Genomic DNA, 288,358 nt, shown 5'->3' with positions numbered 1-288,358 from the left:
ACAGACTGAAAGTGAGGGGATGGAAAAAGATATTCCATACAAATGGAAATCAAAAGAAAGCTGGAGTAGCTATACTCATATCAGATAAAATAGACTTTAAAATAAAGAATATTACAAGAGACAAGGAAGGACACTACCTAATGATCAAGGGATCAATTCAAGAAGAAGATATAACAATTATAAATATATATGCACCCAACATAGGAGCACCTCAATACATAAGGCAACAGCTAACAGCTATAAAAGAGGAAATGGACAGTAACACAATAATAGTGGGGGACTTGAACACCTCACTTACACCAATGGACAGAGCATCCAAAATGAAAATAAATAAGGAAACAGAAGCTTTAAATGAAACAATAGACCAGATAGATTTAACTGATATTTATAGGACATTCCATCCAAAAAAAGCAGATTACACTTTCTTCTCAAGTGTGCATGGAACGTTCTCCAGGATAGATCGCATCTTGGGTCACAAATCAAGCCTCGGTGAATTTAAGAAAATTGAAATCATATCAAGCATCTTTTCTGACCACAACGCTATGAGATTAGAAATCAATTACAGGGAAAAAAATGAAAAAAAACACAAACACATGGAGGCTAAACAATACGTTACTAAATAACCAGGAGATCACTGAAGAAATCAAAGAGGAAATCAAGAAATACCTAGAGACAAATGACAATGAAAACACAATGATCCAAAGTCTATGGGTTGCAACAAAAGCAGTTCTAAGGGGGAAGATTATAGCTATACAAGCCTACCTCAAGAAAGAAAAAAAATCTCAAGTAAACAATCTAACCTTACACCTAAAGGAACTAGAGAAAGAAGAACAAACAAAACCCAAAGTTAGCAGTAGGAAAGAAATCATAAAGATCAGAGCAGAAATAAATGAAATAGAAACAAAGAAAACAATAGAAAAGATCAATAAAACTAAAAGCTGGTTCTTTGAGAAGATAAACAAAATTGATAAACCATTAGCCAGACTCATCAAGAAAAAGAGGGAGAGGACTCATATCAATAAAATTAGAAACGAAAAAGGAGAAGTTACAACAGACACCACAGAAATACAAAGCATTCTAAGAGACTACTACAAGCAACTCTATGCCAATAAAATGGACAACCTGGAAGAAATGGACAAATTCTTAGAAAGGTATAAACTTCCAAGACTGAACCAGGAAGAAACAGAAAACATGAACAGACCAATCGCAAGTAATGAAACTGAAACTGTGTTAAAAAATCTCCCAACAAACAAAAGTCCAGGACCAGATGGCTTCACAGGTGAATTGTATCAAACATTTAGAGAAGAGCTAACACCCATCCCTCTCAAACTCTTCCAAAAAATTGCAGAGGAAGGAACACTCCCAAACTCATTCTATGAGGCCACCATCACCCTGATACCAAAGCCAGACAAAGATACTACAAAAAATGAAAATTACAAACCAATATCACTGATGAATATAGATGTAAAAATCCTCAACAAAATACTAGCAAACAGAATCCAACAACTCATTAAAAGGATCATATACCACGATCAAGTGGGATTTATCCCAGGGATGCAAGGATTCTTCAATATATGCAAATCAATCAATGTGATACAACATATTAACAAATTGAAGAATAAAAACCATATGATCATCTCAATAGATGCAGAAGGGCTTCCCTGGTGGCGCAGTGGTTGAGAGTCCACCTGCCGATGCAGGGGACGCGGGTTCGTGTCCCGGTCCGGGAGGATCCCACATGCCGCGGAGCGGCTGGGCCCGTGGGCCATGGCCACTGGGCCTGCGCATCCGGAGGCTGTGCTCCGCAACGGGAGAGGCCACAACAGTGAGAGGCCCGCGAACCTCAAAAAAAAAAAAAAAATAGATGCAGAAAAAGCTTTTGACAAAATCAACACCCATTTATGATAAAAACTCTCCAGAAAGCGGGCATAGAGGGAACCTACCTCAACATAATAAAGGCCATATACGACAAACCCACAGCAAACATCATTCTCAAAGGTGAAAAACTGAAAGCATTTTCTCTAAGATCAGGAATGAGACAAGGATGATCACTCTCATCACTATTATTCAACATAGTTTTGGAAGTCCTAGCCACAGCAATGAGAGAAGAAAAAGAAATAAAAGGAATACAATTTGGAAAAGAAGAAGTAAAACTGTCACTGTTTGCAGATAACATGATACTATATACAGAGAATCCTAAAAATGCCACCAGAAAACTACTAGAGCTAATCAATGAATTTGGTAAAGTAGCAGGATACAAAATTAATGCACAGAAATCTCTTGCATTCCTATACACTAATGATGAAAAATCTGAAAGAGAAATTAAGGAAACACTCCCATTTACCACTGCAACAAAAAGAATAAAATACCTAGGAATAAACCTACCTAAGGAGACAAAAGACCTGTATGCAGAAAACTATAAGACACTGATGAAAGAAATTAAAGATGATACCAACAGATGGGAAGATATACCACGTTCTTAGATTGGAAGAATCAATACTGTGGAAATGACTATACTACCCAATTCAATCTACAGATTCAATGCAATCCCTATCAACCTACCAATGGCATTTTTTATGGAACTAGAACAAATCATATTAAAATTTGTATGGAGACACAAAAGACCCCGAATAGCCAAAGCAGTCTTGAGGGAAAAAAACAGAGCAGGAGGAATCAGACTCCTTGACTTCAGACTATATTACAAAGCTACAGTAATCAAGACAATATTGTACTGGCACAAACACAGAAACATAGATCAATGGAACAAGATAGAAAGCCCAGAGATAAACCCACGCACCTATGGTCAACTAATCTACGACAAAGGAGGCAAGGATATACAATGGAGAAAAGACAGTCTCTTCAATAAGTGGTGCTGGGAAAACTGGAAAGCTACATGTAAAAGCATGAAATTAGAACACTCCCTAACACCAAACATAGAAATAAACTCAAAATGGGTTCGAGATCTAAATGTAAGACCAGACGCTATAAAACTCTTAGAGGAAAACATAGGAAGAACACTCTTTAAAATAAATCACAGCAAGATCCTTATGACCCACCTCCTAGAGAAATGGAAATAAAAACAAAAATAAACAAATGGGACCTAGTGAAACTTAAAAGCTTTTGCACAGCAAAGGAAACCATAAACAAGACAAAAAGACAACCCTCAGAATGGGAGAAAATATTTGCAAATGAATCAACGGACAAAGGATTAATCTCCCAAATATATAAACAGCTCATGAAGCTCAATATTAAAGAAACAAACAACCTAATCCAAAAATGGACAGAAGACCTAAATAGACATTTCTCCAAAGAAGACATACAGATGGCCAAGAAGCACATGAATAGCAGCTCAACATCACTAATTATTAGAGAAATGCAAATCAGAACTACAGTGAGGTATCATCCCACACCGGTTAGAATGGGCATCATCAGAAAATCTACAAACAACAAATGCTGGAGACGGTGCACTGAAAAGGGAACCCTCCTGCACTGTTGGTGGGAATGTAAATTGATACAGCCACTATGGAGAACACTATGGAGGTTCCTTTAAAAAACTACAGATAGAATTACCATATGATCCAGCAATCCCACTACTGGGCATATACCCAGAGAAAACCATAATTCAAAAAGACACATGCACCCCAGTGTTCACTGCACCACTATTTACAATAGCCAGGTCATGGAAGCAACCTAAATGCCCATCGACAGATGAATGAATAAAGAAGTTGTGGTATATATATACAATGGAATATTACTCAGCCATAAAAAGGAACGAAATTGAGTCATTTCTTGAGACATGGATGGATCCAGAGACTGTCATACAGAGCGAAGTAAGTCAGAAGGAGAAAAACAAATATCGTATATTAACGCATGTATGTGGAACCTAGAAAAATGGTACAGATGAACCGATTTGCAGGGCAGATGTTGAGACACAGATGTAGAGGACAAACGTATGGACACCAAGGGGGGAAAACTGCAGTGGGGTGGGGATGCTGGTGTGCTGAATTGGGCGATTGGGATTGACATGTATACACTGATGTGTATAAAATTAATGACTAATAAGAGCCTGCCATATAAAACAAAACAAAACAAAAAAAACCAACTAATACTAAAGTTTCTTTGGGTTATTTGTTGGAAATATGTTAATATAAATGTTTCAGACATTACATGAAATTTCTAAAAATCTTATGTCCGAGTATAATGTTGTAAGTCATAATTATAGTTACTACTTTAAAATGCATATCTCAGAAATAACTAAATTTCCTTGTCAATTGCATTATTATGAACTTTCATCAAATCTTTAACCAGGGTCATTTTTAAGTCTTTTATCATTTACAGACAGTTCTGGGTGTACTCTGATACTTTTGCAAATATGTTCCTATAGAAGGGTTTCATCCTCAATTCACGGAAAAGACTCTGACAAGTACAAGTTTCTGGTTATGACTATACTGCTGAACTGAATGAATAAGCATTTTCAGAACTCTAACGGAAAACTGATGAATTCATAAAAGTGCTACCAAAAGATCAAGATGAAAAAAAATTAATTACATGAGACTGAGTGAACTGATGAGGATGATTATAATTTTTGTGACTTTCTGTTTCAGTAAAAAAAAAAATCCCACAAGAACTAAGAGGCAAAAAATATACCAATCAATTTTCACTGCAAAGTAAAGGAGCTGTTTCAGTGGAGGATTACTGGGCTGAATGTCAATATTATGACATAGTATGAGTGTGTTTCGTGTTTGGTAATTGCAATCATTGTTGGTTTTGTTGTGGTCATCCATTTACAATGCTTGGTGTCAGTTTAGTTATCTCTTGTACAAATAAAATACAGGTGTGTGTGAAAAAAAAAGAAAATGTGATTGACATTAAACTTATAGGCTTTAATTTGGGTTTTTCAGGATTATTTATTGGGTGTTAGAATTTTGATTTCAAGATGAAATAATTGAGGGATGCACATTTTGTACCTGTGATTTTAAACTGATAACTAAGATAAGCTGTTTGTATACAGTATTTAGTTAAATATTTGATACTTTAATACTCTAGAAATTTAGACTTCTTACGTTTATAAGCAGTGGTTAAAGAAGTGGTTAAGAAGTTGTTGCTTATTAGATTTGTAAATCTTTCTTGTTAAGTGTTTGAAATGCTTGAGGGATTTCGATGTGTTAAAATTTGTAATTGTAATTTAAAATGTCTAAGGAAATTGAATTAATCAGGTTTATAAATGGTGCCAAATGTATAGGGGAAATTAATCTGTGAAACTCACAAGTCAACTGAGCATTGATCAAAGAACAAGGAAAAACTGCATGTTTTTTAACAAAAATATTAGATTTATATGTGCATTTATTAAATAGAATTTCTCTTTGAAGGTTTAAGAGCTAATTTAAATTGTAATTTTAATAAATTGAATGCAAATTAAAAAACAACCAAAACAAATCGAAAACAATTAAGAAAATGGTAATAGGAAAATACATATCGATAATTACCTTAAATGTAAATGGATTAAATGCTCCAGCCAAAAGACACAGACTGGCTGAATGGATACAAAAACAAGACCCATATATATGCTGTCTACAAGAGACCCACTTCAGATCTAGGGACACATACAGACTGAAAGTGAGGGGATGGAAAAAGGTATTCCATGCAAATGGAAATCAAAAGAAAGCTGGAGTAGCAATTCACATATCAGACAAAATAGACTATAAAATAAAGACTATTACAAGAGACAAAGAAGGAACTACATAATGATCAAGGGATCAATCCAAGAAGAAGATATAACAATTGTAAATATATATGCACCCAACCTAGAAGCACCTCAATACATAAGGCAAATGCTAACAACCATAAAAGGGGAAATCAACAGTAACACAACAAAGGGACTTTAGCACCCCACTTTAACCAATGGACAGATCATCCAAAATGAAAATAAATAAGGAAACACAAGCTTTAGATGACACATTAAACAAGATGGACTTCACTGATATTTATAGGACATTCCATCCAAAAAAACCAGAATACACTTTCTTCTCAAGTGTTCATGGAATATTCTCCAGGATAGACCATATCCTGGGTCACAAATCAAGCCTTGGTAAATTTAAGAAAACTGAAATTGTATCAAGTATCTTTTCTGACCACACACTATGAGACTAGATATCAATTAGAGGAAAGAGAGCTGTGAAAAACCAAACACATGGAAGCTAAACAATGCACTACTAAATAACCAAGAGATCACTGAAGAAATCAGAAAATACCTAGAAACAAGTGACAATGAAAACACGATAACCCAAAACCTATGGGATGCAGCAAAAGCAGTTCTAAGAGGGAAGTTTATAGCAATACAACCCTACTTCAAGAAATAAGAAAAATCTCAAATAAACAACCTAACCTTACACCTAAAGCAATTAGAGGAAAAGAAGAAAAAAAACCCCCAAAGTTAGCAGAAGGGAAGAAATCATAAAGATCAGATCAGAAATAAATGAAAAAGAAATGAAGGAAACAATAGCAAAGATCAGTAAAACTAAAAGCTGGTTCTCTGAGAAGATAAACAAAATTGATAAACCATTAGCCAGACTCATCAAGAAAAAAAGGGAGACGACTCAAATCAACAGAATTAGAAATGAAAAAGAAGTAACAACTGACAGTGCAGAAATACAAAGGATCATGAGAGATTACTACAAGCAACTATATGCAAATAAAATGGACAGTCTGGAAGAAATGGACAAATTCTTAGAAAAGCACAACCTTCTGAGACTGAACCAGAAATATATATATATATATATATATATATATATATATATATTTTTTTTTTTTTTTGCTGTACATGGGCCTCTCACTGTTGTGGTCTCTCCCGTTGTGGAGCACAGGCTCCCGATGTGCAGGCTCAGCAGCCATGGCTCATGGGCCCAGCCGCTCAGCGGCATGTGGGATCTTCCCGGACTGGGGCATGAACCCGTGTCCCCTGCATTGGCAGGCAGACTCTCAACCACTGCACCACCAGGGAAGCCCAGGAAGAAATATAAAATATGAACAGACCAATCACAAGTAATGAAACTGAAACTTTGATTAAAAATCTTCCAACAAACAAAAGCCCAGGACCAGATGGCTTCACAGGTGAATTCTATCAAACATTTAGAGAAGAGCTAACACCCATCCCTCTCAAACTCTTCCAAAATATAGCAGAGGGAGGAACACTCCCAAACTCATTCTACGAGGCCACCATCACCCTGATACCAAAACCAGACAAAGATGTCACAAAGAGAGAAAACTACAGGCCAATATCACTGATGAACATAGAGGCAAAGCTCCTCAACAAAATACTAGCAAACAGAATCCAATAGTACATTAAAAGAATCATACACAATGATCAAGTGGGGTTTATCCCAAGAATGCAAGGATTCGTCAATATATGCAAATCAATCAATGTAATACACCATCTTAACAAATTGAAGGATAAAAACCATATGATCATCTTAATAGATGCAGAAAAAGCTTTCAACAAAATTCAACACCGATTTATGATAAAAACTCTCCAGAAAGTAGGCATAGAGGGAACCTACCTCAACATAATAAAGGCCATATATGACAAACCCACAGCCAACACCATTCTCAATGGTGAAAAACTGAAACCATTTCCTCTAAGATCAGGAACAAGACAAAGCTGCCCACTCTCACCACTGTTATTCAACATAGTTTTGTAAGTCCTAGCCACGACAATCACAGAAGAAAAAGAAATAAAAGGAATACAAATTGGAAAAGAAATAAAACTGCCACTGTTTGCAGATGACATGACACTATGATACTAGTTACTAGTTACTATGATACTATGATACTAGATGACATGATACTATGCATAGGAGATCCTAAAGATGTGGGAAACCAATCTGATACTTATTTTTCTGAAACCAATCTGATACCTGTTTTCTATCATAGCTGGAACTGGAAGCTGTATCCATTAAGTTTTTGCTCTGCTGTAGGACCCTAGGAATCTAAGTCCCTAGGGGAGGAAGGGCTAGGAGGACAAGAGGAGGAAGAAGCCTCTAATGTTTAGGCTCCAAAATTCCCATACGTTGTTCCCATAAGAGCAACAATCAGGGGGTCTCTTTTTCGTGGCGCCTTGGTGGCAGTCGGCCGCTTCAGAATGAAGCTGAACATCTCTTTCCTGGCCACTGGCTGCCAGAAACTCATTGAAGTGGAAGATGAACGAAAACTTCGTACCTTTTATGAGAAGCGTATGGCCACAGAAGTTGCTGCTGATGTTCTGGGTGAAGAACGGAAGGGTTATGTGGTCCGAATCCGTGGTGGGAATGACAAACAGGGTTTTCCCATGAAGCAGGGTGTCCTGACCCATGGCCAAGTCCGCCTGCTACTGAGTAAGGGGCATTCCTGTTACAGACCAAGGAGGACTGGAGAAAGAAAGCACAAATCTGTATGGTGTTGCATTGTGGATGCCAATCTGAGCATTCTCAATTTGGTCACTGTAAAAAAAGGGGAGAAAGATATTCCTGGACTTACTGATACTACTGTGCCTCGTCACCGGGGGCCCAAAAAAGCTAGCAGAATCCACAAACTTTTCAATCTCTCTAAAGAAAATGATGTCCACCAGTGTGTTTTGAGAAAGCCCCTAAACAAAGAAGGTAAGAAACCTAGGACCAAAGCACCCGAGATTCAGCATCTTGTTACTCCACGTGTTCTGCAACACAAACTTTGGCATATTGCTTTGAAGAAACAGTGTACTAAGAAAAATAAGGAAGAGGCTTCAGAATATGCTAACCTTTTGGCCAAGAGAATGAAGAAGGCCAAATAGAAAGGCCAGGAACAGAATGCCAAGAGACAGAGGCTGTCCTCTCTGAGAGCTTCTCCTTCTGAGTCCAGTCAAAAATGAGATATTCTAAGAGTAACAAATAAGATCAGACATCACACATACACACACAAAAAGAGCAACAATCAGGTTCTAGAAAAAGTTCCAATTTGCATGTGAATACCATTTTAGCATAAAAAGTCAAGAAAATATTATCTATTTCAAATGGGAGGATGGTTTGTTGATGGATAATATGAAGGAGGTAGAGAGCACCTTAAGCTTACTTTGACACATGACTATTAAACACCTGTTTTTCAACAGTATTGTAGGCTGGAAGTTGAAGTGAAATTTCAATTGATTAAAGAAAATGAAGCAATGGGGTCTTTCTTGGCCATAGAGTTTGGGGAGTATGTTTCAAAGTTTCTAAAGAAACTCTCATAAAGATAAATAGTCAAGTGAGTTTCTTTGCTGTGGCAATTCCCCCTCATGAGATATTTACTTCTAATCATTAGAAAATTAAAGAAAATGGAGGTAGAGAAAAGCTAACACCTATCCTTCTCAAACCTATCCTTCTCAAAAAAAAGAAGTAAAGCTGTCACTGTTAGCAGATGACATGATACTATATATAGAGAATCCTAAAGATGCTACCAGAAAACTACTAGAGCTAATCAATGAATTTGGTAAAGTTGCAGGACACAAAATTAATGCACAGAAATCTCAGGCATTCATATACATTAATGATGAAAAATCTAAAAGTGAAATCAAGAAAACACTCCCATTTACCACTGCAACAAAAAGAATAAAATATCTAGGATTAAACCTACCTAAGGAGACAAAAGAACTGCATACAGAAAATTATAAGACACTGATGAAAGAAATTAAAGATGATACAAATAGATGGAGAGATATACCATGTTCTTGGATTGGAAGAATCAACATTGTGAAAATGACTCTACTACCCAAAGAAATCTACATATTCAATGCAATCCCTATCAAACTACCAATGGCATTTTTCACAGAACTAGAACAAAAAATTTCACAATTTGTATGGAAACAAAAATGACCCCAAAGAGTCAAATCAATCTTGAGAAAAAAAAACGGAGCTGGAGGACTCAGGCTCCCTGACTTCAGACTATACTACAAAGCTACAGTAATCAAGACAGTATGGTACCGGCACAAAGAAAGAAATATAGATCAATGGAACAGGACAGAAAGCCCAGAGATAAACCCACACACATATCGTCACCTTATCTTTGATAAAGGAGGCAGGAATGTACAGTGGAGAAAGGACAGCCTCTTCAATAAGTGGTGCTGGGAAAACTGGACAAGTACATGTAAAAGTATGAGATTAGAACATTCCCTAACACCATACACAAAAATAAGCTCAAAATGGATTAAAGACCTAAATATAAGGCCAGAAACTATCAAACTCTTAGAGGAAAACATAGGCAGAACACTCTATGACATAAATCACAGCAAGATCCTTTTTGAACCACCTCTTAGAGAAATGGAAATAAAAACAAAAATAAACAAATGGGACCTAATGAAACTTAAAAGCTTTTGCACAGCAAAGGAAACCATAAACAAAACCAAAAGACAACCCTCAGAATGGGAGAAAATATTTGCAAATGAAGCAACTGACAAAGGATTCATCTCCAAAATTTACAAGCAGCTCATGCAGCTCAATAACAAAGAAACAAACAACCCAATCCAAAAATGGGCAGAAGACCTAAATAGACATTTCTCCAGAGAAGATATACAGACTGCCAACAAACACATGAAAGAATGCTCAACATCATTAATCATTAGAGAAATGCAAATCAAAACTACAATATCATCTCACACCAGTCAGAATGGCCATCATCAAAAAATCTACAAACAATAAATGCTGGAGAGGGTGTGGAGAAAAGGGAACACTCTTGAACTGCTGGTGGGAATGTGAATTGGTACAGCCATTATAGAGAACAGTATGGAGGTTCCTTAAAAAACTACAAATAGAACTACCATATGACCCAGCAATCCCACCACTGGGCATATACCCTGAGAAAATCATAATTCAAAAAGAGTCATGTACCAAAATGTTCATCACAGCTCTATTTACAATAGCCAGGAGATGGAAGCAACCTAAGTGTCCATCATCAGATGAATGGATAAAGAAGATGGGGCACATATATACAATGGAATATTACTCAGCCATAAAATGAAACTAAATTGAGTTATTTGTAGTGAGGTGGATGGACCTAGAGTCTGTCATACAGAGTGAAGTAAGTCAGAAAGAGAAAGACAAATACTGTATGCTAACACATATATATGGAATCTAAGAAAAAGAAAATGTCATGAAGAACCTAGGGGTAAGATGGGAATAAAGACACAGGCCTACTAGAGGATGGACTTGAGGATATGGGGAGGGGGAAGGGTAAGCTGTGACAAAATGAGAGAGTGGCATGGACATATATACACTACCAAATGTAAAATAGATAGCTAGTGGGAAGCAGCCGCATAGCACAGAGAGATCAGCTCAGTGCTTTGTGACCACCTAGAGAGGTGGGATAGGGAGGGTGGGAGGGAGATGCAAGAGGGAGGAGATATGGGGATATATGTATATGTATAGCTGATTCACTTTGTTATACAGCAGAAACTAACACACCATTGTAAAACAGTTATACTCCAATAAAGATGTAAAAAAAAAAAAAGCAGTGGAAAGCAAAGGTTAAAGTAAAAGAAAGAGATCTAACATGTAGTCAGAAAAAAAAAAGAAAGAAAATTAAAGGAAATAATTGAAGTATAGAAACCTAACCAAGCACTCCTGCAAACTCTGATAATCATACTAACAATAATTAGAAGAGGGGTCCTTTTCGCAATTTAAAACTGTGAACCATAAATACTGAAGGAATTTCGTTTTCTTTAGTGCACTTAGAGTAATGAAGAAGATAAAAGTGAGAAACATTTCCCCATAAGATTCATATTTATCCATCTGCAACAATTATCTTACTGATAATTACAACAAAATATACTGTAAAGTATTAGCTAAGCATACTCTTTATAATTCATAAAAGAGAATTAAAATTTTCACCTTTAAAGGAGAAAAAAAGTCTGTTTGAAGGCATTCACTCCTGATCATAAATTGTTGAGCTTTTTGAGAACTAAGAAACGCACTCTGGCTCATTTCAGCAGTAAAAAGATTTTATTTTAAAAAGAATTAAACACTAAAGGAGGCCCACAGATGGATTGCAGCCAGGAAAGATGTCTCCACCTGTACTGCAGAGCTGCTCCAATGAAGTCATCAGGGGTCCCCCCAGCTGGAGCTCCCTTCACAGCCAAGCACTGGACATTACTTCCAGACCCTCTGAGACTGCAGCTTCAACAAACTGATGTCTCTGTCTTCATCCTTGCCAGATGGATTCTGTGCAGAGCTTACCTCTAACCATCACCAGATTCCAAACAAATTCAGAACAGATACGCCTGAATTTGGTGGACCTAGATTCCATGGTTGCATTCTTACTACATAGGATGGTGGGAAAGTAAGTTTCTGGTTTCTACATTAGAAAGAACTGCATTCATAAAATGGAATATCACCCCAAACACAAGGACAAATATCAACCCTAGCTGCTAAGCATAAGCCAATGAATAAAAGAATGGATAAGTATCTTCTTCTAGGAGTTTTACGGTTTCAGGTCTTATATTTAAGCCTTTAAGCCATTTTTAGTTTATTTTTGTATATGGTGTGAGAAAGTAGTCCAGTTTGATTCTTTCACATGTAGCTGTCAAGTTCTCCCAACACCATTTATTGAAGAGCCTGTCTTTTCCGCCATTGTATATTCTTGCCTCCTGTGTCATAGATTAATTGACCATATAAGTTTCTGCACAGCGAAGGAAACTATCAACAAAACGAAAAGACAGTCTACTGAATGGAAGAAGATATCTGCAAACGATATCTCTCATAAGGGGATAGCTTCCAAAATGTACAAAGAACTCGTACAACCCAACAACATCAAAAAAACAACCCAATTGAAAAATTGGCAGAGGACCTGAATAGACATGTTCCAAAGAAGACATATAGATGGCCAACAGATGCACGAAAAGACGCTCAACATCACTAATCATGAAGCATTTGCAAATCAAAACCACAATGAGATGCCACCTCACACCTGTCAGAATGGCCATCATCAAAAAGGCAACAAGTAGTCAGTGTTGGCGAGGACGTGGAGAAAAGGGAAGCCCCGTGCACTGTTGGGGGGATTGTAAATTGGTGCAGCCACTGTGGAAAACAGTATGGAGAGCCCTCAAAAAATTAAAGATAGAACTACCATATGATCCAGCAATTTCACCTCTGGGTATTTACCTGAGGAAAACAAAAACACTTACTCAAAAAGATATATGCACCCCAATGTTCATTACAGCCTTATTTACAATAGCCAAGATATGGAAACCACCTAAGTGTTCATCTATAGAAAAATGGATAAAGAAGATATGGTACAACCAATGGAATATTACTCAGCCATAAAAATAATGAAACCTTGCCATTTGCAACAATATGGATGGATATAGAGGGTATTATGCTAAGTCAGAGGTCCCCAAGCCCCGGGCCGCGGACCGGTAGCGGTCTGCTGCCCCCCATCACTCCCCATCGCTTGCATCACCACCTGAACCATCGCTTGCATTACTGCCTGAAGCATCCCCCCCACCCCACCCCACCTCCATCTGTGGAAAAACTGTCTTCCACGAAACTGGTCTCTGGTGCCAAAAAGGCCGCAAACACTGTGCTAAGTGAAATAAGTCAGACAGAGAAAGACAAATATTGCATAATCTCACTTACGTGTGGAATCTAAGAAACAAAACAAACACACAAACCAAAATGAAAACAGACTTACAGATACAAAGAACAAATGGGTTGCCATAAAGGAGCGGGGTAGCAGATGGATGAAACAGGTGAAGGGGATTAAGAGGTACAACTCTCCAGTTACATCATAAATAAGTCATGGGGATGTAATATACAGCATAAGGAATGTGGTCAATAATATTGTAATAACTTTGTATGGTGACAGATGGTTACTAGACTTATTGTGGTGATTTCATAATGCATGCAAATATCAAGTCATTACGTAGTACACCCGACACTAACATAATATTGTACATCAACTATACTTCAATTAAAAAAGAATGTATAAATGAATAAGGGAAGCAAGGAGGTACATTGTAAGTTATTTAGATCAATTCCCCGATTTTACAAATTTGCAGAAATAAAGGCACATAGACTGGAAGTGACTTACCCCAAAATCTACTCCTTCTTACTCTAGGCAAGGCCCTTTTCAACTCACAGAGATGACAAACTCCTTGGGCACCCCTTTCTTCCACTTCCACCAAAGACACATTTAATCAACTATAATATTCATTCTTGTTGAACCCAGATTTGGCCTCACAATCTTTCTCAACACAGCCCACTGGGCAGCCGCAACCACAATTGGCACAAGAAATGAGAACTATTTGCCGTGCCTGTACTGCATCAGGCTGACATTTACTCAGCAAATTCTTAAATGAATTAATGAACAGAACAAGGTCTAGTATAATTAATGCCTTGGAGTCCACAAAAGATCTTTTAGGTTGTTAGATGATCTCTTTGAGAATTAATGTTTATTATGCCCAGTTGTCTCTATTTTGGTTCCTGGCACCAATTCACAATTTGTTTACAACAGTTAATAAACACCAGGCTTCAACTTGTTGTCTTGCCAACAATAGCACCAATCTCCCCGTTCATTCAGATGAAGATTTTTCTCTTTTTGCTATTGTCAAGTGTCAAAGTGGGTGGGATTATGGCTTGGGAGGTGTGTCTTGTCTGGCACGGGAGGCAATCTCTGCAAAGATGCAGCTGGGCTCCAGTTATTTCCCTTTGGAAGTGGGATGATGGCAAACCATCTCCCTAGCTGCTGTCACTACTGAAATCCAGTATGTTTCACTACACCGTGTTAATGTGTATCTAATCCAAAGATGAAATGAGGCTGGTTTTCTGTGTAGATAATTCAGTGAGTATAACGAAATTTGTGTAAAGTGGTCCCAGGTTTTGTTTTGTTTTTTTAAGTTAAACTTTAGGATACAAATGGCAGAAACTTCAACCCAAACTGGCTTAGGAAAATATAAGGAACTTTATTGTCTCATTGACAAAAACACTGAGGAGTGGATTTAGTTCCAGGGCCACAAACAAGGTCACCTCTGGACTTTACCATCTTTGGTGTTGGGCCTTGTTTTCAGGTTTCACTAAATAGCTACTGGAAGCTCCAAATTCATACACTCCCAGGCTCAAATCCAGTGGAACAGACAGCACTGCTTGGTAGCTTCTCCACAAATATTGTTATTCCCTCCAGTGGGGACAACTTGGTTTATGAGACCATTTCAGAACCAATTACTATGGCTTGGGTGATTCAGTGTGCTTATTGGCCTAGATCACGTTTCAACCTGGATTTGAGGTTGGAACCAACACTGTTACACCTGGAAACAGTGAATGTGCTCAACAAGGGCATATTCAGACACCGCCCAGCAGGGAAGAGATTACACACTTGAAGGGAGAATTGAAGAAAGTTTAATGAAGGGACCCACACATGAGGTGCGGGCAGTGGTATGGAAACCAACAAGGGATGGAGAAGCTCTCAGGGCTGGGAATAGTGGGAAACCAGTACCACTTTTAGGGCTGAAGGGCAAGGAGAAGAGCCGATACTGCACCTGGGTGAGAGGTGCAGCCATAGGTATGAACTACCAGTCAGAGCTGTGGCCACAGGAAGAGGAACACAGCCATTGCGAAAGCACAGTCCAGAAGACAGGAAGTAGAGAGACTAAATTCCTCCACCTCTCTCCGCTCCCAACTTCTGATCTCTTGCCAGTGCCTCCCATTGGCCAAATCTAATCAGAAGCCAGAGGGCAAGAAGTCTGGGTGACAGAGTCTGCAGAAGTCAGCCTCTTGGGATAGAGAGCACGTGGAAAGGGCTATAGATTAGATCTGGAGAGGCATTGGAGAATAACCAGCACACTGTTCCTCTAAACTAGGGGTTAGCAAACTATAACCCATGGGCCAAATCTGGCCCACCACCTGTTTCTATAAATAAAGTTTTACTGGAATACTTTCAACAGGCAAACATTTGTTTACTTATTGTCTATGGCTGCCTTTGTGCCATAGCAGCAGAGTTGACCAGCTGGCCGTTCACAGAATAAATTCACTGACCCCTGGCCTAGGCCAACACATCCACTGTTTCTGACACTTGTAAGATACTCAAACAAGTTTTTTTAAATTAAAAATAAATGAATGACTGAAAGCACTAGTGACAGCCATAATATGAGTGACCCTGACCTTCAACCCCATAAGACAATTGAGACTACAAGCCCCCCAAGCCACTTCCCCTCATTCCAGAATTCCCTGTGTGGCTTACTGCCTTCCCCTGTGGCTACTGCTATACTCCAACTGCCCCTGCACCTCTTGATCTCTGCTGTTACCTTATCCCCACAGTTCAAATGATCTGGTCATTTTCCTTTGCTGCTGTATCACTGTTAGCCCTGCCAAAACCCTGGAATTTAGAAGAGGGTGTGCTCCTAAGATATTATCATGCTTTCTAGACTTCCAAATGGGAGCCTACTCTTTCCATTTTTATATCCCTTCTTTAGGGTAACTTGGGACAAGAAGCTCAGAGGCTAAGGGCTCATTGCACAGCCCCATCAGTATCATATTCAAAAACTCTCTTCCCTGAGCCATCAACCAGGGCACCAGTGCCGATGAAGGCACTTGGATTCTTTCCTCTCCCAGGAGGAGTTCCTCACTAACCCAGGGCACTACTCACTCTGTTTTTGTTAATGAGTATTAATCTTAGCATTGCAGCTCCCCATTCCCACTCATTCATTCATTCATTTATCATTCAACAGGAGGTCTCCCAGAAGCCCACTAACCGTTATAACTTTAATATACACCTAACAGTCATCTTTACTACCCCATAGTTTTTGAGATGGGCTGCAGCTTAGCTCCTACTTTGCGACCTGACTGTGACCCTTGCCCTACATTTTGTTTAAAGTTGTATAAAAACAGCCAGTCTACATGAGCAATGACAGCAAAGACTGAACATCTATGGGCAACATGGCACCATGACCAATCAATTGAAGCCCAAATTAATCCAACACACTTAATGCTGTTGTGTTAGTCAGGGCTCTCCAGAGAAATGGAACCAATGGGAGATACATATCCCATATATCCTATAGTCAACTCCTTGTACTAAATGTCATGACACGTAATGTATACAAACGTAAAGAAATATATGTCTATGTATATACATATATAAAATATCATATGATTAATACATATGTCACAAGTATATATGATATTTTATAAGGAACTGGCTGAGAAGGAGGCCGAGAAGTACCACCGCAGGCTGGAGAACTGGGGACGCTGGTGGTGCAGGTGGAATGCTGAGAGCTGGTGAGCCAGGAGCGCTGAGGGCAGAAGATCCACGTCCTGCTCAGAAGTCAGGCAGAGGGAGGCAATCCTCCCTTCCTCCATCTTTTGTTCTATTCAGGCCCTCAATGGATTGCCTAATGCGCACACACTGGGGACAGCAATCCACTTTATTCATTCCACTGGTTCAAATGCTAATCTCTTCTGGAAACACCCTCACAGTCACACCCTGAAATAACCTTTAACCAGATGCCTGGGTACCCCTCGATTCATCAAATGGACACGTAAAATGCACTATCACAGATGTGCATAGTCATCCTTACTGTGCTATATGGCAACCGGGCAGGGATGGTACATAAATGCTGTAATTGCTAGTTTTTACCCAACCCTAACAGGGATTAGCAGGAGAGAGGAAAAGGGAAACTAGAAGCAGCTAAAAAAATGCTCTGAGTTGTCTTCAGGGACTCTTGATGCTATTTACAGATGGGAGGCAGGTGAGGGTGCCTGGAGAGATAAGAACAGAATAAGATGGGAAAGAAGACAGGTATAAGAGAGGCAGGGGGAGCTGGGAGCTGGGGTTCCGCATCACCAATGTTGTCCACATTGCCTCTGGCCTAGGGCTGGGGAACGAACTCTCCAGAACTGGAGGGGTAGATATGGGACAGTGAAAGGAAGGGGCAAGGCTCCCCTGAAGGGATTTCTTAGGAGGCAGGCAGCCGACTGACACTGCACTGGAGGCAGCTTTGGCAAAACATGTGCCTGAGCACAGTTTAGTAATAAGTCTCCTGCTACTGCCTAACAGTCTCTCAAAATCTTGGGAATTGGAGCTCAGTACCTAGTCATCAGCAGAAGCCCCTGCTCGCTGATTTTATCCAAATGAAGAGCCCTATTTCAATTCCCCAACTGAAATCGATCAAACTTGTGGCTGGATAATGAAAAGAGAAAGCAGCCTGGCCCTTCCACCAGCTGAGGGCAGGAGGAGATGTCTGTGACCCTGCAAAGAGGCCTCATCCAACCACACAGGCACCCCCATCTCAGACTTCCAGCTCCAGAACTTTCTGAAGCTCAGCAAAGAGGGGAAACTCATTGAGACAGTCTGTAAAGCAGCCCCACTAGGATCCAGGTCTTCTCTTTGTTAACAAGTGAGGAAACGCAAACATAGGAAAATGTGCTTTTGTGGTTTCCACAAGGTCCTACAGTGCCTTTGGCCAGAACTGTAACCCAGCTGCCTGACTCCTACCTCTAATGCTCTAGAAAGACTGATAAATAGGCCAATTTGGACAATGATGCAGGCACAAGCATCTCATTGCAAATCCAACAACAAAATGAGAAATTCTCATGGTACCCGGAGGAAAGATGACAGAACACGTGGTAAACTAGTGGCCACACCCAGCTATGCATGTATTTTGTTTGGTCTGCTCAGCATTTAAAAAAACTAACTTAGTTGCCAACATTTTAAAATTGAGGTGTTTAAAATAAATTTTCAGTTTCTGACATCCCTGGGAAGATACGGCAACATCTGGCCCTCTTCCTTCTAGGGCAGTATTTCCTTGGAGAGGAATAGTTGCTACCTCTCTCTGTCTCCCTGCCACAGGGCTCACCACCCCTCATTGCGTCGTGTCTCCAGGTGGAAGTGTGCACTGCCCGCGCGGTCTTGGCGAGGCCTGCTTTGCTCATTTACATCACCTGCCTGACCCGCCAGCTTTTTGCTTGTTACCTCTGACTAGGGAAAACCACAATATCCTTCCGCAAATGATTTAAAGGCTGGGAGAGGAAGAGGCTGGCTCAGCACTGCAGAGAAAGAGCTAGCACCAATGGGGAGGGGAGGGAGGAGGAGGGGGAGGGGAGGGAGGAGGAGGGGGAGGGGAGGGAGGGGGAGGGGGAGGGGAGGGAGGGGGAGGGGGAGGGGAGGGAGGGGGAGGGGAGGGGAGGGAGGAGAAGGGGAGGGGAGGGAGGGAAGGGGAGGGAGGAGGAGGGGAGGGGAGGGAGGAGGAGGGGAGGGGAGGGGGAAGGGAATATGGACTTTAGTTCAATGCAGAATGAATTTTAGACGTTTGACTTCTCAGCCCTCAAACTGTCAAAGTGTTTGGACACAGATGCCTGTCTATCAGGGAAAATGAAGAAAGGATTCCTCCATTGCCTTGGGAACTGGACTTGAAGCCCTTTAAGGAATTCTCAATGCTCAGATTTAAAACCACTTTTTAATTGGATAACAGAGTCACATCATTTTTAAAGTGTTAAAAGGTATGCAATGGAAAGTCAGTCTCCTTCCACTTCTGTCTCTCAGGCCTCAGCTCCCCTCCAGGAAGCAACCATTGTGCCTTTTATGTGTCCTTCCAGAGATGACCCATGCCTACACACACTATATATTTTTCCTTACGTAAGTGATAATTCACTATAAAAAAGAGAGAAAGCAGCCTTGCACATGGACTCTCGGATTTACCAATACACACACAATTTTGCCAATCCTCTCCCAGGAATCTTCAAACACACGAATCCAACCAAGTTAGTCTCCTGCCTAACATCCTCCAGTGGTTCCCATGGTTCCTGGAACACAGGACAAACTCTAAGCTGGCTGATGAGTTAGCCTCTGTGATCTGTCTGCTACTTCCCCCTCACGGTCCCTTCCTGGCAATGTCATCTGACATGCTTTGTTCCACCCAGACCAAACTCCTCATGCTCACTTCCTGCTGGGAACCTCATCTCCTTTCCCTGTTACGTGCTGTTCCACTGCCCATCCCTCACTTATTCACGTCTCCTGGCCCCCAGGTGTTTGTTCATGGAGGTCTTCTTGGCTGCCCAGACCAGGTTAAGTGTCCCTCCTCCTGTCCCCGACTCCGTGTCTGTGTCCCTGGTTGTAACACTCCCGACAGTTTAAGGAAATCGTTTACACAATTGCCCGTCTTCCCAGCCGGGCTACATGAGGGCCATTTTCACTTACCAATGTACCCCCAGCACCTGGCACACATCTAGCACAGAGGAGACACTAAAATATCATCATTGAACCAATGCATAAGGCTCACTAGAGAGGGAAAGAAAGCTCACAGCCTTTGCTACACCCCACACCATTTCTTGGCACAAATGTGAGTTGGTGGCTGGGTAACTTGTTTTCCCAGAAGAAAGCATTTTTATGACAAAAACCTGATTCCAAATGTCCACTTTCTGTTATTTAAAGATAAGTCACACCCTATGAGATGTGAAATAAGGATTTTCTTTGATCTAGCTCCTGCTTAGCTCTGAAAAGCTTTGGTCCTCACCGTTCTGACAAACGAAACGCAATCTGTATTAAGCAGCCACTAAACTGATCATAATTTTCTGTGCCCAGAACCATAAACCAACCAGCCAATGTCTGGAAAGGGCATTTGAAGAAATGAAAAATAATTTATAGGAATACAATGGAACACACAACTCGGTACCCCCAAAACAATCATATTTAAGAACTTAAAAACAAGACGACAGGCCCCAAATGGAATCGCTTATGCTAAGTCCCCCGTCACCAAACTGAGACTTAATTCAGTTTCAGTTCTCCCAGAAATGGAACCTTAAAGCAGTCAGTCAGGAACCACCTGATCAGCACTAGTGGGGCTGTCTGCCTGACAGGCCCCTGCCATCCCCTGAAGGAAAGTAACTGCATTAACCCACCGCTTCTTGGCCTAGTTTACTTTCCTCGTTCCTGCTCCCTTCTGCCTGTAAGTCTTTCATTTTCAACAGCTCCCTGGAGCTCCTTTCTGTCTTCTAGACTAGATGCTGCCCAATTCAAACTGACTTTTGCTCAAATAAACTCTTATAATGTTTTCTATGCCTCAGTTTATCTTTTAACAGTTCTGTTAGTAACAGTAAGAAGCGGGGACCGAAGGAGACCCCCGACGGCCCCAGGAGCAACGAGCAACCAGACACGGTACCTGCTGAGCCCTGAGCTCGCCGCCTCTCCCGCCTCAGGAGGTGCTGGGTCCGTCCCTCGCGGAGCCTCGGCAGCTTCTGCCTGAGGAGCTTTCAGGCTTTGAGCATTTCTTTTCCAGACTCCGGTAGGAAATGGCCAGAGCTGGAGTGGGTCCGACTGAAAAACCGGATTGGGTTCAGAGTGGGACCGGTTCTGACTCAGCTGGATTGGCCCCTTCACGTGAGGCGTCAGGTGAATACAATTTTGTTTTAAGGCTGAAGGAGCAGGTTAACCTTACCCAGGAAAATCTTTAATTACAGTGGCCACAGCTGAGAACTTTTGACCCGGATAAGCCTATCCATTCACGAGGCACCTTAGAGAAAAAGGTCTCAGCCAGGCATTCACCGTAAAGGATAGAGGGAAAATTATTTTTCCTTCTCTATAGTTTCTAGTGACCAGGATGAGACCCTCTGGGACACCCCACACACCTGTGTTCCCAGGATCCCATCTGCTGGATTGGATGCTGCCTGATGTTTGCTCAAACACTGCTCAAATTTTAAAACTCTTAAAATTTCTAATATGCCTCAGTTTATCTTTTAACAGAACCTAAAAATAATTGCCCCCTGTTACCAAAAACTTTTAATGCCACCTTCTAAATATATATATATATATATAACTGTTAGAAACAGAGAGAAACTGAGATTCTATGTCTGGCTACTCACGTTCTGTGTGATTCCTTCCGCTCTGCTAATGCTTCTCAAACTCTGCAAGCTCCTTAGGCCACTCTGGGCCCTCTGAGCTCACTTTCTCACCCATGAGGATTTCTTTCTTCATCTGGTCTGGACTCAGTGCCTTAATTAAGCACTCCACCTCAACTAGTTCTTTTCTCAAAATGTTACTTTTTTTGTTTTAATTCATGGAAATATAGGACTTCATAGCTCTCATGGCCCTCAGAGCAGTCTCCACATTTAGCCTAAGTCCGATCAATGTGGAAAACCAGTTTGGGTTACATCTGAGTCCTTAAGTCACTTTAGTTCTGGCGTCGGATGGAACGTTGAGATATGCGGATCACGTGACTTGGAACAAACAGGCTTTGAGAGGCACGGGTGCGACGTCAAGCCCGGGCTAATGAAAAGTCACGGAGCTTCCAGAACACGTGAGAGCTCTGACTCTGCGTCCATAAGAGAAGCAGGTCAGGGCAGTAAACAGTTCAAAGACCCAAAAAATCATAAAGTGGTGAAGTACAGCTGAAGACTGAACCATAACTGTGGGTGATTTTATAGTCACTGGGAGACACTGCTGTATTGGAGTCTGAAGTGTATTTGGTGATTGCCAACGTTTTTAGTGTTGTTTTGAGTCTTTTAAAGTTTTTAATATTGCTACTCCATAGTCTGCTATTTGAAAGTAGGCTACAAACACAAAAAGAATGAGAATCACCGGCTTAGAAAGAGTATCAAACCCCCAGTCCCTTATTTAAGGCTAAGGAACAAAAGTCTTAAGAGGAGAAGGGATCTGAGGTGGAGCAACACAGCTGGATGAGGGTGCACATAGCCAGGACGAGACTCCAGGCCTCAGGACACCCAGTCAAGTGATTTTCCTACTACATCTTACTTCCTCTCTGAGTCTATAAACCCAGGTCATCGGCATTAAAAATGAGTAGCAAAGAACAACTGGCAAAAGCCAGGGACTTAATCACATCCCTCCCTGCACTGAAGACATGTCTCTACTTGGCTTTTAAACTGCCTGGGGCACTGCTGACCTTCTCCTTCAAGAGCACTCAATTCACAAAGATGGAACCCATCTAAATATTTGCATTGAGAGTTGGACATTTTGTTCAGATAAGCGTGATTCCATTCGGCTTGTCCTTGTTTTGTAACTTCATGAGACCCTTACACAATGCATGACGTGTCTTCATTAACAAGAGTGGAGACGAGTAGGATATGTGGGACATCTGGAGTTGATGGGACAGGGGTGGAGGACTGAAGACACGTGCCTGGCTGCAGCCCAGCCCCTGAGAGGAATGGCAGGAAGCACATTTTACGGTTACCCATCTTGACCTCAGGTGTGCGTTCTGCAGGAGTTGGTGTATAAGGGGATCCAATTCATCAGATGGAATGAGGCAGTGGGAATCCAGGCGATGGGAGGGATTAAAAGCAGGTAGGAATTCATGGTGTGATAACTTTATTCACAGCAAATCCCCAGCCCATGGTTGAGGAAGGAGAGCAGCCCCCAGCCCCTGGGTGGGGTGGGGGGGGCCTTGGGACTATGTGGGCAGGAGTCAGGTGCTCACCTAAGCAGTCTGGGGTTTTAAAGGGGATCCAGTTCCAGCAAGATTGTTGGGAGGTGAGATGAAGAAGCAGGATAAGGCCAATGAGGAGTGGCGAGCGGGCCACTCAGGGGGCACACAGGTCACCAAAGATGCAGTGGAGATCATGATGGGATGAAGATGTCTCTTTTACAGAATACTCGGTTAAAAACTTTTTGTTTTTGAAAGTTTAATAATTTGTGCTTAGAGACAAGAAACAACCCACAAATGTCTCCAAGTGTCCAAAGCATAAAATGTTTTACCAAAATTCCCCAGTCAAGACGTCACATGCCAAGTCTCTGGGCACCCCTCCAGTCTCAGGTCTTGTAAATGTTCTCCCTGGTGCCCCACCCCCTCAGTTGGCCGCAGCAAACAGTTTGCAGACCCTGTTGCTTGTTGCCCTCCAGCCTCCCTGAAATGCCCTTCCCTTCCTCTCCTCCGATGGTTTAATGGACCATCTTGTTAATCTTTCCACTCCCCACCTGGAGAGCTGATCCCTCCCACTTTTATCCCACTACTCGATATTCCAATTCATGTGTTTATGACTAGGGTTCATATTTGCCATTACACACCAGGTTGGCTGTACCAGTTGTAAAACTATTCAGTTACTTCTGAACAACTTGATAAAAAAGCTTCTATCCCAAGACCCCCAATGCCCCCTCCCCCCTGCTCCCACTCAGCCTGGCCCCTCCTCTTGCACTTTCCAGACCACCCCAGGACGTGGGGAGATTGGTGCCAGGTGCAGCAGGACCCTCCCCAGCTCCCTGGCCAAGACCTTCTCTTGCTCTCACCTAGTCCTGAGAATTCCCAAGTGGGAGTCAGCACCCAGGTTCAAGTCTCATCTCTGGATTGTGAATCCCTTAGCTCCTCTGAGACTTCTCTCATCTGTAAGATGGAGATGGAAGCCCACCCTCCAGGGCTCCCAGTAAGACTGCCGGGTCTATGGGCATATATGTTCAGATTTCAATAGCCAGGTTGTGGTAGCTTTGAATCGGACACAAAGTTGAGTAAGGACACTAAGAAAACTCCGGATAAAGGAAGCCAGGCCCGGCCGGCACCGACCCCAGCCACTTAGGCTGACAGACACTGCTGCTGTCTGCCACTGCCAGCCCTGTCCTACCCAGCAGCCAAGCGCGGGACTGAAGGCGGGGCCTCGCCTCCCAAAGCCAGTGCGGTGGCCTAATTGGCGCCAGGCTTCTTATCTGACTTTAGTTGTGTAAACTCTCAGGGCATATGAGAAAGCACGGCTTTCACCGCCTTTGTTTTTGTCCAGAAAGCTCTTGAATGGGCGGGTGAGTTCGAAGGCTGCAGTCTTCTGAGAATCGGAGTTTCTTGGAAGTTTTTAAGAGCCCAGGCACTATTCCCTGGAAAATGTGAGGTTCCTGGGGTTTATTAGAAGCTTAAACTTTTGGTCAAAGTTAAACATCTAGAAAAATGTTCCTGGGAAGTGTCGTCAACACCTTCTTAATTGGCTGCCTTGGCACTGTCTCAAGGCTGTGGTTTCTACTTCAGATACTGGAACGGGACCAAGCCCTGCTCGGGGTCCCCTTCTGGGATGGAAGATAAGTAAGAACCTCCAGCCTGCGTTTCCGAGTCAGGGAAATAAAAGGAGCCTGGCTGCGGGAGTTGCATGAATCATATTTACATTAGTGTTAGAAAGTGCATTTCTCTCCAGGAGATTATATCCCTCCAAGGGCTTGCCCTCCTCCCCTCGCCTCCCCTCCTACCTCCATCCCCACAGTGAGGGTGAGAGGCGAGAAAAGAAAACTTGGGACATCCCTGGTGGCGCAGTGGTTAAGAGTCCACCTGCCAATGCAGGGGACATGGGTTCGATCCCTGGTCCGGGAAGATCCCACATGCCGTGAAGCAACCAAGCCTGTGCACCACAACTACTGAGCCCGCATGCCACGACTACTGAAGCGCACATGCCTAGAGCCCGTGCTCCGTAACGAGAAGCCCCCGCAGTGAGAAGCCCGCGCACTGCAACGAGGAGTGGCCTCCGCTCGCCGCAACTAGAGAAAGCCCGTGAAGGCCCAATGCAGCCGAAAAAAAAAAAAGAAAACTTGATTCTTCTTGGATGGATACCTTAGTTCTGGGCTCCAAGGGGCAAGGACTAGGACCCAGGAAGCCCCCTGTGTGTTTGCATCCAGATGGGCAAGAGCATGGACCACAGGACCTGGGTAGAAAGAACAGCCAAGGGGACGGCCCCCCATGCCTCCTCTTAGAAAGCTGTCCTCCAGGTTGCCACCTCCCAGCCTGCTAGGAGGAATTGGGACCCCTAGGGTCCTATAAGCACAGTGGTGTGACCCCGCTGTAAAACCGTATCTGGCATTCCTTCCACCTTCCTAATAGTTCATCTCATGGCCCTTCTACCCTTCAAAGGAGGCTGTTTGGAGTTTTTGCCTGAGTGATGGGAACTGAACAGCAGAAGAGAGAAAATGGGACCCTCTCCTGACTTTTTCTTTTGAAAGCTGTGCCCTTAAGAGGAACAACAATGACAACAAAAATTCGGAGGATGAATAATAGATTTGGAAGGTCCCTTGAGGAAGAGGAAAGCTTCTTCTGAATTCTCTTCAGATGCTGGGTGGAGGGGGTCAACTAAGGAGGAAAATCATGACTCCACAGGCACTTGTAGACCTGGGAAAGGGGAGCCTGCATTTTCATCCCAGGCACAGCCTGGGCAGGCGGTAAAGAGCAAGAAGAAATGGCCCAGAGATGTGTGTGTGCAGGAAGGGCTTTAGGTAACCAGGGAGCATGTCCTGGGCCCTGGTGAACTGACCTCTGTGTCTGAGAGTGATATGCAGTCAATTGGGCCCCTCAGACAAGCTCACTGAGTTTGTTGCAGCTGGGCATGACCCAAGAGGGGCACAAACATAGCTAAAAGGATGGGGTTCTGGAGGATTAGCAATTAGAACAAGAAAGGGCTCAGCAGCACACTGTATGGACTGGTGACTGAGCACTGAAGCAGGTGAGGAGACTTTGACCCGAGATTACATTTCCATCCCTGCTCCCCCAAGAAAACACAAGCTTATGACATAAATTAAGTTACCTGAGTGAGTTGATTGATATTCTTATATCCTATTACGAGTAGAATTCCACTCTTGGAAAAAAATTAATAATACTTGGGTCCACTGAAAAAACACTGAAAAGATATACATCCAACGTTCACTGTGGTTGCCTCTGGCAGTGGAATTACTAGAGCTCTCCTCTCTCTAATCTCTCTATTCTTTCCTTCCTTCCTTCCTCCCTTCCTCCCTCCCTCCCTTCTTTGCTTTCTTCTCTTTCTTTCTTTCTATGTATCTTCTTTTGTAATTTTTCACAATGAACTATTTTCTAACTTTCTCCAATAAACTTGTTAAGAAAAAGCAACACAATAGAATAAGAAAAATGAAAAATAATCAGCATTCAGGCTTTATTCCGTTTCAATCCAAGGATGAAGGAGTTTCTGTTGACATGTGTTTGATTTTCCTGTTAGACCCGGGACAAGCCAAGGATCTCCTGTGTGCTCTGGACTATCCTTCACCCTTCCTCTTCTTCCACACATATCTGGGATCTGGGCTTTCTAGAAAACCTCCAAGAATATTCTTTGCATAGGACCTGCTGTTTTTATCTGCTAAACTGGCTCTTGTCCTTCACGGTTTGGGAGTTTGCAGCTCAAAGTACATTTAAGGCACTTCCCTCCTTCATCCAAGCAGGATGCTGGCCCTCTCACTTGCCTATACTTGGGAGGCTAAAACAACTTATACATTTGTATCTGAGGGCAAAATCTAAATAATATCAAGGGCATTTATCAAGAGGAGGGGATTGTGCTAAATTCCCATCTCCCTGTAACGTAGAGCAATGGCTAAATTAGTCATGTTCAGTTTCAGCTGGAAACAGTTTGATATGAACATCTGATAAGGAATTTGATTAACCATCATGTGAACTATCTACCTTGTATGTTTCTAATCATGGTCTGGAATCCCCATGGTACCCAGCAGGCCTCTGGAAACAGCCTGGCCCCTGTATCACTCTGTGAGAACCCAGAAAATGAAAATTCACTTAAATCTTGGTCTACAGCTCAGCAAGTAAATTTATTGCCAAAAAAAAAAAATCATATTCATTCTGGTTTCAAAGTTCTAGGCTGAAAGGATTTTGCACATTTCACACCATTAGTTACTACCTACCTCAGCCCCTACATATGGAATAATGAGGAAAAGGCTCAGGGTGAGTCTTGATGGCTTTCAACATCTAGAGGTTGCTAGACGGAGATTTTTAATAACTTCCTGATAATGTGATAAGTCAAAGACTTGACTCCTTTCCCCTACCTTCCCCCAGACATCCATGTCCTATCACTTCTACCTCCTACACGTTTCTTGAATGAAAACAACTCTCCTCCATCTTCATAGTCACTTCCCCAGGTCAGACAGAGACACTGCCATCTTAGCTTCCCACCTGGTCTTCAGCAGGTGCCCACCTACTAAAATACAGGTGTGATTCTGCCCTGGTCCCTTCCGAAGTTCTGCAGTAGATCCCCATTGCTCCTAAATCTCCCGTTGCTCTTAGGGTAAACTTGCAACTCTTTCTCATGGCTTTCAAGGCTTTTCCTTAGAGATTACAAACCAGAAGCCTGTGGAATGATAGGTTTTGCTTGGCTCACACAGTGCTTTTCTAAATTTCAAGTAGAGCCAATGTTTATAATTTTGAAAACTTTGTGTACAAATCCAAACGTATGGCTTCTCTTGAAAAATCAGGGTATCTGGTAACTCTGGGCACAGGTTCCCACATGGAAAGGGCCTCCTACATGGATGGGGGCTTTGTGTTCCAGTTCTCCCAGTCTGCGCCACGCCTGCTATATACCCTTCCTCTGGTTCACGGAGGCTACCTGTCTGATGATGCCGACAGGTGGGCTCCACATTACAGGGCCCTGATGGCGCTCCTGTTCCCTCTCTCACTGCTCTCCCCTGACACATGCCTGGGGGGAGAATCTGGGGAGCTAACTTCTCTCAGTCTCCCTCTCCCCATCCCACCCCCTCATATGCACAGTCTGGGCTCTCTCTCACCTTGCTGCTCTGTGGAGGGAACCCACATTTGGGAATGTTTGATTCCAACTCATTCTTTGGGTCTCAGTTTAAATGTTCTCTTTCTTAGGATTGTCTGCCCCGACCTCCCCTACCCAGGCCCCATCCCCAAGTCATGTTTTAATTGTCCCTCCTTAAAATCCCCTATGGTGTAAGAACTAAATTTGACACTCAATATTACATGCTGCCTTGATGTCTGGTGAAATCAGGGGGGCCTCAAACGGCATAATGGCAAGTTCCCCTCCCCGCTCTACTCCCATGGATAATTCCCCTAGTCAAACAGCCCTCCTTATCAAACCCCCCAGGTGCAGTTCCCACTAATCCCTGAGCAGTGGGTTTCAGTTTCCTGGCAGCTCACAGAACTCGTCAAACAAGCCAATCACATCCTCTTGCAGGAACCAGGGGCCTCCTCACCCTCTTGATACTACAAGCCTACCTCTCACAGCCCCTGATGGTTCACTCGGTTCCTGAGTGCCATCCTTGTGTGACCTTGTATGGCGTGTGGTTTCCCCTGCCCCCCACCAGGCTATGAGGATATGTGATTGATAAACTGCTATCAGTCTCAGCTGTCCAGGGCTGAGTGTTGCATATTCAGCCATCCCCATAACCCTAGGCCAGGAATCCCTCTTTCAGCAATAGGGTGAATAGGAGGTGACTAAAACAGCCCACACGTACCATAACTGCTTGCTTACTCGCCTCCTCCCCCACTAGATCACTGACTCCATGAGGGCAGGGGCTAGGAAGACAGGGATGGGTATACTGTTTGCCTCCAAATCCTCAGTACCTAGCACAGAGCCTGTCACATCACAGGTGTTCAATAAACTCTGGTTGGCCATCTTAGCAGGGTGGTAAGTATCTTATCAGTGGAAGTATTCAGCCAGAGCAGAGGAAATAAGCACCTTTCAGACATTGTAGAGGTTTCTCCCGGGTGATGCTTACTGCGCATTTCAGTTCTTAAGAGTCTGTGATTCCAATAGTTTGTTACTTTGTTTCTTCATCGAGTTATGGCAGTCCCTATCTTGCTGAATAGGACAAGGTAGACAACCAGTTATCTTTTACCGTGAAGCAAGCTCTCAATTTTCAAGATGCCGTCGCTAATGTTAAATAGGCTTTGTTTTCAAGAACTAGGGCCCCAGTTCAATGAGCAGGACATGGCAATGCAACATATGAAGAGGCTGCACAATTGAGCCCATTTGTTCTAAAGAGCTCTATCACAGCCCCTGGTGTTTACTGGGAAAAAAAACCCCTACCATCTGCAGATGGTTTAGCAACAAATGTATACCATTTCCATGTGTTAGTAATGCAGTTCTAGAAATGAATCTAATCAGAGTGCTGTTTTAGCAGGGAGGATGTTCTCACTTAAATCCAAAAAACCATTTCCATCATTTACAGATTTTTTTTTTTAATTTCCAGATTTTTAAGAATCAAAATCCAGCTGTCTTTCTGCAATATGCCATTTAAACATCTTGGAAATAAACCTACATGTTAAAATAGTAGCAACACTCACGGGTTATCATTGAACATTATAAAATATCACCCTGTAACCTGACGGTACCTTAGAGAGGATATACTTACAATTTAAATTTCAAGAATGTGTCACTGCCTTTTCTTTCATTTATTGAGTTAAAATCCAAACTATTTTAGAACCATAAATTTTGTAATTTATGCAGAATTTATGCCCATAAAGACCTTTCAGTGCTTCATTTTAAGCTATGCCTACACATGAAACTAGTCTGACTAAGGTCAATTCTTATTTGATCAAACCTTTGGCTTAAGTAAATCTTAATTTTGTTCAAACTCTATTTCAGGGGTGAGGAAGGATGTCCAATAGAGATAAATTATCAGAAGAAAAACACCAGCTCTCCACAGGAGACAACAGAGGTGAGTGGATCAGAGCTCAGGCCTTAGATTTCACTGCCCTGGGTCCTAATCTTGGCCCTGCCGCTTATTAACTGACTCAGTTTAAACTTAACCACCCCCAACCTCATCATCTTAAAACGGCAACAGTGAGAATACTTCTGCCATGGTGATGTTGTGAGGATTAAAGGTGAAAATGAATACAAATGCTTATCACAGCTATTGGCACTCAAAAAGCATTCTATAAATGTTAACTATTATTGTTTGGTAAACTGGCTTCACAAAATGTCCTAGCAATGAAATCTTTGAAAATTTGATTCTGCAACTAACTATTGGAATCTGGAATTTGCCTCGTGGATTGCCAATGCCATTGGATCCCCACCAGTTCTCATGATTTAATTAATGAACATATAACTGCCAATTTCCAGAAGGGAGAAAGCCAAAGAAAAGTAGGGATGGTATTATAGACAATAACTCATTGTGAATCAGGAAGGGACATAATCTTTCTAGTCATTAATGAATTAGAAACCCAGCCAAGGGACTTGCCTGGTGGTGCAGTGGTTAAGAATCCGCCTGCCAATGCAGGTGATACAGGTTTGATCCCTGGTCTGGGAAGATCCCACATGCCGCAGAGTAACTAAGCCCGTGCGCCACAACTACTGAGCCTGCGCTCTAGAGCCCCATGAGCCACAACTACTGAGGCTGCATGCTGCAACTACTGAAGCCCGCACGCCTAGAGCCCATGCTCCACAGCAAGAGAAGCCACCACAATGAGAAGCCTGCGCACCACAACGAAGAGTAGCCCCTGCTCGCCGCAACTAGAGAAAGCCCGCGCGCAGCAACGAAGACCCAACGCGGCCAGAAATAATAATAAAAAAAACAAAACCCAGCCAAGGCATGAAGCCAAGGTATGAAAGGAGATCATCAGCACACAGAGGTGGCTGACTGCAAATTTCCTTGGATCGGTGCTTTGTGACCGCCTGGAGGGGTGGGATAGGGAGGGTGGGAGGGAGGGAGATGCAAGAGGGAGGGGATATGGGAACATATGTATATATATAACTGATTCATTTTGTTGTAAAGCAGAAACTAACACACCATTGTAAAGCAATTAAACTCCAATAAAGATGTTAAAAAATTTAAAAAAATTTCCTTGGATCTAGGAGCATTAGCCCCAGTCATCACGTGTTGTCCCTTGGGGCTTGTCATGCCATCACTGGTCTTGGCCATCTGGAGTCCAAGAAACAAAGCCAAGAGACTGAAATGAGAGTGGGCATCTAGAGTTTTCATAGTGAAAACATTCTAGTTTTCACTATGAAACCTGACTTGGAAAAGTGGGCCTTGGCACTGGCATGCTTTTATCCCTCTCTTCAATGCCTGTCTTCTTCCTCTAGCCCTGATTTTCTGCAGCACCAACACACAACACTTAAGACATTGATTAAGGAAGACAGACAAGACCATCCTTCTTCAGAAAAGGACAATCACCCAGATAAAACCAAATATGCCCAGTATTCTGACAATTATCTCACCACTACTTATAGGAATGCAGGTAAGAAAGTATATTCTTCTTTACCTCCCAAGATGCAAGTACTTAATGGGAACAGGGACACACAATTCCTTTATTGTGACCGCCGTATCTAAATTTTTTCAAGGTAACATAATCTACACGCACAATTTGGAAATATGTAAACATCCCGTAGGCAGGAATCATGGTTATCTTACTCACTGCTGTATGCAAAGAAACTAGCACAGTATCTAGAACAAAGTATGTATTCATGAATATTAAATAAACAATGAATGAATGTATATGAGCTCACTCACTTTTGGGCTTCTATCTGAAATCTCTTTCTACCATGGCCCATTCAGCTAACTTCTACTCACCCTAATAGTCTCTGCTCAGTTGCCATTCATTCTAAGAAATCATTTCTTTCATTTCAGGAAGGAGAAGACCTCTTTGCCTCTGTTACCATACAATCTAGAGCATGTCTCCATGTAAAGTTTTCTATATGCAAACAACAAAACCCATTCTGGGGAGTTCAAGCAGAAAGTGACTTGTTAAAGGATATTGGGTGGCTCCCAGAATTTGGGGGAGGGATGGAGAACCAGGTGTGAATGCTACCTACCTAAACATAACAGCCAGGAAAGAGCCCGACCACGCCAGCTGCTTGAGAGAAACACGGCAACAGCTGCTGCTTAGCACTGATCAGCCAGTGTAGACCTGAGGATGTAAGCATGGCTACTACCGCCTCAGAATAACTAGACACCTCTACCACTTTCCTCATCAGAAGATCCCATCACCCGTGCACTGCTGCAATCTCACGTTGATCACTTCCACCTCCGCTTGTACTAGCACATCCAATTAGAAGAATGTAGACTACGTACCTGACATCTAGCCACAAGGGGTTCTGGGAAACGTACGTTTTAGTTGTCCAGACTCTGTAGCAGAGGAAGGTGAACTAGAAGGTATGTTGAGTGAGTCATCCAACTCTACATGTGCTACGCTCCATGACACCACTGTCTCCTTCGCTTGGTATGAATTCCCTAAAATCTGAGAGAAAAAAATCAGCACCATGGAGGATCAATGCAGAAAATCCAACATGTGACCAATAGGAGTTCCAGAGAGAGAACAGAGAAATAGGAGAGAAAGAAATAATACAAATTAATTTCCCAAGATGGAGGACAAGAGTTTCTATACTGAAAGGTAAGAATTTAAAAAGACCCTTCCTAGATACATCTCTGTGAAATTTCAGAACACCAAAAATAAAGACCCTAAAAGCTTCAGAGAGAGAAAAGGGTCATCTACAAAGGAAAAAGAAAGAAACCGATGGGCATAGCAGCACTGGGTGCTGAAAGAAAATGGAACAATATCTTTAAAACTGAAGAAAAATGGTCTTTGACTTGAGTTCTATCCCAGATAAAATGTCATTAAATAATGATGGCAGGATATCTTTACATATGCAGGGCTCAGAAAGTTTACCTCCGATCCATTCTGCAGTTGAGAGTTACTTGAGAAGATGTGCTCCAGTCAAACGAGGAAGTAAATCAAGAAAGAGGAAGTTGGGCTTCCCTGGTAGCGCAGTGGTTGAGAGTCCGCCTGCTGATGAAGGGGACACGGGTTCGTGCCCCGGTCCGGGAAGATCCCACATGCCGCGGAGCGGCTGGGCCCGTGAGCCATGGCTGCTGAGCCTGCGCGTCCAGAGCCTGTGCTCCGCAATGGGAGAGGACACAACAGTGAGAGGCCCACGTACCGCCAAAAAAAAAAAAGAAGAAACAGTAAGTCATAAGATCCAGGGGATGGTGTGCCCGATTTAAAGGAGAACCAAAGGGGAGGAAAACAACAGCTAATTATCAGTCCCAGAAGACCATCAGGCTACATTAGAGGAGGTAGGTAAATGGAGAGTTCCAGGAGGAAGGCTCCGGGGAGAAAAGAACCTCCATAAACTACACAGTATGCTGGCGACATTTTAGGAGCATAAGCAGATAATAAAGGCAGAGAATACAAAAATTAAGGCAATTAGAAATTCCAGGAAAAATTAAAAACTGTAAGAAGATAAATGTAATCATAGCACACTACTCTGCTCTCCAGAAAGATAATACTGTAAAGACTCTAATGATTTCTAATTTTTAAAATCAGCAAGACAAAGCACACACAGAAAAGACTAGGAGTATTATGAATCTTGTTAGTGTAAAACTACAAATTCAAATGAGAGATGTAAGAAGGAAAGAGAGAGGTGAAAGGAAGGAAGGGGTGACTATGTAATATAGGATGCCTTACAAATCAAGGAGTATAGTATCCAGCATCCTTAACCCCCTCTGCTAGTACTAGCACCTCAATTTCCCCTTGGGTCATTTCTCCTCCACAACATACAGGCTCAGTGAGACTGTTCATCCACATGACCTACACTCTCTAGCCAGTGGGTGAGTGTGTGGCCCAATGTAAGCCAATCAGACTTTCTCTTCCTGGTAAATTAAGAATCCCCACTGATTCACATAGGGGAGTACCCTAAAGACAGTGCATTAATCCCTGCTCCTTTTGGATTCCCAGAACAATTCTTATTCCTTGCTTTTCTAAAGCCTGACTCTTTAGCAAGAGCTGGTTTCAACTGATAAGATGTAATAAGATAAATAGACATTTAATTACAGTGTTTTAAATTTCAAAACCTGGGAACTGAAAATAGTGACGTAAGTATGTGAAGGGTGAGGGATTAGAGGAGGGATTAAGTAAGCAAAACTCTCATATCTTAACAGGAAGTCAGTGTAAAAAGTGTAAAGCTGGTACATCATGAAAGGGCAGTACTATAGCAAATTATTTATCAATGTGGAGGCAACCATCAGAAAATTTAAAACTTTGAAATTTAGAAAGAGAAATGGTTTCTGGGAAAAAAAGGGACCAGGCTAGGGAGAAGTAGAAAAGGAGACTATTTCTTTTTGTCATAAACTCATCTTAACTTCTTAGTTTTTTCCCGGTGTGTATTTATTAATTTTTTTTTTTTTTTTTTTTTTTTTGCGGTACGCGGGCCTCTCACTGTTGTGGCCTCTGCCGTTGCAGAGCACAGGCTCCGGACGTGCAGGCTCAGCAGCCATGGCTCACGGGCCCAGCTGCTCTGCGGCATGTGGGATCTTCCCAGACCGGGGCACGAACCCGTGTCCCCTGCATCGGCAGGCGGACTCTCAACCACTGCGCCAGGGAAGCCCCTGTATTTATTAATTGATAAAATTTTTAATGTTAAAGAGGTGGGAAAAATAAAGATTTTTGGCCTGTCTATAATGGAGATGGCTCAGAATTTCAAATCCATCTTAAATAGACAGAAATAAGCTCTGGAAGCTGTTCTGGAAACTGGCACATTACCTTAACATCCCTGTCTCAGACTCCAAGGGAGGAAGCAAGACTCCCTCCATTGGTGGATCGCCCCGGACTCCTGGACTAGGCAGAGGCCACTGCCTCCTCTGAATGCCCTCACAGGGACCCCACCTGTGGATCACCTCGAGCATGTCTTTGCACTTTCTTACCATGCCCTTGCCAAGTTCAGAGAAGTTGGCACAGGATTCAGATGCTTTGGCTTGTTCTCTGCCCACCTCCTTACCCAACCTTCACCCTACCTTCCTAGAAAATCAGAATCAGTCTTATCTCTACTCTCAAGGGATAAAGAAAACATCTCCATATCTTTAAGACCATGAGATTTGTTTTGAATGTGAATCAATTTTTACTGTTCTGATAAGACAAGGATAGACCTTGATACTGAAGGTATGGAGACAGCACTTCTTCTGGGCTGAATTAGAGGAAATCAGAAGCTTCAAGGTATGTTTGTCTTTCTCTACCAAGTAAACTCTGAAGGTGACTGAAGCCTCAACAATGACCCAAGTCATAATAGGAGGCAAAAGGTGGCTACATGCGTCTTTTCCCCACCTTCACATTCCTGTACTCTTGGGCAAGAGTAACCAGCTCCTTTTTCCACATTCCTCTGCCGTGCTCAGTCCTAGTTCTGAAAGATGGTGGGTGTTCAGAGGAGAGGAATGAAGGAGTCTGAGGCTGGAAGATGTGAGGGAAGAAATGAGATCAGTTAGAACTTTTCAGGCTGCAGACATACTGGAGTCAGGTAAAGAATTACTGACATTTTAAAGGCAAGCTGCCCAGCACCTTCAACGTGTCACTGAGTCACATCTGGGAATTCCCAGAGGTGTCTCATATGTGCTCAGGACAGTCCCCTCATCCTCTATTCTGGTTCTCCTGTTAAGATGTTTACTTCTTGGCTCAATTAGCAATTATAAAATGGAAGTGATAATTCTGGCCCGTAAGAAAAATGCATGCAATCACTTAGCAAGTCAGAGGGAATATGCTCTGTAAAACCAAGGTACGGTCCTTTTCACAGTGTAGTACCTTGGACAGTATTAGGAAGTACTGACATCAACAAATGGACTTATAAAATTTATCCAGCATATCATTTGGGCATATCATGGTGAGATTCTAATCCCAACCTTATGGATCAATATTGGTCCACTGGCACAACTATATGTGCCAATAGCACTATTTTAATAAATTACAAAGAACTATTATAGCAAATTTAAACTCAATTGAAATCTCAAATGATTACCACTCAAATTCTAGCTCCATTTTTTAGCATCTGTGTGACCCTACAGGGAAGAATCTAGATTTTGTAGGGCCTGAAGCATATACAAGCTGGGGAGCATTTAAGAAAAAGAATATGAAATGCATAGATTCAAAATCAGTACAGAGGGACTTCACTGGTGGCACAGTGGTTAAGAATCCACCTGCCAATGCAGGGGACACGGGTTTGAGCCCTGGTCTGGGAAGATCCCACATGCCCCAAAGCAACTAAGCTCGTGTGCCACAAGTACTGAGCCTGTGTGCCACAACTACTGAAGCCTGCGTGCCTAGAGCCCGAGCTCCGCAACGAGAAGCCACCGCAATGAGAAGCCCGTGCACCGCAATGAAGAGTAGCCCTCGCTCTCCGCAACTAGAGAAAGCCAGTGCACAGCAACAAAGACCCCATGCAGCCAAAAATAAAATAAATAAATAAATAAAAATCAATACAGAGACTTGGAAGAGGCTTGTATAAGTGAGAGGACTGAACTTAAACTTTATTAGCTTCATTAGAGACCTGCCACTAGGTACCTGGGAAAGTTACATGACTGTTCTGAACGATAGTATACTTACCTATAAAATTAGGATAATAATCATTACTCTGTGGAATTAAGGAATATATATATATATATATATATAGATGATACATATATGATCTATCTATATATATAATTTTTGAGTTCCAGATGCTCTCAACACAAGATTTTATATATATATATGTAACTTGTTATGAATATTCAAATGTAGAGTCCATATAATCTAATGATTAGGTTAAATTTTTTTCTTTTCATGATTTCTGATTAATTGTGGTTTTATATGGATAGATCCCAATGGACACAGAGACTAGACGCTCAACAGCCAGTAACATAAACTCTCAGAATTGACAACAAAGCATTGAAATGGAGCAGCAGTTGTCAGACGGGATCTTGGCAAAGACAAGGAAAGCAATTTGAGGGACGGAGGTTAAGTAGGGTGACATGTTGCAGATTTGAATGTTGAGACCACTCCACTACCACATCATCCTCTCAAAAAGGGTCTTAACCAACACAGCCTCGCTTGAGCCTCATAGCCCCTGTGAGGCAAAGGTGATGCTCATCCTTCAGAGGGTCTTCTTAGCCAGCTCATTCCACAGCCCACTTTACATGTGGCAGAGAATCGAGCCTAACACCTTCATCATCATTTACTGACTGTCTCTCAAATGTCAGATTATAGTGCTAAGTGCTTCACACGTGCTTTAATCTTCCAAGTGCCATTATTTCTATTTGACACTGAACCATTGGAGCTGAAGTTCAATATCTTTCCAAACGTTTGCAACTAGTAAGTGTCTAGGCACCAACGATTTTTCTAACTATGTTAACAGATTTGGAGTCCATTTGGGACCCACAAAAGTTCTGGAACCAGCAGAAATTACTTGAGCCCTGGCCTGCACCTAAAACTGAATCCTTATCCTCTATAAGGGAGTATAATCTCCTCAGGAATTGACATGGATAACATCACTAAGACCACAGGTAGATTAGATCATTTCTGGGGCTGTTTCTTATTTGTCCTGTATTGCTAATGTCTAGTACAGTTGCTTGCAAAGTAAATGTTGTGAGATGAGGGAGCAAAACGAATACTTTGGTCATGCGACACATGAGGGGCAGGGCCAGGAAACCCAGATCTTCTGACTCTTGGCTGTCGACGCTACTACTGTTGACACTACTGCTCCTTCTCTATGTCACTTTGGCTGCTGTAACAAAAAGACCCCAAATACAATGGTTTAAACACATAGAGGATTATATTCTTCTTATGTAAAAGTCCGTGTAGTCAATTCAAGAGAAGAAGATGCAAAGGAAAGCAAATCCCTTTCCTGTAAACACCTAACCAGGAAGCTTCAGATATCACTTCCAGGCACATTCTACTAGCCAAACAGTCATATGGCCTCATCCAGCCACAAGGAGTGCTGGGAAATGTAGTCTTTACACCCATCTAAAATTTCTATTAGCAATAAGACAGGACAATGGTAGTCCTGGCCATGGAGAGGCAAGTCACTGTGTACAGTGGGAAAAGGACTAAACTCAGAGATGGGTATAGAGGGGTTTTTCTCACCTGCAAAATAGAATAAAAATCATAACTACCTTGACTCAGTTTTTTCAACTCTAAACAATAACAACAATGGTAATTAGCATTTACTGAGCATGCCCCATGCTCTAGGGGCTATACCATATACTTTACACATACGATTTAATTCAATTTTCCCAACAACCCTCTAAGGCTGGCATTATTATTGTCCCTTTCATTTTAGAGATTAGGAAACCAAGCCTCAGAGGAGTTAAGTAGCTTGCCCCGTGTTCACAGTGAACGTGTGAGTCACAAAACCAGACCTGGGCTTGCTGACTCCAAAGCCCAAGCACGGCCCCTTGGCTACACCTTAAGTGGAGATCATCGCAGTATCAGCATTGCAGGGCTGTTGGGAGCATGAAAGGGGATGTGACGGATGGAGCGCACAGTAGGCCTTCTTTACCTTCCTCAAGGAAGGCAGTGTGTCTTGCTGGGGCTTTAGGCTCCCTTGTCTGAGTTGAGTAAAGAACCTGGCTCCAGAATGGGGACTGTCCAGAAACAGTTCACAGTCGCTGGGACAGGCTGGAGCCGAGAGGAGGAGGAATCAGGTTTGAGAGAGAAGAGGAAAAAAGCAATAAACTAAAAATCACAGCTCTGCAGGCAATGGAATCTATTACTCAGAGATTAAAATGTCACAAGGAGTACACGTCAGCTCCAGACTTCGGAAAATGTTTTTTTCCATCATAATTACTGCTCACCACTAACACAGAAGACTATTTCCTTTCCTAGGGAGAAGCTTGCCCCACTTGGTGTCTTTCTAGCGTCTGCAGACCTCAAAAGTTGCTTCTTACCTTTGTTCAGAGTATTAACAATGGCCAACACCAGTAAGCACTTACCACGTACTAGCTACTTAGAGCTTATTAATCCTCCAATAACCCTGTGAGATGGACACTATTCATTTCATCCTGTCTTACAGATGAAGAAACTGAGGCACAAAGATATTAGGTAACATGCCCAACCGCACACAGCTGGTGATGAGAGAATCAGGTTTCGAACCCAGCTCATCCGTTCAGGAGTGTGATCTCAATCACTCCTCGAAATTTCCCTCTCACAGCCCAATTCTGTTCATGGGAAAGTGGGAAGCAATACAAGTCCTCCCAGAAAGAACCTGGCAAGTCTTCCGTTTTTTTCTTCCACATTGAAGTACAATGTGAACCAAAAATCTGAGGCATGGAGGGAGTCCACGTCTAATGTCAAATCCAACTTCAGCTGGGGTTAGTAAACTACATTAAGATTCATACCCAGTGGGATCTTACTAGCTAACCTTTAAAAATGATTTTGTAGAAGAATATTATTAAGTAGGTGAGATCATAAACAGCATGTATAGTGTAATTTCCATTAAAAAAATAAGTTTCTAAACACACACACACATAACTGGAAACTCACACATCAAATCATCATGAGTCCTACCTGAATAGCAAGATTATAGACAGATTCGTTCATCTGATGGCTCTCCTTCCCCCCGTTTCCATCCAGATCCCTGTATTTTTAAATATTTTTAAAAATCAAGTTTACTAGCCTTTATGTGACTGATTTATTTATTTTTTTACTAGAAGAAATACCTTAAAGCTGATTTTAGCCTACCTGTGTCAGTGAATCTTTTAAAAAAGGTTTCCTTTTTAGGTTGGGAAAAAAGGGAAAATTTAAAATAAAAATTCAGTATCAGAGCATTCATTTCTCAGATTTCTAAACAACAAATTAACACCTTATCGTTTATTCTGTGAAGTCATATTTTTATTCATTTAAAGGAAGACAAAAGTTGAAGAGGACAAGGAAGTATAACAAGAAAACTATGAGAAAGGAAAGGATGACCAAGAGACATCAAATATGGAAGGCATGCTGTCACCGGCCAGCATTCAAGAGCCTCCCAAATCTTGCCGGCATCTCCACTCACCAGGAAAACTCACAAAGGTGACTCAAGTTCAGGAACCATCACAGGCTGGTACCTGAAATCACCTGGAAAAACGCTGAGCATGGCTACCTCCTAAACAAACAAGGTACTGCTTCTTTCTCTTCTATTTTTTTGAACCAAAATTACACTAATAGAAAACTTGGAGGACAGCACGAAGAATTATTTTTTTTCTAAGCCATTTGGTAGTTAAGTTGCCTAACTGATGGCCCATCACTCCTGAATACTTCCATGTGCAATCGCAACAATCAAGGACACCATCCTGTATAACCACAGTCCAAGCTTCAAAATCAGGAAATGCACACCGATACACCACCATGGTCTAGTCCTCAGACCTCATCTGAGTTCTGCCAATTGTCCCGATCACGTCCTTTACAGCAAAACGACTCAGTCCAGAACCGAGCGACAGTCGTTGTCTGTCTCTTTTCAGACTATTCCTTTAGTCTGGAATAGTTTCTAAGTCTTGTCTTTTGCAACCCGACACTTTTGAAGATTTCAAGGCCAGTTATGTTGTAGAATGTCCCTCAGTTTGGGTTTGTCTCTGTGCTGTGACTTTGTTAAATTAACATTTGTTAGGTTGGAGCACAGGGTGCTGGATGGAGAGATGCGGTTCAACAACAGATCATAGGAGAAATTGACGCAGAGAGACTTACGACTCGCAGGTCCCGGAGGAAGGACATGGCACCCCTTCAGGGGCCACCTGGGGAGGTGGAGGTAGAGTGCAGACAGAGGCAGCACCTGGGCAAGTGCCTTTCTTAGGGTCCAAGCGTGGAGTGCCTGGGGGTTCCCTGGGCAGGGCCACATGGGTCAGTTCAAACCAAAAGAGCAGGCAGACACTGAGGGCCTAAGCCCTCAGGTTGTAGGTCTGGCAGGGAACCCAGAGAAAGGGTCAGCGAATCTGAGGTGGCCGTGAGGAGAGCCTGATCGGATTTTTGTTGCTGTGGAAGAATTAGCAAAGCGCTCTGACCACCACTGAGGACGTTTTCTTTCTGTGTGTGATAAACAGCAGGGCCAGGAGATGTGGGGAAACAGGAGGAGGTAAAAGGCATTAAAAGAAAAAAAATCACAGGGAATTTAGCCTCACATTTGGAAATCATGTTCTCCTCCATCGTCGTAATTGAAAAGGCAGGGATCACATGCACACGTTATGGATCCAGTGCTCAGAGGCAGGTGAGGCCAGGATAGTTTTCGTCTGGATCTGCAGGCCAGTGTTCCGACAGAGCAGCAGAGGCCAACAGGCCTTCCTCATCCCGTCCCCAGTGCCACCTCTCCTCTCCCCACTCCCTCCTTCTCCTCAACCTTCCTTTTCTCATCCTTCCAAAAGCAGTTAGCCAAGATTTCAGTGAGACCGAACTTCATGAAGAATGGGAGCCCCCCCAAGTTTTTGTTTTTAATTTTTATTGCGTAAAATATACATGTCATGAAATGGACCATTTTAATCATTTTTAAGTGTACAGTTTAGTGGCATTAAGTACACTGACACTGTTGTGGAACAATCACCACCATCCATCTACAGAACGTTTTTCATCTTGCAAAACTGAGACTCTGTCCCCATTAAACAATAACTCCCCATTCTTCTCTCCCCCAGACCGTGGCCACCATTTTATTTTCTGTTTCTGTGAGTTTAGTTACTCTAGGTACCTTATCTGAGTGGAATCATACAGTAGGTGTCCTTTTGTCACTGGTTTATTCCAGTTAGCATAATGTCTTCAAGGTTCATCTGTGCTGCAGACTATGTCAGAATATCCTTTTTAAAGGATGAATATTCCATAAGATTTTAAAAGTTATGTAACTACAGTAGTCTGCTAGGGCTGCAAAATATAGCAGGCTGGGTGGCTTAGACAATGGATAATAATTTTCTCACAGTTCTGGAGGCTGGAAGTCCAGCACTAAGGTGTCGGCAGGTTTGGTTTCCTCTGAGGCCTCTCTCCTTGCTGGCAGGTGGCTGCCTTCTTGCTGTGTCCTCACATGGCCTTTCCTCTGTGTGCTTGCATCCCTGGTATTCAAATTTCCCCTTCTTATAAGGACACCAGTCAGACTGGATTAGGGCCCATCCCAATAGCCTCATTTTAACTTAATCACCTCTCTAAAGGCCCTATCTCCAAATACAGTCACATTCTGAGGAACTGGGGGTTAGGGCTTCAACATATGAATTTGAGGGGGAAACACTTCAGCCCATAACAGTAACCTTCCTGAGAAACGAATTCCTCAACTGTATGAAAATCACAGTGGCCACCCCATAGGTTGCTGGTTCAGAAGATGCCCATGAAGAGCTTGGCACGGCACTGGAGCATGGCCACCCTTCTACGAGATCAGCTAGCATCACTGTTTCGTTTTCCCAAATCCTAGTACGTGTCTTTCCAGCATATGTTGAGTGCACAGTTAACAACGTGTGTTACTTCTTTCATCTTGGATTGGGTGGGGTCTTGGACAGCAAGAGGAAGGAGACCCAAGAATACATCATTGCAGGACAGGGAAAAGATGGGGAGGCTAGCAGACTTCAACTGCTAAGTTCTCCTGTCCCAGCCAACCTGAAATTTTACAGCTGCCTTATTTATTTTTCTTTTTTGCGGTACGCGGGCCTCTCACTGTTGTGGCCTCTCCCGTTGCGGAGCATGGGCTCTGGACGCACAGGCTCAGCAGCCATGGCTCACGGGCCCAGCCGCTCTGCGGCATGTGGGATCTTCCCGGACTGGGGCACGAACCCACGTCCCCTGCATCGGCAGGCGGACTCTCAACCACTGCACCACCAGGGAAGCCCCTGCCTTATTTTAATGATGGGTGAGCATAACGGTTATAACTGACTGTGTGCCAGGCACTGAACTAGGCACTCTATAGAAGCTGTCTCATTTAATCCTCAAGTTGGTACTATTACTATCCCAGTGCTCAGATGAGAAAGCCGAGGCCCAGAGAGTTTATGTAACTTGCCATGTCATAGAGAGGCCAAGTGCTGGAGTCAGCATTCAGACCCAGAAGTTCTGCATGGTGAGCCCAAGGGGGTCCAGTGACCATTACATAAAAATTAAATACGAATATGAATAAAATGATAAAAGTACTTATACAATAATGGGGTATGGTTAGAGGATAGGATATGGCTATTTTCCGTCATTTAAAATTTTCCGCTTCTTCAATAGTGTCTGTGGAATTCATTATTTTTAATTTAAATTATTCTAACACAAGACTTTGCATGCTGGGGCACTTCTCTTTGAAGGATTAAAAAAAAAAGTGCATATACCATCTATCAGGTATTGCTGCCTAAAGAATTGGCCTGTTTGTCCTCACCTGGGATTTTAAGAGCAAGCATCCACCTGCCCCCTTACAGCCCCATCTGTCTCCATCAATAATAGATTTTCAAAAGACTGCTTTTTAAATTTTTTTCTTCTCTTTCTTTTTTTCCTTCCTCTCTTTGTTTTTAAAGAAATACATATGTGTGAGTTCATATCAACTTATCCTTGGAATATGTGTGTTGCAAGCTCTGGGCCCCTCAAGTTTCAATGTGATGGATGTCTTGGATTTGAAGAGTTCTGGGAAGAATCACAGAGGGTTGGGTTGTTTTGTTTGTTTTCCTAAACAGTAGACTATTTTATTCTCAAAGCAGTAAGAAAACCCTAACCTCACCACACCCACCCTTCCAAGCCAATTTCTAGGTTGTTCCTCTAAGAAATGCATGAAGTCCCACGTATTCCCTGGTGGTTCAGTGGTTAAGACTCCATGCTTTCACTGCTGAGGGTGCGGATTCGATTCCTGGTCAGGGAACTAAGGTCCCACATGCCATGCGGCATGGCCAAAAAAAAAAAAAAAAAAAAAAAATTGGTGAAGTCCCTATAAACGACAGTAAGAAAATCCCTTCCTCTGCAAATTGTCTAACTTTCTGGATTCCATTGGAAGAACCATCTTTTTAATTTCTGACTTCTTTGCCCTGAACCTTGGACAGATTTTGATCTTGTATGATTGAATTTGCATGGGATATATAACATTAGAGGTAATTAAGTCTCCTCAGTGCTCTCTCAACATGACCCAATCTTACTTTCAGCTCCATGGAGATCTCAATGACATCTCCAGCTCACTCACCATGTATACACCATAAAACCTACTGGTTTCACAGCTAGTTACACAGCTCCTGAGAGGGTGGACTTTGACACACCTTGTCAGGTGACTGCTATGCTGGCCACAGCTGCCACTCCAAACCAAAGACGTCCAATATGGGCCAGACCTAAGGAAACTGTGAGGTGATCTGAGCTGAGAATGCATCCTAGTTGGGAAGCCCCACACTAAATGGTAAATATGCAGTCTGATCATCTTGAATGCTGGACGCAAAGAATATAACCACAGCACAAAGGCAGGAAGAGGAAATCTAGAGACAGAACCAGAAGCAGAGAGAGTCCTGAGCAGGGAAGACTCAGTAAGCAAAGAACAATGGTTTCTCCTCTTAAGAGAAGACTATAGTAACTGGAATTGCTGTGGTCTCCCGCATAGTTTTCCAGCTGTCCATTAGGTCTGAGCATGTAGCTGCTGAGATGGTTTTCTCTGCTAACTCACTGCACACGTGTATTTCTATCAAAATCTCCCATCTCTTGTGGTATTCTTAAGTGTACCATTTTTTTGTTTTGGGGTTTTTGTTTTTTGGTAATTGGAAAAAGCCCAACAACACCTTATCTAAAAATGAATTCATAATCCTCTCTCCCAAACCTACTCTTTCTTATTCATTGCCTATGTCTACTTTTGGTATCACTATCCCAGTTTTTCGATTTCTCCCAATACCTTACCAGTCTGTCAATCCATTTGCCAGGTCCTCTCAACTCTATCTCCACAATACAGCTCCAAGATAGCAGGGTTGGGTAAATATTCCTCTCACATAGCACCACCCCCCAACCCTTCACTCTTGGCAGACATCACTTATTGATCACTGCACTCTTTCCACTTACCTAAGCAAGGCTAAAAGCCATAATAGACCTACTCCTTGAATGTTTATTTTATATATAAGGTATCATGCTAAGCATTTTGCATGCCTTATCTTATTTCTCATAGAAACCCTGTGAAAATACTCTATTGGTTTTTTCATTGTATAGGTGAGAAAACTGAGGCTCAGAGAGTGAGGAGAAATACCCTGGTTCCTCCCCCTTCCTCCAGTCGTCTGGTCTTTCTCTGTGGCCACCCACCGAAGAGACTCAGCTGGAATCAGTTGGCAGGGGAGCCAGGGAAATAAAGTTTGCAGGAGTTAGCTCCTTGTGGTGCAGAGCAAAGCAGAAAAAGAACAGGGATTGGATCTGAGACCAAAAGAATGCCTGGTGAGAAGCTTCTTCTGATTTCACAGTCAAAAGGAACGTGTCCGGACTCTGAAAGATGATAGCACTTGATCCAGAAATTTCCTTCTGCACTGAACACTATTTATCATAGTTGCTTGTGTATATATTATTTGCAAGTCTTTTCTCCTTTGGTCGATAGCCTGTAAAATTCTCTTGGGTAAGATACAAGTGCAAATTATTATCACTCCTGTCGTAACGCTTAGCCCCACGCCTTGCTCAATAAATATTATTTAATGAGGAATGATGGATTTTCAATGCCTGTGCTTCTTTAGACTAAGGAGTATAGCAACATGTCAGGAGGGTATGCCAACTACAAGACAAACACCTTACATTTCCCTGGAGAGTCAATTTCACAGTGTGGTAAGTAACTTTAGACACAATTTTTATACGAAAACAAAAAATGAAATCAAACAAAATGTACATGGCTTTCTTTAAGATAAATTACTTCAAAAAATACTAGGCTCTCTATGTATTCATTTTTTAATTCTTTTGTTTTTCAGCAAGTATTGACTGAGCATTTTCTATATGCCTGGCACTGTTCTAGACAGACCTGATTCCTGCCTTCAGGGATCTTACAGTCTAGTGCAGAATTCTATAAAGAACCGACAGCAAATGTTTTAAGCTTCCTGGGCCAAACATTCCTTGTTGCATTACTCAACTCTTCCTTGTAATATGAAAGCAGCCACAGACAACACCGAAATAAATGAGTTTTTATGTTCCAATAAAACTTCATTACAAAAACAAGCAGCAGGCAGGATTCAGCCAATGGGTCATAGTTTGCTGATCCTGTCTAGCAGGGAAAACAGACATTAAATAATTTAGGATGACACACTGTTAGAGAATAATATAAGATGCTCTATGGGCAAAACTAGGGTAAGACACTTAGCCCAGGAGCAGGACCAACTTTGTGGGTGTGCAAGCAGGGCCACTCAGAAGGGACAGCGTGCTTGGTTTAATGCTCTGTTGTCAGAGTCTTGAAATTCTTAATTATGTTATATTTGAACTTGTGAAGTCAGAAAGGACAATGGAGCACGTGTGTGAGCAGAGCTGCTGTGCCAGGCATTAGTGCACACACGTGGGGGCTGGAGCACACAGGCATGGCAGCGGGCAGCACCAAGCACCCGGCCTGGCCTTCTGGTGAGCATGTGCACACCTGGGGCTGTCCAGAGCCCCTTGGAGCAACGAGGGCAGCCCTGCCTGGGACCTGGACCCAGATTGGTTGATGGCGGCAGCAGCAATAGCAGATGCAGTGGTGGTGGCAGCAGTGGCAGCCGTGGGAGAGTGGAGTGGTTCCAGGGGCAGTGCTGGGACACATGGTGGGAGATTGGCTAACCCGTTTCTCCCCAGAGCCTGTCCCTGTGGCATCTGCACAAATATTAACTCTCTAATATGAGCACCAGGACACTCAGGCACTCAGGTGGTAAAGCTTGTCAGTAAATTATTACAAATTAAGGGTGTACACATTGACATTGCAATAAAGCATGTCAGGGCCTTATTAAAATTCTTCAAAGAATTTAGAATTTCTGGTTTTGAAAACTGTTACAGCATTGCAAACCAAACATACATGGGCTCAGAAATAGAAATTAAATGTAAAGATTGTTCCATTCAATAGAATAGAACACTGCCTTCACACAAAGTTTCAGATAAACAATTAACAAGGAAGACAATATGTAAATGAATTTTCTTATATTTGAAGATACAGTGATAGAATGCATATCAGGCATTTTGAATTATATAAAAATCATGAAGCCACTTTGGTTTCTTATAGATTTTCACAAGTTGCAGGAACTGTCAGAAAATACTAACTAACATTAAATTTGTGTATAAAAATCATATAATTAACTGATTAGGTAATACAAATGCTATATGTAAATAGCACTAATTTAATTATTTATAAATAATATAAATTTGCATATTAAATTCAGAATTACATGAAACTGATTTGTATAAAGAGTTAACTCTGTAGAAAATAGTTCCACGGGAATCATCACCTCTAGATGTACTGAAACTTATATTTCAAAATAATTTACCAAATGTGTATCCCAATGTTGTCATAGCCTATAAAACTCTCTTATCTGCTCTGGTAACAATTGCATTAGTAGATTTTAATTGTCAAAATGAAAGTTATCAAAAAATATTTGTAATTTTACATTTGCCAACAGCAAATGACGTTGCTTTCAATTATATAAATTGAAAATTAAGTTATTAAAAGTACACATTTTTATGACCTAATGAATGAATATGTAGGAAAGCAAACCAGAAGAATCTCGGTATCATATTAATCAGTATTATTCATTGTACTATATAAAATTATGACATCAAAAGTATGTTTTACCATTAAAAAACCATTTGTGGGCTTCCCTGGTGGCACAGTGGTTGACAGTCTCCCTGCTAATGCAGGGGACACGGGTTCGAGCCCTGGTCTGGGAAGATCCCACATGCCGTGGAGCAACTAGGCCCGTGAGCCATGGCCGCTGAGCCTGCGCGTCTGGAGCCTGTGCTCCGCAACAGGAGAGGCCACGATAGTGAGAGGCCACGATAGTGAGAGGCCCGCGCACTGCTATGAAGAGTGGCCCCCGCTCGCCACAACTAGAGAAAGCCCTCGCACAGAAACGAAGAACCAACACAGCAAAAATAAATTAAAAAATTAATTAATAAACTCCTACCCCCAACATCTAAAAAAAAAAAAAATTTGTATTGTTACTCATGTATCACTACATTTATCTCATTTTATAAATAAAATTATTATAAATAATATAATATTTTAAAAGGAAAAGCTTTATATTTTACCTGTAACTGAACCTTTTTTCCCTGCTTTTCGAACAAGAGGTCTGTATTTTCATGTTGCCTTGGACCTCACAAATCACGCAGTTGGTGCTGTCCAGGAATCCAGGCAAGCTTTCCTGAGGAAATAAGTAGAAAAGCCCAAAAGAGAGAGCTTGTCACACTAGGGCTGTGCTTCTCAAAGGGTGGTCCCTGTACCAGCAGCAGAATGGCAGATTCTCAGGCCCCACTATGGAAAATCTGATTTTACACTCCCCCCAGGTGGTCCTGATGCCCCTCAAGTCTGAGAGGCACTGCTACAGGGGGACTGAGAGAAGAACAGTGGGTGTGTTGGGAGGTGGGGGAGGAGCCAGGACCAGGTTCTTAGGACAAGGAGGAGGAAATGGAGGTTTTTAAGCAGGAGTAAAAGCACAAGGTCCTCAAGGGTCAGTACATCCCACCCCCATCCCCTTCCTGATCTCGTCTTCTACGGCTCTCCGTCTGTCTCAGCCACACGGCTGTCCTCTGACACATCAGGCAGTCCCCTGCCTCAGGGCCTTTGCGCCAGTTACTTCCTCTTCTTAGAATGCTTTCACCCCAGAGCCCTCTTGCATTCTTTGGATGTCTGCTCAAATGTTACCTTCTCAGGAAGGCCTTCCCTAGCCCCCCTATTTAAAATCATCCCCTCAATGCACACATACACACACTCACATCTTGATCCCCTCTTCCGTGTTTTATCTTTCTCCCTTGCACATACCAACACCTAATATATTATACCACTTTCTTATTTTTTGGGTTAAGTGTCTATCCTCTCCCATTCCCCACTGGAATGCTAGTTCTACAAAAGTAGTGGCTTTATTCTGTTTCATTTACTGATATATTCCTGGGGGCCTAAAAATACTGGTAGAGAGGGAACACTCAATAAATATTTATTGAATGAACAAATGAAGAGGTTTCAATTCAAGTAAATACATGACTGTAATTAATAAGAAAGGGGTTCTCACAACCTGGTTAATAAAGTTGCTAGCAGTTGTTCTTAACTTGAGACTATGAGCTGGGTTTATTCATGGAGGTAGAGACCACCACAGCTCTGGGAAGGGAAAATCCATGTGCTCCCCTCCCCTCCTCGCTTGCAGGGGTTGAGGCCACGTTACTATCCTGCACAAAGGACTGTGAGTAGAAGAGGCACGACCAGACCATGGATGTTAATGGGAGTCTCTCCTCCACTTCTTCCGTCTCATATGGCTGTGACCTTGCATGTCTGTGTGGAGCCACAAGGTCAACGCAGAGAGGAAAGTTCCTTAGGCTTTCTGTGAGGGAGAAATAAACCTTTGTTGTGATAACAGCATTGAGGTTTCAGGGTTTATTTGTTACTGCACTGTAGCCTAGCCTAGCCTGACGACTACAGTCATTATCAACAAGCAGAGATAGAGAGCAAATTCAGAAAAGTTGAATCTTCTGAGCAATTCTACTATGAAGGATATGTATTTGGTAGCTTTAAGGAAGATCTTGGACCTTGTCCACAGGTGTAAGTATACAAAAATGCCACCTGACAACGTCCCAGTTCTAAAAGGCAGAAACTATGAAATGAACACATAAAAGTGTACAGAGGCAGAATCTAGAAGTATGGACTATGGATCAACCTGTCTGGGTTTGAATCTCAGCTGTCCCACTTACTGACCTTGACCAAGCTAATTAGCCCTCTGGGCCTCAGTTTCCTCACGTGTAAAGAAGGATAATAATATTAACTACTTCGAGAATTGTTAGAGGATTGGATGAAGTAAGGGAAGTAAAGTACTGGGTTCTCAGTGCTTGACACAAACTCATTAAATTTTCACAGCAACTCCATGGGCTAGATACCATTTTTACCCCCGTTTTATAGATGACGAAGCAGTTGCACAGAGACATTAAATAACTTAGCCAAGGTCATGCAGCTAGTAAGTAATGGAGCTGGGATTTGACCTCTGCAGTCTGACGGGAGGGACAGGGATGAATCCTGAGCTGGGAGTTAGGTGGACTGGAGGCAAATCTCAGCCCGAACACTCACTAATCAGTTGACTTTGAAACAGCAACTTAACTTTTTGCGGTCGTGATTTCTCTACCTCTTAAATTAGGGAAATAGTAATATGAAAAGTAATAGTATCCCTACAACATCAGGCAGTTGTTGAAGGCCAGCTGGGACAGTGTTTATAAAGCACCTCCCACATGCCTGGCCCAGAGGAGATGCTTGCCGAGTGTCAGCTACTGTTGTAATGACAACATCCCGTGTGGCCACAGTCTGAGCAGCTGTCTGGAATAGAGTCACAATACGGTGGGCCACTGGTCAGTCTCTTCTGCTCCTCACTGGAGTTTATGGGGAGACCTATTCCCTTGCTGTGGTATCACACATCTAATAGCGCAGCCCAGGTAACCGAGGGCAGCCCCATTTCCATTCCCCAGGATACATGTGGGATGGGGGGGCTCCAAAGCAGGGTCCCCTCCATCCCACCACCACCACCATGACAGCTTTTCCCTATGAGGCATGCCTCTCTCATCCCCCAGAAGCCTATTAAGGCTTCTCTCTTTGGGTCAGGCCAACCTGGCCTCCTATCTGCAGGTCAGAGAACAAGGGGATTAACAGCGCAGGAAATCTCTGCTGTCTGCATGCACGCCCTGCTCATCGCCACTTTCACCCCGAGGCAAAAGAAGCTACTGATTTTCCGAATCATCGTCAACAACAAAAAAGTTCCATAGAATCATGACAACCAGCTCCGTTGTATTGTTCAGATGCCAATTCTTTGAAAATCCACAATCCTCTGATGACAGCAATGTGGGTGCGGGTGAGTAGGGTGAGTGGATGGGGGAACAGGTCTTAGGGTTGGATATAGTCTTAGGTTTGGTTTCAACCTGCCTCCAGGGTAATATTGGCCTAGATGCTGCCATCATAGCTTGAGGACTCATTACTCCCTAGTGGTCACTGTGGGTTTTACCAGATAGAACAAAGAGCAGCAAAAGATACAGGAACAGTGTTTAGCTAAGGAAACGGCATTTCCCAGGGAAACAGCATCCTGTGAACTGTCTCAGCATTTTAGGTCTTTCTGAGATGTTCCTGTTTTCATCCTTCCTCAGTACTTCCTGTTTCTCTTTCACTTAGTTTCTTTCTCCTTCACTATGCCTATCTCCCTTTCTTCTTGATCTTTCTCTCCCCTTCCTTGCTGCCCTCCTCCTTCCCTGCTTTCCTCCTCTAACAGCTATGATCCTTCATATGTGTTGAATCTGTATTGCTGTTCCCTGTTATTAACAACTAGGACAATTTATCCCCCCAAATAGAAGTGACCAGATTTAACAAATAAAAACACAGCACCCAGGTAAATTGGACTTGTAGATAAACTTATACCAAAAAGATTATTTGTTGTTTTTCTGAACTTTAAATTTACTTGGGCATCTGATAGTGTATTTGGCAGCCCTACCACCAACTAATTGTAGGTCAGTGTGGGTCTCGAATAATGTTTGTCCTGTGAATCAGTGGCTTTTAGAAATGAAATAGATGTCCCATACTTGCTCTGTGGTAAACTTCATAACGCTATTATTATTTTTAAAAGGTGAGGAACCAATATTCCCTGAACCCTCCACATAGCGGTTTTTGATTTCTTGCTTTTTTATAATGCCTACATCTTTAAGGAGTTTTCTTTGAAGGCAGCTGGCCTTCTTAGGGCATCCCCAAGCCTGGCAACCCCTGGGCAACCCCCCCAGAGGCTGGAGAAGGCCATAGCTCAGAGAGCAAAGAGTTCCAAGTGGTCAAATTTCAACAGGAATGTCAGGCCTCTGTGAGGGGGAAGGTTACTTCTGCAGGGGGTGAGGGGAAGGGCGGCTTATAAGATTTTTCTCTCGTTATCACATCTTTGCCTCTTATTTGCTGTATCCCCACAGTCACAGTGTGCGTGGGGTTGGTGGGGTGGAGTGGGGAATACTCGCCCTTTCTTATGTTCCTTTGGCGCTATTTGAGAGTGAAGCTTACAACAGAAGGAGTGATGGCCAAGGCTCCCCAGATGACACTGAGGTCAATCACTGCTGACAGTTAATACCTAGTTAATACCTGGCCTCCAAGCCGGATAGCCTTCCAGTCCGCTGGTGGCTGAACAAACACAGCAGGCATTTAAAGGTCACGGGGTTGCATGAGGTCAGCAGGGCCCGACCTTCTGAAAGGTGTGGTCATCTCCCCTCCACGCCGAGAACGTTTTTAAACGACTCCAGAAGCTACAGCTCCTCTTCCCCAAGGCACTGCCAGGGCCTGCAGCCAGGCCCTGCCGTTTCTGAGTGGCGTGGTCCAGGCCGGGCTTTCTGCTCTCCCTGCTGGAGGCCCGCCATCCTTATTGAGTGTATTTCCAAGAAAGCAGTTGACAGGCTTGGCAGTGCTATTCCTGGAAATGTTCAATAGGCCATCTTCTGGCAGGGGCCGCTGCTGACGGATGGGTCGGAAGGGGAGACCACGTGCTCAGCGCCATCTCCACCCTGGCCTATTCCCAGGTGCCTCCGAGCAACAGCCGTCCCCAAATACCACGGGCTGTCAGCTGTGGGGGGCGCTGCGGGCCTCTGCGGGACTCACTTCCTCCCTGGCAGGGCAGCTGCCAGCGAGCTTGCTGCTAAATGAAGACAGGCGTCCTGTGACTATAAATTATAACACACAGAAGCTCCAGCTGATGCACTGCCTGTCCCGCAGGAAACTCCACAGGGGACACTTGCCCGCTGCCAAAGGGCATTCTAGACAGTGGCTTCAGCTCTTGTGGCAGCCTCGGGAGAGAGGCCAAGCCTGTCGCTGGGCAGAGGAGCCCTGGCAACTCCCAGAGGTTGGAACTTCGTCTGATGTGGGGCGCAGTCCCGACCTTGGCTTTTCTGCCTCTACACTATTAACCTTTAGGGCCAGATACTTCTTTGTGGGAGTAGTCTGTGCACCGTCGGATGTATAGCAGCATCCTTGGCTTCCGCCTACTGGATGCCAGTAGCACCTGTACCTGTGCCCTCCTCTGCCAGTTGTGTCAACCAAAAATACCTCCAGACATTTCCAAATGTCCCCTGAGAGGTAAAGTTGCCGTTGGTTGAGATCCACTGGTATACAGGAAAGGAGAAGCGGGCCTTTTCAGGGTGATGCCAGAAAGAGACAGACAGAATCGCAGAATTTGGTCTCCATTTGAGCTGTGTGATGCCAGGCAAGTCAGAGAAACCTTGGGTCTCAGTTTTCTTCTCTCTAAAATGGAAAGAAACAGAAGGGCAAACCAAGGGAATGGGGAGATCAGTTGAGATAATGCATGGTAGGCACTTTGATAGGTATTAAAGCACCACAGAGAACATCATAGTAGTAGATTACCTGATGCTTGAATCCTTCCCTACCTCAAAGGGTCTGGCTCCCTTTGAAAGGAAAAAACAGCTGAACATTTATAAAATTCCCAAGACTTTTAAAAAAGAAACAAATACTTTAGAAAGCTTTTCTCTTTATTATTATTTTTTCTTCTGAATTCAAACAAGGTTAAGTATGCTATGACTGCCTGAGGTTAATGAACATGATTTTTTCTTATCTTCCTTGAAAGAGGTTTTGTATCTTTTCTTTTTTTTTACCAACACCCTAGAAATTGCACCCCTCCAGTGAAAGAACAGAAAGTAAGAATGGGAGGGTCCTTCTATTTTCTTCATAAAATTAGTACCTTTTTCTTTATAATTTATAACAAAACCAATAAATGAAACCCCACAGCCCTACAGAAAGACACTGTTGCTTTAAATGAGCTTTGCTGTTATATAATTCTCTGGCTGACTTCACCCAGCCAGCTTTCAAGGAACTGTAAAGAAATCTTTAAACACTAATATTTCTCTTATTCACACTGGCAGGAAAACACAAAGGAAATGGACAACCTGAACTACGTCAATGGTAAAAAGTGAAGAGCCAAGTCCTTGACAACTGGGCTACGTATGCCACCCCCGCTCCCCTGCACCGGCCCTAGTCTTGGGGTCCTTGTCAAGCTCCAGGCAGCCATGGCCCTTCCTTTGTGGCTGTTGTCCATTGGAAGATCCAAGGCCACATGTGCTTTGGGAAACAAGATACTGTAATTAATCAAAGAAAACAAAAACAGCTTCTTTTCCATAATGGGCCCATCGAAGGGCTTTTCTAGGAAAACTCCGATCAAGCTGCTCCTTCTATTTCCCTAAAGGCTAACAGCCAAGGGACAGGGCTGGAGGGGTGTGTGAGGAGGTATCCATGGAAGTTTATTCCCAAATAGTCCCTTCCCAGAAAAAGACTTCATTGTGCTAACTCAAACCGCTGAGCATCAGCTAACAGCAGGGGCCCCGTGGAAGAAATCAAGTCTCCTCTTTCTGAGGCATCACTGATCCTGCACCGACCCAAGAACTCACCTTCTTCTACAGAATTATTCTGATCAGACAGGATTCCCAGAGGGGACCTGGGAAGTGAGACTCTGAACCAAACTAATGAGGAAGTGTCAGAAAAGGCAGCCAAGCAGCACTGTTGTAAAACCGACTCTTACCACATGCTTACCTTGTTAGAAGTAAACACAGTGTAATTCTGGCACAGTGGTTCCCCCTTACCTGGGAGGGATACATTTCAAGACCCCCCAGGGGATGCCTGAAACCTCGCATAATACTATATTTATATACTATAGATAATATGCTTTTTCCTACACGTAAATAGCTGTAAGAAAGTTTTGTTTTTAAATTAGGCACAGGAAGAGAATACCCCAATTGCCAGCATCACTACCCTTGTGCTTTGGGGCCATTATTAAGTAAAAGTAAAGTTACTTGAACACAAGCACTGTGATACTATGACAATTGATCTGATAACCAAGACACTAAGTGACTAACAGGTGGGATGCGCTGGACAAAGGGATGATTCTCGTCCCAGGCAGGATGGAGCTGGAAGATGCGAGATTTCACCACGTGACTCAAAATGGCACGCAATTTAAAGCTTATGAGTTGTTTATTTCTGGGATTTTGCATTTAACATGTTCAGACTGAGGTTGTCTGTGGGTAACTGAAACCATGAAAAGCAAAAGCATGGATAAGGGAGGGGTTACTGTGCTAGGTAAAGACAGGTAGGGTTGGGACTAGGGTGAGGAGGGTGAGGCATCACCTCTGGTGCAAAATTTAAAGATACCAAATAAACCCAGCCATCAAATAAATAATATAAATAACATTGTAATGCAATATCAAAAAATCAAAATTAATGTCAAAAATTCATGATGAACAAAATATCAAAATTTAAAGACAGGATCTGGTTTCACAAGTATTGTGTGTTCCCGGTGACCAGCTGGACTCATAGGTCTCGGTGAAGCAGGGTAACCAAAGGAGCCAGGATTCAGAGTCAGAGACAGAAGATCAACCTATGGCTATGTGGCTTTCAGCATATTCCCAGCCTCTCTGAGTTCTGGTTCTCATTTGTAGAGTGGGCTTAATATTGGCCTCACCTGCCTCACAGGGGTTGTTAGGACCAAATGAGGTCTTGTTCACGAGAGCATTTGATAAACTGTTTATCTTTGAAAAGATAAACAAAGTAACCTAAGGCATCCTTGAAATGGATAACAGAAAGTATAATAATAATACTGGTAATTGTAGTAGAAAGTGATATGGGACATACTTGGGGAGGGAAGGAGAGAAAAGGCAGGAGAGAAGAAAAGGGTGGAGGGGTAGGGTAGGCTGTGTGCTGGGAAGTGGGAGGAGCCCTGATTCCAGATTCTGACCTGAATTCAAGTCTCTGCTCAGCTATTTACAATTTGCAGAACTTCGGCCCATTTTCCAGCCTCTCTGAGCCTCAGTTTTCTCATTCTTAAAATGGGGACAATAATGGATTGACCATGTGAAATAATGTGTGCACAGCACCCAGTATGGTCTGGTACAAACTAGGTGTTAACCCCTTTCACCACACACACACACACACACACACACACACACACACACACACACACACACACACACACACACACCCCTCCCTGCGTGATTACACCCACACCCCAGACTTCTCCCGTGAAGAGTAAAGAAAGGGTAAGAAGGAGAGAAACAGGAGAGAGGAAGGAAGAATATAAGCCAAGATTGGAGGAGGTAAGAGAATAGAATAGAGAGGGGGCAAAGAGAGAGGAAAGGAAGGAGGAAGGAAAGGAAGAGAAGAAAGTGGGCACACTCAGTAGATACAGATGGTTTTACTACTTTTTCCCTTTAACCTTCCTACTAGCTTTATAAGTGATTGATCAGTAGATTGCTTGCTGTCCTAAGCTGAGAGCTCTCACAGGCAAGTCAGTTCAAGTTTCCTAGGAAACACCCATGGAAAGAATCAAGCTCAACAACATATTTAAGATTTACCTGTGATGACACACATACCTCTGATTCTTTTGTTTTACCTGTAGGATAGTTTAGAACATACCTCCGTTTACATATCCATTCTCTCAAGGGTAGACATTTAAGTTGTTTAAGGGTGCTTCGATTGTAACAGTAATACTTCATTTCTTAAGTTGGGTGGAAGGTATGGAGAAGTTCAGTATACTAGTTTCTTGTTTTCTATGTCTGAAACAGTTGAGCTCATCTAGAACTCCTACTGATTTGGTCAAACTTCCAGGCTTTGCTCTTCAGTTCAAGACAGGTGGGATTTCTGGGGGTGGATGAAGCACATCCACATGAAGGGTCTGTGTAGAGCGGGCACACTGCCGGAGTCTGCCCAGCAGCCACACTGCCACACAGGGGGACCATGCGCCTAGTGGCTCTGCCTGTCCAGGGGAGTGAAGGTCAAGCCACACTGACTGAGATGCAGCTAGAAGGCCTGCAGCTTCCCAGACAGACACCGCTACCTGAGATCTTGCCCTGCCTGGAAGCCCAAGGCCAGGCCCCACAGGCAGTTCCAGACCCAGTGCTGGGATTCTGTGGAAGCCTTGGATGAGAGATGCTGAAGGGAAAACAGTTTTCTCCACTAACATCTGAGCTCCTCTGAATCAAATCTCTGTACCTTTCATAATGGAACAAAGGGGGAAAATGTTTGTAAGCGTGGGGGGCTGACAGTCACAGTTGATCCCCTACAAGTCAGTCTGTGCCTTTCCTTCCTAAGGAACTGGAGACATAAGAAGTGCCAGGAATCCAAAAGAATAAATCTTCTGGAAACTGTTCCTGTTTGCCTTTGGAATGTTTTGATCCTTCAGTAGATTTGTTTCTTAGAGACTGTTTGCTTTGGCTACAATCAAAATTGGTCTGCATTCCCCAGCATCCACCTGCTCTGTGGGGTGATTGTCTTCCCTCAAGCAGCTATGAGGGCTGAGTACCTGCCTCCAACAGACAGCCTGTTACACGGACAATCCACTAAATCATGACTTGGGGCTGGGATCTAGGGCAGGGACTAGGGTGAGAAAGTGAGGTGTTCACCTTGGACACAAAGGTTAAGGGGACATCCAAAAACTCAGAAATTGAGATAAGTAATATTTTAATGAAACACTTTAAAAAATCAAAATTAATGCAAAATAATCCATGATGAACAAAATATCAATATTTCAAATAAAGATGGGGTCTATACAGAATTAAAGGAGCAATAAAAAGTTTTACAGACAAGCAAAAGCTAAAAGAGTTCACCACCACTAAACCAGCCTTATGAGAAATGTTAAATGGAGTTCACTAAGCAGAAAAGAAAAGGCCACAATCGTCTTAGAAATAAGACAATTATGAAAGGAAATATCTCACTGGTAAAAGCAAACAATAGAAAAGGTAGTAGATCAATCACTTATAAAGCTAGTAGGAAGGTTAAAGGAAAAAATGTAGTAAAATCATCTATATCTACAATAAGTGAAGAAAGACACAAAATTAAAACATGTAAAATGTCAAAAAAATAAAATGTGGTGGGGGGTTAAAAGTTAAAATTATATGGCTGTTATAATGTGTACAAGCTTAAGAGATTGTCAACTTAAAAAATATATATATATACACACATACACACACACACACACACACCCCTACCTCTTAGTAACCACAAACCAAAAACCTATAATAGATACACAAAAAGTAAAGAGAAAGGAGTCAAAACATAACACTAAAGACAGTCATCAAACCACAAAGGAAGAGAGCAAGAGAAGAAAGAAACAAAGAAGAACTAAAAAAGCAATCAGAAAACAAAATGGCAATAAGTATCAACCTATCAATAATTACTTTAAATATAAATGGACTAAATGCTCCAATTAAAAGACACAGAGTAGCTGAATGGTTTAAAAAAAAAAACCCAAGATCCATATATATGCTGCTTACAAGAGACTCACTTCAGATCTAAAGACATACACAGGGTGAGGGAATAGAAAAATACATTCCACGAAAATGGAAATGAAAAGAAAGCCGGGGTAACAATACTTACATCAGATAAAACAGATTTTTAAACAAAGACTCTAAAAAGAGACAAAGAAGGGCACTACATAATGATAAAGGGATCAATCCAACAGGAAGATATAACACTTATAAATATATATGCACCCAACATAAGAACACCTAAATACATAAAGCAAATATTAAAAAGGGAGAAATTAATAGTAACACAATTATAGTAGGGGACTTTAACACTCCACTTACATCAATGGACAGGTCATCCAGACAAGGAAACATTGGCCTTAAATGACATGTTAGATCAGATGGACTTAATATATATATGGAACATTCCATCCAAAAGCAGCAGAATACACATTCTTATCAAGTGCACATGGAACACTCTCAAGGATAGGTCACATGCTAGGCCACAAAACAAGGCTCCATAAATTTAAGAAGGCTGAAATCATATCATCTTTTCTGACCACAATGGTATGAGACTAGAAATTAACTACCAGATAAAAACTGGAAAAAACATAAACACATGGAGTCTAAACTATACTAAAAAACCAATGGCTCACTGAAGAACTCAGAGGAAATAAAAAAATACCTTGAGACAATGAAAATGGAAACTCATTGTAAAATCTATGGGACGCAGCAAAAACAGTTATAAGAGAGAAGTTTATATTGATACAGGCCTACCTCAGGAAACAAACAAACAAAAAATCTCAAATAAACAACCTAACCTTACATCTAAAGGAACTAGAAAAAGAAAAAAAAAAAACTAAGTTAGGTGAAGGAAAGAAATAATAAAGATGAGAGCAGAAAAAAATGAAATAGAGACTAAAAAAATAATTAAAAAATATCACTGAAACTAACAGGTGGTTCTTTGAAAAGATAAACAAAATTGATAAACCTCAGCCAGACTTATCAAAAGAGAGAGAGAGAGAGAGAGAGAGAGAGAGAGAGAGAGAGAGAGCCCAATCAATAAAATCAGAATGAGAAAGAAGTTACAACAGATATCACAGAAATACAGAGGATCATAAGAAATTACTATGAACAATTATATGCCAACAAATTGGACAATCAAGAAGAAATGCATAAATTCCTAGAAGCATACAATTCTCCAAGACTGAATCAGAAAGAAATAAAACAGCTGACCAGACCAATTACCAGTAATGAAATCTAACTAGTAATAAAGAAAAACACCCAACAAAAGTCCAGCATGAGATGGCTTCACAAGCAAATTCTACCAAACATTTAAAGATTAGTTAATACCTATCCTTCTCAAACTATTCCAAAAAATTGAAGAGGAAGGAATGCTTCCAAACTTATTCTGCAAGGCCAGCACCACCCTGAATCCAAAACCAGACTAAGACACCACAAAAAAAGAGAAAATTACAGGCCAATATCACTGATGAATATGAAGGCAAAAATTCTCAACAGAATATTAGCAAACAGAATTCCTTTAAAAGGATCATACCACATGATCAAGTGGGATTTATCCCAGGGATGCAAGGATGGCTCAATGTCTGCAAATCAATTAATATGATATATCACATTAACAAAATGAAAGATAAAAGTCATATGATCAATCTGAAAATGAAATCAAGAAAACACTCCCATTTACCATTGCAACAAAAAGAATAAAATATCTAGGAATAAACCTACCTAAGGAGACAAAAGATCTGTATGCAGAAAATTATAAGACACTGATGAAAGAAATTAAAGATGATACAAATAGATGGAGAGATATACCATGTTCTTGGATTGGAAGAATCAACATTGTGAAAATGACTCTACTACCGAAAGCAATCTATAGATTCAATGCAATCCCTATCAAACTACCACTGGCATTTTTCACAGAACTAGAACAAAAAATTTTGCAATTTGTATGGAAACACAAAAGACCCCGAATAGCCAAAGCAATCTTGAGAACGAAAGAAGGAACTGGAGGAATCAGGCTCCCAGACTTCAGACTATACTACAAAGCTACAGTTATCAAGACGGTATGGTACTGGCACAAAAACAGAAAGATAGATCAATGGAACAGGATAGAAAGCCCAGAGATAAACCCACGCACATATGGTCACCTTATCTTTGACAAAGGAGGCAGAAATGTACAGTGGAGAAAGGACAGCCTATTCAATAAGTGGTGCTGGGAAAACTGGACAGCTACATGTAAAAGTATGAAATTAGATCACTCCCTAACACCGTACACAAAAATAAGCTCAAAATGGATTAAAGACCTAAATGTAAGGCCAGAAACTATCAAACTCTTAGAGGAAAACATAGGCAGAACACTCTATGACATAAATCACAGCAAGGTCCTTTTTGACCCACCTCCTAGAGAAATGGAAATAAAAAGAAGAGTAAACAAATGGGACCTAATGAAACTTAAAAGCTTTTGCGCAGCAAAGGAAACCATAAAGAAGACCAAAAGACAACCCTCAGAATGGGAGAAAATATTTGCAAATGAAGCAACTGACAAAGGATTGATCTCCAAAATTTATAAGCAGCTCATGCAGCTTAATAACAAAAAAACAAACAACCCAATCCAAAAATGGGCAGAAGACCTAAATAGACATTTCTCCAAAGAAGATATACAGAGTGCCAACAAACACATGAAAGAATGCTCAACATCACTAATCATGAGAGAAATGCAAATCAAAACTACAATGAGATATCATCTCACACCAGTCAGAATGGCCATCATCAAAAAATCTAGAAACAATAAATGCTGGAGAGGGTGTGGAGAAAAGGGAACCCTCTTACACTGTTGGTGGGAATGTAAATTGATACAGCCACTGTGGAGAACAGTATGGAGGTTCCTTAAAAAGCTACAAATAGAACTACCATATGACCCAGCAATCCCACTACTGGGCATATACCCTGAGAAAACCATAATTCAAAAAGAGTCATGTACCAAAATGTTCATTGCAGCTCTATTTACAATAGCCCAGAGATGGAAACAACCTAAGTGTCCATCATCAGATGAATGGATAAAGAAGATGTGGCACATATATACAATGGAATATTACTCAGCCATAAAAAGAGACGAAATTGAGCTATTTGTAATGAGGTGGATAGACCTAGAGTCTGTCATACAGAGTGAAGTAAGTCAGAAAGAGAGAGACAAATACCGTATGCTAACACATATATATGGAATTAAAAAAAAAATGTCATGAAAAACCTAGGGGTGAAACAGGAATAAAGACACAGACTTACTAGAGAATGGACTTGAGGCTATGGGGAGGGGGAAGGGTAAACGGTGACAAAGCGATAAAGAGGCATGGACATATATACACTACCAAACGTAAGGTAGATAGCTAGTGGGAAGCAGCCGCATAGCACAGGGAGATCAGCTCGGTGCTTTGTGACCGCCTGGAGGGGTGGGATAGGGAGGGTGGGAGGGAGGGAGATGCAAGCGGGAAGAGATATGGGAATATATGTATATATATAACTGATTCATTTTGTTGTGAAGCTGAAACTAACATACCATTGTAAAGCAATTATACTCCAATAAAGATGTTAAAAAAAAAAAAAAGTCATATGATCACCTCAATAGATGCAGAAAAAGCTTTTTGACAAACACTCTTCACAAAATGTATATAGAGGGAACATACCTTAACAGAATAAAGACCATATATGACAAATCCATGGCCAACATCATACTCAGTGGTGAAAAACTGAAAGCATTTCCTCTAAGGTCAGGAACAAGATAAAGATGCCAACTCTCACCACTTTTATTCAAACTAGTATCAGAAGTTCAAGCCACCAAAATCAGAGAAAAAAAAATAAAAGGCATCTAAGTTAAGTAAAACTGTCACTGTTTGCAGATGACATGATACTTTATTGAGAAAACTAAAGACTCCATCAAAAAACTATTAGAACTAATAAGTGAATTTAGTAAAGTTGCAGGATACAAAATTAATATACAGAAATCTGTTGCATTTCTATACATTAATAATGAACTATCAGAAAGAGAAATTAAGAAAACAATCTGATTTACAGTGCGTCAAAAAGAATAAGATACGTAGGAGGAAGTCTAACTAAGGAGGTGAAAGCCTGTACTCTGAAAAGTATAAGACATTGATGAAAGAAACTGAAGATGACACAGACAAATGGAAAGATACCTTGCTCACGGATTGGAAGAATTAATATTGCATACCACCCAAGGCAATCTACAGATTTAATGCAATCCCTATCAAACTACCAATGGCATTTTTCACAGAACTAAAACTAATAATCCTAAAATTTGTATGGAATCACTAAAGACCGTGAATAGCCAAAGCAATCTTGAGAAAGAAGAACAAAGCTGGAGGTTATACGCTCATGATTTCAAACTATACTTCAAGGCTACAGTAATCAAAACAGTATGGTACTGGCACCAAAAGGACACATATATCAGTGAAACAGAATTGACATTCCAGAGATAAACCAATGCTAATATGGTCAATTAATATGTGACAAAGGAGGCAAAAAAATGTTGAAGACAGCCTCTTCAATACATGATGCTGGAAAAACTAGACAGCTACATGCAAAGGAATAAAACTGGACCACTTTCTCACACCATGTAAGAAAATAAACTCAAAATGGATTAAAGACTAAAGATATTATGTCCTTGTGCACACTGCTGTGTTTAAAATAGATAACCAACAAGGACCTACTGTATAGCACTGGGAAAAAAAAAAGAGTATAGCTCTATGCTAAGTAGTATGGATGTATAAAAAAGAAGAATAAAATACTATCCCTGGTCTCAAAAAATAAAAAATAAAATAAAGATATTATATCTTCCTACTTAATAGAAGTTTCCACTAAAAATAAAATTTTAAATGCAATATTTTAAAAAAATCAAAATTGATGCAAAAAAATACATGATAAACAAAATATCAATATTTCAAATAAAGAGGGGTCCATGCAAAAGCTCCTGAGTTGAATGCAACTGGGAAGTGCGAGGATCAGCCTTTCCTTTGTGAATCCTGGTATCACCATGGCAGGTCAGGAAAGAAAATGTTCCCTCATCCCAGAAACATGAATCTATCCCACAGCAGGATGGCAGGGTCCAACCTGTACCGACTAAAGCAAGCCACAACCCCACCCCATGGACCCAGGCACAGCTTCAGGCCTCTTCCTCCCTCCAAGCCGCTCAGCCTCCCGCCCCTTCCCCTCCAGGACAATTCAGCCTCTGCCATACATGGATCTATATACATGTTTAATATGGTACATACCATGTATAATCATGCATAAACTATTTACTCCAGAGGTCTTCAGTGGACTGCTGGAGGTCATCTTATTTAGCTCAGTTTTGTTGTTGTTGTTGTTTTTTTTTCAATTAATTACTTAAAAATTGGGACAGCCTCACCAAAATGTCCAAATTTCTAGCCTATCTTTAAAAAGCCAAATTTCGGGCTTCCCTTGTGGTGCAGTGGTTAAGAATCCTCCTGCCAATGCAGGGGACACGGGTTCAAGTCCTGGTCCGGGAAGATTCCACAGGCCACGGAGCAACTAAGCCCGTGTACCACAACTACTGAAGCCCAAGCACCTAGATCCTGTGCTCCACAACAAGAGAAGCCACCACAATGAGAAGCCCATGCGCCGCAACTAGAGAAAGCCCGCTTACAGCAGTGAAGACCCAACACAGACAAAAATAAATAAATAATAAATTTTTTTAAAAAAGCCAAATTTCCAGCTTGAAAAATCTGTAAAAATCCAAATGTTTGGCAACTGATAACAATAACAATAATAATAATTTCCATTATTGAGAATATATTAAATGCTGAGCTCAGTGCTCAGTACTTTAGATATTTTTTCTCTTTTAACTGTCACAGCAATTCTGTACTTACCACACGCATTTGACAGATAATGAACCTGAGGCTCAGAACTCTTAAATAACTTGTCCCAAATCATACACCTAATAAGCAGCCCGACCAGATTCAAACCAGGGGAGTTTGACTCTAAAGCTCGATCTCTCATTCTTCTGTATCTTCCACCATCCTGGGGGCATGGACTAAACTACCGTTTTTCAAGTGTTCCAAGAAGCCTAAAAGGCCCTGTGTGAGTATTAAGGGGGTGGGATGCCCCCACCCCCACCAGGAGGCTGGCTCAGGTCCCAGGGCTCCCGCTTTTATCGGAACAGTTCCTTTTTTTTTTTTTTAAAAACCATTTGATATATTGGAGTCCAGTTCAAGAATTCTTTGAGGAAAGAGAATTCCGCTGCTCAGAAACAAAACCAAAACAAAGCCGCAAACCCAAATTGTCTTTTTATCTCTTCTCCACATACTATGATTTCCTGGATCATCAGGAAAACGTCCTCCTTCTCCCATTCCCAACCTACCAGATCTCTCTCCGCCTTATCGCATCACTCTGGTTCTGCCTTTGGGCATTTGGGTGCTCGTTGGGCCACTTCTTACAAATGGTGAATGGCCAAGTATCCAGCGACTTAGGAGCCATGGAGCCATGGACCTTCCTCACAGACCTGCTGTGGGCAGACAGGGGCAGTCTAAAACTGTGCTGAGGTCAACACAGGGTGGACAAGGGTGATGGGGTGAGGGCAGCAGAAGCTATAATCCACTGAGCCTGGTAGAGAGGCTGTCCCCTTGCTTCTCTTAGGTCTTTTATGGGTCATCATGAATTTCAGTCCTGTCATGGCTGTCTGCGAATTGAGGGTATTCTTTTTTTTTTTTTTTTGCGGCATGCGGGCCTCTCATTGTTGTGGCCTCTCCCGTTGCGGAGCACAGGCTCAGAGGCCATGGCTCAAGGGCCCAGCCGCTCCGCGGCATGTGGGATCTTCCCAGACTGGGGCACGAAGCCGTGTCCCCTGCATCGGCAGGCGGACTCTCAACCACTGCGCCACCAGGGAAGCCCGAGGGTATTCTTTATGCAGTGTCAGGACGGGTGGCTTCAACGACTATACAGGGTAGTGAAAAGAGCCCTGACAGAACCAGAGCTGAGCTCTCTCAGTGTGTGGCGCTTTATGACCTTGGACATATATAAAATGGGCATTGTTTCTCTCTGTATACTTCACCCAACAGTCCTAGGAACACACGGCGACTACTTTCAAAAGCATAAAGTGACATAAGAATGGATATTGTGTTTTAATTACATGTACATGGTCTGATCAAGAAAATCAAGAAAAAGTGGGAGCTTCCAGATCCTCTTTGAAGACAGGATGCTGGAGCTAGCCTTGCCAATGTGATTTCAGCCTTGGATTCAAGGGCCATCCACTTACCAATGACTTCCAAATCCAAAACTCATTCAGATTTCTGTCCTGAGATTCCAACACATGGTTCCTACTCTGTATTGAATAGCTCCACTTGGATGTCCTGCACACTCCCCCAGCAATTTCCAAAATGGAACTCACCCACACCTCTCTGAAACCTGCTCCTTCAGCAGTGTTCTAGTTCAGGAGCTGGCAATCCCATTCATACCTCCCGGAAACCTGGGAGCCATCCTTGACTGCTTCCCTGTTTCATTTCTCATGTTTAATCAGTGTCAAGTTTCTGTGGATTCAGTTCACTCCTCAAGAAGCTCTTGGATCTCTCCAGTCTCTCCGCCTCCAATGGTGTGACGTGGACTAGACCATGCCCATCTCTGGCCTGGATGACTACAATTATCACCTATTGGTTAGCCTGCTTCTGGTCTTGTCCCCCATCCTGAGTCTCATGCCCCAAATCACCATTTAGGTCTTTCTGAAACACACACATACAGATCTTTCTAGAACACAAGCATGATGTTAGCCTCATGCTTAAATCCCTTTGATGGTTTGCAGTTTTTCTCAGGAAAATCCTAACTCTTTAACCTGCATGGCAAGGTTAGCCCCCTGCCCATCTCTCCAGCCATCTCTACCCTCAATACTCCAGCCAAACTGCATTTCTTTCAGTTCCCCAAACACATTCTATTTTCTCACTTCTACCCCTTTGCACATGTTCCTCCATCTGCTGAGGATATATACCCCCTGTGATGGTTAATTTTATGTGCCAGCTTAACTGGGCTAAGGAGTAAGTGGTAAAACATTATTTCTGGCTGTGTCTGTGACAGCGTTTCTGGAAGAGATTATCATTTGACTCAGTAGACTGAGTAAAGATCTCCCTCACCAATGCAGGTGGGTACCTTCCAATCGGCTGAAGGTCTGAATAGAAGAAAAAGATAGAGGAAGCGTGAATTTGCTGTCTGCTTGAGCAGGGACATCTATCTTCAGACTGGGACTTCCACCACTGGCTCCCCTGGGTCTCAGGCTTTTGGACTCAGACTGAAGTACACCACTGGCTTTCCTGGTTCTCCACCTTGCAGAGCACAGATTGTGGGACTTCTAGGCCTCCATAACTGTGTTAGCCAATTCCTATAATAACTCCCCTCTTATATACATCTCTGTATACCTCCTGTGGGTTCTCCTTCTCAGGAGAACCCTGACTAATCCACTCCCATCAACTCCTACTCATCCTTGGGGTCTCAGCTTCGATGGCATTTTTTCTAGGAAGCTTTCAATGACCTTCTAAGACTGAGGTAGCTCCCCTTCTGTTGCATTTCCACAAGCACCCTGTCCTACCTTCATTGAGCTCTTACCATAATGCACAGGTTATAATTCCTTGTTGACTTAACTGCTTTCCCCATCAGGCTAAAAACTCCATGAAAGCATATATTCTGTTTTCATTTGTATCCTCTGTACCTAGGTCATAGCCAGGCACCTAGGATGTGCTCAGTAAGTTTTATTTTTCTGACCAGAGTGATCAGACTACCAAATGTATGAGTTGCCTTGTAGCAGAAATATTAAGAATCACTAGCGAGAAAGCGTATGCTTGTTAAGGACAACATTTCAGTCAGATGTGCAAGTCAGACTGTGCTCTAACAACACCAAGGACTGACCATTAACACCTTGGCAATTTGATAACTTCTGTTTCCTAGAAGTCCACGTGTTTTGGGGTTTGTTTATAGAAGTTGTGAAACAAAGTCTCTTTCTATGTATTTGAGAACTTTCTGAGTTTCACTTAATTTCTTCTTGCCAGACTGACACACCTTTAAATCCTTGTTTGAGGCCCTCTGTGTTTTGTTGTGACCTTCTGTAGCCTCCACTCATCAGTGACCCTGGTTTTCAAATCTCCTCCTGATGGCAGTGTCTGAAAAACAGCTGTTATTAAAAGTGTATCCATGTCTGGTGTCCAGAGGTAGGAGAAGCGTGGGGTTTCTATTTTCCATGTTTAATCTACATTTTAACCTCTCTTTCTCCAAAGTTTCCAAACTATGGGCAACTGGTTAAACTATTTTAATTATTGTATCTCCCCACACAGTTTCTCTCATTTTCAAACACAGGTAAATGATTCAGAATGCATCAGACTCTCCCTGGTGTCTGCGCTACAGAAAGTGCAAAGACCCGGATTCAAGACTTAACTCTACCATTTACAAGCTTGGGACCTTGGACCAACTACCTAACCTCTCTGAACTTCATCTTTCTCCTCTGCAAAGCAAGAACGACACCAACCTCACACCTCACTCTCTGCCTTGGGTGTGGGAGGCACTGCATAAATGTTGATGCCCTTCCCAAACAGTTCTGCTATTAATTATACCCATGATCATACAATGGTCTCTGTGGAATCTCCACAGATTGAAATGATTTTCTGGGATAATAAATCTCCACTGTTAGTAGGAGCAGTTGCCATCCAGTCTCAATGTCCATACTCACTAAAGCAGCTAAACTTTTAAGACTTTTAAGACTCCCATTAAATGATAGGGTTGTTTGCTTTCTTCCCTGCAAAGCAGTACTCACACTCTCTGCTCATTCTCGTGGCCTTGGGGAGGGGGAAAACCATCCCACATGAGGGATGACCTCATCTGGACGCTGGGTCCAGAATTGAGTCACTGACCTCTGTGGACGCTGGGCCCAGAATTCAGCTGGACCACCATCAGGGGAAATAAAATCAGACAAAGAGGAAGGGGTGCAATGTGCAAAAGTTGAGAGTCAAAAAATTCTAGAGGAAGCAAAATATAAGAAGCTGGGGGCGTGGCCATCTTAGCTTGGCAGTTGGAAACTGCATAGATTTAGATTTCCCGAAAGTGATTCTTTACCTTTGCCCAGTACCTGGAGTCTACAGAGATTTTTCACAGCTAGTATCTCCTTTCATCCTTACAACTATCCTGAGAGGTTGGCAAATATTTTTATACCAATGTTTTAGAAGAAGAAACTGAGGAGAGTGTGCCCAGATCACACAAGTTTACACAAGATGGAGCTGGGACTTAACCTGGGGCTTCTAAGACCAGTGCTCTTTCTACCACATTCTCCTGCCTCTCATGCAGTTGGGAAAGAGGAAGATTCCAACAAATGTCAGGGGGAGCATATATTCAGGAACCCCATCACAGTGCCACAGAGGGAAAACACGAGACTGGGGTATAAAAGACCTGGCCTCCATTCCCAACCATTAACTCTTGAGATGTCAGTCTCCTTACCTCTGCAAAGAATAGGCAGCAATAAATGATTCAGAGTTCCCTCTTGTGTTTCTATTTCTTGAATGTGTGTCTTCAGTTATTTTAATGTATAACCTAGAAGAAACGCCAAAAAAAATTCTTGGAGTACATCACAAGTTCAGCAGCAACGATGGTACCTTTGACCTGATGTGACCACTATGGCTGAATTTAAAAGTTGAGATTTTCATTCATGGTTTCTTAGAATTAGGCCTCACTAAACTTCAATTAACCTTTCCACATCTCAGCTTTCTCATATGAAAAACAGGGATGACAATACCTTCAGTACAGACAAAAGGAATTTTCTGCTCCTTCCTCCCTGCCATCTTGCTTTTTCCTAGCCTCCCTGCCACCAACCCAAGGGAAAAGGAGTTGCTAATCTGACTGGTCAGTGTCTGGGACCAGAAATAGAACCTTGTACAGTCAGCCCTCTGTACCCATGGGTTCCATGTCTGCAGATTCAACCAACTGTGGACCAAAAATATTTGGAGATAAATTTTATAAAGTTGCAAAAAGCAAAACTTGACTTTGCCACTCGCCAGCAATTATTTACACAGCATTTACATTGTATTTGGTATTATAAGTAGAGATGATTTAAAGTATATAGGAGGTTATACGCAAACACACACCATTTTACATAAGGGACCGGAGCATCCATGCATTTTGGTATCTGCAGAGTCCTGGAACCAATCCCTTGTGGATACAAAGGGACAACTGTAATTGGGGGCAGGGTTGCCACCCCTAGGAGTGGTTCTCTTTCTTTTCTGTTATATACAGTTGGGTGGGCAATAGGACTCAGCCTTCTCTCTGACTCTCCACCTCCTCTATGTAAGTGCCTAAGAAGGTAAGTTATTAGTCACCTTATTTTCTCTGTCATTTTGTCATCTTTCCTCCATGCATCCTTCTAGAGGGTACTAAGATCCCAAGATTTAGATTCAGGAAGAAGTAAGAGGTTCTCTTTAGACCTCAAGGCCTAAGGCATGTGCTTTTATTCACTTTTAATCAAAACCTTAATGGGGATTACTGGATGGTGGCTCAGTTAATAAAAAGCAGTACTGTCTTCTTTGACTCTTTCTAGGAACTGAGGTAGCTAGTCTCCCAGACAGTCCCCCGTGAGCCCCCAAATTCCTGGTGTTCATACCCTTTTGCAGTCCCCTCCCACACTGTACAGGGTTGATGGGTGTGACCAAGAGAATAAGGCATGAGTGATGGTATGTAACTTCTGAACTAGTTGTAAGAGACTCTGTGGCTTCTGTCTTGGTCTCTTGGATCCTTTACTTCGGGGAAAGCCAGCTGCCATGTTTTGAGAAGTCCTGTGGAGAGACCTCTGTGATTCCTTCTAGAGCAAACCCATACTCTTCTCTTTCTGCCCCACCCCCACCCCGCCCCTGCACTGCCCCTGCACTGCCCCAGTGCCCAGCAGCACTCATTATACTTCATCATCCTGATATGAGGCCTTGTCTGACTTCCCCTTGCTCCACGAGGCCAGGAACGGACTATTTCTTACTAGTCTTTGAATCCTCAGTGCCTAGTGCAGTGCCTGGCACAGAGCAGTCTCTCAATAAATGCTTGTTGAATAAACAAATGGAAGGAAATTTAGTTTTATATTGATAATCATACCTCATAGGTAACTAATTTTTTTCCTTTTGTTCAAGTATCAATTTTTAACAGCTTTATTAGAGACAGAATTGATACACAAAGAACTGCATATATTTAATGTGTACACTTTGATAAGTTTGGACATATGCACACACCCGTGATACCTTCATGACAATCAAGGTAACAGACACTTCCAGCACAACACCTCCCAAGGTTTCCTTGTGTCCCTTTGGGGCTTTTGTTGTTGTTTTTGCTTGTTTGTTTTTTCTAGGTAAGAACACTTAACACAAGAGCTACCCATCTAAGTGTGCACTTAACAAATTTTGAAGTGCACGATAGAGTCTTGCTAAGTATATGCACTAGGTTGTGTAACAGATCTCTAGAATGCATTCATCTAGCATAACTGAAACGTTATACCCAGTGAACAACATCTTCCCGTATCCCCCTCCTCCCAGCCTCTGACACCACTATTGTATTCTCTGTTTCTCTAAGTTTGACTTTAGATTCCTTATGTAAGTGGAATAATTCAGCATTTGTCCTTCTGTGGCTGGCTTATCTCAGTGTAATGTCTTCAAGGTACATCCATATTGTTGCAAATGGCAGAACTTCCTTCTTCATTAAGGCTAAATAATGTTCACATTTTAAATGTCAAAAGTATAAGGTTTGAAATTTTTCTTTCAGTAGAAGCCAAATATAGAAATCTATACTAGATTTCATAGACATTTAAGATCACTGAATAAGTCTGTGTGTAGAAATAAGGGACAAGTCTAAAGAAATCTCTGGAACTTAAGTAGGGGTTTCTATTTTGTCTCCAAATTCACCCTCATAATTTTAGTTCTAGTGTGTACCATAGGGTGAATCCCTTCTTCATAATTGGAGAACTTTATTTTTTCCGTTCTGTGTCCATATGCCTACTTAAATTATACCCAGGGTTTATCAAATTATACTCAAGCTGAATATTTTGGCCCCAAAGATGTATTAATTCTAAGTCTCTTACTGTTGCCACTTTGGGGGTAACTGTTTTTACTCAATTTTACAGTCCCCTGGGATTGGTGGATATTAATTCCAAAGACTGAGAGGACCTCTATGAAGCAAAAAAATGGAGGGCAAACCACGAAGGCCAGGCTGACATTTTCTTTGTCCCCTAAATTTGCATTCTCAGAATTGAGCCAAAGGCCCCATGAAATTTGTTCCCATCTTTCTGTACCTGCCTCTCCTTCCCTCAAAAGCAGTCTTCAGAAGTTGATCAGTTGATTTATATGTAGGTACTGAAAGGTTCAAAAACTCAGAAAGAGGCCAAATTTATTTTAAAGATGATTAAGAAGAAAAATGAAGAGTTACCAGAAGGAAGAAGTATAACTAGACATTATACTCATGCTATATCTACCTCTCTATACAAATTTAGGTATGGGTGTGTGTGTGTGTGTGTGTGTGTGTGTGTGTGTGTGTGTGTGTGTGTGTGTGTGTGTATACAAAAACAAAGCAGTCAAACTTCTGTACACAAACTTAAGTGACTGTGTGTGTGTACATACATACATATATGTGTATATATACACATAGGTATATACATATATACAAATACTATACACGCATATATTATTAAATCACCCACTTCTTTGGTATAGGGTACAGAGTTCTCATATTACTCTGGGATAATCTCCCAAGGAGCCATTTTATCTGAACACACAGTTCTATTTATCCAGTTTCTGATGATTAGTCTCAGGGGCAACTTTATGCAATACATACTAGCTATGACACAAGGCTTCTCTACTTAAATCAAATGTCCAAACTGAGATCCAGTAAGACAAACAGTAACTTCTCTTCTGCACGTGCCAGTGTCTGGGTATGTGGGATGGAATAAGACGCTGGTAGTGAGGAAGCCAAATCTTTTGAAAATCTTCATCCCCTCCCTTTTCCTAGATGATTCTGGGATTTAGATGTGCAACAAACAAAAAGAAGAGGGACATTTTCTTGGAAGCTACAAAAGACCAATTTACTTTTTTTTTTTGAGCGCTGCAAAACACACATAAAATAGGACATGTCTCTAAGAAGCTCTGACATATCTATCAGCCATGATCTCCTTTGTGTTAAAAGAAACCAGCCACAGAAATATTGTTGCTGCCAAAAAAGCATTGTCTGCATCCCCTTTCACTTCCTCCCTGCAAGGATGCTTCATCAAATCATCACCAGAAGACAAAATCTGTTGCTTTGGGGCAGACAGTCAACGGAGGTTTGGTTGACTTTGTCACCTTGATGTGGTCACAGAGGTATTAGAGGTTGACCATGCAGCTGTTGGTTAAAAATGATAATCATCTGAAGAAAAGTACACATATACTGTCTCTACTTTCTTGGAACTGGGAGTTGGCTTCCTTGGACCATCTCCCCCTCCTTCCAGCTTCAAAAAAAGGAATTGCTAAATATTCAATTTGGTGTTTGCCTAAGGGTAGCTAAACAAGTCTCCTAGTGAGGTGTTTGTCTTTATTTCTGAGAAGGCAGCCTATCACTCAGTTTGATTCTAACAAAAATAAATCTCCCAAAACCAGTAGGGGAAAGGGGACTTATCAACAAAGGTCAACTAGAATAAATATCATCTCTAGTTGAAAATAAGGTTTTCTGTCAAAGCTACAGGAGCAATTGAAAGGCATAAAGAGATTTTTGGGTTCCAAAGAAGACCCGAAGACTCCAGCTGTCTGGTTGGTCTCCAAACATCAGGGAGTAAAGCAATATTTGAATAGTGTCAGCAAAAGTTTCTTCTTCAGAAGTGTTCCTTGGGTGGTGATGGGGTGTGTGTGTCAGGAATATATGGTGGACCATGAGGGGGTCAAATATCCTGTTCTTATGCTCCCGAATTGGCACTTTCTCAATCATATTCTTAAACTCACAGTTGTTAAGATGATCATGAAGAACGTTAGAAGAAGCAGAATCGGAAAGCAAAACAGGGAGCTGCATAGCCTCATCCTAGGCTTGTTCCCTAACATTAGAATTGGTCTAGAATTCTGTAATTTTTCCCCCTGATCTCCAAAGAGACACCAGTTCCACAGCCAGAGCCAGTGTAAGAAAAAGTGTATTCAAAGCCTTCCTTCGGGGTGTGGCAACTACCTATTTTGCTCCTGGGTCAGAGAGTACATCTGAACTCCAACTGCCATCCCTCTTCTACTTGAAGAAAAAAAAAAAGCTGGTTAGTTCAAGATCATGGACTGAGCCAAGATGGCTACTTCTCCTTCCTCCCAAACACTAGGAAAACGAGATACATAACATAAGACAAAGTCTTAGTCCTAGGTAAGACTGAGTCCTAGAAAATGCCAGTTGAATAGAAACTAAAGAAGTTCTGAGTAGTAGCAGACTGGCAGAAATACCAGAGATGAGAAACACAGCGGAAGGAGGGGGCTGCTGGATGAATAATTCTCTAGCCTGTAAACTTCATCAGAGCAAGTCATCATTTGTCTTATTCATTATCGTATCCTCTCTTCCTTGTATAGCTCCTGGCACAAAGTGGATGTTCAATAGTGACTATTAAATATGAATACACTGGTTTTCCTAAGAGAAAAACAAACTCAGGGTCAGCAGGAGAGAAGTGTATTATGGGATATCGACCGAGGAGTTGAAGCACTGCCAGGCCACTGTCCCCCAAGTTGCACACTGAGGAGCTAGTTATGGTGTTTACCCTCAGGCTCTTAGTAAAGAACCAGCCATGGGGGCCTCCTAGAATATGGATGGGGCCAGACAGAACAGTAGGGCATGGCCCAGGCATTACTGAATTGTTATGTAAGGAAAGGCAACTTGGAACAGGTGTGAAATCCTCTGAGGTGCTCCAAGGGGGAACTTTCCCTACTTGCTTATTTGAGGAATGCCTCCACCCTGCTGGCCCATCGCCCTGCCCATAAACCTTGGGGCACAACACATCTGTCAGTCAGTCATCACATTCCAGGGGCATGCCTGGTAAGGGGTCTTGGAAGAGGACCGTAACAATTGCTCAGGAAATGATATAGCTACAAATACTGATAAATGTACATATGAAAATGAACAACCCACAGGGGCAGACAAGATGGTGGAGTAGAAGGATGTGACCTCACCTCTTCTTATTGAAACACCAAAATCACAACTAACTGAACAACCATCAACAAAAAGATGCTGGAATCTACCACAAAGATACCCTACATCCAAAGACAAAGAAGAAGTTACGGCAAGACAATAGGAGGGGCGCAATAGTGATAAAATCAAATACCACGCGCGCTGGGTGGGCGACCCACAAACTGGAAAATAATTATACCACAGAAGTTCTCCCACAGAAGTGAAAGTCTGAGCCCTGCATCAGGCTCTCCAGCCTGGGGGTCTGGCAATGGGAGGAGAAGCCCCCAGAGAATCTGAAAATGAGCAATCCAGAACCATCAGACCTCTGAACCAAACTCAAAGACTAAAAGCTGAACCAGTGAAGAACCTGTTGCAACAAAAATATAATTGAGGTTTTCTTCCTCTCCTGATAGCAGGGAAAATAAAGGGAATAGTCAACAGGCTAGAGAAGAAACATACACTGGCCTGAAAGAGTTAATTAATCTTAGATGTATTTTAACTGTTACTAATCTGTAGTGTCTGTAATTAGATTTGTCCTTCACAAAGTTAACCTGTCACCCCCCCTAACTTGATGTAAATTACGTTCTGCACCTATTACCCCCTAATTCTGTGTAATTTACATCCTGCACCTGGTATTTACTCTCCCTACACTTTCTTGTAGCAAATCACCCCTTGTAGCTGTTTGCATTTCAGAAAGAAGGTCATAGGCCGATAACCCACAGACAAAAGGACTCAATTATGGGGCTGCCAGGCCCAGTTACCAGGCTGCCTGACGCCAGCAGTGACTTTTAAAATACTGCAAGAAGAAGAAAGCAAGACCTTCCCCACTTTGATCCTTATCACTTACCCTGGACTGCAAGTTCCCCCTATAAGATCCCTGTCATTCCTCAGGAGACAGAGGCACAGTTCTTGAGGCGCTAGCCTGCTGTGTCTTCCCTTTGCCTGGCAGAGGAATAAAAAAGCCTGTCTATTTCTTTTCCTCCAGATCTCTGTGTCCCTATTTCTATGCAGCATTGGTGAACAGGGAGCCAAGGTTTTTGGCAACAAACTGACATCTGAGGAATGAGCAAATGTAAGAAGCCTTGAAAATATTTTATTTAGTACCTGAGATACAATGGATAGCACATCCATTAAACAAGAGTCAGCTGCCATAGAAAAAGCAGCAATCAGAGAAAAAGAAAGACAACTTAAAAGTTAAAAATAATGATGAACAAATTCTAAAACTCAGTGTTGGAGGTGAATTACAGAATAGATACAACTGAAAAGAGAAGCAGTGATTTGCAAGACCAAATCAAAGTATTTTTCCCTAAACATATAGCAAAAAAATCAAAGAAAAAAATTTTGAGAGAAAAGAAATATGGAAGATTCAGATGGAAAAATACCTGTTTAGTAGGAATTCTAGGACGTAATGGGGGAAGTGAGACCTGGCCCTCCCCACCATGACTCCCTGGAATAGAGCTCCTGTGACTTACTGTTTTGCTGAGAAGAGGGTCTGGGGAGTCCTGCCTCAACAACTCCCTATTTGTTATTTCTGATGAACAATCTTCAGTCATTCTATCTTTATTCTTATGTATATGTTGTGTCTTTTATTTGGCTGTTTTTGAGATATTTTTCTTTATCCTTTCTTTTCAGCCATTTAACACAATGATGTGCCTTGATATGAATTTCTTTTACGTATTTTCCTCCGGGGTTTACTGGGTTTCTTAGACTTATGGACTGATATTATTAAGCAAATTTGGAAAACTTCAGCCAAAAGTTCCTTAAATACTTTTTGCCCCATTAGTTCTCTCCTCTCCTTCTGAATAACACGTATGTTAGATTGCTTATTTTCCAATAGTTAAGTGAGGCTCTGTTCATTTCTTTTCAAGTTTTTTTTTTTTCTCTTTTCAATTTGGTGATATTTGTTGACTTTTCTTCAGGTTCCCTGATCTTTCCTTCTGCCATCTCCAAACTGATGTTAATCACACCCAATGTTTTTTCAGGTATTCTATTCTTTGAGATATTGTATTTTTCAGTTCTGCGATTTCCATATATTTCTTTTTGTTTTTCAGCATTTTCATAACTTTCCCCAAATCCCCATGTCTTCACATATTATATCCACTTTTGTATAAATTATTTAACATATTTATAATAGTAATTTTAAAGTCTTTTTTTTTTTTTTTGCGGTACACGGGCCTCTCACTGTTGTGGCCTCTCCCGTTGCGGAGCACAGGCTCCCGACGCGCAGGCTCAGGGGCCATGGCTCACGGGCCCAGCCGCTCCGCGGCATGTGGGATCTTCCCGGACTGGGGCACGAACCCGTGTCCCCTGCATCGGCAGGCGGACTCTCAACCACTGTGCCACCAGGGAAGCCCTGAAGTCTTTACATGCTAATTTCAACGTCTGCTTTGTCCGTGGGTCTCCTTTGATTTGGTTTTTGTTTTTTGGTGTCTTTATTATGGGTCACATTTTTCTGCTTCTTTGTGTGTCTCTGGTAATTGTTACTGTACACTGGACACTGTAAATGACATACTGCGGACAATCTAAATTCTGTTATCTTCCTCTGATGAGTACAGAAGGCAGCTAAATTGCTTGTGGATAACATTACTCTTCTGCAGGCTTGTTTATCCATTTGTTAGGCTAGTTATATTTTAATTTTATTCTTAGTCTTAGGCTCATAGTCCTTAGCTCACAGTCCTGAGATATGGTCCTTATATCTAAGGCATGATGCTTCCAGCATATCACAGAAATGCAAGACATATTTACCAAGCCCCTCTAATTTGGTAGATTTTAACTTCAAACTCTGTCTCCCCAGTACCAGGCAACTGCTGAAGTCTCTGCTCAGTTCTTTCAGCCATCCAGCTGTTGTTTTCTGCTCTGCTCCTTGGAGACTTGCCCTGTGCCTTTGCAGTTGAAGAGTCAGCCAAGCTTTTGAGAAGGTTTTGTACATAGATCTGAGGGCTCCTCCCAACCATCACTCCTACCCTTCTGGGATTTCCCTGCTCCCTTCAACTTCCAGTTGCTCTGGCAGCCTTGTAGTCTGGCCTCTAACTATTTAGTCCAATAAGTCTGTGCTCTGCAGACTAGTGAATGTCTGCAGGGGAAAAGCCAGTTAACTGTGAGTTACCTCTCCTCCTGTTTGTGCCTGATTTTGGTCCTTCTCTAGTGCCTTGAAGTAGATATATAAGCAGAGTTTATAATTATCAGTAGGATGTTTAGTCTGATACAAACTACTTGCCATTACTTGAAGCTGGAAGGCTTTATATATTTTTAAACATAAATAAGGTCACGTTACATATTTTATTTTATAACATTTAAAAAATTGAACAGCATATTTTAGATATTGTTCTGTGTCAGTATATATTAATTGACCTGATTTCCTTTGACATATGGGTTCTCCAGGTATTCGACGATAAGGCTGTATAACAGAGATAAACTGTTAAATGGAGTTGTGGGTTACGAATTAGACCTCTTTCAATGTTCATTGAAATATACTAAATTACCTTCTTTTGAATGCAGCACCTTATGAAGACTAGTTATATCTGGGTATGCAGCATCATGAATTTAAACAATCTTCTATTAATGTTTTTTTGGTTGTTTCAATTTTTCTTATTACAGGCAATGATATAATGAACGTCCATCCTTGTATGTTGATTTTTCTATAGAATCACTATCCTAGGGATGGAATCACTGAGTAACAGTAAATCCACATTTTAAATTTTAATATAGTCAATATAATTACCAAGTACTCTCCATAAAGGCTATACAAATATATACACTCCAAGAGTATATGAGAATGCCTACTTCTTCATAACTTTAACAACACTGGATAGTATTCTTTTAAATCTTTCCCATACACAGAAACCACCCTAATGGCATTTCATAAGAGGGGGATTGTCCAGCCCTCTTTTGCTGTCCTCAGTCTTGATTCTGAGCTATTGTCCCTTTCAAGTTTCCAACACTGTGTCTCTGCCTTGCCCTTTGAACTAGACCATTGATGTCTGTCTCTGGGCTCCCCATCAAAAACCATTTGGATCCTACTTCCAGTCATGCTTCCTGACTTTACTGGTAAAACATAATCTCCAGCTCAACCTGGCCCAGGGCTTTATTCTTTAGTGTTGCTCCACCATGAGTATTCAGTTTACCTCATTCCCTTCACATCCCCTCACTTATCTTCACAATTTACCTCACTCCCTCAATCTAAAATAGACATTTTTGTCTTTGTGAATTAAGGTCAGTGCAATCTCAACAACATATGTGCAATAATTGGTTCAAAAGTACTGTCTCAGTAAGAAATGCTCTAAAATGTCTCCAAAATTATTGCTGTAGCTTCCTTACCTTCCTTCCTTTTAAAAAGTAACCACTAAGAGAGCAAGTAACATCTTGGAACATTTTCTCAGTAAAATATATGTGAAGGAAGAGTATAAAGCACTTTAAATATAAGAAACCAAACATACATATTTTCCTGTACTTTCTCTGGATCCCCACTAACTGACATGAAGGGATTTTTTTTGCAAAGACATAAATCTAAGAGAGAAAAGAGAACTGGAGACAAAATGATAGCCACAAAATGTTGCAAATGAGAAAACAGAAGAAGGAAAGACAAGTGATCTAGCAGACCCAAGAAAGCTATGTCTTAAGTGAGCAAGCTAAGTCACAGCCCATTTTCCAATACATATAGAACCCCAAAGGCTCAGGAGTTAGAAGCATCAGGCGTTTATGATTCAGGGAAAAAGGCAAGGACAGAAGTCTAAGGGGCAGCTAGACCTCCCTCCCAAATCCTCTTTCTTACTTTGTGCAACCAGGTGACAAATTCTTCTACCTCAGCAGAAAATGGGGATTCTGGACAAAGTAAAAACAGAAGGTCTCTGAGAGGAGGACACATGGTATAGCTGAGGGCAGTAACCATTTTGAAAGCAGAAGGATTAAATACTAAATATTGAAACCCTCCCCCTAAAGCTCCTGGCCCTCTTCCATAACATGGTTTTCAGAATACAATGCAGGATTATTAGAAGATTCTTCTCAAGAGGAAAGACAGTAGAAGCAAGAAAAGCTACAATCCTGCAGCTTGTGGAATGAAAACCACATGCACAGAAAGACAGACAAAATGAAAAGGCAGAGGACTATGTACCAGATGAAGGAACAAGATAAAATCCCAGAAAAACAACTAAATGAAGTGGAGATAGGCAACATTCCAGAAAAAGAATTCAGAATAATGATAGTGAAGATGATCCAGGACCTCGGAAAAAGAATGGAGGGAAAGATCAAGAAGATGCAAGAAATGTTTAACAAAGACCTAGAAGAATTAAAGAACAAACAAACATAGATGAACAATACAATAACTGAAATGAAAACTACACTAGAAGGAATCAATAGCAGAATAACTGAGGCAGAAGAACGGATAAGTGACCTGGAAGACAGAATGGTGGAATTCCCTGCTGCAGAACAGACTAAAGAAAAAAGAATGAAAAGAAATGAAGACAGCCTAAGAGACCTCTGGGACAACATTAAACGCAACAACATTCACATTATAGGGGTCACAGAAGGAGAAGCGAGGGAGAAAGGATCTGAGAAAATATTGGAAGAGATTATAGTCGAAAACTTCCCTAACATAAGAAAGGAAACAGCCGCCCAAGTCTAGGAAGCTCAGAGAGTCCCATACAGGATAAAACCAAGAAGAAACATGTTGAGACACACAGTAATCAAACTGATAAAAACTAAAGACAAAGACAAATTATTAAAAACAACAAGGTAAAAATGACAAATAACATACAAGGGAACTCCCATAGGGTTAACAGCTAATTTCTCAGCAGAAACTCTACAAGCCAGAAAGAAGTGGCATGATATATTTAAAGTGATGAAAGGGAAGAACCTACAACCAAGATTACTCTACCCAGCAAGGATCTCATTCAGATTTGATGGAGAAATCAAAAGCTTTACAGACAAGCAAAAGCTAAAAGAATTCAGCACCACCAAACCAGCTCTACAACAAATGCTAAAGGAACTTCTTTAAGTGGGAAACGCAAGAGAAGAAAATGACCTACAAAAACAAACCTAAAACAATTAACAAAATGGTCATAGGAACATACATATCAATAATTACCTTAAATGTGAATGGATTAAATAGTCCAACCAAAAGACACGGGCTTGCAAAATGGATACAAAAACAAGACCCATATATATGCTGTCTACAAGAGACCCACTTCAGATCTAGGGACACATACAGACTGAAAGTGAGGGGATGGAAGAAGATATTCCATGCAAATGGAAATCAAAAGAAACCTGGAGTAGCAATACTCATATCAGATAAAATACACTTTAAAATAAAGAACGTTACAAGAGACAAGGAAGGACACTACATAATGATCAAGGGATCAATCCAAGAAGAAGATATAACAATTGTAAATATATATGCACACAACATAGGAGGACCTCAATACATAAGGCAACTGCTAACAACTATAAAAGAGGAAATGGACAGTAACACAATAATAGTGAGGGACTTTAACACCTCACTTACACCAATGGACAGATCATTGAGACAGAAAATTAATAAGGAAACACAAGCTTTAAATGATACAACAGACCAGATAGATTTAACTGATATTTATAGGACATTCCATACACTTTATTCCCAAGTGCACATGGAACATTCTCCAGGATAGATCACATCTTGGGTCACAAATCAAGCCTCGGTGAATTTAAGAAAATTGAAATCATATCAAGCATCTTTTCCAACCACAACACTATGAGATTAGAAATCAATTACAGGGAAAAAAACGTAAAAAACACAAACACATGGAGGATAAACAATACATTACTAAATAACCAAGAGATTACTGAAGAAATCAAAGAGGAAATCAAACAATACCTAGAGACAAATGACAATGAAAACAAGATGATCCAAAACCAATGGGATGCAGCAAAAGCAGTTCTAAGAGGGAAGATTATACCAATACAATCCTACCTCAAGAACAAGAAAAACCTCAAATAAACAATCTAACTTTACACCTAAAGGAACTAGAGGAGGAAGAACAAACAAAACCCAAAGTTAGTAGAAGGAAAGAAATCATAAAGATCAGAACAGAAATAAATGAAATAGAAACAAAGAAAACAGTAGCAAAGACCAATAAAACTGAAAGCTGGTTCTTTGAGAAGATAAACAAAACTGATAAACATTTAGCCAGACTCATCAAGAAAAAGAGGGAGAGGACTCAAATCAATAAAATTAGAAATGAAAAAGGAGAAGTTACAACAGACACCACAGAAATACACCATAAGAGACTACTACAGGCAAATCCATGCCAATAAAATGGACAACCTGGAAGAAATGGACAAATTCTTAGAAAGGTATAACCTTCCAAGACTGAACCAGGAAGAAATAGAAAATATGAAAAGACTTATCACAAGTAATGAAATTGAAACTGTGAGAAAAATCTTTCAACAAACAAAAGTCCAGGACCAGATGGCTTCACAGGTGAATCCTACCAAACATTTAGAGAAGACCTAACACCGATCTTTCTCAAACTCTTCCAAAAAATTGTAGAGGAAGGAACACTCCCAAACTCGTTCTATGAGGCCACCATCACCCTGATACAAGAACCAGACAAAGATACTACAAAAAAAAAAACTATAGAACAATATCACTGATGAATATAGATGCAAAAATACTCAACAAAATACTAGCAAACAGAATCCAACAGCACATTAAAAGGATCATACAAGTGGGATTTATCCCAGGGATGCAAGGATTCTTCAATATATGCAAATCAATCAATGTGATACACCATATTAACAAACTGAAGAATAAAAACCATAAGATCAACTCAATAGATGCAGAAAAAGCTTTCAACAAAATTCAACACTCATTTATGATAAAAACTCTCTAGGAAGTGGGTATAGAGGGAACCTACCTCAACATAATAAAGGCCATATACTACAAACCAACAACAAACATCATTCTCAATGGTGAAAAACTGAAAGCATTTCCTCTAAGATCAGGAACAAGACAAGGATGTCCACTGTCAGCACTATTATTCAACATAGTTTTGGAAGTCCTAGCCACGGCAATCAGAGAAGAAAAAGAAATAAAAGGAATACAAATTGGAAAAAAAAGGTAAAACTGTCACTGTTTGCAGATGACATGATACCATACATAGGAAATCCTAAAGATGCCAACAGAAAACTACTAGAGTTAATCAATGAATTTGGTAAAGTTGCAGGATACAAAATTAATGCACAGAAATCTCTTACATTCCTATACACTAACAATGAAAGATCAGAAAGAGAAATTAAGGAAACACTCCCATTCACCATTGCAACAAAAAGAATAAAATACCAAGGAATAAATCTACCTAAGGAGGTAAAAGACCTGTACTCAGAAAACTATAAGACACTGATGAAAGAAATCAAAGATGACACAAACAGATGGAGAGATATACCATGTTCTTGGATTGGAAGAATCAATATTGTGAAAATGACTATACTACCCAAAGCAATCTACAGATTCAATGCAATCCCTATCAAATTACCAATGGCATTTTTTACAGAACTAGAACAAAAAGTCTTAAAATTTGTATGGAGACACAAAAGACCCTGAATAGTCAAAGCAATCTTGAGGGAAAAAAACAGAGCTGGAGGAATCAGGCTCCCTGACTTCAGACTATACTACAAAGTTACAGTGATCAAGACAATATGGTACTGGCACAAAAACAGAAATACAGATCAATGGAACAGGATAGAAAGCCCAAAGATAAACCCACACACCAATGGTCAACTAATCTATGACAAAGGAGGCAAGTATATACAATGGAGAAAAGACAGTCTCTACAATAAGTGATGCTCGGAAAACTGGACAGCTACATGTAAAAGAATGAAATTAGAACACTCCCTAACACCATACACAAAAATAAACTCAAAATGGATTAAAGACCTAAATGTGAGACCAGACACTATAAAACTCTTAGAGGAAAACATAGGAAGAACACTCTTTGACATAAACTACAGCAAGATCTTTTTTGATCCACCTCCTAGAGAAATGCAAATAAAAACAAAAATAAACAAATGGGACCTAATGACACTTTAAAGCTTTTGCACAGCAAAGGAAACTATAAACAAGACAAAAAGACAACCCTCAGAATGGGAGAAACTATTTGCAAATGAAGCAACGGACAAATGATTAATCTCCAAAATATATAAACAGCTCATGCAGCTCAATATTAAAAAAACAAACAACCCAACAAAAACTGGGTAGAAGACCTAAATAGACATTTCTCCAAAGACATACAGATGGCCAAGAGGCACATGAAAAGCTGCTCAACATCACTAATTATTAGAGAAATGTAAATCAAAACTACCATGAGGTATCACCTCACACCGGTTAGAATGGGCATCATCAGAAAATCTACAAACAACAAATGCTGGAGAGGGTGTGGAGAAAAGGGAACCCTCTTGCACTGTTGGTGGGAATGTAAATCGATACAGCCATTATGGAGGACAGTATGCAGGTTCCTTCAAAAAGTAAAAATAGAATTACCATATGACCCAGCTATCCCACTACTGGGCATATACCCAGAGAAAACCATAATTCAAAAAGACACATGCACCCCAGTGTTTACTGCAGCACTATTTAGAATAGGCAGGTCATGGAAGTAACCTAAATGCCCATCGACAGATGAATGGATAAAGAAGATGTGGTATATATATATAACGGAATATTACTTAGCCATAAAAAGGAACGAAATTGGGTCATTTGTAGAGACGTGGATGGACCTAGAGTCTGTTATACAGAGTGAAGTAAGTCAGAAAGAGAAAAACAAATATCGTATGCTAACACATATATGTGGAATATAGAAAAGTGGTACAGAACCGGTTTGCAAGGCAGAAATAGAGACACAGATGTAGAGAACAAATGTATGGACACCAAGAGGGGAAAGCAGGGGGTGGTGGTGGGATGAATTGGGAGATTGGGATTGACATATGTACACTAATATGTATAAAATAGTTAAGTAAGAAGAACCTGCTGTATAAAAAATAAAATAAAATTCAAATTGAAAATACAAAAACAAAGAAGATTCTTCACTGAAAAGCATCTTACAAGCCGAAAGAAAAGACCTAAAGATACTGACATTTGGGTTATCAATTAAACTCCCCAGCCTCATCACCCTGCTTGTGACCTGGTGGTCTTCAAGCCCCACCCACAATAGAGAGCTAGTATTAAGCTTTTTAGTGCCCCAACTTAAAATAAAAATGACAGCCAAGGATCACCAGACATTAAGAAAGACTCAAACATAACAGAGATTACAAATGTAGAGATTAAAGTAATTTGAAGGTAAAAGAAGGTGAAAACTGTCAGAGAGCTAAGGGAATATTTGCAAACATGAAGCAAAAGGATGCTATTTTAAAGGGAGTATCCATAAAACAAAAACATCTTAGAAATGAAAAAATATGGCATAAATTTAAAAATCCAATAAAAAGGTTGGATGAAAAATTTGATAAAATTTCCAAAAAACAACAAAATGACAGAAAATAGGAGAGAAAAGTTAATATTTAAGGAGGAAGCCAGAAAGTCTGATATCTAAACACAATATAGTCTTAGAAAGAGGGAAAAAAAGAAAATGGAAGAAATGAAATCACGAAAGGAAGATGAGATGACTCCATAGTGACTCTACAGTGAGAAGGCAGTAGATGATGCCTAAGCCTGGAAAACAATCATTGGCTCAAATGTTTTCTGAATTAGTTAACAAATGGAACAACACTCCTAAACTAAGTCCTGTAGGCAAATGAAGTCATATTATATGACACCTCCTCTGAAATACTGTGGTCCTGGGATGCAGGGCTCAGGACAGTATATGCTGCCCAGCTAGGGTGAAGGGCCAGGGCACAAGAAATGGCACCTCAATGCCAGTGCCACAGAATCGGGACATTGAACTTATGGTAATGCTTCCAGGTTACAAGCCGTCGTGCAGCATGCCGACCTTCCTCTCCCCATTTCCACAGCCATCGACTAGCATTCGTAGAAGAGATCATTATTGATAGCCTTCACCCTGTCATCTTTGGCTGTAGTTCACAGAACCAAGGGGCTTTATGAGAGGTGCCATCTTGGAGAGAAGGACCCAAAGGCCCAATAAATAGTGCAACTGAGTCACCCTAATGGAAGGTTAACAAAATGAAGGAAAGCCAGGACCAGGCCTCAAGCACTGAGGGAGAGAGTGGGGAACCAGATTGTCCTCACAGGAACATTTGAGGCTTCCCTTCAGTATGACCCCATAGCTCGCTGATCTCTTCCTTCTTATCACTTGTCACAGCTTGTAACTTTTCAAGCTGATTGTAAGGTCCATGAGGATAGTATCTATGCTTGTTTTGTTTTGATGTCACTCATCTGCACTCAGCACTAGGAGGTGCTACCAAAAAATTGTTAAATGAGTGAACGAAAGATCCAGGTAAGAGCAGAAAAGTTGGAGCTGGCAAGTGAGATACAGAGCCCAGAGAAATTTCCTGAACTGAAAAGAAGAGGAAACCATGCTGACTTGATACAGGACACCAACAGCCTGGACAGGAGAGGGAAGAGGTTCTCACAGGTGCCAACTGTGTCTGGAGATTCCAGCAGTTAGACACATACGCATGGGTTTGTGCCTGAAACAGTCACTGTGAATCCTGAATACTGGCCCCATTCCTGCCAAGGCCAGCCCTGCCCTACAAGGGCGGCCACCATGGTTGGAGACCTGTTTAGTTCCTAGACATGGGGCTGGAAAGGGAACGCCTCAGGTTTTTACATGGAAGCCCAAACTTCAGGTTGACATCATCTTTGCTGGAATTAATAAACTCAGATGATAGGTCATGTCCCAATCGTGTGGATGATTTGACAAGATGAGCTGTTTGGTAGGCAGGACACAGTCACAGTCATCTGCAAAAGGCAGGAGGATTACTCCTCAGAGGGTAGAGTAGGCTAATGACGTTTCACTTTGAAAATAGGCTTGGAGTCCGTGGGGACAGAAGGAAGGCTTTGGGGTAGAGATAGAGAGCAATGAGGATTTTGAGTGACGTCAAGAAGGAGCTCAGATTTCATCTGGCTAAAAAGAGCCAGAATCCTCCCCAGAACACTCAGATACTAAGACAACTTCTTAGTACTGCCCCATAATTGTGGGAGAAAAAAATTTCAACTGTTCATCTAAAATCGTTTTGCTAGGGATGGGATGTGGGATCTCCCTGCTCCGAGAAAGGGAACAGGCCTCTTCTCTCTGAGAATCTGGCTTTTCCTACACTTTCTCATGCAAAAGACCTATCAGGAGAAGGTCATGAATAGAGCACTTTTCCTTCAGCCAATGAGACAAACACCCTATTCAAAAGCTCTTGCCGTGCCCTGCCCACACACTGTCTCAGCCAGGATTATTTTGGCTTTTGACGAAATCCCACGGGGTAATAAGAGCAACCTCAACTCTGCTGTGCTATTTCACATGACTCCATGGCTGGCAGCAGGCGGGAGCTATTAAAGATCATCTATTTTATGAACATCACCCACTTGCTGTCTGCAATAATGAGGGGAGAGAGCTACCGACACCAAAAACCCAGCAGGTGGGCTGGAAACATTTCAGTATGAGGCTGACAGCCATGCTGGGGTCCTTGGCAGTACCTGGACTATATACTGGGGTTATAAAACCACTCACATGGGCCTGAGTTCAAATTTTGACACTGCTATGTATGACCTTGGCTGGGTTAGTTAACCTCCTTGAGCATCAGTTTTCTGACTTGTAAAATGAGGGAAATAAGGCTAAAATCCCGACTCCTAAGGTTGTCAGAGGACGGAATGACACAGTGCACTTGAAATCACCTTCCCTGAGCCTGGCTCCTAATAGATGCTCCACCAGCGCTGCCTTGCCTCCTTTGTCCTCCCTCCCCCACCTCTATGCTCACTGTCTGTGAATGCAGTGTTCCTGCACAATGAGTCAGCTGAGGCGACCAGGAATTGAGTTAATTGGACACGTTCTAGCGTTGCCTCAAACAAACACCAGGACGAATCTCTGTGCGGCCTGTGACTGAGGAGGGGGTGGGGCTTATCGCCCTAGGTTACCTGTTCTGGAAGAGCTCTTCCTGTGCTGAGAACTGTAGCCGGACCCCCTGGCTAGGGCTTGGGAAGTTCTGTTTCAGCATCTGCTGCTGCCCCTGGGAACAGCTGAGGATCTGGACCTGGAGTGTAGGAACACTGTGGCCCAGTATCTGTTGATTCACTCTTTCAACAAATATTGAAAACCTGAATATAAGACAGACACCATCCATTCGTCATCAAATATTTCTATAACATTTATTCTATGCCTGACACTGATTGAAGCACTTTGCAAACATTATCTCATTGATTCCTCATAACAGTGCTGTAAGGTTGGTATTATTACAACCTGATTTCAGAGGTAATGAAACTGAAGCACAGAGAATTTACAGAACTTGCCCAAGAAACTTATACGCAAGACTTTTTGGACTCAGTGACAGTAGCATTTACAGTCCTCCATCGTACGTCTGGAGGAGGGATAAGCATACACTCATCTGTTCATGATCTGATTCATTTACTGAGAATTGCATTAATCACAAAGAGTGTGTCAGACTCTGCTTTAGGAAAGGTGGGGACACAAGACCCAGGTCTGTCTTCACGGAGCCTACAGTCCAAGGAGGTGAATGCCAAGCGAGCCTCATTTTTATCCTTTGACTTTGCAACCAGCAAAGAGACAGCTGACTTGGGTCAAGGATGCCAGTGGAATAGACATCTTTGTATAAATGACCTTTATGGGACATTAAACACGTGGCCTTTGCCCTCATAAGGCCCGGGCTAAGGAGTCCATCAAACACTTGCTTAGACCTTCATAGTTCAGAAGAGAAATGTGTGTAAGGCTAATGCCCTCACCAAAACCCCAGAAAGGTATGCAGCCATAAGCACTGCCTGGTGTTCCCAAACTTCATATGTGTATCACTAATGAAGAATATTTTGTATGAGGGGTTAGGTATTTATTTTTACGTGTACTTTAAATTGCATTTTAAAAATAGCACTGACCTATTACTTCAAACACACTATTGCTTAAAGAAAAAAAAGTTTTGAGTTAACTAAAAAAAATATTGGCACAGGTGGTGCATTACAAATGAAAAATTGTCAAAGTGGTACTCAGATGACTGGAGTCTGGGAAGCACACAGTGATTCTCACTGGGGTCATTAAGGGCATTTGGGGTGAGGCAGCTCTTCACTGTGTAGGGCTAGTGCCCACACTGCCAGCTGATGCCTAATATCTTTGGCCACTGCCCTCTCCATGGTAATAGCACCCCCCTCCAATAATGCATGGTGGGTGATAACTCCCCACGAAGAATGCCTCCAAACATTTCCAAATGCCACATGGTAGAAGGCTGGGGGGATGTGGTAACACTCCTGGTTGGGAACTATTGCTAAACTAAAGTTAAGGTCTTGCCGGAGGCCTTACTGGGAAAACAAGCTATTTTCAGATTTTTTAAAATAGAATGAAAGTCAAGTTCAATTACCAAGTGGCTTAGTGGTGGGGGGTGGGGACCAGAGTAAGCAAATGAGAACCCAAATGAGAAGACGGCAAAGACATAAAAAGTCGTGGCAAGAGTGGGGACAGACAGAAAAGGCCTGGCGCTGCAGACAGAGCCTCCCTGGTTTGGGGCTGCCGTTAGGAGCAAGACCAGTTTCTTCCTGCTTGTCTGACAGGTGCCACCTGGCACCTGACAATGACCAGAGAGAGTGCCCGCTACCTGCTGACGAACAGGCAGTGCAACCTATTGCTTGAACTAAATGCAGTGTGACACCAAGCCAGAAAGGTATTCTGCAAGGATACAAGAATCATATGATGAAAAATGCAACAGATTTATCAATCACTAAAGAGGGAAAGAAGGTCCCAGAAAGCCACGAGTCTCTTTCCAAGTGACCCATACGTGCTGCTAACGGTGAGGATGAATGGTGAGGATGGGAATAAATTGATGCTATTTGTACACCACCCCAGATACCGTTCGTGCCCTTTAAAAATCTTGGTTATTGGGGCTTCCCTGGTGGCGCAGTGGTTGAGAGTCCACCTGCCGATGCAGGGGACACGGGTTCGTGCCCCGGTCCGGGAAGATCCCACATGCCGCGGAGCGGCTGGGCCCGTGGGCCATGGCCGCTGAGCCTGTGCTCCGCAACGACAGTGAGAGGCCCGCGTACCGCAAAAAAAAAAAAAAAAAAAAAAAAAATCTTGGTTATTTGTGGTACCTTTGAGCCCTACTTTCCCCAGCACACTCCAAGGTTTTGTGTCCTCTGCCTCAGTATGTCTGTAGAACACATCTTTCCAAAGTTGTTAACAGGTGGTCACAGAGAAAAAGCTTCCAGTGTTAAGTTTGGAAAATACTGCACATTTCCATTTTGGAGATTCACAATGCACACTGGCACCTTAAAGCTTTTGAGAAGATTTCTCCTGTTCCCTTGGTAATTTAAAATGCAAAATCCAAACTCCTTGCCTGGTTTTAGAAGTCAGCTGACTTGCCCCACTTTTCCCAATCGATGTAATTTTGTCGGGAGGCATACTCATCGCTACTGTTCCTAGTATCCGTCTTACCCATCCTCACTTCTCGCACATTCCTTCCTCCTCTAGAAACCCCATTCCCAGCCTCTCCACTGACTTTACACTTCTGTCAAGCCTCAGCTCAAGATTCATGTCCTAACTACTGCTCCCCACAGTGAATTTTCTCTCTACTGTGACTTTTCTCAGAACTGTATCTATAAAAGGGGGTGGTGTCATGTCATGGTGATCCCTTCTAGGTTGCCTTGGGATCACTGTCTGGTCGTGTGATATATGCAGTCTGTAAGCAGCTTTGCTTCTTTTCAGCTTCTCATGGGAGCCTGTTACTATACTGTGGATACTACGGGTCTCGCAGAGAAAACACTTCTTGATATATACCCCGGTGGACGTGCCAATGGCTGGCTTTGTTCCCTTGTAAAACCAACTAGCGCTATTTGTGTCTCTATGAATTAGCAACCCCCGGGTAATGACTGAACATATGTGTTCACACTGTCTATGTTTAATTACTCTGACGTTCCTCCAGTGAAATGAAATGTTGGCTACAACAGATTATATCTAAAACTGAATAACATTGGGAGTATTCAAAGTTAAGAGTCTGCTCCTGGAAATGGAAGTTGACTTTTTACCTGTATGAATATTAAGAATTTATTTTTATTTCTAATATATTTCCTAACTTCCACCACCCCCCTCAAAAAAATCCCTGCCTTTCTCATGGCCTTTCTCATATCAGTTCATAACGATTCCATCTTTCCATCTGCTAAAAATACAATCTTGATGTTTCACCACCAGTTTTTGCCATTTTAACACCCTATCCAACCCATCAACAAATCCATTTGGTTCTACCTTCACAATGTAATCAGAACCTGACCACTGCTCACCACCTCCACGTCACAGGATGCGTGTGCCTGGAAGCTGATTCTGAGATGGAGCTGGGTGGGCAGGAAGATGATTAGAGAGTGCTCCTGGGATCAACACCTGTTAAAGGGAAGGAAACAGGCTTAGAAAGAGGGGGAAGTGGGGCTGAGATACTGTCACAAAGAAGGCCTGAGCTGACTCCACAAGGAGCCCTGAGCTGGGATGGCCCTTGGGAGCTGCTCTGAACTGAGGTGGGCAGCCAGGCCTTTATACCTCTTCACCTATAGTCACTGAATGCAGGCTGCCAGGAAGGGGCAAGGCCATTGTGCAAGATGGCTCTCCTCAGAGGGGGCAATTCTTAAAGAGGGCTGACAGCCAAAGGCTATCAGCTGGAGACCTCCCTGCTGCAGGAGGAATAAATCTTTCATTTCTGAAGGGGACCTGAGCAGGGTACCACGCATCCACTGCACTTCACATGTCCATCTTGACCCAAGTCTCCATCTTCTCATCAGGATTAGTGCAACAGCCTCTTCACTATTTCCCTGCTTCAGCTCTCTAAAAATGTCAGCTCGAGTGATCCTTTGGGACTGTAAGTTAGATGATGTCATTGCCTCTGCTGAAAACCATGCAGTAGCTTCCCATCTCACCCTGAGCAAAAGCCAGTAGCCTGTCAGACGCTCCCCCTCTGATCCTCCCAGCTCTCCGACCTCAGGCCCTACTACCTGCCTGCTTGCCCACCACACTTTAGCCACCCTGACCTCCTTGCTATTCTTTGAAAATGTTTGGAAAGCTCTTATCTCAAGCCTTCACATTTCATTCTTCCCGTCACTCAGAATGTTCTCTCGGGCCTCAGCATGGCTCTCTCCCTCACCTCCAGGTTTTTACTCATGTCACCTTCTACTCCATCCCCCTGGCTCTCCCTGTCCCTTTGTTGCATCCTTTTTCTCCATAGCAGGGAGCTCTACAAGTGGAGAAATTCTGGACTGTTGCATTGACTGCTGTACCCCTAGTATCTATAGCCATGCCTAGCACATAACATGTGCTCAGAAAAACAGATGTTGAATGAACTTCCGTAAGTTACAGAAAGAGTTTCCATGATTGGCCCAAGTTGAAAATCATTCCATGGGTTCTCTAGGTCCCTAAGAAAACCATAACAGCTTTGATTCCCCTCCTTTTGTTAAGCTTTAGTCATGCAGGTTTTCGGTTTTCTTTACCCAAATTAAAGGAGGAGTAGCTTAAGTGTCTTTTGTAGAAAAGGCAATTGAGATGCCAGAATTCTGATTTTATCTCATACCCAAACCTTACAAAAACATTTTTTTCTTTCAAATTTGCTTTAGGCTCTTAAAAGTTGAAGAAGACATGGCTTTTGACAACGATGAAGTTTATCTGGGATGCTCCTGTGCTCCCTGAAAGCAGTGATGGTTAAGAAATGCCCCCGCTTTATGTCCCAAGAAACAGCTAACCACCACAAAGGACAACCCAGCCTTCCCATATTCTCAGATAAGACCCGCCTCCATCCTTTCTCAGGAGTCCCACAGGGTTTGTGGATGACTCCCTTGTTCACTTGCCTCTATAAAACCCAGGCCTCCTTCCTTCTCTTTGAGACATTCCTCATTAACAAATGTTCTCCCTATTGCAAAATTATATCCATAATTGACTGGTGCATATTGTCTTTCACACTTCATAAAGAGGGGACTTGTGTTGCGAGGATTTATTTTTAGCCTCAAAGATAGTATCCGTTGGAAAATCAACAGCTGATAATAGTAAGTGACAAAATAATTCTTGACAATAGACCACAGACAACCAAAGGGTCCACTCCCTTAGCAGAAAGCCAGCACGGAGCTCAGTTTCAGAGCAGGGAATAATTACTCCTTCCAGAGGCTGACAGAAACTTGATTCAAGCAGGTGGCTGGACAAAAAGATAATGTTGGAAATAATTTCCTAGTATATAAAGTAGATGTGGCTCTATATAATTTTCTCCTGAAATTAATTAACTCCAGTGTGCTGGGCACAGAAGTCTCAGTCTTGCCCTGTCTAGGATCCCTGGTTCTAAAGAAACGGGATGGAGGCAGGATGCTCCTAGAAGCTAGAGGTTGTCATACATTACATGTCTGCAAGCTCTTACCTTTCCAAGAGGCGGGTCCAAGAGGTCCACCAGCCTGCCTTCCTATAGGGCAGAAGATCTGTGGTCAGCTGTATAAAGATCACGGTTTAGATAAATGGCTTCAACTTTATTCCAATACCTTGGTTAGTCCTTCATAACAGAGTTTACATTCTTGTGCAACCCCACAGAAACACTTAGCTCCATTCTGTTGGACACAAGCCCTCCAAATACCCTACAAAGCCAAAAAATGACCAGTCAGGCTTAGATGCTAGTGAGGTCTGGTGCCCCTTTATAACCTATAGGCTTAGGGTTCTTGGGGTGAGTAACTTGGATTCAGGTGTACTGGGAATCCCCTAAAAATTATATGCCAAATGGGGTGTGTGTGTTTGTGCGCACGTGCACGCGTGTGCACTTTTCTAAAGAATGACTCCACGGTCTTCTCACATTCTTAAAGGGATCCCTGCCCCCTGAATGGATAAGAACCACTACCTATTACAGACATTCTGGTCCTTCAAAGAAATATTCCCTAGGCAGAGCCCCCTCATCCTTGGCTTTGACACGGCCAGGAGCACCAAGTTCACCACCAGTCTACGAGCAGGCTTACTTACTTCATTTGTAGGCACTCGGTCTTCTCCCAGAATCCACAATGAGCCATTAAGTCATGCCAAGGACCTTGGTATCAGCTAAGTCTGATTAAGTCAATTCATCTCCTAGAAGCTGACAAGAGGGAGGTTATATGACCTAATCCAACCCATTGGATTGTCTGTTAGGGCTGCTATAACAAAACACTACAGACTGGGTAGCTTATAAACAACAAGAACTTACAGCTCATAGTTCTGGAGGCTGGGAAATGCAAGATCAAGAAGCCAACGTGGTCACGTTCTGGTGAAGGTCCTCTCCTGGTTCATAGCTGGAGCCTTCTCACTGTGTCCTCACATGCTGGAAGGGGCTCTGTGGGGCCACTTCCATGAGGGCGCCATCTTATGACCTCATCCCTCCCAAAGGCCTCATCTCCTAATTCCCTCACCTTTGGGGGTTAAGATTTCAACATATGAATTCTGGCGGCAATGGGGATACAAACATCTTGGCAGAGCAGATATTTTCCACAAATATTCTCCATCAACAGTGTAATCCGACACCCAAAATAGCACTGGCTAGAGACAGAATGTAAAACTGAAATGGAAACATACGAGTATTACCAAGATGTTGGGTCTACTTTTTTCTTTTTCAGTACTGAAACCTGGATTTCATGGTCTATGTTTTGAATCAATAATAGCTTTTAGAGTTATTGCCACATATTCTGCATAATTTTAACAGACAAGCTTAATTGGCTCAATGAACTGTGTCTTTATGAGACTTTAATTTTCCTATAAAACAGCAAACGCCAACAAGATAGACATCCCTATTCTAAGCTGTCTACAGCTCTAAGAAGTAAACAGGCGGTTATTACATTAAAAACATTCCTTGTATGCCAGCAACATCTAATTTTAATCTGTGGGACTTTTCGAGGAAGAACTAAGGGCTAGAGATGGCACAAAGAACCCCCACATATGCCTGATATCTAAAACCTGCAGCCTGACCCGATTCCCCTGTGGTTAAATAAACACATGCTTCTCAACGTCCTTGTTGACTTGATGTACAGAACGGGATAATATTGGCCACTTAGTCTATCAATGAAATTCTCTTAGCTTCTAGATTGCTTTGAGACAGTAACTTGGAGGCACCTTGTACACCCGTGGCGAGAAGTGCCATTTGTCACACTGGATGTAAAATAAATTAAGTGGAATTCTGGTATCCATATGCATTAACTTCCCTTTAAGGGACCGACATACTAACTTGGGCAGCACTTACAAACCTCAATTGAAGTGTCACCTCCTCAGTAGCCAATTCTATTGCTCCCTCCTCTGTGATACTGGCCAGTGATCGTAATTGCTGGCTGTTGTGTTTGTCTCCTCAACAGGCTGAGATCCTACAGGGCAGGGACTACGTCTTATTTATCTTTGCACCTCTGGTAGCGCACACAAATTGCTAGCTTGCTGATTGTAGAGATTCATTTAATGATAGCCAGGTGTTAGATCAGAATCCCAACCCAATTCTGAATATGCTCTGAATTGTGCCTACCAGTTCACATTCCTTGTCTTTAAAGTCTTGATAAAAGTACTGAAGGACCATGTACTTCCTATTTTCATATGCAAATCACAGCAGGAAAGGGTGATTTTGACCCTCATGCTTCTCAGGGACCCGGTAGGGTGGAGACAAACCCTGATAGCTGAAATAATTCAACTCAATGATTTAGCAAAACATTTTTGCTGTGCCATGCACTGTTCTAAGCTTTAATTTTGTGGGAGCCTGATTGTAAGCACAGTACTGTTATTGCCCACATTACATATGGAGAAACTGGCACAGAAAGGTAGAGTAACTTGCCCAAGAGATGAGCCTTATATGAGTATTCTCCATGCCTCTTACCTCTGAAGCAAGGCAGAGTGAATCCTTTCTCCCCTGTGTTCCCACAGACTCACTACCCAGGCATGGACCTCATCATCTCACATTGTGATTAGAGATCCATGTCGGTCTCGCTGGCCGAACAGTGAGTTTCTGGAGGACCGGGACTGTGGTGTATCGGTCATCTTTTTGCCTCGCCACTTAGAAGAGTAACTGGCTCACAGGAGCTTCCTGATAAGTGCCTGCTGAATAACTGAATGAGGGAAGTCTCTTTCTCAAACTACCACTTCTGAGGAATTCCTCAGAGAAAGGGATGAAGACAGACCCATTCTACTGCCTCAGTTGCCTTTGTAACCTCTGGTGGAATGTAAAGATTTAACAAGGACTTTCCTTGCATTACTGTTTGTAATAGCGACAAAGGAAAAACCATTTAAAGATTCATCTAACATAAGAGGAAAGTGATCTGCAAGTCATGGTACGTGCATATACTGGAAAGTATGCCACTACTAAAAATGATGGTGTAGACCAGCGGCTGCACACAGATCAAATATGGCGTCCCACCAAATTCGGATCGACGCACAATATTACTGTCCCCCAGAACACATACTTGTAGGAAGAGAACACGGAGCTGAGTGGATCACATGCCACAGTGGAGAAGGCATCTTGCTGTAAGAAAGAGATTAAAAACTTAGAATAAAGCCCCAAACATTTATGGGAATGTGTTCAACTTTGCTTTTTGAGGATGTAAGAATGCACAGTGGGGACAGTCAATAGCTCTACTCAAGTAACAACAGGGCTCTAAAGGGGGACAAAGCAAACAGTGGGATTATGCTGGATGTTTTGACAGCAAAAAGACATTGTTATACTTAATAGCTAGTCTCTTTTAATTTCTTCAAATATGCTGCTAAAAATTATAGGATTTTAAAGTGTGCTCCGAACACAGAGGATGTTGAAAATCACAGAGGATGTTGAAAGGTATAGAAAAATCTTTAATGACATGGAAAGACAGTTATATGTTAAATAAAAGAAGCCAACTGTAAAACACCATGTACGATACAATCCTGTTTTTATTACAGAGAGAATATGCAGGCATGGGAAAGGAACTGGAGGACATAGACCAAAACTGGGCTGTAAAAGTAGTTATCTTCGGAAGATGGGAGTGGGAGCAATTCTTTTTTTTTTTTTCTTGCTCATTGGTATTTTTTCATTGCTATAAAAAAGATGTACTATTTTAGTACTGAGAAAATTTCATAGAAGTTACAGCTTTTAAAAAGTTACGGGGCATACTCACGCACGTGCATGTGTGCGCACACACACACGCACACACACACACACACACACCAAACGAAAGTGGAGTTAGACTTTTTAATCATTTTCTTTTGTCAGCACCTACAAATGCTCTACCACCTCACTGTACTCATTAAGAATTTTATTGGGAGTAGGCAATCTCTAGGATTGTAGAACCTTCTTCCGTGCAAAAACACATGGACTCCTTGCAGGCAATCACCTATTAGATTCTCTTGGGAGGTAGGCAGATGCCATGTAGCATCACTCTTCTCAGTAAGAGGTAGAAATTAGGCAGTGATTTGCTGTTCGGTTCTTGCATTCTGCAAATCTTCTGCAAGGGCATGAGCAGGCCCAAAGAGCTGCAGCTGCTAGTTGATGGTGGAGATGCCCTGCTCATTGAGGGCAACAAGTCAGCGCTCCCTAATAACCCCATCAGCCCATCATGGCAAGTTCTTCACAAATTGTCCTTCACTGCTGACAGAGCACAAAGGTACCTGTGCATAACAGATGCCCTACAAATGGCAGGAATGCCCTGGGTAGTCATCAGACCCACTCCTAAAATGCCATCCAGTCAGATGCAGTCAAGCCCAGTTATACTCGCTCATCCATACATGTGGTGAAAACAAAAGCTCCTCTCTGTTAGCAAACCCAGGGGGACGAATAGCGACCTAACAAGTCCAAGGTTCAAATTGACAAGCAGTTATTGAAGATGCCGTGGAAGAACAGTCTGTCACAGGGTACAGTGATGGGGCCAAAAGTGTGAGGATTTCACAAGATAATGAATTAATGGCTGGACTACAAAATGGAAAATTAGAGCTGATAAGGCCAGTGGACCATCCTTCTGAACTGTTTGTTGAACCGTAAAATAACCGATTCTTTTTAGGAAAGGGAATATGGTTACTAGACATCTGAAAGGATGTAATTAACTCACGACTGTCACCATTTTGAGCACCCACTTTCTGTCCAACCTCAGCACTGTATATGCTTGCCCTCAGAATTTTTTTCCCTTTGAAAAATTCTGAGTTAAGTTAGTATTAGGAAATAGATTCTCTAATTATTCAGAAGGATGGATCACAGATTGGGAATGTTCACCTGTGTCTCTCTTGATTGGACCCACTGTAGCATTAATAAAGCCATATCACATTTTAAAGCTTAGCAAGAAACGTGGTAATAGCACTTCCTCCTACAGTACCCTCAGCTTTAGCCACTGTTCAACTTGGTCTGGGAACTGCATCCGTGTTCAGCCACAGCAGCGAATTAACAGCTACCATTTCCCAAGAGCTGGTGATGGGCCAGGCACTAGATGAGCCTGTGGCAGATGTTATTCCTTTAATCATCACAAAAATCTTGGAGGTGGGGACAATCATTGCCTCACTCTACAAATGAGGAAACTGAGGCTTAGAGAAGTGTAGTAACTTGTCTGAGGAGATGCTGCTAGCAGGAGGAGGGCAGCAAGCTTCTTCCAGAGCATGTGAGAGAGAGGATGGAGCAGGATGGAGCAGCTGGAAAGGGCACACAGGACCAGTGCTGCAAAGACACACGCTCACTAATCCGCCCCAGGCAAATCGCTTCATCTTGATACAGGACGGGGCTCACCTCTCTCACCTAACTACTTCATAGGCTTTTTGTGAGGTCCATATGAGATCACATGGGTGAAAAGCCTTGAAAACAGTAAAGCATTTGACAAATACCATGTGTTATTAGTAAAAAGTCAGAAAACTAAATCACAGTCCTTAGGAGCACAACACTTCAACCATCAAGACTTCAACGGAAAGACCACACTGCCCCCCAACCCCCAGTCCTTTAAATAAAGGGCGCGGGATTTTCTTAAGCAAATCTTTTAAAGATAAAGGGCTCAGGTATGCATGCTGGCACTTGAACTGGTTTTTGCAGGGAGCTTCAGTGTCTTAAATTTAATGCAGACACCCTGCCTGAGCGATTTATCTTGACTAGAGAAAGTAACCATTTCGCTGTTACTATTCTGTTCCAAAGAAAGGACTACTGTAGTTTTACACCCTTAATGTATGCAACACAAGAATGAAAGAAAAAAAACACAAGCAATACTTTCTCATGAGAGGGCCACATTACATACAGTAATTCAATTTTTATTATTAACATCATGATTGATAGCTAAGTCCACAGTTCAGTTCCCAGGCAACATAAAAGTGGATGTTTTATATATGGAACACCTGTATTTTTTTTTTTTTTTTTACATCTTTATTGGAGCAGAATTGCTTTACAATGGTGTGTTAGTTTCTGCTTTATAACCTGTATTTTTTGGAGCCACTAGGATCTACCAGTCTATTAAATGGCAACCACACAATTAAAACCTGCACAATTCAAATAATGTGATCTCCGAGCAATGAGAAACAATGAATTGTCAAATCACCGTGGGAGATCAACTAAGTCATCCCACCTTTCAAGTAATGTCAAGTGGAAATCCCATTATCTGCTTTCATCTAAGAAATCACTAAAACCAACCAACCAGCCCCCCCAAATCTACCTGCACTGGGTGAGAGTCAGGATTCGGCACACGAGACTAGGGGATGGACTCCCCAGGTGCTGACAGGGCGCCATCATCCCAACATGTGCTGGAGCGCCGAGGGGTCCACGTCCACGGCCTGGAGGCCCCTGAGCAGGCTCTGGAAGGTGGCCTGCTTCCCGAAGCGCTGCCTCCAGCGAACCAAGGCCTCCACCATCTGGGACTGAACATTGTGGGGATGGTTGGCCTTACAGCGGTAGATGTCAGTCTGGGACAGCCCCAGAGACAGCACCACAGGCTCCCACTCAGGGCCCAGCCTCTGGGCCAGCTGGTTGATCTGCTGGTCGGAAGGGGAGCTGTGGAGGATGTGGGGGGGGATTCCAGCCAACCGGTCATCTGGGGAGGAGAAAGACACGAGGGTGAAGAGAGCGAGCAAACACATCAGACAGGGGCAGAAATTAAAAACGTGGCAGAATGACACACACTTCCAAATGGCAGGGGCCAACTTCTCCTAGTCTTCATGGCGGCTACTCAGTACAGAGCCATACATAGGGGCTTAAGAAGTACCACCCAGCATCTTTGGAAATGTTTACGACAGAAAATTTGAAAACAAGAAAATAAAAATAACTTGAAATTCCATCAGAGAAACCCATTCATAATAATTTGATTTATTTCCTTTTTTTTAATATCTTTATTGGAATATAACTGATTCACAATGGTGTGTTATTTTCTGCTGTATAACAAAGTGAATCAGCTATATGCATACATATATCCCCATATCTCCTCCCTCTTGTGTCTCCCTCCCACCCTCCCTATCCCACCCCTCTAGGTGGTCACACAGCACCGAGCTGATCTCCCTGTGCTATGCAGCTGCTTCCCACTAGCTATCTATTTTACATTTGGTAGTATATATGTGTCAATGCTACTCTCTCACTTCTTCCCAGCTTCCCCTTCCCGCCCTGTGTCCTCAAGTCTGTTCTCTACATCTGCGTCTGTATTCCTGTCCTGCCACTAGGTTCATCAGTATCATTTTTTTAGATTCCATACATGTGTGTTAGCATACAGTATTTGTTTTTCTCTTTCTGTCTTACTTGACTCTGTATAACAGACTCTAGGTCCATATACCTCACTACAAATAACTCAGTTTTGTTTCTTTTTATGGCTGAATAGTATTCCATTGTATATATGTGCCACATCTTCTTTAAACATTCATCTGTCAATGGACACTTAGGTTGCTTCCATGTCCTGGCTATTGTAAACAGAGCTGCAATGAACATTGTGGTACATGACTCTTTTTGAATTATGGGTTTCACAGGGTATATGCCCAGTAGTGAGATTGCTGGGTCATACGGTAATTCTATTTTTAGTTTTTTAAGGAACCTCCATACTGTTCTCCATAGTGGCTATATCAATTTACATTCCTACCAACAGTGCAGAAGGGTTCCCTTTTCTCCACGCCCTCTCCAGCATTTATTATTTGTAGATTTTTTGATGATGACCATTCTGACTGGTGTGAGGTGATACCTCATTGTGGTTTTGATGTGCATTTCTCTAATGATTAGTGATGTTGAGCACCTTTTCATGTGTTTGTTGGCAATCTGTAAGTCTGCTTTGGAGAAATGTCTATTTAGGTCTTCTGCCCATTTTTGGATTGGGTTTTTGTTTTTTAGATATTGTGCTGCATGAGGTGCTTGTATATTTTGGAGATTAATCCTTTGTCAGTTGCTTTGTTTGCAAATATTTTCTGCCATTCTGAGGGTTGTCTTTTGGTCTTGTTTATGGTTTCCTTTGCTGTGCAAAAGCTTTGAAGTTTCATTAGGTCCCATTTGTTTATTTTTTATTTTATTTCCATTACTCTAGGAGGTGGGTCAAAAAGGATCTTGCTACGATTTATGTCATAGAGTATTCTGCCTATGTTTTCCTCTAAGAGTTTTATAGTGTCTGGCCTTAATTTAGGTCTTTGATCCATTTTCAGTTTATTTTTGTGTATGGTGTTAGGGAGTGTTCTAATTTCATTCTTATACAGGTAGCTTTCCAGTTTTCCCATCTCCACTATTCAAGAGGCTGTCTTTTCTCCATTGTATATTCTTGCCTCCTTTGTCAAAGATAAGGTGACCATATGTGCATGGGTTTATCTCTGGGCTTTCTATCCTGTTCCATTGATCTGTATTTCTGTTTCTGTGCCAGTACCATACTGTCTTGATTACTGTAGCTTTGTAATATAGTCTGAAGTCAGACAGCCTGATTCCTCCAGCTCCATTTTTCTTTCTCAAGATTGCTTTGGCTGTTTGGGGTCTTTTGTGTTTCCATACAAATTGTAAAATTTTTTGTTCTAGTTCTGTGAAAAACACCATTGGTAATTTGATAGGGATTGCATTGAATCTGTAGATTGTTTTGTGTAGTATAGTCGTTTTCACAATATTGGTTTTTCCAATCCAAGAACATGGTATAACTCTCCATCTGTTTGCAGCCATAAAAGGGGTAATTGACAGTAACACAGTAATAGTAGGCAACTTTAACACCCCACTTACACCAGTGGATAGACCATCCAAACAGAAAATAAATAAGGAAACACAAGCTTTAAATGACACATTAGACCAGATGGACTTAATTGAGGTTTATAGGACATTCCATCCAAAAACAGCAGAATACACTTTCTTCTCAAGTGCACACAGAAAATTCTCCAGGGTAGATCACATCTTGGGTCACTGATCTATTTCTTTTCAGTCTTTTATACATAAAACATACATTTAGGACTACATTGCAGGTACTGCTTTGTAACATGCTTTTTTCACCTCCATCTCTTTTACTAGAGAGGTCAAGCCAAGGCTTCTGGGAGAATCTAAGGATGCCTGCAGGGTCCACCTCCCTCTGGCACTGGCCTGTGGGTGGAGGAGTGACACTCTCTCCTGCAGGAATGGCTAGTGCTACAGGGTAAGGGGCTGAACAGAACAGCCACTCTTTCCTAACAAACTTGGACACCACCAAAAAAAGTGACAGCTTCTAACAGAAGCAGGTGCTAAGAGGCCCCCTGAGAAAAAGAAAACCTAGAGGCCATGAGGGAGCAGGAAGAGAGGTGAGCAGAGTTCACTGTCCCAGCACAAGTCACAGGAGGAGAGTAACCATCCTGGCTGAGCCCAGAGAAGGAGAGGAAGTACGTGCTGTGTAGGGGCAATGAGAGGACCTGACCTTGCACTTCCTAAACTGGAGCCCTATCTCCCCGAGGCCAGTCTGCTGAGGAAGTCTGACACTGAGCGAGTGACTACAGATGTGCTGAGAAGTGCCACTGGTTACACAGAAGGCCTTCCAGAGGAAGGAGGTTAAAGCTAAGTCCCGAGCATGAGTAAGAAGGAACCCAGTGAAGGGAAAGGAAAGGAGGTGTGCCCTGTGCAGTGAGAACTGTGTATGAAAAGACCCCGAGGCAGGGGGACATGGCAGGTTCAAGGAAGAGACAGTCACTGTAGCAAAGAGCAGAGGTTGAGATGGACTCCAAACACCCAAAATGATGATGCCGGTGATGGGTTAGGCCAGGACTGGAACCTCAGACTTCAGTACGATAGCACATTATACTACACTTTCTGTCACCAGCATCACAGAAATTCAGGTCAATCCCACTTCACACTCTCCAGCTCACTGTTTTGATTTATGAATTCAATGAGAAGGCAGAAAGCATCCTGTTAGAATAGCTGATGTTTTCCACAGCATGTGCCTTTGGTCTCTAGGCAGTTGCCAATACCTTCGGCATGAGTTGCAAAAATATTGTCAAGGACTCTCTCTGGTGTCTGTCAAGACTGCTTTTTTTTAAATGACTAAGAAGCAAATTAGAATAATGACACTACTGACCAAACTATTTTATATTAACACTGACATTTTTACAGCTTTTATAAAAATATGGGCTCATCTTAAAAAATTCAAACAACACAAAAAAGTACAAAGAAGAAAACAAATTATCCACTATCCTACCATCTTACTGACAGTTTGTGAACATCATTCGGGACATCTCTTTAAGTGTGTATACTGTGAGAAGGAGAATACAACAAGTTTTTTTTCTAATAAAAGTAACTTAATTTTGCTTGAATATAACAGAAGAAAAAGCAGCCAAAGTGAACCTAAATGGCTTTCTGACCTGCAATTAAATGCTTAAAAAAACAAAACAGAAAAACAAACAAAAAACACATACACACAAAATATTTAATGCTGAGAAAAAAATTAATGAAAATTTAAGAGGTAAACTACATGTCTTCACACTGATGCTTTATAATGAACACTTTATATTTCCTCTCTTTTTCCTCATACGTCTAGATTTTTTTGCTTATATCATTTTTCTTCTGTTGGATGCATAACATTTACATGCTTCTGTAACAATAATCTTCTCCCAGCTGTTTAGTCTTAAAACTATATTTTTAATGGTTTGAATGTTCACCAGTGTTTTTTGTTGTTGTTACTGTTTTTTAACCATGGCTTTTGAGTCTGTTATTTTGATTTGAGTCATTTGGGTGAATCTCTTCATCGGGTGGTTTTCTTCAAGAAAGGTTCATGGTTACTATACTTCTTGAGTTCTTTCAGATCAAGACTGTCTGCTTACTGCCTTCACTGCTGAACAATAACAATATTTATAAAAATAACGTCATATTGTTATATTCTGAATTATGAATATAATTTTATATTATTTAAATATTTTTATTCCTCTTACATGTGTAGAACTTGCTCATATTTTATGGCAGAGGATGCTGGTATGGAGAATTCTGATACTGACTTGAACATCCCCCTTTTTGTATTATTTGCTTTTTCTCTCTGGAGTTTACAGTACTGAAGCTTTAGACCAGGGTTTATCTTGGTCACTCTTCATCAGCCTTTCCATGTATGTGGCATGGCCTTCTCACCAAAGATTTAGTTCTTCCTCCCTTTCAGAAAAATCTCCCTGTGTTATATCTTTGCATTCTTTATTTCTATTCCTTATACTGGAGGGCTCTGCCTATCCTCCATGGCTATCATTTTCTCTCTTACTGTTTTAACTCCTTTCCTGTGATTATCTCATGCCTTTCCCTCATGCCATTCATTTGACTGACAGTTAAGGCTATTCTGTATTTTTTTCCTCCTGGTTCAAATCTTATATCATATTTTTGTTCTTAATTTTTCTTGGCTCTTCAATCTATCTTTTAAAAAACCCTTTCTACTGCCACCCATGAGGATGGCTACTCAAAAAACAAAACAAAACAAAATAAGTATTGGTAAGAATGTGGAGAAATTGCAATCCTTATGCACTGTTGGTGGGAATGTAAAATGGTGCAGCTGCTATGGAAAACAGTATGGCAGTTCTTCAAATAATTAAAAATTTAATTATGATCCAGCAATTCTACTTCTGGATTATATTACCCAAAAGAACTGAAAGCAGTTACTTGAAGAGATATTTGTACATCCATGTTCATAGCAGCATTGCTCACAACAGCCAAAAGTAGAAGCAACTCAAGTGTCTATCGAGGTATGAATGGATAAACAAAATGTGGTATGTTACACATTAGAATATTATTCAACCTAAACAAGGAAAAAAATTCTGACTCATGCTACATAATGGATGATTCTTAAGGACATTATCCTCAGTGAAATAAACCAGTCACGCAAGGGACAAATATTCCATGATTCCATTCATATGAGGTACTTAGAATAGTCAAATTCAGTGGGACGGAAAGATTGATGGTTGCCAGGGGCTTGGGGAGGTGTAATGAGGAGTTGGTGTTTAATAGGGACAGAGTTTCAGTTTTGCAAGATTAAAAGAGTTCTGGAGGTTAATTGCACAACAACATGAATGTACACTTAAAAATGGAAAAAGATAGCAAGTTTTATGTTATATTTTATAATTAAAAATAAAAAAAGAATCTTGTTGTTTAATCATAACATTGAGTTTTTATTTCTACTGGATTGATACTGAGCTCTTCTACAGCATGAAATAGTTGTGAGGTTGAGTTTCTTTGGACTGTGGGTTTTCTCCCAGACCAGATTGGTTGCATGTTTATTTTCTGCAAGCCGTGTTCCTATATTTCATTCCCCTGCTGTAGCATTTTCGCAGAGTTTTCATGACATTTAGTTTCATCTTGCTGATACTTAACATGAGTATCTCTGTCCAGAACTTCTGTTTGGTCTTGTACAGTAAGCTGATGCATCCTTGACACTCTGCTCACTCCATAGGGGTCCCGTTGCCTTTCTCCCTCTGAGCTACACTCCGAGGTTAGCTTGGCTTTCTATGCAGTGCTCTGGCGTGAAGGAGAAGTAGGACTCACAAGGCCAGCCCTTGCCAGGGGTCCTATGCACTGCCCTCTCTTTTGGAAGCCAGTTAAATGTCTTACAACAGAGCCCGCTCTGCCAGGGTGCACTCACTCCTGTGATCTCTTTCCTGTAACTGGGGAGATGGCTTGCTCCGAGTTGCCTTCCTGCCTCTGCTGAGGCTGTTGCCTGACATTCACCAAGGCCACCCACTCACCTTCTCAGGCAGCTTCTTCCCATACTGATCTGTGTTAGTGGGAATCCTCAGGATGCTGTTCCCTCACCTCCCTTTCCCGGCATTGCTCCTGAGGGGTCAGGATGGACGGTTTCCTTCATTACCTGCCACTGGTCAAAGTGCACAGCACAAAGCTGTGATTGGTTTTCTTGTCTGTTGGGTTGTTGCTGGCGAATGTTTTTGTTGTGAACTGCTTTTTGGGTAAGTTCATTGGGTGTTGGGGCGGGAGCATCTGTGATTCTGTTACACTCTGTCATCATTCTGACTCCTGGCCAACTATTAATGCAACATATGCTTTGAGCCAATGATGTGGAAGTGAGGACAGTATTTGCTCTCCTTCCTCTACACTCTCAGGGTCACATATCCCTTGTGCATACTGCCATATAACTGGGAGGTGGCCAGCAATCTACGGACACAGGCTTGAGCAAAGATAATTGGCACATAAGCGCGACCCAGCCAAGAACAAATCAAGCCCTTCCAAGGAGATCTTACACACACAGAGACAATAATAGCTGTTTGTGTCGTCTGACCTCTATCTGGAAAAGTATCCTCATGAGCCTTCCAGCTCATGAATTCTGCGGAACATGAGGTTAATTAAAAATGAGAGTCCTGAGGCGGTAGTGTCAACTCCCAAGGACATACTACATCAAATCAGGTCGAGCTATAAATCAATCCACTGTGACCGCCTGGCCACTGTTCCTCAAAGCTTGATGTGCACACCACTGGTGGTGGGCAAAGTGATGCCAGGGGTACAGAGGGGAACATTCTGTATTAGAGTAGTCATGGATCTATTTTAACACAATTAGAAAAGTATAAATAGCATTTCAAACCCATGACTGCAAGGATTAAGATAAGTAAATAAAAAAGCAGATATAGAATGACCAAAAAGTAAACAAAAGAGAAAAGTAAGTTTTAAAATAAAAAGTAAACTTAAATAAAAGCATTCAATTAGTGGTACAGGTGTTAAAAGATAAGGCAAGAATTGTACAAGTAGAACAGAAATGACTGAAGTCATTGGGAAGTCCGGTGTTTCTCAACGAGTGCGCTATTGGCATCTCAGGCAGGACAATCCATTGTGCAGTGCTGTCTCCACTGCACAGCAAGGTCTGGAGCATCCCTGCCTGGCCTGCACCTACTAAGTGCTAGTAACATCCCCTACCCCAGCCTTAGCACACATGTCCACATACCCTGGGGCAAAGCAGTACTACCCCTGGTTAAGAACCACCAGATACTGAGACAGAAGAATGGCTATTTTATAAAAAACCCTAAGCAGGGGGTTACTCCTTTTATACTGACAAAATGCTCTCCCTTATACAGATCCTATCTCTTTCATGCAATCCTTTAATTCCATTCTCAGTGAAGTTAAAACTCACCTGTTTCAAAAGAAACAACATTCTCTGATAAACCCATCTACCATGATGAAGTCAAAAATCCATTTGAAGGGATCAACACCCCCCAGTCCCCACCCCCCATCTCCCCACTTAGCCACCCACCCCTCTACCCTCCGTCTCTGTGGTCATGACATGGATGAAAACAGCATACTGACCCCTCCTCTCTAACCAACTCTTCCTCCCACACTCATACGTATCAGTAGCTGCTCTGGGCTCAAATCTAAAAGACTCACACATAACTTTTCTGTTCCTTATATGACATTGCTGTCTCCCAAGCTCCTTATGTGCAGAGACCAAGTCTTCTACTTCTGTGCCCTTCCTTTCCAACCTTTAGGTTCTCCGAGTGAAGGAAAGTTCACAGGCCCAGTGACCTGTCTGGTTGACCTCTGCTTTGTACCCTGCATCCTACGATATGTGGCCACCTTAATGGTGACCCGAGAAGAGGACCTATACAAAGTTCAAAAGTACGGTTCAAAGACTGAAGGCCATGGAGTAAAGGAGCGGCACAGCAGACATGTAAACAGCTGCTAGGAAAGTCAGATAAAGCCATGGTCAGATGTCTAGAATAACAGCAAGCATTTTAACTGTAGAACTCCGTTTCAAACTTCAGCTGTTTTGAAATATAACTGGAGATTTGGTAAGCACACATGAGTGCTTTATAAAGAGACTCAGTTGGACATGGGGTAGCACTTTGCAAAACCATACACATTCCTTTGGAGAGCTGGTGAGATATACCACTCTCCCTAACTCACTGACGGAAGTGCCGTGTGCTTCAGGTTTGTAGGACCAGAAAAAAAAAGTTGAGCTAAGAGACTGTCCCCTTCTGGTGCAGCCACTTTTCAGGAGAAAAGGCTAACCTCTTCCCCGAGGACATGTAAGGCCTCTGCTCAGGTCAAGTCTACTAACGTTCCATGGACCAAAGCAAGACATGTGGCCAAGCCCAAGACCAACAGGACAGGTAATTAAATCTCACAGGGTAGGAGGAGTGAAAATGTGCTGAGCAATGATCTGTAAACACTCACAAGCGAACTAATAAATGTTTAAAATGTAGATGAAGTGATATATTACTGGGAATATATAAAATGCCAAAGTTGGTGCAGGACAAAATAGAAAACTTCAATAAACCAATGTATTAAATATACCGAAGTGGTAATCAAAGCCCTCCCCTGCTAAAGAGCCCTGATCCCCAATGGTCTTATAGGTTAGTTCTATCAAATATTCATAGAACTTTTCATTTCCTAACTTACGTAAGTTGTTCCAGAAAATAGAAAAGGAACAAAAACTAGCCCATTTTATTAAGCTCCTGTACTTTATATTCCAAACAACAAGGAGAATACAGAAAAGAAAAATCACAGGCTCATTTCAGTTATAATTTTAGATGTAAAAATCCTAAATATTAACTATTTGAGTTTTTAAAAATGTATTTAAAATAATACATTGTGAACAAGTAGAATTTATCAAACGATTACAATAATTTCAACATCATAAAAATTATCAATTAATTCAACATATCACTAGCCTAAAGAGAAAAGGCAGTATATTAATACATGAAAAAAAAAGGATTTGATGAAATTTGATACCTATTTACCATTAAAATTTTCTTCTTTAAAAACTAGGAATATGGGCAACTTTTAAAACTTGATAAAATTATGAAAGCCTTCAATAAGCATTTGACTTAATGAAGAACTTTAAAATGTATCCCCTTTAAGAATGGGAACAAGACAAGTTATGCCCACTAGCACCATTACTGTTGAATACAGTAGTGGAAGTCCTGACCAATGCTGTAAAAAAAGAAAAAGAAATTTTGTATTAACATTTGAAGGGAAGCATTTTCAGAGTATGATTTAATATGTAGAAAAAGGCCAGGATCAATAAACAATCCATTAGAACAAACAAGAGAGTTGAACAAAATTGCCAGATACAAGATCAACTCAAAACAAAAATCAACAAAACAGCATTTCTACATTCTGGCAATAATCAAATACAAGATAAAATAAAATAAAATAAAATAAGCAATGAAAACTATAAAGGATCTAGAAATTAAATTAACAAAGATCACATAAGACCTCCAAGCGGAAAATTTTGAGCCTTCATTAAAAGACATAAAGCAAAAAAAAGAAAAAAAAAAGGCATAAAGCAAGATCTGAATAAATGATCATTCATGTGCTGGCTGGGAAGACATTATTATTACATAAAGATGATAATTCTTATAATGACAATTAAAATTTCATAATGGGGTAGGGAGAAGCTTTCTCCAAATTGGGGAAAGCTAGCTAATTATAAATATTTAAAAAGAAACTGGACTTTTACATCACACCATAAACAGTGACAGATTCCATGTGGATAAAGGCCCAAACATAAAAGGCGAAACTATAAACTTAATGGAAGATAACACTGGATTATCTTTATGACCTGTGGTGGGAAGGGACCTTTTTTTTTCAAGTTTAAGAAAAAAGTTTACTTAATTTTTTAAAATTGAAGTATAGTTGATTTACAATGTCATGTTAGTTTCAGGTATACAGCACAGTGATTCAGTTTTATATATGTGTGTAACATATATACTTTTTCAGATTCTTTTCCCTTATAGGTTACTACAAAATATTGAGTACAGTTCTCTGTGCTATACAGTAGGTCCTTGTTGGTTATCTATTTTATATATACTAGTGTGTATATGTTAATCCCAACTTCCTAATTTATCCCTCCCCCACCCCAGAAGTGACTTTTTAAATGAATCCCCCAAAGATGAATTTTTTACGTCAAAGGAGACTATGATTCAAGTTGACAGAGAATGGGAAGAGATATTTGTTAATGTCTAAAGCCAAGGAGGGAAAAATTTCTGGATTTATAAGGTACTCCTGAAACCAACAGGAAAAAAGATAAGAATCTCCAAAGGAAAAAGGACAAGGGAATGACCAGGCAATTCAAATGAGAGGAAATGCAAAAGCGAGCATATAAAGAGATGCTCAAATGCAGAAATTTAAGAAACAACAATTGAAACAACAATGATAAATTACTTTATGTGCACAGAAATCTAGACAATACCCAGTTTTGGCTGGGATGTGGCCATGTAGGAAACTTTATTCACTGCTGGTGGGAATGAAGACTGAGCAGCCATTCTACAAGCAAGTGGGCAGCGTGAATACAGTTTTATTGTTCCTAGGTGCATGTACCCAAGAAAAATTCTGAAAAAGATCGATAAGGGACATGCAGAAGGCTGTTTGTACACAGCTAAGTCACTTGTGTTAGCAAACATATATACCTTATAACCCAGCAATCCTGTTTTGGGGTTTATATATCCCAGAAGAATTCTCATTCAGATCAGACCCCATGAGGGGTCACGTATGAGGTTGTTTATACCAAGTAACACTGGGAAGAAAAGAGCTGGAAGCAATACAAGAGCTCAATACTAGGGGAGCAGATAAATAAATATGAAGGAGCATACAGGGAATAGAAAGAATGGACTAAGGTGAAAATGTTAAAAGAAGAATGATATCTGTAACAATGCGAATTTTAAAATATATGTCTAAAACAACACCATTTACAAAAACACACATAAATAAGACTATGTATCGGACAGAATAATTAGTTATGGAAGGGGAGGAAATAGGGGAAGGCCGCCAGGCTGAGAAAACTAACACGACAGGCCATCTCCCAGGGCCCACATGTTAACCTGCATCCCTGAGTGCAGTGGTTTTGCAGAGAAATCCCTTTGGCCCAAGGTCTGACTGGCTGCCTGGAAATGAAAGAAAAGCACCTTGAAAAGAAAACTAATTAGAACCCCTTGTTCTGGTATATAATCACAGAGAACAATCTGGTCCTCACAGAGAGGTGGAGAAATAAACTGGTCTTTCTAAAACCGATTTTCAGCTAGATGAAGGCCCTGTTGCAAAATGCAAGTAAATCATACTTACTGTCATAGAAAACTTGATTTGCCATCAAGTCCATGGAAGGTCAACAACAAAACTATTAGCAATAATTGAGTTCTCACTGAGTTAAAAGGAGGGAGGCAGGGCGGACAGAGCTCTGGGCTAAGAATTGGCAGGCCTGGCTACTATCTAAATTTGAATCTGCCACCAACTTGCCATAAAACTGGTGATAAGTCATTTAGCTTCTCTTGGATTGTTTTCTCATTTGGAAAAGGTAAAACCAGATGACTTTCAAGGCCTAATTTAGATATGACATCTATCGTTATACTATCCTTTAAAAAAGCAATTTTATTTTCTGCATATCTCACGCTTTTTTTTTTTTTTTGCAGTACGCGGGCCTCTCTCACTGTTGTGGCCTCTCCCGTTGTGGAGCACAGGCTCCCGACGCGCAGGCTCAGCGGCCATGGCTCACGGGCCCAGCCGCTCTGCGGCATGTGGGATCTTCCCAGACCGGGGCACGAACCCATGTCCCCTGCATCGGCAGCCGGACTCTCAACCACTGCGCCACCAGGGAAGCCCTCTCATGCTTTTTGACTTCTCACTAATCAATAATTATTCACGTATTGTTGCATCACTTTTCCCTACATGTCTTCTAAGAGAGAACCAAGACCTTTGGGGTTTTAGTGATGCTTTTTTGCTTGTTCTTGCTTCCTAAATATCACTCATGGAAACTTATCCTTCCATTGCAAAAAAGTTAATTGAACATTGGTAGAGTAAATTTTTTCAAAACAGGATTTAAAACTTTAAAAGTTCACGTTACAACTTGCCGAGCCACTCATTTTTCTCACACACTTGTGCAGACCTGACCCAACTCCATCAATTTACCATTCATCCTGCCCCCCGAACACACCAGTCTGCCTGGAACCTTAGGGCCTTGTGCTAGCTGGTCCTTCTCCCTGCAACATTCTTCCTCTGACTTCCTCCATCAAGTGTGACTTCTCAATGAAACCCAGCCTGACTGCCCTATTCTCAGTGACAACTCCCATTCCACTCTGTGATCCGCCTTATCCACGTATCACCTTCAAACATATTATATATTTTATAGATGCATTGTATTTGTTGTTGCTGACTGGCCCCACTCCACACACTCATCCCATCCCAGCTAGAATGTAAGCTCCTCACAGGCAGGGGAATTTTGTCAGTTTTGTTCAGTGATGCTCAATGATGTATCCTGGGCACCAAGAATAGTACCTAGCACATAGTAGGTTCTCATTACATAAATGAATATTGTTGGATAAATGAACAAATTAAAAGGAATGATCCATTACAATTACAACATACTCATTTAGCTGTGCTCTCTATGGCTACAGTGTTACCAAGTGCTCCTACTTTTAGTTACTTAGCACTTAAAAACCAAAGAAATTAGACTGTATCATCTGGGAGTATACAGAAAATTTTAAAGGGGGGTGGGTGACTCTATAACAGTAAGATGTTGTCAAGGTTCAGGGTAGGCAGGTTCCCACTCTCTGTACTGAACTGGGCCACAATGAACTCCTCCCTCTACATAGATGGTTAATTTTAAGAGAGTTAGAACCACTGACAGACCCCAAGATGGTTTCTGGGTAAACACTCTGATTCCAACCTTCCAGTACCTAAGGAAATAAACAAAAGGTACTAAAAATGCAGCCCAACCCCCTCAAAAAAGATGGCAGAACCGCAGTCCAATACCCCCCTGAAGCTGTATCAATCATTCAATAAAACTCAACTCTAAAAGAGAGACTGATATACCCAAATCTGGAGAGGAACAATGAATTAAGTGGGCTTTCCTATCACTTCTCCTCTGACTTCAGTAGATTGGGGATGGTAACTGCCACAGGGAAGGATGCAGAGATCAGAAATAAGAACGGATTTGAGGATATACCAGTGAGTAAAGTTAAGATTCCTGTGCCTGTGAGCTTGCAGTCTAGGAGAAAAGAGATTAAAGAGAATAAACATAATCAATAAGTAAACTGCCTAGTGTTTTTAGAGAGAAAAAGTAGAGAGTAGAGTAAGAGGGATCAAGAGTGCAAAGGGGAATCGGGAAGATGGCGGAAGAGTAAGACGCGGAGATCACCTTCCTCCCCACAGATACACCAAAAATACATCTACACGTGGAACAACTCCTACAGAGCACCTACTGAACGCTGGCAGAAGACCTCAGACCTCCCAAAAGGCAAGAAAGTCCCCACGTACCTGGGTAGGGCAAAAAAAAAAAAAAAGAATAAACAGAGACAAAAGAATAGGGACAGGACCTGCACCAGTGGGAGGGAGCTGTTTAGGAGGAAAGGTTTCCACACACTAGGAAGCCCCTTCGTGGGCGGAGACTGCGGGTGGCGGAGGGTGGAGCTTCAGAGCCGCGGAGGAGAGTGCAGTAACAGGGGTGTGGAGGGCAAAGCGGAGAGATTCCCGCACAGAGGATCGGTGCCGACCGGCACTCACCAGCCTGAGAGGCTTGTCTGCTCCCCCGCCGGGGGGGGGCTGGGCTGCGAGCTGAGTCTTGGGCTTCAGTCGGAGCGCAGGGAGAGGACTGGGGTTGGTGGTGTGAACACAACCGGCAGGGGGTTAGTGCGCCACAGCTAGCCGGGAGGGAGTCCGGGGAAAAGTCTGGACCTGCCGAAGAGGTAAGAGACTTTTTCTTCCCTCTTTGTTTCCTGGGGCGCGAGGAGAGGGGATTAAGAGCGCTGCTTAAAGGAGCTCCAGAGATGGGCATGAGCCGCGGTTAACAGCGCGGATCCCAGAGATGGGCATGAGACCCTAAGGCTGCTGCTGCCGCCACCAAGAAGCCTGTGTGCGAGCACAGGTCACTATCCACACCTCCAGGGAGCCTGTTCAGCCCACCACTGCCAGGGTCCCGGGATCCAGGGACAGTTTCCCCGGGAGAACACACGGCGCACCTCAGGCTGGTGCAACGTCCTGCCGGCCTCTGCCGCAGGCCCACCCCGCACTCCATGCCCCTCCCTCCCCCTGGCCTGAGTGCGCCAGAGCCCCCGAATCAGCGGCTCCTTTAACCCCGTTGTGTCTGAGCAAAGAACAGACGCCCTCCAGCGACCTACACACAGAGGCAGGGTCAAATCCATAGCTGAGCCCCGGGAGCTCTGCGAACAAAGAAGAGAAAGGGAAATCTCTCCCAGCAGCCTCAGGAGCAGCGGATTAAATCTCCAGAATCAACTTGATGTACCCTGCATCTGTGGAATACCTGAATAGACAACGAATCATCCCAAATTGAGGAGATGGACTTTGAGAGCAAGATTTATTATTTTTTTCCCCTTTTCCTCTTTTTGTGAGTCTTCCTTCCTTCCTCCCTTCCTCTCTTCCTCTCTTCCTCTCTTTCTTTCTTTCTCTTTCTTTCTTTCTGCTTTTTCTCCCTTTTATTCTGAGCCGTGTGGATGAAAGGCTCTTGGTGCTGCAGCCAGGAGTCAGTGCTGTGCCTCTGAGGTGGGAGAGCCAACTTCAGGACACTGGTCCACAAGAGACCTCCCAGCTCCACATAATATCAAAAGGTGAAAAATCTCCCAGAGATCTCCATCTCAACGCCAGCACCCCGATTCACTCAACGACCAGCAAGCTACAGTGCTGGACACCCTATGCCAAACAACTAGCAAGACAGGAACACAACACCACCCATTAGCAGAGAGGCTGCCTAAAATCATAATAAGTCCACAGACACCCCAAAACACACCACCAGACGTGGACCTGCCCACCAGAAAGACAAGATCCAGCCTCATCCACCAGAACACAGGCACTAGTCCCCTCCACCAGGAAGCCTACACAACCCACTGAACCAACCTTAGCCACTGGGGACAGACACCAAAAACAACGGGAACTACGAACCTGCAGCCTGCAAAAAGGAGACCCCAAACACAGTAAGATAAGCAAAATGAGAAGACAGAAAAACACACAGCCGATGAAGGAGCAAGATAAAAACCCACCAGACCTAACAAAGGAAGAGGAAATAGGCAGTCTACCTGAAAAAGAATTCAGAATAATGATAGTAAAGATGATCCAAAATCTTGGAAATAGATAAAATGCAAGAAACATTTAACAAGCACCTAGAAGAACTAAAGATGAAACAAGCAACGATGAACAACAAAATAAATGAAATAAAAAATACTCTAGAAGGGATCAACAGCAGAATAACTGAGGCAGAAGAACGGATAAGTGACCTGGAAAATAGTGAAAATAACTACTGCAGAGCAGAATAAAGAAAAAAGAATGAAAAGAACTGAGGACAGTCACAGAGACCTCTGGGACAACATTAAACGCAACAACATTCGAATTATAGGGATTCCAGAAGAAGAAGAGAAAAAGAAAGAGACTGAGAAAATATTTGAAGAGATTATAGTTGAAAACTTCCCTAATATGAGAAAGGAAATAGTTAATAAAGTCCAGGAAGCATAAGAGTCCCATACAGGATAAATCCAAGGAGAAACACGCCAAGGCACATATTAATCAAACTGTCAAAAATTAAATACAAAGAAAACATATTAAAAGCAGCAAGGAAAAAACAACAAATAACACACAAGGGAATCCCCATAAGGTTAAAAGAAACTCTGCAAGCCAGAAGGGATTGGCAGGACATATTTAAAGTGATGAAGGAGAAAAACCTACAACCAAGATTACTCTACCCAGCAAGGATCTCATTCAGATTTGATGGAGAAATTAAAACCTTTACAGACAAGCAAAAGCTGAGAGAGTTCAGCACCACCAAACCAGCTTTACAACAAATACTAAAGGATCTTCTCTAGGCAAGAAACACAAGAGAAGGAAAAGACCTATAATAACAAACCTAAAACAGTTAAGAAAATGGGAATAGGAACATACACATTGAAAATTACCTTAGATGTAAGTGGATTAAATGCTCCCACCAAAAGGCACAGACTGGCTGAATGGATACAAAAACAAGACCCATATATATGCTGTCTACAAGAGACCCACTTCAGACTTAGAGACACATAGAGACTGAAGGTGAGGGGATGGAAAAAGATATTCCATGCAAATGGAAATCAAAAGAAAGCTGGAGTAGCAATTCTCATATCAGACAAAATAGACTTTAAAACAAAGACTTTTAGAAGAGACAAAGAAGAGCACTACATAATGATCAAGGGATCGATCCAAGAAGAAGTTACAACAATTGTAAATATTTATGCACCCAACATAGGAGCACCTCAATACATAAGGCAAATACTAACAGCCATAAAAGGGGAAATTGACAGTAACACATTCATAGTAGGGGACTTTAACACATCACTTTCACCAATGGACAGATCATACAAAATGAAACTAAATAAGGAAACACAAGCTTTAAATGATAAATTAAACAAGATGGACTTAATTGATATTTATAGGACATTCCATCCAAAAACAACAATACACATTTTTCTCAAGTGCTCATGGAACATTCTCCAGGATAGATCATATCTTGGGTCACAAATCAAGCCTTGGTAAATTTAAGAAAATTGAAATTGTATCAAGTATCTTTTCCGACCACAATGCTATGAGACTAGATATCAATTACAGGAAAAGATCTGTAAAAAATACAAACACATGGAAGCTAAACAATATACTACTTAATAACGAAGTGATCACTGAAGAAATCAAAGAGGAAATTAAAAAATACCTAGAAACAAATGACAATGGAGACACAACGACCCAAAACCTATGGGATGCAGCAAAAGCAGTTCTAAGAGGGAAGTTTATAGCAATAAAAGCCTACCTTAAGAAACAGGACATCTCGAATAAACAACCTAACCTTGCACCTAAAGCAATTAGACAAAGAAGAACAAAAAAACCCCGAAGTTAGCAGAAGGAAAGAAATCATAAAGATCAGGTCAGAAATAAATGAAAAAGAAATGAAGGAAACGATAGCAAAGATCAATAAAACTAAAACCTGGCTCTTTGAGAAGATAAACAAAATTGATAAACCATTAGTCAGACTCATCAAGAAAAAAAGGGACAAGACTCAAATCAATAGAATTAGAAATGAAGAAGGAGAAGTAACAACTAACACTGCAGAAATACAAAAGATCATGAGAGATTACTACAAGCAACTCTATGCCAATAAAATGGACAACCTGGAAGAAATGGACCAATTCTTAGAAAAGTACAACCTTCCGAGACTGAACCAGGAAGAAATAGAAAATATGAACAGACCAATCACAAGCACTGAAATTGAAACTGTGATTAAAAATCTTCCAACACACAGAAGCCCAGGACCAGATGGCTTCACAGGTGAATTCTATCAAACATTTAGAGAAGAGCTAACACCTATCCTTCTCAAACTCTTCCAAAATATAGCAGAGGGAGGAACACTCCCAAACTCATTCTACGAGGCCACCATCACCCTGATACCAAAACCAGACAAGGATGTCACAAAGAAAGAAAACTACAGGCCAATATCACTGATGAACATAGATGCAAAAATTCTCAACAAAATACTAGCAAACAGAATCCAACAGCACATTAAAAGGATCATACACCTTGATCAAGTGGGTTTATTCCAGGAATGCAAGGATTCTTCAATATATGCAAATCAATCAACGTGATACACCATATTAACAAACTGAAGCGGAAAAACCATATGATCATCTCAAAAGATAAAGAGAAAACTTTCGACAAAATTCAACACCCATTTATGATAAAAACCCTGCAGAAAGTAGGCATAGAGGGAACTTTCTTCAACATAATAAAGGCCATATATGACAAACCCACAGCCAACAACATCCTCAATGGTGAAAAACTGAAAGCATTTCCACTAAGATCAGGAACAAGACAAGGTTACCCACTCTCACCATTCTTATTCAACATAGTTTTGGAAGTTTTAGCCACAGCAATCAGAGAAGAAAATGAAATAAAAGGAATCCAAATCGGAAAAGAAGAAGTAAAGCTGTCACTGTTTGCAGATGACATGATACTATACATAGAGAATCCTAAAGATGCTACCAGAAAACTACTAGAGCTAAGCAATGAATTTGGTAAAGTAGCAGGATACAAAATTAATGCACAGAAATCTCTGGCATTCCTATACACTAATGATGAAAAATCTGAAAGTGAAATCAAGAAAACACTCCCATTTACCAGTGCAACAAAAAGAATAAAATATCTAGGAATAAACCTACCTAAGGAGACAAAAGACCTGTATGCAGAAAACTATTAGACACTGATGAAAGAAATTAAAGATGATACAAATAGATGGAGAGATATACCATGTTCTTGGATTGGAAGAATCAACATTGTGAAAATGACTCTACTACCTAAAGCAATCTACAGATTCAATGCAATCCCTATCAAACTACCAATGGCATTTTTCACAGAACTAGAACAAAAAATTTCACAACGTATGGTAACACAAAAGACCCCGAATAGCCAAAGCAATCTTGAGAACGAAAAATGGAGCTGGAGGAATCAGGCTCCCTGACTTCAGACTATACTACAAAGCTACAGTAATCAAGACAGTACGGTACTGGCACAGAAACAGAAATATAGATCAATGGAACAGGATAGAAAGCCCAGAGATAAACCCACGCACATATGGTCACCTTATTTTTGATAAAGGAGGCAAGAATATACAATGGAGAAATGACTGCCTCTTCTAAAAGTGCTGCTGGGAAAACTGGACAGCTACATGTAAAAGTATGAGATTAGATCACTCCCTAACACCATACACAAAAATAAGCTCAAAATGGATTAAAGACCTAAATGTAAGGCCAGAAACTATCAAACTCTTAGAGGAAAACATAGGCAGAACACTCTATGACATAAATCACAGCAAGATCCTTTCTGACCCACCTCCCAGAGAAATGGAAATAAAAACAAAAATAAACAAATGGGACCTAATGAAACTTCAAAGCTTTTGCATAGCAAAGGAAACCATAAACAAGACCAAAAGACAACCCTCAGAATGGGAGAAAATATTTGCAAATGAAGCAACTAACAAAGGATTCATCTCCAAAATTTACAAGCAGCTCATGCAGCTCAATAACAAAAAAACAAACAACCCAATCCGAAAATGGGCAGAAGACCTAAATAGACATTTCTCCAAAGGAGATATACAGACTGCTAACAAACACATGAAAGAATGCTGAACATCACTAATCATTAGAGAAATGCAAATCAAAACTACAATGAGATATCATCTCACACCAGTCAGAATGGCCATCATCAAAAAAATCTACAAACAATAAATGCTGGAGAGGTTGTGGAGAAAAGGGAACACTCTTGCACTGCTTGGGAATGTGAATTGGTACAGCCACTATGGAGAACAGTATGGAGGTTCCTTAAAAAACTACAAATAGAACTACCGTATGACCCAGCAATCCCACTACTGGGCATATACGCTGAGAAAACCATAATTCAAAAAGAGTCATGTACCAAAATGTTCATTGCAGCTCTATTTACAATAGCCAGCAGACGGAAACAACCTGAGTGTCCATCATCAGATGAATGGATAAAGAAGATGGGGCACATATATACAATGGAATATTACTCAGCCATAAAAAGAAACGAAATTGAGCTGTTTGTAATGAGGTGGATGGACCTAGAGTCTGTCATACAGAGTGAAGTAAGTCAGAAAGAGAAAGACAAATACTGTATGCTAACACATATATACGGAATTTAAGAAAAAAAAATGTCATGAAGAACCTAGGGGTAAGACAGGAATAAAGACACAGACCTACTAGAGAATGGACTTGAGGATATGGGGAGGGGGAAGGGTAAGCTGTGACAAAGCGAGAGAGTGGCATGGACATATATACACTACCAAACGTAAAATAGATAGCTAGTGGGAAGCAGCCACATAGCACAGGGAGATCAGCTCGGTGCTTTGTGACCACCTAGAGGGGTGGGATAGGGAGGGTGGGAGGGAGGGAGATGCAAGAGGGAAGAGATATGGGAACATATATATATGTATAACTGATTCACTTTGTTATAAAGCAGATACTAGCACACCATTGTAAAGCAATTATACTCCAGTAAAGATGTAAAGAAAAAAAAGAAAGAAGAACGAGGACTGACTGTTCCTGGAAGAAGTGATGAGACATTTCACAGGGTCTCAGGAGAGACTGCAGAGCACAGGTATTATAGTGTGGACCACACAAACAACTCAGATGAGCGCCCTGCTCTGCCCAACTCTTCTGCTGACATGTGCCCTTAAGCTAAAGAAAGTGGACAGAATAGGAAATATCCAGTCCTCAAGGGGCAACAAATAGGGGGATCACAGGGGTGCCAAAGAGAATCCACTCCATTCTGTTAGAGCACCAAAGGCTGAGCATGGCTGCCCCAACATGGGCAAGATGGAATGAAACGGAACAGCAACTAACATACTATTGTAACAAGTGATTTATTTTATTTTATTCTATTTTTTAATTAATTAGTTTATTAATTAATTTATTTGTGCCTGTGTTGGATCTTCGTTGCTGTGCACGGGCTTTCTCTAGTTGTGGTGAGCAGGGGTACTCTTCGTTGCAGTGCGTGGGCTCTAGGCGCACGGACTTCAGTAGTTGTGGCACACGGGCTCAGTAGTTGTGGCTCACGGGCTCTACAGCGTAGGCTCAGCAGTTGTGGTGCACGGGCTTAGTTGCTCTGCAGCATGTGGGATCTTCCCAGACCAGGGCTCGAACCCATGTCCCCTGCATTCGCAGGTGGATTCTTAACCACTACGCCACCAGGGAAGTCCCGTAAATGATTTAAAAAGGGAACATTATATGGGAAAAAAACTGACAAAAAATTCACAATCCTCAAGGAATAAGAGAAAGTAATTTGTCACAGAATAATTTAAAAGCATAATAGAAACATGAATACAGTAAAACAAGAGCTTAACAATGAGACAATAAAAATAACAAAATGAGATTTTAAAAGAAGCTTGTCATACTAAAATGATAAATGGACGACCAAATAGCATCACCATGAAACTAATACATAAATTAGAAATACCAAGGAATAGCATTAACGTGACCCCAAATTATATATATTCAGGAAAGGCTTGAGATAAGGGCAGAATTTAAAGCAATTAGAGAAAAATGATAGATATGGAGGAGAGCAAAACACAGTCCATTGAAAGGTTAATGGTGGCCTTCCCTGGTGGTGCAGTGGTTAAGAATCTGCCTGCCAATGCAGGGCACACGGCTTCAAGCCCTGGTCTGGGAAGATACCACATGCCGCAGAGCAACTAAGCACATGTGCCACAACTACTGAGCCTGTGCTCTAGAGCCTGTAAGCCACAACTACTGAGCCCGTGCACCACAACTACTGAAGCCTGTGTGCCTAGAGCCCATGCTCCACAACAACAGAAGCCACCGCAATGAGAAGCCCGTGCACCGCAACAAAGAGTAGCCCCCGCTCACCACAACTAGAGAAAGCCCGCATGCAGCAACAAAGACCCAACACAGCCAAAAATAAATAAAACAAATGAATGTAGAAAAAAAAGTTTAATGGATATTCCTGAGGCAGAAAATCCAGCCCAAAGTATTCAAAAATCTAATACAAGAAAATATCCCTAAAACGAACATATGATGGAATCTAATGTCTAAATTGAAAGAACATACTCTGTTTTGGGAAAAATCTGATATAGAATAATCAACTATGAGACATATACTGGTTAAATAATTGAATTTCCTGTTCCAAAATATAATTCTTCAAGCAGAAAAAGCAAATTGCCTACAAGAAGAAAGTCAGTCAAATTTTTCAACAGTGCTTTAAGTGCAAAAGATAATGCAATTCCACCAAAATTTTAAGGGGAATAAAGAGTAGTCTCTGAATATTATTCTTAGCCAAGATGATTTTCATATAAAAAAGGTAATCAGCAGATATTGTTGAACATAAAAACAACTCAAGAATTCACCGTTTCTTCCGAACCTTCCTTTAAAAGCCTTGACAATCTAGTCAGTGCAATGTATAAAGTAAACATATCAGCAGTGGCATACCAAGGGTGGGTAGATGGAAATGGTTTGCTTCAGATGCAGGCAATAAAGAATGCATTGTTTATAGAGAATTTAAAAGTAGAAATAAAAATCACTCTGCTTTTCATATCACCATGTACCAACAATCTAAGCAATGCAAATGATAAAACATCCCTCTTTTCTGGGGTGGAATGTTCCCCCACCAGGCAGTCAGGATCCTCTAAGCCCCTGACCTGCTTCTTAATAACAGTGATTGGAAAGCCACAGTAAAAAGATCAGTACTGGATATTGAATTTATTTAAATATAAAACTAATTTTAAACACCTGAACAGAACATAATGTTACATCTTGATTATATGAAAACAAAAATATAACTAATCAAAAGCAAGGCTAGATTATAGAATAGAATGTAAACACTAAATTACCCTGTGTGAAAATAACAATGCAACTAACCAAAATCTAGAAGGAAGAAAGGAAAGAGAGTGAGAGTGCCTATGAGCCCATTTATCATGGCAGGGATCTATACTGTCTGAAGTGGAGATAGCGGCAGTCAAGACACACTGTTATGTACGGTAGGAAATAAGCCCTGAATCTCATGACTTAACAGAACGGGTTAAGTTCTCACTCACACACCTTCCACCGCAGGCCCACGTGACTCTTCAGGGCAGTGCCTCTGTGAGCTGGTGCTGCATTCCATGCCACACCGACGTTATGCTCCTCCACATTCACATATCACATAAGATAAGCATTCACGCCCACCAAGACAGGAAAAGAAAGGGTGAGAGACTGGAGATCTGGCAATTAAATACATCCATCTGTACGTGATGCTAGTCACTTCTGCTCGCATTTTGTGGCTAAAGCAAGTCACAAGGTCACACCTAACTTGAAGGGAGTGAAGAAGTACAATTCTCCTATACCCCAGAACAGGGAGAGAACTGGGTGAACACCAATAACGTCTACCAAGAAATATACCTGGAGAAAAAGAAAAGCCAGAACCAAAAACATCAAGTTCATCACCTCTTTTCTGAACCTAAGAAAAAAAATAACATCTCTTACTGTGAAAAAAAAAGTTTATTTAAATTTCAGTAATTTCTTAATTTTCACTTAGTTTCTTTTTATCCAGTTAACTTCAAATAAAATTAAAAATGTATTTAGTTTTAAAATTTAAAAATTAGCACGATTCCACTTTTATGAAAGCATTTCTATCTATGTATCTAACTCTCCACCCACCTACCTATCTACCTACCATCCATCCATCCAGCTTCTCATCTACAAACATGCTTAGAGAGATGTCCAAATGTCAGCAGGATGTTCACTTAATGAGGCTTATTTATTTTTTTGTTTGTTTTTGCGGTACGCGGACCTCACACTGTTGTGGCCTCTCCCGTTGCGGAGCACAAGCTCCGGACGCGCAGGCTCAGCAGCCATGGCTCACGGGCCAAGCCACTCTGTGGCATGTGGGATCTTCCCGGACCAGGGCACGAACCCACGTCCCCTGCATCGGCAGGTGGACTCTCAACCACTGCGCCACCAGGGAAGCCCCATGAGGCTTATTTCTGAGTGTTAGGATTTTTTATCTTTTTCTTTTTACTTTTCTGCATTCCTTGGATTTTTAATAATGAGAATGTATCATTTTTATAAACACAATAGAGTCATTATTAGAATATGAATTAGCCAAAATAACGCTTGGCTTTCAATTATCAAGGCTTAAAATCACCAGATGCTTAAAAAAAGGAGATTTTTACATTGCACTAGGAAAGGGAGGGGGTAGGAGAAAATGTGGTATTTCATGATTGTTATACACTGTTTGAATACAAAATGGGTAAATGCTCATAGCTTCAGGCCAGGCAGCTGGTTTGAATAAGGTATGTAAAAGGACATACATTTCTATTTTACCAATTTTTAAGTCTTTTATATCTTGCTGATACAGGTCATTCTTACCAAATATGCGGTTGCTTATTGAGTTTAACAGAGGTGTACTATAGAAACAGAGTTGGTTTTCCCCATTTTAAAAATATGGACATTAAATGCAAAAGTACAATTAATAAATTGAAGAGGAAATATATCTTCTAGTCAGAGCAGACTTACCCATTACGCACAGTGGGGATAGCGCTGAGAGCCCATAGTACTTTTGAGGGCCCGTGAAAATGTTTTAATTTCTTGTAAAACTCAGAAGAAAAAATAAACTTTAGGTCAAAGAAAATATTTGAATATATAATATTAATATATTCATCTATATAACAACCCAGTCCTAAACTGTACTTTTTCATATTTTTTTTATGGAGGAAAAGGCCCACAGAGGCAGCAGTGCCTCCAATCCATGGAAGTTCATAATGTGGCCCTGTTTCTAAGTCACAGATTCATTGGCAGATGGCAAAAATTACTTGGTTTATTGAAACATGTACTTAAAACACTACCTTTCCAAATTAAAAACAGTGTAGTTGTTGAAAGACAAAATTCCAAAGTGCCTTGTCAGTTCCTCAGAGTGCACAGATGGCTAATGTTAATTCTCAACGTTAATGACATTTTTTTCACAGTCTAACGGCATTAAAGATTCCTTTATATGAAGTTGCATTAAAAGGATATAAAGTTTTGAGGGTTTTTTTTCCTTTCTAAATAGGGAAAATGAACTCCTTAATCACATTAATCACGTTATTTCCCACAGATAATTGTTCTCCCAAGTTTTCAAAACTGTTTAAAAATATTAGTAAATTTATTTTAGTCTTCAAGAGATCAAATACATAAATATTTAAACTGATACTCAAACTGAAGAAAACAAGCTGCCCCCATGGTCCCTTGATTCTGTCTTTGCTGCTGGTCCCTGGGCAGTAAAGAGAGTTAGTTTAAGAAGCTTCAATTGCATACTGAAATCATAAAATAACAACTTTGATAGATTTAAGTTTTCCTTCTTGGTCCTAAACCTGCTTAGGAGAAGGACAAGATATTCAAAGAGTGCTTACAGAACTTGACTTCAGGCATCAAAAGTACATGCCTTTGAAGGGAGTTCAGCTGGGCTGAGTGGCTTGGCGATAAGACCAAAGAAATAAAAAAGGATGAAGGTCACGTAACTTTGCCAAGCAAAATCTTTCAAAGCTATGATACAACAATAATCTTAAAAATGAAACTCTCAGTCCTCTTATCAGCAACCTAGGGAGAGAGATAGAAGTCAGACTTTTTAATTTACTGCCTTCCCCTTCCCACAACTGGAAGGGACAATGAATGTGGTGACTGACATAATCAGGAGTCAAAATAATTTGGATAGATTGATGGAATGACACTAACGAGATTTAATTTGTTTGGGGATAAATGTAACATCTTACCAAACTTAAAAAATCAATCATAAAGATACAGACTGTTTGCAATCTGCCTCAAATGCAGTTTAGGAGAAAAGGTTCAGATGTTTTAATTGACTGCAAATGCAATGTGACCCTAGCAAAAAAAAGAAAAACTGACACAATGTTAGTTCCAAATACTGTACGTAACTTTGGAATCAGGAAGAGGGAGATGACAGTCTCACAGATTCGCAATAGTCAGACTGACCCCTTCCAAATCAATGACCTGATTGCATATTATTGGGACAGAGAAGCAGGCAAAGCCTGAATGAAGGTCTGCCCAAAGACATTAACGTGTAAGCGCATATGACCTCAGTATGAAAGCAAGCATTTGGCATCTACCATGGTGAACTATGAGCTCTAGCGAGGTGGAAACTGTGTCTGTCTTGTTCATAGCAAGGACCTAGCACATATCTGGTACATCACAGCTGCCAAGAAATAACTTTTAAGACTTTAGTTTAAAAACATATGGAGCAGTTGCATTTTATACAGGGGATGCATTCAGAAGAACTCACATAATGGGAGACTAACCCGGCAAAGCACAGGAGCACTGTCTTGTAGCAAGAGCTTAAGCACAGCAGAGAATTCCACTTGGCTTTGGAATTTTGTGATTCTTGGCAAAATTTAAATTTTCTAGGATTTGCATTATTTCAAATTTTGTACCTAAAGTGTGACTTCAGTAACAATTTTTACCAACTAATTTGAATATGCCTAATATCAATAAAATGCAAGGGCACTCTGAGGACAGATACATTCATTTAGCAAATATTAATTGAGGTCTATTACGTACCGGCTACCTTTTAGAGCTAATCATTCAGCACTGGGCAAATTTAGCTATTTATGTAAACTGTCTGCAGTTTGTCTAAAGCACCTCCATGGAACTTAGGGCTTTACAGCTATCTGTCTAAACCAACTCATTAATTTCACCAATGAAAATATAAAATGAAAGGAATTAAAGTTACTTGCTCACTCGCACAATTAATTGGCCATGGAGCTCTGAAGACAGTGACCTACAGATGCCTATCCCAGCGGGGATTCAGTGCCTGCTTACAGCTGCAAATGAGCAGCTGAAGTTAACAATTTGGGGGCACATTTATGAAGGGATCTCAGAAATAATACAAGATCATAGTTAATAAATAGTCTTTTAATCTCCTTTTTAACATTCCCCCCCAAATGAAAAATTTTCCAGACTATGTTTTTTAACCAACAATTTCTTTTACAAACATAGATGTATTAGAAGCATGCGCATGTATGTGTGTGTGAAACTGAAAGAAAAGTTTAACAAAACAACAAATCCTTACCTTTACTATATGTTATCCTATTTTATTTTACTCTAATCCTGATCAGCAACCACTAAATTGACTTTGCGTTCCACTAACATGTAGCAACATTGTTCTAGTGTACATTCTGCTGGCTTATTACTACTCTCCCATTCAATAATGGGCTCACATGTCATCTCCTCTGAGAAGCCTTCCAGGACTCCTCCAAGCACAATCAACCATGTCCTTCTTTAAAGCCGGACATGAGTGACAGTGAGGATATGGGAAAGGGGCAGATTTAGGAGAAAATAGGAGGTAGTGCTGGAATGCCTCTCTGTGCCACACCTGAGCTTCACATCGGAGCAGGAGTCCCTTAAGCTCAGGGGTGAGAGGGGCTTCTCACCCCTGATCGATTTCTTGGGCACCGAGCACTTCCTGGAGCATCATAAGCACTCATTAAGCAATTGTTGAAATAAATCCTTTAGGGAGCTGATGAAAGAGCTGACCCTGAAAGCAAATAAAAGAGCCCATCCATCAGAGGCTGCACACTGGGAGCCAATGGACTGAATTTGGCCCACATATGTGTTTCATTTGGCATGTGCAGTGCAAAAAACTACAGAGACAGCATTTGAAAATACGGAGATTTCACAAAATTCTAGATTTGTGGCCTTGCTTGTCAGTTCACCAGAGTCATCCTCAGGCTGGTCACCTCCGAATCTCCACTCTCTCCACGGCACACGTGAAAGGCCAGATGCCGGGCTGCTTTCCCATGTCCAGGACCTGTCACAGGTCCTAAAGGTGTGTGATTCGTGACTCTTGTACTAAGCAATGGGAGAAAAGCATGTGGAGTGAATGAGCCTCCAGCCATCTGGGGGAAGAAAGGGAGCACAGCAAAAAGGACCCCTCCCACTCAAGAAAGCACAGACATCCACGTATCTGTGATCTTTTCGCAGGGGTGAAAGGCTGCTCGAGAGAACTGTCTTTATTCTCTTTCTCTCTCTCTGGGAAGAGATGAAAAAAAAGGCAGAATCATAGGAAATAAGGACCAAAATCAGAACATTTTATTTTTCCTTGTATCCGTTGGCATTGAATAACATCATTTTGCACAGGTGGGTTTTCAATAAACTTGGAAGAAAGGCTGTAGAAAACTTTTTAAATGCTGTACTGGTCTCAAAATTCCAGTTGTTCAGATATAAAAGTGGTGTTTGAATGCCTTCCTCCCATGGGCACATCCTCATGAAAGCCCTAAAACTCTCAATCAAAATCATTCTCAATCAAAATCCCAGCATATTTTAAAAACAGAAATTAACAAACTGAGTCTAAAACTTATAAGGAGATGTGAGGGCCAAAATAATTTTGAGAAAGAACAAAGTTGGAGAAATTATACTACATAGGGAAGCAAGAAAATGTGTCACACTTACACCAAACTAAGGATGCTGAGTTATGTTTTACTAATGTATGCAACTTTAATTTTGTTTAGCACTGTGTTGATTACAAGACTTATTCTAAAACTAAAGAAATGAAGAGAGTGTGCTATTAGTGAAATGACAGACAAATAGATCAATGGAACAGACTGAAGTCCAGAAATGGATCTATACCTTTATGGACAACTGATTTTCAACAAAGGTACAAAGGCAATTCACTGGAGAAAGGACAGTCTTCCCAATAAATGATGCAGCCACAATTGGCTATCTACATGCACAACAATAAAGAGAAGTTCAATCCACACCTCATACCATATACAAAAATTAACTCAAAATTGATCATAGACCCAAATGAAAAACCTAAATCTGTATAACTTCCAGAAGAAAACATAGGCCAAAAAAAACCACATTCTCAACCTTGGCTTAGGTAAGGTTTTCTTAGAAACAACACCCAAAGCGTGATCCACATAAGAACAAATTAATAAAATGGATGTTGTCAAAATGCAAAACTTCTGCTCTTTGAAAGACACTGTTAAGAGGATGAAAAGACAAACTACAGACTGGAAAAAATACATGCAAATCATACTGATAGGGACAGAGTAAAGGGACAAAATAGGTGACTAAATAGTTAATCCCACCAACGGATCGTAAGTAAAGAAAAAAGTATGGGAGATCCCTGTAAGTTACTGATCACTCAAGAATGCAGGTTTGCTTAACCACGAAACCAAGCAGGCTTGCTTAGCAATAAAACCATGCAACAGAAGCATGAGACATGCCCCAAAACAATAAAACAATGGTGGAATGAGACCCACATCCTGCCCAGTGAGGTCATAAGTTAATGATTCCTAGGACATACTCCTCTGCACACAGTAAAAACAAAAGTATAAGGAAAAGGTGACATCATACTGAAACCTGAGATGATTTACCATATTTTAGTATATGTTACTGCCTTTTTGCTCATTTCCATTGCACCATGACAGTCCTGGCTTGACCACGAAGGGACAAGAAAACTCCCCCGCCTGACGTGGAGGAGGAACTGATGGTGGAAGCTTGACGTCTACTCAAGAATGAGGAAGAAGGTGGTCTTCTCCTCCTCCCCACTTGTCCTTTGATTATAAAACTGTAGCCCACTAGGTTCTTGGGGCAGCACCCTCTTACCCACCCACTTGTAAAGCTCACAAGCATCCTGTTCTAATAAATCACTTCTTATCTATCACTTTGCCTCTCACTGAATTCTTTCTGCACTGAGGCATAAAGAACCAGAGCTCCTTGGAGCCCCCCACCCCCAGACACATTTCTGCAGTTTCATATCTTATAAAGGACTTGTATATAGTATATACAGAGAATTCTCTAAGCTTAACAAGAAAGCAACTCAGTTTAGAAATGGGCAAAGACTTGAACATATATTTCAGTTAACAAGATATACGGATGGCAAATGAACACTTGAAAAATGCCCAACATCATTTGTCATTAGAGAAGTGCAAATTAAAACCAGAATGAGATACCACTATACACCTATTAAGTGGTAAAAATTAAGAAGACCAATCATACAATGTTGGTGCGGATGTGGAGGAACTGGAATGCTCATACAGTGCTGGTCGGAAAGTAAAATGGGACTTTGGAAAACGGTTTGGCAGTCCCTTAAGAAGTTAAACATATACCTCCCATACATTCCAGCCATTCCACTTGTATGTGAATACTAAGGAGAAAAGAAAGCCTATGTCTATACAGAGACTTGTACATGAACGGTCAGAGCAGCTCTATTTATAATGGCCAACAACATAGGTGTCCATCAACAGGTGAATGGAAAAACAAACTGTGGTATATCTGTACATTGAAATACTGTTCTGTAATTTTAAAAAAAATGAAATATTGATGCCCACTTCAACATGAATGAGTCTAAAAATAACTATGCAGAGTGAGAGAAGCCAGACAAAAAAGAGCACTATATAACTCCATTTGTATAAAATTCTAGGCAATGAAATGAATGTATAAGGACATCAGTGTTTGCCAGGGTAGGGGTGCCAGGAGGAAGGAATTACAAAGGGGTATGAGGAAGCTCTGGGGGTGATAGATATGTTCATTATTTGATTGTAGTGAAGATTTCATGGTGTAGATATGTCAAAACGCGTACACCAAGAATGTGTGCAGTTTACTGCATGCCAATGATACCTCAATAAAGTGTTTTGTTTCTCAAAAAAACAAAACAAATAACAAAATAAAACAAAAAGAAACAACACTCAGTTGTCCTGTCCCGTTCTTGTCCCCTGCCCCCATGTCACTGTGTTAGGTCCTCTTTCCTAGACTTTCCCATAGCACCATATGCTGGCCCCAGTGCAATCTTTATTACTGTGTATAGTTTTCATTTAACTATTAAGTTGAGCCAGTACGACACTACCAACATTCTACCATTTCTGACCTAAAAAATGGCAGCTTCGTGTGGCGCAACCTAAGTGCTTGCTTGTCAACTGTACTTGAAGGTGAGCCCTCTGAGGTCTGAGGAAGATCTGGCCCAATAATGTTTGCTGAGTAAATGTGCTGTCACTTTGAAAATCCTTTTCTCTCCGGCTGCCCACTCTCTTTTGGGTCATCACAAGCAGCTGAGAAAAAAGGCTACGGGGCCCTGCCTTTACGGCCTCATCCCTTTTATCCATTTAAAATCACTCAAACACCCTGGAGGCTAAAACCTCCTTTTGCATAATTTAAAAACTTCCTATTTGAAAATGATCTTTCAAAAGCAACAGAAACACACCCTAGGCTGCTAGAAGCAGAGGATGTAGCTTTGAAAATGTAAAAAGTGTTAAACATTTGCAGTAACCAAAAATCATAGTACAACTCTGATTCCTGACATCTCTCTGAGGAAAAACTCCAGAGGCTACAGTACTTTAAAATAATATCATGTGCTCTGGTCCCGGCCTTGGCTGCCTCTCCCTTTTGGAACAACAAAAAGAACCATGCCAGCTATTAAAGGAAGTCTTGTTATATAATGCAGTTAATCTCACACACTCTTCCCTGTGGGATTTAACCCAAGTTTCACAGTGGTCTATTTTATTTAGCACTGATAGTTTTATTCGTTTCTTATTAAAGAGATCTTTCCGCAAAACTGGCTGCTTTCTCAGCCTTGGCTCGAGAAGGAAGAATATCTGAATTAAAAAATCTGTGCAACAGATGGACTTCGGTTACAAAGACTATCTCTGGCTTCAGAAGTTCCTCACGGAGACAGGTGTCAAGCCTGTTAGTAAGTTCCTGGCTTTCACATTTTCCTGAAGACGGTTTAGCCCTTCCATTTATGCACTCTGCAGGCCGAACAGAAAATGAATAAAAGCACAGTGCTCTGTAAATACTTGTCGGATTCTCGGGATGTACTCGCCTCACTTTCTGTTCATTTAAAAGGAACTGTACTTTTATTCATGGGAAAAACAATTCCATCAGGCAGATAGGAGGAGGAGGGAGAGAGGGGACATGTGGGATGGCTCCCATGCCCGCCCTCCTGCGTGGGTGGGGTCTGTGCAGTGAAGGGCCTGAAAGGTCGTGCATGGGACATCCTGTTGACCCCTCCTTGGTGCGGTGGCCCTCTGACCACCAGGGAGGGGCTGAGAAAGGGCACACGGAAGGGGCTTTCTTGGCCTCCTGCCGCTGTTCCTTAACCAGCCCCTACGTTTCCCTGCCTAGCTACTGGATGGATAACAGAGAAGACAAGCAAGATAAGTCATTTCCTTCTCACTGTATTACTAATATGACAAATGCCCTGCTCCATGCTTATAAATAGTCTCAAACACAGCCCTGTTTGGTTTCAGAGAGTTCTCATTTAAGTGTGTTCCATCCTGTGTCATTCTGAAACAAGAAGGGAAGACAAAGGAAACACTTTTACTCTTAAAGCCATCACCATGAGATAGGTATCATCATCATATCCTTTTTGTAAAGAGGGCATTACTATTAGGATAAGACGAATGACTTGGCTCAAATCACTCAGCCGAAGAAGTGACAGTCTGGTTTCAAACTCAGGTCTGTCTGGCCCCAGAGTCTGTGCTCTTCCTGTGAGTTTCTCTACACTCTCTTTTCTCTGTCTGATCAGATGAGTGTCAACAAATCCCTTAGGAGAGAGAGAGGATTACTGGGCAACAATTCTGTGCTGGTTTAATGCAGTTCCCAAACTGTGCAGATACTCAGCGATACCTACTAAATGGTTGAGACTGGAGCCAATGTGTAAGGAGGTTGCCTGAAGAGAAGAATTTATTCACTTTACAGACTGAAATTTGGGGGTAGGTGCACTTTAATAAATAATACCAACAACAAAAACTTATGTTCATGATGGGCTTAAAGCCCTTGTAAATCCACGCCTCTAATGTCTATCTCACTGAAAAGAAAACGTGAGCATTTAATTGACAAAAAGATGGATGGGTCCAAAGGGACACCTACTTTAACATGCTCTCTCCCCACGACATGCTCTGCTTTGTCTAGTGGCATCTTTTACCTCCTGCTGCCCAGTCACATTCTGGGGACAGAAGAGCCATTCTCCCCCAGTACAGGAGATGCAGACCCCAGAACAAGCATCTAAAATTTTGGTAAATGAACACTGCTCAGCAGAAGCCTAGGTTTTAGCTTCAGCTATGATATGGCATTCTAAAATATTCTTCTGTGTTAACACAATAGTTCCATTAAGTAAACTGAACTCTAACAAACACACTCAAAGTAGTTTTTTTTTTAATTTCCTTCTCTAGCAGCAAGGTACTTCTTTAAAAAAGAAAGAAAGAAAGAAAAACAACAACAAAAACAACAGAAAGACACATGTAATATTCTTTTAGACTACTTACTGGCAGCATTGTGTGTGTGTGTGTGTTCCAAAGAGCACAGAAGTAGCTTTTATGGTTAGAAAATTGAAGTGCTATCAAACCTAGGAAATTACAGGGATGGAAAACAAAACAGCTTATCTACATATGTCCCATCTGCTTTTGGTTTTGTGTTTTGCACAATCAATTACTGGAAGCCTTGGAAAGTATGCCGAGACACTGAAAATGAGATCCGGGTGTGTCATAACAGCGGCTAGAGGTGGGGACAAGGCCGCCATAGAGCCTGAATCAAAACTCACAGACTCCAGGAGAGTTTTCAGGAACCATCAATGCATAATATTACAAATGAAAACACAACATGCACCAAACTGGAGCCAGTGTTTTGGAACATGGGAAAAAGCAAATTTCCATTCACTGGGGAAAAGCCATCGATTTCATTATTTTGTCAGCATGAGTCACTGTTCTCCACAACTCAGCATTTTACTGCAGAGAGCAGTTGCGCCCAAGCTGCTGTGACTACGGACTCTCTGCTGTTGATAATTTCCCAGACTTGAGCAGCTGGGTTTTTATGCTGGGACTCCCTTACAGCTCAGTCTCTTTGCACCACTCCATTCCAACAACCCTACTTCTTTCCCCTCCGAACAATTCCCCACTCCACACCCACCTCCATTACCTACTTCTAGACTCTCCCTGCACTTTCAACACAATCATGTCTCCACTTCTGTGTGAACCACAGGCAAGGAAAAAGACCTCGTTTTTAAAAAGACAAAGTCAGACAAAGACGAGAATAGCAATGGATTCACGCTTCAGATGAACAAAGTAAATGCCTGAACTGAAGAGGTATTATAACAAACGAATATTCTTTAGCTGAAAGAACTTGGTGGCAGAAAACTCTTAAAAGAAATGGAAAAAAGCTTTCTATTGAATATGCCTGTTGATCCAACCAATTATGAGATACGCCATTAGTAGAAGTAATTTTAGTCTGAATTTTGAACATTACTTTTGTCTAAGGGGAGGGAGTAGAGGGGGATGATGACAGTTATTGATCCTTTACTCACTCTTTTAGTATATTCTTTAAGGGGGGAAAACAGATAAAAGCCCAGGGGATTCTAGAAATGAAATCAACAATGTGAGCCTATTCTTCAATGAGTACATTTCATTTGCATATATCACCGTGTTCATTAGTCTGCTGTTGTAAGGAGAGACAATCTATGAAATCATAAATCTGATTTCCATTGTTGAGCAATGAGTCAGAGATTTGAAAGAGAGAATTTGATTTCTACATCTATGTCTAAAGGAAAATTTTCTTACTGATAAAATATTCTAATTACATTGGCTTAATCATGAGAGTGTTAATATATGCAGAAGTTCTTAGATACATTTGAATACAGATTTTTAAAAGTACTATTTAATGATACTAGGTATCATTAAACATTTTTAGACTCCAAAGTGAAACAGAAAAGAGAATAATACAATAGAGACACAGACCCCAAGGGGAATTCATGTAACACCAACTCCTTCCCATGCCTTGCCTTTGGGAACCCATCTTGTAACTCCTTTCTCTCCTCATAAACAGCCTGCCTTTCTACAGCTTAAGAGGAAGGAGCCCAGAGTTGCCATGAGGATGGAGTCTCGAGTCGTTCATGACTTGGAGCAGTCTCTCGGCTTCATGGCATTGACTCACTGTGGTACAAAGAGGATGCAGTATCCAGGAGGACCTGGCAGCTAACTTCCCTACGGCATGATTTGGTCGCCTTCTCTAGTGAACACAGGAAGACAATCTCCATCTGACTCAAGGCTCTGGGGCTGTGCTTCATTCCCATTCCTCTTGATTGACCAAAGTCATTGTTTGCCAAGGTAAATTGCAAATTTCCCTTTTTTGCAGTGATCGATCCGTCCATGATCATTCTCAGGGTGTGACAGTGTAGTATGGGGCACTGAGGCCAAGATTTGCTCTCCAGTCTTTTCCCCGCCTCTGACTCATTGCCATCTGCATCTCGATTTCTACATCCCTGAAAAGGTGACAACCCAGCTGGCTCCCCCCTTTCTGTAATACCACAAGGAAGAGACTGTGCCCTTCTCAAAAGATGTCCAGATTTTATTTTTCCTGTCATTTCCAATCCTCCCCATTTCTCCTTTTCTCTTATTTGGGCTAGACTCTCATGCTGAGTCGGCGATATTCACAGAACGCCATCTCAATCCTCTAGACCAAATGTTCTAATTTTCATGTGGTCACAGATATAAGCAAGATAACTAAAGGGCGTGTCGTCTAGCAATCACAGCAGGAAGAATAATTAACCAAGTTGTACGGTGTGTTTCCCTTCCATCAGTAACTGAGAGGCAGCTGTGATTCAGTAGAGAGAGCAGAAGCCATGAGATGGTTCACGATCCAGTACAAGATCTGGAGACCGACGTGCCACCTGTCTAGCCTCAGCTTCCCCCCGCATAAAGCGAAGGGGTTGTGCGCGCTTAGAGGCTGCCAAGGCAGGTGTCTACCAGGGCCTCACAGATAGCATGCATGAAATAAAGTATAAACTATGGAGCAGATGTCTACCAGGGCCTGACAGATAACATGCATGAAATAAACTATGGAGCCGTGGGAGCTGGGGAGAACCAGAGTGCGCATGCCCCAGCTGGGGGGAGCAGCTGCCGCTCAACACCAGCTGACTGTCACCCTGGGAGGAGGAGGGTCCATCATCTCCGCATCTTCTAATCTTTCAGGAGAAGCCAAGAATCTATACTTCAAGTGAAATCTCAATTTGAAATAGTGTCAACTAATTTTAAAAAATTGTTTAATGTTGTGTGAGCCAAACAAAATGTGTCTGCAGGCAGGCTACAGCCCCTAGGTGTTCAGTCTATGGCCTCTGCACTAGGCGGAGTGTCTCTCCATTCTCTTTAAGGGCTAATGTTCCACAATCCACCCCAGAGCTCGTTGTTGCAGCAAGATCTCCTACCTGATTAATGGCTATTAATACGATGGATATTAATATTTCACTGCAGATGACAGGATGAATCTCAGATCTGATTCAGAGCTCAAGGGCAACAGAAAGCCATGAATGACTGGGGATGGGGTGATACTGGAGAGAAGCGTGGCATGATCCAATTTACATTTTAATAAAATCACTCCAACTGCTGTTGGAAGACTCAACTGGAAGGAAGGGCCGCTGCACATGGCTGAGCAGGTGTTGAAGCACAAGGGTGCCAGCTAAGTAGACAAGTGAGGGGTGAAATCTGGCTGCAGTCTGCTCACAAAGGCCTGGCCCAAGGCTGCATCTCCTCATATGGGCAGTGTACTTTTCTGCACCAAGGTGCCCTGTAGGCTTTCTGGCCTTGGGGCACAGGTAAGACAAGACGGCCAGTTAGAAAGTTACCGCAAGGGAGAGATGATGATTCTTTGGACTAGAATAGAGGCAGTGGCTATGGAGAAAAGTAGATGGACTCCAAACATATTGAAGAGGTAGAATGGACATCTTTGGGTGATTGATTAAACCTGGGGACAAAGTAGAGGGAGCCGTCAAAGATGATTGACTGTCAAGTTTCTATCTTGGGTCACTGGGTGCTGGTAGTGCCACTTCTGGCACTGAAATGGAGAAGGCTGAGGGAGGAGCATGTGGAAGCAGGATCCACAGGTGAGTTTTAAACATGTTAAAGGTGAGATGGCTGGAAGATATCCAAGTGGAAACGTCAAGATGACTAGATGTGCAGAACTCACATGGCTCTGGGTTGGAGAATAAATCCATTCAAACTCTAGCATTGTCTTCGCTCATTATTTTTCCAAGTCCCTTACTGGGTAACTCTAATAATAAAAGAAGTTAATCTATATATTAAGGTAGATTTTCCATCCCTGATTCTACTTCGGTTATCTGGTACAACCCACTATCTGCTCCCTACCGTCTTATGTACGGTAGCAAATACTTATATAGAGCTCGGTTTGTCAGGCACTGTTACAAGTGCTCACCATGTATTAACCTGCTCAATTCTCACAACAGCCCTATGAGACAGGTATTGGGTTGGCCCAAAAGTTTGTTTGGGTTTTTCCGTAAGATGTTACAGAAAAACCCAAACGAACTTTTGGGCCAACCCAGTATCATATTATCCTCACTTTCTTAAATGAGGAAACTGAGGCACAGAGAGGTGAAGTTACTTGTCCAAGGTCACAAATGTTGTAAGTGCCTTAACCAGAATCTGAATTCAGGCAATCTGGCTTTGAACCACCACACACTATATTCACAATCTCTTCAAACATCTGAGATGATGATGTTCATGGCTTTAGTCTCCCTCTTCCACAGTAGCTACCCCTGGTTCCTCACTTGAACTGGATTCTAGATCTCTCATTAGCTGTATTTTCCTCCCATGCACTGGTTTCTAGACACCCCACCCCCTGATTAGCTATTTTCCTGCTCTTGAACCACCAAAGTTTGCTGGCTTGGACCACATGTATGAATGAGTCTTCTTTTCTGGATAAAGGGCAGGAAGCAGGCCCTGTGTTTATTCCTTCTGAATCCTTTACAAAGCTGCCAAGAGCGCACACACAGAGCAAGCCCTCATACACGGACAGGGACAAACCAGGCAGGGGTAACAGGCCTGCTCGCGTGAGTAACAGGAGTCCGCTGGGAGTACACTTCTATCTGTCACAACCCTAATTAAGGGTCAAGGCCTTATTCTGTGGCTAGAAATGCCAACATAATGAATTGGCACATCGTTCCATCTTGCTGTAGACCTTCTCCAGCGCTGTCCCCAGGTCACAGCACTGACGCTGGAAGGCACCTTACCTGGCTGCATCACATGATACGACTGACCTTGTATGGCACGGCTACTCTGGGGCCAGGCCACCTTTCACAGTGTTTTGTTTTTTGCTTTTTGCGGTACGCAGGCCTCTCACTGCTGTGGCCTCTTCTGTTGCGGAGCACAGGCTCAGCAGCCATGGCTCACGGGCCCAGCCGCTCCGCGGCATGTGGGATCCTCCCGGACCGGGGCACGAACCCGTGTCCCCTGCATCGGCAGGCAGACTCTCAACCACTGCGCCACCAGGGAAGCCCTTCACAGTGTTTTTGATCCTGCTCTGTCTCTTTGGGGTATTGTTCTGGGGCGGGTGCTGCCCCTTCAAGACAGTGGGGCAGAGCCCCCCTTATCTCTCACTCTCTGGTTTTCCTTCCCATTCTGTTCCCCAGGGCCTAGGAAGGGTCAGGGAATACTCACCATCTGCTCCCTGCCAGGCACCTGGGAACACACTTTTCTACTGTCACTGGGTAGCTCCTGGCTCACCCTACACCCCTCCTTTGTATCTTACCCTCTAGAGAATGCAGATCTTTGTAACTCAGCAGATCCCTGCATGCCTCTCCTCGCAACTGGCCTCTGTCATCTCACTGCTCAGTATCTCCCCACCTCCCACCCTCTAATCTGTCAAGCAAAAACTGGTCCAGGAGGGCATCCTAGTCAGAAGACATAAGTCACCTGGCCTGTGCAGCAGGTACATCTCTGCTCAGGAAATGGAGGCCCCAGACAATCCAACTTGTGGAAGAAGTTCATTATTAATAAGGGTTGCTTCTGGGGAAGGGGCTAAGGAGAGAGGGTTGGAGGAAGCCTAGGAGGGAGGCTGACCTTTTTCATTAGGTGCCCTTTTGTATCATGTCCTCTTCAACTACAAATACTTAATTTTTCAATAATAATCTAACTCTCCCAGTTCTGATTCCAGGCATATTAACACAACCTTCTGAAAAAGTCTGGCCCCTCACACAAGGTTTTCTGTAGGGTGAAAAACGTGCTAACCTGCAAACATGAATATTTGTGTCCTCTTAGGAAAACATGTTTTCAACACATTAACGAATGGGTATTGTGATTTGTACACCAGTCTCTAAGATTGGTTCTCATGAATCAGTTTCTCCATCCCCTTTCTCAGGTTGCTCCGCTCTGGTCCGAGAATCCCTTGGTCGGCAAAGCTGAGGAACAGACCTGGATGGGGGCCTCCTGGCAAGGCAGTGCCCACCTGCAAGGTCTGCTGAGTGGCCACAAAGCCCCCTTCTGGTCTTGGGAAGCAGCTTTTCTTCCTATGAAAGGCTAAGGCGCCAGCAGCAGCTCCCTGGTCTGGATCCCAGGAGACGACAGGCAAACTGGACCCCTGATTGGCTGAACAGACCTGATGTAAGCTGAATGTCACATGTCCCCAGATTGAGCCTCCTGAATAAGGAATCTGAGCCACCAAGTGGAACACCAGTCTGAGGGCCACAGACAGTGGACGACAAGCCAAGCCCCCAACTTGTTTTATGATGAGCTGCTCCTTACCTGAAACACGTCTGTGGTGAAGGGGTGAGGGAGGTATGGAGGAGAGGATGCCATGGAAAAGAAAGACGGATAAGAAGGGGTAGGCAGTTTGCTGCCAAGAAAGAAAATTCTGCCAGCCAACCATCAAGAATGGAATGATGATAGCTACTGGGACCTGGAGCAAGTTACTTAACCTCTTCCGCCTCTGTTTCCTCTTGTAGAAAATGAGGATAACTCTTGGATCTACTTCAAGTGGTCATCCTACTGAGTCAGCAGGGTGAAAAGCACTTTGCCCAGCCAGGCTCCACATTCTCTGCCTTCCCCCTCCCCCCACCACACACACACCCCTGGACATGGCTCCCAGGCTTTTTTTTTTTTTAACATCTTTATTGGAGTATAATTGCTGTACAATGGTGTGTTCGTTTCTGCTTTATAACAAAGTGAATCAGCCATACATATATACATATATATCCCCATATACATATATATACATATATGGGGATACATATATATCCCCATATCCCCTCTCTCTTGCGTCTCCCTCCCATCCTCCCTATTCCACCCCTCTAGGTGGTCACAAAGCACCGAGCTGATCTCCCTGTGCTGTGCGGCTGCTTCCCACTAGCTATTTTACGTTTGGTAGTGTATATATGTCCATGCCACTCTCTCACTTTGTCCCAGCTTACCTTCCCCCTCCCCATGTCCTCAAGTCCATTCTCTACATCTGCGTCTTTATTCTTGTCCTGCCCCTAGGTTCTTCAGAACCTTTTTTTTTTTTTTGGATTCCATATATATGTGTTAGCATACGGTATTTGTTTTTCTCTTTCTGACTTACTTCACTCTGTATGACAGACTCTAGGTCCATTCACCTCACTACAAATAACTCAATTTCATTTCTTTTTATGGCTGAGTAATATTCCACTGTATATATGTGCCACATCTTCCTTATCCATTCATCTGTCGAGGGACACTTAGGTTGCTTCAATGTCCTGGCTATTGTAAACAGAGCTGCAATGAACATTTTGGTACATGACTCTTTTTGAATTATGGTTTTCTCAGGGTATATGCCCAGTAGTGGGATTGCTGGGTCATATGGTAGTTCTATTTGTAGTTTTTTAAGGAACCTCCATACTGTTCTCCATAGTGGCTGTATCAATTTACATTCCCACCAACAGTGCAAGAGTGTTCCCTTTTCTCCACACCCTCTCCAGCATTTATTGTTTCTAGATTTTTTGATGATGCCCATTCTGACAGGTGTGAGTGATACCTCACTGCAGTTTTGATTTGCATTTATCTAATGATTAGTGATGTTGAGCATTCTTTCATGTGTTTGTTGGCAGTCTGTATATCTTCTTTGGAGAAATGTCTATTTAGGTCTTCTGTCCATTTTTGGATTGGGTTGGGTTTTTTTTTGTTATTGAGCTGCATGAGCTGCTTGTAAATTTTGGAGATTAATCCTCTGTCAGTTGTTTCATTTGCAAATATATTCTCCCATTCTGAGGGTTGTCTTTTGGTCTTGTTTATGGTTTCCTTTGCTGTGCAAAAGCTTTTAAGTTTCATTAGGTCCCATTTGTTTATTTTTGTTTTTATTTCCATTTCTCTAAGAGGTGGTTCAAAAAGGATCTTGCTGTGATTTATGTCATAGAGTGTTCTGCCTATGTTTTCCTCTAAGAGTTTGATAATTTCTGGCCTTACATTTAGGACTTTAATCCATTTTGAGTTTATTTTTGTGTATGGTGTTAGGGAGTGTTCTAATTTCATTCTTTTACATGTAGCTGTCTAGTTTTCGCAGCACCACTTATTGAAGAGGCTGTCTTTTCTCCATTGTGTATTCTTGCCTCCTTTGTCAAAAATAAGGTGACCATATGTGCGTGGGTTTATCTCTGGGCTTTCTGTCCTGTTCCATTGATCTATATTTCGGTTTTTATGCCAGTACCAAGCTGTCTTGATTACTGTAGCTTTGTAGTACAGTCTGAAGTCAGGGAGTCTGATTCCTCCAGCTCTGTTTTTCTTTCTCAATACTGCTTTGGCTATTCGGGGTCTTTTGTGTTTCCATACAAATTGTGAAATTTTTTGTTCTAGTTCTGTGAAAAATGCCATTGGTAGTTTGATAGGGATTGCACCGAATATGTAGATTGCTTTGGCTCCCAGGCATTTTGAAAACACATTTCAAATACCTCAGAGCCACTGTCAGGGAGACCTGGCCAGAAGCTGCAGTCCCTTGAAGGACCAGGTCCAAGGTTCTGATGGACTGCCTTCCAAACTAGGAGACAGTAACATGGACAGGGAATGTCCCTGGGAAATCATCTGGCCCAATACCCTTTGTATGTGCTTTCCATAAAGGAGCTAAATGAAAAGATGAAAATAGAATGAGAAGAAAAAGGAATTACTTTAAAAAATAGTAAATTTGTGGAATTCTATTGTAACATTCTATAGTACTGAGCCCTCGAATTGCTGGCCACCTCTTGGCCACTTAACCACTTCTCCAAATTCAGATCTCTCATTCCCGATCAGTCCTCCCTTCTGGAGCTGTCACTCCAGAACACTAAACTGTGCAAGTAACACTCAGTGGGAACCTCCTGTATTTTCAAAGCCTTTCACTCTTGTTCAGAGAGTGGGTGGGTAATGGTAAGCCACCTCCTCTACCCCCATTCTCCATCCATTGTCATTTTACAGGGATGGGGGCGTCCTCTAGATTAGGAGTCACTGCATGTAATGAGAGAAGTTCCGATGGGAGTGCCTAGATAGGGGAACTGGGTGGAGGCAGAAAAAGGGCTGAAAGCCATTTCACTAGAGTTGTACTGTCCAATATGGTCACCACTAGCCACTTGTGACTGTTGAGTACTTAAAATGAGCCTCATACAAATTGAAGTGTGCTGTAAGTGTGAAGTTCACACCAGATGTGAAGACTTAGTGTGGAAAAAAAGTGTAAAATACCTCACTAATAATTGTTTGCTATTCCTTTCATGTTGAAATGATAATAGTACTTTAGATATATTGGGTTAAACAAATCATTCAGACTAATTTCACATGTTCTTTCTACTTTTTAAAATGTAACTACTAGAAAATGTAAATTACATATGTGGTTCACATTGTGGCTTGCATTATTTTGATATTTCCATTAGATGACACGGCTGTGGAACCAGCTTTCTGTACTCTTTTCCCTCTCACCACTGCCATCCTCATGGTCAGTCCTTACCCTTCACATGAGTGAGCAGTGATACCGGTGGGACGCTAACTAGCCACTCCTAGGCTTTTGTTACTCCGGGGGAAAAAAAGTAGAAAGTAAACTAAAATCATGTTCTTTTGGCTGGTGGTATACTCCTCCCAGCCCACCCCCCTCCAATGATTACAGCCAGAAACATTCCTGGCCTCAGAATGCCAGGCTCCCACCTCAGGCCCCTGGAGCACCAGGCACAGAAAATGAACCAGTCTTCAAAGCAACGGTGGGTTCTAGATGCAGCTGAGCTACTAACCAGCTCTGGGATTTTCTATTTTTTATTTCTTGGCATATATCTCATCTTGGCTGCCAAGCTGAAGGCCCCTCAAAGACAGGGATCACGTTTTTGTCCATAGCACCCAGCTCTGTACCCACACCTCTAGGAGGCAGTCAATAGATATTTGTTGAAAGCAATGCATGAAAGACTTAGTGGGCTTCAGTTTACTCACCTATAAAAATGAAGGCATCAGACCAAATAATCTGATAGGTTAACAGAATTTTAAAGCTAAAAGGGACCTTAGGATCCTATGGCCCAGTGGTTTTCAATCCAATCAATTACAACGCATTTTTATAACATTTGATAGTACGGTATTTACTAATCCAGTAAAAATAATATAACCTACCTATACACATATTTTTAAATTAATGTGCAAATTGTAATACACAGGAGAAATGAAAAGAAAAGAACTTCTATAAAGTAATATGTATTTCAATATATAGATACTCTGTATGACTGCTCTAAAGTGCAGTGAAGCCTCAGATTCACACACCTATAGAATCACCATGAATGTGACAGCTACAATGCACACTTTACAGGTGTGTTGTTTTGGTGACTCAAACATCTTTAGTGTTTGCTATTGGTGATCTGATTTTTCTGAAATGATGAATACCTCCGTAAAGTTCTGAGCAAAAGAGAGTACAATCTTTTTATATAAATATATACAATCTTTTTATATAAAGACTCTTTTTTTTATAAAAAGAGTACCTCTTTTTATACCTATTCCTGGAAAATTCAGTGTATACATTTATTTGTAAAACAAAGTTGGATTCTTTGAATATCTGACAGAACATATGAAAACCATGCAGGTTGTGGGACAATTCTTCTCTTTGCAGAACTCTCCAGAGTATTATATAGCAGCTCTGCCCCTGCCCATCAAATGTCACTAGCACCCCACCCTTAACCACTGTGACATCTAAAAACACTCCCACAGGACTCTAAAAGCACCCAAGGGGGTGAGGCCAACCTCTGTAGAGAATCTCTGATAGGCCAAACTTTTTAATTACTAGCATAATTTGAATAAAAGGTAGGGGCACAGATATCAGATACAGTAATGTTAAGTTTTGATGGTCTATTTTCAAGAAAGTTGTGTGTATATACACTATGATAGAACGAAGGGAATCGTGAACTTAGGTTTCACAATTTATGTGGCTGATCACTGTTGGTTCTGCCACGTTTCAAGTTATAAAAAAGACTTGTCTTCTGAGATGCTTTGCCTGCATTCTCACTGGACAAAAGAGGCCTGGAGGCTCAGAGAGTCAGAGGCGGGCTGAGCTGGAGAGGCCAGGGCTCCCGGCTGCCAGGTCCTTGTTTCAGGCTCATTTCCTCTACATATTCAAAAGTTTCTAGGATGTCACAGCAGAAGCTGCACTAGTTGCAACACTTGTATAATATCTCCAGCGGCAGTGTTTACTTTCAGAGCCTCCGTCATTGCTGTTTACGTGTGATTCTAGGATTTATGATAAGAGTAAATATTTAGATCCTTCAAACAAGTTAAACCGCAGTCAAACTGCAGTCCTACTGGGTAACCCCACTTGAATCTCGTTCACTCTGGGGGGAGTGTGCATTCTGCCCATTTCATTCAAAACTTCATATATAAACAGAAGGTGAAGTCAGCTCCTCTCCTTCTCCCTCGACCCCTCAACTGCTTATTTCGGAATGGGGATGCCATCCAGGTCCTCAGAGGATCTCCTGGCCTTCCTCACAGCAGAGAGTATGTGCTCAGTGGGGAAATCTGCTCACGCCAGGAAACCAGATCCTGTTTGAATGACGGTAGCTATGGGAAAACAATACGTCTACAGCCAGCGCCGAAGTATGGTCTGTACTTTGTGGCTGGCATTGCCCCAGCAGGGAATCGGCAGGCAGTGGAGAAACCGTGCATGAGCAGCAGGCTCTGACAGCCAGCATGACTACTGCCCTTGCTTGCCCCTACCTGTCTACGCCCCTCAATCTGACCATTTGGTCTGCAGGCAATATTCTCTGGCTCCAGGTCAACTTCTTCTCTGTGACACCCTCAGCAGGTGGGGTAAAAGGTGGTTCTGGCTTGCCCTGGACTCCAACCTGCTCTCAGATTCCCCAGAATCATCTTTTTTTTTTCAAACATATATTCTTCCCCTTTCTTGGGGAGCTCGAAGCTCATTCTGCCCCCTTCCCTGGCTCAGCTCCATGCCCTTCTTCAGGCCAGCGGTTCGCCAATATCCACAGAACCCAGGCCAAGCCCACACCATGCCAGCAAGTGCCCCTTGTTGCTGGCATTTGTACCACTGAGGTCCCCTTGGTTTTGAGATAATCTGTCATACAGGCCCCAGTACATGAGCCAGAGACCTCAACCTAAAACAGTTAACAGGGATGGAACAAAAGAAACCAATGAAACTGGTCTTTCAGATTTCTCTAACAGGAGTGGATAACGTGAACGTGAGAGGAGGTATTTAGGCACAGATACATGAAGGAAAAAGAAAAGGAAAGGAAAGAGAGAAGTATCTCTCCCAACTTCCCCTAATTGCTTGTAATTCCACGTCCCTGAAATGAGCCAAGAAAAGCTGCCAAGCAAGAGGTAGAGGATAAGGACATAAAAGTCCCATTTAATTTTCAGTGCTTTGTAAAAGCCCAAAGACTATTTACTGCATATGCTTGACAACTTCTGCAGGGTCGCGCTGGATTCAAGTTCTGTGGGATTTGGCCAATTTGGACATTTTTGCATGGTTGGACTCCTAGCATCTAGTGAAAAAAGGAAAGGGATTCCAACACACTCGATTTCCAGTTATAGAATAGGTGTTAGTTCTTATTTAATTATACAATCCCCGCTGCTCTATCAGATGTTGGCAAAGTTCTCTGTGCACCATTTTAATGCTTTGTGATGTAGTTCTTTTATGATTTAACATGTGTTACTTAAATTTATATTTCCTGCCTATTCTTCCCACACTAATTTGAACCATACAAAAAAACTTACACAAAAGGGGAGAAACTGCATCTAGGACAAGTAAGGATATTGTATTGAAACAATTCCTGATGAAAGTTAGCATTTTACATAACAATACAGGATATGGCAAAAATCAACTCAAGATGCCTCATATTGCAATTGCATTGTAACTAACCAACTCCAGACCCAAATTTTACACCAACTGTAAATCATGGACTGAAATAAAACTCATGCCTGAGCCAGAGGTTGCTTTCCTTGGATTTGGCAACAAGTTATTAAGTTTGCATAGGACAGACAGCAGAGGAGGAATTGGTTATAAAGGACAGCTAATTCTCATTTGGTAAACAGCTAGATTTTTAAATAATAATAATATCACTTTTAATTAAAACTGATACGTCTAACACAAACAGAAACTACGTCTAAATGACATTACTGGAACTCAGAGTAAGAATAAAAATAATAAAATCTTTTGAGTCTAGTATGTACTAATTAGTAGGTTGTTAGTTTACATACATTGCCTTGTGCCTTTTTTTAAAAAAACTTTAAGTCCATAGTTTACACTAGGGTTCAGGCTTTGTACTGTACATTCCAAGGATTTTGATAAACATATATGCCATGTGTCCACCATTACATCAGACAGAATAGTTTCACAGTTCTGAAAATCCCCTGTGCTTCATGTATTCATCCCTCAGCCCCTCAGCCCCTCAGCCCCTCAGCCCCAACCCCTGGCAACCCCTGGCAACCACTGATCTTTTAATGGTCTCTAAAGTTTTGCCTTTTCCAGTATGTCCCATAGTTGGAATTATACAGTGTATATCCTTTTCAGACTGGCTTCCTCCACTTAGCAATATGCATTTAAGCTTTCTCCATGTCTTTTCATGATTTGATAGTTCATTTTGTTTTATTACTGAATAATACTCCATCACATGGATGTACCACAGTTTATCCTTTCAATTATCAAAGGGCATCTGGGTTGCTTCCAATTTTGGCAAATATGAATAAAGCTACTCTATGCATTTGTGTGCAGGTTTCTGTGTGGACATAAGTTTTCAACTATTTAGGCAAATACCTAGGAGCAGGGCTTCCGGGTCATGTGGTAAGATTATGTTTAGCTTTTTAAGATACTGCCAAACTGTCTCCCAAAGTGGCTGCTCTATTTTGCTTCCTACTGCTTAATCTTTTAACTACCCTTCAATATATGTATTTTATACCTGTTAGATGAGAAAACTGAGATTCCAAGAGGTTAAATAATTTGCCCAAAGTCACACAGAAGAGTAATGACTAAGGCCGGGACTCAAGTTTGGGTTGATCTGGCTTTAAAGGTGGTGGTCTTGCTACAGTGCTGCATCTCCAAGCAAACCAAACATCAGCCAGGTCAGGGTCCTTCAATGGTGTTAAGTGTATGTAGCCAGTCTCTACTCTATGTGTTAATGTCCCTGTCCTGAGTCTAAAGCCAGACACCAGGGAAATATGCTATTGCACAAGCCTTGTAACTTTTCCCCTCCCCTACACCGGAGTCATCCTCTCCCCCTCCTCGGCCACAGCTCCAGGAAGAAGCTACAAGCCCTGTGAATAGGCAGAGGGCAGGTATTACAGAAGCCCTGCCTCAATATCTCAATACAACTCTAGCTGTAGGCAAAGACATTAAACTCTGCATTAACACCCCATAAAAACACTTTCAGTGTATCAGTATTGTAACCAAAAGCCTCAGCATCAGGTTTCTGAATTCAGGGCTTCTTTCAAAGATCTAGAACACCAGCAGCTGGTTAGGATGGGAGGCTGAGGGGAAAAGTCACTGGCTGCCCCTTGTAAGTTTTTTTGCCAGAAACAACGAAGATGACAATCACAGACTCATACCTGTAAGCTAACTAAGAGATTTAGTGACTTAAAAATGCTTTTATATCTTTAACTTAAGACAGGGGAGTTTTGCATTGCACTCTTGAGGTATGATCTGAGATACTCCTAATTTTCAAGCAGGTCAGAAATCCAGATACACCTGCACTTCAGTTAACTGATCATCACAACATACAGTTGTAGGTGTCGGGGAGGAGTGACAGGCAGGGACGGCTGGGGAGAGCAGAGGCCACGGCCAGCCTGTGTTCACTGTTGGGCTTACTTAGTCACTTACTTAGTAGGACCTTGAAGCATGGTATGGAGACCATCCCACCAACTAGAAGGTAGAGAATAATATTTTCCACATAATAATACACATATCGGCCATACTGTATACTGCAAAGAGCCTAGTGAAATTCCCTATTCTTAAAGTGTATCAATTCTTTCTCTTCCCCTCTCCTCCTTTCAGCAATTCTAGCTACGTCAGTCATCCAGCCTTCAAACGTGGCACAGAATGTCCTGCTTCAAGAGAGCACAATTAGGTACAGCCTGGAGAAATAGCTTAAGAAGCCTAAGAAGAACAGTGATGCTTGTTCTCATGGATAATACAATCTGGTTAATTTAGGGAGTGTGCTTTACATAGCAATTTGGATGAGCCTAGAAGCATCACCCTTTGCTAATTGTAATTGTCATCTCTTTAAAAATTTATTAAAAAGGTAGATAACTTTTTAGCTGTTAGTAGAGGTTATAAGAGAATATTTCTTTGGCTGCTACTTGTAGAAGTGACTAGATTTCGTTCAGAAAGGACACAAGTTGAGGGGAAGAGATGAGACTGCTGAATATGAAAGCAGGCTAAATTCATGGAAACCTTATGCCCATGTCTTTATTTGCCAAGGGAGGGATATGGATTTAATTCATATTTCCCTCAAGATAGAAAAGGGGGAAAGGAATGTGTAAACCAGCTATGCCAAGATGCCCACTCATTCTTTATTCATTCAATAATGAAAAATATTTACTGCGATTATGAATAGTAAAGAGGTAAGGGCAGCCAGTTGTACAAACTGGACCTCACAGTTTAAAACGCAACCACTCAGACCCTACAGAGTAATGGGTCTGGCATTCCAGATTCTATGTCATTTCAGAATGACAGAAGGAAGGGACTTTGTGATTATCTAGTCTTATTGCTCACCTCCCCTGAATTAAGATAAAGGAAAATGAAGACAGGTTGCTTTAAATGATTTTCCCAAGGTCACGCAGCTAATTTATGGCAAAGATGGGGCTAAGAACTCAAAATATCTCCATCCTTGACCCAGTATGCTTTCCAGTATATCCACGTTCCTCAAACTGAAGCAGAATCACTCCCTGGGGCACAAGCAGTATGCAAGGCAACAGGATAAACACGGTGCATTTTCCTGGAGGGCTGACACTATTCAGTGATAAGCATTTTTTATAGTTAAAAAAATGCAGCCTTCATCAAAAGTCTACAAATAACAAATGCCGGAGAGGGCGTGGAGAAAAAGGGAACCCTCCTACACTGTTGGTGGAAATGTAAATTGGTGCAGCCACTATGGAGAACAGTATGGAGGTTCCTTAAGAAACTAAAAACAGAGCTACCATATGATCCAGTAATCCCACTCCTGGGCATACCCCCCAGAAAACACGAAAACTCTAATTCAAAAAGATACACGCACCCCAACGTTCATAGTAGCATTTACAACAGCCAAGACACTATTTACAACAGCCAAGACACAGAAGCAACCTAAGTGTCCATCAACAGATGAATGGATAACGAAGATGTGGTACATATATACAATAGAGTATTATTCAGCCATAAAAAGAGAATGAAATATTGCAATATTGCCATTTGCGGCAACATGGATGGACCTAGAGATTATCATACTAAGTGAGGTAAGTCAGACAAATATCATATGCTATCACTTGTATGTGGAATCTAAAAAAATGATACAAATGAAATTATTTACAAAACAGAAACAGACTCACAGACATAGAAAACAAACTTATGGTTACCAAAGGGGAAAGGGAGTGGGGGGTGATAAATCAGGGGTTTGGGATCAACAGATATACACTACTATCTATAAAATAAACAACAAGGACCTACTGTATAGCACGGGAAACTATATTCAACATCTTATAAAAACCTATAATGGAAAAGAATCCGAAAAAGTTTTGTATATATATAAAACTGAATCACTTTGCTTTACACCTGAACTAACACAACATTGTAAATCAACTATATTTCAATTTTTTTTAATTTAAAATTTTTTAAAAATTAAAATGCATATAGTACAGAATGGAAGTTAAAACATGTTTACAATAAAAAGAAGGTTTCACAGGACTTCCCTGGTGGTGCAGTGGTTAAGAGTCCGCCTGCCAATGCGGGGGACACAGGTTTGATGCCTGGTCCAGGAAGATCCCACATGCCGCAGAGCAACTGAGCTCGTGCACCACAACTACTGAGCCTGCGCTCTAGAGCCTGCGAGCCACAACTCCTGAGCCCGCCTGCCACAACTACTGAAGCCCGCACGCCTGGAGCCCATGCTCCACAACAAGAATGTTATGGAGAAGCCCACACACCGCAACGAAGAGTAGCCCCCAATCGCTGCAATTAGAGAAAGCCTGCGCACAGCAACGAAGACCCAACGCAGCCAAAAAATTAAAATTTTTTTTTAAAAAAAGAAGGTTTCCCAAAGATTTTGGGCTTGAGATGAGCTAGTACAGTTAGCTTCCCAGACCCTCCTAGGAACATGGTCAGTCTGATGTGGAGGTTCTTTACAGCAAACCAGGAGAAGCATTCAAGTATTCATGGTGTTCGGCTGTTCAATAACATTGGTTTACTCACAGGTGACCAGGGACTGGAAATGTATTAGCAAAGAGCTATGCTGATAAGATACAATGCAGAGCGGTCCAAAATACTGTCACACACCAACACCTAGTCTCACTGGCCTCCTAGGAAACTGAGTAGGAGCAGTGTTGGAGTAAAGGGGAGACGCATAATTTCAGGACACAGTAAAATCAAACAAATCTATAACAATGGCATGATGTTACCTCTCCAAAGGAACTAAATACTTATACTGGCCAATCAGGATAACTTCTTCCATCCCTTCATGACAAAGCTTCTTTAATAATTTATCTAAATCAGCTATTTCCTGTATTTTCCACTCCTCTCACGAACTTGTAACAGAAATGAGTGAATGATGGATAAAAATGGAAACTTTAATGAATTTATAAATAAAATAACTTTCTGAGTTTTGTGAACCAACCCAGTTCCAGGATGGAATTTGGAAAAGAGCCATGGGCGACAACGAGCTCTTAAAAGTTTTTTTTTTTAATTTTGTTTCCAAATTATGGGGCCATAGCCTGTTTATAACCTAGATACTGAAGAGATGATATGCTCCGCTCTAAAGATTGATACAGCATTGTATCAATCTTTATTTGATACAATAAATAGCATTGTATCAAATTGTATCAATTGTATACAATTGTATCAATTGTAGCATTGTATCAAATTCAGAAAACATTTTAGGTAGTAAATATATATTTCCTTACTTCGTATTCATTTTCTTGAAAGACAAAAACACTAGGTTCTCAGTCCTATCCTGTTAATAAAATTGAAACCATCTAGGGAGAGTGTCCTATTTATATAGGATAGGAATAAACAGCTTATGTGTAGATATATGTCTTAATTCCTCATTTTTTTACACAGCATGCCTGTACTGGTAATCCAGGATGACCAGCTCACACATCTGTGCTCGAAGGTCACTAAAAGAAAGAGTCACTCTGGTTTTCAGAGCACCCCCAGCCCTCTCTTTCCTTGGCTCCAGATCTGCCTACTCCATTACAGTTTTTACCAAGTCCAGACTCTGGATTTCTGCTCTTTGTGCTTTTGAACGACCTTGGATTCCCCACCTTGATCCCCTATGCCCTCTAAAAAAATATGGCTGTGTCTAATCCTGTGGCTCTCTGGGCTCTGGGCTGCTTTGGATGGGTTATCTAAGACCCAACCAATTCCACTTGTATTCTATCTTCTCCCAAGGTAGAAGACAGGTCTCAGAAATTATATTTCTTCCATACTCACAAGTGAAAGAGCCTCATTCAATAATTTTTTATTTTTCTAATCCATGGCTAGTAGTCATACTTGATGGGAAGTATCAAATTTATGCTGAAAGGTTTTATAGTGAACACTGAAGTTGCAAAATCCAACTTTCATGACTCCAATACAAATATTTTAGAGAAGCGTTAAAATTTCTACAATTTTAAACATTAAAGTTACTAAAATCGGTGGGGACAAACTATATGATTTAATCACTGACTTCTTGGAATATATCAAACTAGAATGGGAAAAACAAGTTTGACCACTATCAGTTAGTTTAAATACCTACTCTCCCAAGGGCAAAAACATTTTCCAGGTCATCTACATGTTATACAGTGACTTAATCTCATGGTTTTCTGTGTTTGCCAAGACTCTTTGGTATAATTTGAACTTCAATTTTATTCTTGGTGCCAGAGCTAAGAAAATGGAATTTCACTACATTTAATCCAGTCTAGAAAATAAAGAGATATATCTTTTATCATTTTTTCCTGAGTTCTACAAACTATTATAAAGTCTTTATAATAGATAGCATTCCTGCCACCTGCCTTTATATCTGGTCACCATAATGCAGTCTCCGCAGCTTTCAATTTTATCGCTAAATAGCCTTGGAAACAAACAAAAAAACGGAAACATTTAATATATTTAGTATACTTTGTGTCTCTAACTTAAAACAAGTATAAAATGCTACCAAAGAGACTCAAGAAGATATCAGTTTCATAAAAAATACAAACTGATTAGAAATCTTGAGAATGAGAAAATACGATTATTGAAATAAAACCAACAGCAGAATAGACACAGTTGAAGCAAAAAAGAAAAGAAAGAAAGAAAAAGAAAAAAAAGAAAAATTGAGAACTGGAAGACTGACAAAGGATCCCCCTTCCTCTCTGGAAGAACAGGGCTCAAAATGACAAAGGTGGATGGTATGAAAGAAAAATTGAGAGACAGGGAGAATAGATTCAGAAATTCTAATATCAATCTAAAAGAAGTTAGAAGAGGAAAGCAAGAATGGAGGACAGGAAATAATCAAAGAAATACTATTTTTAAAATTTTTGACTTGGAAGAGTGATCAGACTAGAGTCCCATCAAGTACTGAACCCTCTCTTCCTGAATGCCTCAATACTTATGGGAGAGACAGGCTGCCATGAGGTCACATGAGCCCCAGCATCTACCTCCTCTTCCCAAGAGCGAGACCAGCAGGATCAAGACGTCAAATTGCCAGTTTTCCCAGTGCCGTGACACCTCCAACTGCATCTGAGGTCAACTTCCCCAAAGCCTTGACTCTTATTAAGTACTCAACAAATGTTACCTATTATTGTTGTTGTTGCTATTATTATTATTTTATCATCATCATCCACGCCCATGGCTTCACATATTACTCACTCATTTGCTAAGGACTCGTAAATGTAAGTCTCCAGCCAAGATCTCTTACCTGAGTTTCAGATCTGTATTTAACTGTGCATTTCACATTCCCACTGAAATATCAAATAGGAATCTTAAATTTAACATGACCAAATCAGCTTTATATCTCTCTCCCTACTCTACACCCAAATCCACTTCTCAACACAAATCCCCCTGCCTAGCCTTCTTTATATCAGTAAATGGTACTACCCTCCACTCATTTTCTCAGACTAGGACATCTTTGCTTCCTCATTGCCCCACATTTCTAATCAATCAGAAAGACCTGTTGGATCTACTCCAAAAATACATGGATGCAACTATATCTTACCATCTATGCTGCTATTACCCTAATTTAAAATTGTAAATTCTTCAGGATATTGTTATATTAGCAACTATGTTAAGGATATTAGCCCTTTGTCATTTGTGTTAGAAATATTTCTTAACTTGTTTATTTTTACTTTGCTTATAGCTGTTTCGCTGAACAGAAGTTTTAGATATTTACATAATTAAATGTATTAGTTCATTCCTTGATGGCTTTTTGGTTTTCAGACAGGCTTATAAAGGCCTTCCCTGTACCAAAACTATAATTAAATTCCTTTACATTTTCTTCTTAGTGCTTTTATGGCTTTGTTTTTATCTTTGATCCTACGGAAACTTTTTTTTTTTTTAATTTATGTCTGTGTTGGGTCTTCGTTTCTGCGCGAGGGCTTTCTCTAGTTGTGGCAAGCGGGGGCCACTCTTCATCGCAGTGCGCGGGCCTCTCGCCATTGCGGCCTCTCTTGTTGCGGAGCACAGCCTCCAGATGCGCAGGCTCAGTAATTGTGGCTCACGGGCCCAGTTGCTCCGCGGCATGTGGGATCTTCCCAGACCAGGGCGCGAACCCGCGTCCCCTGCATCGGCAGGCAGAATGTCAACAACTGTGCCACCAGGGAAGCCCTATCCTACTGAAACTTTTAAATAGTATAATAAAGTTTGGTCTATTCAAATTTTCTTCTCCTTCTCTAGTCAGTTTTGGAAACTGATATTTTCCTAGAAATATCCATTTCACCCAGGTTTTCAAATTCTTTGCATAAAGCTATACTTAAAAGAATATTAAAAGGTAAAAAAAAAAAAAAGCTATATCTCTCATATCTCATGTTTCATTCCTAAAATTCCGTATTGTTGTTCTTGCTTCTTTTACATGATAAAACCTGTCAAAGGTTTGCCCATCTAATCTGTCTTTTTGAAGGACTAGCTTTTGGTTTTATAGACAAAGTTTACTAATTTTTGTACTCGTTCTATTAGTTTCTGCCTATGGTTTTTGTTAATTATCTTCCTTCTACTATTTTAGGATTTATTTTCTTGAGTCTTTTTTTTTTTTTTTTTTTTTGCTTAGCTTTTCCTAGCCTCCTGAATTGAATGCTAAGTTCATTTACTTTCCATTTGTCCTAAATGTATTTAAGGCTGTACGCTTTTTTCTCTCTGTACTAACTTCAATGGCTGAATACCCTCAGTGTTTAATATGTAGTTCTCTTATTTTTCTACTATAATTTCAGGTTTTATTTTCTCTTTACTTTATAATTATTTAAAATGTTTTTAAAAACATTTTAGCCCTTCTTTAGTAATTTTTACATTTTATTTTAATTAATCGATTTTGTGTTGTAATTAGACGTGTGGCCTATATGATTTCTGCTTTGGGAATTAGCTGTAATTTTCTTTGCCATCTTGTTATAAAATTAAGCTCTCAATTCTCAAAGTGATTTACCTAGCAAAGTGGAAATCTAACAATTTCTCCTTATGTTTGTATGCCTTTACTACCTTTTTACATTTTCATGCAATGTTATCAGGTTCACAGTGTATCTCTTAGCACTTCTTTACACACTGCAAATTTTATCAACTGTAAATTTTATCAACATGAACAATATCTTTCTTATATTCGATACTTTCACCTTGAACTCTATTTTGTCTATTTCCAGTATTGTTATACTTGCTACCATTTGCCCCTGAATGTCTGGCATCATTTTAACAGCCTGGATGTATTTCAGCTACTGAGGAACATGCCCATTGACATCCATCTTGTCAAAACGCATTAAGTAAGTACCCAAGTTTCCAGGGATCGATACTGGGCACTAAGGACCTTTAAATGTGAGTACTGTACAGAGATAGACAGATAGATAGGTAGATAGATAGATAAAAATTTAAGTGTTTTGTGGGTTTTTGTGGGATGGTATACTAGTCTTCAAGTCTATTGTTGCCATGGCAAATGACTACAAACCTAGCAATTTAATCTCACAGTTATGTAAGGCAGAAGTCTGACATGGATCTCACTGAGCTAAAAATCAAGGCATCAGCAAGGCTGTGTTCCTTTTTGGAAGCACCAGGAGGGATTCTGTTCCCTTGCCTTCTCCAGCTTCTAGAGACTGCCTGCATTCTTTGGCTCATGGCCCCTTCTTCCATTTTCAAAGACTACAACCGTGGGTCAAATCCTCACATCACATCTCTCTGACCCACTCCTCTGCCTTCCTTTTCTACTTTTTTTTCATGTGATTAGAATGGGTGCATCAAGATAATCCAGGATAATCCCTTCATCTCAAAATGAGTACCCTCAGTCACCTCTGAAGAGTCTCTTTTGCCAGATAAGGTAACATATCACCAGGTCCTGGAGGTTAAGACATGTACAACTTCAGGGGTGGTAGGATCATTATTCTGCCGACCACAGATGAGTTTCTATTTTGTTGTGTTTATTTTCCATTTCAGCTGGAAGTAATTTGAGACTTCTGCTTCTCAGAATGCCAGGGGAGACATCTCCTGAGTTAAGACTTGCTAACAGCTTATTGGTAAGGCAAGGCACTTGCAAGGCACTTACAGATTTTTGGATGGTTTTAGATGCTTAATGCCAAAAGGTAGATGTGAAATGACTAAGAGAGAAAGTGTATTTGTTAACGTAGGTGCAAATACAGTAGATATTTCTTCTCTTGCTCACAAACGGCACTAGGTGGGTGAACAGGTTGAAGAGGTGGGCCTCCTCCCTGCGTTACAAATGGGACTGCCTAGCTTTATGTACCTCCTGATGTGATATATTTGAGAGCATACAGCACCACCAATGAAGTATCCTTGCCTGAACTATTTAGCCTAAATTTAATCAAGCCTCTAGATCCAATTACTAGTTTATAGGAAATATAGGGAATGGAAGAACGTATCAACCACCACCACAAGAATAAAATTACCCAAATCCAGAATGTGCAAAAACGTAAAAGACAAATCCACCTTAATAGTGTATTCCAAAATAAATAACATAAAAAATTTAAGTGTAACGAAAAAAAAAAAACCTATCCACTTGTTACCACTCATGAATGCTGTAAGCTGGTGTATTCAGAGATGGGACCCATGCACTGTATCTACTCACAAAGCAAATGAATACAGCACTGGGTGCTGTGGCCCAGGATGCTTTGATGTAACTGTTTCCTGACCTCTGCTACAAAACTTTGCTTTTCTTACAGCAAAGAGATTCTGATTTAGCTTTTTGGGGGTGAGTACAGTTGACCCTTGAACAAGGTGGGGGTTAAGGGCGCCAATTCCCAAGCAGCTGAAAATCTGCATATAACTTTACAGTTAGCCCTCGGCCCTCCGTACCCCATTCTCCATCTGTGGTTCTGCATCTGCAGATTCAACCAACCACAGACGGTGTAGTACTGCAGTACATATTTACGGAAAAAATCCACGAATCAGTGGACCTGCATGGTTCAAATCCATGTTGCTCAAGAATCAACTGTAATTCTGATTCACAGACATAAACAGATTAAATTGCTTGTGTATTTCCTCAGTAATCCAGAACAAAAGTCATTATTTTATACCTTAGTTTTCTTCTCACAACCTCAAGTCAATGACTCCGTTTCTTAAGTTACTGAAGTCTCTGAAATCAGTTAAGAAACTGAAGATTTATTCTATAATATGTCTTTCAGTGGAAAGTTTCCACTGCAAAAGAAAAGAGCAGCCCAGACATGCTCACTGTTGAATGCCATAGTCTTTCTAACTGAAGTCTGTGGGTCGTGACTAGTTGGGGAAGGGAGGGGAACAACAGGTACTTCCTTTGTAAAAGGGTAAAGAATACTTTAGGAAATGTTTTGTTGCATTTATATTCACATGGATGTGTGTGCTGGGTTAAAATGTAAAATGTATTTCAAAAAGCCTGAACGTGGCTGCTTTAGTGACTGATACACACCCAACACAGTCACCATCACAAAGGCAACTTTAGAAACTGAAATCAAGAGGCAGGAGTCCCTTAGAAGAAGATCCCAAAAAAGGTTATACTAATTTCTTAGTTAACGTTTAAATAAAAATACCTAGCTCTCACAGAACTTCTGGATCCCCTGGGTCCTTAGACCCCAAGTTGAGAAAGAATAATCTAGTTCAAGCCATTCATTGTAAGATAAGGAAACCAAAACGCAGACAGGTGGGAACACACGCCCCTTCTCCATCCCTCGCCCTGTCCCCACCTATGCTCTCAGAATTCTGTTCCTGGAGTCCCTTTCTCTTTTGCAAGCTGGAAGAGGGCTACAGAGCCAGATTACAAGACCTCGGGTGGGCTGCTGGCATTCCCAGGGCCACAGAGAGAAATTCCTCGGCCTGCTTTCCTAGGACTCACCTGTCCTCACTATCTCAGCGTTAAGTAGGGGAAAGGCTTGCAAAAGGAATCAGCCACGTGGTTCAGTTTAGCTCTTTAGTGATATTGCCGTAATAGCAACAGCTGTGACCTGGCCAGTAATACCTGTTGAGGACCTGAGCTCTCGCAGTCTCTTCCAACCTTAGAGAGAAAGAATAATGGTTAAGAGTCCAGTCTGTGGGGCTTCCTTAGTGGCACAGTGGTTAAGAATCCGCCTGCCAATGCAGGGGACACGGGTTCAAGCCCTGATCCGGGAAGATCCCACATGCTGCAGAGCAACTAAGCCCGTGTGCCACAACTACTAAGCCTGCTCTTTACAGCCTGCGAGCCACAACTACTGAGCCCACATGCCTAGAGCCCGTGCTCCACAACAAACACAAGACACCTCAATGAGAAGCCCGTGCACCGCAACGAAGAGTAGCCCCCGCTGGCCACAAGTAGAGAAAGCCCACACACAGCAACAAAGACCCAATACAGCTAGAAATAAAAATAATTAAAAAAGAGTCCGGTCTTTAGAGTTCAGATCCCAACTGCCACCTATTAGCTGTGTGACTTTGAGCAAGTCACTTGACCTGTGTCTCAGTTTCTTCCCCTATAAAATGGACGATGGGCTTCCCTGGTGGCTCAGTGGTTGAGAGTCCGCCTGCCGATGCAGGGGACACGGGTTCATGCCCCGGTCCGGGAAGATCCCACATGCCGCAGAGCGGCTGGGCCCGTGAGCCATGGCCGCTGAGCCTGCGCGTCTGGAGCCTGTGCTCCGCAACAGGAGAGGCCACAACAGTGAGAGGCCCGCGTACCGCAAAAAAAAAAAAAAAAAAATTGGAGGATGATAATCGCTATCTCATAGGGTTGTTATAAGGAATGAATGAGTTATTATATATAAAACGCTTAGAACAGTGACTGACATAGTCTTTCTTTTACTCCATCAATCTTATTTCTCACTACACCTCTTCACTTACCCTTCATTCCAGGAGGAAGAAAATGAAAACACTTTTGCTTCTACTATATCCTTACTCATGTCCCCAAAAACATTCATTCAGCAAATATTTCCCGGGAGACACAAAATACAGACAAGATACAGTTTCCTGTCTTCAAGATAGGTACGACCTCCTGGGAAACAAAGACAAATACATGTAGCCAATTACAAATAATGTGCCAAGTATAGAAACTGAGAAATATACAAAGTGCTACCCGACCAGGGAAGAGAAAGCAACTGAGTTGACCAGGAGGAGTCTCAGGGATGCTTAAGCAGAGTGGTGAGGGAGGTGACACTTCAACTGAGGCTTACATGGTGTGGGAAAAGACTGTTTCTGGTCTTGCACAGAACCTTACTGGTTCCCTTAATAAATTACGCAAAGCCTGAAAGATGTTCCTAGAATGGAAAAACAAAAAAAGCTGATTCACATGGTGCTGGGATTGTGGACTCAAATCCGAGAGCTGCTGAAAGACAGGAACTGCATCCCCTTGGGCTCTCTATTCACACAGCTCTGCCCTGAAGACCTTCTGCCAGACATCTGAGACACATTTGGCTGAATGTGTCCCTTTGTCTTTTTTTTTTTTTTTGCGGTACGCGGGCCTCTCACTGTTGTGGCCTCTCCCGCTGCGGAGCACAGGCTCCGGACGCGCAGGCTCAGTGGCCATGGCTCACGGGCCCAGCCGCTCCGTGGCATGTGGGATCCTCCTGGACTAGGGCACGAACCCGTGTCCCCTGCATCGGCAGGCGGACTCTCAACCACTGCGCCACCAGGGAAGCCCCCCTTTGTCTTTTGATTTGATATTGTTCTTGGTACATAGTTGTGAATTGTTCTAAAGTTATTTGTGCAATAAAGAAATTTTTAATAGAATTACAGACATACAAACACACCAAACACACATAAAATACAATATTAGTAGTTGAGATACCTATTGCAGTAGTGGTAAAATTCCTTGGCCAAAAGTATACCAGGTACTACCTAGATGTAGCCCAGATGTTAGCTGGGGCCCTCACTGACCTTCAAGAAATTGGCTCAAGCCTCCGTGAACTCTATGCCCTCTGAGATCCCAAAGCCCTTCTCAACATTTGGTGAAGTTATGTTCTCAGGGCCTCCTTTACTTTCTGGGCTCCTGATCGTATGAGTGTTGTCTCCACACTGTACTGCATCAACTGTGATGTGAATCTCTGCATCTCCAACTTCACCCCTGAAATCCACTCCATGCCAGGCATGCGCAGGCGGAGGAGACCTCACAGAAAAGTTGGGGACCACAAGGAACAGTGGCAGCATGGTCCTCCCCACAACCTCCTGCCTTTAGCTGATGCTCTGTCCCTCCTCCTCTCTCCCCTCTCTTTTGTTCTTCATGTTATCCCCCTCCCTCTCTCAACAAGCAATAAATGCTTCCCCTGGACTCTCACAGAGTAGCTCTGCCAACATGCAGGCCTTTGGGGCCTCATATTCTTTCTCAAACACTCATCAAGGTGTTTTCTTCAAGGTTATTTCCTTCATAAAGCAAATTCCAGATGTTCAGATGATAGCATTTCCATTTTGCCTAGCTTCCCTAGCTAAAATTTATATTTGAGAGGAGAGGCTGATCCCAGTGGAAGCAGCAGCTGTGCCAAGGGATGCAACAGGGGCCAGTACAAGTAGCAGAGGTGGTGCCAGGACATGTCACATGCCCTCAGGGCTAAGCTCAAGGGCGGAAGAGAGATTTGCAAAGGGCTGGAGCTCTAATAGAGGCAGAAGGGGATATAAACCAGCAAAATTAAAAGTATTAATGTCAAAGAGACCCATTAACCCTAGGGCCTTAGGAAACAGGGGCTTCAAGTAAAAACTCTTAAGAAAAATTATAACCTTGACAAGGAAAGTTCTAGCCCCATAAAAATGTTTTCAATGATCTAATAGTAAATACTTAACATTTATAAGGAATAAGTATTATTCAGATGATTTTTATATGGTAATTCATAAAGAATGATCTTGACAAAAGAACAGTCTTCTATGTATACCATGCAAAGAATGTCAAGTACAAAATTGTTAGCTGTGGCAGGAAAAAAAAAAACCAATGGCTAAGCTTTATATAAAGTTTTTCCTTAAGATATAATTCTTTGAGAAAGAGCCTAAAAGTCTTCAGGAAAGAAAAAACTTTAACCTCCCAACCACTCCATCAAGTAGACACAGATAGCTATTACTATACTCATTAGATAAGTAAACAAAAGTTGGTGATTCCAACTTATCCCCAGTCCAGAAGACTCTTCAAGTATTGATCTACTCTGAGACATAAGAAAGGATTTCACTTTGGTCAGGAGTTTCCTTATGCCCTCTTCAGAGAAGAAAAGAATTTGCTCAAATCCCTGGGTCAGACCTGACAGTCAGATTCATAACTTTACCCTTGCTCTAGCTATTTCACAGAAGGCTGCTCAATTATATTAAAATTAGGATGTGAGCATAGTTTTCAGTTATACAGACAAGCCTGGGAAATGGTCTTTCTAGCACCTGATCTCACTAAACTAAAAATTTATGAGTTGTTTTCTATAGGAAGAGACAAACAGAGGAGAAGGGAAAGGAAGGAGCAAACTGACAACGAAAAAACAGGCAGAGAAAGAAACAAGTGTGTCTTAGATCAAAGAGTAAATGGAACTGACAGATATCTGTTGCTCTTTGTTCTGAGAAAGGAAAGGTCCTAGCTCTGCTGATGAAGGGTGTGAAGTTCAAATACTGCTGGAGAAGAGGAGATGCAAGCAACCATGAAACAGTCTTTGAGAAACTGGGAAACGGGACAAGACCTCTCCAGGTGGCACCCCAGATAGAATCTGAAATTACAAAGATCCTGAAGTACAGTATTTCTTTAACGTACTTAAGCATGTTGTACAAGGGTCTTCCCTTGGTGGCGCAGTGGTTAAGAAGCCGCCTGCCAATGCGGGGGACACAGGTTTGAGCCCTGGTCCGGGAAGATCCCACATGCTGCGGAGCAACTAAGCCCGTGCGCCACAGCTACTGAGCCTGCGCTCTAGAGCCCGCAAGCCATTACTACTGAGCCCACGTGCCACAACTACTGCAGCTCGTGTGCCTAGAGCCCGTGCTCTGCAACAAGAGAGGCCACCACAATGAGAAGCCCGCACACCACAGTGAAGGGTAGCCCCCGCTCGCCGCAACTAGAGAAAGCCCGCACGCAGCAACGAAGACCCAACGCAGCCAAAAATAACTAAATAAAATAAATAAATTTATAAAAGGAAGATAAAAAGGAATGTTGAACAAGGTTTACCCAGTACGCAAGTACAGCATCCAGATGAGCTGGGGATGAGGATGGGGGAAGAAGTAAGGATAAGGCTGCTTAAATAAGCTCTTGGGAGCCAAGTTCTTTGATGGAGAATCAGAAACTAAAGTCATTTGTATGCTCATTCATGCAATAAGTATCAGTCTCCATATATTCCAGATACTGTTTTAGGTATGGGCTAGAGTGTGACCTGGGGTTAGGGTGCTTTAGATAGGGTGGTCAGGGAAAACCTCCCGGGAGAGGGGGCTTGAGCTGAGGCCTAAATAACGAGAGGAAGCCAGCCTTATATAGTGGCCTGTATACCAGCGAGAGAGGAGAGAACTGCAAAGACCTGAGGTAAGATCCCCGCTTGGGATATGTGAAGATCAGAAGTATCTGATCGGACTTAAGTAGTGAGCCATGGGAGAGCGATAAGAGATAAGGGACAGACGCAGGCAGGAGCCACAGCACAAAGGAGTTTGGAATTTCTTCTAAGTTCGACAAGAAGGTGATGCAGGATTTTAAGCAGGGGAGTGACATTTCTGTTTAAAAAGACCCCTCCGGCTGCTATCTCGGGTAGACTGCGGGGGCAAGCATAGAAGCAGACAGGCAGGTTAGGAGGCGATGTGGAAGTCCAGTGAGCGATCAGAGGTTTGGACTGGGTGGGAGCGGAGAGGAGAGAAGATGGATCTGGGTAAATGCGGGAGTATTTCAGTGTGTGATCCTGATAGACTGGATGCGGGAGATGGAGGGGAAAGAGCAATCAAGGATGACACGGAGGTTTGGGGATCAAGCAATCGGGTATATAGTGGGGTTATTTACTGAGATGGGGATGACGGGGAGGCACAGGTATGATGGAGAAAGGAGGAGTAAGATTAAGAGTTCTTATTTGGATACATTAAATTGGAGATGCCTCTCAGACTTCAAGTCTGGAAGTCAGGGTTAAAGATGTAAGTTAGTAAACAGAAGGTTCGTAAAGCAATAGGACCCACTAAGATTACCCAGAGAAAGAGTAAAGAGAAGTCCCAAGAGGCTTTCCAACAGCCAGAGGCCAGGAGGTGGAGGAACAACCAGTGAGGTGCAGAAAAAACAAGTCTGAGTTGACGTCAGCCAAGAAAAGAAAATATTCCAAGAAGGAAAAAGTGACCTATTAAAGCAAATGTTGCTGAAAGTCAACTAACATGAGAAAAAAAGAATCGGGCTTCCCTGGTGGCGCAGTGGTTGAGAGTCCGCCTGCCAATGCAGGGGACACGGGTTCGTGCCCCAGTCCGGGAGGATCCCACATGCCGCGGAGCGGCTGAGCCCGTGAGCCATGGCCGCTGAGCCTGCACGTCCGGAGCCTGTGCTCCGCAACGGGAGAGGCTACAACAGTGAGAGACCCACGTACCGCAAAAAAAAAAAAAAGAATTAACCATATATATGGCAAGATGGAGATCAGTGGTGCCCTTGACAGAGGTACCTGCAGTGGACTGATGGGATGGAAGCTAAACGAAGTGGTTGAACAGAGTGGAGGATGAGGAAAGAGAAATGGCTTATATAGACAGTTCTTCCTAGAAGCTCTGCTATGAAAGAGAGCCGAGAAATGAAGTAGGTAGGATGGGGGTCAAGGAGGGTTTTGTTGTTGTTGACTTTTATGTCCTAAGATGCAGAAAAGTAGAGAGAACAGTGGATGAATCCCCTGTGTCACCCGGCTTTCACAGCTATCTCCTCCTTACCACACCTCTTATCTATTCCCCCCCCCATTCCCAACTCATTCCCAGTTCCCCACCCTTTGGGTTATTTTGAAGCAAATCCCAGACATTATTTCAAGGAAAGATTATTCTTATTTTGCTTTAAGTGAGAAATATTATTTGTTATAAAGAAGGAAAACAGGAAGCCCTATTAAACAATGCTATCACTGAGAAAATTCAAGCTCCATGACATTAACAGAGTATCTTCAATAAAAGGTATAAAAGTTATTTTTCCTTTAAAGCAGGGATTCTCAAACTATGGCCCACAGTCCACAGATGAGCCATGAGGGGGCTTCCAGATGAGCAGCAAACTGTGACAAACCCAAGTTCCTCCATCAGCTCTCATGGGTGGAGAAAGAGACAGTCCAAGTTCAGTCCAAGTCCAAGTTGCATGGAGAAAGAGACAGTTTAGTAAGTTGATTAGGTTTACTAAAATCAGTACGTTACTAGAGTTTGCGAATGACTCTTATTCAAAATTATGCTAAGCAGTCTGACTGCCAAACAATGTCTGGAACTGTTGCAGAACATTTACAGATGGTGGGAATTTCTGTAAATTGGGGGGAAGGATGCCTAATAACCCGTGCGTGTCTTGAGTTACTTATGTTTGCAATTCTCCTATTTTTGCTTTTTGACTACAAATTACTTAGCTTCATCAGCAACAACATAGTTTATTGTGGGTTGTGTGGCTAAACCCTCAGTATACAGTGATGCATATTTGTATTATTAATACGAATTTGCCACTTGTTCATTCATTGGTTAACTGTGGTTCAGGATACAAAGATTTGAGACATAAAGCTTAAAACCTAGAAAATTCTATATATTGTTAACTTTTTCTGCGTATTAAGGGGGACTTTATAATTTTATTTTAGCTGTGGAAAACCTCAATCCTGTTGAGACAGCATAACAGTTATCAGCCCTAACTGGATCTAGAGAGTCTAGGTTCAAATCAAGGCTTTGCTACTTAGTAGCCGTGTGACCTTGGAAAACTAAGTTACTTATCCTCCTCAGTTTCATCATCTGTAAAATGGGGATAATAAATATCTTTAAATGACTGAATATCCATAACTGGAACAATACCTGGCACCTATTAAGTTCTAAATTTTTCCATAGAAAATATTACTACTACACCCTCTTACAACAACAATTGCTACCATTATTATAGTTTGTGATACCAGGGATCTAAAAAAGGACACTTTGAAAATCACCGAAGTATAACTTGAAATCAACCTAAGTGGTAGATATAAGAGAATAAATGGTGGCTAGCTTTATCCACAAATCTACTTAACCCATAATATAACCCAAGTATTCACTAAGAATATTAGCCCGAATTCTCGATCTTGGAACTCCGGTGCAGAAAGCAGAGAAAAGGTATGAATCCTTTCGTGAATACTGGGCCAGCCCTAGAGAACATTATAAAATACGTTGAGGAGGGTCTTCAGCATCCTCTCACCTTTCTGCAAGCCTGCCCTACTTTCTAACTCCATTCTTTCTAAGACCCCAAGTACCCTTATTCTGTCCAGAGTCTTTTACTGTAATGCTTACCAGGCCAGTTCTCCCCCAAAGTATACTCTTCTTCAGAAGTGAATTCTTTCTCTAGGATCTTCTGCCCCCAGCTATGTGTGAGGAGCAAAATGCTTTTTAAAAATCTACAATTACTTGTATATGACTATTAACACCTTTAGAGTCTCAGAAGTATCTCTGTTTTTGAAAGAAAATTCTTACCAAAATACCTAATTACTAGAAATTTAGGCAGAGTAACAAGGTTAAGTGAAAAAATTCAAGCAGTCGGGGCCACCTAGAGCCTTTTCTGGAAGGGGACCTTGACAAGAAAAACTTATTAGCATGATTTTCATGGTTTCTTCTATTTTGAAACAATGTAGGATTTTATTTAATCTAACTTCTTTTTTTCTTCAACAGTTCCTGTGGTAGTGAAGGGAAGGAAGAAAAGGGGCTGAGGGGGCTGGAGTTAGCCATCTGCATGACGAGAGAGAGAGAGAGAGAGAGAGAGAGAGAGAGAGAGAGAGAGAGAGAGAAGGAGGGAGGGAGGGAGAGGGAGGGAGGGAGAGAGAGGGAGGGAGGGAGAGAGAGGGAGGGAGGGAGGGAGAGAGAGAGAGAGGGAGGGAGGGAGGGAGAGAGAGAGGGAGGGAGGGAGAGAGAGGGAGGGAGAGGAAGGGAGAGAGGGAGGGAGAGGGAGGGAGGGAGGGAGAGAGAGGGAAGGGGAGAGAGAGGGGGAGAGAGAGAGAGAGAGGGAGGGAGAGAGGGAGAGGGAGAGAGAGGGAGGGAGAGAGGGGGGAGAGAGAGAGAGGGAGAGAGAGAGAGAAACATTTTACTTTTGGAGGAGACACTGATAATCAATAATCACTGTTAATTAAGTGGCTTCTTTCTTTTCTTTTTTGGGGGGAGGGTTTAAATATGATTATTGTTCATAAGAAATTCACACCTAGTTAAAACTTGGGACCAAGAGAGTTAATTCCTAAGGTCAGGGGCAAATTTGAGGACTGATCATGTTTAAACCTAAAGAAACATATTGGTTTTTCAAATTTACTATAATCTCTGGTTTTTCTAGCCCAAGTATCCCTTGCCCAAAGAAAAATCAACAGATTAAATCATAGATTTCATTCTCTGACCAATTACAAAAAGATTTTAGGGGATTTCTGTCAAGAACATATAAAGGTATCAATATTCAAAAATATACAGCCTTAAGACAGGGAAATATAAATAAAATAGAAACTCAAGACCGGTGGAAATATGAACACAAGTATGCAGACTATGGCTGTTAGAACTAAGCTTCAAGTAAGTTTACCTCTGAGTTTCTCGAGGGCCAGAAAGAAGAAAGGAGTAGCATCTGTTACAGTTATCAGAAAGGAGAATACATACTGTTTCCATCCAGAGAAGCAAAGCTCTTCCTGAGCTGAATTCCACAAGTATTTTTGAAATGGGCTATAACTTTGTGACCTTGAATAAGAGAGCTGACAACATCCTCGACTCTGAGACCCTGGGCCCTGGCCACACTGTTTAGGAGTTCCTGCAAAATTCCATTAAGGGACAAGCTCCCCTGAGGGGTGGAGGAGGCTTGTGTGCAATTTACAGAAGAAACATGCACACTATTTTCTAAAACCATGTCTACTACCTAGATTACAAATTTAAAAGAACTTCTAAAGAGTTCAGACTACTTCTACATGTTGTGAAATCACCAATTAGCCCAAAATAGAGAATTTGTGAAGGAAGGAAAAAATGAAACAAAACATAATAACTTGGACTGTGTTTGGTTTTTGCTAGAATGCTATTCTCTACAGCAAAATCTCTTTTCCAAAATTTCCCTCCTTTCAGAATAATGAAACTGTACAATTTTTACCAACCTTACTGAAGTATACTTGACATACAATAAACTGCATATATTTTGGTATGCATTTTGTTACAATTTGATATAGGTATATATCTGTGAAACAATTACCACAACCAAGATAATACACATATCCATTATCCCCCAAAGTCTCTGTCTGCCCCTTTGTCATCATTCCCTCCCACCCTGTTCCCCCGCCCAATCCAGGGCAACCACTGGTCTGCTTTCAATTTTTTTTTTTTTTTTTTTGCGGTACACGGGCCTTTCACTATTGTGGTCTCTCCCATTGCGGAGCACAGGCTCCGGATGCGCAGGCTCAGCGGCCATGGCTCACGGGCCCAGCCGCTCCGGGGCATGTGGGATCTTCCCAGACCGGGGCACGAACCCGTGTCCCCTGCATCGGCAGGCGGACTCCCAACCACTGCGCCAGCAGGGAAGCCCTCTGCTTTCAATTTTTAAAGCTATACAATTAAAAAAAAAAGTTAATCAAAAATGAAAATCTAAATTTAACATTATTGTTTTGCATGTGTTCCTTAGTCATTCCCTGTATCTTCTAAACCAATCAATTACCCTATGTTCTACCTCTAAAATTATAAACTACTGGAAGTTCAACGCTTTGTCTTCTGGTTCCTTCATGCTATCACAGAGCGTGGTGTATCAAGGCGGCACGCACAGCCTGCTCAGGAAAGATGGGGTGACCACCTTTCCCTGGAAGCTTCAGCTTCCGAGGTAACACTCTGGAGTTAAACTAACCGCATTCTGAAAGTAAATGACTGCATCAGGCACTTATCAGCCTCTGCCTGGAGAAAAACATGGACCTAGCCTCCCAGAGAAAAACTCTGGCAACTCAGGGAAATAAAGAGATTTTGTTAGTAACACAGGAAGTGGGAAGACAGAATGCTTGGGGGTAAGGGGAACAGCGCTACAATCTCTGACCTTGTAAAGCTTGACCTCAGAAGATAAGATATACAGATAAGCCATAGGAGGAAGAGTGCTAAGGGCAAAGAGCCAGGAAACAAAGTGCTACAGGACTCCAAGGGCAAGACAGCTCCTCCCATCTCAGTGCAGCCAAGGCTTCACTATCAGGACAATGAAGACCTCAAGGACTCACATCCGCAGTTCCCAGAATGCTTTCACGTACCCCATCTCTCACATTCCCCACCACAAGGCTGTGAATAAAACCATGTTATAGGTCTCCCTTAGAATGTGAGAAAATCGAGGCTTAGGTCAAGTGACAACTAAGGAGAGAGCAGAGCTGGGACTAGAAAGTGTGCCTTCTGATCCCAGTGGCACTGCTGTTCCTACTTCCCCAGATAGCATCCTTAAGAGGTGATGAAATGTGACAACAACCTCAGCACCTCCCTCTAGAGCCAAGAACATCAATCTAACAAAGACTTATTTAGCATTTGGTAAAGATGTCCTCTGAGATTGATCCCTGGACCTCAGGGACCACACACATGGCAACCAGGTGCTATGACAGAGACGTGTTTCCCCAAGAGTGTATACACATTCCAGTGGTCATAGGATGAACCATATTTCAAATGCACCAGAGAGACTTGCCACTTCATAGAACTCCAAATTATCCTTTAAGGAAAGAGATAATTGACAATATTACTATTAAATACACTCAAGTTACTTGTTGCATAAGTTTGTATTCTTGCATATCGGGCTTCCTTGAGGTGAAGCATGTTTGTATCATCATCACAAGTGCCTGATAATGCCTGGCATACAGCTGGCCTCAAAAGATGTATGTATTTGTGGAATGCTTGAATGAGGTCAACAGGCCACACCACAGAACTGTTTAATTCTAATGTTCAACAATGGATGGGCAATTTATTTGCCCCTAAATCATGGTAAAATAATCATAGTCAACAATGAGGCAATTGTTTGCAGTTTAGGTAACTTTAAAGAACTTGGTATAAACGTGTACTTTTCCCCCATTAAAGTCTCCTTAGAGTAGATCTAACTTGTTTCATTTTCTCGGAAGAAATTTATCTCTGAGCTTGGTAGAAGGCCATACATTAGAAAGGAAAAAATAAACAAACAACTGGGTTTACTAAGAGGTAAGTACAAGGCTCTTTAAGGACACATATTATAACATATGCACAGATGAGCACCACTCCTCTCAAAGCAACACTCTGTTGGGAAGCTACAAACATATTCCAGTGATACTGGTTTTGAGTGAAAAACTTACAGAATGCCTCTTTTGGAGCCGCCTTCATCTCTAAAATCAGTTTACATGACATACAAGAAAACCTGTCATATTACTTATGGTCCTGGCTTTTTTTTTTTTTTTTTGCTTAAATATATCACCTAATTTTCACTAAAACTGTATTAAATACATTATCTGATTTAATTTGCACAAAAATGATCTAAGGTTTTGTCCACAAAATTTGTGTCGCAAACGTAGTATATGATACGTATTTGTATGACGCCACTGCCTTTGCTCTTTACTCTTTCTACAGTCTTGTTCTATCCCTTCGATAATAATTTATCAAAACAAAACTGGGAATAATTCCTTACAAGACAAAAGGATTCATCATGGGCCTCCTTTAGATCACAAGTATCTCCGATGCACTTAGAACTTGATTTAATTCTATGTGATCTACATGCTCTTTTTTGAGGAAACATGCATTGCGCAATGTGCAACTATATCTTAAACTGTCATCCTTGGTTTTAGTCCTTATCTTAAATAAGTAACTTTGGAACAGAGATTAGGGTTTTGTTTCCATAAGAGTTAAAAAAAAAAAGGTAAGCAACTGTCATATTTTAAATTGGGAGATTTCACCCAAAATGGGGAATTTCAGTTTCTCTGGAGAAATCTGAAAAATGGACAACAGTTGGCTTGCATTCTCACATAGCACCTAACAACAAAAGCCTTTAGAAAGGGCGTGAATTAGCCAATGCTCTGCAGTCCTCACGATACTGGCTTATTTTTAACCAAACATTATTCTAGGCAGTTTGATTGTCACCTATGTGGCAGACATAGTGATGAACAGTTCTTGGCCAGTCCCCCGAATCAAATCCACCTTCCAAGAATAAATACCAGAAATAGAGACACAGATGTAGAGAACAAATGTATGGACACCAAGGTGGGAAAGTGGTGGGCGGGGTGGTGGCAGTGGGATGAATTGAGAGACTGGGATTGACATATAGACACTAATATGTAAAAAATAGATAACTAGGGCTTCCCTGGTGGCGCAGTGGTTGGGAGTCCGCCTGCCGATGCAGGGGACGTGGGTTTGTGTCCCGGTCCGGGAAGATCCCACATGCCACGGAGCGGCTGGGCCCGTGAGCCATGGCGCGTCTGGAGCCTGTGCTCTGCAACGGGAGAGGCCACAACAGTGATAGACCCACGTACCGCAAAAAAAAAAAAAAAAAAGATACCTAATAAGAACCTGCTGTATAAAAAATAAATAAAATAAAATTCAAAAAAGTAAAAAATAAATACCACCAGTGTAAAAAAATCTTCAGCAAAATAGCTCCAAAGGCAAATTCTAAAGAGAGATTTCAAAGACATCTTAAGCAAGAGCAGCATTATGGGACAATCTCTGTATCCTCTCAAGGAGAACTCATACACAATTCTGCACAAACTGTGATCTGAAAAGCCGGGATGGTCTTGTACATAATAATTCCAATATGTCTCAGTAATCTTTATATTATTCCCCTGGCAGAGCCCGGCACATAGTAGGGCATGTAGCAAATGCTTTTCAAAATACATTTCCCTTAAGAATAATCAAACTATGGAACAAGAGGGCCTTTATCCACCAGATTTTTTCCTAAGGAGGAAATGCAGTCTTATGTTTCCTCATCATCAAAGGCGGTTTTCAAGAGTAACGAATGTTCTCTTTGATTAAAGTGCCTCCTTTATCCACTGGCAAATGGATAACTTATCCCTCCGAATGGTTGTCTCTTCAAGGTGAAATCTTTATTTTTACATAATTTAAATGTAAGTTAAAGAAATTTCAGAATCTATCAAAAAGCACTGGTATTTACCACTCTTTTCTAAATTTTGAGCAACTGGCCATCAAGATAAAAATGAAAAAATATATATATATAGAATATCTACCACCATAGCAAAGGTAACACAATTAACATTTAGAATGTGCCTACTTAGGAACCAAGACAGCAGAGCAGAAGGACGTGCTCTCACCCCCTGTTGCAAGAACACCAGAATCACAGCTAGCTGCTGAACAGTCGTTGACAGGAAGACACTGGAACTCACCAAGAAAGATACCCCACATCCAACGACAAAGGAGAAGCCACAATGAAACGGTAGGAGGGGCGCAATCACAGTAACATCAAATCCCATAACTGCTGGGTGGGTGACTCACAGACTGCAGAACACTTATACCACAGAAGTCCACCCACTGGAGTGAAGGTTCTGAGCCCCACGTCAGGCTTCCCAACCTGGGGGTCAGCAACGGGAGGAGGAATTCCTAGAGAATCAGACTTTGAAGGCTAGTGGGATTTGACTGCAGGACTTCGACAGGACTGGGGGAAACAGAGACTCTACTTTTGGAGGGCACACACAAAGTAGTGTGCGCATCAGGACCCAGGGGAAGGAGCAGTGACCCCAGGGGAGACTGAACCACACCTACCTGCTAGTGTTGGAAGGTCTCCTGCAGAAGTGGGGGAGGGGATGGCTGTGGCTCACCATGAGGACAATGAAACTGGCAGCAGAGGTTCTGGGAAGTACTCCTTGGCGTGAGCCCTCCCAGAGTCCGCCATTAGGCCCACTGAAGAGCCCAGGTAGGCTCCAGTGTTGGGTTGCCTCAGGCCAAACAACCAACAGGGAGAGAACGCAGCCGCACCCATCAGCAGGCAAGCAGATTAAAGTTTTACTGAGCTCTGCCCACCAGAGTAACAGCCAACTCTATCTACCACCAGTCCCTCCCATCAGGAAACTTGCACAAGCCTCTTAGATAGCCTCATCCAGCAGAGGGCAGACAGCAGAAGCAAGAAGAACTACAATCCTGCATCCTGTGGAACAAAAACCACATACACAGAAAGACAGACAAGATGAAAAGGCAGAGGGCTATGTACCAGATGAAGGAACAAGATAAAGCCGAAGAAAAACAACTAAATGAAGTGGAGACAGGCAACCTTCCAGAAAAAGAATTCAGAATAACGACAGTGAAGATGATCCAGGACCTTGGAAAGAGAATGGAGGCAAAGGTGGAGAAGATGCAAGAAATGCTTAACAAAGACATTGAAAAAAAAAGAACAAACAAACACAGGTGAACAATACAATAACTGAAATGAAAACTACACTAGAAGGAATCAATAGCAGAATAACTGAGGCAGAAGAACGGATAAGGGACCTGGAAGACAGAATGGTGGAATTCACTGCTGCAGAACAGAATAAAGAAAAAAGAATGAAAAGAAATGAAGACAGCCAAAGAGACCTTTGGGACAACATTAAACACAACAACATATTATAGGGGTCCCAGAAGGAGAAGAGAGAGAGAAAGGACCCGAGAAAATGTTTGGAGAGATTACAGTCAAAAACTTCCCTAACATGGGAAAGGAAATAGCCACCCAAGTCCAGGAAGTGCAGAGATACCCATACAGGATAAACCCAAGGAGAAACACACCAAGACACACAGTAATCTAATGGCAGAAGTTAAAGACAAAGAAAAATTATTGAAAGCAGCAAGGGAAAAATGACAAATAACATACAAGGGAGCTCCCATAAGGTTAACAGCTGCTTTCTCAGCAGAAACTCTATAAGCCAGAAGGGAGTGGCATGATATACTTAAAGTGATGAAAGGGAAGAACCTACAACCAAGATTACTACACCCGGCAAGGATCTCATTCAGATTCGATGGAGTAATCAAAAGCTTTACAGACAAGCAAAACCTAAGAGAATTCAGCACCACCAAACCAGCTCTACAGAAAATGCTAAAGGAACTTCTCTAAGTGGGAAACACAAGAGAAGAAAACGACCTCCAAAAACAAACCAAAAACAATTAAGAAAATGGTCATAGGAATATACATATCAATAATTACCTTAAACATGAATGGATTAAATGCTCCAATCAAAAGACACAGGCTTGCTGAATGGATACAAAAACAAGACCCATATATATGTTGTCTACAAGAGACCCACTTCAGTCCTAGGGACACATACAGACTGAAAGTGAGGGGATGGAAAGAGATATTCCATGCAAATAGAAATCAAAAGAAACCTGGAGTAGCAATACTCATAAAATAGACTTTAAAATAAAGAATGTTACAAGAGACAAGGAAGGACACTACATAATGATCAAGGGATCAATCCAAGAAGAAGATATAACAATTATAAATATATATGCACCCAACATAGGAGCACCTCAATACATAAGGCAACTGCTAACAGCTGTAAAAGAGGAAATCGACAGTAACACAATAATAGTGGGGGACTTTTAACACCTCACTAACACCAATGGACAGATCATCCAAAATGAAAATAAATAAGGAAAGAGAAGCTTTAAATGACACAATAGACCAGATAGATTTAATTGATATTTATAGGACATTCCATCCAAAAACAGCAGATTACACTTTCTTTTCAAGTGCGCACAGAACATTCTCCAGGAAAGATCACATCTTGGGTCACAAATCATGCCTCAGTAAATTTAAGAAAATTGAAATCATATCAAGCATCTTTTCTGACCACAACGCTATGAGATTACAAATGAATTACAGGGAAAAAAACGTGAAAAACACAAACACATGGAGGCTAAACAACACGTTACTAAATAACCAAGAGATCACTGAAGAAATCAAAGAGGAAATCAAAAAATACCTAGAGACAAATGACAATGAAAACACGACAATCCAAAACCTATGGGATGCAGCAAAAGCAGTTCTAAGAGGGAAGTTTATAGCTATACAAGCCTACCTCAAGAAACAATTAAAATCTCAAATAAACCTTACACCTAAAGGAATTAGAAGAAGAAGAACAAACAAAACCCCAAGTTAGCAGGAGAGAAATCATAAAGATCAGAGCAGAAATAAATGAAATAGAAACAAAGAAAACAATAGCAAAGATCAATAAAACTAAAAGCTGGCTCTTTGAGAAGATAAACAAAATTGATAAACCATTAGCCAGACTCATCAAGAAAAAGAGGGAGAGGACTCAAACCAATAAAATTAGAAATGAAAAAGGAGAAGTTACAACAGACACTGCAGAAATACAAAGCAACCTAAGAGACTACTACGAGCAATTCTATGCCAATAAAATGGACAACCTGAAAGAAATGGACAAATTCTTAGAAAGGCATAACCTTCCAAGACTGAACGCGGAAGAAACAGAAAATATGAGCAGACCAATCACAAGCAATGAAATTGAAACTGTGATTAAAAATCTTCCAACAGGGCTTCCCTGGTGGTGCAGTAGTTGAGAGTCTGCCTGGCGATGCAAGGGACACGGGTTCGTGCCCTGGTCCAGGAAGATCCCACATGCTGCGGAGCAGCTGGGCCCGTGAGCCATGGCCACTGAGCCTGCGCGTCCAGAGCCTGTGCTCCGCAACGGGAGAGGCCACAACAGTGAGAGGCCCGCGTACCACCAAAAAAAAAAAAAAAAAAATCTTCCAACAAACAAAAGTCCAGGACCAGATGGCTTCACAGGTGAATTCTATCAAACATTTAGAGAAGAACTAACACCCACCCTTCTCAAACTCTTCCAAAGAATTGCAGAGGAAGGAACACTCCCAAACTCATTCTATGAGGCCACCATCACCCTGATACCAAAACCAGACAAAGATACTACAAACAAAGAAAATTACGGATCAATATCACTGATGAATAGAGATGCAAAAATCCTCAACAAAATACTAGCAAACAGGGCTTCCCTGGTGGCACAGTGGTTGAGAGTCCACCTGCCAATGCAGGGGACACGGGTTTGTGCCCTGGTCCGGGAAGATCCCACATGCCGCGGAGCGGCTAGGCCCGTGAGCCATGGCCGCTGAGCCAGCGCGTCCAGAGCCTGTGCTCCGCAACAGGAGAGACCACAACAGTGAGAGGCCCGCGTAACGCAAAAAAAAAAAAAATACTAGCAAACAGAATCCAACAACACATAAAAGGATCATACACAATGATCAAGTGGAATTTATCCCAGGGATGGAAGAATTCTTCAGTATACACAAATCAATCAGTGTGATACACCATATTAACAAATTGAAGGAGAAAAACCATATGATCATCTCAATAGATGCAGAGAAAGCTTTTGACAAAATTCAACACCCATTTATGATAAAAACTCTCCAGAAAGTGGGCATAGAGGGAACCTACCTCAACATAATAAAGGCCATATACGACAAACCCACAGCAAACATCGTTCTCAATGGTGAAAAACTGAAAGTACTTCCTCTAAGATCAGGAACAACACAAGGATATCCACTCTCACCACTATTATTCAACATAGTTTGGGAAGTTTTAGCCATGGCAATCAGAGAAAAAAAAGAAATATAAATTGGAAAAGAAAAAGTAAAACTGGCAGTTTGCAGATGACATGATACTGTACACAGAGAATCCTAAAGATGCCACCAGAAAACTACTAGAGCTAATCAATTAATGTGGTAAAGTTGCAGGATATAAACTTAATGCACAGAAATATCTTGCATTCCTATACACTAATGATGAAAAATCTGAAAGAGAAATTAAGGAAACATTCCCATTCACCATTGCAACAAAAAGAATAAAATACCTAAGAATAAACTTACCTAAGGAGGTAAAAGACCTATACTCAGAAAACTATAAGACACTGATGAAAGAAATCAAAGATGACACAAATAGATGGAGTGATATACCATGTTCTTGGATTAGAAGAATCAATATTGTGAAAATGACTATACTACCCAAAGCAATCTACAGATTCAATGCCATGCCTATCAAACTACCAATGGCATTTTTTACGGAACTAGAACAAAAAATCTTAAAATTTGTATGGAGACACAAAAGACCCCAAATAGCCAAAGCAATCTTGAGGGAAAAAAATGGAGCTGGAGGAATCAGGCTCCCTGACTTCAGACTATACTACAAAGCTACAGTAATCAAGACAATATGGTACTGGCACAGAAACAGAAATATAGATCAATGGAACAAAACTGAAAGCCCAGAGATGAACCCACCCACCTATGGTCAACTAATCTATGACAAAGGAGGCAAGGATATACAATGGAGAAAAGACAGTCTCTTCAGTAAGTGGTGCTGGGAAAACTGGACAGCTACATGTAAAAGAATGAAATTAGAACACTCCCTAACACCATACACAAAAATAAATTCAAAATGGATTAGAGACCTAAATGTAAGGCCAGACACTATAAAACTCTTAGAGGAAAACATAGGAAGAACACTCTTTGACATAAATCACAGCAAGATCTTTTTTGACCCACCTCCTAGAGTGATGGAAATAAAATCAAAAATAAACAAATGGGACCTAATGAAACTTAAAAGCTTTTACACAGCAAAGGAAACTGTAAAAAAGATGAAAAGACAACCCACAGAATGGGAGAAAATATTTGCATACGAATCAACGGACAAAGGATTAAACTCCAAATTATATAAACAGCTCATGCAGCTCAATATTAAAAAAACAAAAAACCCAAGCAAAAAATGGGCAGAAGACCTTCTCCAGAGAAGACATACAGTTGGCCAAGAGGCACATGAAAAGCTGCTCAACATCACTAATCATTAGAGAAATGCAAATCAAAACTACAAATGAGGTATCACCTCACACCAGTTAGAATGGGCATCATCAGAAAATCTACAAACAACAAATGCTGGAGAGGGTGTGGAGAAAAGGGAACCCTCTTGCACTGTTGGTGGGAATGTAAATTGATACAGCAACTATGGAGAACACTATGGAGGTTCCTTAAAAAACTAAAAATAGAATTACCATATGATCCAGCAATCCCACTACTGGGCATATACCCTGAGAAAACCATAATTCAAAAAGACACATGCACCCCAATGTTCAGTGCAGCACTACTTACAATAGCCAGGCCATGGAAGCAACCTAAATGCCCATTGACAGATGAACGGATAAAGAAGATGTGGTACATATATACAACGGAATATTACTCAGGCATAAAAAGGAACAAAATTGGGTCATCTGTAGAGACATGGATGGATCTAGAGACTGTCATACAGAGTGAAGTAAGTCAGAAAGAGAGAAACAAGTATCGTGTATTAACGCATATACGTGGAATCTAGGAAAATGGTACAGGGGAACCGGTTTGCAAGACAGAAATAGAGACACAGATGTAGAGAACAAACATATGGACACCAAGGGGGGAAAGCCTGGGGTCGGGGGGGGGAGGTTGGTGGTGGGATGAATTGGGGGATTGGGATTGACATATATACAATAATATGTATAAAACAGGTAACTAATAAGAATCTGCTGTATAAAAATAAAATAAAATAAAATTCAAAAAAAAAATACCAAAGGGTAAAAGAAGCTATGAAGGATGCCCGAAAGAAGCATCCTTGACTTCTAACCCACAGGTCAAGGATTGGGAAGATGAGGAAGGTACCAGTGGGTGACTCATAGGTCATACATACCAGTGGCTGACTCAAGCCTACCACCCTCTGGAGGCGACAACATTTTCATTTTTATTTCTGATGTTAGCCAGGGAAAAATCACGTTGAGTCACTCTCCATTATTACATAAATACTAACGCATATTCTGATCATATAAGCTGGCAAAATTTCTCCTCCTTACTCCCCATGGTACCAAGTTTATCAAATTTAAATTTTAAATCTTCCTCTCCAAGACTAGGAGAAGACACTAAAGAAACAGCCTGCCAATTGCAAATTATTTTTAGAGGTGTTTGTAGCATATGCATTATCAAATACAGTTCCTATGAAAAAAAAAAAAAGCAAAACACCATGTTGTGCTCATTCCAATGTTTCTATATGTGACTGAAGCCAGGAATAGCATTTGTGAAAATATTATTCTTTTGAGAAAAGTACACCACATTAATAATGAATACTGAGTTGGGCCTGAAGAGGTTTCAGAATTTTAAAGCAAGCAGGTTCCATGCTTTTCTAATAAGTTGATAAGAAATAGACACCCCTTTCATTAATCAGGACAGGTTTTAAAATTTATACCAAGATTGTATCTTTGCCCTTGGTTTTCATTTCATTTCTGAACTAATCTCTGACAGTCTTGAATGAATATCCATGCTATGTCCTTTAACCATCTTGCACGGTAGCCAGGCCAGCTGGCTTTCCCGCTAGACAGTAATCATTCTGGGACTCTGTGTTCTAATACCAACTCTGTGTATCTAATACCAAATACCAAAGATTTGCCACGTGTACTTTTATCAGTCTCTTCATCTCTTTCTGCTTGGCTCCAGACATCTGTAACACTGTAAAATGGAGCTCTGTCACACAACAAAGGTTTTTAAGGTGCCCTGAAAATTCAGAGGGACAAGTCATGGCAGTGTGGATTACTGAGTGTTCACATCTTTCTGCTGGTGCTCTGAGACTGCCACTTACTAACAGCTCTGCCACTTACTAACTGTGTAACCTTGGGCAAGTCACATAACCTCTCTGTGCCTCAGCCACTTCTGCTTTAAAATGGGATTACTGAGAGGGTTAAACGCAATTATGTATTTAAAGGGCTTAGCAGAGCTCCTGGCATCCAGTACACTCAATAAATACTGACAGTATTTACTATTCATCCATTTTTGATGACCTCACCAGCATGCCCTGGATATGGGTAAAATTTTTTCATTCAGCTTGACTGAATTTAGTGCCTTGATTCTTGAAGGAAACAACAATGTCAGACCCATCAGTCTAATTTTCTAAGATTCTGGTCAGACAGCTCGAGGGCATAAATCATTATGTGGAAGCAGCACACAGCCGGTGTTTTGGAAAGTCACACTAAATCTTGTAAAGCAGAGGGTATGATTCACAGACGCCCGGCAGCAGGAACTCAGGGAAGCTCTCGCTCTTGTTCCCTGACTGATGACTGCTATATCTTACAACTAGAGCATCACACATGACAGATGACAGTGTCATGACTGCACATGTCCACGGGCACAACAGCGTTTTACAAATGCCAAAATAATTTTGCAAGACAGTAAAGCAAACAGTGGCCCGTGGGAAGCTCAAGATTTTATTTGTTTGCTTTGTTAGTTTGAAAGGATTTCTTTATTTCATCAGTCCTAAAAGTATTGTACAAACGCAAAAGAAATTAATCAGCCTTTTTTTTTCTGGCCTTCATTTCTAGTAAGAAGACGATCAAATACATGACACTGAAGAACAAGCATAAATAAACCTTATTTTGTGGCTTAAAGTTACAATTCACAGAGTTTTCCTTTTTTATGAATATTAAGAAAGTTGCTGTGGATTTCTCTTTCATCGCCACTTTGCCTTTGATTAGGTCTTTGTAATTATCACGATAAGAAAGATATCTTACATCTTTCTCACACGCAAGTAATATATAGATGCTACTCCACTTGATCTATCCTCATTTACTCATTGTGAAAAATTTATCCATAAACAAAATTGAAATTAAAAAACTATAAAATGAAAGGACTATTCCTGGGAAGCAGCACAAAATGCATAAGAGCTCAGATTTTGGTGACAGGCAGATGTGGGCTTATGGGCAAGACACTTAACCCCTCTCAGCTTCAGTTTCCTCATCTGTAAAGTAAGAATAGTAAGAGTCTCTATATCTTGTAAGGCTGGCAGCACCAGAATAGTGCCTGTTGCAAAATGTGGTTCAGTAAATAATTTTTGAAGAAACAGAGGAACTGAAGAAATGTAAAAAGGAAGGGAAGGAGGAGGAAAAGGAGTGAGTAGCCATGACTCTCCCTGAGTTATACAAATAGAGGCTACAATTCAGGCCTTTTGCCAGGATTCTGCCACTAAAATAGCACAACTTAATCTTTTTTACTATGTAAATTTCCCATATATAACAAAGTAGAGAGAAAACTATAAACAACCCCCATGAACACATCACCCAGATTCAACAGTGATTACATTCTACCATTCCGATTTCTTCTATTTGCCTAAGCACATTTTTTTTTCCTTTTGATGGAGTATTTTAAAAGAAAATCTCAGGCATCACATCAATTCAAGAGCAAATGTTTCTAATAGGTAAGGGCTTTAAAAAAATAATCACAATACCACTATCAGAATCAATAAAATTATCAATCATTTCTTAATAACATGCAGTAAACAGAAAATCTCATTCTCTCCTGTTGTTTAAAAAAGAAAGGCATTTTTATAGTTCGTTTGTTCAAATCAAATTCCAAACAAGGTTCATACACTGAATTTGTTTCTAGGTCTCTTAAGTCTTTTTCACTTATAACAAACAGTTCCCCCTCCTTCCCCCCCCCCGCCCCCGCCCTCGTAACATTTATTTGCAGAAGACATTGGGTCATTTGTTTTGTAGAATATCCCACATTTACGACTTGACTGATGTGTACTGTCCTGGTGGTGTTTAACATGTTCCTCTGTCTCCTATATTTCCTGTAAACTGGTACTTAGATATGGAAGCTTGATGAGATTCTGGTTCAAATTTGTACGGAGGGGGTGTGGGCAAGAATAATTCACACGTGGTGTTGTTTCTTTTCTATCAGAGCACATCAGGAGGAGTATAAGTGTTTAGCTGTTCCACTTGAAGTGATGTTGAGATTGCTCGGTGAGTTCAAGTGTTGTCAGGCTGATTCTCCATTAGAAAGCTCCAATTTCACCTCGTGATTTTAGCATCCGTTAATGATTGTTGTCACACTCCATTATTCATTAGATGTTGTGAAATAGTGGTTTTCTATTTCCAGCATCCTTCTGTATTTATTAGCTGTAATTCTCTATTAAGAATTTACCCTAAAGTATCCACACACATATACATAAATATATTTTCCTTCCTGCAAGTAGCATACTATGTAAACACTTTTTTTTCTGCTTTATTTTTATCACTTAATACAGATCCTGAAGATAACTTCATGGCAAAAAGTAGAAGTCTTCCTCATTCCTTCTTAGATTCATATTATTCCTCTTTATGATTGTACCATTTGGTTATTCGATCATTCCTCTATTAATGGATATCTGAAAGGTTCCCGGCTTCAGCTATTACCAGCAATGTTATAATAAATAAACTTGTGCTTGTATCATTTTCGATTTTTACAACATTTAAATGAACTTTTCAGTCTTCTCTTAAGAGAAGACTGGAAAGTTCCACCTTAAAAGTGATATTTTTAGTACATCACAATTAAAAAGAAGCTGAAACCCAAAATGCAATATAGTGTAGAGCAGGTTTTTTTCAAGTGTGGTCCAATACACATCTGCATCATAATCAGTCTCCTGGGGTGTGTTAATTTCTAAGCCCAAGCCCAGACCTTCTGAATTGTCAAGTGTGAGATTCCCTGATCTAGTGGGGAAAGCACTGCACAGGGAACTGGAAGACTGCCATCTGGGTTCAGTCACGAGACCTGAGCCAACTTGATCAAATCTGGTTTCTTTAGAAATGATTCTTCGCATGTTGGAGATAATATCTTTCCTACAACTTCACAGGATTGCTGGGAAGTTAACATTCAATTATGTATAAGAGAGCAGTTTGGAAACTAAAGTAAATTTAAATGTTAAGATGTAGCAAAAAGAAGGGCATCTGCTCAAGCAATATCCCCATCTTCTCCATTAACAAATATCCTACTCCCACATTCCATCTTAAAGATAAAAATAAGGACCCACCTTTTGCCCCTAAATGCTTATATTCTTTCACTGTTTCATTTTTGAAGGTTCACATAAAACAACCTGACCAGTCGGCATCCAAAACGCATTCTTTACAGATTATATGCTGCTCTTCAGGAATACCTACCTCTATCTAGGACACCATAAGGCAGCCATGACAAGGATTTGGTCCAACAGAGAGAGGAAAAATAGCTCCAGCCCACTAAGAGTCTGCCTCTGATTAATTTTACACAAAGGTGAAAATGCTTGATGCTTCAGAAATCATTGCCAGCAATGAGACACACAAAGAAAGAGAAGAAAAGCCCAACCCACCATCAATGTCCTATAGAAGAATTTGTTCTGCCACAATTTGGTGCATGGTGTACTCTCAGTCTGGTTCTGTAAAGCCAATAAATCCAGACAGGTTCAGAGTCTGTTTATTTTTTAAATGACAGGCAAAACCACTGTAATTTTTGTCATCTCTCCAAAGTAGAAGACTATGCACTATTCAGTGGCAGTTTTTTCCTTAAGGATCCAGAACAGTTCCTACCATGTGATTGTGAAAGTGATTCCTCCAATACAGGGCCTGAAGTACAAGGTAGGGCCGACAATATGCAGGGGTAAATAGGAAAGTTTTCAGGAGGGAGCGGGGTGCTGGATGGGTGGGAAGAAGCATGGATGTTTTCTATGTCTACTCTAGGGAAAATATTTTTAGTCAATATTTATTAAGACTTCAGAGAAATTTTAAACCCTTAACGCAAGATGAGAAGGCTTTAGATGATCTTTCAACTATTAGATCTGAGTAAAGCATTAAACATGCATTTTCAAAATGCATGTTAGGGGTTAGGTTTTTTTGTGGATAATTAAATTCAAATTGCCTTTTCTCTGAATCAAGAATTTACTATTCACAGATGGCCAGGTGACACTGGACTGGGACGTCTGAAGTCAGAGCCTCTATTCCCCATGAGCTGTGGACTCAGAACAGGCACAAACAGAAAAGAGTGTCCTTTTCTAAATGAATGTTGATCTTCCAAACACACATTTAGGTACAGAGCAAACAGTGAAATCAAATTATTTCTTTTCACAAACGTACATCAATACCACTGTGTTTTGGTGAGGTGAAGGTGTATGTTCAGAAAACGTACAAGCGGGGGAGTTACTCATCTCTCTCCTGCTTAGTAAGAAAGATTTCATGAAAGACAAGGGATTTTGGAAGGCTCTAGATGCTCTGTAAGGGGGACCAGCTGACACACATGGACAGCCCACAGGGAGTGAGATGGAGGCAGAAGATGAGGTCCAGGTTCGGGGGTGGGCAGATGATTTGCAGACACAGACTGGAGGAACAGGCAGAAGATGGCAGGCCAGAGGAGAAGGAAGAATGAATGGGAAGCAAAAGACCAAGGAAACCCAAGCAGTTCATGGATGAGTCTTAAACCATGAGTGAGGCTCTTGGCCTTTATTCAAAATAATACTTAACATTTATTGAAGGTCTTTTCTTTTTTAGGGAAGGATTATTTATTTATTTATTTATATTTGGCTGTGTTGGGTCTTTGTTTTGTGTGAGGGCTTTTTCTAGTTGCGGCAAGCGGGGCCACTCTTCACGTGGTGCGGGGGCCACTCTTCATCATGGTGTGGGGGCCACTCTTCATCGCGGTGCGTGGGCCTTTCACTGTCGCAGCCTCTCTTGTTGCGGGGCACAGGCTCCAGACGCACAGGCTCAGTAGTTGTGGCTCACGGGCCTAGTTGCTCCGCGGCATCTGGCATCTTCCCAGACCAGGGCTCGAACCTGTGTCCCCTGCATTGGCAGGCAGATTCTCAACCACTGTACCACCAGGGAAGCCCCTATTGAAGATCTTATTATGGGCTTTTGGCTTTAAGGGCTCTAAGTAGATTAAATCAACAGTCCTGTGATGGCAGTATCATTCTCATCTCCATTTTTCAGGAGAGGAGACTGAGGTACAGAGGTAACTTATCCCATGTAACACAGCTAGCATGGAGCAAAAGTCAGGGTTCTCACCCTGGCATTCTGACTCCAGAGACCATGACCTCAACCAGCCCTCAATGCTGCCCCTCTGCAAGAAAAGATGGAGAGTTACTGTGGGATATACTGGAGGAGAACGGCACAGTTGGCCTGGCAGAAAGATGAATTCTTCCACAGCGTTCAGACTTGTCTGAGGAGAAACAGGAAATATAAAGACTAAGTCATGATAAGCGAAGTGAGAAATGGCCTAGTTCTAACCGAAGGGCTAAACAGCGCTGAACATTTGGTGACATCATATAAAATGAGCATAATTTCAGTATCCTTTGAAAAGTGTTATTTCAAGGACTCACCCCAGTCTGTGTTTTGGTTGAGGAAACAGCATGTAAGGGAGGACAGGAATGACAGAGAGAAGTAAAAGAGCAACAGTGAGGCTCAGTCCAGGGAGGCTGCATGGTGTAACAGAAGGAACACGGAATCAGGAACCGGAGACACTTGGATTGAACCCTGGCACTTTCTGTTTATTTCTGTGTGACCATGAGCTGGGTACCTCTGGGTCTTTGCTTCTAGACCAATAAAATATTTTTCAAACTGAAAGCATTACATATGATTAAATACAGAATATATGCAAAAGCATTAGCACAGTGCTTGGCATGTGTGAGGTATTCGAAAAATACAAGGAAGGAAAGGAAAGAAGGAAGGGAAGGAGGGGGAGGGAGGAAGGAAGGAAGGAAGGAAGGAAGGAAGGGAGGAAGGGAGGGAGGGAGGGAGGGAGGGAGGGAGGGAAACTACATCAGCTGCTGCATCTTAGGATGGGGAGATTGGCAGGAAGGGCTGCAAAACTGGCAGGAAAGGGAGGCACGACTGCAGCAATGTCACAAGCGCCACTAAAGAGAGCCTGTTTGCCACATGCACAGTAGGATACCGATGTCTGTACTGGTCAGTCCTATTCCAGAAGGGTCTGCCAGTACATAGCAAAAACAGTTTGCCAGTTCATTCGTTCCTCCCTTTGTTTATTCAGCAAGCATTGGTTACAGCCACAGAGCTTGGCTAGATGCCTGCACAACTGAGGAGATGTGAGGGTGTGGACCATCATGATGTAATGGCCCCCTGGAGCTTTGTGATCATCATCGTAGTGGCTACGTGCAGCAGTCGGGATCAAAGTACAGTGCAACATGGCTAAGACGCACTGCATAGTTGCCCTCAAGGAGCTTATAATCTACTAGGAAAGAGACACATGAATACATTTTTACAACACAGTATGGTCACTAATCTGAAGTGCTTTGGAACAGGGCGGTAAAAGTTTCAAAATCCCATAAAACACGTTATAACTGTCTACACCATCATAATCCATGTCCCACAATTGTCCTAATCAGGCAAGATCAGTGATGGTTACTCCAACATTACTCATCTTGCAAACTTATTCAACAACAGTTGTATTTTATCAGTCCCTTGTTCATTTCGTATTGTTAAGCACCAAGTGTGCACTGAATATTATAAACCTATTCTCTGTTATATTCTTCAAATGCTGATGTTGCCATGGAATTCACCCAAAGACTGGTCCTGAATACCAGCTATAACTCCTGGCAATGTTTTGTTTCAACAACAAAATACAATCCTGTTAATCCCATTATTTTAGGTAATTTATTCATTACTGAGGGGGGAAATGAGCTATTTTCAAAGAACCACTACTTGTTTTGAAAAAATGAATACTGACTGCAACTCTCTGTCCTGGCAAAAATCTCACAAGTGTCGCTTCCAACCTACCTACAGGGCGATGCCATTAATTAATTCCATTTCATTTCAAACTTCTGCAAAGTTTTAATCTCAACACAGTCACGTTATATTCAAATAGGGTCCTAACCAGAATTTGATTTCTCTTCTTTGACGATCAATAAAAACACAACCACTTAGAACAGTGCTATTGGAAGAGCAGGCAGTGGTGATAACCAATCATTTCACAGTAATAAACTGAAGGGTCCCTACAGTAGGTCCACTGCCCAGCCACCCATCCCCTCTGAATAACCAAGGCAGCAGTTACTCTTCAGAGCTTGAGACTGCACATACTTTTCTTGGATAATAATGGTACCATAACAAAATAGTCTTTGATTTCTAAGATTTTGACAGTATCCAAGGGCTATCCTATTTTTGACTATATATGAAACGAACATGTCTGTAATCATGAAATCTTAGTGTGAGAAGGTTAGCTTCTCTAACACTCCATTAAATGTATGAATCTCCTCTTTATATCTCTACCAGATATAATATAATCTCTGCCTGGCCCCTCCAAATTATTAGAAAGCACTTCATTATATTCATGTGAAATCTCTTTATTTGTAACTTCAATTACTGTTCCTACTTTAAGCCATCAGACACTCTGCATGTCAGATCTAATTCCTCCTCAACCCTCAAAAGGTAAAGCATAAATAAGGGTTAAAGCCCCCCAAAAGTAAGAATATGCCTAATTCCTTTAAAGGACTTCAAGTCACCAAGCCAAGGTAAATTATATTCTAGGAGGCTGAATGAACTGACAGGTATAAAGATGTGGAATACTCCGAGCAATCAAAGAGAAGGCAGACAACCCAGCCCAGATTTTAAAAATGATTGAAGAGTTTGATTCCCTAAATCACAGATCAATGAACTTGATGTCTATCCCTGGCAAAGTTTAAGAACAAATGATTACACAGATCAGCATTTCCCAAACTGTGCTTTCGTGAGATGACACCTATTAACTTTTCCAACATCTATAGAGTTCTTGAGAAAACAGCTTGAGGAACGCTGACATAGATAATTCATAAGCACTTAGAAGGCAGTAAATACCAGAAACCACAGGGGTTTAGCAAGAACAATTCAGGCCAAAAAAAACTTCATTTCCTTTTTTTTTACAGAGCTGCTATATGGATAGACAGGGGAAATGCCATAAATACGGTATTTTAATTTCACTAAAGCCTGTTTGTCTAAAGTCAATAATCTGTATAAAGTAGTTCAAACAAATATGAATCTACTCAACTGAGCCTAGATTAATTCAACTTGTTTATAAGCCATACGGGACTCTCTGTCAAATGACAGGGTTACCAGTTAAATAATTAGGAAGGAAGGGAGGCCAGGAGGGAAGAGTCTCACTTGGGATGCTTTGTGAACCTCTGCTGCCTCCTAAGGATGCTTACTTTCATTTACAACTGTTCACTTGCAGAACAAAATCTCAAGTGTGCTGAGGATCAACAGCCAGCTCTTTGCTCTAGATAGTCTAAGGTGAACCTTTAAAAAAGAAATTAAGACAGTCTTTGTTTTTCATCGTTTTGATATTCCATTTTCCTTGTTTCCCCTGCGATTACCCACTGTGGTTTTTCAATAACATCTACTGGATTTCTGTTTGTTTATGTGTCTTAGAACATAACTTAAGCTGAAAGACACAATCCTATTTAACACAGCTAGGAGCTGAAAGGCATGGGAATCAGGGTGTCCGGGCAAAGAGTCAGGCCTGAATCTGAATTTTAGCCCATCTCTTACTGGCTATGTAACTTCAGGCTTGTTACTAAATCTTCCTGAGCCTCGGTGTTCTCACCTGTAAAATGGGGTTGGTGACAATAATACCTACCATGCAAAGCTGCCATAAGCCCTTGAAAAAAACCAAAAAAACAAAAAACCTTAATACTCAGTCCTGAGTAGAAACTCAACAAATTATAATTGCAACTATTATTATCATCACTGATCCTGCGTGCTTCAAATTATTCTTAACCATGTTTATGTTACACATTCCAGTGTGAAGATCACTCTCTTTGATAGAGGAAGAGAAGAACCAAGTAGTTGAGTAGGTCTGCTTTTCATCATGTTAACATTATTCCATCTGCCCCAAGCAATGAGCTTAGCCTTTACTTGTTCTTCTTGTTTGGAACATAGCTTTAAAGAGCCCTTTTCTGTTGTCTTCAGCATTCTCTCCAGCCTCAGTTCAGTCTGGACTTGAGCTTTGCAGATATTTTCTTACTGGTTTTATACCACTTTTCTGCATTTGTCCTTGAGCATGTGCTTGTCTTTCAATCTTCCGTACATGTTCTCTTAATATCCAAGCCCATCAAAAAGTCCTTGTTCTTGAAATGGTTCTATCCTTTTTTCTTCCTCATCCTCCCAAATAGTAACTTTTGCTGTCAGAATTTTTTTTCTTTCTTTCTTTCTCTTTCTTTCCCCCTTTCTTTTTGTACTGTTTTCACTTTTCAAGTCTCTGGACATTGAAAAATACCTATCCTTTCTCTAAATGTATATTTTCCTAAAGTCAACATTACTATATGGTTACACCTCACTTTCCTTTATTTTGCAGTTACAAAACAATACTATCATGGTTACTCCCCTCCCAAGATTTTAGTCAATTCTACTTCAAGAAACAGTTTTTCTCGCTGGTTAGAACCAAGTTCAGAGTAGTATTTCTATCTCATTGCTTCCTCAATCTGTGGTTTAAAAAAAGAAAATGACAGAAGGGGTTTTGCTTTCCATGAAACATCTATCAGACACTGAGAAGGTTAAAGAAACTCCTCATCAATGAGTATATCTTGGCTTGTGGCAATTTTGATATTTAGCTCAATCTAAATATGTGCAGTATCATCAACCAGCAAAGTAAGACTCTCACTCACTTGTCTACACTAACCTATAATAGTTGTTCACGCATAATTTAAATGTTTTGGCTCTGCCACCAAGAGAACAAGCTGTGCTTTGAAGTTGTCATGACGGCTCACACTCACGATTTCCAAGTGGGTTGGCAAAGGATGAAAGTTTCTACCTCCAACTCAGTAAGTGATAGAAACACCTTGCTCTTGTATTTGTTCTAGTTGGGTTTTTTAATTAATTTTTAAAATTGAGATATAATCGACATATGATCTCTTACATTCTTGAGCCCTCCTGTGAATTCATTGCTACTTCCAGAATGCTAATTCAAGAACACAAGAAGGAATTCTAATACAGGCCATAACTGATTACCCTTAAAATACATTTAAGAGAAACGAACCAAAAAGTAAAACAAGCCAAAACCAAACAAAAACCCTGTGTAGCTATGTGCAGTGGTTAGGATTTGGTTAACAGCCAGAAATTAAGAGCAATTTTAATTATCTCAGTTTGATCTGTTAAAAGTTTCTTCTTCGTGTATTGAATGAGAGGGAATTCCATGAGAGAAGGTTTGCATTTCTACCATCAGCTAAACACGCTTAAGTTTTCCCAAAGGCCTAAATAGTGACATATTCAAACTAAAACCTCTAAGTCTGATAAGTGTAGCTGAGCTTAGTTACCCCCTAGTTAACTACAGGCCTTGGACTAAGAAGAGCAGTAAATATAAAAATATCCACCAGCTGTTATTCAACTTGTGCACATGTGTCAGAATCGCTCCCTCCCCCTCCCTTACACTCTGAATCATCGACCAAATTTTCTCTCAATGCTAAAGGTTCTTTAGAAAGTCAAATAAAATCAGAGGAAAAGTTACCTCTTGGGAACTGTGGATGAGTTAAAAGTGGATGAGATGCCTGTTTCCATCCTAATCAAGCACCAAGACTAACAGTCTACTATCCATCATATATACTTATACGAATTTTCTGGAGAATAAAGCACAGTCAGGGTAGTGAATCAAATACAGTGACAAAGCGAAAGACGTCTACCTGACACAAAATAATTTTGCCATTAGGATCTACACTGACCCACACATGTGCTGTCCTGGGCTTCTAAAGTAAACTGCTGGTAAACCAGTCGTAGCCACTAAAGACGATTAACCTTCAAAACAGAACCACGGAGACCTACTTCAGCTCTTTTTGAAGCCAAAAACTTCGGACCTACAAGTAATTAAGAAGGTTTCGGACGTTACGGTTCGATCTAATCTGTGCTACAGAGTCACAGTAGTGAATGAGAAGTAAAGAGCATGTTCAAAAAGCCACAATTACAAAGAAAACTGGGCTTTCACAGAAAGGTGTGTTAATTTTCCTTTACTTTTCAGTGTTTACTGCAAAATTAACCCCCTTTCCCTCGAGTGAAATTTTATCAATCCGTGCAACTCCTAGGCCACTTAAAATCATAACTTCCTTTTAAACATTCTTAGCATGATATTTACTAGCAAACACATTCCAAAAGAACAGTCACTTCCACTGTGTAGAAAAGGCTTAACTGCTGATTTAAAACTGACTACTTGCTCTTATTCACAAACGAGGGCCTTATTGTCCTTTGTGACCCTAGGTCTTCCTCCCCTTCTCCTTGACTCAGCAGCTGAGCTCAGCTTCCTCTCTCTGACCTTCCTTTTCCAAACGCTGGAGCACAGCAGGCATTTCTAGGTCAGCAAAGGAAACTATTACTGCCTTCCAGGAGAACAGTATCTTCTGTGTATTCGAAGGACTGAACAAGGACAACAAGTTAGTAATTCAGTGTCCTAACCCCCATTCTCACCCTGCCCAGGGCATGTGATAACTGCCTCTTGTCCCCATTCTGCTGGGGGGGAAGAAAACCCACCATCCACCTCTCCAGCTGGCTACCATCAGCCACCTGAACGCTCAGCTCGGTGTTACTCAGAGGAATGTCTTCCGCATCCAAATTCCCTGCCACATGGCTATAACAGTGTCTTCCTGTCTGTCCCACAGGCCCATGCTAATGGCCACATCTTCATCCTTTCCATTCCATTCCATGCGTTCTGCCACCACTCTTTTTTTTTTCCAACAGCTTAATTGATATATAATTCACACACCATAAAATTCACTCATTTAAAGTGTACAATTCAATGTTTTTAGCATACTCACAGACTTGTGTAACCATCACCACAGTCTAATTTTAGAATATTTTCGACACCCTCAAAAGAAACCCTATACCTCTTAGCAGACACTTCCCAAATCCCCCTCCCACCTACCTCCCCAGGCCTAAGCAAAACCACTATTACACTTTCCATTTCTATGGATTCCTATTCTGGACATTTGATATAAATATGTGTGGTGTTTGTGACTGGTTTCTTTCATGTAGCATAATGCTTTCAAGGCTCATTCATGTTACAGCATGTATTACTCCTTCACTCCTTTTATTGCTGAATAGTATTCCACTGTATGTATATACCACATTTTGTTAATCCATTCAACAGCTGATGGACATTTGGGTTGTTCCCACTTTTTGGCTGTTATGAACAGTGCTGCTATGTCCAAGTTTTTGTGTGAACATATGTTTTCATTTCTCTTGGCCACCACTTATTTTTAGCAGGCTCTCTCCTCTTTGCCGCTTCTTCTCTGGCCCTAAGTCCAGGATCCTCTTTAAAAAGAAAAATACTCAGAAAAAAAGAATTTGCATCCACTGTGGATAGAATGAAAATAAGTACAGCCTTTCTGGAGGACAGTTCAGCAATATCTATCTAACTTTTTTGACCTAGGAACTCCACTGCAAATACCCTACAAATAACTCCTCTACAATTCTGCAGATGGCTACAAGGATGCTCTCTGCAGCAGAGTGTGTAGTAAATAGCAAAGGATTAAGAAAATAAACTTAAATATTATTCAATAAGAATCATGTAGAAGCAGTACAGAGACTATTCTGCTGATTTAAAAAATAAGAGAGAACTATGTAGTAGTAGGAAAAGCTATTAATTAGCTTTTAATTCACATGTTAATTATAGAAAGAAGGTTACAGAAAATGCATATATTAAATGAGTCCACTTAAATAAAAAATGATGTATCTGTGTGTGCTAGTATGTCCAAATAAAATGTCTAGATAGATACATTTTTTAAGTTGTGGTTTTTTTTTTTTGGCCACGCCCCACAGCATGTGGGATCTTAGTTCCCCAACCAGGGATGGAACCCACGCCCCCTGCATTGGAAGCACGGAGTCTTAACCACTGGACCTTCAGGGAAGTCCCCAAAAGATACTTTTTTAAAAATGAGGATTAAAGGTTTCGGAAAAGAGGGAGAGTTACTTTGCATTTTATATCCTTTTTGTACAACTTGAATTGTTACTGTATAAGAATGCCTTTAGAGTTTAAAATGTATATTTTAAAATAGTATGAGTCTTCCTGACACTCCACTGTGAATAGGTTATAAGAGGATGTGAGACAATATATGCCAAAGAGAAGAGAGACACACCACAGAGGGGCCAGGGTGCTGAAGACAAACACCTGCTGCTTCCTAGCTGGCCCTGGGCAGCCCTGATTCTAAGCTGTAAATTGGACAGCATCATAGGATTCTGACTCCTCCCTGCATTCCCGGAGAGGCAGGATGGAGCTGTGGGAGAAGGACAGACGCCAGGCAAGCCTGAGCGCTCAGCCAGCCTCTGCCGCTTCCTGTGAAACTTTCATTCAATCTCTCCTTGCTGAGAATCCTCCTTGCCAGACTATGAAATAGCCCATGCTCTTTCAACATGACTTAATAGCTATACCTGAGATGCCAACTCCCAAGCATTTCCAAGAACTCTACGAATCTAGGTTCCAACAGTACCTCTCAGAGAAGCTTCTCTGAAAAGCAAGCCCCCTAATCTAAACCTATGTACATTTCCATGTGTCATATGTAGTGCCTGTGTTCCCCTCCCCTTCATACTGATTCACAGTTTTCTGGTATCTCTTGCATCTTATCCCTGCCTCTACAAATTCTTTTAAGGGTCTGTACCTAACCAAAAATTACACAAAGCCCATTGGACCTAAAATGACAGTGTCAAGAACTTGCTGGCTCACAATAAAATATTTGCTGATAATGATTGACCTGTATTCAAGGGTTATTTTCTGTAATTATTTACTGGTAATAACTCGACAAAATGATAGATGAATGGTAAATGTGAGTGCTAAATGCTAATTTAACACAGGAAACTTGATCACGGCTTTGGTTTTTTTGTCTGTTTGGTTTTCTTACCCCATTTTTCTCAATGCACAGTCACAACCAGGCAAGATTACCTATACCAATTATATAAATACATACACAAGTGTGTACGTTTTAAAGCAGATCGAATTCCCAATAAACTGGATTCTTTAAGATCCAGTTCAAAGACCTGCTTCCTCCATGAAGCTTCCCATACTCCCTCTCCCTCCGACCCCAGCAGCTGGTCACTTCTACCTTACTGCTTCCACTGCACTCTCATTTTATGTAGTACTTATTGTTTAAATACTTGAGACCTTCCTTCGGCTGTGAACGTTTCTGTCTTCATCACCGCTGCACCCACATCACCTTGTATAATTCATTGCATATAGAAGGGGGCTAAAGAAAGGTTGCTTAAACATGAGAGTGGGTGAATGAAGATTAATTCTCACACTTAGTGCAAAATACTAAAAAGCTGTGGAGCCTCCAGCCTCTGAGGGTTATCTCTCCACCACCCTAAAATACCAAATTCCTCTTTCCAAACAAAATTGAAGTCTACCTACAATGACCAGACTAACATATCTTAAAACTCCTCATCTTCACATGCCAAAGTGCAAGGGCAACCCTATGGCAGAAAACAAAGAATGATGTTTCAAATAATTAAACACAGAATAAACAGCAGCTTTTGGGAAAACAGATTCAGGGTCTCTAGTCCTGCTACTAATATCTGGAAGATCCTGTATAGGTCACTAAGTTCCCCAGGCCCTCAGGCTCCCCATCTATAAAAAGAAAGGGTAAAACGTAATCACTTCTAAGGCCCCCTATCAGCTCTAACACTCTAAAAGTCCACGGAGAGGAAAATGAACAGAGAATCCATTTATTCTTTCTTTCATTTACTCAACAAATATTACTGGGTGCTTGTAGTGGAGGACTAATTGTTCACCAGACAAACCTATTTTATCTTCCTCCTAAGACACACATTTCCCAGGCTCACTTGAAAGTAGGTGGATCTATGGAATTGCATTCTAGCCAGTGGGAGACGAGTGGCAGTGCTGTGCACCACCTCCAGCCTAGCCCATAAAGTCTCCTGTGCAATCCATATGCTCACACTCTTCCCTCACCTGCCTACTACCAGAGACAGATAATCCACTGAAGGGCTCTGTGGCCTTAGGGAATGGCACGACCACTGGATAAAAGAAGTCCGGGTCACTGAATGTCTGTATGGAACAGAGCCCTTCCTCCTCCAGAAGGAAATAACCTAAATTAAACCAATGTGGAGACCTTCAAGATGGCAGAGGAGTAAGACACGGAGATCATCGTCCTCCCCACAAATACATCAGAAATACATCTACACGTGGAACAACTCACACAGAACACCTACTGAACGCTGGCAGAAACCTTAGACTTCCCAAAAGGCAAGAAACTCCCCACGTACTGGGGTAGGGCATAAGAAAAAAGAAAGAACGGAGACAAAAGAGTAAGGACAGGACCTGCACCAGTGGGAGGGAGCTGTGAAGGAGGAAAAGTTACCACACTCTAGGAAGCCCCTTCACTGGTGGAGATGGGGTAGTGGAGGGGAAGCTTCGGAGCCATGGAGGAGAGCGTAGCCACAGGGGTGCAAAGGGCAAAGGGGAGACATTCCCACACAGAGGATCGGTGCCGACCAGCACTCACCAGCCCGAGAGGCTTGTCTGCTCACCCGCTGGGGTAGGTGGGGGCTGAGAGCTGAGGCTTGGGCTTCGGAGGTCAGATCTCAGGGAGAGGACTGGGGTTGGCTGCGTGAACACAGCCTGAAGGGGGCTAGTGCGGCACAGCTAGCCAGGAAGGAGTCTGGGAAAAAGTTTGCATCTGCCTAAGAGGCAAGAGACCATTGTTTCGGGGTGCGCGAGGAGAGGGGATTCAGAACACCGCCTAAACAAGCTTCAGAGATGGGTGTGAGCCATGGCTGTCAGCGCGTACCTCACTATCCACAGCCCACACCTCCCACCCTGGGAGCCGGTGCAGCCCACCATCGCCAGGGTCCCATGATCCGGGGACAACTTCCCTGGAGAACACACGGTAAGCCCCAGGCTCCTGCAATGTTGTGCAGCCCTCTGCCGCTGCGGGCTCGCCCTGCATTCCAATTATAACCACCGTACCCCCCCCTCCCTCCGGCCACAATGAGCAACAGCACCCTAATAAGCCGCTGCTTTAACCCCATCCTGTCTGGGCGGGAAACAGATGCCTGAGGGCGACCTAAACGCAGAAGTGGGGCTAAAACCAAAGCCGAATCCCAGGAGCTGTGAGAAAAAAGAAGAGAAAGGGAAATCCCTCCCAGCAGCCTCAGAAGCACAGGATTAAATCCCCACAATCAACTCGATGTACCCTGCATCTGTGGAATACCTGAAGAGACAACAAATCTTCCCAAAATAGAGGCGGTGGACTTTGGGAGCAACTGTAGACTTGGGGCTTGCTGTTTGTGACTGATTTGTTTCTGATTCTTACGTTTACCTTAGGTTAGTGTTTAGTGCTTGTTATCATTAGTGGATTTGTTTACTGGTTTGGTTGCTCACTTCTGTTTTTATTATTTTTTTTTATTTTAATAACTTGTAAAGATTTTTTTATTTTTTAATTTTTATTTATTTTTTTCTTTCTTTTTTTCTCCCTTTTCTTCTGAGCCATGTGGCTGACAGGATCTTGATGTTCTGGCCTGGTGTCAGGCCTGAGCATCTGAGGTGGGAGAGCCGAGTTCAGGACATTGGACCACCAGAGAAATTCCTGGCCCCTCGTAATATCAATCGGCGAGAGCTCTCCCAGAGACCTCGGTCTCAACACTAAGACCCAACTCCACCCAACGGCCAGCAAACTCCAGTGCTGGACGTCCCATGCCAAACAACTAGCAAGACAGGAACACAATCCCACCAATAGCAGACAGGCTGCCTAAAATCATACTAAGTTCACAGACACCCCAAAACACACCACCAGATGTGGCCCTTGAAGTACAAGATCCAGCCCCACTCCCCAGAACACAGGCACCAGACCTCTCCACAAGGAAGCCTACACAAGCCACTGAACCAACCTCACTCACTGGGGGCAGATACCAAAAACAACAGGAACTACTAACCTACAGCCTGCAAAAAGGAGACACCAAACAGTAAGTTAAACAAAATGAGAAGGCAGAGAAATATGCAGCAGATGAAGGAACAAGGTAAAAACCCACCAGACCAAACAAAGGAAGAGGAAATAGGCAGTCTACCTGAAAAAGAATTCAGAGTAATGATAGTTAACATGATCCAAAATCTTGGAATTAGAATGGAGAAAATACAAGAAGCGTTTAACAAGGACCTAGAAGACCTAAAGAACAATCAATGATGAACAACACAATAAATGAAATTAAAAATTCTCTAGAAGGAATCAATAGCAGAATAACTGAGGCAGAAAAACGAATAAGTGACCTGGAAGATAAAATAGTGGAAATAACTACCACAGAGCAGAATAAAGAAAAAATGAAAATAATTAAGGACAGTCTCAGAGACTTCTGGGAAAACATTAAATGCACCAACATTCGAATTATAGGGATCCCAGAAGAAGAAGAGAAAAAGAAAGGGTCTGAGAAAATATTTGAAGAGATTATAGTTGAAAACTTCCCTAACATGGGAAAGGAAATAGTCAATCAAGTCCAGCGAGTGCAGAGAGTCCCATACAGGATAAATCCAAGGAGAAACATGCCAAGACACATACTAATCAAACTATGAAAAATTAAATACAAAGAAAAAATATTAAAAGCAGCAAGAAAAAGCAACAAATAACATACAAGGGAATCCCCATAAGGTTAACAGCTGATCGTTCAGCAGAAACTCTGCAAGCCAAAAGGGAGTGGCAGGACATATCTAAAGTGATGAAAGGGAAAAACCTACGACCAAATTACTCTACCCCGCAAGGATCTCATTCAGATTCGACACGGAAATTAAAACCTTTACAGACAAGCAAAAGGTAAGAGAATTCAGCACACCAAACCAGCTTTACAACAAATGTGAAAGGAACTTCTCTAGGCAGGAAACACAAGAGAAGGAAAAGACCTACAATAACAAACCCCAAACAATTAAGAATATGGTAATAGGAGCATACATATTGATAATTACCTTAAATGTAAATGGATTAAATGCTCCAACCAAAAGACATAGCCTGGCTGAATGGATACAAAAACAAGACCCGTACATATGCTGTCTACAAGAGACCCACTTCAGACTTAGAGACACATACAGACTGAAAGTAAGGGGATGGAAAAAGATATTCCATGCCAATGGAAATCAAAAGAAACCTGGAGTAGCAATTCTCATATCAGACAAATAGACTATAAAATAAAGACTATTACAAGAGACAAAGAAGGACACTACATAATGATCAAGGGATCGATCCAAGAAGAAGATATAACAATTGTAAATATATATGCACCCAACATAGGAGCACCTCAAAACATAAGGCAAATGCTAACAACCATAAAAAGGGAAATCAACAGTAACACAACAGAAAGGGACTTTAACACCCCACTTTCACCAATGGACAGATCATCCAAAATGAAAATAAATAAGGAAACACAAGCTTTAAATGACACATTAAACAAGATGGACTTAACTGATATTTATAGGACATTCCATCCAAAAAAAACAGAATACAGTTTCTTCTCAAGTGCTCACAGAACATTCTCCAGGATAGATCACATCCTGGGTCACAAAGCAAGCCTTGGTAAATTTAAGAAAACTGAAATCGTAGCAAGTATCATTTCCAACCACAATACTGTGAGACTAGATATCGATTACAGGAAAACAATATGTAAAACATACAAACACATGGAGGCTAAACAATACGCTACTAAATAACCAAGAGATCACTGAAGAAATCAAAAAGGAAATCAAAATATACCTAGAAACAAATGACAATGAAAACACAACAACCCAAAACCATGGGATACAGCAAAAGCAGTTCTAAGAGGGAAGTTAAGAGCAATACAATCCTACCTGAAGAAACAAGAAACACCTCAAATAAACAACCTGAACTTACACCTAAAGCAATTAGAGAAAGAAGAACAAAAAAACTCCAAAGTTAGCAGAAGAAATCCTAAAGATCAGATCAGAAAGAAATGAAAAAGAAATGAAGAAAATGATAGAAAAGATCAATAAAACTAAAATCTGGTTCTCTGAGAAGATAAACAAAATTGATAAACCATTAGCCAGACTCATCAAGAAAAAAAGGGAGAAGACTAAAAACAACAGAATTAGAAATGAAAAAGGAGAAGTAACAACTGACATTGCAGAAATACAAAGGATCATGAAAGATTACTAAAAGCAACTATATGCCAATAGAATGGACAACACTGAAGAAATGGACAAACTCTTAGAAAAGCACAACCTTCCGAGAATGAACCAGGAAGAAATAGAAATATAAACAGACCAATCACAAGCACTGAAATTGAAACTGTGATTAAAAATCTTCCAACAAACAAAAGCCCAGGACCAGATGGCTTCACAGGTGAATTCTATCAAACATTTAGAGAAGCACTAACACGTATCCTTCTCAAACTCTTCCAAAATATAGCAGAAGGAGGAACACTCCCAAACTCATTCTACGAGGCCACCATCACCCTGATACCAAAACCAGACAAAGATGTCACAAAGAAAGAAAACTACAGGCCAACAGAACTGATGAACATAGATGCAAATATCCTCAACAAAATACTAGCAAACAGTATCCAACAGCACATTAAAAGGATCATACACCATGATCAAGTGGGGTTTATCCCAGGAGTGCAAGGATTCTTCAACAGATGCAAATCAATGTGATATACCATATTAGCAAATTGAAGGAGAAAAACCATATGATCATCTCAATAGATGCAAAAAGCTTCTGACAAAATTCAACACCCATTTACGATAAAAACCCTCCAGAAAGTAGCCATAGAGGGAACTTACCTCAACATAATAAAGGCCATATATGACAAACCCACAGCCAACATAGTTCTCAATGGTGAAAAACTGAAAGCATTTCCTCTAAGATCAGGAATAAGACAAGGTTGCCCACTTTCATCTCTGTTATTCAACATAGTTTGGGAAGCTTTAGCCATGGCAATTAGAGAAGAAAAAGAAAGAAAAGGAATCCAAATCGGAAAAGAAGAAGTAAAGCTGTCACTGTTTGCAGATGACATGATCCTATACATAGAGAACCCTAAAGATGCTACCAGAAAACTACTAGAGCTAATCAATGAATTTGGTAAAGTGGCAGGATACAAAATTAATGCACAGAAATCTCTGGCATTCCTATATACTAATGATGAAAAATCTGAAAGTGAAATCAAGAAAACACTCCCATTTACCATTGCAACAAAAAGAATAAAATATCTAGGAATAAACCTACCTAAGGAGACAAAAGATCTGTATGCAGAAAATTATAAGACACTGATGAAAGAAATTAAAGATGATACAAATAGATGGAGAGATATACCATGTTCTTGGATTGGAAGAATCAACATTGTGAAAATGACTCTACTACCGAAAGCAATCTATAGATTCAATGCAATCCCTATCAAACTACCACTGGCATTTTTCACAGAACTAGAACAAAAAATTTTGCAATTTGTATGGAAACACAAAAGACCCCGAATAGCCAAAGCAATCTTGAGAACGAAAGAAGGAACTGGAGGAATCAGGCTCCCAGACTTCAGACTATACTACAAAGCTACAGTTATCAAGACGGTATGGTACTGGCACAAAAACAGAAAGATAGATCAATGGAACAGGATAGAAAGCCCAGAGATAAACCCACGCACATATGGTCACCTTATCTTTGACAAAGGAGGCAGAAATGTACAGTGGAGAAAGGACAGCCTATTCAATAAGTGGTGCTGGGAAAACTGGACAGCTACATGTAAAAGTATGAAATTAGATCACTCCCTAACACCATACACAAAAATAAGCTCAAAATGGATTAAAGACCTAAATGTAAGGCCAGAAACTATCAAACTCTTAGAGGAAAACATAGGCAGAACACTCTATGACATAAATCACAGCAAGGTCCTTTTTGACCCACCTCCTAGAGAAATGGAAATAAAAACAAGAGTAAACAAATGGGACCTAATGAAACTTAAAAGCTTTTGCGCAGCAAAGGAAACCATAAAGAAGACCAAAAGACAACCCTCAGAATGGGAGAAAATATTTGCAAATGAAGCAACTGACAAAGGATTGATCTCCAAAATTTATAAGCAGCTCATGCAGCTTAATAACAAAAAAACAAACAACCCAATCCAAAAATGGGCAGAAGACCTAAACAGACATTTCTCCAAAGAAGATATACAGAGTGCCAACAAACACATGAAAGAATGCTCAACATCACTAATCATGAGAGAAATGCAAATCAAAACTACAATGAGATATCATCTCACACCAGTCAGAATGGCCATCATCAAAAAATCTACAAACAATAAATGCTGGAGAGGGTGTGGAGAAAAGGGAACCCTCTTACACTGTTGGTGGGAATGTAAATTGATACAGCCACTGTGGAGAACAGTATGGAGGTTCCTTAAAAAGCTACAAATAGAACTACCATATGACCCAGCAATCCCACTACTGGGCATATACCCTGAGAAAACCATAATTCAAAAAGAGTCATGTTCCAAAATGTTCATTGCAGCTCTATTTACAATAGCCCAGAGATGGAAACAACCTAAGTGTCCATCATCGGATGAATGGATAAAGAAGATGTGGCACATATATACAATGGAATATTACTCAGCCATAAAAAGAGACGAAATTGAGCTATTTGTAATGAGGTGGATAGACCTAGAGTCTGTCATACAGAGTGAAGTAAGTCAGAAAGAGAGAGACAAATACCGTATGCTAACACATATATATGGAATTTAAAAAAAAAAAAATGTCATGAAAAACCTAGGGGTGAAACAGGAATAAAGACACAGACTTACTAGAGAATGGACTTGAGGCTATGGGGAGGGAGAAGGGTAAACGGTGACAAAGCGATAAAGAGGCATGGACATATATACACTACCAAACGTAAGGTAGATAGCTAGTGGGAAGCAGCCGCATAGCACAGGGAGATCAGCTCGGTGCTTTGTGACCGCCTGGAGGGGTGGGATAGGGAGGGTGGGAGGGAGGGAGACGCAAGCGGGAAGAGATATGGGAATATATGTATATATATAACTGATTCATTTTGTTGTGAAGCTGAAACTAACATACCATTGTAAAGCAATTATACTCCAATAAAGATGTTAAAAAAAAAAAAAAAAAGAAAAGCTGGTTCTAAGCTTTATTTGGAAATGAAAAGGGTCAGAGAATATCATCAGAAATTGGTACAAAGAAGACTGAGTCTTCAGTTTATTAAGCTACAGTAATCAAAGCATATATCAATACAAGCACAAGAGAAACATACAAATAGAAGAGAATAGAGTCCAGAACTGAATCTGTGCATATACAGATACTTGATTTATGCAAAACAATGGGGAATGGATGGTCTTCTTGATAAATGCTGCTTGATCAACTAGATACAAATGTGGAATAAAACGAAACTTAACCCTAACTTCTCACCATATACATAAATTAATTCCATGTGAACTACAGAGCAATTATAAAAGGTGAAGCAATAAAATTGATGGAAGATAATACAGGAAGATATCTTCACAACCTCGGGATTGGGTGTAAGCAAGGATTTCTTAAACAGGATTCAAAAAGCACTAATAATAAAGGGAAAAGCTTGTAAACTGGATTACATTAAAATTAGGAGCTTCCATTAACCTCTATTAAAAGAGTAACAAAAGCAGAGTGTGAGAAGATATTGTTAATACATATAACTAACAAAGGAACTTATATCTAGGATACATGAAGTATAAATAAGAAAAAGTCTTCCAATTCTATAGAAAAATGGGCAAGAGACTTAAAGAAGCACTTCAAACCCCCGCCCCCAACCAAAGATACCCCAATGGCCAATAAATACATGAAAAAGTGTTCAACCTCATTATAGTCATCAGGAAAATGCAAATTAAAATCACAAACCTACTACCACAAACCTACTGGATTGGATAAAATCAATAAAACTGACAATACCAAGTGGTGTCAAAGCTGTGGAGCAACAGAAATTGATACACACTGATGATGGGATATAAATCAGTACAACCTCTTTAGCAGTATTTCCTGAAGTTGAACAGAAACATATCCTCTGACCTACCAATTCCATTCCTAGCCATATAAACAAACAAAAAATTAAAGCCTGCTCATGTATACCAAAATTCAACTACAAGAAAGTTCATAGCAATATCTTCATAATAGCCCCAAACTATAAACAACTCTAATGGCTATCAACAACAGAATGAGTAAATATTTTGCCATGTTCTTTCAATGAAAAAATATTCAGCAATGACAATGAATAACCAAATAATGCATGCTGAACACATGGACAAATCTCACAAACAAATGTTAAGAATATCAAAAAAAAAAAAAACCTACATTCATTTCTTTTACATAAAGTTTAAAAACAGATACTACTGCATTAGAAGTCAAAATAGCAGTTATCACTGGTGGGGATGAAGGGGCCATGGGGGGCTCCCAGGACACTGAAAATGTGGTCTCTTAACCTGGGTGTGGGTCACATGGATGTGTTCATTTTGTGACCATTCATTGAGCTATACACTTAGAATTTATGCACTTTTCTGAACATATGTTATATTGCCATAAAATACTTTAATCTGTATTTATTAGCTTGGAGATATGTGCATGATGTATGTATTAAGTGAAAAAAGTAGCTTAGCAAATTATGTAATTCTCCTTTTGAGACGTAAAGAGTAGAAGCATTCTTAATCTAATGTGTCTAGGACTAGAAGTTAATGACTTAATTTCAGAAGCTAGTGAAAGTGAAGATTCATAAAAAATAACACTGCAGCCTAAAACACTTTATTTTTCATTAAACAGTAAGGACTTGAGAATCTGCTTTACTAGAATTCCACATCATCTTTCCTGTATAAATCATATCCATCATTTTATTTTTAGTTTTGTTAACATGAAAAAAACATTAATTACACTTGTGAAGCAATATGAATATGGAATCCTTCATGACTTTTAATATTTCTCTTTGAATCGTTTAGTTGTCTCACCCACTCTGATTTCCAGAGCAATTATTTTAGAGATTTGTCGATCAAATTTTGCTAAAGCATTCAACCTGATTTTAGTGGAGAAAACAGCTCTATTTTTATACTCATATTTCATTGGTTTATGTAATATTTAATTACATTACAAATTGCTATAAGTTCAACGGGCATAAACAGGGCTAAGAAAAAATACAAATGGCTCTTAGAAAGCACACAGCTTTGGGTATACTACAGAGAAATTTGTTTGTTAGCAGAGTGCATTTAGCTTTAAGAGCACTTCTAATATATATACTTAATTCTCTGCATAAGAAATATAGAATGATATGCTCCAAAATGTTAATACTGTTTTATCTTAATTGGAGGGGTTTCTGGTAATTTTTATTTCAATCTGCTTGTGTGTATTTCTTCAGAGGACTTGTATTCACACATTTTTTCAAGTCATAAGAAGCAGGCTATAAGACCACTTTACAAAATACTCTCGAAGAATGGTAGAAATAGGGGGAAATAGATGTCGTGAGCCCTGCGCTCCCTAAGAGAATGTGAAATGTGATTAAGTCTTTTAACTGAAAAAGATCAAAACTGAAACTCCAGCTCTGTCATTTACTAGCTGTACATTCTTGGGCATGTCTCCTTTCTAAATCTCAGGTTTCTTTTCTGTAAAATAGGAATAATACCACCTACCACAAACAGCTGCCATGAGAATTAATGTGACAATGCAGGATCTAAACCTTAAGCACAATGCCTCATACATAGTAAGCCTCAATACACGTTACCTTAAAAAATGAAAACAGAAGGGAGAGACCAAGATGGCAACATAGGAAGATCCTAAACTTCCCTCCTCCCAGACATAATGAATGTACAGCTACACACTGAGAAATACCCTCCAAGAAAAATCCAGAAACTGAGTGACACCTACACATTGTTAATGTGAATGAGAAAATACCCACATTGAAATGGGTAGGAAAGGCTGAGACGCACTCTCACCATAAACCCCACCCTAAGCACAGGGCCATTCAATCAGGAAGGAACTTCCAACTCCAGGATTCTCCCTGAGGAACTAAGTGTTTAAACCACATATCTAGTGCCCCAGCTTTTAAGACTCCAAACCAAGGGACAGGCTCCCAAACACCTAGCTCTGGAAGCCGATGGGGCTATGTCCACAAGACCACAAGACTACAGCAAACAAAGAAGCAGTTCTTAATGGGCATGTGAGCACTCGCCAAGGCTGTTCTCCAGAGGCTCAGTGCAAAGGGAGCAGGCAAAAATGCCGATCTCCCAGTCTTTACCTAGAAGGGGTTTAAGCGCAACTTAATACGCTGCTGCCTGAGGGTCTGACTTCTAACTTAGCATGCAGCTAGGGGCTGGCTGCAATCCATACCAGAGCCTGGGGAAGCTAGCTGGTAGGCACTTCCTCCACTTTCTTTCTCTGGCCTGCTCCAAGGATAAAACCAAGTTACCAGCATCTCTCTGGAAAGAACTTGTACACATTTCAGGTGCCCCAGCTTTTTCAGCTGCCACCTGAGAGATGGGCCTCCAGATTGTCTAGGTCTGAGAGCCAGCGGGGCTTGCATTCATGAGTCCCATAAGGCTGTAGCAAATCAGTTCTTAACAGGCATATGTGAGCACTCACTGCTGCTATACCCCAGGGCTCAGCACAGAGAAAACAGGCAAAAATGCCCATCTCCTAGTTTTCACTGGGAGGGGTTTGACTGCTACTCTATAAGCTGCTGCCTGAGGATCTGGCTTCTAATTAGCATGCATATAAGAGCGGACTACAATCCTCCCTGGAGCCTAAAGGAGCCAGTAGGCACTTCCTCCTCCTCCTTCCAGTTTGTTCGAATAATAAAACCACGTGGCTAGGATCTCCCTGGAGTTTCTTCACATATCTAGTACCCCACTTTCAGGGCTGACTTGAGGGACAGGCCCCTAGATCACACAGCTTTGATAGACAAAAGGGCTTGCATTCACAGTCCCACAGGACTATAGTAAATAAAGAAGCAGTTTTTAAACAGGGACAGGCATAAAGCACCCCCCACCCCCACGGCCTCATGGCTATACAGCCAGGATCAGCACAGAGGGAGCAGGTAAAAACACTTATCCCCCAGTTTCTCCCTGGAAGGTGTTTAACTATTTACTTTCCCAGCTGCTGTCTGAGGGTCCAGCTTCTAATCAGCTTGCATGTAGGTGCTGACAGCAATCCACCCCTTTGGAACACAAATGGGTCTTGACACACATTCAACTTCTGGGAGCCACCAAGAAAAAAGATGGCAGTTGGACAATCACAAAATTCTGAGAGACAACAAGGAGCTCAGGCCAGGCTGATTGACAAGGTTCAACTCCTACATAAAACCAGTCTGTCAAGAATGGAAGAAGTGGCTGTTTTACCTAAGGCACAGAAACCAACACAGAGAGTTAAGGATAATGAAGAAATAGGGGACTATGTTCCAAACAAAAGAACAAGATAAATTTCCAGAAACCAATCTCAATAAAATACAAATGAGTGATTTACCTGATAGGGAGTTCAAAATAATGGTCATGAAGATGTTCACTGAGGTCAGAAGAGCGATGTCTGAACAAAGTGAGAATTTCAACAAACAGACAGAAAATATTAAAAAGTACAAACAAATCATAGAGCTAAGGAATACAATAACTGAGCTGAAAAATTCAGTAGAGGAGCTCAACAGCAGACTAGATCAAGTGGAAGAAAGGATCAGTGAACCTGAAGACAGGGCAGTGGAAAATTCATCCAGAGGAGCCAAAAGAAAAAGAATGAAAAAGAATGACAAGAGCTTAAGGAACTAATGGGACACCATCAAGCAGACCAATATTTGCATTTAAGGGTCCCAGAAAAAGATGAGAGAGGGAGCGAGAGCAAGAGAGAGAGAGAGAGAGAGAAGAAGGGGCAGAAAAAAGTCAAAGAAATAATGGCTGAAAAATTCTCTAACCTGAAGAAACATATATCCAAATACGGGAAGTCCAAAAAGTACCAAATAGGATTAATCTAAAGAGACCCACACAGAGACATATTATAATTAAATTGTCAAAATCTTAAAAGCAGCAAGAGAAAAGCAAAGAGAGAGAACTCCCACAAGACTACTAGCAGATTTTTCAGCAGAAACTTTGCAGGCCAGAAGGAAGTGGAATAATACATTCAAAGTGCTAAAAGAAAAAAGCTGCCAACCAAGAATACTCTACCCAGCAATGCTGTCATTCAGAATTAAAGGAGAAATAAAGAGCTTTTCAGACAAACAAAAGCTTAAGGAGTTCATCACCACCAGACTACAAGAAATGTTAAAGGGAGCTATTCAAGTTGAAATAAAAAGATGTTAATTATTAACAGAAAAACATATGAAAGCATAAAGCTCACTGGTAAAGGTAAACATATAGTTAAATTCAGAATACTCTAATGTTGTAATGGTGGTGGATAAATAATTTCTAACTCTAGTATAAAGGTTAAAAGACAAAAGTATTAAAAGTAACTATACCTACAATAATTTGTTAACAGATACACAATATAAAAAGATGTAAAGTGTGACATGAAAAACATAAAATGTGGTCAGAGGGGAATGTAAAAATGTAGAGCTTTTGTACGCATTTGAAGTTAAGTTGCTATCAGCTTAAAATAGAATGTTAAAAATATAAGATTTTTATGTAAGTCTCATGGTACCTATAGTAAATACACAAAATAAGCCTATAGTAAATACACAAAAAATAAAGAGAAAGGAATCTAAGCACACCACTACAGAAAATCATCAAATCACAAAGAAAGAAAGGAAAAGAGGAAGAAAAGAACTATAAAACAGCCAGAAAACAATGAACAAAATGGCAGTAGTAAGCCTATATGTATCAATCATTACTTGAAATTTAAATGGATTAAATTATCCAATCAAAAGACACAGAGTGGCTGAATGGATTTAAAAAAAGACTCAACCATACGCTGCATATAAGAGACTCACTTTAGCTTCAAGGATACACATAGACTGTAAGTGAAGGGGAAAGATATTCCATAAAAAATGGAAACCAAAAGAAAGTAGAGGTAGCTATAATTATATCAGACAAAATAGACTTAAAGCCAAAAATTGTAACAAGAGGGCTTCCCTGGTGGCACAGTGGTTGAGAGTCTGCCTGCCGATGCAGGGGACACGGGTTCGTGCACTGGTCCGGAAAGATCACATGCCACGGAGCGGCTGGGCCTGTGAGCCATGGCCACTGAGCCTGTGCGTCCGGAGCCTGTGCTCTGCAACCGGAGAGGCCACAACAGTGAGAGGCCCGTGTACCGCAAAAAAGGGTCAATTCATCAAGAGGATATAACACCTGTAGATATTTATGCACTCAACATGGAATAAATTAGAATCAAATCAGAAATGAAAGAGGAGACATTGCAACTGATAACATAAAAACACTAAGGATCATAAGAAACTACTACGAACAATTATACACCAACAAATTAGATTACCTAGAAGAAATGGATAAATTCCTAGAAACATACAACCTACCAAGACTGAATCATGAAGAAACAGAAAATTGAACAAACCAATTACTAGTAAGGAGATTAAATCAGTAATCAAAAACCTCCCAACAAAGAAAAGTCCAGGACCAAATGTTTTCACTAGTGAATTCTATCAAACATTTAAAGAATTAATGCCAATACTTCTCAAACTCTTCCAAAAATTAGAAGAGGAGGGAACACTTCCAAACCCATTTTATGAGGCAAGCATTACCCTGATACCAAAGCCAGAGAAAAACAGCACAAGAAATGATAATTACAGGCCAATATCCCTAATGAACATAGATGTAAAAAACTCAACAAACTATTAGCAAACTAAATTTAACAGTACATTAAAAGGATCAAACACCATAATCAAGTGGCATTTATTCCTGGGATGCAAAAATGATTCAATATATGCAAATCGATAAATGTGATACACCACATTATAAAATGAAGAATAAAAAATGTATCGTCATCTCAATAGATGCAGAAAAATTATTTAACAAAATTCACCATCCTTTCATGATAAAAACTCTCAACATACTGGGTATAGAAGGGACGTACCTAAATATAATAAAGGCTATATATGACAAGCCTACAGCTAACATCATACTCAGTGGTGAAAACATGAAAGCTTTTCCTCTAAGATCAGGAACAAGTAAGGATGCCCACTCACACCACATTATTCAACATAGTACTAAAAGCCCAAGCCAGAGCACTTAGGAAAGAAAAAGAAATAAAAGACATCCAAGTCAGAAAAGGAGAAGTAAAATTGTCTCTGTTTGCAAGTGACATGATATTATATACAGAAAACCTGAAAGACTCCACTAAAACTTTTAGAACTAATAAATGAATTCAGTAAAGTTTCAGGATAAAAAATCAATATACGAAAATCAGTTACATTTCTATAAACTAACAACAAACTATCAGGAAGAGAAACTAAGAAAACAACCCCATTTACAATAGCATCAAAAAGAACAAAATATATAGGAATAAATTTAACCAAGGAGGTGAAAGATCTATATACTGAAATCTGTAATACTTTGATAAAAGAAAATGAAGAAGACACAAATAAATGGAAAGATATGTGTTCATGGAATGAAAGAATTAATGCTGAAATGTCCATACTACTCAAAGCAGTTTACAGACTCAATGAAATCCCTATCAAAATTTCAATGACAGTTTTCACAGAAATAGAAAAAATACTCCTAAAATTTGTATGGAAGCACAAAGAACCCCAAATAGCCAAAGCAGTCTTGAGAAAGAACAAAGCTGGAGGCATCACACTTTCTGATTTCAAACTACATTACAAAGCTATAGTCATCAAAACAGTATGGTATTGGCATAAAACCAGATACACAGATCAATGGAACAGAATAGAGAGCTCAGAAATAAACCAATGCATATATGGTCAATTAATTTTTGACAAAGGAGCCAAGAATATACAATGTAGATAGGACAGTCGCTTCAATAAGTGATGCTGGGAAAACTGGACAACCACATGCAAAACAATGAAACTGGACCCCTATCTTATACCATACACAAAAATCAACTCAAAATGGATTAAAGACTTCAACATAAGACCTGAAACTCCTAGAAGAAAACATGGATGGTAAGCTCCTTGGCACCAGTATTGGCAGTATTTTTTTTGGATTTGACACCAAAAGCAAAGGCAACAAAAGCAAAAATAAACAAGTGGGACTACACCAAACTAAAAAGCTTTTCTGCACAGAAAAGGAAACCATCAACAAAATGAAAAGGCAACTTACCAAATAGGAGAAAATATTTGCAAACCATATACCCAATAAGGAATTAATATCCAAAATATACAAGGTACTCATACAACTCAATAGCAAAACAAACTAAATAACCCAATTAAAAAATGGGCAAAGGACTGGAATAGACATTTTCCGAATGAGACATACAAATGGCCAACAGGTGCAAGAAAAGGTGCTCAACATCACTAATCATCAGCAAAATGCAAATCAAAACCACCGTGAGATATTACCTCACATCTCTTAGGATGTCTATTATCTAAAAGAGAAGAGAGAAGACATGCTGGATGTAGAGAAAAAAGAACACTTCTACACTGCTGGTGGGAACGTAAACTGGTACAGCCACTATGGAAAACAGTATGGAGTTCCTCAAGAAGTTTTAAATGTACATACTACGTGATTCTGTAATCTCACATCTGGATATATATATCTAAAGGGAATGAAATCACTATCTTGAAAAGATATATCTGTACTCTCATGCTTATTGCAGCATTATTCACAATAGTGATGGTATGGAAACAACCTAAGGGTTTGTTGACAGAGGAATGGATAAATAAAATGTGATCTATAGATATGTAATGGAATATTATCCAGCCTTAAAAAAGAAGGAAATCCTGCCATGTGCAACAACATGAATAAACCTAAAGAGCATTATGCTAAATGCAATAAGTCAGAGAGAGAAAGATAAATACTGCCTAGTATTATTTATATGTAGAATCTAAAAAAAAAAAAATCTAAAATCTGAAAAAAAAAGTCAAACTCATACAAACAGGGAGTAGAATGGTGGTTGCTAGGGGCTGGGGGATAGGAGGAAAGGAGAGAGGTTGGTAAAAGGGTAGAAACTTTCAGTTATCAGATGAGTGAGGTCTGAGGATATAATGTATAACATTGTGACTATAGTTGATAATACCATATTGTATAATTGAAATTTGATTTGCTAAGAGAGTTGACCTTAAGTGTTCTCAGGAAGAAAGAGGTGAGGGAGGAAGGGAGGGCGGGAAGGGGGGGGGGGAGGGAAGGAAGGAAGGAAACAGAATTGAAGAATTTTTTAATCTTAAATTGTTCTCAGTAATCATTTTGTTGGTGGTAGTGTGAGTATTGTTACACTGAGACTATTGTGTGTATGTTATGAAATAAAGTAAATTCATTATTTTTAAAAACTGAAAACAGGGGAAACAGAATAACAAAATAAATGCAAGGCAGCACAGCACAACCTACTGGCAATATGCTGAGGAAACACAAAGTGAGGTATGAGCAGGTCTAAGGGAGATGGGGTTAATCAGGGAAGGCTTCTTATATAAGAAGGGGCTCCTGTTAAGCCTTAAGAGAAGTGAAGAGTAGAAACCAACAGTTTAACATTTCACCGAATCTCTGGAATGGAAAGGATATGAATAATAAATAAATACTTTTGTTGAGACCTTTTGCATATGGGCTGGAGCTTGGAACATATAGATAAACCTGAAGAAACCAGATTCTTTGTGAATGTGAGATTTAATATTTTGGGAAGCACAGGCAATGGGCTTCCTCCCTAGGCCTAGACAGAAAGGACAAGGGCTTTGTCTCTGGTTGGGTACAAGTGAGAAGGAAAGAATCATGGAACTGTTCCAAGCCCATTCTATATCTGTCACTTGCAACCATGAGTCCTGATCTCTACCCTGAGCCAGCTGTCTCCAGAGAGTCCGACAGGAAAGTTTCATTCCTTTCATCACCAATCTTTCTTTACAATGTTCCAGGCCCTGTTCTGGGCACTGGGAAGAGAGGGATGGATAGAACAAGTTCATTGCCCTCATACAGCTTATATTCTACAAGGTTTGACTCTCTCCCACCCAGCAAAAGATAGCTGGGGCCATTTACTCTTAAACTAGCCATCTTCTGTGCAGGAGGAATATCAAAGAAAGAGTGAGACACACCACTTTCCCCAGGACCAGCTGCACCTTGGAGTTAAGTTTTAACCTTGACCAGAGGGAGAATGAATACTAGAAAGCAGCATTAGAAGCTATGACAATTCAATAAAGGGACTGCAAGACATCAGCCAGAAAAAAGTCCCAGAGCAGCCAGAGGCAGCTGACCATTCAAATCAGATGATACAGCCCAGTGGGCAACTGCAGAAAAAAAAAGTATACTGTTACAGGTGACAAATGAGAGCCTTCTGGCTTTCATTTTAATCAGAAAAAAGCAGTATCTTTAATTACTTTGAGTATTCCCTTACTACCTCCCCATCACTAAAAGACCACACATTTTTGGCTAAATCATGTATAGTGACAGACATTGTAAGAGAGGGAGAGGGAAGGAGAAGACGCAACATGAAATGGTCTATCCACTAAACTCGACCACAGAACCTTAAGATTCACTAAGCAAGGCTTGAGGTACAAGTCTCAAAAATAACCAGAAACTAGTTTAAGCTGTCAGAAGATGGATGACAAGTGGAACAGGCAGGCATTTGGAGTTTTCCACAAGATAATTACCAGCTCTATCTCAAAAATAAGGTTGGCTGGGGACTTCCCTGGTGGTCCAGTGGTTAAGAATCTGCCTTCCAATGCAGGGGACACGGGTTCGATCCTTGGTCAGGGCACTAAGATCCCACGTGCTGCAGGGGCAACTAAGCCTGTACGCTCTAGAGCCCATGTGACACAACTAGAGAGAAGCCCACGCACCACAACAAAAGATCCCACGTGCCGCAACTAAGACCTGATGCACCAAATAAGTAAATAAATAAATATTAAAAAAAAGAAAGAAACATCCAGGCCTGGCACTCACTTAAAACATGGATTCCCTTTTAAAAAATAATAATAATAAGGTTGCCTGTATAATGCTATTCTTTCAAATATGAATAATTGAAAAATCTATACAACTGTTCCTCAGAAGGCAATAAACTACCTTTTTAAGGACGTCCATTTCAATCACTTTCCAAATGTTTGTTAGCGGTTCTCAAACTATGCCCCCAAGGATTACTGGTTGGAGTTCCTCAATCTGAACCAAGATACTCTGCTGAGATCATACACAGCAATCTTTTACTAATTCACAGAGAAGAAGTTGATAATTAAAACATTCTCGATGTATTTTTCACATTTTTTAAAAACCTGTGGCACTAATGAATGAATGCTTTTCCTAAAGAATGCTAGAGGAAGATGAGAGACAAAGAACTAAAATTAACTGGAAAAAAAATGAGAAATAGCTGATCATGCTTCGTCCAACATCTTTTTTGTTTCCACTCACACATGTGACTGGAGCTAACATAATCCTGGGAGAGCACACCCAGGAGACCGTTCACTCCCTCACCCTCCCTAAAGAGGCTCCCCCCCCTTCCCTGCCACACAGCTGCACTGTGGAGACCATTGTAAGGCACAGGGAAATTGGTGTTTACTGGAAAAAGTACTGCTCCAGGAATCAGATGACCTGAGGTAAACTCCTTGGATCTCTGTTTCCTCGTCTCTGAAGTGGAGTTAAGCATATTTGCCCTGCATACTTCACACAGGGCTAAATGGATCATGCATTTTAAAGAGCAGTGTAAACTACTAAGCACTATACAAATAGAAGGCGTCATTATTTTTATGATTATTATTAAACAAACCTTCCTTAAAAACAAAACAGGAAACCAGGAATCCCCTCTTACCCTCTCTCCGAATGACTTCAAAACGGCCTTCACTCCCTGAGCAGCATGCAATTTGTGCTAAAATGATGTTTATCTTCAAGCATAACAAGCTCACAGTCTAATCATTAATAATTTCAAAAATATTGAGCCTGTTTTGCTTTCTGGATTGGACCTAGCCTACATCTTACATTTCCAATTTATGACCATGCTCAAGGTTTAAAATACCCATTCAGCCATATCTCAATTTCTGAATTTCTGCATTAGAGAAATTTATTGATCCCTTAAGTTCATGTCTCCACAGAGATTTCTTTCCCAAATAATTCAAAATTGGATGGATGCCTTTCACTAAAATGAGGCATTACCCTCTTTACCACATTCATAGAAAGTTGAATTCCATAAAGATAATGTCCTGGCACATAAAACTGCATCAAAAAAATTATTAGGAGAGATAACATTTTTTACATACTATAATGATCTCTGTTCCACTCCCTGTAGACAAATAATAATAATAACTAAATACCACAGAGAATTCTGCAATTAGGAAGAAAACTGTTCTAAGGATACCACAGACACTTTCCTAGCAGGGAGGGAAATTTCCTGCGCAACTGAGACTCTTAAACCCTCCTCCCATGAAAAAGTAAAAAGAAAGAAAAAAAGGGGGGGTGGCCAAAAAAAGCATGAAGAAATATGATATGAAAGGAAGTATGATAGGAAACTCTGGATGACTTTATTAAACCCCATCAAGAAAAGAGAGACTAAGAACCACCTCCTCTGCATGGCCTTTGTCAGCTAAGAACGCCACCATCCAAGCAGTTACACAAACCAGAAACTCCCAAGTTACTCTTGAGTCCTCTTCCTCCTCTCTCTTCCCCACATCAATCCCTATTCTCTTCTCTACCTAAACATTTCCAGAATTCTCTCACTTGCCTCCATCCCCACGATCAACACTCACTGGGGTTATATGTAGCCTTCAAACAGATCTCCCTGACCCCAATCTTATCACTTCCACTTCACTGTTCACAGAGCAGCCAGAGTGATCTTTCTTAAGCCAAAAACCTGGTCATGTCTGACCCCCTGATTAAAATAGCTCACCAGGAAAAAAGTCCTAAATCCAACGAAACTCTTCACAATCTGAGCCATGCCCATGGCTCCAGCGTCATCTCTCAACGTGAGCTGGCCCCTGACTGTGCTGAGCTCCTTACAATTCCCTGGGCAAGTCATACTTTCTCTCTGCTTCTGGGCTGTGGGAATGACAGAGCAACCTAAAGAGATAGGGTTTATTTCTCTCATTTAACAAGAAGGTCACAAGTAAGGGCAGGAGACACTGGTGAACATTCCGATGGTTTCAGAGCCAGTGAATTGCTCTTCTTTTGGCCTCTCCCTCAAGGGCCCAGATGGAAGCCCCAGACGCTGCATTCATATTCTAGGCATGAAGAAAGCAGGAAGAGAAACTGGAAAATAGGGTGGGACTAAGAAAAATAATAACAATAGCCAAGAGTATGTTTACTTTGGGCTAAACACTGTTCTAGGTCCTTTATACTCATTTAATTCATTCAAAGCTTTGAGGTAGACATTCTATTCTGTTCCTCACTTTTAAGGGTATAACTTGCCCAAGCTTCCATGACTAGAAAGTGGACGATCCAGGATTCCAACCCAGAGTCCATGTTCTTTAATCAGACCTACTCAGCCTCCCCCAAACAAACAAAAATGGCCTGTCAAATACGTGCTAGATGGGAGCTCTCTTCCCAGCCTCCGGTTGTAATTCACCATGTGTCACTGCTGAGATGCTGCAGGAGGGGCGTGGAGTCCTCTCTGCCACAGGGTCTGGGCATTGGGAGCACAGCCTGGGACCACAGTTACACATATGCACACGAAGAAAAATGTGGCCTGTGCAAAAAAGCAAGAAGACGATTGTCTACCCAATTTTGTTGTATTTTATGCCTTCAAAACAATCTTTTTCAAAGGAGAGGCTGGACAAAAAGAAATAACAAAAAGAATTTCTAAACTTGAATCCAAAATGCTCATTAGAAGTATATATTTGTTATTCAGGAGACTCTCATCATTTCAGGTTCAAAAACTCAAGATGAGAGAGGCAGTTTATCCACATTAAAAAAAAAAAAAAATACATGCCTTGACTTACAGCCCCTGTAACTGAGCTGTGAATTTGCTCTTTTCCTGTTAGCAGATTTTTTTTTTTTTTTTAATAGAGAGGAAGAAAGTGCCTGCTCACTTTTTTCTCTTAGGTCACCACAAGTTCACACCAATGTCTCAGAACTTAAAGCCACAGGTGAAAAACATGGCAGCAGTGATACCAGAAATACAGCAACAAGACCTTCCCATCTAGAGAGGCAGCCTGATAGGCGCAGAGAAAGGTCGGGTTTAGAAGTTGGCGCAAACCTTGACAGCACCTCCTATTTGCCCTGTGGCCTGAGTCTCAGCTTCCTCATCTGAAAAGAGGGAAAAGTCCACCTTGTGCAGTTGACACGGAGATCAGAGAAAAGAGTGGTGAAGTTCTAGCACAGCATCGCATTCAAGACAGTAATTATCGTTCTCCAAGCTGTGGAGGGTTCACGGTTGCTTACCTTTCAGTTACCAATATTCCAATTGGTGTGGAAGCAAACTTCTCAGGGAAAGCAAGTCTCAATCAGGTGCTGCCCACCACCAATAAACCAGACCGGCACAGCTGTGGCCTCCCAACAGGAAAGCAGTTTGTTGGATTTCTTTTGGTTTGGTTTGGGTGTTTTTTAGCTTTCACATTCTTTACTACATTTTAGCGCTTAGGAAGGGATACATTTTAAAAATGAAAATATTTCATCAATTCGAATAATAAACCCTACATATGTGTAAGAGTATTACATTCTATCCAGGAGGGACTGTAAGAAATGAGTCACAGCACTGCCTCTGGGTTAGGGGGACTGAGGGACTGGGGACAGGAGTAGAAAGGAGACCTTCAGCATTTGTAACTTGTGCACGTTAGCAACTCAAAATAAGTAAAATGTTCAATATTAACACAGAGCATTAGATAAAGGTCTATATATCATTTAAGGTCCAGCTCAACTTCCACCTTGACTCAACCAAACACTTGAGAGCCAAGTCCTATGGCCCATAAGGACTTCACTGACCTCATGGCTCTTCCTGGCTGACCTCCCCTTGCTCTGAGTGTCCACTGTTCTCATCTCCATAATTTAGCTCCCAATCACATCGCATGTAGTTGTGAACTGGTTCAAGAAAGCCAGGCATATTTTTCCAGCACACTGCAAATCCTCAAAGGCAAGGAGCAAGCCCTCTGATTCTTCACTGCTCTCAGCCTCATCCCAGAAATGGTGGCAATAAATATTTATTGATTAATCACTGCCTGACATAACTCAGAGAGTAGCAATCGCAACTGATCACACCACCTGCAGAAGATATTCAGAAGATATCATGATGAAACCCAGAAGAAGCAAACTATCACTTTAAGACAATGAATCCTTTCTTGGGCTTAAAAAAAGGTTTCAAATCTTTAACCTTTTCAAATTTATTTTCAGGTCTTTTACTTTCTGCTGAGCTGGATCTTGGTTTCAGGTTTTTATTGCCCTGGGGTAGTATTTCCTTTAATGTTGAGAAGAAACAAAGCACAGAAGATGGCAGGAAAGCAAGCTCATCCTCCAAGACACCGCAGCTTTCTGAATTCACAGTATTCATCTGCCCATCCTTTATTTTAAAGCATGGGCAGAGGGACTTCCCTGGTGGCGCAGTGGTTAAGAATCCACCTGCCAATGCAGGGGACACGGGCTCGACCCCTGGTCCGGGAAGACCCCACATGCTGCAGAGCAACTAAGCCGGTGCACCACAGCTACTGAAGCCCGTCCACCTAGAGCCTGTGCTCTGCAACAAGAGAAACCACCGCAATGAGAAGCCTGCGCACCGCAACAAAGAGTAGCCCCCGCTCGCCTCAACTAGAGAAAGCCCGCACCCAGCAATGAAGACCCAATGCAGCCAAAAATAAACCAAAAAATAAAAAAAATAAAGCATGGGCAGAATTTTTCTGAAAATTAGCAAGAAATCCATCAGGGCCCAAAGCATACTGAGAAACAGAGAATTAAAATTGGGGAAATTACTGAGAATTTTCTCTCCATTCCTATTTGGCATAAAAATGAAACTAGTGCTTATAAGACCAATTTGGTCACATAGTGATTTTTGCTGAAACTATGGCAGAGTCCATACCAGGCAATACAACCTAATAGTACTACAATAGAGAAATGAACTGAAAGAGCTGCAGAAAGTCAAGATGAGCTGTATCCCACAGGAGCAGTATAAGTTTGCCAGGAGACACTGGGAAGGAGATGACAAGCCAGGCCAACTAATCCCTCGCCCCTCTCCCTGCATCACCAAACCTGACTTTCCTTCAGCTGCCCCTCACTCAACTAATGGCCCTCTGTTCTGTCCCCAAAACTAGGAGTCATCCTTGATTTCTCTCTTAGCCTCCCTCCCCGCTTCCTGGAAGTAACCACTTCTCATAGTCGCCACCACTGCCACCTTCATTTCAGCCACCATCACCTCTTGCTTACAGCACTGCTAGAACCCTGTGACTAGTCTTCCTGATGACACCCTTTACCTTTCGCCTTCTGCTTACCTGGCACACTACACACTACACACTTGGTACTGTACATACTACAAAGTGGTCTTTGAAAGAAGGACAATCCAATTATATCATTCCCCTCCAAAAGCTTCCCAGTACAATCAGAATAAACCCAAGCTCACATTAGAGTCGCCTGGGGAACTTTGTAAAAATGCTGATGCCTGGGTCCCACCAGAACTTGTGATGTACGTGGTCTGGGGTGTGGCCTAGGCCAGCCAGAGGACTGCTGTGTGCAGCCAGGGCTAGAGCACCGCTGGCCCGCCGTCCAGTCCCATCTGGCCACTGGACCCCATCCACAGCGGCCTCTGTCCTGCTCACATGCCCCAAGCTCATGCCCACCGTATAGCCCTGGCATGCAAGCCCACCTGTTTGAACCAATAATCTTCCCCTTGATCATCAATTAGGCTTCAGTTCAAATGTCACTACCTCAGGGAGACCTTCTCAACCTGGATGAAAGCTGCCTGCCACTGTGCACAGTATCCTAAATCATCACTAAAGAAAGTTGTCAAAAACAGCAAAGTACAGGGAGGGTAGGGAGCCTCTCACGTGCACCCAGGATAAACAGTACCTGCAACAGTCTGGTGCTCAGTGGATGCTTGTCGAATGAATGAATGAACAAAGGAAACAACAAAGACATGAACCTTTAAATGTTAAGCTCCCACTGAGGAGCCCCATTATATATCCAGGCTGTGACTACATACATGTCAGTGAGATACTAAATGCCAGTGACGACGGGGTAGGGCAGATTATATGACGTCTAACACCTCAGACATCTAATTTTCCAAAAACAGACAATAGAACTGCAAATCTGGCTAATTTTTCTACAATACAAAACCAAGAACTGGGAAGATTTCCCATAGCAAATAAAACTTGCCTAAATAAAATAAACAATTAACCTTCTATTTATGTTAGCCAAACTCCTAAAAATATGGCCTTGCATTCAAGACCTCATATTATCAGGCAGAAAGGTACACTTTCCTCCCCTGACATACGTGCTCCCCTGCAGTCATACAGAGTAAGCTGGCCTTTTGCTAAATCACCTCATGCCTCTCACCCCCCATACCTGGATCATTCTGTCTCTTGCTCTAGAAATTCCCTTCACTCCAAATCTCTGCTTGTCAAAATTCCAACCAGTCTTAAAAGCCCAGATAAAATATTGCCATGTTCATAACACACTTCTTAATCCCAGAACTTCCTAACACTCCTTTTGTTTTTCTAGAGGAGAGATTTTTGTGTGTGTGATTTCCCTGCTTCCACTCTGGCCCCCTAAAATCTATTCTCCATACATCATATAGATTGGACTTTTAAAAATAAAACCCCAGCAATGACTTCCCACTCCACCTAGAACTCAAGCCCAGCTCCTCACAGCTCCAGGCCGCCTCCCTTTTGGATCTCGTCTTGGCCACTCCTACCTTGTTCCTCCAGCCATCCCGACCTCCTGTCAGTTCTACAGAGCCACCCACTCTTCTCCTCAGGGTCTTGGCACTTACTGTCCCTTTGACCAGGCCACTCTTCTCCTAGCTCTCCCCAGGACTGGCTTCCTCTCATCCCTTGGATGTCTCCTGCAATATCCCTCCTCAAGGAGCCTTCACAGACCACACAAGGAAGGCAGCTTCCACTTTACTCTCTGCCACTGCAAAGTATAACTGTTTCCGGGACTTTCCTGGTGGCACAGTGGTTAAGAATCCACCTGCCAATGCAGGGGACACGGGTTCGAGCCCTGGTCCGGGAAGATCCCACATGCTGCAGAGCAACTAAGCCCGTGCGCCACAACTACTGAGCCTGCACTTTAGAGCCTTCGAGCTACAACTACTGAGCCCGCATGCCACAACTACTGAAGCCCGCGCGCCTAGAGCCCGTGCTCCCCAAAGAGAAGCCACCGCAATGAGAAGCCCGCGCACCACAACGAAGAGTCGCCCCTGCTCCCCGCAACTAGAGAAAGCCCGCGTGCAGCAACGAAGACCCAACGCAGCCAAAAATAAATAAAGTTATTTAAAAAAAAAAGAATAACTGTTTCCTTCAAAACCCTTTTCACAACCTGTAACTATTTGATATTCGTTTGCTTGCTTCCAGTCTCTCGATCAGCATATAAACTCCTGGGAGGCAGTGACCATACCTACAAATTGCCCCTGTTGTTACACCGTCCCCTCAGTTCCTGGCAGAATGCCTGGCATACGGGGCGGGGCGGGCGGGGGGTAGTGAATGAATGAATGAACAAATGAGTGCAAAAAGTCACATTTCCCCACAAGCAGATAAAGTCCTTTTCCTCAGAATCCCCACGGAATTTTGTTTTCTACCTCTCTAGCAGTATTCTCATGGGGTGCCTTGTATTACAGTTATTTGTATGTGGACTTGCCATCAGCCAAGCTAGATTTGTTCTTAATGATCTTTGTTTTCGCCACAGCACCAGGTTAAGCTCAAAAAGAACAACAACAACAAAAGGAGGGAGGATCAGGAGAGAGGAAAGAAGGAAGAGAGAAAACAAAGGAGAGGGGAAAAGGGAAGGAAATCGGGAAATTGTAAGAAAGAGATAAGAAAGGACAGCCTACAGGGAACATGAATACTAGAGAAGATTCCTTTATAATGGATGAATAACACACAGATTGGTAAGATAACAGTCTTCTCCTAGCTGTAACTTTGGGGCCACATTTCTGTGCTTTTCCCTAGCCTCTTTTCCATCTCCTTTCCACTTCAACTGAATAACCCCCCACACCCTTATGCTGCTTTTACCTTGGGGCCCCGATTTGACAAGTGACTAGTATTCTCCACTCTCTAGTGGATGGGTTAGCCCGGTATGTCTACAATTAACAGACTGACCTTAAAAACCCAGCAAGGGAAGCTGGCACTCCTCAGCATCAGACAGGAGTAACTAACAAGGTGATCAGCTCCGGATCAAAGTTTATTTTGAAAAGAGCAGACTACCAATAATCTCCATTCCTGGAAATCAGATGAACAGTCTCTGTTGTTCTGGCATTTTCCTTTGGCTAATTCTGTCTATCTGGGTTGAGTTGAGCTGCGTGTTTTCCTGTGTTTCCTGTTGCGTGTTTTTCTGGGATCAGACTGAGGTAAGCTGCCCGGGAATGTATTGTACAGAAGGGATTTTTCAGTTGGTTCATAAAAGAGAAAGTGGTGGTTCACAAGCTCCTTCCTTGGCTCTAGGAAGAGGTGGGAGCAAGGGGAGCAGTGGGGTGGAGGAAAAGGCGGAATGAGATGGGGAAAGGCTCTCAGCAGGCCAAGGGCAAGTCAGTTGGAAACAGCAATGATTTCAAAATAACCAAATGGTATTCTCTGGGGACTAAAATTAAAGACAAAGAGCTACAGAGAGCAAAATAACGGAATTCGTTTTTCATCCAAAAATCCCAAGAGGATTTCTTTTTCCTTTATCACGTACCTAAGCAAAGAAAGATGGAAGAAGATTACAAATTTTCAGGAAAGCTACGTGAAAGTTTGATTATTACTCACTCATCTGTGCAGCTCTTTTTAACTCTAATAATTTTACTGTAATTGGTAACAGATTTTTTTTCTCTTCTTGTGTCATACTCCCCATCACCCTCCCCTGGCAAGATTATATCAACAATTATTTTTTTCTGTGTTTTTTTCCATTCTGGTTACATCATGTGTAATAAAAGTAAAATTATTTACAATATAACATGGGTATAACACAATACACTTCTCCATTTTGCTGGTCCTCAAAACTTAAAAAGGAATAAACACTCTATACTCACACAAAATTAAGTGCTTTGGTATTGCAAATTCTTAGTAGACTGTTTCTCAGCCCTTGAATTCCTAGCAACCTGTAAGGATAGCTCAGAGGAAACAAGGTACTGCAAAAGCACAACAAATAAAGGGCCGCAAAATGATTTGAGAACTTGATTTCATAAGAGTAAAGCATGAACAGTCCTAGCCTCAAGGTTCCATATTTTTCGTTCTTATAATAAAATAATATAATAAGATTGGACACTTGTACTTAAAATGTGTACCCCCAGGATTTTAATAAAGCCTTTGAATATAAATCCACATGAAGTGATATCAGGTTAAAATCTACCAAATGTAAAATTAATGATAACATTTTCATGTAAATCAAACTAATAAATCAAAGAATTTGAGTAATGCCATATGTAAAGCCTTCCACTGCATCTAAAACCCTTATTTCATTCAATGCTGCCATGAACTATAAAGAAACAAAAAATTTAACTAAAAGAAATGAGTTAAATTGTAAGTTATATTTCTTACTATCCTATGAGGAATATTTAGTTATTTATTTGGAGATTTATATTTATTTCCTTAAAAATGGTGGAGTTTCTATACAAGCCCCCAAATTATCTTTGTTTGATAAATTATACAAAAGAATTGAGAGAAGGAAAAATCTTATGTTCATTGCTAAACATATGTTCTGATACATCTTCAGCACCAGATTCTAGATTCTAACCTCAAACGTTTGGATCGCTTGCCCACAAGATAGGCACTGTTTTTCATTCTATACTGTATGTGGTAATGTTACCTTTGGTGAAAATCCAACCATGGTAATATTAGTAGCGATGAGTATTAACTGATACACTTAATTCCTTAGCAAAAACAAATGTAGGATGTGAATACTCATTACTAAACTCTAATAATAAGAGCAGCGTACCATATTATCTGCTCAGGGCCAACACCTGACCCTACAGGCTCTACCTCGATTACATACTCTGAGTCCAGCCATCCTTCACTACATGCACCACTTCCACACCTGTCCAAGTCATCATCATCCCTCACATGGACAACCTCCATGGCCTCTCGACCAGCCTCCATGCTCCCTCCTTAATCCTCTACAATCCATTTTTCCACTCCAAACCTAGAGGAATCTTTCGAAACTATCTACTAGAACATGCAGAACCTTGCACGTTTTCCCTTCCCTTCTTCCTCCTTCTTACCCAGAAACAGAGAGACTGGATAAACAACATCCTATTGTTGTTTCCTCCTTCTCAAGCTCTGATGAGAATGGGGCTAAGAAAAGTGGCCCCCAAAAATAGCATATTTTTAGTACTGATATCCTACTACTTTCAAAATTTGGAACAGAATAACTACAAGAGTCATCAACACCTCACTTATCCAGAAGCCACAGGTCTGATGAGCCTAACTTTCCAGAACACTCCTGAAAAGAACCAGAGATGGGAGAAACTGGAGAGGAGACTCATAGATACCACAAAGTCCACCCACTGAAGTTCCCTTGTGTTTTAGACAAACCTCGTAAACTCAGTCATCTATTTTCCTACACATAACCAGAGAGAATATACCCTTGGGGACCAGGAGCTCTTGGGGCAGGTGTATGAGTGGCATCAGGAAGTGAACACTAACAGCCTACCAGAGAGAAGGAGGTAGCTAAACTATGAAAAATGAACAAGAGAATTCAAAAAACAACAATATATGGTCTTCAGTGTAATGGAAAAAGCCCATCTGGAGTAAACCCTAAGTGTATCACTGTATGTACAGCATGGTATTTCCAAAACGATCCTGAAATAATAGGAAAACATTAGACGATATTCCAAATACTTTATTAAGAAGATGGGGAAATATACAATGCTTTAGTAAAGTTTCCAACAAAATGGTTGGAATAGTTTTAAGTGATTGTGCTTAAAAGGTTACAATTCATTCATCCCTTAGATGAAAAATGGATTCCTCCAAGACAATGGTAATAAAGTGAGCAAATATAATGACTCACTTCTAAAGAAATTAATCTTCTGGTTAAGTTGAATTATTTCTGTCAGTGGCGTGTTCAGCCTCAAGAGGGCGCTCAAGGCTTCCCACCTGCAGGTATGCCAGGAGGAGAAAGGAGGCATACTATTACAGATGAAGGCAGGGAGGCTATGTGTCCTCACTACTTGGAAATTCTCTGATACCTAACAAGCTAAGAGGTTATGGTTTTATGCCTGTATAGCATATCTCATTAGCTTTTTCCCATTGGACCCATTTCCTCTTTGGATTGCTCCTCCCTCTTTTATCCCGTACATAATGGCTACCCACTACTTGGGAAGATTGTGCCCTTCTTCATTCAAAAAATATTTCTTGAGCATCTCTTACCTATCAGGCCCTGTTCTGGATGCTGAGGATGTGGCAGTGAACAAGAAAAGCCCTGGAATAAGCAACTTACGCCAGCTCTGTCCTAAGCCTGCATTGTTCTGTAGGGTACAAGATGAAGCTAGGACACAGGTGAAGGACCTTCCAAATCAGGAGATAAAAGCCTGCACAGGGGAGATGCAGGACTCCTCTGACATGTGGCCTCATAAGCCCACCACTCCTTTGTGAGGGATAAGGTAACACTCAGGAGCTTTATCCATTTTACCATCAGATATAGCCTTCATCCTAACTGGTTGGAGTGTATCTTACCCAAGATAAGTAAAAGCTACAGCCCTTAGTAAAAGTATGTGTCCAAGTGCCTCATGTCTGCTAACCCACTAATTCACAGGGGTCTCAGGCTCTCATAGCCTAAACAGTGTTACTTTGACCAGTCTCTTTCTCCTGAAGACTTAACAGGGGGTGTGGTCTCAGTACTTGACAAAATGAGCTACCAAAATTCCTCAGTGATCACTATCACAACCTAAATTCCCTGCCTTTAACATTAACATGGCTGACATCCTTAGCAGTCCTAAACAGAAAGGCCTTATAAGTGACCCAAAGGGTCGCCACATTATGAGTAAGCTAGATGGTCACCATCCCCAATCTTTAATGCTAACTGTACTTTGGAATCCTACCTGGAAACCTTCAGCAAAGACTCTACTTTACCCTCCACTGGAGTTCAGAGGGAACAAGTATCCAGGAAAACATTCACGGCCCACCCTTGGCAAGTAAACATGCTTTCAAGGCTCCCTCAAGTACACTGCTGGCAGTTACTTGCCTGCCACTTCACCTCAAACCTCTGAAGGCAAAAAACTATCTTATTTCCTGTTTCCTCACTACTTTCTTCAGAGTTAGGTGCCTATGTGCACTCTGTTTATTGTTATCAGGTTTTCAGGAGCTGCCCCTTTGTCACCACACAGTTTTGGACAGAACTTCTGAGTTCAGTCTGTACCAGAGGATTACTAGTAACTGCAGTTTTTATACGAATACAAAAATATTCTAGTATCAGTAGAAAACTGAGAAAAACAACTAGATATGGGTATACTTAAAAAAAAAGGTACTGTTAATTTGCGGGTAAAAGAATCTAAGTTTTAGGTTTTAAAATGTTAAGCCTTAAAAATTGTTTGCTTTAGGGCTGCCCTGGTGGCGCAGTGGTTGAGAATACGCCTGCTAATACAGGGGACACGGGTTCGAGCCCTGGTCTGGGAGGATCCCACATGCCGCGGAGCAACTAGGCCCATGAGCCACAACTACTGAGCCTGAGCGTCTGGAGCCTGTGCTTCGCAACAAGAAAGGCCGCGATAGTGAGAGGCCCACACACCGCGATGAAGAGTGGCCCCCGCTTGCCACAACTAGAGAAAGCCCTCGCACAGAAACGAAGACCCAACACAGCAAAAATAAATTAATTAATTAATAAACTCCTACCCCCAACATCTTAAAAAGAAAAAATTGTTTGCTTTAGAAATCAGTTGCATTACCTTATACTAACAATGAAATATCAGAAAGGGAAAGTTAAAAAAAAATTCCTTTTAAAGTTGTGCCAAAAAAAAAAAAAAATACCTAGGAGTAAACCTGACCAGGGAAGTGAAAGACTTATATGCTAAGAACTATAAACATTAATAAAGGAAACTGAAGATGATTCAAAGAAATGTAAAGCTATTCCATGCTCTTGGACTGGAAGAATTAATATTGTTAAAATGGCTATACTACCCAAAGCAATCTGTAGATTTAATGCAATCCCTATAAAATTATCTATGACATTTTTCACAGAACTAGAACAAACAATCCTAAAATTTACATGGAACCACAAAAGACCCAAATTGCCAAAGCAACCCTGAGGAAAAAGAACAAAGCAGGAGGCATAACCCTCCCAGACTTCAGACAATACCACAAAGCTACAGTAATCAAAACAGCATGGTACTGGCACAAAAACAGACATATGGATCAATGGAACAGAATAGAGAGCCCAGAAATAAACCCATACACCTATGGTCAATTAATCTTTGACAAAGGAGGCAAGAATACACAATGGAGAAAAGACAGTCTCTTCAGCAAGTGGTGCTGGGGAAGCTGGACAGCTGCATGTAAATCAATGAAGTTAGAACACACCCTTACACCACACACAAAAATAAACTCAAGGGCTTCCCTGGTGGTGCAGTGGTTGAGAGTCCGCCTGCCAATGCAGGGGACAAGGGGTTCGTGCCCCAGTCCGGGAAGATCCCACATACCGTGGAGCGGCTGGGCCCGTGAGCCATGGCCGCTGAGCCTGCACGTCCGGAGCCTGTGCTCTGCAACGGGAGAGGCCACAACAGTGAGAGGCCCTCGTACCGCAAAAAATAAATAAATAAATAATAAACTCAAAATGGCTTAAAGACTTAAACATAAGACACGACACCATATAACTCCTAGAAGAGAACATAGGCAAAACGTTCTCTGACAGAAATCGTACCAATGTTTTCTTAGGTCAGTCTGCCAAGGCAATAGAAATAAAAGCAAAAATAAACAAATGGGACCTAATCAAACTTATAAGCTTTTGCACAACAAAGGAAACCACAGACAAAATGAAAAGACAAACCTATGGACTGGGAGAAAATATCTGCAAACAATGAGACCAACAAGAGCTTAATTCCCAAAATATAAAAACAGCTCAGGGCTTCCCTGGTGGCGCAGTGGTTAAGAATCCACCTGCCAGTGCAGGGGACACGGGTTCCAGCCCTGGTGTGTGAAGATCCCACATGCTGCGGAGCAACTAAGCCTGTGTGGCACAACTACCGAGCTGCGTTCTAGAGCCCACAAGCCACAACTACTGAGCACTGCAACGAAGAGTAGCCCCCACTCACCACAACTAGAGAAAGCCCACGCAACAACAAAAACCCAACACAGCCAAAAATAAATAAATAAAAATAAATAAAGTTTAACAAAAAAATAAATAAAAACAGCTCATACAACTCAATAACAAAAAAAAAATCAAAAAATGGGCAGAAGACCTAAACAGACATTTCTCCAAAGAAGACATACAGATGTCCAATAGGCACATGAAAATAGGCTCAACACTGTTAATTATTAGAGGAATGCAAATCAAAACTACAATGAGGTACAACCTCACACTGGTCAGAATAGCCAGCATTAAAAAGCCTACAAATAACGAATGCTGGAGAGGTTGTGGAGAAAAGCGAACGCTCCCATACTGTTGGTGGGTATGTAAATTGGTGCAGCCACTATGGAAAACAGTATGGAGATTCCTCGAAAAACTAAAAATAGAGTTGCCACATGATCCAGCAATCCTACTCCTGGGAATATATCCAGATAAAACCATAATTTGAAAAGATACATGCACCATACATGCACCCCTATGTTTATAGCAGCACTATTTACAATAGCCAAGACATGGAAACAACCGAAATGTTCATCTACAGATGAATGGATAAAGAAAACGTAGTGTATATATATACAATGGAATACTACTCAGCCATAAAAAAAGAATGAAAAATGCCATTTGCAGCTACATGGATGGAACTAGAGATTATCATACTAAGTGAAGAAGTCAGAAAGAGAAAGACAAATACCATATCACCTATATGTCTAAAATATGACACAAATGAACTTATCTATGAAACAGAAACAAACTCACAGATATAGAGAATAGACTTGTGGTTGCCAAGGGGGAGAGGGGGGTGGGAGAGGGTTGGATTAGGAGTTTGGGATTAGCAGATGCAAACTAATATATATAGGATGGATAAACAACAAGGTCTTATTGTATAGCACAGGGAACTATATTCAATACCCTGTAAGAAACCATAATGGAAAAGAATATGAAAAATAATTTTAAAAATTGTTTGCTTTAAAATACATCAGCCCTTTTGTAAGATCCAGCCTGCAAAATGACCCAGTGATTCTTTCCTCCTAGTATTCACCCTGTGTAGCTGTCCCACCCCCCTCCCTGACCCAGGGAACCAATAGGATACCACAAAAATGACAGGGAAATGTGACTTCCTAGACTAAGTTTTTTTTGTTTGTTTTTTTTGCGGTACGCGGGCCTCTCACCATTGTGGCCTCTCCCGTTGCGGAGCACAGGCTCTGGACGCGCAGGCTCAGCGGCCATGGCTCACGGGCCCAGCCGCTCCGCGGCACGTGGGATCCTCCCGGACCGGGGCACAAACCCGTGTCCCCTGCTTTGGCAGGTAGACTCGCAACCACTGCGCCACCAGGGAAGCCCCTAGACTAAGTTTTAAAAGATATTTTGGCTTCCACCTTGTTCTCCAGGCTTGTTCGCTCTGGGGGAAGCTGGCCTCCATACTGTGAGGACACTCAAGCAGCTGAGGGAGAAGCCCAAATGGGAAGGAAGTGAGACCTGCCAACAACCAACACCATGTGAGCTGTGTCAGCCTCAGCCTATCAATAGCGATGCTATGGCTAGGAATACCTACGGCATCACCTAGGTCTGTATGACTTGTGAGGAGGCCCCACGGACATCTTCCTGATTGAAGCCAGTGTTGTGGCTGGTCCAGCCCTTGTGGTGCTCATTATGATCTCAAGATGCACTTCAGCAATTCATGAGGGAACTTTGAAAAACAAGATTTATCACTCACAAGTCCTGGAGGGCACACAGCATGTCCAAGGGCAACACAGCGAGGTCATGGGTAGAGAGAGAAGAAGGAAGTAAAGACCTGGGGCTCTGCCTTTATTAGGGTCTGAGGGTGGGGTGCCTAGGGTTTCACGGGTTCACTCTTTATTGGCAAATGTAAAGCATTAGGGCACGGGAAAGGAGAAGCAGGGTCACTCAGGTGGTCAGTTATCTAGGTTACCCAGATAAAAGGGGAACTTCATGGGTGGAGGCAGCCAGTTCCTTATCTCATTGTTCTGCTAATAGCAGCAGTGCTATACAGCTGTCAATATATTTATTCAAGATGGATGTCTTTGAAATGGATGCCTCAGCAATCTAAAGCTTAAAGCCAGGTGCTTACATCACCATCAAAAAGCATAATGCTAAGCACTTATACCACATGAGTGCACCATCTTGGAAGCAGCAGTGCCATGCAAGAATGACTCTGGTCCCAGCTGACATCTTGAGATGTCATCAGAGACACCAAGCCAGAGCTATTCAGCTAAGGAACTCCCAAATCCCTGACCAAAAGAAACTGTATGAGATAATATATGCTCACTGTTTTAAGCTGCTAGATTTAGGGGTGATTTGTTATGCAGCAATAGATTACTAATGTAAAACTTTATATTGTTAGGTTGCTCGCTGAAATGAACCATTAGATGTTAACTATCAATTCATACCAAGACCAGCAACTGCATACACTTGAATAAACAATTCTTATATACTGGTAGTCAATAGCATGGACTCTGAAGTCAGACTAACCAGGTTCAAAGGTATGCTCCATACTGTGTGACCCAAGACAAGTTATTCACCTACCCAGTCTTGTAAAGTGGGGATAAGAATAGTATGTATTTCATACGACTGTTGTGAGAACTGAGTTAATCCTAGTAAAGAGCAGTGTCAGGAGCACAGCAAGAGCTCAATAAATACAAGCTAGTATGACATACGAATAAATAAACGAGGCTGTTCTTTATAAAAGGGGGGAAATGATAGTAGAAAGGACTGAGGAAACACATTCATCTGGCTGTTACTCTTATGTGTTTTTGGCTCCTGCCACATGTAGAGAAGGAAAAAAAGGGCAGAGAGACAAAAGAAGGCAGACAAGATTGGGGCTAAAGAGCCTTTAACCACATCTAGCCAGGGCAAAGAAGTGTGGCCATATAATTTATCATGAAAAACATGGATACTTCTGAGAGTAAAAGCAGCCCTACTGAGAATCACGTTGAGAAAAGAAGCATAAAACAGGACGGTCCCTATCAAAGCAGGTATATAAACACCCTTAAGTGACTACAGTATAAATAAACTGCTGAAGTTGAGAACGAAGCTCTGAAAAGGAGATTCAAACTCCAGAGCTATCCTGAGAGGAGCAAAGATAAAGACTGAGTCAAGTGTGTAAAGCATTATACTAAAACCCTGACTGAGGTCACTACTAGGATTCCTTTAAGCAGCGATGGAAAAATAATAATTTACCAAAAGGTAATAAATGAATGTTTTATTTCCTTAGTTCTTCTCTTAATGTGTCATCTGTTTAAATACAGTATTAATCTTCCCTTTCTTAACAGTTTCTAATGGGGCAGGATACATATTAATGTAGGTTCAGTTAATAGTGACTTTAACTGAACTTCCAGTTTAGACCAAAAGGCTATAAACATGGCATCAGCTGTTGACAGGCTGCCCTTGCTGCAGGTGAAGTATCTTTGAGGAAATAAACACCATCCAGGGCTGAACTTTCAAACGTGATTGGTGAGATTTTTGTGATCTGTACTTCGTGACTAACTACGCTATTGGTCTAGTGATTCTTTATGGTAAGTACTTCAGAATCGGGCTTCCTTGGTGGCACAGTGGTTAAGAATCTGCCTGCCAATGCAGGGGACACGCGTTCAAGCCCTGGTTCAGGAAGATCCCACATGTCGCAGAGCAACTAAGCCCGTGCGCCACAGCTACTGAGCCTGCGTTCTAGAGCCCATGAGCCACAACTACTGAGCCTACGTGCCACAACTACTGAAGCCCACACACCTAGAGCCCGTGCTCTGTAACAAGAGAAGCCACCACAATGAGAAGCCCGCGCACCACAACAAAGAGTAGCTCCCACTCGCTGCAACTAGAGAAAGCCCACGCGCAGCAATGAAGACCCAACACAGCCAAAAATAAAAAAATAAAAATAATAATTTTTTAAAAAAATTTCAGAATCTACTTTTTCCTATAATGATGTTCATGCTTTTTTTTAAAGCAAAAAAAAAAAAAAAGCAAGATTTGTATTTGTGGAATGTCTCTCAAGTTTACTTATTTACTTTTGCCACCATACAAGAAAGAGCATGGTAAATACAAACTCATTCCCAGATCAATTCAATAAGACCTTTCCCTGAGACTGGCCTAAAATTCCTTAAGATTGTTTATATTGAACTTGTACAGGGACAGATGCCCTCTAAAAGTACAGGTTTTCTGTAAGTAAAATTTTTACCTCTACCTCATACTATAAGGCCCTTTATTGTGACATCCATGATGTTTCCACTCAGGAATTACACGGTAGCATAAAATGAGGAAATTTGGGTACTGACTTGCATATTCATGTCTAAGGACTTTACTGAGTATGAATGTCAAAATACAGTTTTTAAAAGGTTAGGAATATAACTCACATACAAATATACAGTGAGTATATTATACATATACAAATATACATATGTATATGTATACAATATACATATGTCAAAGACTTACGTAACTCATAATGAGGAAAATAGCAAGGTGGCAAAGAAACTGATATAGTAAATTAAAAAAAAAGAATACTGGAACAAGATTGCTAAATTACATACAACACTAGTTAATATTCTATAGGGCAATAAAATATAACCTTTGGGGTTATCTTCTCTACTTGCAAGAAGTCATTTGCATCATAACAATTTTCTGTAAGTTCTAACTTTAACAGAGTCTGAGGACTAATTAATAGCAAATAGTAAGTAAAACAAAGTTACATTCTCTAGAGAATCAGATGACTCTTAGGTCTTATTAGACAATGACTCTGAAAGGCTGTATCTCCGTCTTAACATCTTATTACCAAATTTCAGAACATTTTTCTTAATGTCCATAAAATCCTGATTCAGTTGTCCATAATAATAACAACTATACTTCTCTCCCTGAAAAATCCACCTAAATAAAAAGCCAGAACAGAGGCTGGATCTGAGGTTCAGTGTCAAATTCATCCTCCAAAGTTCCTTTCCACGCTGTACTTACGTCCCTTTATTAGGGTCCTATGACAAACACTGACTTTAGATCCTGAAGTGGCCTGCTTAAGGGCATAAACAGGACCTATTCATCTTCAGGTTCATCACAAAAGCCCAGCAGATCTTGCTGTTTATTCATTCACATAACAAAACTTTACTGAGTACCTACTATGTACAAGAAGCTGTGTTAGGTTTGTTATATTGAATAGAGTGCTTTAAAGGAAATCAGTATAGCCAAGAGAGAATGCCTCAACAGTCCTGCAAGAAATGGACAAACACAAAAAGTCTATCACAACTGCAAAACCAAGGGAGGAAAAGAGAAAGGATTAAAAGAGAAAGCATGTCAATGCTGGCAGCAAAGGATGGGTATGCTGGAAGATAAACAGACAAAAGCCATAGTAGGAAACAAAAACCAGGTAACAGGAGACTTGCTCAATATTACAGAGGTGACCGCTTATGCATTCTTTAACCAAAAAGCTAAATATATGATGACAGTTAATTGGATTTGAAGAGAAAACCTAAAAACTAAAGAGAAACAAGTGACTTCAAAGTTTTCACATTTGAGTTAAAAACAAGGGAAACACTGGAATATTCCCAAAGGAGCCTAGCCTAGTTTTTAATATCGCATGACATGCACTTGAGAGGCCAAGTGAACTTATGCAAACCATGTTCCTCCCCTGCTTAAAAACCTTCAGGGGTTTCCTGTTCTCTGAATGAAATTCATATTGCTGTCCAGAGCATACAAGGTTCAGCAAGGTCTAGCCCAGCCTGCCTTTCCCTCTAACCCGGATCCTTGCCCCTTTGCTCATGAAGCTCCAACCCGGCTTCTGAAAGGTCTTAGGACACACCAGCTCCTCCCCATCTTAGGACCTTTGAACTTGCTGGCCCTCTATCGAGGATGCTCCTGGCATGGCTACCTCCAACCCATCCTTCAGGTCTCAGCTTCAATGTCACCTCCTCAAACAGACCTTCCCTAACCACCCCAACTCACCCACCCACCCACTCACGTCTTACTCTTTGCTAACATAGTACCCTCATCTGTTTCCGTGACAGCAGGGATCTTGCCTATGTCATTAACCATTATATACCCAGAACAGTACCTGGCATTAACTAAGCACATAATATCATTGAAAGAATTCATGTAATCAATATGAAGAGCTAGAGTGCCACCAAGCAGCGCCCGTGTCAAAGCCCTAGAATAGCTGTGAAATTTCTAGTGGCTTCTTGAAAGTCTTATTTCTACTCCTGTTGAGCCTGGCCCATGGGGCAATATCAACCCTCATGGCTGCAAACAGCTTTCAGGTAAACTCCAAAGATAACTGGTTCCAGCCTAACTCCCACAAGAGCCTGCAGATGATTTTTTCTTCCAGAAACTTCCCAGTCTGAGGGTTTACCAAGCCTAGATCAGACCCTAAAGAGGGACTGGATGCCTTGGTTGAGCCAGATACAAATGCCTACACTTTGGGGCCTTCATGCCTTTGCAGAGCACTTCTCCATCACAACCGCCATACTCATCACCTGAGAAGCTTGTCCCCTCCTGCTCACAGATACACTGCATCTCCACTGGGTCCTGGCTCCCTGCTTCTCAGCCAGTGTTCAGGGGGAGAAGGAAAGAATTACCAGAAGATATGTGAGGGGACCACAATGCTGAAGGATGCCACCGTTCATTGAGCTCCATTCTGTGTGAGGCACTTGCACATAACAGCACACTGACTTCAGAACCTAATGTCTTCTCAACCACCCTAGGAAGCAGATCGGATTTTTTCTTTATTTCACAAGTTGAGCAAACCACCTAAGGTCACACAGCTAGAGGGTGGCAGAGGCAAGATCTACACATAAGTTTAACTACCTTTAGAAGCTTTATTATTTCTGACACCATTTGGTGTCTTTACAGGCAGTTTTGGGGAAAGGGTGGGAGTGGAGGGGAGGGAAATGCCACGCCTCATATCACTGTCGGGCTCCCTGCATCAACAGGAAAGGAAGAGTTACAGGGGTGGGGGGGGAGAAATGAATAATAGAAGGGGAAGTCCCACCTTGTTCTCCCACCTCCCTTCTCTCATACTTCTTACCAGTCCCCCGCCCTTGACCTTGAACCTTCACTAGCAGCTGCCTGACAAGTGCCCTCTCCTGGGTTACATAGGAGGGCATTTCTGCTCTGAGTCCTGCCTAATGGAAACACTTCATCCTTGCTGTACGGCTGCAATATAGTGATGGCTTTCTGGTTTTCCTAATTGGAATTCAACACATTTTTCCATAAAAGAACATTACATTGTGGTTAGAGTTTATAATACCAGTGGCTTTTTTATTAAAAAAATGTATAATAGAGATACACTAATCTGAAATCCAAAATGCTCTGAAAACCAGAAGTTTTTTCATAACTCATTTGGCAGCAAAACCTGACCTGACCTGAACTCATTTGGCCTGAATTCATTTGGCGACAAAACCCGACCTGAACTGACATGAGGCTATTTATAGTTTTTATTTATCCCACTGAGTGTGAATATTCATCAGTTTCACTGCAGAAGTATTAATGTGTTTGATTATAGGATCCTGCTCCAGACCACACTGCAGTGCGACGTAATAACTGGTATACGCACAATATTATCCTTCTCAAAATACAAAACAAAACAAAACTCAAAGTCAGCAAATCTGGCCTCAAAGGTTTTGAATACAGAATTGAAGACCTGTATTTATTCAGATTTAACCTCCTTGAACCTTGGGTTCATTGCAAGTCTGAAATTAGGTCGCAGACAACATCATTTCTTTGGGAAAATATATTCTTAATTTCAAACAAGCAACTTAAAAATGAACTTTTGGAACACCACTAATTCATGGGTTGGAAACTATATAAAAGTATACAATAAAGAAAAAATTCTTCATGATAAAAGGTTTCCATTCTGAAAAAAAAAAAAAATCAGATTCTGCTTCCCATTCTCACAGAATCTTCAGGGAAGTCTTCAGCTTCCAAAAAGAACGGCTAATCTTCTTGGACCTCTCTGTGCACTGAGGAGAGTACTGGAACATTAGAACATGAACCAAGAAAAAGAGAGGGAATACTAGAAATCCTGCTAACTGCTCCCATTCTGCCATTCTGTTCATTCTTATTTCTGCCAAAATGATGTTTTTATAAGTTTAATTGCAATTCAAAGCTAACCTTTCTAGCAGAAGGAAAGCATAAAATGTCCCTTTCAACACAAGATGAGTTCAAAGGAAAATTCCAATCTTCTTATAATCATTTTATGAATGTGATGAATCCTATAGCTGATTACTTTGCTGCCATTTTGTTTTGGCTGCTAGAAAAAAAATCAGAGCCAAATTTATAGCCTAGTTCTAGCACATGTATAGAATTTTATACTATATTTTCTTTGCATTAAACCTACCCAAAGCAGCCTTGTTATTTTTCTCCTAATTCTTTTTTCCTTTTGCCTAATTTCTTCATCTACTTATTTTATGTGGTGGTGGTGGTGGGTATGTATGTATGTGTAAATTTCCTCAAAATCTTTTTATAATAAGGTGGAGTCCAGATAAATAAACAAATAAGTAACTGTATGCTTAATAATGCACTGGTGTGGATCCACTTAATTCCAGCTGAAAAGACTTCAGTAATAACAGAACTCTAAATCATTTTGCTTGATTAATTGCACAGATCCTGAGCCCTAATTAAAACCTTCTCTATCAGAATGCCCATGACCATCATTCATTACATGAAAATAATAATAAATCAGGGAAAGCAAAAGAAGCACCTTAGCTAAATTGCGTGTTTCAAATATATAGTCACCCGAGATGTGTGGTTGTGATTCGATCATCACCTCACCCCGAGGGCTAAGGAGGCACGAGTTTCAAGTCTCAGCATACGTGCTGCCTATCCCTCTGCCCTGTATCTCCAGACCATCAGTTATGTCTCACAGCACCACGTCTGAGCCTGAAACTGGCAGATCGCCACTTCTTGCACCAGGCCCCCTACTTGCTGGAGTTGCTGGAAGAAGGTGACAAAGTCCTAAAGCGTATTCACAAAACTCCCCAAGAGCCAACACTTTCTGTTTTACTGCTGCATCTGATGATCAGCCTTTTCTTTTCAGTAGCTCCAAAGCACTAGAATTTCCCCATGTATAATCCATACTTCTGAACAGTTGTCTAGTTAAAACCTCTGAAAGGAAAAATTAGAATTTAAATAACGAATGGTAATCAGGATTCATAAATAGTAAATCAGGATGCATAATGTAAGCCTGCACTCCCCTGACCCCAAGCTGTAAGAACTATGCAGCTCTACAAAAAGTGAGGAGGGGGTTTACATGTGCCCTACAATTAGGAAGTTGCATATTCAAGCACATTTTAGGTATGAGTAAGTGGCAGCTAGGTCATGGGACCCGGTTTCTTAGCCAAAATTGGATTCTAGTAGAATTCTATTTGAATATATCAAAAACTCTCCAAGGCTGAAATGAGACTGCAGAGGAAAACCAATCTTTCTTAAATGCAATTATTAGTAGTATATATAGTATTGGTACTACAAACTGACTTCTATCTGATGCTATCTTAATACAATGCCCAACACAAGAAGATTGGGAAAGGTTTTGCAACATAGAAGTTTGAATTTTTTTAAAAAAAAGCGTTTATTGTTTTATTAAACCTCTAAAAATTCTTTGTAAGTAATATTTAATGCTACCTGACTTTTTCAGTTCTAATTTCACTTTGCAAAATTTTGAGAATTAAGATGCTTAAAATCTCTTTAAAATGTTGGATTATGACTATAACCATCCCAGGAAAGCTGTACCTAGAAGGATATGGTAAGCAGAATTCTAAAGATGTGCCCCCAAGATTCCCATCCCCCTAGTCATAAATCAAGCACTAAGTCAGGTACTGCTGTGAAAAGAATTTGCTGGGTAATTAAGGTTACTAATCATTTGACTTTATCCAGGTGGGCCCAATGGAATTGCATGAGTCCTTTAAAAGCATAGGAACGAAACAGAAGGGGAAGGCAGAGATACTCAAAGCAAAAGGATTCCACACACTATTACTGACTCTGAAGATGGGGGGTGGTGGAGCATGAGTTAAGGAATGTGGAGCTGAGGAAGACCACTGGCTAAGAGCTAGCAAGGAAATGGGACATCAGTCCTACAACCACATGGAACTGAATTCTCCCCCAGGACCTACAGGTAAGAGTCCAGACCTGCTGATATCTTGACATGGGGCCTCGTGAGGACATGAACAGAGAACCCAGAAGAGCCATACTGTGCCCAAAGCTCAGACCCATAGGAAGGTGAGATAATAAATGGGTTTTGTTGTAAGCTACTAACTTTGTGGTGATTTGTTATAGCAGCAATAGAAAACTAATACAGAGGTAAAGCAAAAAAGAGCCAAAAGATGCACATTTCTGAGTCTAGTAAACTTATTTATCTTTATTTAATGATTTCGGCTAAAGCACAGAACATTCCATAGAAAACTAAAAGTAAACCAAAAATGACCGTAACAGAAAATTAGGATATAAGTATGAAATCAAAGGGATTTTTTAAATGAAAACTGTTGCCAATACATCATTTTATTGCTTAATCTCAAGTACTACCTTGAAATGGGAAGTTCTGCCGTTGTTTCTAAGCAGTTCAAAAGATTCATAAGGCACAAAGCAAGAATTTGGAGCCCAAAATGTGGTTATCATTACTATGAAGCTAATCTCTTGTCTTATCATGATCTTCAAGTATATACCACACTCACTAAAATATATGAAAAAAAGGTGTTTAGGCTTTTATTATTTAAAGGAGAACAAGAACCAAGGAGAGAATTCAATTTAATAAAAGGAATAACATTTTAATAATTACAGCTCTCCAGCAACAGAATGGAATGCCTCAAAAAGTGGTCAGAAATGTTATAAAAGAGATTCTTACAATTCCATTTAAGAATTGGCCTAAATGACCTCTACACTCTATTCCAACTCAAATTCTGTGATTCCAACAACTTAGTAACACAGTTAGATTGGCTGCTATACGAATACTGGCATTATCAGAGTACTAGGTAAGTTACATGTGAACACATTAAACTTTAACATTAGGTACCAGGGCAATTCTCACAGCAACATGAATTACTAGCATTCTAAGTTTCTAGGCAGATACGAATATCCAAAAACGAAACTATTTTGAAGGACAGCCTTTTTTTGTTTTTGATTCTACAGAATTCCTTTTCAAAGGCGAAGTTTGGATGCATCCTTCTGGTTCTGAAGTGGGAGACGAGAATGGGAAAGAGTCCCTGCCCGGAAGATAAGGGCCCCGGAACACAAGGTGTTAATATTCTGGCGCCGCACAAACACCTGACTCCACTAGCACAGTCTGCCCCTTCAAAACAAAATCTGCCGAACCTGCTCATCACACAAGGACAAGAAATTTCCCGGCAACCTGTGATTGCTAATTTACCGAGGATGGGCAGCAGGCTGTTGAAAGGAACGCCAATTTTCCCGCGATTCTCTTCACGAACACAAATCCCAGTGTTTAATGCAAGATTCACACTTCACTCAGGTTTGTGTTTGGTTTGGTTTGTTTCCTGGAGATTGGCTGAGTTTCCCTGGTTTTGGTAGAGCGAGGAAGAGCCAGTCGCTTCCTAGCTACCTTTCACTAAGGCCAAATTGGACAAATGCAAGTAAACACGTCTTTCAAGTATACCTCTGTCACTCCGGGCGCCGCCTTTGCGTAAGATGCAAGGAACGAAGGGAAACTGCCGAGTCACCCGCAGATCACACCCAGGGCGCCCCCGGGGTGGCGGGATGACCAGGCTGCAAAGGACCGCGGAGCGCCCCAGCCAAGCTCTCTGCTTTATCTGCTATTCGCACAGCGCCACCGCACTCACCAGTTCCTAGAGAAGGGATTCTGAGAAAAAAGAAAGAGCCTGGTTCCCTAGAAACATTAAATTAACACAAGGGATCTGGAAACGAAACAGCAGATGCCTGAAAGCCTTCCCCTTGACTGTTTCCTGCCTTCTTGGAAAATCTTTGCGTTAAAATAGATTGGATTACTCTGCACAGCCAGATGCTGCTCGAGAACTTCGTTTCGGGTGAACATGAAAGCAAAGTTTGCCATCTTTTAAAACGATTTTTCTTTCCGAGGTGGTTTGAATAGCGGGTTTGGGTTGTTGATATCAGCTGGGACCTGAAGCTGAGGCTGTCTGCATTACATTAGAGACTTTCCATAACATTGACTTGCAAATCAGATAACAAAAAGCAGGGCGTGCAGAGTAGAAAGGTAGAGCTCCGAAAGAGTAGTGAGAGTTCAGAATCCAGAGATTCACATCTCTGGAAACTGCCTAGAAAGAGCACGGTCCAGCCCCCTTATTTTACAAAGGAGAAAATAATGTAAGTTTTATCTCTGAGCCTACTTACTTTGACCACAGCTTTAAGAACACAGAAAAGTAAAACTAACAGCATTTCCAAAGCGTCAAAAACGGAAGCAGAAAGGCTGATGAGTAATACCTTATCAGCTTCCTCATTCTAAAACCCCATGTACTAACCTCCATCGACCCTATCTGCAAATTAATCTTATATAATTTATACATTCAAACCAAGATTAATAACCATGCACCTTGAGAACAGTGGGCCTTAAGAACAATGTACTACAGTCTCATGTCATCTTTACTTTCATATTTAAACATTTTTGGTAGCTGAGAATAAGATCCAAGGCTTCCTATGAGATACCACGGTTTTACAGAGGAAATAAGGTTTTGACTGTAGTAGCACCTTCCTTGATATTTTAACTTTTTCTCTTGATAACCTTTAAGGTGGGACTCCATAATCATTAGCCACTATTTTACATGCATCACGCTTTCTAGTAAATCAGACAGCAACCTGCAGCCCAAAAAGGATTCAATGCTTATCCCAAATTTGGGAGCACAAGATGGGGGAGAAGTATATTACATGATACACTGAACAAAAATAAATTTAAATATCTTTGCCTAAGCGTGAAAGCAACAAAACTCATTTTAAAGCAATACAGTCAGGCATAATCATTTCATCTGTAATAGGGCAAGTATACAGCTCCATGAGAATAGCAGCCCTCAGTATTTGTTTTAACAACTTACAGGGGATATGCAAAAATCTATCATTCCTCCCTAATATATGAAAAACTAAAGGGCAATTTCATAGCAACTTCAGTGCTTTCTAACGTAACCGTTGAACTTACGAAAAAGCAAGGAAATTTTTTAAATGTTTATAAGAAAGCAAAGGAAAATGCTGCAAAAATTATTTGGCTGGCAGGCCACGGAGAAAGCCGGAATCTTTGCAGGACTCACCAAACTACAGAGCTGTTTTAAAACCGAAACTCAAACAGATTTGAACAGGTATTAAGTATTTTATACAACAAAATTACCAAATGTACATACTTTGATAATCACAAGTAGAATCATTTCCAACTAGTTTGAAAAAACTATAGTTATACAAAAATAACTAAACTACTCTGACAAGAATAAATAACGAGCCACACAATTATTATTAGTCGATGCTGGCCCTAAAAAAAATGACCAGAGAATTTCAAAATGATTAGGAATGATCAAGTATGACTCCTATATTTTCTAGGTAGGTACTGACATTAAGAATGTGGTTTTCACAGAAATATAGTCCACTTATTTTTAATCACAATAACAAACAAAAATGACTGACTACAAACAAAAATGAATTGATTCAGATAGCTTCTTTTAAAAGTTTTTCTTTTTTCTTATTAAAAGCAAAACCTGTGGTAAACCACAGCGTTAGGGAAGCTTAACAAATTTTAAAATCCCCTCCAAATTATTTAAAAAAAAAGAAAGAAAGAAAGAAAAAAGCAGTATTCATGCCATAGAAAAGTGTGGCTAGCTTATAATCCTCAGAATTCCTTTCATGGAGCTAATGGGTATCTGATTTCTGGGACTTCTTCACACTTAATTGAAATGTTAAAGAAAAGGAGAAATATTTAGATGTTGATAAAGTTATTCTAATTACCCTGCTTCACTAACTTCAGCTCATCCAAGTTCAATATCTAGTAAGTGCCTGGTCTGCTTCGGCAGATTTTTCTTTTTCTATTTTAAAAGTCATTACTAAACAAATGAGGTTACTACTAGTTAAAACTCTAAATCCAGATGTCATTTGCTCTGTTGTAAAAATGTGCACAGTATTAGGCAAGTATACTTTTCCTCCCATATATTTTTGTATCTTTGGCCAAACTCCCCCAGTAACGTTTTAGTTTATGGTCTGTATCCTAAAATAAAAACATTTGTATTTTTTGCCATAAAAATCAGTAAACTTCTTTTAAAGTTAGATGCTTCAAAATAAACAATACAAATATTGTATGAAAGTCCTATTATAATTAAAGAAGGTCGTTGGTAATGAGGAAGAAAATTGAAGGCATATTTGCAATAAATCAAAAGCAGAGTTGTCAACAGTAGCCTCCACAATTATTAGTAGTGTTTATTTATAAAATACTGGTCTTTGCATTAATTCAGGAGTATAAGCTGGCAGGGTTTTTTCTTAATAAATGAAAAATAGTTTTTGTACTTTTAAGGTGAGAATGACTATTTTAAAAACGAAGACAACTTCCAGGATCTTTCTCTTTCTCCATCTCAAAACTATGAGTTTTATTTTTATCTTTTTGAATTCTTGAAATTCAATGACATTGTCATAGCTCTGTGAACCAAGATAACAGAAACCACCAACTGTAGGAGCCCTGATGCTTTCGATTATATTTTCCTAGAAAGATTTATATGATATTGATATTTAATCTCAATAGCTTTTTTTTTACAGAAATCCTCCAATGCCAATAAAAGTTAGATAATCTAAATCTCAGTAGTTCAGACAAATTTAGTCCATTGGCATACCCTAAAAACAGGATAATTTAATAAGATCTAAATAACATTATATTCTATATTAAATAATACTTTCAAGACACATGTTCTGTTAAGATAAGCGAGTAACAACCTCAAATCTGTGTTGGAAATGAGCAGGGGACGCATTTTTTTTAAAAGGAGAAGAGGCTACATTAACCACTGCTCAAATCTCCCCGTTTGGGTGTAGGAGAGAGAGGTGGAAAGTACAGCCAGCCAGGTCCTTTATCCGGGCAGCTGCCCATCCCGGGGCACCACACTTCCATGTCCTGACCATTGTCAATCAGAATAGCTCAGTTTAAGCATCTCTACGGTCAGATACCTTTGTATTTTGCTGGGAGAAGAAAGGGAAAAACAAAAAATATATAAAGCTCTCTTTTCCCAAGCTCCCTGCATCCTTTCAAAATCACACTTTGCTAACAGAAGTTAGTATGATGAAGAAAGAAGCCACCAGGAACCTAAATGATTTCCCTTTAAGACAAGTTTTAAGGCCGAGAGGACACGTTCTTTTTTCTTTCTTTTTCCTTTTTTTCTTTTTTTAAGCCAGACTCTCTGGGTTACTTATGATTTTTATTCTGTTTGAATCTGGTCCCTGTTACCTTTTGTAATTTTCTGGAAAGAAATAAGATTTCCATTGTTTACAAGATAAAACAAGAGGTTGACACTTTACGCACAAAAAAAGAATAACCAAAGGTTACAGTGACATCAGTTTTAGTTTTTGCTGAGGGCCGGTGGTTTTTTTTTTTCTTTTGTGCAGTGCGGGTGAAACAGGTGTGAGGCACTGACTGTGTTTTCTTAAAGGAGGAGCGGACTTTCACCTTCTGTCAGTGTTACCCTGGTTCTAAGGAGGGGGCCTGCTTTGCCAACTCTTCTGGGTAGACTTCATAACAGATTCAGCAGGCTCTATTCTCTAGGAAGGCTGAAGTTGGCAACCACATCTCATGGAAGATTCCACAAAAGGCTAAATTAGGATGAGATCGTCAACAGGCTTCAAAAAGGCAGAGTTCCAGGCCCCATCCCTGAGGCCAAAGTGGCCTCCTTCAGGTCCTCGTCCCCACAGTCTGACACTCTTGGCCTCTCCTCTCTCCTCTAGCTTCCCACCCCATTCTTCTGCCAGCCCTTCCTTTTTCCTCTAACCCTGCAAAAAGTGAGCAGCGCTGTTGTTTTGCTCCAACTGACAAAACAGCTAAGAAACAGCAGAAGAACATGACTGCCCTTTTCAAAATGGGCCACGTGATCACCCTATTTAAATCCAGCTCTTACAGTAAAAAGGAATAGAGAGGGAGGGAGCTGTTTATGAAACTCTCCTACTTGCCTTCATAATACTCTCATCTCCCCTCTCAGCCTCCTAAATACCCAAGTGAAATTATATAATAAGCTGTATTTTCTCACTCTGAAATTTTTCCTTAGTCCAAATTGCTAATGTGGCAGGTTCCAGCTGCCTAAATTCCCTAAACAACATTCCCTGTTCCATAAAAAGCATGCAACTGCAAGCACAGCAGTCCTGCTCCAGTTCTGAGAACTAGAAACTGACTAGCCAGTTCCTTGGCCTGGGGAGGCCGTGAAACAGGCAACATGGACGATTTAAAGGTACACAATATCCAAGGTTCCATTTCACTCCCAGGCAGCCAAGAGTGGCCCAGGAGAGGCCACCCTCCATTTTTTTTCTGACTCTTACACTGATTCCCTGGGAACTACCTCTGCTCCAAAAGAAAACACCCCTCCAATGGAGAAAGGGGGACACTGAATTTCTACTGCTTTTTATGAATGCATTTGTTTCATGAAGAGGGAGAAGAGTTCCACAAAACAGAATGCCTTAGTTAAGTGACTTGAAAACTGTACATCCCAGAATAGCAAATACAGTAAAGTGCAAAGTTTGAGTCCTTTCTCTTAAATTATTTAATACAACTTCAACATTTACAGAAATAGTCATGGACCTTTCTCTGACACATACAGTATATGCTTCTACCTCTGGCAAAAATACTACTCAAACCATCCTAAGCAGACATAAATGCTTCATTTTGATTTTTAAGACTTCAAAGAAAGAAATTCTATAACCTACCTTGGCATTGCCAGACTTCGCAACAGCCTTCGTACTTGACAATCAAACAATATCTAATTACTTGGAGTTCCCTGCACCCGCCATGCTAGTACATGTCTCTGTGTCTCTCCACGCGCTTTTTCCTCTAGTTAGAACAGCCTCTCCAACCCCGTCCACACAGTGAGCTCTACTCTTCAGCAGGCGGCCTATGCCACCACTCCTCACCTGGCCCACATCTGAGTCCATCTCTGCCTCCTGTGTCACTTGTATACGTACCTGCACTGCCTCTATCAGAGAGTACCATGTCTGTTCATGCATCTGTCTCCCCTGCTGGACTCAAACTCCTCGAGGAACTAATTGTTCTTGTATCTCCAGAGCCTTGCATATTTTGCATGAAAAAAAACAGGTGCTATAAACGAGAACTAATCTGATGTGGCTGTAAAATGACTTCTAGCTTTTAAACATAATGAGCCTAGTGCAAGGCTCATATACATCCTGCTGGTTGATCCAAACTCTGTCCTGCTGTAGTCTGAAACCATTTGTTCTTGCTCTATCCTCAGAGGAAAAAGAAAAACTGGTCACACTTCTCTGTCCTCTGTATCATAATTAGATGGGGATGGGAGCTGGGGTACAGGAGAATAATCGGGCTACCTAGTCACATCCTAAAAGAAATCAGTGTGGAACTCAAGGAAATTGGTGGATCTATCTAAATTTAACACACCTTCCATCCACCCATCAAAAGTATTTGAAATGCCATTGATGTAAATAAAAGAGAGAATTTACTGTGGAAAGCAAAATAAAACTATTAGAAGAAAGAATCTGAGGAAGAGCTGGGGTTAGGTGATGTTTGTAAGTAAAGATGGGAAAAACATAAATGACGGAGGTCAAAACAGAAAGGTTTGAACCTAAGGACCTGAGAAATCATTTTGGTTTCTTTTTCTAGTAACAGGCTGACCACAGACAAGAATAATAAGAACATTATTCTCCAATTCCTACACAACGTCCCGCATTGCTGTTTAAGCATCTAGCGTCATGCTTGCTCTGATAAATGTGAGTGCCACGTACTGATTCATGTCATAGCTCCAGTGGCATGATTTTTTTGAAGTTCTCTTTATTTATTTTAACAATTTAGGTACCATAATCCTCAAAAGTTTTTCTGGGACTAGATCAAAGGGAGAGAGGCAGAAAAGGGGAGCTAAGATCTCTCGAGGATCTCTTACATGTGCCAGTCACTTTATACACCACCCTCCCAATAAGCCCACTTGGTAGGCATACTTATTCCCATTCTCAATGCGGTTTTAAACCTGTATCTATCTGGTTCTAAATCCAGTATTCTTTCTATAAATCATACTATTCCTATTTCTAATTTCAGCATTAAGAACACAAGAAGGCAGCTTCAAAGGTAAGAAGTATATCATTCATTCATCCATTCATTCAACATTTATTCAAGAGCTACTATGAGCCAGGCACTGTACTTTCTTTCAGAATATAAAACATAAACAAGTTCTGGTGCTTGACTTCAAATTGCTCAAAGTTTAGTGGGAAAGGGACACAAAACCAAATAACTTGTTTTATTCTCTTTTCCCCCAGGCTCTGTATGGAGTTTTGTTTCTCCCCTTTGTCACTTTTTGCTGCCACTTTACTAACTTTCCAAACCTTAGTAGTTGCTTTCCCATTCCTTATTTAAACGTTAATGAAACATGAGTAACCTACACCGTTTCATAAACTGCCTTCATTGTTAGAATCAGATTCCAGAGGGATGTGAAATTGAACAAACCATAAATTTGCTCCAGGCACTCTCCATTCCATATTTTTGGAGCATCTAATATAAGGCCCAGTGCTAGCTGGGGAAACAGTAGTGGAAACAAGATAACCAGAGTTCCTGCCCTCATAGAGCTTATCTTCTAACCATTCCAAGACGGGAGGAAGGCAGCAAACAAATCCGTGGATTGTGATAGGCTTGTTACGAAGAAAACCCACAGGATGCTGTGAGAAAGTATGTATGGCACAGGGACCTGACCTTTGGCTGAGGGATGAGGAAGGCCTCCCCGCAGAAGTGGCATTAAAGCTGAGATCTATGAGTTGAGTGAAACTCCATGAAGGTGGGCATGGAGGGACAGGAGGGGGAACAGAGAGAAGCATTCCAAGCAGAGGGAACAAAATATGCAAAGGCCTGAAGTTGGAAAGAACACAATGCTTCTGAGGTGAGGAAAGAAGGCAGGTGATAAGAGGGTAAGTGTCCCAAGACAAGCTGGGAAGGTGGCATAGCCAGATGCTTCGGGGCATTGTAGACGACAGTTTGGATTCAGATCTCACCCTAAGAACAAAAGGAACAGACTGAAAGGTTGAAGCTTGTCCACTGAACTCAAATTCCCTTGGCTACCTGTGACTGATATATCAAGAAGAAAACAGTATGAAAAAGTGCTCTGATAAAGGAAAACATATTTAGAATAGAAAGCATAGTGTCACAGGAGAAAGGGTGCTAAACCATGAATGAAAACTAAGGGGTTCTACTCATAGTACTATTATCCTGGGTAGGCCATTTAATCTCTAAATATCTCCACTTCCTCATCTATCAAATAAAAGTACTAAAAAATTCAAAACTCACATATTCATTGTAAAAAGCAAATGAGATACTACATTTGACATTTCAAAATGCTTTGAGGGGCTTCCCTGGTGGCGCAGTGGTTAAGAATCTACCTGCCAATGCAGGGGACACGGGTTCGAGCCCTGGTCCGGGAAGATCCCACATGCCGCGGAGCAACTAAGCCCGTGCGCCACAACTACTGAGCCTGAGCTCTAGAGCCCGTGAGCCACAACTACTGAAGCCTGCGCGCCTAGAGCCCATGCTCTGCAATGAGAAGCCTCTGTAATGAGAAGCCCCCGCAATGAGAAGCCCGCACACCGCAACAAAGTGTAGCCCCCGTTCCTGCTCGCTGCAGCTAGAGAAAGCCTGCGCACAGCAACGAAGACCCAACGCAGCCTAAAATAAATAAACAAGTAAATAAATAAATAAATATGCTTTGAATCTCTAAAATGTAAGATCCTTGAGGCAAGGATTTTATCTGTTTTTCACTGCTATAGCTAGCACTTAGAGGATGGATGGATGGATGGATGGATGGAAGGAAGGATGAATGGATGGAAAGAAGGATGGAAGGGAGGGAGGGCAGGAGGACAGGCAGACAAATGGATACAACAAGCACCATACCATGCAAATATGAAGCAAGATGGACCGTATGTGGACAAAGCCCACCTGGGAGGGCAGCCTCCACAGAAGGACTCATTAGCATAACATCACAAGTGCTTGCCAGCCAGCCGGGCCTGCCCTCAGTGCCAGTGCACCAGGCACCTCCAGCAGCTGTTCTAGAGGACTGGCCAGTTGGTCAGCCAGCACAGGATCCGAAGCCCATGACATACACGTCCTCAGTGTAGTAAGTGACAGGGGGTGACTATGAGAAATGAAACCACTGCCCTTCATGCTGCTTCTTCCTGAGAGACCAGTCCCTGACAAGGGCCCCAAGGCCAGGCACTATGTACACATCCTTCTCTGTTAATACAGTCCATCACTTCAGACTCTTATTCTTTTGGTTTACCGAATGTAGTACATGATCAATTCTATATAACTTCTTTAGCTTTTCTTATATTGCATAGTCTTGGCTATGTGTACCCAGTTTCTAAAAGAATTGAAACTCAAGGTAAAAAACAAAGAGGGAAAATATAAAAAGCCCTTAAGAGGTTCTCTGATATTTATTAGCTTCCATAGCAAAGACAACAGTTACCATTCACTGAATACCTACTTTGCTCCAAACACAGAGTTTGACACTTGGCCTATCATCTCTAATCCTCACAACATCTGACAAAGTAAGCATTATGGAGGACCCCGTTTCATGGAGGAGAAAATTCGGGCTCAGCACATAAGTGACTTGCCCAAGATTATGGGGTTATTAAGGGGCACAGCCAGGGTTCAAATGTGGGTTCATTAGACAGTACAACATACATTCTTTCCATTATACTACATATTATTATAAAAATATTCTAAATAAGATTGAACTATACATAATCATTAAAGCAACCTAAGCATGTACCTGTGTCAGATGCTATTAAGCTCTTTATAAAAATTATCTCACTTAATCTTCTCAACAGCCCTGTAAGGTTGGTATTTTTGAGATGAAGAAACTGAGAGAGACCTAGAGAGACTGGGTAACTTGCCAAAGGTCAAAAAACTACTATGCAGGAGAGTTTGGATTTTAACACAGGTCCGCCTGACTCCAAAATGCACCCTCTTTAACTGCTACATAAGAGTTGCACTATTCAAATAGTATGGTGTAACTTATATACCTTTGAAAGAGAATGTCAAAACAGAAAAACAGGGTCAATAAACCACTTTAAAGATAATTTAAAATAACAACTGCATTAAGACACTATCTCTAAGAGCCCATTACTAACCATTTTCTCGGTGATTGTCACCTTGTTCTGTTGCCCCAAATGGCCTTTAGAACTATCTACAACCAGCATTTTCACTACAAGTGTTTTCCTTTTTCATTCGGTAAGCAATTTAAAAATCTGTTTCTTAAACTGCCAGTTCAATCAAGTGGAACTCAAATCCCTATATCCAAATCTTCAAAAACCACCAAAATGTACACTCCTTAGTCCACAATTCTCATCACTAAACAATGCTGAGTGGCTAGAAAGATGTTGAAAAGCACTGTGCAAATTGCTCACGTGCCATATATTAGTTTTCACAGTTTCATAGTATATTCTAGGTTATATCAAGCCTTTTAAGATATTCCCAACATGGCCGCCTCCCTATCAGAAAAAATACTTTTCTAAACCTTTCCCTTGGGCAGGATTCCTCAGCTACATTTGTTAAGCCTACTTTTAAAAACTCCACCTGTTATTAAGAAGGTGTCAGCCCAATAACGAAATCTGACCTTGATCTACTGATTGGGCAAACATGAATAGGACTTCCTTATATCTATTAAAAAGTTTGTTCACGTCAATTTCACACCGACTGGCTTTTGTAAACCAAAGAGCTGGCAAACTATGACTTTAAACACAATCAGTGAAAAAGAAATCTGGCAATTCTTGGAAAAACATGTGGGAAATCATGTGTATGGGTAAACTCATGCCCGTGTCAACTTTCAAAGAGTAAAATGTAAGTATGGAAAGTACCTAAATACCCCCTAACAAAAGCAAAGTAAATTTACAGACCTGGATTAGATCCCCAGAACTTTGTGCTTAATCTTCAAGTTGGGATGTTCCATCAGTACGGGGAAATTATATGTATTTTTAAGTACTTTTTAAAAACTAGAGTATATGTGTAACAGCAAAAAATAAATCAATAAACATTGCAGAAACATATAAAGAAAATAAATCACTTATAATTACACCACTGTCAACACCACGTCCCAGACTTTTTTCTTGGCATACATGCATATATAAACAATTTGAGTTTCTCAAATATAGGGTTGCACCACATGGACTGTTTTGCAACCTGCTTTGTTTTGTTTTATTTTTCCATCCAATAATAAATTTGAATAGGACAATGTTCAAAATTTAATAAATATAGCTTTATATCATCAATTCTCCCCTAACTGATTTAACCAATCTTTCATTGAAGGACAAGTAAGTTTCCTTCAACCTTGTGGTTTTATAAACAATATTGAATATCCTTGTACATACGAGTATTTGTCAAATTAGTCCTTTCAGATAAATTCCTAGAAGTAGAAACACTATGTCAAAGGATGTGGCTTTTGATACATATTGCCTAACTGCCTTCCAGAAGGATCATGCCAATTGATACTCCCACCAGGCTTCTCCACATCCTGACCTTCCCTGGCAATGAGTATTCTTTTCAAATCATTGCCAATCTGATAGACAAAACAAATGGTAACTTCAGGCTGCTTTCATTTGATTTTCTTTTCATAAGTACATTGCTATATGGAGGCAGTAAGTCAGTGTCTACTGAAAAGCAAGCGCTTTGGAGGCAAACAGTTCTGAATTACAAAAGCCCTGCTAAACGTGTGACCTAGGACAAGCTGCCTCGACTCACTATATCGTGTACTCCTCATTGCAAAGTGTAAGTAATTACACCTGTCTCAGTATTTTCTTAAGCATCATGTGTAAAGCCCTTAGCCCAGTCCCTGGTGCACAATAAACACTCAGTAAATGGTAGCGGCTGGTTGTAGCTGCTGCAGTAGCTACAGAAGCTGTAGTAGTCCTAATTGTTGTCTGAGTACTGGTAGAATATTGGCAGCCATTTGTATTTCTTCTCTTGCAAACTGCCTTTTCATATAATTGGTCCTTTTTTGTGCTGGAGAATTCATCTTTTGTTTATTAATCTGTAAGAGCTTGTTATAAATTATGGGTAATAACTCTTTGGCTGCTATTATATATGATGCCAACATTTTTCCCGTGTTGGTATTCATTTTTAACTTTATTATGGAGTTCTTTGTTGCACAGAAGCTAATTTTTACATAGTTTAATCTCTCTTTTCTTTTTCTTCTTTATTTTTTAATTCTTTAGTTTCTACCATTGGTGTAATGCTTACGAAGATCTCCACTATCACAAGATCACAAATAAAGACTGGGTATATAGTTTATTCTATCACTTTTATAGATTCTTTAATTTTTTAACAGTAAGATCTCTATAAATCATTGGGAGTTCCCTGGCAGTCCAGTGGTTAGGACTCTGCACTTTCACTGCTGAGGACCTGGGTTCAATCCCTGGTTGGGGAACTAAGATCCCACAAGCTGTGTGGCACAGCCAAAAAAATTAATTTTGCTATAAAGTAGGGATTTAACTTTATTTCTTTTTCTCTTAAATGACTAGTATGTAATCCCAACACCCTTCAGAAGTCCTTTCATCTCTGATTTGAAATGTGCCAACTTTATGTTACAAAGCTGATAATTCCTTCCCTGAGATTCTGAAATCATAAAGCTCTTGAAAACAAAGAACGTTCTGTTTGTGTTTTCTAAAGTTTGGTGCCAAAATTACGTGGTAGCAAAGCCTTACCTGAGGTAATGTTGGTGCTATTTCTGGCCTTTATTTATTCCATTTAGTGTCACTATTAATCAGTTTTGCTGTGGAAACAAACACAAATTTGACTATGAGATGTTGTTAAAAACCCTAAATTCTGAAACATGTTTGGCCCCAAATGTTTCAAATAAGGGATTGTAGATTTGTACCAGGTTTCCATATGTATACTCAAGTCTGTTTTTAGACTAATTCTAAATTCTCTTTTATTCTGTTAACATGATAAATTACATGGCTTTCAAACGGTAAACTGACCTTGAGCTTCTGAGATAAACTTCATTTGCTAATGATGCATTATCTTTTTTCATTTTGCTAGATTCAACTTAATATTTTGTTAAGGATTTTTACATCTATGTTAATGAAGTCCATATTTTTTCCTTATAATGTCTTCATCAAGTTTTGGAATCCAGGTTATACTGGCTTCTATCTTATATGCTATTTTGTTTTTATTTACTATATTTTACAATGTCTTAATATGTGATGAGATGAACTCTCCCCTGTTTTTCATTCTTCATTAGTCTCAAACAATATTATTCTGGACTTATCAAGTTCCACAGAATAATCATCCCATTGCAAGTTCTATTGGAATAGCATTAAATTTTAGACTAATGTGGACAAAAATGATATTGATACATTTACTATAATAACTCTTCTCACCAATATACATGATATGTTTATTTATTCAAGTGTTCTTTTATATGCCTCAGCTAAGTTTGGAAGTCTTTTTCTCATAAATTCTGCCCAATTCTTACTAAGTTTATTTCTATGTATTTTATAATCACCTTTATTTTTCAGCTCTACTCATATCTATGCTACTGTATTTCATTAGTCTGAGTACCAACTGAGGATAATCAATATAATTTCTGATAAAATTCTGTCCTTGGACAGGATGGAGTACCATGCAGAATAAAGGGGCTGAACGTTATTATTTCCTTTATTTAACAAACATTTAGTGAACACATAATATGACCTAAGCACTGAGAGTTAAAACAGTGATAAGATATACTATCCCTATCTTCAAGGGTTCACAGTCTAGGGAGATAAAAAAGGAAACAGACAAGCATAACACAGCATCGTAAGTTCTGTGTTAGAGGCAAGCCCATGAGAACAACACAAAGTCCTCCTCCAGGAATACAGAGTATTGTCAGGAAAAGCTTCATAAAGAGCTGACGCCAACCCCTAAGGTGGGTCCCAGTTTCTCCCCTGAACATGCCTGGCAAGGAGGAGGCACATCTAGAAGCTGCATTCAGTCCTTCAGACCTAATGCCTGCCATTAATACAGAGCTGGGTGTGCCCTGTCTTCCACATCAGGACACGTCAGCAAACCCTGTCCACGTGCTGGCTTCTCCCACTGGCTCAGCCCTCCTGGCAGCCCATCGCTGAGTTGGGGGCTGGGCACAGTGGGTAAAGGAACCACACTTCCCATACCTCCCCTCCTCAGTAACCTCAGGAGACGGCCATCAGTGTCAGGTTGAGTCATTCAGCATTAGTTACTAACAGGCCTGGCTCTAGACTCCTCACTGCTATCACTCACTTCTACACAGGGACATTATGTTCTGGGAGAAAACGGTTCCGTTTCATGCCTAAAATGGTGCCAAAGCAAATGAAAGCAAAACTGCTGCGTGTCTCCTGGAGAGGGATGGGTTCTGGTACCCAAAGAAGCAGACCTAGGAAAGCTTGGGGATCCACTGCTTGGAGGACTATCTACCTGTCCTCCTGGATTCAGTATGAGCTGTGGAGTCATCCCACAACTACAGAGCCCTCTGCAGAGTGACCACAGGAAGGTATGTGTGGACAAAGGGGACAAGAATACACAGTCACTTGGGTTATCCTGAAGAGACCTCAGGGATCTGTCCAGTTATTCAAAAGCACATCTGGAAAGAATTCACCTGCCTTGAATCCTGCTTGCTCAACAGCAAAGTGAGTGAAAGTGCCACAAAATGCTCAATCATAGTGATCTTTACAGATGCTGAGGCTGAAAGTTTTCCCACCTGAGCATCTTAAATGAGACAAATTGCATAATAGGATAATAAGAGTTGTTGCTGAAAGATGCAATCACAAAATAAAAGGACCTTTCAAGATCTGAGTATGGTTGGTAATTATCCAGGAATGGAATATAAAGAAGAGCAATTCCAAGGTTCCTGCTTCTTCACGTTATCATGCAACTGAGATGGCCAAATGCCAAAGATGACTCTTTCAGTTACAATAGACCTTCCTCTGTCTTCGGCAACAATTCTGTTCCTTTCTGTTAACTACTCTGCTGTAGGTCACTCACTGTCTTATCAGTCTAATCTCAAATGCCACAATTCACAAAGTTGCTACTTGTTCTTTCCTGCTATGAAAATTAAACTTCTACCTGGTAAGATGCACAGCAGAAAAGAATGGGGAAAAATAATAACTTGTAGTTCTTTATTGTCATGGCATGTATTTGTTTATCTGAATAAGATTTTTGCCTGATAAGAGAGGTATTCCTCCAAAAAAGAGTACTAGTAAAGCTTGGTTCACTAATGCAAAAAGTAAGACCTGAGAAAAATCAAATATGTAGTTAAATGTAAAAATACATTGCTCCAAATAAATAATACGTGGTCTCAAATGAATAAACCCAAAAAGTTGAGAGAGTCATCGAATAGCTAAACTATTTACTTGTTGCCAGTTCAAGAACATTAACCGCAAAAACAATTAGAGCTGCAGATTTTGCAAACATTCAGACTAACTCAGTAGGAGAGTCACAGGTCTTGGAGTCAGCCTTGGGTTTAAATAACAACACCATGATGTATTAGCTTTCAAACCCTGGAAAAGTTCATCTCTCTGAGCTTCCTCCCCTGCAAAATGCGGGAAATACCTTCCTCATAGAGAGAGGTTTTTAAGGATTAAGAGAGAGTTATATATAATGTATAGACAGAGGAAGCATTCCACAACTAGCTAGTTTCCTATCAAATTCTCTGCCCTCTACATGGTCAAAGTAAATGTCCCCAGCTTCTCAACCCACAATGGACCCTATTTCATATATCAAATTCTTTCCATTATTACACACCAACCTCATTTTGCCTTACAATACTCCACAGGTCAATTCTCCTCTTCAGCAAAACTTGATTTTCTTATATATTTCCAACCTCTCATTTTCTTGCTCTCACAAATACCAACGCACCACTGCCACCACCATCATTTCCCAAAGTAGTTCACAAGGGATTTTGCTAGGAGCAATGGGGCAGGAAAGGAGGCAGGCGGTGGGGGGACTTGAGTCTTTAAAGGAGGTAGTGGAATCTGGTTCAATTTTTATTTTTTTAATCCATCAATAATATTTTTTTCCTTCCAAGCAGAACGGTTTGAGAATATGCAACTGCATATCCAAGGAGTATGTATAGCAGCTGGTGACAATCAGATACTCAGCTGAACACTGCCAGTAATCACGGTGGCTTAAAATTGTTTTATTCTTACACATATATTATTCCACTCGTACTCATAATGGGCCACTGGTTTAAAAAGAGAAGCACAGGGAACACTGATAGGGAAATTCAACAAATTAATGGGGAGACAAACGTAAAAACTATAAGGCTGTTCCTTACTGTACACGTTACATTCACCTACTCAAAATTCTTTCGTAGAAAGACAAAATGTCTAAACCTACATTAAAAAGATCCAAGATAGTGACAATCATATCCAACATGTCCTATCATTTGGGGGGAATATGCTGTCCTTGCTGACGAAGTTAGTGAGGTAGAAGGGGCAAAGTGAGAACTCTTAGTCCTAACCTACAAGTTCAAAGGCGTGAACTTCTCTGTTCCTCAGTTTTCTCATCTCTAAAAAGGAGATGTTGAATAAAACTCGACCTAGGCAAAAATCATCAGTGGCCACTGGACGATCGTCCTTCCCTCTTGACCCCGAAGCACCTGAATCAGATTTGGGAGCGGCGTGGCCATATGACTCTTTTAGCCATTGAAACAAAGGGGGAAGTGTGCTGGCAATTTCTGAAAAGACTATTGCTTTTCCAGATAAAACTGACAGATGCATCAGGAGCTACTCCTTCCCCTACCTTCCAGCCTTACAGATGCACTGTTGGTAGTTGCAGCCATCTTGCTACCAGAAGGAAAACAAAAGCCAAGAGAAGAACAGAGACACTTGTCCTGACGCCTTTGATGCACTGTTGGTAGATGCACTGTTGGTAGTTGCAGCCAGATGCACTGTTGGTAGTTGCAGCCATCTTGCTACCAGAAGGAAAACAAAAGCCAAGAGAAGAACAGAGACACTTGTCCTGATGCCTTTGAGCCAACGAACCGATGCCAGAAGCAGCTGACCTCCAGACTTCCTGTTACATGATTGAAGTAAGTTTCTACTTATTTTGCCATTGTCAGTTTGGTGGATTTTGTTTGTTTGCTTGACTTGTTGGCAAGCACATTCCTAACCAATGCACTGCTCACCAGATGCACCAGGCTTAGAGAACCAAACGGTTGTCTGTAACCAAGAACGCAAAGCTCCTCAAAGCTCCTAAAAAACATTCATATGAAAGTTTAAAGGAAAAGGAAACAAAGAGTGAAGTAAGTTTTGTTTTCTTCTCCTGCCCACAGAACCCATCTATTTTATATTTCTGTAAAAACCAGCCCTCTGCCTGATTTTATTTCAGGATCAGAATCTCAGGATTGGAAGGGGAATTCATTTTAACCACCTGAGCTCTCTCCAAATAACCTATTAAGCAGCTATCTAGCCTCTGCTTGAATTATGCATAATGATGAGGGATTCACTACCTCTAGAAAGAGCCCATAACCATATTTGGACAACTGTTTTAGAAAGGTGTTTCTTATATTACCCTGACATTTCTACCATTTGTCTTCCTTCCACCTTCTGAGAAATACACAACAGAGAGAATCTCTTTTATGAATGAGAGCCATCCAAATGGTGGAAAGTAGCTGTCATATCACCCCACCTGCACAATGATGTTCACCAATTCCTTCACCTCTCCCCCTGGGAGAGGCAACAGGTTTAATGCAGCACCATCCAACAATGCAAGCCACACACACAATTTTAAATTTTCTAGTGACCTAAGCAGCCACATTTTTAAAAAGAAAAATGAGGTGCAATTACTCTTAATAATTTTTTTTTTTTTTTTTTGCGGTACGTGGACCTCTCACCGTTGTGGCCTCTCCCGTTGCGGAGCACAGGCTCCAGACGCGCAGGCTCAGCGGCCATGGCTCACGGGCCCAGCCGCTCCGCGGCATGTGGGATCTTCCTGGACCGGGGCATGAACCTGTGTCCCCTGCATCGGCAGGCGGACTCTCAACCACTGTGCCACCAGGGAAGCCCCAATAATATTTTTTAGGTAGCCCAATTGACAAAAATATGATCACTTCAACAGATACTCAAAATAAAGTAAATAATTATGAAATATTTTACCCTTTTTTTTGGTACTAAGTCTTTGAAATCCAGAATGCACTTTCCACTGCAGGACATATCCGTTTGAAGCAGCCACAGTTTCACTGTTCAAAAGCCACACACGGGAGGCTGCCGTACAGGACAACACAGGTCTAATGGAAGAACGTGCTGTTTTCTGTACATGGACAACATGCACTGTTTGGTTACTCAGATAAACTGGCAAAACATCACAATGCCGAGTTTCTTAATCTAGAGTACTGCACAGATCTCTTTTAAAGGAGTGGGGAGCGGAATTAAATCTCATGGACCTCTGAGACTATGTCCTTTAACTTCCAGGGGTCAATGTTCCCCAACTGAGAAACTGTCTTCAAAAGTGGTTTTTTTTCCCAGCTAATCCTCAAAATAAAAACATGCAAAAAAGACTCTATGGCGTATAGAATTTGAGGAGCTCTAAGATCCCAGTTTGAAAACACCCTTGGAACAGAATCAGGGGGTCTTTATTCTCATTTTGATTCTGCCACCAAACTAAGTGGTGACCTGAAAAGAACACAATTTATTTTTCTAGGTCTCTTTTCTCTAAGGGTGCCCCACTTTCCCACGAAGCAGCACTGTTCTAAGCATTCACAAACCATCCTTTCAATAATCCATTCTAGAACTCTACCCACACATAGCATGCGGCTCCCTCTCAGTCTACGGGGGGGGGGTTTCCGTTTGTTTTGTTTTGTTTGTTTTTGTTTTTTAATTTTTATTGGAGTATGGTCGCTTTACAATGTTGTGTTAGCCTCCACTGCACAACAAAATGAATCAGCCATGCACATACAGATACTCCCTCCCTTTTGGGCTTCCCTCCCATTTAGGTTACCACAGTGCATTAGGTAGGGTTCCCTGTGCTATACAGTATGTTCCCATCAGTTGTCTATTTTATACATAGTATCAGTAATGTATATGTGTCAATCCCAGTCTCCCAATTCCTCCCAACCCTCGGTCTATGGTTTTTGAACCCATATTCCTCACTATTGAAACTCAGGATTGCATTTACCTTCATTCATAATTGTGGTATTTCTCCACTCTTCAAAATTCCATAAAAATAAAACAATAATTAATTATCCCCAAGTTTCCTCAGTGTCCTGGAATACAATTCTTCTGGATCAAAAATCTTACACTCATTTTGAGCAACTAAAAAGTCTCTTACATTTTACAGGTACATATTGAAGATCTACTGTATATGCCAGCAGAATGGGAATACAAATGGGACATGAACAAGACAGGCAAAACCAGTCCCTGCTTGCAAAGAGCTGACAATCTAGTGCTGGGTGAAAGATAATAAACAAGCAAATAAGTGAGCAGGTAGTAAAGAGTGACATAGTAATACAGCTCACACTTGAGAGCATATCATGTGCCAGGCAGCCTTCTAAATATTAACTAATTGAATCCTCCTAACAGCTTTATGAAGTATGGTCGGTTATTATCAACCCCATTTTTATACACGTGAAAATTGAGAAACAGGTTCAGTTCTAGAAAGAACAGAACAGAGAAATTGTGAGGGAGAATGCCTGGAGCACTACTATAGTCTGGGAGTCATGACAGGTCTCTCTGAGGTCATCTAGAGCCAGCCACACAGGGATCTAGAGGAACAGTGTTCCAGAGACAGGGAACAACAGCAAGTGCAAAGGACCTAAGATGGGATGAACCTGGCAGGATAAACCTGGGGGGCTCCAGGAACAGAAAAAAACAAAATGTGGCTAAACCATAAAGAGGGGGGAAGAGTCATAGGAGGGGAAGTTGAGGTGGGAACAGGAGCCAATTTATGATGAGTCTGTACTTTATTACAAGTACAATGGAAACCCACTGGGGGGTTTTAAGCAGGAGAATGACATGATTTGATTTACATTTTTTAAAGATCTCTGGTTGCTATGTGGGAAGAACAGAATCACAGAAACCAGTTAGGGCAGAGAAGATGGAGGCCAAACAGCAGCTGAGTAATTCAAGCTTCCCTCTGCCATCTGTTCACATTATAATATCAGCCGAGAGCAAACTGGCTTGTTTCCTTTTGCTTTGTGGCCTGTGCTTACCTGTCCTGCTGCTGGAGTCACCTGCTCTAAGTTACACTGAGAACCAGAGAAGAGTTCAGGACCACCCTTCAGATCTCTTGGCTTGTGATTCCAACTTCCACACAAATGAAGGGAACATGTACAACACAATATAAATGGCAAGGAGAGCAAAAAACAAGGTCAACACAGTCAATGATCGTCTTCAGCTGCTACTGAATTATGCCCAAAATGTTCACAGCACTTCTCTCTAGAAACCATTCAAAATTCAAAGCCAAAGGGTTCAAATAATACTCAAAGGCCTGAGACGCTACTAAAAATGTTCTAATTCTCATTGAAAGGATAATATTAATGAATATCTAAGCATGCTGATGTATATAGTCTGTAAACACTGCCATTAATAATTCCTCCCATCCCTGAATGTGCATGATCCCCACTCCATCGAGAGGTGACATTTACTTCCCCTCCCTCTGAATTTGTGACTCATTTTGAGCAACAAAATGTGGTGAAAGTGATGCTGTGCCAGGTCCAGATCTAGGCCTCAAGAGAAGTGACAACCTCCATTTTGACACGCTTGGAATCCAGCCACCGTGCTCTAAGGAGGCTGGTCTAGATAGCAGAGGAAATGAGGCCTTACTGAGGAGAGCAAAGTCGTTCCTGTCTACAGCTAATACAAGACATGTGAGTAAAGGTGCCTTGAACATTCTAGTCCCAGCCAAGCTCCAAAACCAAAAGCATATGCTATATTGATGACAGTAGCCAATACCACATGGAGCAAAACAACCACCCAGCTGAGCCTGGCCAACCCACAAAACTGTGAGAAATAATAAACTGTTACTGTTTTAAGCCACTACATTTTAGGATGGTATGTTATGCAGCAAGAGATAACTGAAATAAAATGTGTAAGTTGTTGATTTTACAGACCCTCTGCAAATCATGAATGCAATATGAGGAAGCTAAACAGATCAAATAGACCAGGAAAATCCATGCATGAAGATACTTTATTATTGCTTTGTTTCCTTGGGAATTTAGCATTGCCTCTTCTGATTTCTAGGCATACGCATTTGTTTTACATTAGAAGCTGAAGTACACTCATTTCTCATATTTAATTAAATTTAACGCATTTTTATTAAGAATCTCTTATGTACTGTATAGGTAAATAAAAGATGAATTAGACCCAGGCTCTGCCCTCTAAGAGTTTGAATTCAAATGAAAGAAATACATGTACACAAATACATCCAGTTGAAGCAGAATGTCCTTATGTGATAATCAAGTCATGTAAATATTAAGTACAATGGAGGAAATGGGTCACTCACGTGGAATTTCAACATCACAACAAAACATGGGATATTTCAGATAGAAATATGAACAGGAGTAAAGACAAAGAAGTGGTATAGTACAGAGTATTTTTCAGGAATGGCAAGTTCTCCTACAACTGAGGCCATGTATGACCCAGCCACTCTAGTCTGAATGAATCACTCCCTGTGTAAGCCCTAATTTAGTGCTTATCACATAGAGCTAGGAAGAAGGTAGTGTGACGGACCCAAGGTTATAAAACAATGACCCCTGATGTCAGGGTATTGAAACAGATAATTTATGAATGTACCATGTACACTTTCATTTCTCTTTCACTCTACCTTGCAGGCAGCCAGCAACATAATCTGTTCTTCACTTTGCTAAATCCTTCCCGTTTCAAGGTTCTACATTCACTTACCCATTTATTCATCCAACCATTTTTTACTGGGCACCAGTTATTTGCCGGGCACTCTTCTTGTTGCTGAGGACACAATAATGAACAAGGCAGACAATGGCCCTGCCTTCATGGAGATAAATGGTGATGAAGGGTAGAAAGTAGACAGGGTAGGTAGTCAGGGAAGGCTTGAGGAGGGCACATCTGACCAGAGATCTGATTGCAGTGAGAAAAGAAGCCATGAGAATATCTGGGGAAAGAGCATTCCAGATAGAGAAACAAGCAAATGCACAGGTCCTGAAATGTCTGCATATTCAAGGAAGGAGGCCAGTGAGTGAGGAAAAAAGAGGCAGAAAAGGAGCTGAGAGGAAGCAGGGACCCAGGTCACATAGGGACTTGCAGGTAATCGGTTTTATGTTTCATTGTGATGAGGAGCCTTTCTCTTTACATCTTTTCCCAGACCCAACAGCCTCTACTGATCACTTCTCTTTCTGTACACATTTCACCTGTACTTGTATTTGCCACTCAGTTCTATGAATTTCTATTCATCTCTTACGCATCAGTCCTATTTTCTCAACTATGTCTCAAGGGCAAGAATTCTGTCATATTCGCCTCTGCATTCCCAGGGCCTGGCACCCAGTAGAGCTCAATAAATCTCTTTGGAAGGTGATAATGATGATGTAATCCCTTAGAGTCCCTTCCAGCTGTAAGATCTATGATTCCTTTGAACTCTTTTGACAAACTAGTTTGCACAATGACTCAGAGGACTGACATCTTTCTAGATATTATGAGATGAGATTACAGTCATGCCACTTTTAGGGCACTACATGACTGGAATGGAGGACCTCAGAGATGGTGTTTAATTGGTGCCCCCACTTGGAATGGGGGTACCAGTACATGAAACTACTTATTAGTATTTGTACTTTAAGCCACTTGAACCTTAGGAGAGGCATAAATTGAGATTAAATAAATGCTATCCTGATGTGATTCCATCATCAGCCATTAAACTTGGCCTCAAATTCTTTGCTTCTTCTCCCACTGAAAGGTGGAGGATAATTCCCCTCACTTTGAGTCTGGGTCAGTCTTAGTGACTTACTCGACCAATAAAATGCAGGGAAAGTGGTATTCTGGGACTTACAGGGCTATGTCATAAGAAGCCTTGAGCCTTAAAGTTTCCACCCACACCTTTTGGGAATGCTCCCTCTAAAAACCCAGCTGCCATGTTGTGAGTAACCCAAGCACATGGAGAAGCATGTGGCAGTGTTCAGACTAACAGCTCCCAACTGAGCCCCCTGCCAAGAGCCAGCATCGACCATCAGCCATCCCAACCCCAGAACCAGACATATGAGCGAAAAAGGCATCTGAGAAGCAGATCCTCCAGCTCCAACCATCTCAACTGACAGCACATGGATCAAAGACAAACCACCCAGCTGAGCCCTTCCTGAATCCCTAACCTTCAAAATAAAATGGTTGTTTGAACCTGCCAAGTTTTAGGGTAGTTTGTTAGATAGCAATCGTTTTTTTTAATTAAAAAAAAAAATCATCATAGAACATCACTACTTACAGAGTGTCTCTCCCCCAATCGTTTTTTAAAATGACAGATACACATAGTCCAATGTTTGTCCTGTATCCAGCGGCTGCTCTGCTCAGAGATTTGATTCTTAGGACATGAGGAAGAAAAATTAGGTGACTTTGAATGAGTACGCTGAATCAATCTTACTAGTAAGATTGCAGGCCAAAACAAAAGTCATCTGAAAGTTATCCAGTGCAAAAGCCATAGCATACATTGGATTATACAGATCGCAGAATTACTATTGGGCAAATTATACATAGTTTCACTCAGTCACCCTGCAGGTAAGAAAACAGTTTACTACACTACTTAAAAAGCATGGGTGGGACTTAAAACAGAAATGAAATGTGTACATTTCCCCCGGGAATTCCCTGGTGGTCCAGCAGTTAGGACTCCACGCTTCTACTGCAGGGAGTCCAGGTTCAATTCCTGGTCCGGGGAACTAAGATCACGAAAGCTGTGCAGTGCAGCCAAAAAAAAAAAAATTAATAAGATCCAACTGCTAAGCTATGATTGCATGCAATACTAAAAATCTCTGGAAATTATTCTCTGTCAGATGCTACCTGAATGGAAAACACTCAATTGCAAATGGTCCTCTCCTTTAAAACATCCTTTTGTTTGTACAATGAAGTTCTATTATGAAAGCAAAAGCTCCTCAAAATGGGCAGTCATTTTTACCTCCTCAGTGTGAATATCACTTCTCCCCAAAAGCAGTCATTTCAGACCCTGCAAGTGAGAGGCTCCTGGGAAAGCAGCCTGCTCATTTTATACCCCTCCAACTCCTCCCTCCCCCCCAATATCTTCTTCAAGTCATGTTTGGTTCACCAAAAAAATATAGAAACATTAAGAGCACCTGAGGAGGGGGGAGAGGGTAACCCCAAAAGAACAAATTTTGGTCATAAATGCTTTAAAGCATCAATTTTTCACATAGACTATGACTTTGAAGTACATCTAATCATATTCTATCACTCACATTTTTCATAATATGATCACACTCCCTATGACTACACCATTTTTAAAAAATCCACAGAAGAAAATGTCTTATCAAGAAAATACCCTATAAGCTAGGGGCATAACAACGTGAAAATGGCAAAATGCTTTTAAGAGAAAAATATCACCTTCCAGATTTACAAGTATATATTTGCTTGGAAATTAATTCATTAGCAGTAACAACAATAAAAACATAACAAAAGGAACCAAAAGATCAACATTTATGTCACTGGAAGCTATATGGGTACATGCATTTTTCGAAAGAGAACTCGAGAATTTAATCAGAGAAGAGAAAGTGTATTAACCTCTGGTAAGAATAGTCAGTGAAAGACTAACCATTTCTTTCACACAAAAACCATTCCTTCAGCAGCAGTAAATCACTAATTCAGCATAACACATGTCTAAAAACATATGTATTTATATTCCTATACTACATTACATTTCTAAAACCGCTTAAATGGCACAAGTGGCTGGTCACACCATCAAAAGTAAATAGAGTGACATTTTGGTTATGTGGCTCTGACAATCAATAAAATGGAAGCTAAACAGGAATTTAAGAAATGATTTTTAAATTTTTCTTAAATTCTTAAAATTTAAGAATTTAAAAAATGAAGCAGAGGACATAAATTCTGTTCTTTCCATTTAAGTCAGAACATTAGCAGCTCCATGTCTTCCAGTTCTGGGAGCTTTTCTTACATGTTAAATTCAAAACGAAAGGGATGTATTCAACCTAAACTAAATAATGAAAGCAAGTCTGACTAAATGCCAAACCACATGATACTAAGTTTCTTGCACCTTCTGTATGAAAACCTGCTCAATGGTCTCTCTAATGCAAAAGCTCAGCTGATGGGGGGGAAGTGAATGGGGGGAATTTCAACTTTACCACTTAAAAGCACTAAGGTGGTCTGTCTGACATGTTCAGGCAAACAGGAACCTATCACCAGGGTACAGAGGACTTCTCTTTCCCATTTGAAATGGTCCTGCCTCCGCAAAAGACCTGTTACTAACACATGGGCACACAAAAGGGAATCCATAGTATACAGGAATTTAATCACAATGTTCTCAGAGTCCTAAATATGGGAAAAAATTAATAATCTTTTTTTTTTTTTTTTTTTTTTTTGCAGTACACGGGCCTCTCACTGTTGTGGCCTCTCCCGTTGCAGAGCACAGGCTCTGAACGCACAGGCTCAGCAGCCATGGCTCACGGGCCCAGCCACTCCGCAGCACGTGGGATCTTCCCGGACCGGGGCACAAACCCGTGTCCCCTGCATCGGCAGGCAGACTCTCAACCACTGCGCCACCAGGGAAGCCCTAAAAATTAATAATCTTAAGCATCAAATTATTTCATTTAATTAAGTAATTTTTTTCAATTTCAAGAACCTCTGTGATTACCTGGTGCTTTAATGCACCTACTCAAAAAATAATTACTGATGCCTTCTATGGGGCAGGCACTGTCCTTGGCTCTGGGATGGAGGATGAACCAAACAGTTACTGCAACCCCACTTCTCAAGGAGCTTACAGTTGAAGGAAGGGTAACTCACTAGTCAAGTAAAAACAAGTCCAATCAAGTGCAGAGGTTAGTTTCAGATTATGTTAGATGCTATGGAGGAAATAAAGCAGGATGATGATATGATAGAAAGTGACTTGGGAGGTGTCTAATTTGGACTGACACCTAAATAAGTGTCCAGAAGGGGCTAGTTCACAGCAAAACTAGGAGCTGGGCATACCCGACCGAGGGAAGAGCTAGAACAAAGCCCACAAGGAGGACTATGGTGGCCAACTGGACAGACAACGGAGGCCTGCGAGGCTGTAGCACAGTGATAAGGCAGGAGAACGTCAATGGGATGGGAGCAGCCCACCACAGTGGCCTCATGGCTCTGGGCAGGAGCTCCGATCGGATTCTCGGGGCAATGGGAAGCCACCGGAGGAGGATTTACGCAGAGCAACAACATAATCTGGTTTGTATTTTTAAAAGATGGTTGTGGCTGCTGTATGGAAAATGGATTGTACAGGGAGTCCATGTGAGGCTACTGCAGTCATCCAGGCAAGGGAAGGAGACTAGCAGACAGATGTGGGGGATATTTTAGAAGCCCTGCTCATGGGATAGACACTGGGGAGGACGGTTGGTGCAGTGCAAGATGAAAGAAGGATGAGTTCTACGTGCCTGGCTGGAACCACGGGAATCAAGATTTCTGTTTGGTATAGCTCCCTCATTTCTTCTCCAGTTGGAGAGATGGAATTAGAACCGGACCTTCTACTTCCTAATCCAGAAGTCTTTTAATTAAGAGTGTTAAATTCAGATTTCCAAATTAATAATTTCCAGTTTTGCTATTTTGCTACTATTAATTATTTACACAAAGGCTCAAAATAATTTCAAGATAAGTGTGCATTAAAAACCAAAAGCAGGGCTTCCCTGGTGGCACAGTGGTTGAGAGTCCGCCTGCCGATGCAGGGGACACGGGTTCGTCCCCCGGTCCGGGAAGATCCCACATGCCGCGAGGCGGCTGGGCCAGTGAGCCATGGCCACTGAGCCTGCGCGTCCGGAGCCTGTGCTCCGCAACAGGAGAGGCCACAACAGTGAGAGGCCCGCATACCACAAAAAAAAAAAAAAAACAAAAGCATACACGAATCTACACATGTGACATAATTTCATAGAGCTGCACACACACACGCAGAGTACATGTAAAAACTATCCCAATAATGTATTTAATAGTATTAAATCAATGTCCGTTTCCTGGTTTTGGCAATGGACTATGGTTATGTAAGATATTTTCATTGTGCGGTGGGAGGGGAATGGGGACTGAGTGTAGGGTACCTGGGAACTGTTTTACTGCACTTGTCTTAAATTATTTCAAAGTAAAAAGTTTTTTCTTTTTTAAATCTTGTCTAAGGACACAGAACTAGTAGGAAACAGGAAACATCTGAGCCTAGATCACCTGATTTCTAGTCCTTTTGATTATATTCTCAATTACTCAGAAGTTCTTTTTTTAAATTAAACTATAGTTGATTTACAATACTGTGTTAGTTTCAGGTGTACAGCTTCAGATTCTTTTCCATTGTAAGTTATTACAATATATTGAATATAGTTCCATGTGCTATACAGTAAATCCTTGTTGTTTCAAATGTTCTTTAAATTAAAAGGATCTTATATGGAAGAAAAAAAAGCAATACCTAATTGGCACCTCTTTCCTTCATGGTACCTGTTTTCTTACTTTTGCAGGGGAGGAAAAAATTCTCCTTCTTCCTTTCTAGGTTCTTTGGCTGGCCTAATAATTAAATTGACCTAAGACAGATTAGCAGCAGAAAAAGAAATTTAATTTTACATGTACTGGAGCCCCATAAAAATATGAGACCCAAGGGTGAGCAGGGAGATTGAGCCTTATATAGATTCCTGAGCTAAAGAATGGGCTAGGAGTCTGGGGCTTCAAAGGGGAAGAGAGTAATTCTCAGGACAATAAGAAGACCAGATGTTCGGTAAATAGATATTTGCCCTGCCAAACAGATAAGGTCATTCTGATAAAAAGTTATCTCTGGTAATAGCTCTCTTTCTGGGCCAGGCCCCCTGTCTAAATTCTTGTAGCTAGTTAAGGGAGAGCTAAAAGTTCTTCTTCAGTCCGCTGGGCCTTGATTCTCTTCAGCTCAAAATAATCCACATGCCAAAGGAGCACATCTGGGGGCAGCCTGTTCTGCTCCCCTTCACCTTCTAAAGAGAAACTGCTGTTTTGTCCTGGGCGGTTTTCACTTCTGCCCTCAAGAACACAGCATGCAGTCAGCAACCTTGCAGCCAAGATCTGCATTTGGCTGGCTGTGGGAGTCTGCAGCAGGTGTGAAACACTGCAGTAAAACAATTAAAATGTCTATGCTTTCCTTTCCTGAGTGAGTTGAACAAAACAATGTAAATGATTTAAGCCTTTGTGGAATGAATCAGAATGGAGCTTACCAAATCTGAATGGCCCAGAGTGCGGAAAAACCAGTGACCTCGGAGTGGGAGATTTTATCCTATTTGTCCAGGACCACTGCTCTCATGGCCCTGCAGAGAACCATCAATAATGCCAAAGACCAACAGCTGCATTCCCATTCGCAGGCCACCACAGCACCTATACGGTGTGCTGGCCTGAAAAGGGCTGTGGGGTTTTTGCTTGCTTGTTTGTTTCGTAGAGTGTACAGGAAGGGTGGAAGGAACAGTGGGACAGTGTGAACCATGCTCTAAGAAGCCTGGAGGGAAGCCTGGAGGCAAGAAGACCATGAAAAGGAGTCAAAGAACAGGTGGAGACATTTCCCTTTCACAAGGGGGAAACTGCAGAGTCATGTCAGGTAGAGCCACAGTTGGATGCCACCTTGAATGTGGGATTTTCAGTCCCCCGTCAAAGCCTATCACTATCAGGACCTAGCAGCTGCACCAACCTGAAGCCAACTCAGGAAGGATTTTCTTAGTTACGATGAGTAATGCAACGCAAGTCTCTAATCTCAACTAAAATCTGGGGAAATCAGGAAGATATGGGGCAGTTACTGAAGTCAGCCCTGGTAGATGGGAGTTGGGAGAGTTCTTCTCTCTCCCTAGGCCAGTTTCCTCACACTCCAGCCTCACTCCACTACCCTATCGAGCCCAAATCCAATCCTTAGAAAACAAGAGCATCCACCAACTCATCTTCTCTCTCTCACCTGTCTCTCTCTCTCTTTTTAAAAAAATATATCAATTCTTCCTTTGAACCAAACAACCTATGTGCTGTCCTTCCCCTCACAGAACCCACTCATTCAAGAATCTACTTTGTAAAGAGAGCAGGTATATAACTCAGAAAACAAAAATGACATGAATGAGAAGACTAAAGGCAGGAGGAGGAGCTGGATTTATCGGGAAAAATTCGTTCCATTTGCAACATGATGGGTTCAATGATCCAGCAAGGCACCCTGAGAAGATGTCTAGGAGAAAGTACTCAGCATCTACTCTGTCTGGACTGGCTTCTTCCCGAGTAAGCAATGACTACATTCCATAAAACCCAGTGTCACCCTAGAAGCACTTCCTACTTTATCCTCCCCACCCCACTGAGACCATGCCTTCGTGTTGCATGCTCTGGTGGACCTCCATCCATTGGTCTTTCTTTGTAGCCTCCTGTTAAATGTTCAGAATTTCACATACATGTCACCCCTCTCTTGTGGTAGCGATTACAGACTCCTTGTTCTACCTTCTATTTCTGATGAAATCCTCTGATGCCTTTTGGAGCCCACAGCACTCTGTGAACACTCAAAATGCATTGTTAACAAATGCCTTAAGGGGTTGAGAAACCCAATACAGCCACACTTCTGAATAATAGACAGAAATAGCACAATGGCTATCTCTGAACGAATGGGAAGAAATTCTTACCCTTGCTTGGCATTACTTGTCAGGAGGTTTGAGTGTCAGTGATAATTTCCTTTAAAAGACATGAAAACAAAGACAAGGTAGGGGGTTGTAAAAAAAAAAATACACAAAATACCTAATGGATGGGAACAAAAGGCAAATGCTCATGACTGCAAACCTTGCTCAACTATTTTTGTGGTTAGTACTTAAATGCTAACATTATCTCAACACCCTAATACTTAAAAATCTTGAGACTAAACCATGAGTGAGTATACACGATAAGCTGAAATTTAATCCTGGTGTGAATGTGCAGAGTACAAAGGAGTTTTATCTGTTTGGTTTACCTAATTCTTCTTCTCTTATGTACAATTTTAGAAATGAAAGAAAAGGTTCAATGGTTCTGGTATGACAAATCTCTTCTGGCAAAATTTTAGTCAAAAGAAAGGGCAAAGATAATGACATACTTTCACAGGAAAAGTCTGCCCTGAAGAAAGGCCTCTCCGGTTTTGACTCTCAAAACAATTTTAGAACTAAGCATTAGCTTTAATCCAGCCCTCTGGTGGGCACCAAGAAAAGAAAGGTAAACAAAGCTGATTCCTGTCGTGCAAGACTATTTTCCGGCCCTTCTCACTCTTTATACGAAGAATGGGCAGACTTCGTCTGTAAAGGCCCAGAGTAAATATTTTTTAGCCTTTGCGGGCCACAGGGTGTCTACTGCCGCTACTCAGCTCTGCTGGCACGGCGTGAAAGCGGCCACAGACAACAGATAAACAAACAAGCGCGGCTGCCTTCCAAGCAAACTTTATTTATAGACACTAAATCTGAATTTCATATAATTTTCACAGGTCATGAAATCTTCTTTTGTTTCGTTTTTGTTTCAATTCTTTAAAAATAGAAGGACCATGCTTAGCTCACAGGCCATGCTACAACAAGGAGTAGACTGAATTTGGCTCACAAGGATTTGGCCATAGTTTGCCAACCCCTGCTTTACAGCAAAGGTAAGTAGCAATGAAAAGTCAAAATGAGCTTAGAAACTGTTCCGCCTGTGTCTCAAAGGAGAAGTCCGTTGGAGAAGGAAAGAAGTAAGGAACAGAAGGTGAATGAAACAGGAGGAGAAGGGATGCCCGTGAGAGATTACGAGATAGCCTGAGGGAGAGGAACCCAAGCAAAGGAGGTGACAGCTGGGGGGCGGGGGAGTACTTGGGGAGGGGAGAAAAGAAGAAAGAAGCAGGAGGCCAAGACTCTAGGGCACTTGTGGGAAATGAAGGGGTAAAACGGAAGTCAGCTAGTAACTAGCCCAGGGGATGGGCTATAGATTAAACTGTAAGAAAGCTGAACTGCAGATTCATGAAGGAGCCCAGAACTGAAGAACCAAGGCTACTTACCATGTGCACAAAACTATTCTCTTAGCAGGCAAGGAGTCGTGTTGTTAGAAGTCTCCTGTGATATGTGCATGTTGGAGGGGGTGATTTTCATTTTGCTTTTACTTTGTACAGTGTTCCTAGGAATATCAGTTCAAAGGGGCCGATACTGAAAGCCTCAAATCTTCAGTCTTTGAATTCCCCTCATCTTTAAAATGATTTGGCCCTGGGCAGAGCTGGGCTTCAAGGGTTCCGACTGCTGTACCCACTCCTATACTTAACCTGTACCTCCACAACTGGAATTTTCAGCAATAAGGAAGTTAAGGAACACCACCCCCATGTGAGATTTCATTATTACAACAGTTACTAATAATGCTGATAAAATGGATTAATACCCAGACAGACAGTTCAGAACTTATGCTACACAGGGACCAGAACAAACTCTGTTTTAAGTTTGGTAAAATGAATGGCTAATGGCTGGTATTCAGCAAACACTAAATAGAAACGACTAAGAAATGCCAAAGAATCACTTTCACGGAGGGTCAAGAACTAAAGAGTTATTATCTGCTGCCTATCCAGGATGAGCTGAAAACTAAGATAAGGTTTTTCAAAAAGCAATAATAGTGTTATGGGCTGAACGGCCTCTCCAAAATTCATATGTTGAAACCCTAACCCCTAATACCTAAGACTGTGATTGTACTTGGAGTCTTTACAGATGTAACTGAGTTAAAATGAGGCCATTAGGGTGGCCTTAATCCAACCTGCCTGGTATCCTGATAAGAGAGGAAATGAGGACACACGGAGAGACACCGGGATGCACACACCGGGGGATACTATGTGAAGAGGCAGCAGGAGGCCAGTCATCTACAAGCCAAGGGGGCCTCAGAAGAAAACAAACCTGCTGACAATTTGATCTTGGACTTCCGGCCTGCAGAACTGTGAGAAAATAAATTTCTGTTGTTTAAGCCACATGGCCTGGGTATTTTATTATGGCAGCCCTAGCAAACTAATATAAATAGTTATGGTACTTAGAGATTAAGAGGGAAGTGAGGGGAGCAAATAAGGCTACCACAGATCACTCATTCAACTAATGTTTATTGGTCCCACTAGGTATCTGGCAACATGTTAGGTTCTGAGTCTATAAGGTTGTAAAACTAAGTTCTTGCCCTCACCAAACTCATAGTATGCTTGAGGACAAAACTCTACCATAGTATGGGTGTGCCATAACAGAAATATGCCCCAAGCCCTCTGGAAACACAGAAGAGGAGTTTCTCAGCTAGCCATGAAGGGGTCATGCAAAGCTTCAAGAAAGAAGTGATGTCTGGAATAAGTGCTTTAAAAAAAAATAAATAAAATAACAATTAAAGAAAAGCCCACTTTTGGGACTTCTCTGGCTGTCCAGTGGTTAAGACTCCATGCTTCCACTGCAGGGGGCACAGGTTCTATCCCTGGTTGGGGAACTCAAAAAAATAAATAAATAAATAAAGCCCATATATAGGAATATATTTTTGAATTGGAGAAAAATAAGTATCACTGAGGAGGAGGAAGTTTGATGTGTGAAATGAGGGGTCGTATTTTGGCCATGTTGAGCTAAGGTACCGAAGACTGGGGTGCAGCTATCTATTGGGGCTGGAGACAGAGATTTAGAAGCAGTTCTTACTGAAGTGGTCATCGAGCCATGAGTACAGATGGGCTTTGCCCAAGAAGAATGGTGCCAGTGAGAGGAGAGGAAGGATGTGACAGAACTCAGGAGAAGACAAGCATTTAAGAGGCAAGCAGACTAAGAAGAAGTTGAGAAATAGTAGATGGAGAGGCAGAAGGAAAAACAGGACCAAGGAAGGAGGCAACATCAAGAATGAGAGAGTGGCCCCCAACGTCAGATGCTGCCAAGACAGCAAGTGGCAACCTGAAAAATGTCGATCGACCTAACCAAAGGTCACCAATGACCTCTGTGAAAACAGCTGTAAGGGGCAGAAGTCAAATGACTACAGCTTGAGAAGTGAATCACTGTGTTTAGATGGGAGGAGGTTCATGAAAACCCATGGAAATAAAAGCTTCCTGAGTCATCTTCTGGGATGGATGATGGGGAAGAATCAGACGACATGGACGTAGTTGCAACAAAAATGGTGGAGGGATGAGGGTGGGACGCTCTCACTCTGTCCTTCCAACACCCCTGGGAGCTACCTGAACACAGAGGAGAAAGGTAAGAAGTACAGCAAGGGAGAAAACGGCATTTACTGTGGGGTACCAGCTAACATTAAAAATACTACCTACAGGGCTTCCCTGGTGGCGCAGTGGTTGAGAGTCCGCCTGCCGATGCAGGGGACACGGGTTCGTGCCCCGGTCCGGGAAGATCCCACATGCTGCAGAGCGGCTGGGCCCGTGAGCCATGGCCGCTGAGCCTGTGCGTCCGGAGCCTGTGCTCCGCAATGGGAGAGGCCACAAGAGTGAGAGGCCCGCGTACCAGAAAAAAAAAAAAAAATACTACCTACATATACACATACGCTTTAGAAGATGTGTTCATATCTCCTCTCATTTAACGTGAACAACTACTCTTGGAGAAGAGCAAGAGGCAGTTCTATTTTACAAACAAAGGAATTATATTCAGAGAAAAAAATAATAATAATCCCCAAGGTCAAACAGCAAACAAAAGGTAGAAGCAGGACTCCATCCTGAACCTAGACCCACATCTCCAAAAGCTTACCAAGCATTTTCACTAAAGGAAATGCTATGTGGCCCTGGGCTGGGTCTCAGCTTCCTAATCTTTAAAACGGGAACAATAATATTATAGTATCTACTTCGCACTACTGACAAATGTACAGCACCTAAAGAAGCTGGCTCACAATAAGTGCCCAATACCTGTGAGTCACTACTAGCTTAAATTCAATGAGCATAATCTGTACATCAACCATACCTCCTGTGTATCCGGTCTTGGTGAATTTCAATAAGTGTCCAAACCAGAAACCTGGGCGTCATCCCAGAATCCTCCGTCTCCCTCAGCCCAGGGTCCAATCAGGTAACAAGTCCTTCCCCATCCAGTGCTTCTCAACCTTATTTTCATTATTGTCTCCCTAAGAAGCCTTTTTAGACATTTTTTCCTAGTTGTATGCCTCCTATGGAATTTTACTAACATTCAGCAAACATTAACTGAATGTGTAATATATGCCAGGCTCTGTTCTAAGTACTTTACACGTATCATCTCATTTATCTGGAGCACCTTGAGGGCAGGGATTATACCTTAACTTTTGTATACCTGTTTAACTCCTGGCACGTAGTAGATATTCAATAAGTGTTTGCTGAAATCATGCAAGAAGCAAAGTTCTGGTGTTTCTCATACCTGCTCTTTTCTCTGACTTATCCAGCCCCTCCTACAATGGTTTATGGTATTACCCTGGTAATAAAGAGTGAGGGGTGTGGGATATGTCTATTCTGCCAAAGGTTTCAACAGTTTCTTTGAAATATACTGATTTGTTTTAAAAAAAAAAAAAAAGGTATTTGGAATGCCTTTCCAAGAGCAAGGGGGAAAAAAATCTAATCTACAATTCAGAACACTAACATATTTACAAATCTAGTCAATTTGAAGGACATCAATATATCTTAACACGCCACAGGCAAAGGCTTAATCACCTATAGCCCAACAGTTTGGGAAAAACAGTGAAGAAGAAAGATTTAGAAATGTAGTAGTATTTAAAAGCATACAGACAGGAGACTTTGAAAAAATCAGGTTATATAATAATCTAGTGCAATACTTTGAAATAGAATACTCACAGAAAGATAAACAGAAAAATACTTTAAATGGCAGAGTGAAAAATACCACTCGTAGTTCCCTAAGAGTCGCTGGAGAAGGTCATTTAAGTCCAGGGCTCCCACACCCACCCTCTGCTAATTGAAATAGCAACGAGCCTTCATAATAATGTGAAAAAACTACTTCAGGTTGATTCAGAAAGTTTCACTCTCTGAAGAAAAGTATATATTTTTACACACACACATATAATCTGAATTTTTTTCTTTATTTGGCATCACATGGATTTCAGTGTTAGTATCAATAATAACTTTCTCAAAATGACTAGTGCTCAGAAAAGAAAGAGCTTCTAAAACAAAATTTCCTGTGGTAAAAACCCAAATATTGCATTTCACTACTCATTTATTATAAACCATGGTTATCTCTGGGCAATAAGATTATGGGTGATTTCCATTTTCTTGATATCTTTCTAGAGCTTTTTTTTAAACAACAAATACGTGTTGCTTTTATATTCGGAAAGAAAATCCATTTTCACTTTTTAAAACTTTCTTGTTAAACATTAACAACATCAAATAACATTTGTTATTAATTTACAAGTCACTTTCATACAGGGCAGCTAACTTCCCATTTATGATAAGAAATATACATATTTTAAACCACTATATCTGATAAGTACAGTAAGGCCCCAAAATGATTGACATACCCCCCAGGAAATGTGAGGTCTCTATCTCCTCTCTTTGAATCTGGGCTTTGGGACAGCTTAACTGAAAGAACACAGTGAAAGCCAACACTATGCCAGTATCCGGATCCAGGACTTAAGAAACAAGCAGCTTCTACTCCCTGCCCTTTGAAACTCAACCACCATACTGTGAGGAAACCCCAGCTACCTGTAGAAAGGCCTACGTGGAGAGAAACCAACAAGCAGCACCAATTTACCAGAAATGTGAGCAACCCACCTGCGAAATGGATCCTCCAGCCCCAGGTAAACCACCACAATTGGCATGGGGTGAAACAGAAATGAGCTGTCCCTCCTGAGCCCTGGCCAGACTGCACATTCATGGGTAAAATACAGGACTGTTATTTTAAGCCACTAAGTTTTGGAGTAGCTTGTTACACAACAAAAGATAACCAGAATACTGTATTATATCAGTACTTAAGTACTTGCCTCTATCTTTCCCCAGTTGCAATTTAAACTCTCTGATGGGAATTCCCTGGCAGTCCAGTGGTTAGGATTTGGCACTTTCACTGCTGAGGCCCCAGGTTCGATTCCTGGTCAGGGAACTAACATCCCACAAGCTGTGTGGCACGGCCAAAAAAACCCTAAAATAAATAAACTCTTTGAGGGTACTACTCTGCCTTTACATTCATCTTTATAGTCATTCCTTCATTCATTCAATAAACCTGAGGATTAACATGTATCGAGCACTATGCTAGACAGATTCTGCAAGTACAGAGAAAAAAACAGCCTCTGGGCTTCCCTGGTGGCGCAGTGGTTGGGAGTCCGCCTGCCGATGCCCCGGTCCGGGAAGATCCCACATGCTGTGGAGCGGCTGGGCCCGTGAGCCATGGCTGCTGAGCCTGCGCGTCCGGAGCCTGTGCTCCGCAACAGGAGAGGCCACGACAGTGAGAGGCCCGCACACCGCAAAAAAACACAGCCTCTGCCTTAGAGAAGACTGCACTCTTTTTGCAGGGAGGAACAAAGAAAAATAGATAATGACAATCATAATCTCAAAGCTTTAGCAGAACAGCCAGCAATGGTAGATAAAAAATGTTGCCTAATGAATGAATGAATGAATCAGCGTCTAAGAAGTACTTCAGGATTTATGTACTATCATCCTTTTACAGATGAGGTGCACCAATTAGCAATGTATTACTTCTTGCTAATACAATGTATTCACCCTATTTGCCCCGCTTTGTGATACTGGGGCTGGACCCTGCAAACATTTCTCCTTTGTCAGGTGGTGCAGTGTTAGTTTTCATCAGTAGAGGGCACTAGAGGGATACTGCAAGGCCATTGCAGAGGAAGGGGCTTTTCATCCTGGTTTGGGATGCTTTATCCCCCCTGAAGTGTACTACTGCCAGTGGTGTTTGGGAAACAAAAGGTGCTCACTATCCAGGGAATTTCTCTACCACTCAGCAGTCTGCTTTCTGAGAATCAACTCTGCTCTACCCACATCCTCTAACAAGTTTCTCAACCTGGTGGGCAGCTCCTACAGACCAGCTCCAGCCTGGAACCTCCGGCTAGTTCCCTGGCCACCGGCAGGCTGCATACTCACGTGGCAGTCACCTCACCTCCAGTGAGGTCTGAACCACAGCCTTGGGAGTGGAGAGGGGCCTTGTGCAAGCTCGTGGTGCCTTCAACCTGTACTCTCTTCCAGCCCTAGAAAAAGTAGCTTCTTCCACTTGCTATTCCTGTATTCCTTGGAGACCTCTTTTACCTCTGTCAGTAGTTAACCATTGTTAACTTTTTACTAGTGTATAATTCTTTATATTAAATTTTCCTTATTCAAATAACTAGTGGTTGTTGTCTCTAGAATGGATCCTGACAGACACATGAAGGAATAAAAGGGCTCAAACAAATAGGAGAGGCCTGAAAAAAGCACATTTTCCCATGGCACCATCAAATTGAGACTAATTGAGAATAAAAAGAAATTGAAAGGGGAGAGAAGAGTTTAAAGACTCAACGAACAAAAATTGCCATGTCAATCTCTTAAAATCTTTGTCTAATCACATTTCTTAGAAAACATTTTTTATCCTCTTTGGTATATCTTTTAATCTCCCATTTGGTAAACTGTATAAAAAACAAACAACAACAACAACAAAAAAAGCATGAAAATGTTGGCCACAGGTGAGACCCAAGGCAAAAAGGGGTCAGGAAATAAAGAAGCTGTGCCTAGCTCAGGGCAGGTAATCTAAGGCACATGACTCCAATCAGAACCGAGAACTGGAATTGCCTAGTGATCAATAAGACTGGAAGACCAGACTGTCAGTGTTCAAATCTCAGCTCTGCTACTATTGAGCTGTGTGACTTTGGGCGATTTACCTACTGACAGTAATAGTACCTACTTCAAAGGTCTATGAGGATAAAGTGAGTTTATATATGTAAAGCCCTTAGGCTAGAACTCAATCCAAATTCTCCTTCTAACCTCCTCTCTACTTCAACATTCTCAATCCATTTTTCTCCCCAATATCATCTGATTTTGAAAAGGTTTTAGAAGACCTATCTTCCTTCAAAAACTGTTCTCCTTTACTCTTCCTACTACCTCTGGCCTTCAACCTGGGCCTTGCTATATTAAGATGTAGAACAGGGACTTCCCTGGTGGCACAGTGGTTGGGAATCCGCCTGCCAATGAAGGGAACACACGTTTGAGCCCTGGTCCGGGAGAATCCCACGTGCCGCGGAGCAACTGAGCCCATGCGCCACAACTACTGAGCCTGCGCTCTAGAGCTCGCGAGCCACAACTGCTGAGCCCGCGTGCCACGGCTACTGAGGCCCGCATGCCTAGGGTCCATGCTCCACAACAAGAGAAGCCACCTCAATGAGAAGCCTGCACACCGCAAGGAAGAGTAGGCCCTGCTCACCGCAACTAGAGAAAGCCCGTGCACAGCAACGAAGACTCAACACAGTCAAAAATAAATAAATAAATAAATTTATTTTTAAAAAAAAAGAAAAAGAAAAAAGATGTAGAACATTCTCCTGCCTTAAAGGGCTACCAGTTCTTTCCAGGCCCACAAGTGTAGAACCTGTTAAATATAAAAAGAATGGGCATGATACTGATGAAAACTAACACTGCACCACCTGACAAAGGAGAAATGTGGCAGGGTCCAGCCCCAGAATCACAAAGCACGAATGAGCTTTCACCTCTTCCTTTTGGAACTGTCCCTTCCCCACTCCAGGTGACTCTGGTGTCCTAAGGGAAGGGCTCATGACTCAGCCTAGGCCAACCAGACTCTGAACGTCGAGAGAAGACGAAGTGGAGGAACTGAGCTGGAGATGGTCATCAATGCCCAGAAATCCCCAGGGTTGCCTGACTCCTGCCTTTACTGAGCCCTGAAATTTTAGCAACTACTTCAAAGTTGTGAACTACCCAGTGCACGTTAGAGAAATTTCCACTTTTGCTTATGTTAGCAAGAGGTCTACTGGTTGAACCAAAGAGCCCACATACATGTTTGACTGATACGCATCTCTTAGTTCCCTCATCTGTAAAGTCTCTGAGGTACCTTCCGGCTCTCACCTTCCCCAGTTCTAACAACAGGGCAAGTCCCAACAGATGTGCTCTGCTTACTCTGTAATTCTCCATAACAACTGCACCATTACCACTCAGCCCCCATATACCTTATGGACAAATGGTGGGACTGAGAGATGCTTTAAAAGTCTCATATTTAGGTTATAAAACCATAAGCTCTCGTTTGCCACTTACTACATCTCAGCAGTTTTATTTTGGTAACAGTGTCGCCACCCTCTCTGCTATGGTGCTGAGCATAAATAGAACATGAACATTTCCAGGAATTGTCAACTTGGCGCTTCTCACAAGGAGTTAAGATTTCTTTTATAATGCTAACAAAAGTAAAGCCTAAGACTAAAACCTGCCCCAAACTTCTAGAAGTTACATTTCCTTCTCAATTAAAATTTACTGTTTGGAAAAGTACAATGTACTCTTTTTTCCCTCTGGGGGAAAAGTCCTCCAAAGAATCATATTCATATACTCCTTACTGCTCAAACAGAGGAACAAGTATAAACACAGCTGCCTATTAAAATTAAGTAAAGGCAAACATTCCGGCAGCTAGCTACAACAGCAGCCTACAAGTTTGAACTATACCCATGAAAAGAGAACACTACCTTGCTAAACGTACAGTTAAACTCTGAGACCACGTCACCAGAAAAGCTAGTTATTGGAACTGATGACTTTCCATAGCATGATTTAGGAGCTGGAAAAGTGGGACCTGATTCCAGGACCAGGAGAGCCAACACACCATCTCCTGATCACAGCCAAGAAGACTGAGTTTTTTTACTCTCAAGGTAGCAAGTGGGATGGACGCAACCCAAGGGCCCTGTCCCTTGACCCCCTATGGCTTCACATTAGACCCTCCCCCTCCCCACCCCACCCCCAAAAAGGATAAAATGAGAGATGGGAGAGAGAGACCAACCAGAAATTAGTCTTTGGACAATAGGTGGGAAAGAAAAAGATCCTGCAGCTGCATGTCTGGGAGAGCCTGGAGTAGGGGGGGAGGAAAACGTGGGGGCTGGTAAATAACAGGCCCTGAAGCAGCCACAGGTTACCAGAATTCGGGAGGAGAGAAAAGCAAATTTTGAGAAAGTGTCTTTACAGGACATGAATCAGCAGGTTTTGAAGTCAAAGTGCCTAGATTGCAAATTTGGCTTAACTACATTGTATGACCTTGAGCAAGTGACTTCACATCTCTGTGCAATGAGGGTAATAATACCTTCTATCTCATTGAGTTACTGTCAGGATTAAATGAATTAATAAATGCAAAGGACCTGGAACAGTGCCTGGCACATGGTAAGTTAAGCTGCTGATAAATACTATGATTATTATTTCACTGGTATTATTTGAGGTTCTTGGTGAGACACAGAAAAGATTAAAATTCATTTTTAATTATAAACAGAAACTGTGGGCAGATTGTCTGACCAACCCACAGATGGACAGACTAAGCCAGTCCCAGTCTTCCCGACTGGCCATTTGTCTCTCCTCCTCTCATCCATCCTCAAGCCATCTTCAGCTCCCTCTGTAGCTGAGAGCAGCACCCAAGTCACTCTCCTCCAGCAGGTTCTGTCCCCATTTGGACATAGCTTGATCTACAGGGCACACAGTATTGTGGATGGTCTGTAATTACTAAACAATGTGAATAGACAATGAATGGAATTCCCCCAAATCCAAATTCACCAGATAGTTCAAAACCCTCTCTTCAGTTTTGTTCTGTGAACACGTAGCCTATGAATCCCCAAGGAGCGCTAATGGAGTTTAATGTTGGTAGCAGAGTCACACCTGCATGGGGTCTGCGATGCTAGAACATTCTTAAGCAACAATGTTCAGGGAATTCCAAGAATTAACAACAATGGTGAGCACAGATTTAAAACAAAGCTATCTATCCTTCTACATCCTATTCCTAGCTCCCTTCCACCTCCCCCCACCCGAAAACAACAGCAACTCTTCAAGCAAGCACACAGCTTTGGGAGGCCCATACCCAGGGAGCAATAAGTGAGAAAGGAGCCATGTGCACGATCTGCTGGTCGGATCTCAAGGTTCTCAATCCTGGCTGCACTCCAAAATTAACCTAGGAAGGTGTTTGTGCCCAGGCCCCACCTCCACAGATTTTGGCATGAACTGGCCTGGGGTGAAGCCTGAGGATCATTAGGCTTTTTTTAAAAGCCAGAGTTAAACAACACTGAGCTAAATCAACCCTGAGGGTCAGTAGGGTGATTGATGTAGGCAAGCGACCCATACATCCACAGGAGGGAGAAAAAAATGTCACAGTGAGAATTTCTAAAAGGAAAGAACATTAAATCCATTTTGTAGATGGATATGGAGGCATCCCTGCTGAGGAGAGACCTGTCACACGGTTTGCTATTCCTAGAAAGAGCTGCAGTTTGCTGCCAACAGATGCATTATTTCATCAGTCCCATAAATACTTGATAAAAGTCTTCCGCCCTTTCTGTATGTCAGCCTTGCAGAAGGGGGTGGGGGGGTGAGGGGTGGAGTCTTCTGACAAAATGCAGTACTGACCCATCAAAATTTCCTTTTAAATGATTAAAATTGGCACTGATAAAAATTGAATATTTTAGTAAAATCTCATCCCAGTATACCTCTAAAAGCCCTTGAAATTTTCCTCTTAAAATGAAGAAAAAAGCATTAGTACAATTTTTTTAAAGGCTAATTTCAATGATTAACACTACAGCATAATACAATTCCATTTCAAACCCAGCAGGGAGCCAAGACTGCATAGCAAAAGTCTTAAATCCAGAGTCGGGAGGCCTGGGTTCCAGTCCTGGCAATAAATTACATTAACTAGCTGTGTGATCATGGGTAAGTTGTCTTAATCTCTCTAGCACTCCGTTTTCTCAGAGAAAAATGAGATGATCTGCGACCATCACCCTCCCAGGCTTAAAGTCTGGAATACTGGGATGTGCCTCCATTTTGCTGACTTGTTACATTAGCAAGCGAATGCGTTTACAAATTATACAACTTAAAATTAAGTCATTCTGGCAATTCTGCTAATAAATTTAACCAGTTCCCAGCCACTGTGCATCCACTGAACACGCAAAACAGTAAAGTACCTTGAATATGGTGTTATCTTCCATTTGAACTAGAGCCAGAGCCTTCCTGCCCCAACTGTGCCAGCCAGACGATGCTTCCTGCCCCAAACTCCTGTTGCTCTTTTCAAATGAGAAAATACATGACACGCGTCTTCACACTTTTTGCCATATTGTCATACCATTATTATTTTCTTAGTCTTTTTCTTTATGTTGACTCATTTTTACTTAAATACAATGTATTTTAAAGTAAACAGAAAACAGTTTTACTTGCCATAATATCATAAAACCATCAAATTGATACAAGGGGAAAAAACAAGCAAAACAACTAAATTGTAACTAAATACTGTTGTCTACAGAAGGCTTTAAGCATGAGGAGCTTTTGCTGTCTGTTACGAAGAAAAATTGGCAAGTGTCAAGAGATGTTACAGAAACACTTGTACCAAATGGAGGTTTTCACTTGGATGTTATCAGGATTGAAACAGAAAGAAAAAGGAAATAGCTCTTTCACCTTGTGATCTAATCCCATGTCCACATATCATCTAAAATCATTTTAAGAGCCACCCAAGATCATGGCTGTGCACACATCTCACATTCTGGGAACCACAAGGACAAACAGTCAAGACTGGGCCTTTACAACGGGCAATATGACGTAGCATCTCTCTGGGAGAAAGGTTATTCTCCCAGAAGGGCCTGGGCTCTAGGCACCCTGTCACTGGGGCTCCACTTGAGTTCCTCTGCACTCGTGGTCCCCTCTTTCTGAAAGCTCTTCCTCCAGGTATCCACTCTATTGAAGAATTCAGGTCTCTACTCAACGTCCTCTCATCAGAGAAGCTTTCTCTGACCACCCCACATACTACGGAAAGCCCTTCCTCAACACCACGCACACTGTTCTTCGAAGCACTCTCACCACCTGATGTATTATTTATTCACTTGCTCGTTGTCGGTCCCCATCAGACCACAGAATATAGTGAGCTCCAGAAGGGCAGGCGCTTTGTTTACTACGATGTACCCAGCACCCAATGTCTGGCACGTGGTCAAGACTAATATCTGTTGAATGAATGCACGAGTCTTCTCCGCTGATCTGGAGATCTTCATGTATCTTTATCACCTAGTGCCTGGCATCTAGTTGGTCCTCAGGAAGTATATGATAATCATACTGGAGACACATAGAAACCTGGGCTCTCTGTAGAATCTGCCCTTAGCACAAGGAGGGGTCTTGCTCTGAATGCTGACCCACCATCCCCTCTCTAAGACACAGGATGACACAGAGTGAACACTACTCAGCCACCGTGGAAGTGCCTGGACAGACCACAAGCCTGATGAACTAAGACAACACTGAAATCACCATACCCAGAGTAGGTATGAATTCATGGTATGATTAAAAAGTCCCAGGCTAGAAATCTCTCTAATAAACCTATTACAATACCTAGAGTAAAAACTTCATTGCTTTTTTATTGCTCAGTAACTTTATTGCTCAGTAACTTCAGATGTATCCAAGTATACATCTGACAGCCAGAGTATATCTCAAAACAGCGGCTGACGTAGCTCTACGTGGTCACACGAGGCCAGCTCCAAAAGGGACAGGCTGAGCCCTGGACCCTCTGGGCAGAGGGGAAACAGGCCAGCCCTACATCCTGCTCCAGTGAGGACAGCCACAGAGTCCAGGGCACAGGGTCCATGGCGAGGACCAGCTCAAGCTCAGGCAAGGCTACAACAAATGTCAGCCCCAGGACAGCTACTCCAGCAGGCCAGAGCTGAGGCATCTGATGCTAAAATAGGAGTTACTGAGCTGCATTATAAGATATTTATCTTTCATCCTTGCTGGTGGCTAAGAGAATATAAAGCAGAAATTTAGCCTAGGAAGAAAGAAAAAAAAAAAAAACTCCCAAGCCTAAAAAAGACTGGGGTTAAAGGAAGGGTTGCCAGGCTGACTGTTAAGTGGGAATCATGGCAGAGACCCAATCCCACAGCCAGGGCCAACATGGTAGAACAGAGAGTCCTTGGGCCCAGAAGTCACTCCCACCATGACCTAAGGCTAAGTCCTACCAGCTGGTGAGACAGGGGCTGCTGACAAACCTCCTTTCCAGATCCAGATTAGCTCAGGCACCAGAGCGAGCTTGTCAGCCTAGACAGGGCCCATGAGTAGTGGGAAGCCAGGCAGGAAGACACATGCTGCCTTTACCCAGATTCAGCACTATCCTCATCTCCTAAGTGACCTGCCAGGAGCCCAGGGAGGATTTCCAGCTAATCTAGTGTCTACTACGTGACCTTGTCCAGTAGGGGACATACCATGAAGTGTGCCTTCCATGGTGCCAAGCGGGATTAAGTCATTTTATTGCCAGAATTCCTCTTTTAAAATATAAGAGTCTTGGGCTTCCCTGGTGGTGCAGTAGTTAAGAATCTGCCTGCCAGTGCAGGGGACATGGGTTCGAGCCCTGGTCCAAGAAGATCCCACATGCTGCGGAGCAACTAAGCCCCTGTGCCACAACTACTGAGCCTGCGCTCTAGAGCCCGCGAGCCACAACTACTGAAGCCCGCACGCCTAGAGCCTGTGCTTTGCAACAAGAGAAGCCACCGCAATGAGAACCCTGTGCACCGCAACGAAGAGTAGCCCCCGCTCGCTGCAAGTAGAGAAAGTCCGCGCGCAGCAACGAAGACCCAACGCAGCCAAAAATAAATAAATAAAATAAATTTATAAAAAAAGATTAAAAAATAATAAAATATAAGTGTCTTTATAAGGTGAGGAAAAACACAAAATCAATTATCCATTAACATCTTGGTCTTTTTTTTTTTTTAATAGGGAAAGGGATACCAGTCATCTAGGCACACTGAGAGAATCAAAAGTTTAACTTTTTTTTTTTTTTTAATGTTTTGGGATTTCCTGGGGGCATGGTTTAGAAGAATAGAGAGAATCAAGATACAACTTGATTCTTCTCTAAAAAATGACACCCAGGGACTTCCGTGGCGGTCCAATGGTTAAGACTCAGGGCTTCCACTGCAGGGGGCATGGGTTCTATCCCTGGTGGGGAAACTAAGATCCCACATGCCACAAGGCACAGCCAAGAATAAAATAAAATAAAATGGCTAGGTGTCTATTAAAAAATAAAATAAAAATTAAAAATAAATAAACAAAAAATGACACCCAGAATATAAATTAAAAGCAACTAACCGGGATCAATCACCAAAGAAGACCTCTGAAGCAGCTCAAAGTTTACAAGTGAAACACAAAAGGTAACCAACAAACAAGAGGAAAACCAGGAATCTCTGAAAAGACCAAAACAAGAAAACTTTTTATAAAATAACATCAGTTCATTCAGATCAATCAGGATAGACCTCTCGGCCAAAGAGAAAGCCATTCCTCCCCATTCGTTTACAAAGCCTCCCAAGAGAAGACCACCAAACCTGTACAAATTAATAACTGCGACTGAAATGAGTAAAAAGTCAGAAGAGGTTATTGTATACACAGACATACATAAGCACCACATTTTCCTACATTCTAATTCTTCAAAGTTCAAACATGCCTTTACAAAAATTTAAATGGACTATTTAAAACCTTGTTAAAATTACTCCGACACTGGAGAAGCACTGGGGTCCTGGAAAATAGGCCTCCGGGTCCATTCGCATTTTTTACATTAAAACTGAAGGCATTTCAAGTCTAATATACTCTTTCCAGGATTTAAAAAAAAAATAGGTTTCCAATTAATTAAGTCCTAATTTAATTTCATAATTAAAATACAGCCATCAAGTTAATTTAACACAAAGTTTAAGGTCTCAAATAAAGAAGGCTGTTAACTAACAACTCCTTTAAAATATACCATTTCCTCCACGCCTTAGGTATATAGATATTGCTGAAACTTATGGTGCAGTGAATTTTCCATAACATATGTGGATTTTAAAAGTGAGTTTTATGAGATGGAAAATTACAAAGTGAAGAAGGAAATGATAAACTCCAGATTCAAGGTTTATCGGTGAGCGGAGGTTGGGGATGAGCTAAGATTGAGAGGAGCACCCAGGGGTCCTCAAAGGCCATGTAATTTTTTTTTTTTTTTTTTTTTTTGCAGTACGCTGGCCTCTCACTGTTGTGGCCTCTCCCGTTGCGGAGCACAGGCTCCAGAGGCACAGGCTCAGCGGCCATGGCTCACGGGCCCAGCTGCTCCGCGGCATGTGGGATCTTCCCAGACCAGGGCACAAACCTGTGTCCCCTGCTTTGGCAGGCGGACTCTCAACCACTGCGCCACCAGGGAAGCCCCATGTAATATTTTTTAACTGAGTGATGGGGAGACAGGTGTTCACTGTACCATTGTTCTTGACACCTTACTTATATTTTGTAATCTTACTTAAAATATTCAGTAATTAACAAAAACTATTTAAAAAGTGAGTTTGTGTAACTGCCACTGTGGAAAGTATACAGAACGCTATGTAAATCAAACTCTCTCTTCAGGATATTTTTTTCAGTAGCAGTGTTACTCAACAAGAAGTAAAACAATTGAGAGGACTTCATTTGTGCAGTAGCCAACCTATCGTTCCATTTGACCACTTCCACAGAATTAACGTATTAACGTTATTTTTCCAAACTTCAGCACAGATACACTGAATTTTTTCCTGCTCCGCGATGTTTCATACTGCTCACTTAAAAATATATATGTTTTTCTTTTTCTTCTTCAACATCATTGTAACTTTCACCATTTGGTAAAAATAACTTTTCTTGTTCTTTGAATGAATCAGAAGAAATGAAAACGGGGTCACACCTCTTTGAACAACATACAATCATACTATTTACAACACCTACAATGATTATAAAATAATTAAGTATTTCAGTAGTAACAGGCTTTCAGCTTTGCCTGTTTTGTTATTTCCAACTATGTGTTGCCAAGAGGAACCTCTAAGTCAAATACCATGAAAAGATATCGGACACCCGATATTTCTTTTAACATCTCCCCACTTCTATGTTATATATTCTGCTTTCAATCAAGTGGTAGAAACATTTTACCTACTTCAGTTTGGCTTTGTTCACACACCTGGAGTATTTTATTTTGTAAGAACAATCCAACCTGAAAATTCCTGCGGTCCTCAAAGGCCAGCTTTTTTCAGTATTTCAAAAAGCCTGGAACATACATTTACCTGTAATTTGGCCATGCAAGGAAATGAAAATATTTTTGCTTTTTCCACTGGGATTTTCCCAGGCCTTCCTAAGTCACCCAGTTATCTCATGTTGATCAAATATTCAGACATATGTCATTAATAAAAATATTAGAAGAATTAGTCATGATTACTTATCATGTGGTCTGGAAAATCATTCAAAATATGAGGTCCATGGGGCAAAAATAATAAAAGTAGTTTCTTTATTACCGGCATTTGTGTTTTTACTAGTTATATTGGTATTTGAAAAACAGCAACAACAAATTCTGGAGATCCCTGAGTTGGGGTAGGTCTAACTATCACTGCTATAAAAAACTAAGAATGTCAATTTCCTAACTCTGTTAAAAATTTACAAGTCAACTTTCTTTTTTCCTTTTTTTTTTTTTTTTGCCAGTTCAGTTCTCTGCTCCTCAATCTCTGTAAAAAGTAGACTGTCATGGGAGGTGTTGAGAAGAAATAAGTGTTTCATCTCACATCTTCTTGCTACAAGCCAGGCTGATAGCACTAGGACTGTTTCTCTTTTCTATAGCTTCCAACGTTCCTTAAAATCAAAATAAGACACCTCCCCCCCCAAAAAAACTACTGTCCTTATAAAATTAAATACTCCAGGTGTCTGAACAAAGCCAAACTAAAAAGGATGACTTTAAATCAATAGTCTTTAAAAACAAACTAAGCCAGCCTTCCAAATAATCCCCTTTGGCCATGCAGGACAGCCCAGGGAACAGGTGCAAGGCGTGCCTTCCTAGAGGCTGTCCCCTTCTTCATGAGTCTGACCTTTCCCAGCCGGCCGCTCTGGCACCCCACGAATCAGTTATCAGGAAGCCTAAAGCCTGCTTTCCCATCTGCACTTTCCAAATGGCTCCCAATGCCAAGGGCTGAGATATGACCTGGCTCTCTGATGAGAACAGGCCTCCCAAGTGACTTGCCAACTTTCCCTGGAAGCATTTCTAAATGTATTCTCTGAGCTCCCTCCTCACCCTCTCAATCGTGTTCCATTCCTCCCTCCTTCCCTGCACTTCCTAACTCCATCTCCTCAACCAGTCCCTCCAGCGCCACATGCCTGCAAACCAAACTCCTTTCCCACTTTCAGGACCTGCCAACCCCCACCCAGCCTAAAACCCCAACTTCAAATCCAAAGGGCACAGTTCCAACAATCTTGGAGGTGGTCTGGAATGATCTTTTTGAGGCCTACCTGCAGGCAGCTCAACCATGGCTTCTTCTCTTGCCTTCTCCAGTTTCTCCCTTACCCAGGGGAATTCTTGCAGGGAATCTAGGAAGGCATCGAATGCTTTAGGACCCCTGGTAGGTAGGATATCCAGCAGCAGCATTGTTTTCCGGAGGCCTGTGGCTTGAGCTTTAATTTCTTGAACATGGCTTTCTGTCAAGACCCCTTCCTGGTAAAGATACTGGAGGACCAGTCCCTCCACCAGGACCTCTGCACCCAGCTCGAGGCGAAGGGAGCGAAGCACTTGCTTGTCTCTAGCCTCCATCTCCCCCTGGGAAGACACAAAATGGTAGCTCAGATCACAGGAAGCCTGATGAGCCCCCAAAGATAGTGTCTTACAGTGCAAGCTCCTTAAGGTCACGGACATCTTTGAACCCTAGCAGAACGCCAGCCCATGGTGTTTAATACACGGCTGTTAAGCCAAGCTGAATTAATTTCGAATGCTTCAGAACATGAAGCATCTTCTCTGCTTTTACTTTCCACACAATGGGGTCCTAGCTCCATTCCTTGTTCCATAAAGAGATTTGGGGAAAAGTGGATTAGAGACCCTGCTTAAAAAGCAACTTTTGGGGCTTCCCTGGTGGCACAGTGGTTGAGAGTCTGCCTGCTAATGCAGGGGACACGGGTTCGAGCCCTGGTCTGGGAGGATCCCACATGCCACGGAGCAACTAGGCCCTTGGGCCACAACTACTGAGCCAGCGCGTCCGGAGCCTGTGCTCCGCAACAAGAGAGGCCGCGATGGTGAGAGGCCCCCACACCGCAATGAAGAGTGGCCCCCGGCTTGCCGCAAGTACAGAAAGCCCTCGCACAGAAACGAAGACCCAACACAGCAAAAATAAATAAATTAAGTAATAAACTCCTACCCCCAACATCTTCTAAAATAAAAAAGCAACTTTTACCTGAGGATTACAGAGGAGCATTTCATTCTAACATACTTGAGTAGAAATAGTGCTTTTCCTTTAACATTGCGTTCATCAGAGATACCCCATTACCGCAGAAACCGCCAATATGCACACAAGTGCCCTTAAGACCGCGGGCATCTGCAGAACTTGATCATCAATGGAAGTGGGGCAATAAACCGGCAGGTACCAATAAGTTTAAGGATCTTTTTCCCTAAGAGAAAAGGCCTATACACCATTGCCTTCAAGGAGAACATTAGGCATTCATGCCCAGTCTACAGTAAATCTTATATATAGTCACAGACTCCAGCTCTCCTCTGGAAGAATTTCGAATCTCCATCACAACACTGTCATAGCCACACATGCACGGGACGTTTAATGTTGTGCTTTTTTTTTTTCCTTTAAAAGATTTTTTTTTAACGTCCACACGCCATGGAAGGCTTGTTTCTAAGACCACTGCACCAGTGAGCAGAGGGACGGCTAAGAGGGTATGTAAGTGGCGGGGAGGGGAGACGGGGGGCGGCAAATGGGGCTTTATGACACCCACAGAAAGTAGAGCCACAGCGGGCGACCCCGAGAGGCGGCAGGTGAGCAGGAAAATGTGCCCTTTGGGCTGTCCCCGCCGATGTGGAACTTTTTATTTCCCGCCTCGCCAGCTGAAGCCCTGTGGCATTAGGAACGGGAAGAACTATGAAAGACTTTAGGGGCCACCTGACTCGCTATAAAGCGGGTGCTGGGAATGACCTGCAGAGAAGACCGAGGGGAGAGCAGGGACCCGAGCACCTCCACCGCCACCCCAGCCCGAGCGGCTCGGGAACGCCGCGAGCAAGTTAGCGGGCGGGGGAGCCACGCAGGGCCCAGGCCACAGACGCCGCGGCGCGGGGCCTTCGAGAAAAGATGCATACGGGGGTTCTGGGATCCTGTTACTTACGTCTGCAAACACGTATCTTAAGGAAAAGAAAAAAAAAAACTGCAACCGGACTCCAAAGTGTCAGGGAACCTGTACCGTAAGCACCATTTTTGTTGAAGGCAAAAGCCCCGAACAGGAAGTATTGTCGCCATCTTTGTTAAGGGCAAACACAGGAAGTGCTGTGGCCATCTTTATTGGTGGCCCAGATATCAGGATGAAGCCTTTTCCGCCATGTTTGCTGTGGGTAGAGAATATAACCACCTGGAGATGGAAAATAGCATCATTTAGGGAGTTATCTAAGGAAAGGAGTAATTGAATAATTGCATTTTAACACATGAACTCCACCAGGGACTTGCACCCAATTGACATAATAGTCGGGTCTCAAAAGTCACCTTATCAGGGAAGCCTTCCATGACCACTTGTATTTAAAACTGCAGTACCCACCACCACGGTATTTAAACTCACAACATTCACCTCCTGCGCTCCCCATCCCCTTTTCCAGCTTTATTTTTATCTGAAGGACATATCAGTTACTAAAACTTTTACTTAATTATTTGTTTATCATCTGTTTTCACCCCACTAAAATGCAAGTTCATTCCTCTATATCACAGGGGTCCTGCCCCAAAAAAGTGTACAAATCAGTCAGGATTCAGTTACAGCAATCAACCAGCTATTCTGCACAGATAGGGATTTGTCATGAGGAATTAGGGACATTAGCAGTAAGTGTGTCTGGGGCATGTAGTTTGGAGTTGGAAGGCAAGATAAATGCCTGCTCCAAATATATAAAGAGAAAAGAATGTTAAATTGAGGGTCCTTACTCAGATTCCTTTATGAAATGAGGCAATCAGTAAATACATTCATTAAATCACTTTTAAGTCAA

The 288,358-nt window shown here is 41.3% G+C and overlaps 2 protein-coding genes and 2 long non-coding RNA genes across 5 annotated transcripts; 1 reads left to right on the top strand and 3 right to left on the bottom strand.

Moving 5' to 3' along the window:
- Nucleotides 1-8,137: 8,137 nt before the first annotated feature.
- LOC309968465 (small ribosomal subunit protein eS6-like) lies at nucleotides 8,138-8,803 on the top strand (the record flags this gene model as incomplete). The annotated part of the gene is made up of 1 exon (XM_082849731.1): nucleotides 8,138-8,803. The coding sequence occupies one exon, from the start codon at nucleotides 8,138-8,140 to the stop codon at nucleotides 8,801-8,803; it is 666 nt and encodes a 221-aa protein (XP_082705857.1).
- Nucleotides 8,804-53,311: 44,508 nt separating this feature from the next.
- LOC309968749 lies at nucleotides 53,312-69,336 on the bottom strand. Its single transcript, XR_014326595.1, has 4 exons — nucleotides 69,245-69,336; nucleotides 67,820-67,920; nucleotides 55,337-55,517; nucleotides 53,312-53,726 (listed from the first exon to the last, which is right to left on the bottom strand). It is a non-coding gene; the product is annotated as an uncharacterized lncRNA (long non-coding RNA).
- Nucleotides 69,337-90,184: 20,848 nt separating this feature from the next.
- LOC309969401 lies at nucleotides 90,185-94,207 on the bottom strand. The gene is made up of 3 exons (XR_014326629.1): nucleotides 94,024-94,207; nucleotides 93,437-93,478; nucleotides 90,185-91,431 (listed from the first exon to the last, which is right to left on the bottom strand). It is a non-coding gene; the product is annotated as an uncharacterized lncRNA (long non-coding RNA).
- A 2,299-nt stretch (nucleotides 94,208-96,506) lies between these two features.
- On the bottom strand, nucleotides 96,507-287,508 carry CRADD (CARD and death domain containing adaptor protein). Of its 2 annotated transcripts, XR_014326594.1 has the most exons (4): nucleotides 287,500-287,508; nucleotides 285,637-285,940; nucleotides 99,648-100,022; nucleotides 96,507-96,523 (listed from the first exon to the last, which is right to left on the bottom strand). XR_014326594.1 is itself a non-coding variant. In XM_082850187.1 (3 exons), exons 2-3 carry the CDS (start codon nucleotides 285,932-285,934, stop codon nucleotides 99,721-99,723), a joined length of 600 nt encoding a protein of 199 aa, XP_082706313.1. In that variant the 5' UTR covers nucleotides 285,935-285,940; nucleotides 287,500-287,508; the 3' UTR covers nucleotides 99,242-99,720. The 2 variants fall into 2 exon arrangements, 1 of the variants encoding a protein (XP_082706313.1); XM_082850187.1 differs by lacking the exon at nucleotides 96,507-96,523 and having other exon boundaries at nucleotides 99,242-100,022.
- Nucleotides 287,509-288,358: the final 850 nt, after the last annotated feature.

Source organism: Leucopleurus acutus (assembly GCF_964270905.1).
Source record: "Leucopleurus acutus genome assembly, chromosome: 11".
In the NCBI taxonomy this organism is placed as follows: domain Eukaryota; kingdom Metazoa; phylum Chordata; class Mammalia; order Artiodactyla; family Delphinidae; genus Leucopleurus; species Leucopleurus acutus.
The sequence above is the reverse complement of the archived record's forward strand: the minus strand, read 5'-3'. Positions and strand labels throughout refer to the sequence as shown.

Excerpts from the sequence above, each read along its gene's own strand:
- CRADD (XM_082850187.1), bottom strand. The coding sequence starts at position 285,934 with ATGGAGGCTAGAGACAAGCAAGTGCTTCGCTCCCTTCGCCTCGAGCTG. Across the intron at positions 100,023-285,636 it reads CATGGTTGAGCTGCCTGCAG|ATGACCGGTTGGCTGGAATC; the intron begins GTAGGCCTCAAA and ends TCTCCTCCCCAG.